The sequence below is a fragment of the Sus scrofa genome, chromosome 13 (assembly GCF_000003025.6).
Source record: "Sus scrofa isolate TJ Tabasco breed Duroc chromosome 13, Sscrofa11.1, whole genome shotgun sequence".
Lineage (NCBI taxonomy): Eukaryota > Metazoa > Chordata > Mammalia > Artiodactyla > Suidae > Sus > Sus scrofa.
This window is the reverse complement of record NC_010455.5, coordinates 140,610,189-140,836,817: the sequence shown is the minus strand read 5'-3', so window position 1 is coordinate 140,836,817 and position 226,629 is coordinate 140,610,189. Positions and strand designations below refer to the sequence as shown.

The following is a 226,629-nucleotide window of genomic DNA, read 5'->3' as shown; positions in this document are numbered from 1 at the left end:
TGAAAAATGAGAAGGAGTTGTGGAGTTCCTGTCATGGTTCAGTGAAAACTAATCCAACTAGTACCCATGAAGACACAAGTTCAATCCCTGGCCTCGCTCAGTGGGTTAAGGGTCCAGTGTTGCAGTGAGCTGTGGTGTAGGTCACAAATGTGGCTTGGATCTGCCATTGCTGTGGTTGTGGTGTAGGCCAGTGCCTATAGCTCCAGTTCAACCCCTAGCCTGGGAACTTGCATATGCCTCTGGTGCGGCCCTAAAAAAAAAAAAAAAAAAAAAAAAGCTACTGCTTCTCAAAACTCCACAGCTTAAGGCATATTACAGGTCTATCTGCAGAGATGTGAATTCAGTTTTTCTACTACTTGAATTAATCAGGGAGGACTAATTTTTTAGTGATTATGTTAATGGTGCTCTGTGGGGGGAGGGGTGGGGGGGGAGCGTAAGTTTGCTATCCTGGCATATATTATCACAGAAGGGGCTGGGTGGGGGGCGCCATGAGGTGCTCAATGAGTGGAAATGACAGGCCCTAGGAAAAACAATCATATGAAATAGGCTCACAACCTGGTGATATTTGCAGTGAAAAATACGTTACCAAAGGGATAAAAATACCAGCATTTTGGCAATAGTCTATTTAGAACTTTACACTACTCAGGCTTGCTCCTGCTCCTTCATTACTGCCCTAAATGTTTTTTTATCCTATATACTCCCAGATCCCAACATTGCTTCTCTCCAGAGTGAGCCCACCACCCCTACCACCCCCTAAACTGGCAACATACAGTTTCCCTCACTCATCTTTCCTGAGGACTCTAGTTCCTCCAGAGTCCTTCCCTCCTTACAACCTCTCCACTGAATATTGCCACCATTTCTTACTTCAATAAAACCTGACACTCACATAAGGACACTTCTTCCCCTGTCCATTTCTCCCACGTGACACAGACGGCAAAAAGCCCAGAAACCAGTTATCCATTTCCTCACTCCTGCTTCTGCACGTTTCTTCCTATCTCATATAAAAATCTCTTACTACTTAAATTTATGACAGCCAGCTATTTTAATTTTTCCATTACTTGTGGCCATGAAGTAGTTCGTTTCCCAGATTTCCCAGTCTTTGCTACCAGGCTCCCTGTTTCTTCCCTACCTCGTGTCCCACCATCATCCTGGATTCTCAGGACTTCAGTGTTCCTGAGGAAACTTTACCCAACACCTTTGCTTCAGTTGCTTACAGCTTTTGCTTCTACTCAACTTCAACCATTTGCTTCCAGGGTTATACACCAGGCAGTCTCACAACCCAGAATAATGTGATCCTAAACTCCCATATCCCTTTCTTGGAACACCTGTATTCCTTCTACTTGCTCAAGATGACTGATGCCTACCACCCCAGCTCTTTCTGATGGACGGTACCCTCACCGGATTTCATTCCTCCATAGCCTTTCCAGACCCCAAGGCGCATCATCTCAGCTATTCTCAGCAGCACTACTGACTCCCTTGACTACTAGTCCTGCCACACCTGATTGGCAAACCTCCAAACCAGGACCAGGACTCCTACTACCCATCTTCTCTACCCTTTAACTGTGTCTAGACTAGAGAAAATCATACAACCAAGATGAAAGCCTTTGGAAATTTATGGTTTGCCACCTCAGTGGTGGCCTCATTCCCAAAACTCCCAAAGGTTACTCCCTTCCCCAGATAGACCACTCCTAAAAAAAATTAGCTTGCTTCACAAGTTTAGGCTGCCAGATGTGTTTCCTCCTCCTCCCATTGTCACCTTCCCTTATTCATGTATGTGTATACCTAAACCTCTTTTGAGCTCAGATGAAATGCTATTCCTCTTCTCAAGGGCTCCCAAGCACCCTTCCTTCCAAGTCACTACTCCAAGCCAGCTGCAACCTGACCTCCACTGTCATTGCTCCATTAAATTTCTCTTGCTAAAGTTACCAATGGTCTAATAACCAAAGTCAACAGTCAATTCTGTTTCTTGACTTCTTACACTGTTAATCATTTCTATCTTGAAACTTTTTTTTTTCTTTTCAGGGCTGCACCCGCAGCATATGGGGGTTCCCAGGCTAGGGGTCCAATAGGAGCTACAGTTGCTGGCCTACACCACAGCCCCAGCCACACAGGATCCGAGCCGCGTCTGTGACCTACACCACAGCTCACAGCAACACCAGATCCGTAACCCACTGAGCAAGGCCAGGAATCGAACCTGAAACTTCAGGTTCCTAGCTGGATTCGCTTCTGTTGCGCCACAGTGGGAACTCCCCTCTCTTGAAACTCTTAATTCACCTCATCATCTCTTTACCATTTCCTTAGTGTTATTCACTTGAAAGTTTCTTCTTCCTCTACCCTTAAATGTTGTTATTCATCAGAATTGTCCTTCCTTCTTTTCATTCCATATACTTTGCCTGCATTATCTTATCCATGTCTGTGGCTTATCACCCAGTGGTGGCACCCCACCCCCACTCCCATTTTCTCTTACATGGACTTTTCATTTTTTTTTTCCAGCCACAGCATACAGCAACTTGATATGGGACCTCAGTTCCCAGGCCAGGGATCAAACACAGACCACAGAGGTGCAAGTGCCAAATCCTAACCTCTAGACCACCAGGGGACTCCCTTACATAGACTTTTAAAATCATTGGCTAACTGGTCTCCCTGCTCTAACTTATACCCCCTTGTTCTCCAAACCTATCCTACACATTGCTGCCAAAGTGACCTACAACAGTGGTTCTCATCAAAATGACCTGGAGAGTATGTTCAAATGGACTTCTACAATCTATCCAGAGTTTCTGAATCAGCATACTGTTGGGTTAGGGCTCGAAATTTTCCATTTCTAACAGGTTCCCAGTTAGGTGATGCTGATGTTGCTGGTCCAGAGATTACACTGCCAGAACCCTTGACCTGAAAACTTTTGGGGTCCTAAGTCCTCAGTTTAAAATCTTTCACTAGATGTTTTCTATCTACAAAAGTTCCCAGCCTTCTGTCCACTTAATTACCTGAAGTGCTTGTGAAACATGCATATTACTGGCTTCATCCTGAAGATTCTAACTTAGTAGATCTGAGGCAGTATCCAAGGATCACTCCTTTGACAATCTGTGACCTACCTGATATTAAAAATCCAAACCACTTAATGTCGAATTCAAGTCTCTCTGTAACCTATTTCTTATTTAGCTCTTTAGCATTACTGAGCTATTAGTTAAAAATCAGTGCAAATCCATGCAAGTTTTTGTAATATTCTGTTCACACCACATGAGCCCACCCTCCCTCCCTCATCTCAGTGGTAAACCAGTCTTCTTTTAAAATGCGTCATGTGTGTTACTGATGCAGTGAAGCCTTCCTTGACACTGCAGTTTCCAAACAACCTTGATCACTCTTTTCTGTATCAACTCTGCCTCCTGAGTATTCCTTGACCGAACACCTTTGTGTTATGACTATTAATTTACTTGCCTGCCTTCTAGTTAATGTACTCTGAACATCAGTATCTATGGCATTCAGTGCATCTGGCACATAGTAATTGCTCAGTAGATGTAAACAACGGAGGTGGTGTGGAGGTAACTGATAGGGAGGGAAGGGAAAGAAGTTTAGAGAATATAACATGAAACTGGAGTAAACAGGATATTGAGGAACACTTCCATTATGCTAATGCTTGTGAGCTACCTTACACTACTCTGACATGCTTATTCACCTTAGGCCACCCAGACTGGCCAAGCATCCTCTTTCCTTCTCCAGTATCCCAAGTTCACCTAACCTATCTTTTGCTATACCATTTTACACACACCATTTCCCAATATTTAACAGTTACAAAAAAGGCCACTATTTAATGAGTATGCACTTCTTCCCATCACTCAACAAAGATAGTGTCCTTTCTTTCACACGATTCCTACTTAATAGCATGAACATTCTCTCCTGTGTTGCATCTGAATGTAGCACCTACCAAGGTCAACGGACCTGGGTAGGAGCATGATAAACTGAAAGGTTTATCTCCCCAATGCTGTCATATCTGGAAGGAGAAAGGGAGCACTTTGCACTTCCGTTAGCCAAAGTTAATTTATGTTTATTATATTCACTCATTTGTGTGGCCAGGCTGTCATTTGGTCTTCCTGTGCTATTTCTTTATAGAATATGGCCAAGACAGGTCAAACAAGAAGGGGGAATCATGTCAGTTTACACGACTAATTGATTATCTCCAGTCAGTTATCTGGGCTACTTTTCAATGACAGAACCAGACTGGGGACCACTGTGATGAGACATCTTGTGCCCAGGCCACCCATTTTGCTCTCAGCAGTCAAGTAATCTCATTAAAATGTTTGTTAGTCTAAACAAGTGCATCTTTAAGATCTTAACGAAAGACTATTGAGATGGCAGCTTTGCCACCCTAACTCACTCCAAGAACCACCATATTTAGGCTGAACCATTTTACAAAAAACCACCAACACACTGGTTATCTTGCTATTTCCCCAATATACTAACATTGTTCCCACCTGAGGGCACTCACTGCCTTTGCTGATGCTATAACATGGAATTCTCCCCAAAGCTATTTTTAAATGGTTCAGTCTTGCTTCATCTGGTCTTTGCTCAAAAAAAAAAAAAAAAAAAATCATCTCCTCAAAGATGCCTTCTAGCAATGCCATTCCTATACTTTCTATTTCCTTGCTCTGATTTAGTTTCTATCCTTACCACACTTATCATTACTACCAGGAGACATTATATTTATACTTATGGCACATTTTGCGGCTCCTAATCCCTACATTGTAAGCGCTATAAGGTAGGGCTTTTGCTTTTCTTAATCACTGCTACATTCCTAATGCCTAATATAGTGCCTGGTGGTCAATACATATTTGTTAAAGGACTGAACAGACTCAGACTGAATGCCAAATAATGTAACTTAAAAAAAAAGTGTATCAAACAATTTCAGGAAACAATGGTTAAACAGAGCAGTCACCTTGAACAGCTGTATACATACCTACTCCTCATAATGCTGCCTTTGCTGAAAACCTGTTGGGAACTCTTCTGCAAGAATTGTTTTCAGGAAGTCGTGGCTCAGCAGTAACGAGCCAAACTAGGATCCATGAGGAAGGTTGGAAGTTTCACTCAGTGGGTTAAGGATCCTGGTTGTTGTGAGCTGTGGTGTAGGTCGTAGACTTGGCTTGGATCCGTGTGGTTATGGCTGTGGAGCAGGCCGGCAGCTGTAGCTCCGATTCAACCCCTAGCCTGGGAACCTCTATATGCCATGGGTGCGACCCTAAAAAGCAAAAATTTAAAAAGAAAATTGTTTTCAGAGCCAGCTTATGAATTACATGATTTTTCTTTTTTACTTCATAAGCCACATTGTGTTTCACCAAAAGCCTCACAGTGTAAAAATGCCAAAGTGAGCATAGAAAACACATAAGAATGTATTTCAGGCTCTCAAGACAGGCTTCAGAAGTTTAAATGACTAGTGACATCAACTGACTAAGCTTATCACCTCTCAAGAACATGGAATGAAAAGGGCTAATGCTCACAGACATGAAGGTTCTGGAGTATGAAATTAAAACACACACACAGCAAACTGAGGACAAAAGGTAACTCCTCATATTTCACTTCTGCTCACAAATCCACACATGGGTTGCTACTAGGCGGCACCATTCTTCCAGGTACTTGGGATCTTCAACCTGCCCATACCCCAACCTGACCATACCCCAGGGGATCTGCTCCCACTGATCCACTCACACACCAGTTCCTTCTGAGTGTGGGCCCTATTTTGTCCTTAGGTATTATTTCAAAGAGCCAACAATAAAAGGAAAATCTTTACAGGCAAAAGTGAAAGAACAGGGAAAGTGACATCAACATCCTGTTTCAGGACAGTAACTTACGCAAAAGTACATTTAAATGTCATTGGGCAGAGAGAAATGCTTCTGCCTAGATGGCAACAAAGAGAACCCCACCAGGACCAAAACCCACTCTTCCTCCATGCATTCCAATACTATCTGCCAGTCAGAGAAAAAGACAGTGAGTGCTGTCAGGCAACTCCACTGATCTCCCTTTCTGGAGCAATAAGGCCAACTGAGGACTAAAGATAACGAGAAGGATTGGAAGGAAAGCAGACATACAAAAAGTACTCTGACAAGTGATATATGAGATATGTTCATAAATGAATGAGTTATTCCAGAGCCATACAAACAAATCAATCTCTTTACTGGAGAGGCACTCCTCTCCTCTGTGTATCATTCAAATATACTAACACATGAAAGATCACATCACCTTGTTTATGGATACATTTAATATCCCTTGCCCTTCCCACCTTTCAAAACATAATAGTATACAAAATATAAAATATCTTAAATATTTATAAAAATCGCAAGAAAAAATAGAACATATGAAAATATTTTTATCTGAGTTCTCCCTCATTGTTGAGAGGCAGCTTAGTTTGCCTTGAGTTCGTAACTGTTGAGTGGATAGGAGTATGCCCTGCCTAATACTATTCTGTCCCGGAGGAGCTTAAATAAAACATAGTAGTTGCAAAAGAGGATGAGAGCCATGGAAAGTGTGTGGTTCCACTTCTCCGACCGCAGCAAGGAATAGAGTTGGTAGAAGACAACACTGCCTTCAATAAGGATAAGCAGATTTAACAGCCTTAATGGACGATGAAACAGGAACTGTAAGGAAGTTAAAAAGCAAAATGTTATTTCATAGAAAAGACTGCAGTTATTCTCACATTTTTTTCCTAAAATCTTTTCATATTTACAGGCTCCTACGTGCACTAACAAGTAGATCTGCTTATTGAATATTGGTCAGGCTATTTCCTGCTATAGAGACCCAAACCCTTTTCTTTTATTTCATTATTTTCAAGGAATAATGAAATACTTTTTTTTTTTTTGGCTGCAAACGTGGCATACAGAAGTTCCCGGGCCAGGAATTGAACCCACACCACAGCGGTGACCCAAGCCGCTGCAGTGACAATGCCAGATCCTTAGTCTGCTGCACCACAGAAGAACTCCAAGAAAAAATGAAATACATTTTTATTTCAATGTGTCTGAGATGTGAAAAGGGATTATATCCAAAAGAACTTTGCCTCTAAAGATTTTTCCTAGATTCTATTTTAGGTATGTACTTTATTTCAGATAACCAAAAGTATATTTATTTATCTAAGATGAAGGACCAAATAGGAAATATTTTAGATTTTAAAAGGCAAAAGGAAAAAAATTGAGGATATTACGTAGGTAACTCATAACCTCTTAAAATGTAACCACTTAAAAAGTAAACATCACTGTTTGCTTGTGGGCTGGTCTAAGACATAAACATCTACACTAGACAAGTCTGGAGGGAGTGGAGGTGTGATGTGATTTGAAATAAAGTAATTTCTTATTTTTATCTAAAACTGTTATCCACCATGCTATTTGTTTTGCTTTGTTTTGTTTTTCTGGATATTGAGAACTAGGGTACACAAAGACAGAACAATGTGGAAGGAAAAATTAGTCATTTGGCTAAAAACAGTTCACTGTTTTCATTCCTACCAAATCCTTCACTCTAAGAGGCTAAATCCTGATTCACTAATAACAATGTATTATGAATAAAAAGACAGAGGTCATAGGTTGCAAACTGTGGCAATGGTAGTATACCAGTTCTAAAACAACTAATTCAGACTTGAGAGCTCAAATCTGAGAATAAAGCCAAATCATTATGACAGCTAATGATTAAAAGTAGCCAGGTTCTCAGAATCCTTCTGCAGGAGGAAGAAATGTTTAACCTGAGTTTTATTACATGATATCCAGAAATATCATGTATAAAACTGGCTCAGAATTAACGTTCTTAAAAGACAAACAAACCAACCAAAAAAAAACAGGCAATTTCAGATTCCATGGCAATTATAAGTTATAATTAAATGTGTAGGTTAAGCTGTAAACTGAATGAGTAGAAATGTGAAGACAGGCTTTAAATTCTAACAGATATAGATAACAGGCACATTTTAAGCGAGTGTTCTCAAAGTTCAGTGTACTTAAGAATCATTTCCAAAAACGCAAACACTGCAAATTCCTAGGTTCTGTCAGAGATTCTAAATGACCCAACCACCACTTGGAGAAGCACTGATTTACCTGTTTGGTCACATAAAATCAGTAATAAGTTAATTTTCCCTAATCTTTCATCTACGGATTCCACCTGATTCTTCAGCTATCCAACAACACCAGCAAGGAAAATACTTGTTTTTCAAGCAGAACATTTTAATAAACTCTCTGGTTACTAGAGGTTTCCAACAGAAGTCATTACAGCCTATAGAATTCAGCTAACTGAATTAAATATATGGTTTAGAAACCAAATGCTTATGTAGTTATAACTTAAGTCCACGCCTCCATCTTCAGGCAATCCCACAGGAGTCTAGGAGATGACTGTAGTTTCCTCATTCAAAGGCCTTTCACCTTGCCCCACCTTCCCCTACCTTGGTATTTATAAGCATCCTGCATGATGCAAGCTCACAGTATTTAATTAAAAGGTCTTTAGCAGCAAACACCTACATAACCAAAAAGTCCAAGTACCCTCATAAAGAACCGGGAGGGGTGGGTAGAGGGCTGGGAGGGACAAAGAGATTCAAGTATTAAATAAATAGATAAACAGATATATATAGGTAAGTATCTTCAATTCTTTTTCAGAATATGACCTCCATTCAAAGGCAATGCACTGTACTATGGGCGTTTTTACTAAAAACAGTCCCCTGCATGTAACTTCTTTTCCCCACTCCCATTAATCAACTGGCTTTTCTCTTATAAGTAAATACTTCTGCCTCCTAGAACAAGAATTTCTGGAAAACTGAATAGAACATAACCCAAGGCATAAATTGAAATGAGAGAGAAGCTGGGTTTGGGGAGTGTCTATTCCTTTTTCCTTTTAAACTTTTAAGCCTTTTCTCCTTTTAATCCAAGAAAAGGTAAAAGGCCAAAGATCATGCCATTTGCCTACTTTTTTTTCCCTTGCTTTTAGGGCCGCATCTGTGGCATACAGAAGTTCCCAGGCTAGGAGGCAACTCGGAGCTACAGCTGCTGGCCTATGCCCCAGCACAGCCACACCAGATCTGAGCCACAACTGTGACCTATATCACAGCTCATGGCAACACTGGATCCTTAACCCACTAAGCAGGGCCAGGGATCGAACCACATCTTCATGGATACTAGTTGGATTTGTTACCACTGAACCACAACGGACACTCCCCATCTGCCTACTCTTGAAGGGGAAATCAAGGTATTTTCAGATGATATATATGGCAAATACCAAAAAATTAAAACTATCAATTACTATACTAAATACTACTTAAGGATACATGGAAACAAGTATATCACCAAACCAAACTATTACAAATAAAAGTTTTAAGATGAAAAGGGAATGTCTTAAATAATTGTGAACTTGTTTTAAGTAATACTAGACTTAATGAATTCCAATATAACTAGAGAAACTCCCAAGCTATTTATGCTGAGATATTGGTGTTTCACCTTCAATCTGCCTTTGAGAAGATATTTACAAAGGACAGAGGCCATTATAGTATTAAAATAATTACTATTAATTTCTTAAGACGTGATACACACTGTACTGTGCTAGATGCTTACACACAGAGTTGCCTCCTAACACCCTCAAGCTTATGTTTGAAAAGAAATAAGCGGTACTTGCATAAAAGCGAGCATGGGATACGTCTGAAGGCACCGCCACGTTGTAAGGCCCCATGGCTCTATATAAGCATCTGCTGTGTCGCACCAGCACCCCTTGAGGCCATATTGTATTTTCTGACCAACTAAAGGAGAAAGAAATTCAATGTTAGCGTGCTGACAATTACAATAAGATAGCGTCTGGCAAAGCCAGTTATATTTCTATGGAAAGGATTAAGTATTCAAGGCTTCATCTGCCTGAATTCTGAAAATACAGTAATTCCAAGGTTAAATGGAAGAAGTTAGAAAGGATTTATTATAACTGCATTGCTCTATAGGAGAAAGAAACTGAAAAGTTAACTGGTGTCAAAGAACTTAAGAGGCTTAGGAGAATGAGCAGAAATAAATGTGTAAGTAAGGCATCTATGAGCCAGAAAATCCAGGTGAACTGTCACCTCAATCCCAAGTGAGCAGAGTCTATTGGTGGAAATGCTAGAGGGAACAAACAAGAAGAAAAAGTGGATGGCAATAATAGCAGAGAAATTATCACATTATCAAACTAGCATGACATTTACTTCAGAATTACATCCCCAAAAGCTACAGAAAATCTGTTTATTACACAATTCAAATGCTTCATATACATGAGAAGCTAAACAGAAGAACACAGAGACACACAAGTACCGACACACAGACTTCTCTTTTTACCGCTTTCTTGGTTTATTTTTACAGAGGTTTCTCTAGGAAAAAGAAGTTACGGAAGAAGCTTCATTCTTTCCAGCACCAATGTAATGGAGTTGGGGTGGGGATGGGGATCTTCAGGTTAAGCTTTTTAAAAAAATCTAAGTTAATTCATCTCATCTTGATTTTCGAAAGGTTAGTTTCCTAGGGTAAGAACTGGGACAGCATTTTAGATATGTTAAAGAAAAAAAACTTCTAGCACCCTGAAGCTTTCCAGTTCAGAAAATGTTCCGTCAGCCTTGCTCACACTTACCAGCATTAAAGTGATGATACACCTCATGGCCATGTGCCATCAGGAGCCTGAAGATGTACAGTACTAGTACTGTGGATTGTATTTTCAATTTTTATTGAAATTTGTCCTTTGCCCACAGTCGGGTTTCTTTTCAGCCTGGCCCAATCTCTCAGTTCCTGGACTTGAAGGCCTGTGCTAATCTGTATCAGACATCAAGGCAGATAATTGAAGGGAGCACTCTGAGGGGGAGAGGGGAAGGGAATGTCACCTCAATCTGTCCCACTTAATTAGGAAAGAATTTCTAGGTGATGAAATTTGTGAAATGTTCAAATTATAATGGGGAGGAAGATGAAGATGGTCCAGGTCTGAGAGAAAGATATGATGAAGGGCTCAGAAGCAAGATAATAAAAGAGTTCTAAAGTCAGTCATTTTGGACCATAGGGACCATGCAGAGAAATGACTGACAGGAGGACACAATGAGACAATGAGAGGAATACTCAGAAAGAACTCAATTAGGGAGTTTTCATTTAAATATAGGAAAAGTGAGGCAACAATTAGTGAGTTTAGGAAGAAAAGAAAAACACAATTAAAAACGCAATGTAAACACTAACAAAAAAAATTTTTTTAACCAAAAAAAAAAAAGAAAGAAAGAAAGAAAAGAAAAGAAAAATGCAGGCTAGAAAAATTTACATTTATTAGAAAGAAAAGATGAGAGAAGCAAATTCCAGCTGCCTAAATACAAGACAATTAGCTACCAACTATTTAGCTGTGGCAATGAAGATGAGGAGATGAATCTTAACAGTCTTCTGAAGAGAATTAAAAATATATCATGACTCTGAATTTGGGCAAAGGGTTAGGACTGAAAGAAAACTCCAAGATTATACTTGGGAAACAAATTACACATTCTAGAGTGACTGGGCAGTTGAAAGGTAGGAGGCATTTAAGGAGGGATTGGGGATGGTGGTGGAAATGAGTTAATGTCCCCTGCGTTCAGTTTAGAGTGATGACAAGCATCCATGTAGAACAAAAACTAAAAATTAAATGTTCAAAGCCAAGAATAAAAATGACATAGAAAGCAAATAAACATGACCAGCAGCATGTAAAAGGGTGTTACGTAGTTTTATCCTCTAACCTACTTACATATGCTGTGGAGCGTTGCTGTAGGACCCATGTTCAAGCTTCTGCCACTTGCCCAGATGAGCAGCTGATTTATGTAGCAAATCACAGTATTTGGATGGCAGCAGTTGTGTGGTGAGCATGACAAAGGCATTGATCCACACCATAATGAGATGCTCACATGACCATCGCATGTCATAGTACTGGGTACTCTGGAAGAGATCAGAGGAGAGAGAAATGATCCAGGTACTGGAGAGCAAGAAGTCAGGGACGGGTGCGTGTACATACGCCCTGCAGACAAATGCCATACTGAGTCACATATGCATTTGTTGTCCTGCTGTCCGTGCAGAAAGATCAAGAGCAGAGTCCTCCAAAATCCATCAACCTGACTTTCTGGCTGTATGAGTTAGGGGTGGGAGGGAGAGGCAATTATACTTTAAGTGCTTCCTTTCTAGAAGAAGTGAATGTTCTCTGTGAATGACAACTCCGGCTGCAGATGTGCTCCTCAATGGGTGAAGAAGGGCACTAAAATGACCCAAAAGATTTTGGGCCCAAGAGAAATCCAGATCATTTTTCTTTTCTACTAAAGTAAATTAAAGTTTAAATAAAGGTTAAACTCAAGGAACCTGCTGATAACCATGTTAAGATCAACCATGGTAGGCTGAACTACTGAAATTTTGGTCCTCTTAAGCTACCACATACTGATTCTATTTTAAGTTACAAGTTTATTCTCCCCAGAAACTGGGGGGGAACTAAAAGAGAAAAAGAAAGAAAAGGAAAAAAAAAAAGAGGAGACCACCACGGGTGTTATCACAGATACAGAAATATCTATCCACCAACCAGGTATTAGTGCACTCCAGATGCAGCCGAACTCCACCATCCAGGCTGCCAAAGGGGAGACAGAGAAAAGGGGGATTAAATAAGAAATACCCAGTTTACGTCATTCACACACAAATCTAGGAAGTACATAAAAAAGCAAATAACCACTTACCTTGACAAAACACAGGGGGAGAAATGCAACATAGTAGGCACTGAAGAGGGAGTTGAAGAGAACTTCCTTGATTCTATGGTTGAAATCTGCTTTCAGACATTCTACTTCATTTCGAATGAGGTCTGGAGACAGGGGGCAGCTGTGGGTGGGGATGGGTGTGGCATTATTAAACTGTTCTTTAAGAGACTCCAGCAGTAAGGAGAGGAAGTCTTTGGATTTGGCCAAGCCACCCACAGTCGAGGCACTTTCCTCTACCGCCTGGTGCTGAACCACATAGTTATAGTCTGTTAGAAGAAGATGAGCTCTACTATCTTGGTGGAAACAGCAGAGAGGAACATAAACACCAAACCTGTAGAAAAAAAGGGAGTATGAAAATGAGAACACAGATGCCACCTAAGATCAGATCTTATAACTATGTTAGTAAAATAGTCATGATTCATCAGAGTGAACATAATACAACTGGACTTTGCTGATGCTAAACTCATTCTCTGGGAAGCTTTTTAATTTCTTCCCACAAAGGCAATATATATTCATTGTAGAATAGGACACTACAGAAAATCACAATGACAATAGAAGTTACCTAGAAACAATCACTTTTTATAATTTTTACAACTGGGTGCACAAACTTTATACTTTTTCTTTTACAAGTTCTTAAAGAGTATAAAGTGCTTTGTACACTGCTGTTTTAACTTTGCGTATGTTATGTATGCATGTATGTACTGACATTTTCTCATGTCATTAAATATTTCTCCGTAATAATTCTAAAGGGTACTGTAGTATTCTCATATAGCTATACCATAATTTACCCATTTCTTTTCAGAAACTTAGGCTGTTTCTCACTTTCCACCACCATAAATGCCAATGGGATAAGTACTTTCCAGCACAGACCTTTGTGTACATCTGGCAATTTCTGAATGGCCTGTGCTTCACTTCAGGTTTTCTCTTCTTAGTGAGGGGGGCTGCCCTATCTCCCCACCACATCACCCACCACACTCCCACAGGCACTCTTAGTTCCTCTTTCCTGGTTATTTTTCTCTACTGATCTTACCACTCTCTATATATTTTACATGATAATTAGGGTTTTTTTGTTGTGTTGTTTTGTTTTTCCCTCAGTCTATCTTCCCCTCACTACAAGGTAAGAACCAGACTTTTTAGTCTGCTTATTAGTTCACTTCTATATCCTTAATGCCCAGAATAGTGGCTGAACTATACTAGGCACTAAATAAATACTGGACGGATTAATGAAAACAATTCTTGAAGTACGATAAATAAATTTCTGCAGGTATAATTACTTATCTAAAGGACTGAAAGTTTGTGACTTTTCATAGCTTTTTATTGTTGCTCCAACTTTTGGTTCCTTAAAAAATTTTTAAATACTTCCCCAAGCCCTTAGTAAGTAACTTCCACATTGTAATAGCTATGTATTGTAAATAAAATTATTATTTCACTGACATAAATTTAGATATTAAGAATAGCAGATAAAACGGTATCTGATTTAGTTATAAATTTTACTTAAAAATCAAGAAACTTGTTCATAGTTTTCTATAGGGAGGAAAAGGATGAGATTATTACTAAGTAAGAGGATCCTTAGCAGCAGCTCTGGAATCCACTGTGAAAGTGCCCTGGAGTAGGAGGATGGGAGGGGGTAAATGCAGAAGTATCAGGCAGAACTTACACATGTGTAAAACTGAGAGCCAGAGAAGGCTGTAAGTCCAACACTGCACACATTGCACTTGTAGGGGGTGGGGGTGAGAGACTGGGGGTGTGTGCTATGATGGCCCCATTTCTTTACCCTTACCAGTAGTCTCACCCACTGTTAGGTACCTGCACAGCCCTCATTCCACAGGTGAGGTGACCCTACTCAATCTACATACTGGGCTCAACAAAGTGCTCCATTTTGGCCAATGGAATATTAGCAGATACACTATGATTGGAAGCTTGAAATGGGCTTGCACACTGAGGCTTGCTTGCTCTCTTGCCACTCTGTCAATTTCATGAGACCATGTCCAGGCTAGCCTGCCAAAACATGAGAGATCTGTGAAGCAGAGCTTAGTGTTGTCCTAGTTGCCTAGACTGACAGCCAATTAATCTCACATAAGTGACTGAACCTAGCTAAGATCAGGAGACCCTCCTGGCTTCCAGCTGACCCCAACACAAGCACAGTAAATACATAGTGTGGTATGCTTCCATGGCTCAACAGATAACTGATTCAGGGTAGCATCAAAGACGTAGAGTATGGAGAGCTTTGTAAGGTAAAGAAAATGATTCATTAAAGAATTATAAAGAGGGTCAGTAACATGATTCAACTTCCATTCTGAAAATCATTCTAGCTACAATGAAAAACAGGATGGAAGAGGATGAGAATGGATTACTAGAAGACCAGATGAGTATTTAGAATATAACAGAGACTATGGAGAGCAGTGGACAGATTCTAGATAGATGTTAGAGCTACAACTGTTAGTCTTTGGACTAATTTACCTTAAACTGAAAAGCTATTTGAGAATCAAATTAAAAAAAACAACGGTTGTGGTGCAACGGAAACAATCCGAATAGGAACCATGAGGTTGCGGTTCAATCCCTGGCCTCGCTCAGTGGGTTAAGGATCTGGCGTTGCCGTGAGCTGTGGTATAGGTCACAGATGTGGCTCAGATCCCAAGCTGCTGTGGCTGTGGTGCAGGCCAGCGGCTTTGGCTCTGATTAGACCCCTAGTCTGGGAACCTCCACATGCCACAGGTGCAGCCCTGAAAAAGACAAAAAGAAAAAAAAAAAAAGGAGGCAGAAAAGAGTCCCCTTTCTAACCTATGAATAAACAAGAAAATAAGCATGTAATTACAGACACTGCCAATTTTTTTTTTTTTCGGTCACCTCTTTGGCATATGGAAGTTCCCAGGCCAGGGATCAAATCCGAGCCAAAGCTTCTATCTACGTCATGACTGCAGCAATGCCAGTTCCTTAACCCACTGCACAAGGCCAGGGATTGAACAGAACCTCCACATAGACAAGCTAGATCATTAACCCACTGCACCACAGCAGTAACTCCCATTGCCTAGTATTTTAAATTTCTCATACTTTGTTTTTAAATTGAAGTTAAATAAAAGTTAGATTATAGAGTTCCTGTTGTGGCTCAGTGGTAATAAAACCCTAGGATCCATGAGGATGCGAGAGTTTGATCCCTGGCCTCACTCAGTGGGTTAAGGATCTGGCATTGGCATGAGCTGTGATGCAGGTCATAGATGCAGCTCGCATCCAGAGTTGCTGTGGCTGTGGTGTAGACTAGCAGCTGCAGCTCTGATTCAACCCCTAGCCTGGGAACTTCCATATGCCTCAGGTGTGGCTCTGAAAAGCAAAAGAAAAAAGTGAGATTATTTTTTAAAGAAGATAAAATATATTTAGACATAAAATTACTTTAAATTGCTTGCTTATTTCATTGTTTTACAGAGGTATGGAGCACCTCCAAGAGTAAGATTCGTCACATATCTAAATAGAAATAAAAAAGTTCTCCAGCCTTTTTGATGATGGTAATCCTCTTCAGTCTGGCCAAAATATTCCTTGATAATTAGCCTTTGAAATTAGATATGGTTAATACCTTCTAATACCTTCTAAATGAGCCAACCAGCTATTGTTGGTAAACAGAATAACTAAACCATTTGTTTCTAACAGTTGAAATAGTAATCTAGAAATACAGAAATAACTGATGTAAAATATCTATCTTATAAGAAGTCTAAATCATGAAAAATGTTTACAACGTAGAAAATTCCCTCTGTTTGAATTGTTGATGAGTGTTGATGAGTGCCTTAAGTAACTATTTAAGCAATATATATTTTTTTTCATTTTTGTCTTTTTAGAGCTGCACCTGTGGTATATGGAAGTTACCAGGCTAGGGGTTGAATCAGAACTGTACAGCTACCAGCCTACGCCACAGCCATGCCAGATCTGAGCCACGTCTGAGACCTATACCACAGGTCATACCAACGCCAGATCCTTAACGTACTGAGCGAGGCCAGGGATGGAACCCGTGTCCTCATGGATACTAGTCAGGATCTTTACTGCGGGAACTCCAGCAATATCATTAGAATCTAACAGAGTACAACCGATACAAAGATTCTTCCTGCCTTTTTTACTGTGACTATCATAAATTCATGCTTACACTTCAGTACCATAAATGGTATAAAACAATGACTCTCAAACTTGAGCATGAGAATCATCTGGAGGGCTTGTCAGAAGACAAATTGTTGGGCCCTACTTTCTAGTTTCTGTTTCAGTTTGACATAGATTCTGAGGATTTCTATTTCTAACAAATTTCAAAGTGACACTGATGCTTCTGTTCAGGGAACCATGTTTTAAGAACTACTGAATTTAGACTGATGGTTAAGACAAGGGCTCTGGAATTAAAAAGACTTGAGTCTTTCTCATTAATTGTCTAACCATGGGAAAGTTTTTTAATCACTTAATCTGTCTTTACCTGTGGCAAAGACTGCTAATTGCCAATAGCTACTATTCCCTGTTCTTCCTTAGCAACAGAATTTTTGGTTGAGATACAACTGCCCTGCTAAAGACTTAAATTTCTAGTCTCCCTTGCACTCTGTCTTTCTAGGGAAGGTGACACAAATAGACAGCAGAAGCCTGGGTCCTGACACCATGGAGCTGCAACAACTATCCAAGATAACTTACACATGGACTGTATAGGAGAGAGGAATACACTTCTAACTTTTTAAAGCCACTGGTACTTTGGATTTATTATAGTAGAGTAAATATACTATCACCTGGGTTATTGTGATATTTATAAGCACCACCTAGCCCAACACTTAACACATAAGAGCTTAATAAATGATAGCTATTAACATCTAATGAAGGTTTTAGCCAAATGTATACAAGTTAAAACTACGCAAAATTATTTAAGCTAATATGTACAATAATATACCACTATACAACCATCAGAAATGCTAAAATTTTTTAAATGGAAAACATCAAATGCTGGCAAAAAAGTCAAACAACCAGACTTACAGAATTGTTGAGAGGATAAAATGATACCATTTCTTTGAAGAAAAGTCTAGAGGCTAGAAAAGTCTAAAGGTAAATTCTTATAAAAAGTAAACAGGAGTTCCCGTCGTGGCTCAGTGGTTATCAAATCTGACTAGGAACCATGAGGTTGCAGGTTCGATCCCTGGTCTCGCTCAGTGGGTTAAGAATCCAGCATTGCCGTGAGCTGTGGTGTAGGCTGCAGATGTGGCTTGGATCTGGCATTGCTGCGGCTGTGGCGTAGGTCAGCAGCTACAGCTCCGATTCGACCTCTAGCCTGGGAACCTCCATATGCCTCAGGTGCCATCCCTAGAAAAAGACAAAAAAAAAAAAAGGAATAACAAAAGTAAACATACTCCTACCTTGTGGCCTAGCAATGCCACTCCTATATATATTTTTCCCAAGAGAATGAAAAGGTACCTTTACCAAAATAGACTTGTATAAGAATGTGCGTAAGCTTCTTTTTTTTTCTTTCTTTTTATGGCCGCACCCGCAGTATCTGGAAGTTCTCAGGCTAGGGGCTGAATCGGTGCTATAGCCGAGGCCTACGCCACAGCCGCAACAACACCCAAACCAAGCCGCATCTGCATATGCTGCAGCTTGTGGCAAGGTCGGATCCTTAACCCAGTGATTGAGGTCAGGGATTAAACCCATATCTTCACAGAAACATCAGGTTCTTAACCCTCTCAGTCACAATGGGAACTACAAGTTTCTTTTTAATAGTAGTCAAAAACTGGAAACAAACTGACAATGAAATATTACCTATGACCACACAAATCTCAAAAACAATGTGCTGAATCAAAGATGGCTTACACGGAAGTGTACATATCGTACAACGCCATTCATACGAAATTTGAAAATCGGCAAACTAATCTATGGTAGGAAAAAATCGAAAACAGTAGTTGCCTCTGGGAGGCAGGGGGTGGAGTTTGACTGGAAAGGGCCATGAAGGAACCTCTGGAGTAATGGTGATGTTCTATACTGGGATGGGTTGAGTTACACAGGTATAAGCATTTACCAAAACTCAGCAAACATACACAAGATTCGTGAATTTTACTGTATATGAATTTTGCCTAAAAAAACTAAACAAATATCAAACTCTAATTATTAATAGGCATATGATGACATATTTTGGAAGAAGTAAACCAAGGTCTGTGATTTAACTTTGAAATGCATCAAAAATAAGATGGGTTGATGGAGGGATAGAGGAATGGATGGATGGACATATGTAATTACAGTAAAATATTTACGGATAGACTCCAGGTGGTGGTTTCATAGGTGTTTACTGAAAAATTCTTTCAATTTTGTGTGCTCAAAAGTTTCCATAATAAAATGTTGGTCAAAAAAAGTATATAAGTCTATAGGTCTTGAATATGTCATACTACTGTAATATGAATCCAAAGATCAAAGAAATTTAACCAAAAGATTAGAACTGGTTAAGCCAGTTCATTCAACTAATGTTAACCACTATTTATGCCAATTTAGGCAGTATCTAGAGGCTTTATAAGTAAACAGAGCTAGTGAAAATATCCTCCACTGGTAAGAAAGCCATACCTCTCAGGGATAATCTTCGTTTATGTCTATTATCTCAACTGTATCCCATTTCAGAAAATGAATTATATGGTCACTTTACCCACTGATTTTTCCAATTTTCTGAACACTCAATTTATATTTGAATAACTTCATTTTCCACCCTTTTATGTCATTTTCATGACTCAATTTCTTTTTTTTTTTCTTTTCTTTTTTGGCTGCACCTGCAGCAGATCGAAGTTCCTGGGCCAGCGACTGAATCCGACTGAGCTGGAACTGCAGCCTACACTAACACCCACAGCAATGCCAGATTCTTAACCCATCGCACAGGGCCAGGGATTGAACCAGCACCTCCACAAAGACACGCCAGATCGTTAACCCACTGCACCATAGCAGGAGCTCCCCAAATAATTTCTTAAGACTCAACTAATAGAATAGTAAAACTGGAGTACTCACGGGTAGCCAAGGAAAAGGAGATTGAGGACTGAATGGCTTCGAAAGAGATTGACGAGGGTCCAACAAAGTACCCATCCACACAAAGTAAGTAGCACCAAGCGAGCTGATATCAGAACCATGTAGTGAATCATTGATGCTGCACCCGCCTTAGTGGCCTGTAAGTTTGGAAGCACCAAAAAGAAGTTTACAAATGACCTTATTCAAACCCAATGTGACTCAAATAAGAGCTCTGTAGATTTAGTGGAAGGTAAACTGTGAAGATGCAGACCTCTCCAGGCAGTTAGTTGTTTCTGCCTTGTATTCCCATAGTGCCTCACACAGACTTCCTGTAAATTATGATATTGTTTATTTACACTGGGCATCTTCAAAGTATGTTCTGTGAACCACACTCATCTGAGGCTACTTAGTAAACATGAAAATTCCTACTGACTCTCATCACCAAATACAGGGAATAAAATCACAAGTCAAGGAACCTATATTTTAACAACCTTCCAGGTAATTTAAATATACATAAAGATAATGAGCCACTAATTGATCTGACTCCAGACTACACTGAAATGGCCTTATCAGCAGCAAGAGCATTTCTACTTTTCTTTGAATCTTCCCCCCATCTGTTTGCTGAATGTTTAATAAATCACTGAAACTTCAAAAATATATTCAGATCTTCTGTGACAAATCCTATATAAATGTTTCTTTTTTGACTTTTGCAAACATGGAAATAATACATGATCCTCACTTCACATCACAGCCTTCAAATATTCTTCTTTAATCCCAGATCTTTAAAACGGATTAAATATAGTAAGAAAACATACTTGTCCAAATATGAAGCTCTGCAATGTCATTTTCTTTCAAAATGAACTAGGAAGAGGAGAATGAGCAAAATGCAGGGGAAAATGACAGATTCCTACAATCTCTAAAATAGCAGTGTCAGAATCTAGAAAAAGAATTCTATGGAGTCAATAACAATAAGGAATTTTTCAGGTCCCTCCTATCCCAGGCTAGGTGTTCAATCAAAGCTACAGCTGCCGGCCACAGCCACAGCAACACAAGATCTGTGCCACGTCTGTGACCTACACCGCAGCTATGGCAATGCTGGATCCTTAACCCACTGAGCGAGGCCAAGGATCAAACCCAAAACCCCATGGTTCCTAGTCAGATTCATTTCCACTGTCCACAACAGGAACTCCCTATATATCCATTTCTTAACTCACCCAACATACTATATAGCATATATAATATATATGCAATATATGCTATTTATGTAATTGTTTATAAATGCAAAAAAAAAAAAGTTTAATTAATACTACCGCTTGAGCCTCAAATTGTGAAGTAGGCTCAAGCTATTCTCAGCCATAGCAGGGCAAATAGTTGCCTAATACCTAACTTGTGTGTCAAAGCCAAGGGAAAGCATTTAAACCACTGGAATAACTCTACTGCTTCCATTCACAAATGTTTAGGGCTAGGAATAAAAAAAGGCTGCTTCTGCCCAATGTCACCAAAGCAGTAGAGCCTGAATCTGTTTATTCATCATTTTTGCCTTACTCCAAAGCCCAGGATCTTAACCAATGTGCTATCTATGTGTGACTATATCTATGTATGACCATTTATGTGTGACAGATATTAGACCACGTCCTAAGGAACACAGCAGTAACCAAGATAAATAATATCTGTCTTTATCAGGCTGCCCAACCAAGAAAGACAAATACAAACTTAAATTTAAACAAATAATTATCTTTACACTTGCAATGAGTGCTATAGGAAAAGAGAAGGCTGCCATGGAGGGTAAATAACAGGAGACTCTAACCTAGGAAAGGTTTCCTGAGGAAGTGCTATTTCAGCTGAGCTCTAAAAGATAAGCAAGAATTAGCCAGGTAAGAAGTAGAAAAATATTCTTAACACTATATTAAGTAAGAAGTACAAGATATAAAACTGTATATAGATAATGTCCCAAACAGCCAGACAATCTACAGATAATATCCTAAAGACACTTATTTTCCCTCTATATGCATATAAAGATTAGAAGGAACCATACCAAAATGTAGTTCCCTCAATGAGAAAAAAAATATTTTAAAAATAAAATTTTTAAAAATTTTTTGGCTTTATATTTTAGTGTTTTCCAATTTTTTTTTTTTTTTTTCCAAAAAAAGTACCACTTTTCTATTGAGAAAAACAGCTTTTTACAGTGTGGCCTATGGTTGGTGAAAGAATGGCTGAATTACTTTTGGTCCTGTGAAGCAAGTAGTGAAGCAGAATTGGCCTGGAAGTGAATAAATATTCTATCTAGTTGGAGAGGTATTCGCCCCAGAAAACTATTTAGCATTCTCAATTATCTCCAGCCTCTCCTTAAAAATTATTGCTCTTTCTCGGGATAGGGATTCTTTCTGTAGTATAAGTAAAAAGAAGGCAAACATATTTTAACAGAAGGAAGGAAAGATGATTTAAGATCCATCTAATTTAAACATTTTAGGAAAAGAATCACTATATAGCTCTTATTTTAAATGTCTGAATAGTAATATAATCACATTGCTTAAAATACAAAATGTATAACAGTGTTTATAGTAAAGTTTCTCTCCTAATGGTCCTGTCTCCCAGCCATCATCTAGGCAGCCTGTTACGAATATGTATGTCCTTCTAGAGATAATTTATTCATATATAAGCAAATATAATTTGTTCCTTATTTTAAACATGGTTCTGTAATTTGCTTTTTTCACTTACTATCTCAAAAGTCCATACATGAAGACATTTTCATCTTTTCAAATGGCTACATACTATTCCACTATGTAGATATACCATAATTTATTTTAACATTCCCTTTCTGGAGTTCCTGTCGTGGCTCAGTGGTTAACAAATCCGACTAGGAACCATGAGGTTGCGGTTTGATCCCTGGCCTTGCTCAGTGGGTTGGGGGTTGGGAATCCAGCATTGCCGAGAGCTGTGGTGTAGGTCACAGACGCGGCTCCCATCCTGAGTTGCTGTGGCTGTGGCTGTGGCCAGCAGCTACAGCTCCAATTCGACCCCTAGCCTGGGAATCTCCATATACTGTGGGAGCAGCCTTAGAAAAGGCAAAAAGACAAAAAGACAAAAAAAAAAAAAAAAAAAAAAAAATTCCCTTTCTCATAGATTAAGGTAAAAATTTAAGCCTTGGACAAAAAATGTTTAAATTTAGTTTAAATATTCTGTTACAGTAAGAATTACAGATTTCTTTAGAAAAGGGCTGATAGACTAACTAAGGTCCTGCAAAAGCTGTTAAACTATTCTTAAGCCATTAATAAAAGAAACAATAGATTCCTTCGAGTTACAGCCCTTGTAGCTCAAAAGTAGAAACCCCAGTTGTGAAAGGTTTACACTAACTGGACATATTGATTTGACATACATAAGGACTATTTCTAAGTACTGAAGAGATGAAATAAAATAATCACTGCCTGTTTTAACTGCTGTAAACAAAAAATCCACTGAGTTCCTCTAAAGAACAGAGTTTCTCAATATATCCAAAAGCAAGCATCTATTTTCATGACCTAAATAAAGACGCTGCGATAAAGGTACAGATAGCCTTTTCCACTGCGGAAAAACTGATGATCCTATTATTTTTTTTTTTTCTGTCTTTTTTTTTCTGTCTTTTGTCCTTTTTAGGGCCGCACCCGCAGCATATGGAGGTTCCCAGGCTAAGGGTCTAATTGGAACTGTAGCCGCCGGCCTACGTGAGAGCCACAGCAATGCCAGATCTGAGCGTGTCTGTGATCTACACCACAGCTCATGGCAACACCAGATCCTCAATCCACTGAGCGAGGCCGGGGATCGAACCTGCTACCTCATGGTTCCTAATCAGATTCGTTTCCACTGCACCACAATGGGAACTCCGATGATCCTATTATTACCAATGCTTTTAAGTTAACTTCAAATAGTTTTCAGATGATGTAATATCTGTAACTTCTCTGTGTTCACAGAAACAGGTTCCTGAAAATTATAATATACAGACACAGCCTTTCCAGGTATGATTTGAAAGAAAAAAGTTGACTCTAGGAGTTCCTGTTGTGGCGCAGTGGTGAACGAATCCGACTAGGAACCATGAGGTTGCGGGTACGATCCCTGGCCTTGCTCAGTGGGTTAACGATCCCGCGTTGCTGTGACTCTGGCCTGGGCTGGCAGCTACAGCTCCGATTAGACCCCTAGCCTGGGAACCTCCATATGCGTGGGAGCGGCCCAAGAAATGGCAAAAAGACAAAAAAAAAAAAAAAGTTGACTCTAAATTATCTGTGGCTATAGCAACTATTTGTTCAAAATTTTACAGTGAATTATAAACTCTAAGATTAAAATTGTTAGCCGCATTAGCTAAGTTAACATTTTTACTTTGTAATCATTTATGGGGTGCAAGATAAAATCTTAAAAGAAAACACATTTACCCTCCTCACCGGAATTTACAAATATAAAAAATGATACTCATAGCCATTTCATAAAAAGATATTAATGTCCCAATTCTTTTCTCTACTGCCCATTAAACTTACGTTCTAACTTTCAAGATTAGCTCTATGCAAATTTGGATGCTGACATTTTAAAATTCTAAGCTTTAATAAACTCAAATGTTTCTTTGCTAGCAACACCATAAATGGTATATAAATAATTTCAAGTGTGTGTTACTGGGAACAATGTTTTCAATGCAACTGTTTATTTACATACAACTCTTCTTACCAATAGTTACCTAAAATCTATCCTATTTTTACTATCAAAATTAGAAAGCTTGCACTGGAGAAGTCAGAAGCTACAAATAAGTTTGAGTTTATCATACTTGAATTTTATTTCATTTATTTATTTATTTATGTCTTTTTGCCTTTTCTAGGGCCACTCCTGCAGCATATGGAGGTTCCCAGGCTAGGGGTCAAATCAGAGCTGTAGCCATCGGCCTACGCCGCAGCCACAGCAATTCGGGATCCAAGCCTCATCTGCAACCTACGCCACAGCTCACGACAACACCGGATTGTTAACCCACTGAGCAAGGCCAGGGATCGAACCTGCAACCTCATGGTTCCTAATCGGATTCGTTAACCACTGAGCCTCGACGGGAACTCCATCACACTTGAATTTTAAATAAATTTTTTTTTTTTTTTTTGTCTTTTGTCTTTTTGTTGTTGTTATTGTTGCTATTTCTTGGGCCGCTCCCGCGGCATATGGAGGTTCCCAGGCTAGGGGTTGAATCGGAACTGTAGCCACCGGCCTACGCCAGAGCCACAGCAACGCAGGATCCGAGCCGCATCTGCAACCTACACCAGAGCTCACGGCAACGCCGGATCGTTAACCCACTGAGCAAGGCCAGAGATCGAACCAGCAACCTCATGGTTCCTAGTCGGATTTGTTAACCACTGCTCCACGACGGGAACTCCATGAATTTTAAATAAATTATAAGAAAATCTTTTAAAAAGAACTAGCACAATTCATGTGAGAGTAAAGAAATTTATAACTGCATTCAAATTATACTTGGACATTTCACATTTTCAACTTGTACCCATTCTAGCAACTAATTATAACAAGTGATAGAATATAGTGAATGAGCTATTACCTCTGAGATGAGGGCCCATACAAGCCTCCTTGCAAGCATCACTGTGATGAATGCTGCCAAGTGGTAATCAATGAGATGAAAATTCTGTAAGAGAAACAAACAACTGTAACAGAAAGAAATAAGTATATCAAAAGATCTTCTTATATCACCTTATATTTACAGACCACAAAAATATGAGCGTCCTTGAAGAGACTACCTACCTTCTACTTCTTTCATGACAAACTGCTTTTACTTTTCAAACACTATTTTAAGCTATCTGGAATGTATTCTTCTCTTTTTTGAAAGTTTACTGTATTGAAAGGAAAAGATTACAGCTTTGGGTTAACAAGTGATAACCTATATAATTATGGCACAGATAATTCATCTAAAATGTTATATTTAGAAGTTCTCATCATGGCTCAGCAGTAATGAACCCAACTTGTATCCACAAGGATGCAGGTTCAATCCCTGGACTCACTCAGTGGGTTAAAGATCTGGCGTTGCTGCAAGCTGTGGTGTTGTAGGTTGCAGACGCAGCTTGGATCCTGAGTTGCTGTGGCTACAGTGCAGACCAGCAGCTGTAGCTCCAATTCGACCCTAGTCTGGGAACTTCATACGCCACAGGTGCAGCCCTGAAAAGACAAAAATAATAAATAAATAAATTACTTTAATTAAATGTCATATTTACAATGAATGTCAAACTTAAACTCCTAGTCTTCAGGAGTTACTATTGGTCTATCTACAAAAGCTTATATTAATCCAACCTAAACTTCCTACCCACTGACATCAACTACATTCAGTCTTTCTTCTTGATTTAGAAATGTGTTATGTTTAACCTCTTCTTCCTATAAAATTATAGCATTACCTAGATGCTATGTATGGTTCCTTCTAGTTCTAAGTTTGTATATATGACTTGTGATAATAATCAAAATGAAAAGTCGGAGTTCCCATCATGGCGCAGTGGAAACGAATCCAACTAGGAACCATGAGGCTGTGGGTTCGAACCCTGGCCTCGATCAGTGGGTTAAGGATCTGGCATTGCCATGAGCTGTGATGTAGGTCGCAGACACAGCTCGGATCCCCCGTTGCTGTGGCTGTGTAGGCCGGCAGCTGTAGCTCCAATTCAACCCCTAGCCTGGGAACCTCCATATGCTGCAGGTCAGTCCTAAAGAGGAAAAAAACAAAAGAAAGAAAGAAAGAAAAGTCATTAGCAACAAACAAAATCAGCATGTACTTTCATTCTGATGGTCAAAAGGCCTGTAAATTTCCACAGTCCTCCTCCCAGAATTTCTCAATTAACTCATTCAATAAATATGAACTTGGCACCCACAATGTGTCACACAGTCTTCCAATACTAAAGATACAATGCTGAAGAATGACAGACAAGGTTCCTACTCTCCTGGATCTCACTTTTCACTGAAGTATGAGAGAAAAGAGATGGCTGAGATTACTAGTTATCTCTTCTGCCATCACAAAATTTAACTGAGCATTGACTCCTAGCTGACTAAAAGGTTCATTTCGCAGGCTCTCTTGCAAAAACTACTTACAGCTAAGGGATATGAGGGAAAGTGATGTATATGACTTCCAAGCCATGCCCTTTCCTCCTTCCTGCCAGTCACACGTGATGATATGAGCTAGAGCAGCTACTCTGGACCATGGTGTTAGAAGGAAGCACACTGGGAGCGGCAGAGCAAGAGATACAAAGAGTTGCCATGCTGGCCTTATATCATCTATCTAATTTTTATTTAATAGGTAAATAAGCTCCTGTTCTGTTTTAAAAAACAAAAAACAAAAAACAAACAAAAAAAAAACCTTGTTATAGCAGCTAAATTCACATCTTTAATATATTGCTCAAGGGGGAAGGGCAATGACAATAAACAAGCTAACATGCAAAAGCATTTCAAATAGTTAGGCTGCTGATAAATAAAATAGTGATAACAACTGCAAAGGGGGGCTCAGAACAAATTTAAAGTGATGATTAGGGAGGCTATCTCTAAGAAAGTGACTTTTGGGCTGGCAGCTGAATGACAAAATGCACCAGCCATGACAAGATCTGGCAACAGAGAGCTCCAGGCAGAAGAAAATGTATCACACAGACTCTAAGGCAGGAAAATAATCTGTCAAGTATGTCTGAAAATCAGCAAGAAGGCTGGAATGAGGTAATGAAGAATTAAAGATTGAGTTTGTGTATTTTTTCCTAAGGGGAAGTCACAGGAGTATTTTAGGCAAAGGGTGCCATGATTCTATTTGTATTTTAAAATTATTGATTACTATGTGTAGAATATATTGTACTGGGACAAGATCACTTAAGCAGCTTTTAATTCCGGTGAGAAAAGATGATGGACTGAACAGGGTCAGTGTAATGGAGATGGAGTGGCCATTTGGGAAATATGTTTTTTTCTTTTTTCTTTTTGGCCGCCCCACAGGGGGGCCAGGGATCAGAGCCAATGTCACAGCTGTGGCAATGCCAGATCCCTAACCCACTGTGCGGGGCTGGGGATTGAACCTGGATCCCAGTGCTCTAGAGACGCCACTGATCCCGTTGTGCACAGCTGGAACTCCTTGGGATACATTTTAAAGGTAGCACCGTCAGAATGTCAAAAGAATGGCTTACCACCCCTCAGACCATTTTCTCTTCCCTCTCTTTAAGTGCTTTGGATTCTAGTAATTATTTATCCCTTCTTAGTTTTGAGACTCCTCCTTGCTCATCCCACTTCTCCAAAATAATGCAAGCAAATTCACTACACACCCTAGCTGATGTCTAGGGGTCTTATTTACGTATCATCAGTCTACCTAAGACATTTCTTACACCAAAAAATTTAAGTGCCTAATGTATCTTATTGTTAAGCAAATTTTGGTATATTCTAAATCACTGAAAACTAGGACTCTATTTGTGATTAACTCTTCATAAGCCAGAATATTTGAAAAAAAAAACAAACAAACAATATTTGATTGATCAGAGCCCTTCACTCCTGAATATTCTGAATAACTTTACTATATTACTTCTAGCTTTTATGTTTTTTAGGGTTAAGACTCACTCAGCTAATTGCTTAATATCTGGACTAACACTTAAACATATTCAGATGCCCACATTTTCTTTTTGATAATTATTAAGATCTCAAAATGTAAAAAGAAAAACCTAATAAACAAATCTGACATATTTCTGAGTCAGGCATGCATAACAGAAGAAAACTTAAAAGAGACAAGCTACTAGTTGAGATATAAATCCCTTCTAGAGCATCCCAGTCAATTTTAGATCCATGGGCTAAAATCTTTTTTTTTTTTTTTCCCTACTTTTTAGGGCCACACCTGAAGCATATGGAAGTTTTCAGGCTAGGGGTCCAGGCTACACCCCAGCCATAAAGCAGGATCTAAGCCATATCTGCAACCTACACCAGATCTTTAACCCACTGATCGAGGCCAGTGATCGACCGGCCTTCTCATGGATATTAGTCAGGTTCATTACCTGTGAGCCACAATGGGAACTCCCAGTTTCATAATCTCTAGGTCTCACGTTTCTCATTTATAAAGTGGGAGTCATACATACAGCAGCACCCTACTGGTTTTTAGAATGAGTAAATGAGATAATACTTGCAAAGAACATAGTAAATATTTTAGGAAGTATTTGCCAATGTTGCTATTAAGTGAGGTATTTACTTATAAAACTACATAGCTGGAAAAAGACTTAAAGATCATCTAATCCAACCTTCTCATTTTTTTAACACCACGGCCAAAGAAAGATGCATGAAGTAAAGCTCCTACACTCTATGAACTCATAATCCAGGTATGAAAAAAATACTATTAAAAAAAAAAACATACAATCTGGTACTAAATCATTACAATTCTTAAATAAAGAAAACTAAAATTGGAGTTCCCGCTGAGGCACAGTGGGTTAATGACCTGGCTTATCTCTGTGGAGGTGCCAGTTCAAACTGTGGCCCAGTGCAGTGGATTAAGGATCTGACGTTGCTGCACTGTGGCATAGGTGGCATCTCCAGTGCAGATTCAATCCTGAGAACTTCCACATGCTGTTGGGGTGACCAAAAAAGAAAAAAAAGAAACTAAAATTTTTTTCACTTGATATTAAGTAGAGAGACAGTCAATATGGAAAGAAAATTCTTTTTTTTTTTTTTTTTTTTAGAGCCACACCAGTGGGACATGGAGGTTCCCAGACTAGGGGTCTGATCGGAGCTACAGCTGCCAGCTTACACCACAGCCACAGCAACACCAGATCCAAGCCGCGTCTGCAGCCCACACCACAGCTCACTGCAACGCTGGATCCTCAACCCACTGAGCAAGGCCAGGGATCGAACCCGCAACCTCATGGTTCCTAGTCAGATTCGTTTCCACTGCACCACGATGGGAACTCCAGAAAATTCTTAATATTTTAGGAAAAACAACCAAGTGATACAAATATTTAAAATAAAAATGTTCATTCCCTGCTCAGACTATCTTGAAGATTTTGGTCCATATTGCCTTTCTATGTTCACCAAATCGGCATGGTTTTCTAAACATTTATAAGTCACAGACATACAATCTACCTAGGGCAAGAGTCTTCTTTCTCTTAGATCATATATCTCCATTACCCAAATCCAAATCCACCATTGCCAACCACTTACCTACCAGGTCACCTGATTAGAAGCCTGAACTATTATTTTACATTTTATATACCTAACTATGAAGAACCCTCTCTGCATCAAGATTACCACAGCTCTCCTAAGTAACTGAAAAGAGGGCAGAAGAAACCTACAACATATTTTGATGTACTTTAACAGAGTTCTTGACTCCACTTTATTTTTGTAACAGAACCCAATTTAGGGTAACAATGAACCTAGCTAAGGGTCTATATTGTCTAACCTCACTTACAGTTAGGAGTGGACACATGTGAAAATGATGTGAGCCTGAGCCATAAGAAATTCTCCTTTATATTTCCCTAGGTTCTTTCCCCTTTGTGGCAAATAGGGACAGACCACAGACATCTTAGAGCTCACATGCTGGAAAATGGCAGTTTCCATGGTTCCCTAATGGAAGTGTGTTCTCTTGCCAACCAGGACAACTGCCTCAAACTGTTACATGTTTAAAGCATTATACAATTTGGGATTTATTTGTTATAGAAGCTATCATTATCCTAATACAGCCATAAAAAGGCTAACGTTGGAGTTCCCATTGTGGCTCAGTGACAATGAACCTGACTAGTATCCCTGAGGATGCAGGTTTGATCCCTAGCCTCAATCATTAGGTTAAGGATCCAGCGTTGCCATGAGAAATGATATAGGTCGCAGATGCAGCTTGGATCCCACCTTGCTGGGCTGTGGTGTAGGCCAACAGCTGCAGTTTCAATTTGACCCCTAGCCTGGGAACTTCCATATGCCATGGGTGCAACCCTAAAAAGACCAAAAGATAAACAAATAAATAAAAAATAAAATTTTTAGAAAGGCTAAAGTTTCTGGAATATAATCATATTTGCACCTTAAACTTCCAACAAATTTAACATAATGTGGAGAAAGCTCAATGTCAAAACTCTTCTGTTCTAATAAATTACTTAAATGTTTTCTGTATTTTCATTTATATTTTCCCTACTCCTGGCTACAAACCAAAGCCAGATAAATTTAACAATCTTATGACATTATATTCTGAAAGTTATCTGTGGTTTAACAGAAAAACATTTTATTCAAAGACAAATTAAGAAAAATATTTTCCACATATAAGTTTTCCACCTAGTTTCTTGGCTAAGTAACATGAAGAACTTAAATGACTATTAAGACTTACCAATGAAGTACAAGAGGCAGGATGATTATAAGGATACCACCACACTGTTTTATAGATGTTGATGTACTGAATGAACAGAGCAACCAGCAGGTAGATGAAAAAGAGAAATTCAAAGAGCAGGCTCCCATCCACAGGCAAATCAGGAATTTGGCAATGACGAACAGGACCTGGTGTGATTAAGGCTGTGATAGGTGGAACCGGAAGGCCAATAGCACTACCATTCCTGAAAAGAGAAAACCTATTGTTAACTCCAGTAGTGATAACTTTCAGTGTCAAAGAGCATAAAGGGGTCCTTCCTTCTTCACCTACCCTTTACCTGCTGGCCTTCCCCAAGACTCTATTCTAGGACCTTCTGCTCTTGTCTTCTCCTTCTACACACGCTCTCTCATCCAAAACATGGTGATAAATGCTGTTTTAGATCCAGTTATCAAGCTATCTAATGGACATCTTTGTAGTCCTCCTCCTATAGCCCTGACCCTAGTTCATGGGCCTTGCTCAGTGGGTTAAGGATCCGCATTGCCACGGAGATTACAGACCTGGCTCAGATCTGGCGTGGCTGTGGCATAGGCCAGCAGCTACAGCTCCAATTCAACCCCTAGCCTGGGAACCTCCATATGCCACAGTGTGGCCCTAAAAAGACAAAATAATAATAATAATAATAATAAAATAAAATTAGGATGACGGTGGATATAAAATTTCCCATTTTTATATGCCTGGGAGTAATTAGAGATCTAAGGGTCTACTATTGTTTACAAAACTACGAAAAGAGGCTTGTTTTGGCTACTTCCAAAGACGATTCTTGAGAAGAAACAATATTAGTGTTACCATTCTACTCTAAAATTTCCAAATATAGAATTCTAGCATTAGTATGTGACATTTACAGGACTTTGAGTGACTCATGGGAATATGAACTCTGCTCATTCTGAACTGTTAAGAATACCATGGCACAAACTCAGAAGAGTTAGAAAGGAAGAACAGGAATGGGGGAGGGTTGGGAAAATTATAAAAGTTTCTTCCCCTCATTCTCAGAGTATACTACAATATAGCAAGCTTACCAAGGGGTAGGTCATGATCTACCTTTGGGTCTCAAAACCTTATTGGCTCAATTATAAACCAATCATTAATACACCACACCTTCTGATATGTTCTGAAAGATGGGCCACAGCACTGCACAACTCCAGGAGGTGTCATTTACATAGACTATAACATAAAAGATGCCATCTAGAGTTTGTTTGAATTGGTGGACTTGAACGGACAGAATTAATGCCAGCAGCCATTCTATTTCCTCCCTCCATTTTATAAGCTATAGAAATAAAAAATCCCAATGAGAAGCCTCTACGTTAGGAAAAAACTAAACATTCTCTAGAACAAATAAAAATTCTTATTCATCTTCAGTCAAAAATACATGCTAAATTATTTGTTATTATTTAAAGACTAAAAAGGTTTGCATAGAATTTTCCTAAGTAAAGCAGATTAATGTGCTTCTACCATTAACAAAGTTAACAATACACTGAGCTTCATTCAAAACAAAGTACAAAAGATCTATATTTGAGATGTCCCATACTCCCTTGGCTATAACACTTCAAGCCAGAAGACAAAGAGACAAACATCAAATGAAGTGATCTAGGGCACCAATGGGAAAGAGAAAAGTATTCATATAAGCTCAAAGCTAGAGAGGGGATATGACCAAAGATCTCAACCCCCCCCAAAAAAAAGAGCTAAAATAAACAGACTTGGTCAATACAGCTCAGAAAATTAATTAATCGCAGAGGTATTATTCAAGAAAAATGTTTGAGTTACTATGTGGGATAGTCCTAGTTCCAGATTTTCCACTAACCAGTTGTGAGCTTTGAGAAAGTAACTTATATCCCTGAGCTTCAGTTTCTTCATCTGTAACACAAGGGTTCGAAAAGATTCTCTTTCTTTGTCTCAGTCTTTTTTTTTTTTTTTTGGTGGCACCTGCAGCATGTGGAAGTTCCCAGGCCAGGGACTGAACCTGTGCTACAGCTACCACCTGCGCCACAGTTGCAGCAACGCCAGATCCTTAACTCACTGCGCCTCAAGAAAATTTCCAGAAAAGACTCTCTTTAAAGAACTCTAATTAATGCTAACACTGAATATTCTCTTTCAAACTATGCTGGAAGTCCCCTAGGCTTGATGATTCTCTAGGACGGGGCATATAGTTGTGTTTACAGCTATGATTTATTACGGCAAAAGGATACAAACCAAAATCAACAGATAGAAAAGGTACTGGGCAAGGAGTTCCTGTGTGGCTCAGCAGTAATGAACCCAACTAGTATCCATGAGGACATGGGTTCGATTCCCTGATGTGGGTGAAGGATCTTGTGTTGCCACAGGCTGCGACGTAGGTCAAAGATGTGGCTCAGATCTGGCATTGCAGTGGCTGTGACTAGGCTGGTAGCTGTGGCTCCAATTAGATCCCTAGCCTGGGAACTTCCGTATGTGGAGGGTCAGCCCTAAACAAACAAACAAACAAAAAATGCACCAGGCAAAATCTGGAGAAAACCAGATGCAAACTTCCCAAAGCCCTTTCTTAGTGGAGTTATATAGCATGCATTTAACTCCCTCAGCAACCAGTTATGACAACATGTGTGAAATGCTATCTACCAGAGAGGTTCATTAGAGACTGAACATGCAAGGTTTTCACTGGAAGCTAGCCATGTAAATACTCTATCACTACCAAAATTCCAGGCTCCCAAAAGGAAAGCAAGTGTTCAGCATAATGACCCTCAGGCCTGCCTACAAGGCTGACATCTTAGCCCTTGACTGGTTAACAGTTCCCTCTGCTGATACAAAAGTTTCCTTAAATAATAAGAGTGACTCACTGTGCCTAAACTATTTGTGCAAACAATATGGATTATGCTGAACCCTGCTTCGTCCTTATACATAAGGTTTTTTGCAGGAAACAGTTAATATGCAGGCCTAAGACTGGCTTTTATGGAGCCATCAAGCAACAGATTTTAGGTAAGTAAATGGATAAAGAAAGAAAAATTTAAAGGAATAAAAAATAACTAAAAGGGACAGAGAAAGCAGTGATCATTTGGACATGCTCAAGTGATATTACATGCATAAGTACATGCAAGAACAACAACAAAAAATAACTCTTAGTCTTCTCAAATAAGATTTTCTTTCAACTAAAGGCTCTCTAGAAAACTCAAAAATTCAGTTTATCTTCCCTCTTTAGCAGGCAATCTAAGCACACAGTCCCTACTCAAGAACAAATCCCTACTCTCCACAGGTGGAAAGCAGGACAGGGAACTATGCATTTCAATCTGATTGTGACGCCAAACTAGTTTTTTGACATTCTCAAGTTTAACTTCAAGCCATAAACAACTAACAAAGAGGGGAAATGCTCTTTCTCAGCTATCTATGTCTTTCAAAGTATATAATCCAAAATTACATCACATTTAAGCAATTATCTATTTCTCTCTTCAATACTCTACAGACACTCCCAAAGTAAGTTCTCCAAGTATGGACACTTTCTTTATACTCTTTCTTCCTAAAGCTATATTCTAGGCTATCTTAGCACTGACTTTATCCTTACTTTTATTGTTTGTTTTGTCTTTTAGGGCTACACCTATAGCTCATGGAAGTTTCCAGGCTAGGGGTCACATGAAAGCTGCAGCTGTTGGGCTACACCACAGTCACACCACTGCCAGATCCAAGCCATGTCTGCAACCTACACCACAGCTCACAGCAATGCCAGATCCTTAACCCACTGAATGAGGCCAGGGATCGAATCCATGCCTTCATGGATCCTAGTCAGGCTCATTACCACTGAACCATAATGGGAACTCCCTATCCATACTTTTTATGCTCTTTTCCTAGGTCTTATAAAACAACCTATTCTAGGTGGCTTCTTTCCTATTAAAACACAAACACAAAACTGTCTGTCTTCTTCTAAAACAATCCCTCTAGGTAAAAATGTCACAAAAGACTCCTTCAATAATAGTTCCGTGACTTTTCAAACCATGAGCAACTGTGATCTTTCATTTTATTCTAATCTGTTGAAAAATCAGTTCTTCTCCCCACCACCCCAATTAATTGCTAAAGAAACATATGTTAAAGGAGGAAGTTGGTAGAGATCAAGGTAACCATGACTAACCTTTGAAAGCCAGGATAGAAAAGCTATAAGGAGACAGATCACATGACCAGAGCTAAACCCACTTAAGAGCAGAGCTATTTTCCAAATGTTCCTAGTTCTTCCCAGCATTCTATCTACAGACTTTAAGTGCACGCATAACCATTGAGAATGTGGTTTTCAACTCTTTTTAAATAGAACACTTCATTTCCTCTCCTGAAAGATATTTTACATAGGATCCCAATATTTAAAACATATAAGGAGAAAAAGTTAGTCTGATTAAGAGAAGGCTAGGAAATCTGAAGCTTAGACTACTAGGCCTGAATGACTTTTTCTCCCTTCTATGTGCTATAATAGCAGCCCGAGACACTGAGAAGGGATTCCATGGGACAGGGTGAAAACATAATTGTCTAGGAAAATCCTTAAGGCCAAAGTAAAAGAAAATGAACAAAGAACTGCTGGAATTAATATCAAGGAAGACTTAAAATGTTTTAGCTAGCTAGAATCCTAGCTGGGCACAGCTATGACTATCTACTGCAGTTGGAAAGTACTGAATCACTAATTTGATAGCACATATTAGTAAAATTAAAGCATGTACTTAAAACAGGAAACATCCTTCACCTTTTTTTTCAAAAGCAGTTTCACATATTCTCATTTTTCTTTTCCTTTTTTGCTTTTTAGAGCCACAACTGCAGCATATGGAAGTTCCCAGGCTAGGGGTTGAATCAGAACTGCAGCTGCTGGTCTATGCCACAGCCACTGCTATGCCATATACAAACCACATCTGCAACCTACACTACAGCTCACAGCAATGCTGGATCCTTAACCCACTGAGAGAGGCCAGGGATGGAACCCAATTCCTCATTGATACCAGTCAGGTTCATTACCACTAAGCCACAATGGGAACTCCCATTTTTATTTTTCTTTATTTTAAAAAATAAAAGGAGTTCCCGTCGTGGCGCAGTGGTTAACGAATCCGACTAGGAACCATGAGGTTGCGGGTTCGGTCCCTGCCCTTGCTCAGTGGGTTAAGGATCCGGCATTGCCGTGAGCTGTGGTGTAGGTTGCAGATGCGGCTCGGATCCCGCGTTGCAGTGGCTCTGGCGTAGGCCGGTGGCTACAGCTCCGATTAGACCCCTAGCCTGGGAACCTCCATATGCCGTGGGAGCGGCCCAAGAAATAGCAACAACAACAACAACAAAAAGACAAAAAAAAATAAAAATAAAAATAAAAAATAAAAAAAATAAAAAATAAAAGAATACATGTGTTATTTGTAGAAATTTTGGAAAATTCAGAGTGAAGTTTTTAAAAGTGACTGCATTTATTACTTCATTTATTTTCAAGCAGCAAGTATTTATGAGTCAGAAAGAATTACCTTTTTTTTTTTGTCTTTTTGCCATTTCTTGGGCTGCTTCCGCAGCATATGGAGGTTCCCAGGCTAGGGGTCGAATCGGAGCTGTATCCACCGGCCTACGCCAGAGCCAGAGCAACGCGGGATCCGAGCCGCATCTGCAACCTACACCACAGCTCACGGCAACGCCGGATCCTTAACCCACTGAGCAAGGCCAGGGATCGAACCCGCAACCTCATGGTTCCTAGTCGGATTCGTTAACCACTGAGCCACAATGGGAACTCCAGAATTACCATTTTTAAAGTGAGGAAATCCAAAGAACAGGAGTGTAAAATATTACTCTAGAATAAATTAAAAGTACTCCATATACATACATAAATACAAAATTTGGATTGAAAATTAGTATAATGAGAATCAGAGACTGGAAAAACCCTTTCAAACTGGAATTTGAGGGAGAGTCCCACTAAAATGACAAGATCAGAACTGATTCTGAAGATTAAGTAGAGTCTGGAGTGGAAGTCAGAAAGAAAAAGAGAAGGGCAGGCCAGGAAGAGAGAAGTGCATAAATAACATCAGGAGGGCCTGAAAAGACAGAACTAGTACTGACTGATGGCTGTGAAAATGAGAATCCAGGCCAGGGAAAACTCCATTCAGGAAGGAAGCAGAAAGAAAATTATCTTGACCAAACAATCCAGTAAAAGCCATCTCTTTCCACTATAAGATCAAACCTCTTGATAAAGTTATCCTGGATAAGATTAGAAGTAATTCATTCTAACTTTTGAAAATTAGGAACAGATATAAATTTCCATTAAGATGATCAAATTCAGGAGTTCCTGTCATGGCACAGCAGAAAGGAATCCAACTAGTATCCATGAGGCTGCAGGTTCAATCCCTGGCCTCACTCAGTGGGCTGGGGATCCCCACGTTGCCATGAGCTGTGGTGTAGGTCTCAGACGTGGCTTGGATCCCATGTTGCTATGGCTGTGATGTAGGCTGGCAGCTATAGCTCTGATTTGACCCCTAGCCTGGGAACATCCCTATGCCATGGATGTGGCCCTGAAAAACAAAAAAAAGATGATCAAATTCTTTATTTTCATACATGACACCAATCTTAAAATGTTTAGGCTACAGCTGATAGTTTATTCATTTCAATTTTTTGAACAAAATAATTTTTAAGACCCTTGATAAAATGACATAATTTTAGAATCTCATGTTAACTGTCAGTTTTAATCTACCCTCCAAAAAAGAATGCTAGTAAGTAAACCATCACATTTCTCTTGTACTTTAATTCATTTCTCCCTTCTTTTAATAGCTAAAAAAAGGTGATGCTAGAATGTGGATTATCAGCCATAAGTAAGAAATGACCTGTTCAACTTCCTACCTCCAAAGTATTCTGAAATACTCAGCTTTCAGTCTTCAAGGTCAAGATTTATACTTGTGTCGAAAAATAATCTTGATAAGCAAATATCTGAACATGATGACTTCCATGTTAGCCTTACTGATCATAGGATACTACAAATTATGCATAGTCTTAATTCCTCTTTACCTGTTTCTTAGGCCTGTTCCATTGCCACAGCCCCCACCAACCAAAGTCTGTAAAGAAGGTAAAGCTGAACGGCTTAGCTGCTGCCGACTAGGGCCCCTCCTTCCACCGGGCATGTCCGGGAACCAGTCTGCTTCCAGTGCCACCTGTAGTTGCAACCCAGGTTAATGGTTGTCAGCCTGTTTCAACACTGAACAAAAAGAGACATTTAAATATCAGTTTACTATTGTTTAAGTAGGCAATGTAACAAAACAACCAGAAAAACTGAGTAAGCAAATCTTGTAAAACCAGATTGTCAAACAAATGCTACTAATGTCTATTACCAACTTATTCTAATGAAAGAACTACTCAGATTCCAATGGCTCAGAGCCTAAGTTCTAACCTAAGCTCTGTTCAGCATTAGGGAAGTCACAATTTGTATCTTCTGTAATTTGACTTGTTTCACACGGAAGATATTACAACCAAGTAGAAGTTTACAAAAAACACCACACATATACATTTCCAATTCATATGCACTATTTTGCAGTAGGCCTTGTGAAATACAGAAGAATCAGCACTGTCCAAAATGTAAGGTTTTGTTACCAAGGGGATCTGGATTCTGAGATCAGCTGTCACATATTATCAGTCTTTGAGGTATTTAACCCCTGAGTTTCCTCATTAGGAAAAAAAAAGGCGTTCCTTGTCCTACAGAGGTTGCTATCAGGACTGACAAAGATGGGTGAAAATACTTCAGAAGGTCTTTTAAGTCTTTAAATGTAAAGCTGTTCAAGTGGTATCTCCATATGTTAGAATGAAAATACTGAAAAAAGTTCAAGAAGATGCCCACTCCAGAAAACTGATGTAAATCATCTAAAAATTACTGAAACTGTAGGATTAAAAGATCAGTAATACATAAAGACCCTAACTGAAAAGAAACTGTGCTTGCAACTATCTATAGCAAATATAGATACCAAAACTGTTTCCTAAACAATACAATTTAAAAACTGAAGAAGGACATCGTGGAAAATCCCTTGTTTTCAAAACGTTACAGTAGAATCCTATGTTTCTTCTTCCAAACAGCTTTCGGCTGCAGACTAACAAACGCCAGGTGCGACAAAGTTTTCAAACCGTTGGATGGAGGGGCTGCTGGTCTTTGCTCAATTAACGTGCAAAGGAAATAAAAGTGAGGGACAAAAAATTGGGACAGAAGAGAGGCAAGAGGATCAGGTGGGGGCGGGGGGCGGCAAGAGACCACAAACTTCAACAGACTGGCCCTTAACAGGGGGCCACAAAGCGGTCCCCGCTGCGCAACCCGGAGGGCCGAAGCAGGCCCAGGACAATCGGACAGCGCGGCAGCTCGGTAATACTCACGCATGGAGAAGGCCCGGCCAGTGGGGCGGGATCCCTGGGAAGAGGCGGCTGCTTTGCAGGCTAGACCCCAAGCAAGAGAACACCCTGCCCACGTTGAGGAACTCCAAACCAGCTGCTTGTTTGCAGACCGTCCGCTCCAGGAGAGTCGAAGAAGGGTGTCCAGGCTTCGGGCTGCCAGACCCAGACTCCGAGTCAATGCCAGAGTCAGAGCCAGAGCTAAAGCTAGAAGTAGAGCCCGGCCCCGTCAGCAACCATCCTCAGCCTCCATTACCGCGGAGCTGAGCAGACGTGGCAGCGCACAGCGATGACGTCAGCTTCGCGACGGACAGCCGCCCCAGCAGCGAGTTGGCCCCCGGAACTGCACCGGAGCCAGGGGAGCGAGCTCTCCACCTCCCCGGGCGTGCACCTGCGCAGTGAGACTCGCCTTTTCTGCTGGGCTCGCGGCCCCGCCTTGCTCGCCTGTGCTGGCCCACGTATTTCCTTCCCAGACCTGTCACCAAGCCCTCGGAAGCTAGGGGTCCTTCCTGTTATCTCAGTCTCCGAGTAACAACCGTGTTCAAGTTTATTGCCCCCGTTTTACTGGGGGATGTTGGGAGACTTAACTGCTAAAGTAAAGGAGCCGAAGACGCCAAGTCGTGCTTCAGCAACCAACCGTGCGCGTATTTTATGTTAAAAAAAGGGCTAGATGCTGGAGTTACAAAAGTGAAGATCACAAAGAGTTCACAGTCTAGTGGAAAAAACAAGACACCAGGAAAACACAGTAGTTAAAATTTATCATAATAAATGCAACTTTAAAAGTACACCCAAGGTTCAGAGATGGCATGCAAGACAGGGTAATAATCTCTGGAATATAGTGCTCCCAATACCAAGAAAATCTTCACAGAGCTTGGGGTTTAAAGCCAAGACTGCAAGAATGAATAGGCAGTTTATGGGAGAATAATTTAGTAAAGGAAGTGGCAGATTAAAAAGGTAAGAAAGTGAGGGACATCATGCGGAATTCAGAAACTGTCAGTAATCTGATGTTAGAAGAAGAGTAAGAGTGTCAAGAGGAGCACTTGAATCTTGCTCTGCAGATTTTAAGCACATAGGGAAAGCCCTTTATGTCCAGTATATGATTAGTTAACCTTCACTGAGAGATTTGTTTGGTGCCAGACACTAGACTGGTAGCTTTACATATTTCATTTAAATCTCTTAACGTTTTGGTATTATTTTATAGAGAAAACTAAAAGTAAGAAAAAATAATTTGCTGATACCCAGTTAATATAACCCAGCTAATCAATGACAGAACCAAATTTTAGAGCCAGAATAACCAATATCAAAACTAAAGCTAGTGATATTTCTAAATATTCTTTTTCCCCCGTGTATTTTTTTTTTTTTTTTTTTTTTTTAAGGCCACATCCCTGACATATGGAGGTTCCCAGGCTAGGGGCCCAATCAGAGCTAGAGCTGCAGGTCTACGCCACAGCCATAGCAACTAGAAATCGGAGCCTTCTCTGCAACCTACACCACAGCTCATGGCAACTCCAGACCTCTTGGTTCCTAGTTGGATTCCTTTCTGCTGTGCCACGACTACAGGAACTATGCCCCAAGCATTCTTATACTTTAATTCATGCAACATAGATCACCATATATTTTCATTGTATTCACCTGTAGGCTTATGGTACATTTCTTTTCATATTTGCTCTGTTAATTCCTTGCTAGCTTGCTACATTGAAACTCTGTTGATTTTCTCTTGGTTCACCAGCATTCATCTTTCATTGAGCAATTATTTATTTAGTGCCTACTGTGTACCAGGCATTGTATTAATGAGTAAGACAGCAGATATGTCCCTGTCCTCCTGGGGTTTATATTCTAATGAAAGAAACATGTATTTAATATCAATGAAATAATTACAGGTTGTAAGTATTATGAAGGAGATAAAGGGATAAGGTGAAAAATAAAGGTGCTATTTTGAAGGGAATCTGTCTGAGGAAATGACATTCCAGAAAAAACCTGAATATGGGGAAGGAACCAGAAATGCCAAGATGGGAGAGAAAAGTAATCTTCATAGAAAACAAAACTTATGCAGAGATTCTAAGGTAGGCTAGAGCTTGGCATGTGTGAGAAACAATGCAAAGCTGTACAGTTAGATCACAGTATGAAATGAATTTGAAGAGACAAACAGAAGCTTGAACATGGAGGGTCTTTTAAACTATACTGTTTGCATTTTAAATTAGTGGCTGGCCTAGGACCTAGAAATCTGTGGGTTTCTTAAGTCCCAGAAGAATTCTAGCACCCATTCACATATAGGAACCACTGGAGTAAAACACCTCACCTCTTAAGGAAATGAAACAAGTATTGTTTAGATTCAGGTGCAGCTTATTCCTTCTGTGTATAGGGCTCACTTACCTCCCAATCTCTCACTGCAAAGATAAACATTGTAAATTTGCAGAAAACACTGATTTATTTTCATTTCAAAGACATTATAACACAAAATGATTTCTGTTTTGTTCTGATCACAGAAAGCAATAATTATGGAAATAAGCTATTTTATTGGGGTTTTTATAATTGTTCTCCAGTATATTCATTTTAAAGTAACTTTGAAAGTAAAGGTTATTGTGTTTAATCTATGTAGTACACAGTCTTATGTGCTTTTGATGAAACATTCATTTGAACTACTGTACACCTTCCTGGAAGTAGAAAAAATTGATTTAAGTTTCATTTGGATTCCTGAAGAAGCCTTTTAAGATGCAGTGTTAATGATTCATTTTCTTCTCTTGCTTACTCATGCAGAATGAGTTACATAGCCCATTCCTAGCTAATCAACATTATTTTACCTTCCAACGTTCCTTAAGATGTATCCTAAATCCTCCACTACCATCAGCCTAGGTTCTACTCCCATGTGCAAATTATGGCTGCTCCCCTTTTTCAGCATCTCCAGCATTCTCCTTTTCTTCAGCCTGGAATGCACCCTTCCTGCCCCCTTTCTTCAGTATTCCAGTTCAAATTGATCTTTCCGTCTGCTGAAACCAGTAGCATTTAGATACTGCCTTAAGTTGTAAATTATCTCTGGGGAAGTCATATTTTTCTTCTGGCTAGTTCTAAACTTCGGGGCACAGATCTCATCTTGTACTTCCACGTTTTTCCACAGAGCCTAGAGTGTCACTATGCACATTTTACACAATGGATACATACTTCTATTTGTATGATCACTGTATATATATATATATCTACGCTTTTCTTTATATACCATATAGAGCTATATACATACACTGTATGGTATGTTGCCCATTGTTTTGTTTTGTTTTTCCAAGTCACCCAAACACTTATAAATAGTTATTACAAAGAGATGTGTGCTATATATTGTCTGCAACCTTTTGGGCTCTAACAGTGCTGTAGACATTCAGGGGTTCAACAAATCTATACTATTTAATAAGAACCAGTTTGAGGTTGTGGAAGGAACTTCTAGCCTAAATTTTGCCACTTAAAGGCGGATCTGTGGGCGGAAAATGGTATCCTCTCTGACCTTCAGTTTTGGGGCTGTGAGACTGTGTTCAAGATGTTATAAAATGTAACGAACAAATATTAGACATTTTACCGGGGAGGAGGGGCGTACCATTTATTCATTCGCTCCTAGGATCCGATTTTATCTGAGGGCGAGCGAGCTGGGGCGGAGGGTCGGGGAGAGGATTTCACTCTATTCGCAAAGATGCAGCTCTGAACATATAAAGCTCGGCTTTCAACAGACGAGTAGAAAAATCGCGTCCCGCCGCACCGCACTAGGCGTTGGTTAACTCCCCGGGGAGGGCCCAGCTTCCCCGCTCCGCCTTCGCAGGGAACCGGTACCCGGAGGCTGAGCAGCGAGCAGCAGCCTCTGCGTTGGGCGGCTCTCCACCCACGTGGTGCGGCTCCACGGCCATCTTTGTGCGGGGCTGCGCTTCCGCCGGCGCAGCGGCGGGGCCTCCGCAGTGGGTCGGCTGGCGATGGAGCGGTGGGCGCTCTCACATCTTCGGTTGTGGCTGCTGTTGCTCCTCCTGCTCCCGGTGCCGGGCCGCCAAAAGGAGTCAGGTGCGCTCTGGGCGGCGCCGAGCCCGCCGCTGGGGCTCAGGGTCTGGCCCGGTGCCAAGCGCTCTCCCGCTCCCCTCGCTCCCGGTGCGGCTGGCGCCCGGCTTCTGCTGTGGTCGCGGTGGCGCAGAGCTGGGCAGGGAGCACCCGGGCGCCTCAGAGCGGAGAGAGATTGCGTCTGGGTGTCTAGCGCGGCTTCTGCCCAGGACCCTGGAGAGTAACCCATCCTCTGGAATTCGGAGTGATAGTTGGGAGGAGAGGGTATGCCCCTGTTCCTCCACAGCGAGTGTGTCCCACGCTGGGCTACCTTGTAGCTCCCTAACACACGTTGGGGGATAACTTGTGTGTGTGTGTTCGAAGGGAGGGTTAATGCCTGCGGCTTTTAATCAACCCCCTTTATGAGGCTCAGTTTGATTAGTAAAAGGTGAGAATCCATGTCACCAGCTTATCCATAACCTAGGTGCCAAGAATTAAGCTTGGAAATTTTCCCATTTCTTGTATACCTGGCAGCCTGAGTAGAGGAGCAGACCTGACCTGAGTGCTGGAGAGCTATAGAATGAATCCTTCCTGGAGGTTCATTTCACCAGTGGGATGGAAAAGGGGTGTCTACAAGTTTGGGCCTTCTTTTGGTTCTGCCTGTGTGCCGCAAGTGAATAAGAATGCTCAGGGATGTTTTGTTAACCTTCATTTACTTCACTTTTTGAAGGTTCGAAATGGAAAGTACTTATTGACCAAATTAACAGAGCTTTGGAAAATTATGAACCATGTTCAAGTCAAAACTGCAGCTGCTACCATGGGTGAGTTCTTTTCTTTGATGTGTTTTAGAGTATTTAGATCTTGTCAGGAGGAAATGCCCTAAGATCCCAGAAAGACCTTAGTTGCTGTCAGAGAGCCAAGCATGCTTTGAGAGCAGACAGATGTTTTGAGGGTCCCTGAGGTGGTTTTCACATTTCTAGGGAATAAAAATGCCCTGGGATGGGAAAGGCCAAAGTGGTCTTAGCATTGCTTGTTAACTTCCTGTAGGAGTTAGCACATGTATTTGTCTGCCTTCCCCACTGAACCAAAAGCTTCTTGAGGTCAAGGCCTCTGTCTTATATTCACTGCTGTATTCCTGGTGCTGGCTCTCAGTAAGTACTTAACTAAATATTGTTGAAGGAATGAATGTATATTTGAATGAATCAAATCGTATGTTTCCTGTTGGCTGTATATTTTTTCATATATATACATGGTATAAAATTTATAAAGTTCAAAAGGGCATTTACAAAAGTGAAAAGTAAGTTTTCTCCAACTCCTGGCTCACGCTATTTACTTGCCCTGGAGGTAACCATTGTTACTAGTTTTTTTAATATTCCCTCCAGAAATCAAAATGTACCTTAAAATTAGGAGTGCCCGTCGTGGCACAGTGGTTAACGAATCCGACTAGGAACCATGAGGTTGAGGGTTCGGTCCCTGCCCTTGCTCAGTGGGTTAACAACGATCCGGCGTTGTCTTGAGCTGTGGTGTAGGTTGCAGACTCGGCTCGGATCCTGCGCGTGCTGTGGCTCTGGTGTAGGCAGGTGGCTACAGCTCCGATTTGACCCCTAGCCTGGGAACCGCCATATGCCGTGGGAGCTGCCCAAAGAAATAGCAAAAAGACAAAAAAAAAAAAAAAAAAAATTAATACTTTTATTGTTACAGTAAGTGTTGTCTTCTTATTTTTTTACATTTTTTATTTCCCCAATACAATTTTTTTTTCTGTACAGCATGATGACCCAACTACACATACATATATACATTCTTTTTTCTCACATTGTCATGCGCCATCATAAGTGACTAGACATAGTTCCCAGTGCTACACAGCAGGATCTCATCGCTAATCCATTCCAAAGGCAATAGTTTGCATCTATTAACCCCAATCCACCCCACTCCCTCCCCACCTATGGCTGTTTTTAAGGTATGTAAATTAGAGCTGGAGTGTGGTGTGGTAAACAGATTCCTTTAAAATCAGCCTTGGGTACTAGTCCCAGATCCCAGCACCAGATCCAAACCACTTAACTCCTCTAGGTGTCAGATTTTTCATCAGCTAAATAACAGGGCCCTTTAAGCCCTCCCTCTGATTCCTCAAAAAATTCACCTGATATGTATACTTGCTGAAAACTTATTATGTACTGAACTTTAAAAGGGATACAAAAGAGTGTACTTTCTGATTACTCCTGTTAGTTGTACATAATGCTGGAGGATGTGGGGGTGGTAGGAGCCAAACAGTCTAGAATATGGGAATCAGAGTGTCAGACTATAAGGCATAGACCATACCTTCTGTGGGGTTCAGAAGAGAGGAGGTCAGTGGGACTGCAGTGACTGGGAGGATATGGGTATGGCATGAGTAGTGAAGGTAGAGTATGCATCAGGCAAGGGAGGGGCATGGAAGGAGGAAGAGATTTTTTTTTTTCTTTCTTTCTTTCTTTCTTTTTTTTTTTTGGTCTTTTTGCCTTTTCTGGGGCCGCTCCTACAGCATATGGAGGTTCCCAGGCTAGGGGTCTAATCGAAGCTGTAGCTGCCAGCTTTCGCCACAGCCACAGCAACACCAGATCCAAGTCACGCCTGTGACCTACAGCACAGCTCACAGCTACGCTGGATCCTTAACCCACTGAGCGAGGCCAGGGATTGTACCCACAACCTCATGGTTCCTAGTCAGATTTGTTAACCGCTGCACCATGATGGGAACTCTGGAAGAGATATTTTCTTGCTTTTTCTTTTTTGTGGCTTTGTTGTTGTTGGTATTTTAGATCACCTGTGACGCTTGTCTGGGGAGAAGTTGCTCGTTCTCGCACTCTCTTCTTTCCCTTAGCTTACTGTGTTCTCTAATACCAATCCTAAACCCATGGGTAGGAAGCAGAGTCTCTGGGCCTGCTTTCGTTGACAATTCCCATTCTTTCCCAGTGTCATAGAAGAAGATCTGACTCCTTTCCGAGGAGGTATCTCCAGGAAGATGATGGCGGAGGTAGTCAGACGGAAACTAGGGACCCACTATCAGATCATTAAGAACAGATTATACCGAGAAAGTGACTGCATGTTCCCTTCAAGGTAAGAATTATAAGGTCTATTTTTTGACCTTATTTCATATGGGCTTAACTTGATACTGTTTCTTATAGGGAATCTGATTAAAGGAATTCACAAGTGAACCCTCCCTCATGTTTCGGAAGGACTACAAAAGAAAGATAAGCTCTTCTCCTTGCCTGGGAATTTTTCTTGCCAACCTCTGTTCTATATCAAAGCCTGTCTCCTCTCTCTTTATAAGGCTTGGGTACATTGCTGGTTGTACTGGCTGTGGCTCTGCCCCTTCTCCACCTTCCCTAGATATAGTAGCTGCAGGACATGGGCTGATGAAACCTAGCATGAATGAACTGGTCTGAAGGAGGAGGAAAAGTATTGATTGATTGTCTGTCAGGGGCCAACTGTTGTGCTAGATACCAGGTATTCAAAGAAAGGTGGTGGAAGGCAGGAGGAATAACTGGGGCTACTGTTTAACACAGGCTGTGTTAGCTAGGACTTTAGGTATGAGAGTTGAGGTTACATATCAGTGAGTTGAGGGCTGACCTGGACCAGGGGGGTCACAGACTGAAAGTTGGCCTTGGGCAGCATTGTGTACAACAAATGATAAACCTTTTTTTTTTTTTTTCCTTCTCTTTTTTGGCCTCACTATGGCACACAGAGTTCCTGGGCCAGAGATCAGATCCGAGCTGCAGTTGTGACCTGTGTTGCAGCTGCAGCAATGCTGGATCCTTTAACCTACTGTGCCTAGCTGGGAATCAAATCTCTGTCCCAGTGCTCCAGAGGCACGGCCAATCCTGTTGTGCCACAATGGGAACTCCTAAACCTTCTTTTTAGGAGTCTTTTTTTAAAAACTCAAATTTTTTTTTTTTTTTTTTTTTTTTTTTTTTTTTGGTCTTTTTAGGGCCGCACCCATGACATTTTGTGTATATTCCCCGGTTAGGGGTAGAATCAGAGCTATGGATGCCAGTCTACACCACAGCCACAGCAATGGCAAATCTGAGCCATGTCTGTGACCCATACCACAGCTCACGGCATCGCCAGATTCTTAACCTGCTGAGTGAGGCCAGGGATCGAACTGTGTCCTCATGGATACTAGTCAGATTCGTTTCTATTAAGCCATGATGGGAACTCCTAGGTCTAGATACTTTTAATTCACCCAGTTTGAGAAATATCTCTGATATTTATAACATTCAGGAGTTCCCGTCGTGGCTCAGTGGATAATGAATCCGACTAGGGACCATGAGGTTGCGGGTTCGATCCTTGGCCTTGCTCAGTGGGTTAAGGATCTGGCAGTGCCGTGAACTGTGGTGTAGGCTGGCGGCTATAGCTCCGATTAGACCCCTAGCCTGGGAACCGCCATATGCTGCAGGAGTGGCCCTAGAAAAGGCAAAAAGACAAAAAAAAAAAAAAAAAAAAAAAAAAAAAATTCAGTCCTGAACAAAATAAAATATAAACTCAGCATTTCAAAGATAAGCTGAGAGATTTTGCTGAGAAACCGTAACACAGTCTCATTAACACTGGAGACACATCAATTCAAAGATGGAGGATAGGAGTTCCCATTGTGGCACAGTGGAAACAAATCCAACTAGTATCCATGAGGATACCAGTTTGATCCCTGCCCTTGTTCAGTGGGTTAAGGATCCAACATTGCCGTGAGCTGTGGTGTATGTTGAAGAGGTGGCTCAGGTCTGGCATTGCTGTAGCTGTGGTGCAGGCCAACAGCTATAGCTCTGATTCTACCCCTAGCCTGGAAACATCCATATGCCTCAGGCGTGGCCTTAAATTAAAAAAAAAAAAAAAAAAAGATAGAGAATATTGGTATTTTTAAAATAATAGCTTTGGGAAATTCCTTGGTGGCTCAGCAGATTAAGGCTTGAGCATTGTCACTGCTGTGGCTCAGGTTTGATCCCTGGCCCAGAAACTTCTGCATACCACGAGCACCACCAAAAAATAAATAAAAATAGCTTTAGTGAAGTATGGTTGACATAAACTGTACATATTTAAAGTGTACAATTTGAGGCACAGCCAAAAAAAGTATGCAATTTGATAAGTTTTAATGTGTGTGTGTATATGTATGTTTATACCAAGATAATGAACTTATCTCTCACTACCGAAAGTTACCTTGTACCTCTTTTCGGTTCTTCTCTCTCCCCCTCCCTGCCATGCCTTCCTCCCACCCCCTCTCCTCAGGCATCCACTGATCTGCTTTCTCTTATTACAAATTATTGCCTACAGTTTTATAAAGCTAGATGTGAAAGTCAATAACAAATGTTTTAGCTGTTACATATAAATGTATTGCAATAATACATTTTTTAACTTGTTAACTGGTTTTTTTTTTAGTATCAAAGGAGTGTTACATGCACATGGTAATATATCTGGATAACTCAAAAGTATGTATAATAAAAAGCAAGTTTCTCTATCACTGTAGACCTCCCAGACTAGCTCCTAAGTCCTCCACTCAAAAGACAACTACAAGGTTTTTGTATATTCTGCCAGAAATAGTTTCTGCGTATACAGTTATCTAGCTTCATCAACAAACAAGAACATGCTCTATCTTCTGTTCTGCAACTTACTTTTCTTTTTCATGTAACAGTAGATTTTGAAATTGTTTCTTAGGAGTACATAGAGAACTTTCATGGCTGCATAAAAATCCATTGTATGAATTTCTTTATTCATTCAGTCCTTTATCAATGGACACTTGAATTATTCCCTACCACTCCTCTTTGACTTTTTTTTTTTTTTTTCCGCTTTTCAGGGCTACACCCAAGGCGTATGGAGGTTCCCAGGCTAGGGGTCCAATCACAGCTACAGCTGCTGGCCTTCGCCACAGCCACAGCAACACAGGACCCAAGCCATGTCTGTGACCTATACCACAGCTCACTGAAATGCCAGATCCTTAACCCACTGAGCAAGGCCAGGGATCAAACCCAAAACCTCATGGTTCTTAGTCAGATTCGTTTCCGCTGTGCCACAACAGGAACTCCCTCCCCTTTGATTTTTAACTACTGTAAACTGCTGCAGTGAACATCCTTGAACTTAGACCTTTGAGCACTCACGTAAATATATCTGCAATCTAAAATTAATAGGCCAGGAGTTCCCATCGTGGCGCAGTGGTTAACGAATCCAACTAGGAACCAGGAGGTTGCGGGTTTGATCCCTGCCCTTGCTCAGTGGGTTAATGATCCGGCGTAGCCGTGAGCTGTGGTGTAGGTTGCAGACGCGGCTCGGATCCTGCGTTGCTATGGCTCTGGCGTAGGCAGGTGGCTACAGCTCCGATTGGACCCGTAGCCTAGGAACCTCCATATGCCGAGGGAGCAGCCCAAAGAAATAGCAAAAAGACAAAAAAAAAAAAAAAAAATTAATAGGCCAATTAATGTATTTCTAAAATCTTTTTGGAGTTCCCATTGTGACTCAGCAGGGCAAGAAACTGACATACTGTCTGTGAGGATGTGGGTTAGACCCTTGACTTCAATCAGTGGGTTAAGGATCCAGTGTTGCCATAAGCTGCAGTGTAGATTGCATATGCAGCTGGGATCTTGAACTGCTGTGGCTTTGATGTAGGCAGCAGTTGCAGCTCTGATTCAACCCCCTGGCCTGAGAACTTCCATATGCCACGAGTGTGGCCATAAAAAGAAAAAATTTTTTTTTTTTTTTTTTTTTTTGCTGTACCCGCAGCATGTGGAAGTTCCTGGGCTAGGGATGGAACGTGCACCACAGTAACGACCCAAGCTGCTGCAGTGACAATGCCAGATCCTTAACCCTGTGCCACAAGGGAACTACAACTAAAATCTTGATAAATAGAAGAAAATTATCCACCGAAGAGGTGGTGCCTATTTACACTTTCACCACCGTTATATCATGTGCTGAGAGTAGGCCTCACACCCTCTCCAACACTGCGTATTATCAGCCTGTTTGGTCTTTGACAGTCTGGTGAAAACTGGCATCTAGCTTAACTAGATTTTTTTCTTTCTTTCTTTCTTTTTTTTTTTTTTGTCTTTTTGCTATTTCTTGGGCCGCTCCCTCGGCATATGGAGGTTCCCAGGCTAGGGGTCCAATCGGAGCTGTAGCCACCGGCCTACGCCAGAGCCACAGCAACGTGGGATCCGAGCCGCGTCTGCAATCTACACCACAGCTCACGGCAACGCCGGATCATTAACCCACTGAGCAAGGGCAGGGACTGAACCCGCAACCTCATGGTTCCTAGTCAGATTTGTTAACCACTGCGCCACGACGGGAACTCCTGACCATCTTTTCTTATTTTATGAACCATTAATATTTGTTGCTGCTATTGCCCTATACACAAATCAGTATTTTATTTAAAAAAAATTTTTTTACTATAGTCAATTTACAATCTTCTGTCAATTTCTGCTATACAGCAGAGTGACCCATTTATACATATATACACATTTCTTTTCTCACATTATCCTGCATCATGTTCCATCACAAGTGTAGATCAGTATTTTAAATTAGTCATTTCCATGCTGCCAGAAAATTTCGATCAGGCCTTGGAATGTTGCTCCCAGTATAGTTTGGTCAGAACCTCAAAGAATGGGGCAGAAAAGCTAGATGTCAGTGTGTCCTCTCTTTCTTTCCAGAAACCCTCTGATGGTTCCCAGCCAGTCTGTTCCAGAAAGCTGTATTACAATCTTCGTGGTTATGTACATAAAACTGTTTGTCTAGCTTGCAAAACTGATTTTGATAGTGTTCTATATTCAGGTTGAAGGTAATGAAAGGTTTCCTATCTTTCCTCATAAACTGAGTTTTTGTTGTGGTAGAAATAAAAATAGTGTCTGTGTGAGAAGCAGAGCTCAAGGGGCACAGTTAGAAAATCAGCTTTTTCAGTTCCTATCAAAATTTGTGCTTTGCTCACTAATTAAGGAGCAAATAAAGAAATACTGGGAATGAAAAAAAGGAGGGGAAGAGGTAGGGGTAGCAGTAACATGCCCTTCAAACTTAGGATGATCTAGATGGAAAATCATATTAAGTATTGGGAACTGGAACAGCTTAGCCAGAAAAGATGACTTGCACAGTGTAAAAGAATAGAGTAGTCCTTTCCGGAGCATTGCTCTCAAGAGACTTTGCAGGAAGCTAATGATCCAAAAAGACAAGTCTTTTCTTACTTTGCCCTATTTTGAATGTGTCACTGGGGACCTGCCTTGTCCTAGAGCAGGCACTCCTCTGGTGAAGTTGTGGTATTTCTGGTTGACAGGTGTAGTGGTGTCGAACACTTTATTTTGGAAGTTATGGGGCGCCTCCCTGACATGGAGATGGTGATCAATGTACGAGATTATCCTCAGGTTCCTAAATGGATGGAGCCTGCCATTCCAGTCTTCTCCTTCAGTAAGGTAAGTACAGGAAGAGCCATACGAGGGGATGGAGGGTGGTCCTGTAGCAGATAAGCAAGAGACGACTATCCTGTGGCAGACCCTGATGCCTCACAGTGAGGATGAGGTCTGAGGTCTAGGAGTGGGTCTGTGTCCCTGTTAGCCTCACAGTCATTGAACAGTAAAACTAGGAGCTGGTTGAGGACCCATAAGTAACATGAGTAAGATTACTCAAGTGTCTATAGGACTAGGGATGGAGGGTAGGGAATGAAAGAGGCTTGAAGAAACTATAGGACATTGGAGGTAGGGTTCAGAAATCCTACAGTGCATGGGAGAGAGTGGCCCAAGCAAGCTCATGGAAAAAAAAAGAAAAAGAAGAAAAAAAAAAGAGTTCCTATTGTGTCTCAGCAGGTTAAGGACCCGACATTATCTCTGTGAGGATGTAAGTTCAATCCCTGGCCTTGCTCAGTGGGTTAAGCATCTGACATTGCAGTAAGCTGCAGCACAACTCAGATCTGGTATTGCTGTGGCTGTGGTGGAGGCCTCAGCTGCAGCTCTGATTTGGTCCCTAGCCAGGGAACTTCCATATGCTGCAGGTGCAACTGTGGAAAAAAAAAAAAAAAAAAAAGAAGGAAAAAAGAAAAGAAATCTCATGGGCTTTGAATTAGGGAACACCCACATTCAAAAATAGGAGTTCTCACTGTGGTGTAACAGGAGTGATGGTGCCTCTGTAGTGCCAGGATGGCAAGTTTGATCCCCAGCCTAGAACAATGGATCCCTTGTTGCAGTTGTGGTGTAGGTTACAACTGAAGCTCAGATTTGATCCATGGCCCAGGAACTCCATATTGGGGTGGTGGGGAGGCAAGAAAGAAAAAAACATTTGTTGAGCTCCTACGATGTGTATATAGCTATTATACTGGGTATCATCTGTCCTGCCACTGTATCCCAGGGTCCTAGCAGGGAGAACAGTGAGACTGAAGGTGCCAGATAACTCCTTACAGTTGGCACCCAAGCAGTGCATTGAGGGATAGGCTTGGGATACCAGAGAGGGGGTCTAGTTATAGAGGGAGAGGAATCCTGGGGACCCTTGTGGGCTTGGAAAACTTGGGTCAATTAGTATGTTAGTGCTCAGGTTCCTGCAAATGATGTATTAGCAAGGCTGGGTCTTCATTCCTTAGACACTAAATATGGAAGCCTTTGAGGACAGGGATGGGGGAGGCTAGAAGGGAGTAGGTGGAAGATTTTATGGGAGAAGAATGGATTTAGGAACACCCTGTGGACTTTGAGAAAACAAACTCCATTTCTGATTCGGTTTCTCCAAAGCAGAGGGATTTTATGCCCACTTTTTGTTCATCACAGTTCACTTTCTCTCTAGACTTGTTTATTTCCTGTGTTGCAAGTGGGCTGAGGCCACATTTGTATTGCATTTCTCATGGTTTAGCCTCATTTCTCAAAAGTGCTTGGTCCTGTTTGTCATGAAACTTTCCCAGAAGAACAGACAGAGGCTCCCATGTAAGTCAGTAAGGACTTCGTGGTTTGTTGTTCATCTGTGTTTTTTCTGTGGATAATAAAGTATGACCCTCAGTATGCTAACTTTCCTTTCATCTTTACTTCTCCCCCCCCCTTTTTTTTTGTAGAACAAGTGACTCCCAGTTTCCAAGGGAGGGATTTATATTAGTTTGTCAACTTTATAATAATTATGCAGCTTCTATTGAGCAGCTGTTATGTCTGAGGTACCTGATATATCTCATACCACTTTTTAATAATAATTAAAATAATAATTGAAAGAAAGCAAACACATATTATATATGTAATGCCAGTGGAAGAAACAGTAGATTTAGAGGTTTATCAGTGATCAGAATTCTTACAGAAGTAACCATAAAAGGGAACAAATGGTTTCAAACTTTTTTCAAGAGATATAGGATAACATCCCTTCCCCAGCTCTGCCCACTGTCACCTTTGACCCTGATCAAAAAAGAAGAATAAAGAGTTCCTGCTGAGGCTCAGTGGTAACAAACCCAACTAGTATCCATGAAGATGCCGGATTGATCCCTAGCCTTGCTCAGTGGGTCAGAGATCCAGCATTGCCATGAGCTGTGGTGTAGGTCACAGACGTGGTTCAGATCCCCCGTTGCTGTGGCTGTGGCTATGGCGTAGGCTGGCAGCTGCAGCTCTGATTTGACTCCTAACCTGGGAACTTCCACATGCTGCAGGTGTGGCCATAAAACGAAAAAAAAAAAAAAAAAGAATAACCAAAATATAACCCAGAATTTATCGACCAACCAATGTGAGCTCAACAGTACCAAAGTATTAAGTAATAACAACACTTTGGTGTTTTCTGTGTGTTAGACACTTTTCTAAGCTTTCTATACTTCCTAACTCATTTAATATTCAAAACAAGTCTATTTGGTAGATAATATTACTATTTCTCCCACTACAAAGGTAAGGAAACTGAGGCATAGAAAGATTAAGTTACTTACCTTGATTTGGAAAGAGGTGGAGTCAGATGATCTTTCTCAAGAACCCACACTCTTAACCATTGCACTGTATTTCCTAATTCTGTTCTCAAAAGACCCATCTAGGAAATAACCAAGAACTGGTAAGACAGTATATACTCCAAGTGTAATAGCAGTTAAAAGATCAGAGAGCTATGTGATCATTCATAATTGAGTATATTTCCTTAAACTAAAAACCCCAACAATGTATGTCTTCCAAAGAAACAGAACTTAAAAGTTGACCTTTAATGTGGTTTTGTATTTTGAGATGCAGTGAGCCCATGAATTTTAACCCATGGTCTTTTTTTTCTTTTTTTTTTTTTTTTTTTTTTTTTTTTTTTAATGCCTTTTAGCATCTAGAGTCTAGACTTTGCAGACTAGGGAAAATGTATTTTTGGCACTGTAACAGTGGGCAAGGCCTTGTCCAGATTCTGTGGCATGAATGAAGTCTACTGTTTATTCCTCTGCTCCAAGACTGATTTAGAATAACCTCTCTGTTTTCTGTTGAAGACATCAGAGTACCATGACATCATGTATCCTGCTTGGACATTTTGGGAAGGAGGACCTGCTGTTTGGCCGATTTATCCTACAGGTCTTGGACGCTGGGACCTCTTCAGAGAAGATCTGCTAAAGTAAGGTTATTTGTCCCTCTTTGTGGGTCATCTAGAAATAAATAGTAGAGTACCAACAATTATTCCCTTTAAAATATCTTTTAAGCTAAAAATAAAAGACAAAAAACTATAGCAGGAACAATTTTGTATGTGTATAAAAATATTTACATGTCCCTAGACAAAGAGCAAATGAACCTAAAGTGTCAGCAGTGCTTCTGTGGGAGGAATTTTGGAAGGCTTTTCTTCTTTACATTTTTCCATACATTTAGGATCTTCTAAATAAGAGTGAATTATTTAATTTCATAATTAGGAAAAATGGATGACCATATTGAGGAGAAGGATAGAAAATTACTTGGAGGAACATAAATTTACTTTGTAATTAAGAGCTAAGAGAACAGTTTGGAGATACCTTAGAAATCTATACATAGAACTTCCATATGACCCCGCAATCCCACTCTTGGGCATCTATCCGGACAAAACTCTACTTAAAAGAGACACATGCACCCGCATGTTCATTGCAGCACTATTCACAATAGCCAGGACATGGAAACAATCCAAATGTCCATCGACAGATGATTGGATTCGGAAGAGGTGGTATATATACACAATGGAATACTACTCAGCCATAAAAAAGGATGACATAATGCCATTTGTAGCAACATGGATGGAACTAGAGAATCTCATCCTGAGTGAAATGAGCCAGAAGGACAAAAACAAATACCATATGCTATCACTTATAACTGGAATCTAATATCCAGCACAAATGAACATCTCCTCAGAAAAGAAAATTATGGACTTGGAGAAGAGACTTGTGGCTGCCTGATGGGAGGGGGAGGGAGTGGGAGGGATCGGGAGCTTGGACTTATCAGACACAGAATAGATTTACAAGGAGATCCTGCTGAATAGCATTGAGAACTTTGTCTAGATACTCATGTTGCAACAGAAGAAAGGGTGGGGGAAAAATGTAATTGTAATATATACATGTAAGGATAACCTGACCCCCTTGCTGTACAGTGGGAAAATAAAAAACTGAAAAAAAAAAAAAAAAAGAGCTAAGGGAGTTCCCACTGTGGTACACCTGACCGAAGTGGTTCAGGTCATTGCAGCGGTGCTGATTAGATCCCTGGCCCAGTGCAGTCAGCTAAAGGATCCAATGTTGTCCCAGCATAGGTCACAGCTGTGGCTTGGATTCAACCTCTGGCCTGGACACTTCCATATGTCATGGATGCAGCCATTAAAAAAAAAAAAAAAATGCTAAGTCCTTTGGGCAGGGATAGGGTAAGCATAAATGCCCCATAGCTATCTCAAGTACAAGCTTATTCCAGAGCCTCTCTGATTCATGATTGCAACCTGCCTTGGCCTGTTAACAACATCCTGCCATCAGCAGAATTTAGATTGTCTGGGTCACCAAACTATAGGTATTTCTTCCCTAAATACATTTTACATTAATGATTCAAACAGTGTTGGTACCTAATTAGCAAACTTCCAGAAACACTCTTAGGAATAGGGGAAGCGATAATTTAATTTTATTTCTACAAGTATCTATCACTTACACCAAGTGTGGCTGGAGGTTTAAATGGGATAAAGAAAACCTCACTTCAGAGTTCCTGTCGTGGCTCAGTGGTTAATGAATTTGAGGAACCATGAGGTTGTGGGTGCGATCCGTGGCCTTGCTCAGTGGGTTAAGGATCCAGCGTTGCCATGAGCTGTGGTGTAGGTTGCAGACGTGGCTCAGATCCCACGTTGCTGTGGCTCTGACATAGGCCAGCAGCTACAGCTCCGATTAGACCTCAGCCTGGGAAACTCCATATGCCTCAGGAGCGGCCCTAGAAAAGGCAAAAAAAGAAAAAAAGAAAAGAAAACCTCACTTTTCTGAAGAAACACATAGGCTGCAGTCCTCAGGGGAAGCTAGAGCCACTGGGCAAAGAAAGTCTGTTGTTTAGAAGGTATAAGTGGGAAATTAATCTTCCTTTTTTTTTTTTGTCTTTTGTCTTTTTAGGGCTACACCCACGGCATATGGAGGTTCCCAGGCTAGGGGTCTAATCGGAGCTACAGCTGCCGGCCTGCACCACAGCTCACAGTAATGCCAGATCCTTAACCCACTGAGCAAGGTCAGGGATTGAACCCGCAACCTCATGGTTCCTAGTTGGATTTGTTTCTGCTGCGCCATGACAGGAACTCTGAAAATTAATGTTTTAAGAGAAATTGGTCTCTTACTTCTTAGAACTGGAACTGGAAATTGTTTTTGTCTACTTTGTTAGGGAATAAAGGCCCAGAGAGGTTAAGGGACTTGGTCAAGATCAGGAACCAATTGAAGCCTGAAGTCCAGGTTTTCAAATTCATTATCCTCTCCATTTGACTAGTTAACATTATCTGTGTTCTCCAGACACTGAGGATGTCATTTCTTATTTAGCTCTTCATTTTTTTTTTTCCTGCTTTTTAGGGCTGCATTCACAGCACATGGAAGTTCCCAAACAAGGGGTTGGAAGTTCCCAGGCTACACCAGTCACAGCAACTCGGGCTTCAAGCTACGTCTGCGACCAGCACCACAGCTCATGGCAAATGCTGGATCCCCTACCCACTGAGGAAGGCCAGGGAGCAAACCTGCATCCTCATGGAAACTAGTCGTATTTGTTTCTGTTGCACCAAAACAGGAACTCCCAGTTCTTCATTTTGAACATATGTTTTTTGTATTGTTTTGTTTTGTTTTTTGTCTTTTTGCCTTTTCTAGGGCTGCACCAGCAGCATATGGAGGTTCCTAGGCTAGGGGTCTAATTGGAGCTGTAGCCGCTGGCCTATGCCAGAGATGCAGCAACACAGGATCCGAGCCTCCCTCACCTGCAACCTACACCACAGCTCACAGCAACACCGGATCCTTAACCCACTGAGAAAAGCCAGGGATTGAACCCGAAACCTCGTGGTTCCTAGTCAGATTCATTAACCACTGAGCCACAACGGGAACTCCAGCTTTTACAATCTTTTAAAACAACTTTTTTCTTTTTTGGGGGGCCGCATGTGTGGCATATGGAAGTTCCCAGGCTAGGGGTTAAATTGAAGCTGTAGCTGCTGGCCTACACCCTAGCCACAGCAATGCAGGATTCAAGCCATGTCTGCAACCTACACCATAGCTCACAGTAATGCCAGATACTTACCCCACTGAGCAAAGCCAGGGATCGAACCCACATCCTCATGGATTCTAGTTGGGTTCATTACTGTTGAGCCACAATGGCAACTCCCCAAAACAACTTTTTTCTGATTATGAAACATACACATGCTCATAGAAATTTATGAATATGTCTAAACTAAGCAACTTTTCCCCCCACCTATCAGTATGTTTTAGAAATCTTTCAATGTCAGTACATATGAAGTGACCTCAGTAGCATGATATTCCATCTGATAATAATTTACTTCATTGTGTCCTTTAATGGACATTAGGCTGCATGTGTAGTATATGCATAATTTCTTGTTTTCTGGACTATTGGAGACTATGTTGCATTCCTTATGACTTTATACCCCTTAAAGCTTTCATGCGTATTTCCTAAGAGCAAGAACAGGAATATTATGGGTTTTTTTTTTTTTTTTTTTGCTTTTTTTCAGGACCACACTCGCAGCATATGGAAGTTCCCAGGCTAGGGGTCTAATCAGAGTGACAGCTGCCGGCCTATACCACAGCCACAGCAACATGAGATCCGAGCCATGTCTTCAACCCACACCACAGCTCATGGCGACTCTGGATCCTTAACCCACTGAGCAAGGCCAGGGATCAAACCTGCAACCTCATGGTTCCTAGTCAGATTCATTATTGCTGCACCATGACAGGAACTCCAAGAATATTATGTTTTATAACCACATTTCAATTATCAAATACAAGAAATAATATTAGTTTAACACTTACTTGTCCCAATACTGTCCCAGAAGGCACATTCCCCTTTTAGTACAGAAGCTAGTCCAGCATCGAGTGTTGTATTTAGTCCTTATGTCTCTTTAATTTCCCTATCTGCAGTAGCTCTTTAGGCTCTTTCTCTTTTGTGATATTGATATGTTGAAGAATACAGGCCACTTTTTTTTTTTTTCCCTGTCTTTTTAGGGCTGCATCTGCAGTATATGGAGATTCTTAGCCTAGGGGTCTAATTGGAGCTACAGCTGCTGGCCTACGCCACAGCCACTCCAGATCCTAGCCACATCTGCGACCTACACCACAGCTCATGGCAGCACCAGATCCTTAACCCACCCAGCAAGGCCAGGGATTGAACCTGTGTCCTCATGGATACTAGTCAGATTCATTTCCCCTGAGCCACAACAGGAACTCCATACAGGCCACTTTTTAAATAGAATGTTCTTTAGCTTGGTTTTATCTATTTCTTCATGATTAGATTCAGTTTATGCATTGCTGGCTCAAATACTTACCTGAGTGATTTTGTGTTCATCTTCCACTCATTAGAGATATTAATTTTGGTCACCTAGTCAAGGTGTTCTACCAGGTTCCTCCACTGTGTAGTTACTGTTTTACACCTTGTAAACTAGGGAGATAGAATATGTTTTAAAAATCTAATCTTAGGTGAATACATTTTCCCTTTGATAACATCCCATTTTATTTTTCAATTGAATTTATTCATGATTGTAGAATTGCAATTTTATTTTTTAGAGTCCTCCATTCAGAATCTCTAGCCCCATGATTTCATTTCTTTTTAAATGTTCTGTCAATTTCTTCTCTACAGCAAAGTGACCCAGTATGATTTCAATTCTTACTTTGAAACTTTAATAATCTGCTAGTTATCTGCATTGATGTCTGCGTGACATTTTTCTGTTTTTATAATCTTCTGGGAGTTTGTCCCCATTTTCACTCTGTAGAAGAATTCATTGTCCCTGTAGATTTGAAGAATTCACTCTACTGTCAGTGGAGAGGTGGAGTTATAAAAGAGGTCTGGGGTGAGACCAAGTTGTGGTGGTCACTGTTGGTGCTTACCTAGAGACAAAAGTCCTAACGTGAGTGTTTTGAAGGGTAGGTAGGTGGGTAGGAAGAATGAGAGAGAGGGAAAACAGACGATACTTGGACCAAGTCTGTGTATGTTAAATACAGCTGTCCCAGGGACTAAAGTAATTTATATTCAAAATTTCAGTATAAACTGATGCATTTTTCTCTTGGGTAGTTTGGCAGTGTATATCTAGATGTAAAATGTGTTTATCCTTGACCTAGCCATTTTACTTCTAGAATTTATCCTGAGAAGTTAGACAAGTGTGCAAAGATGTGTATATAAGGACATTCATTACAGTGCTATTTTTTTTTCTGTTTGAGAAATATGTTTTATTTTTTTTATAGATGATTTACAATGTTGTGCCAGTTTCTGCTATACAGCAAAGTGACTCAGACACACACACACACACACACACACACACACACACACACACACACACATTCTTTTTTATATTCCTTTCCATCATGGTCTATCCCAGGAGATTGGATGTAGTTCTCTGTGCTATACAGTAGGACCTTGTTGCTTATCCATTCTAAATGTAATAGTTTGCATCCTCTAACCCCAGCCTTCCAGTCCATCCCTCCTCTCCCTCCCCTTTGGCAAGCACAAGTCTGTTTCCTATGTTTGTAAGTCTGTTTCTGTTCTGTAGATAGGTACACTTGTGCCATATTTTAGATGCCACAAACAAGTGATATCATATGGTATTTGTCTTTCTGACTTAACTTCACTTAGCATGATAATCTCTAGTTGCATGCATGTTGCTATGAATGGCATTATTTCAGTCTTTTTATGGCTGAGTAGTATTCCATCTTATATATGTACCACATTGTCTTAATCCATTCATTGGTTGATGGACATTTAGGTTGTTTCTATATCTTTGCTGTTGTGAGTAGTGCTGCTATGAACACAGGAATGCATGTATCTTTTTGAATTGCAGTTTTGTCTAGATATATTCCCAGAAATGGGATTGCTGCATCATATGGTAATTCTATTTTTTTTTTTTCTTTTTAGGGCTATATCTGTGGCATATGGCGTCTCCAAGGCTAGGGGTAGAAAAGGAGCTGTAGCTGCCAGCCTACACCATAGCCACAGCAACACCTTCATCACAGCTCACAGCAGTGTCGGATCCTTAACCTATTGGGTGAGGCCAGAGATTGAACCTGTGTCCTCATGGATGCTAGTCAGATTTGTTTTCTCTGTGCCACACAGGAGCTCCATATTTTCAGTTTTCTTGAGAACCTCCATACTGTTTTCCATAGTGGTTGCGCCAACTTACATTCCAACCAGCAGTGTTCCCTTTTCCTCACATCTTCTCCAGCACTTGTTATTTTTAGACTTTTTTAACTTTTTTTTTAGGCTATGCCTGTTGCATGCAAAAGTTCCTGTGTCAGATATGGAACCCATGACACAGTGGTAACCAGAGCCACAGCAGTGGTAACACCAGATACTTAACCTGCTGAGCCACCAGGAAACTCCTGTAGACTTTTTTAATGATGGCCGTTCTGACCAGTGTGAGGTGGTACCTCACATGGTTTTGATTTGCGTTTCTCTAATAATTAGCGATGTTGAGCATTTGTTCATGTGCCTACTGGCCATCACTACAATGTTGTTTCTTAAAGCAAAAAGTTTAGACTACCTAAAATTCCACCATTAAGGGATGAAGTGAATTACAACATGGCTTTAAAAATGGAGGCGTTCCCGTCGTGGTGCAGTGGAAACAAATCCAGCTAGGAACCATGAGGTTTTGGGTTTGATCCCTGGCCTCGCTTAGTGGGTTAAGGATCCGGCATTGCCGGGAGCTGTGGTGTAGGCCGGCAGCTGTCACTCCAATTAGACCTCTAGCCTAGGAACCTCCATATGCTGCAAGTGCGGCCCAAAAAAGCAAAAATTAAATTAAATTAAAATTAAATGGAATATTGTGCATGAATGGAAAGTAAAGGTAGCATAAGTCTTAAGAACAGGGACTCTGGGATTAAACTCAAGCTCTTATTAGCTGTGTGACTCTGGGCAAATTGCTTAGCCTCTCGAGGGCCTCAACTGTAAATTAGGGATAATAAAACCTACTTTGTAAGGTTGTGAGAATGAGTGTGTATGTATGTGTGTGTGTGTTTATAACCTAGAACAGTGCCTGAAACACATAGGTGTTGGCTCTAATTATTATCTATAAATATGTTCTAATAAGAATGTTACCTAACAGCATGCATAGTATGATCTCTGTTATTTAGAGCAAGGTTTCTGTCTTGGTACTATTAAAGTTTCTACCTGGGGCTAGATTATTCTTTGTTGTAGGAGCTGTCCTATGCATTGTAGGACGTTTTGCAGTATCTCTGGCCTTTACTCACTAACTGCCAGTAGCAGTCCCCCAGTAGTGACTATCAAACATGTCTATATACATGGCCAAATATCCCTGGGTGGAGAGTCACAAAATCACTCCTAACTGAGAATCACTGGTATGGGGAGATAATTGGAAAGAAATTCTTCAATGAAACATTAAATTGTTAAAAGTGATTATCTCTGGGTGGAGAGATTTCCAGTTGATTTTTTTGCTATTATTTTATGCATTTCCATTAGAATTCTATATAATGAGCATATATAATTTTTTCAATAAAAATAAAACAAACAAGGGAGTTCCCATCGTGGCTCAGCAGTTAACAAACCTGACTAGCATCCATGAGGACATGGGTTTGATCCCTGGTCTCACTCAGTGGGTTAAGGATCTGGTGTTGCTGTGACTGTGGTGCAGGCCAGCAGCTACAGCTCCAATTGGACCCCTAGCCTGGGAACCTCCATATGCCGTGGGTGTAGTATCACTGGAAAGTATCACTACCTGAGAAGTTTTTGTCCTAAGTTTCTCCATTATAGCAAATAGCTCACCAATCCCGCATTAACTCCAGTTCAGTCCAATCCCCTCCTGTTTTCAGAAAAAGACACTGCTCGAACTTCTGCGCAGGGTCCTATGAAATAAGTTAAGAATGATGTGTCAGAGTTCCCGTCGTGGCGCAGTGGTTAACGAATCCGACTAGGAACCATGAGGTTGCGGGTTCGGTCTCTGCCCTTGCTCAGTGGGTTAATGATCCAGCGTTGCCGTGAACTGTGGTGTAGGTTGCAGACGCAGCTCGGGTCCCGAGTTGCTGTGGCTCTGGCGTAGGCCGGTGGCTACAGCTCTGATTGAACCCCTAGCCTGGGAACCTCCATATGCCGCGGGAGCGGCCCAAAGAAATAGCAAAAAGACAAAAAAAAAAAAAAAAGAGAATGATGTGTCTTTGATCTAGCAGCGACAGCAAGGAAAGCTGGCCATGATAATGGGCACTGAGACCTGAGTTTCAGGGACTTTGTCTTTATGAAGCACTTAGTACAGTCTCAAGAATAACAGGGTGCTTCGCAAAGTCAGACTAAATCTGATATTACCTTCTATGCATCTAAAACATGAAGTCAGGAAGTGATTTATTTCCTTGTCCTTAATTCAGTTACTGATGTTTTCTGCAGTTGTCTTTGCCTATTAATTTTATCAGTAGACTCTACTTAAAGTGGGGAAGAAATCCTCATTGTACTGAATTAAATAGCCTAAACATGTCTTTTATTTTTTTAATTTTATTTTTATTTTTATTAGTCAATAAATGTATTACATTTATAGTTGTACAATGATCATCACAATCCAATTTTATAGGATTTCCATCCCACTAAAGATGTCTTTTAGTTTGGGGAACTTTTCCGTCAATGTTGTTAACGTACTAACTGATCAGTGGATTGGCAGATCTTGCTAGCTAGCATCTCCAGAGGAATGAGGTAATAACAGAAGGGAACATAATGTGATTTAGAGTTTTCCTTTTGAGTAGTCTAGATGGGACTTATTTAAAAATGTAAAGCTCTTGACCAATCTTCAGAAATGGTTCAAACACCTCCTTATATAGTTAAGGAAAAGACATAGAAACTAATAAAATCTATTTTTAGGTCAGCAGCCCAATGGCCATGGGAAAAGAAAAACTCCACAGCGTATTTCCGAGGATCAAGGTGACTATACTTTCTGACATTTTCCAAATATAATCTTCCAGCTAATATATAAAATATAAGTAATTTTGCGGGTGTGAGGAACTCTACTTCAAAGAGAAAACTAAGATAACCAAGAAATCTGTAGAATCACAGAATTTAAGTAGACTCACAGAATTTTAGACTAGGAGTTCCCGTCGTGGCGCAGTGGTTAACGAATCTGACTGGGAACCGTGAGGTTGCAGGTTTGATCCCTGGCCTTGCTCAGTGGATTAAGGATCTGGCGTTGCTGTGAGCTGTGGTGCAGACTGCAGACTCGGCTCGGGTCCCGCATTGCCGTGGCTCTGGCATAGGCTGGTGGCTACAGCTCTCTCTGATTAGACCCCTAGCCTGGGAACCTCCATATGCCGGGGAGCAGCTATAGAAAAAGCAAAAAGACAAAAAAAAAAAAAAAAAAAAAAAAAAGAAAAAAAGAATTTTAGACTAGAGAAGAATTCAAATTATTTGCCAAAATCACTCTTAGTTGAAAGGAAACTCAAAGAAGTAAATTTCGTCCGTCTAGTCATTCAGCATATATTTACAAAGTGCCATAGTGTGATGGGCTCTGAGTATATAATGTTGAACAGAGCAATGAGTTGTCCTCTTGCCTGAGAGATTACAGTTTCCTGGAAAGAGCTTATGCCCTTGCCCACAGTCACTCTGCAAGTTAGTGGCAGAGCAGGAACCATCACCAGCTCTTCTGACAGTGGTGGAAGCACAGACTGAAACTGGTGAAAATGGAGAGGGAAGCAGGGAAGAAAGAGAGGAAGAGAGGAAGAGGGGAAGGGAAAGGACCTTGTCTGCGTTGTTCAGCTCCGCATCCCCAGGGCCAAGAACAGTACTTGCCATGTTAGATGCATAAGCAATACCTGTTGGACAGATGAATACAAAAGACCCTGAGAAAGGTGAAGAGTTTGCAGTTTTCAGAGTTCCCGTTGTGGCTCAGTGGTTAATGAACCCGACTAGTATCCTTGAGGATGCAGGTTCAATCCCTGGCCTCGCTCAGTGGGTTAAGGATCTGGTGTTACTGTGAGCTGTGGTGTAGGTCGCAGGCATGGCTTGGATCCTGTGTTGCTAGGGCTGTGGCATAGGTCAGCAGCGTAGCTACGATTTGCCCCTAGCCTGGGAACTTCCATATGCCTTGGGTGCAGCCCTAAAAAGACAAAAGACAAAAAAAAAAAAAAGTTCTGCAATTTTCTCTTTGCGTCCTTGTTGGTGGTCACCCCTCTCTTCCCTTGGGCAATGGATATCAGGGTGCAGATGGGCCCAATAACCACTGCTTACAGTTACTTATCAACCTGATTCTCAGATTTTCAGATCACAGATTCTTTTTTTTTTTTTTTGATAGGTTTCTTTTTTTTTTTTTTTGTCTTTTTGTCTTTTTGTCTTTTGTTGTTGTTGTTGTTGCTATTTCTTGGGCCGCTCCCGAGGCATATGGAGGTTCCCAGGCTAGGGGTTGAATCGGAGCTGTAGCCGCCGGCCTACGCCAGAGCCACAGCAACTCGGGATCCGAGCCGCGTCTGCGACCTACACCACAGCTCACGGCAACGCCGGATCGTTAACCCACTGAGCAAGGGCAGGGACCGAACCCGCAACCTCATGGTTCCTAGTCGGATTCGTTAACCACTGCGCCACGACGGGAACTCCCAGATCACAGATTCTTAACTTGGGTTCCATGGACTTCACAAGTTTTAGGACTTCCTTGAAATTATATGGGTATATGTGCAGTTTTCTAGAAAGGGGGTCCACAGTTCTCGTTAAATTCTCAGGAGGCCCATGACCCCTCAAATGACAAGATCATGTGCTACTAGGATCATAACTAGGACTTTTTCTACATATAGTTTTCAGGTGTTTGAGCCCTTTAGTTTTCTTTTTAATTTCAATATTATACTGGACTTTATGGAGCACACACAACAAAGGTCATGGAGCCATTTTGGTGAGTGCTGATTACCTGGTCACACAGCTATGAGTACCAGTAATTAGAGGCTACATGAACCTTCTAAAAGGGAAATCACTCTCTGGGATGTGGCTGTAGTAACCATAACAGCATAATCCTAAAGACTAGATGCAAGCAAAGAAGGGCCAACTACTCCCCATCCCTGATGGGTAAAGTGGGGAACAGGCAAGGACCACCTGGATGCTGTAGGATCCAGTATCTGCCCCGCTCTGCACCAGTGAGTTTTCCATGTGTGTAGTCATTGCATTGGGTCTGATTATTACTTACCTTTCAGAGTAAGGGAACGGTATTATGGTGCAGGGCACATGGTTTATGTCCTGTGTTTCTTTTGTAGGACAAGTCCAGAACGAGATCCTCTCATTCTTCTATCTCGGAAAAATCCGAAGCTTGTTGATGCAGAGTACACCAAAAATCAGGCCTGGAAATCTATGCAAGTAATCACCAGTCATCTGAATAGAACTACAGCAGTGAACGTTCTCCCTCAAAGAACATTGCCTCCTGGGTAGAATTTCAGATTAGGTTTCCTCTTGGTGGTGGGATGAATGTAGAGAAAGTTCCATGGACTAAAATTAGTATATATGTAAATTATTCTTTTTCAAACTCAGATTGCTTTTCTGGACCATATTATGACTCATATTTTATACAGTTTTAAAGGTTTAAACCAGGGGTCACAAACTTGTTATATAAAGGGCCAGATGGCAAATATTTAAGGCTTTGTGGATCCTGCAGTCTGGGTTGTAGTTACTCAGCTCTGCCAATGCCACATGAAAGCTGCATAGACAGTATCACAATGAATGAACGTGGCTTTGTTCCAATAAAACCTTATTTATGGGAGTTCCCATTGTGGCTCAGTGGTAATGAACATAAAGAGTAACCATGAGGATAAGAGTTCAATCCCTGGCCTTACTCAGTGGGTTAAGGATCTGGCGTTGCCTTAAGCTGTGGTGTAGGTTGCAGATGTGGCTTGGATTCTGAGTTGCTACGGCTGTGGCACAGGCCGGCAGCTGCAATTCCGATTTGACCCCTTGCCTGGGAACCTCCATATGTCATGGGTAGGGCCCTAAAAAAGATTAAAAATAATAAGTAAATAAAATAAAATAAAAATCTGAAAAAAGTAAGCACTCAGCACAGTAAATATTATGGGAGGCTGCAAAAGCAAACAAGACCTGTTCCCTTCATCAGTTTACCTTCTGCTAAGGTGGCTGGAATGTGAATGGTGGTCTCAAACTGAGGCCCCCGGGGATTGCAGTGGTGAGCAGGAGAGAGTGCTGAAGGGGACTAGGAGCTTGGTTTGCCAAATCTTTTTTTTTCCCAAGAAAAGTTAGAAATGTGGGGTTTTATAAGAAATATTCTACCACCTATAAGTGTTGGCAATGGCTTGAATTTTTGTTGTTGTTGTGTTCTTTTTTGGGGGAGGGGGGTGCCTACACCCTCACCATATGGAAGTTCCCAGGCTAGGGGTTGAATTGGAGCTACAGCTGCTAGCCTACACCACAGCCACAGCAATGCCAGATCCGAGCCATGTCTGTGACTTACACTGCAGCTCACAGGAACACTGGATCCTTAACCCACTGAGGGATGGAACCCATGTCCTCACAGATACTAGTTGGGTTTGTTACCACTGAGCCATAACAGGAACTCCCTCGAATATTATTTTTAAATACTTTGTGAGCTTAACAAAATGTTTGTGTGGTTTACACCTCTAATCCCACCAAGCACCCTTTGTAACCTCTTGCGTAGTATGACTGACACAGAGGGACATGTCTGCAGGCCATGACCTTTGAGTTCAGAGGAGCAATCCACATGGCCTGAGGGGAGCTTAAACTCTAAAATCAGACAGATCCAGGTTAAAACCTGAGCTCTTCTACTTGGGGCCATACAACCCATCACAAGTCTCCAGATTTCTCAAAGCCTTGGCTCCTTCATCTGTAAGATGGGATAATCATACCTCCCAATGTTTATTGAGACTTAAATGAGGTCATGTTGATGAAACGTTTAGCGATGCTTGTTGCACAGTGGTCTTCAATAAATGTTCCTACTGCCAGTACTAACACTCCTTTTTTACTGAAAGGATACCTTGGGAAAGCCAGCTGCCAAGGATGTCCATCTTGTGGATCACTGCAAATACAAGTAAGACTTCCAGGACTCCTGCCTCTCCTGGTTTCCCTATTGCTTTTGGAATAACTTCACTTTGGGTGAGACCTTTAACACTAGGGCCCAGCTAGGGCTTGTGAAAGTCACATTAATCTATTTAGCTGTTATTTACTGAGAGTCTGCTGGGCACAAGTTTCTGGCCTGGGTTCTGTGGGAACTGCAGAGACAAGAAACGTGGTCCCTGCTTCCACAGAGCTTGTGTACTGTAATCAGAAGAATGGGATTTCCTCCTTTTACACCCCACCCACCAAGAGCTGAAGTTAGAACAAGTATTTATTTGGTCAGTAAAAACAGTTTATTGTTTAGTTTAATGTTCAGTTTAACATTCAGCGTTCAACATGAATAAGTCATTTCTGGAGTTCCCGTCATGGTGCAGTGGTTAACGAAAAAGCGCAAAAAAAAAACCAAAAACAAACAAACAAACAAAAACCCCACCAAAAACATGAATAAATCATTCGTAACTAAAATACTGTATTTATTTATTTATTTATTTATTTAGTCTTTTTGCCTTTTCTAGGGCTGCACCCGTGGCATATGGAGGTTCCCAGGCTAGGGGTCTAATCGGAGCTGTAGCCGCCAGCCTACACCAGAGCCACTGCAACGTGGGATCTGAGTGCATCTTCGACTTACACCACAGCTTGTGGCAATACTGGATCCTTAACCCAGTGAGCAAGGCCAGGGATCGAGTCCACAACCTCATGGTTCCTACTCGGATTCGTTAACCACTGCACAATGACAGGAACTCCTAAAATATTATATTTAAATGCCAAGACTAAGACAGGTAAAACCAGGTCAGGAGGAGGGTAGTGGGGAAATTCAGAGAGATGAATGCTGATTACACTGCACAGTAGGAACTGTAGGGTAGACACAACTCTGGTTGGAGACAGGGCTCCATGCATAAGTAATGCTGAAAAGAAAATGTTCTTTTCTAAAATAGCTTTTTTCCAAGGGGCATTTCTTTGAAGATTGATTAGGTTGTCTTCTTTAGACTTCAGAAGAAGGAACAGAGCATGCCTTTGACCAGATGGGGTACCCTATGGGAAAAATAGGGCTTTGGAGGGCCATGATGTGCTAGAGACTTGAGGCTGAGAAAAACCTGTAGCAAGGGGTGAGATATTGTTTCTATTCTTGTATCCACTGTACCAGCACCCAGGTGGCCTTATCTGTCTCTGCCTGGAGAAAGTATCCCTTTTTTCTCCTTCTCCTTGGCATCCCTAGGAACACCCTTTACCCTCAAAAGCAAGGAGTTTATAGAAACATCACAGGGACATGCTGATGTGTCTTTGAAAACCAGAGACGAAAGGGGAAGGAGAGGGGGATCATAAAAGGAGAGAAGGAGAAGAGGAAATAAGAAAAATATTTGTGGCAGCAGGCATACAGTATCAAGTATATTTTGCTCTTTCTTTTCCAGGTATCTGTTTAATTTTCGGGGTGTAGCTGCAAGTTTCCGGTTCAAACACCTCTTTCTGTGTGGTTCACTTGTTTTCCATGTGGGTAATGAGTGGCTGGAATTCTTCTATCCACAGCTGAAGCCATGGGTTCACTATATCCCAGTCAAAACAGATCTCTCCAATGTCCAGTAAGCAACTGTTTGCCAAGCAGTTTCTGATGACTCCCATGGTCTGCCTCAAAGTCCCCACCCAACAAACACATTCACTCCTGATGACTTTTTCTACCGAAAACTTTTTTTTTTTTTTTTTTTTTTTTTTTTTTTTTTGCTTATTTGGTTCTCAAAGACAGTATTGCGTTATTATCCAACAAGGCTGAGTGGGGACTTAATTTTTAAAAGTGCTCTAATGCTGATTCAAATGTAGTATTCAGATAGTATGCAGTGAAAAAGCTCAAATCTTCTAAAGACTAAAGATGGGAATATTTAGTTGTATTATGTTGTCAAAGGGACATTCAGATAGAGCATGAGGATTGACCTCAGTGAAGCCAAGGCAAATTTCCTTTCCTGATGGGAGGAGCTAGGAAGAGGTGTGGAAAGGGGCCAGAAATGAAGGCCCAGAGCCATCTTCTGGGGGCCAGAGCATTTTTCTTCACTAATAGATATTTGATGTGTTTCACTGAACATTTCTCTGTTTTCTCAAATATGTTCCAAAACTACAACAGGTTGCCTTTGGCCTATGTGTGGGCTGTTTGCTGTTATTGTTATTTTGTTCCTGAGAGGAGCCAATATCTTTGCTTTAAAAAAGAAATAATCCACCATCTACATACTAAGAGATTAACTATAGATCTCAATCCATGATTTCTGACTTAGCACTAATGAGCTTGGTCTGTATTTCAAAGCCTGATAATTCTTTCCATTTTAGGGAGCTGTTGCAGTTTGTAAAAGCAAATGATGATATAGCGCAAGAAATTGCTGAAAGGTAAGCCCTGTTCATTTTTTTTTTCCACTTTGCTTTATCATCCCCATTTTGTCCGAGCTGAATGTTGTTACCATAGTGACACCTGCATTTCATCCTCATTATACAGAGATAATCAGAATCAAGGGTGTCCTGGGGGAAGACACACATTCACATACGTCCCAAGCCCATCCTTTATAGAGTTAGATTGAAATATTTGAAGTAATCAAAATACTCTTTCTGAGGATTGACTGTTTAAATATTTATTTTTAAGGAAAAATTGTGTGTTGCCACATGCATGTGTATGGATACAATGGCTATTGAGTTGGTTTGGAGGATCAAAGAGTTAATTGATATAAGGTATTCTGAACAGTGCTTGACACAAAGTAAGCACCCAAATGTAAGCTACTAGTATTATTAAATACCATGCTTTAACTGTTCTTGTTAATCTTGTCTCTAGGGGAAGCCAGTTTATTCTGAACCACTTGCAGATGGATGATATCACCTGTTACTGGGAGAACCTGTTGACTGAATACTCTAAATTCCTATCTTATAATGTAACAAGAAGGAAAGGCTATGATCAGATTATTCCCAAAATTTTGAAAACTGAACTCTAGTCGTCATCATCCAGCCATGATCCTCTCTATGGTAGCAGATCTCAGATATCCTGTGGTGAGAAGCTTACTCTAAGTTTGGCACTTATACCTTGGATACTGTTACCAAGCCAAATATCTGGTTTTTTCTTATCATGCTGCACACAGAGCAACTTTTGGGAAGGATGCAAAATGTGTATAATACAGATATGAAGCAGCTCAACTCTGGCTGAATTAGGACCAGAAATCATGAGGGGTGGGTTTTGAACCCAATTCTGCCTTTCATTTTTCTAGGACCAATCACAGCTTGTGCCTCAGGTCATCCACATGTGTCTGTCCATCACTGCGAAACTGACTGTGTCCATGGGATGATGCCCTTTGTCCCATCGTTTGGAGGAGAAAGTCAATCATTGGGAACTAGTACAACTCGTCACTGCAATTCTGCCGTTATTCCACGCTTGATCTCTATCGCTTTATTTTAATGTCGAAAGCCCTTTAGGGCTTATGAAAAATACTTGGGGATTATTTCCTGAAAGGTCTAAGGAAGCAGTAGTTGAACCATGCAATGATGTAGAGTTTCTTTTTTGTAAAATCATCAATTCTTTGGTACTCAGGAGGTTTCTATAAAGCAACGTAGATAGGGACCAATTGCATGAGTAATTATTGCAATTGGATTTCAATTTCCTTTTTGTGCCTTGACACCCTTCTTTATATGCTCTTTCAAAAAAAAAAAAAAAAAAAAAAAGGCGGGAGTTCCCATTGTGGCGCAGCATAAATGAATCTGACTAGGAAACCATGAGGTTGTTGGTTCGATCCCTGGCCTTGATCAGTGGGTTAAGGATCCATCGTTGCCATGAGCTGTGGTGTAGGTTGCAGAAGCAGCGTGGATCCTGCATTGCTGTGGCTGTGGTGTAGGCTGGCAGCTATAGCTCCAAACCACCCCTCGCCTGGAAAACTCCATATGTCACAGGTGTGGCCCTAAAAAGCAAAAAAAATTAAAAAAAATTAAAAAATCTCTTAATTTAGGAATTAATCCTTACTCTTTAAAGGAACTGTGCATAAAACAGCAACTCTTTCTCATTCTTCACATACCCTTAATATTTTTCCTCCTTGAACTGGCAGCAGCCCACACTTGCAGGGATCTCAAGGAGTCTTCATGTGTGAAACGCTATTAAGTCGTGAGTTAAGAGCATTCAACTTTAGCACTTGTTTATATAGGAAATATTTGTTTTAGTGCACATCCATGTGGAGTGATTCATTTTCCCTTTTTGAAAAAGACATTTTGTTAGTAGTTTAATCTCTTTAGGATGCTCTCTCTAACATATTTGAAAATGAAGAAAAAATTTAGATTAATACCCATATAATCTGATGACTCAAACTTTCCTTAGGCCAACACTTTCCACAGAGAAATCAACTCTTTTATTTTGCCTCTTAAGAATTGTTTGGTATTAACAGTTTTCAAAATTAGTAAATGTGGAGTTCCCATCGTAGCACAGTGGTTAACGAATCTGACTAGGAACCATGAGGTTGCGGGTTCGGTCCCTGCCCTTGCTCAGTGGGTTGACGATCTGGCGTTGCCGTGAGCTGTGGTGTAGGTTGCAGACGCGGCTTGCTGTGGCTCCCGCGTTGCTGTGGCTCTGGTGTAGGCTGGCAGCTACAGCTCCGATTCGACCCCTAGCCTGGGAACCTCCACATGCCGCGGGAGCGGCCCAAGAAATAGCAAAAAAGACAAAAAAAAAAAAAAAAAAAAAATTAGTAAATGTGTGATTCATTCATCTAAGATCAGAGACTTTATTCCATTTGTGAAAAATGTCTTTGGCCTTTTAATCTCCCCTTTCACAAAATTTTAGATCTGTGTACTTTCTTAGAGGACCTCTGGTAATCTCATTGCGTAGAGTAAGGCAGATATTTAAAGTTGGGTTTTTTGTTTCTGAGTATTAAAAACTCATGGGGACTGTGTCCTTAGGTGCTATAAGTGGCGATAAGCACTCCCGATTTCTGAATTGTACTGTGGTTTTGCCTTATCAGCAGGAGACCCTAGTAGATATTATCATTCCATTTTAACTTTCTTCTCACTAAACTAGGAGCAAAATTTTCTGTTCTTTGGATTAGGAACTCAAGCTACATTTTCCTGGGACTGTTTCCCACTTTCCTTCAAGTTCCAGCTTAAGCATCATCTTCTCTCAGAATCCCTGTTTTCATTCCTCTAGGCAGTTAGAGGCTATCATAATACTTTGCTCATGCCTGTATCATATGATATCATATTGCACTGTAGCTAATTGATTTTTTATCATACTCTTCTTTGAGCTTTCTTATGGGTGGGAATCATGTTTTACTTATCCTGATTTTTTCCATTATCCATCACAGTGCCTCACACAGAAGAATGTTGGAAGGATGAATGCATGGATAGATGGATGAATGGATAAGCGGATGGGTGGATGGATGGAGACAGTAGACTTAGGTAGATCTTATTTACAGATTGCCTAGCCATTGGCTTCAAGGGGGCCAGCACAAGACTGTAAGAATTGGATCAATGCAAATTCTCACCTACCCTTTTAAGAGTCCATAAGGGCATCTTTGTATTTAGATACAGTGAATGTTATTCAGATCTTACACTTCTCTGTTTACCTCAGTGTAGATGGTATGAGGATGGTGTGTAACAATATGTAAAATGTATGGTTTTGAAAATAATTTTTATCTCCATAACTTTTGGAAGTTGTTGTTGTTGTTATTAATCTTAGCCTGGTCCCAAACTTGCCCTTTCCTCCTCAAAGAGCTAAAAACCACACTTTTCTTTAAGGAAAGAGAATAACTGAGTTTATTTGAATGAAGTGGGATACTTGGTTAACACAAGTAATGCTTTTCCTTTATTTGAGGAGTATCATCTGTGTGATGTTGTCAGTGTGCCATCTTATTCTACTGTTATGTCAGGTTCTCCTAGTTGGAAAGAATAGAAACCACTTCTAGCTGATTTAAGCAGAAGAACTTTTAATAAGGACATAAGGGCATCTCAGAGCAGGTAGATGGGTAGAAAGCAAAGCAACCCTAGGAATCTCACAAGAGTTTGGATTGTCTCTAGAGTGCTGCTGTATGCAGTTCCAGAGACTGCCGGGCTCTCTCAGCCCAAGATTTCCAAGAGAAAAGAATTTAATGGGCTCCTTTGGGTTGCTTCTGAAGAGGATAGTTCCCTACTCTTCACCCCTGCGCTGATTATGAACAAGAGCACAGACAGCTAAGTAAAAACCCATTTTCTTTTTTTCTTTTTTCTTTTTAGGGCTGCACCAGCTGCATTATGGAGGTTCCCAGGCTAGGGGTCAGATTGGAGCTCTAGCTGCCGGCCTATGCCACAGCCACAGCAATGCAGGATCCGAGCCGCATCTGCACAACCTACACCACAGCTGGATCCTTAACCCACTGAGCAAGGCCAGGGATCGACCTACATCCTCATGGATGCTAGTCAGATACCACTGAGCCACGATGGGAACTCCCAAAAACCCATTTTCTTGTGCAACAAAAGATGCCTTCACTTAAGAATCCTACTGAATCCTACTATATTCAGAGGTAAAATATTGTGGGTGAAGAAGAGGGACACAATTATAAATTACTCATTTAATATATATCAAATACTTCTTGAGCATCTACTGTGCACAGACAGTGGGAGATAAGAAACGTTTCTAACAGGCTCCCTAGCATGAAGGATCTCTCTAGTTAAGATAAAGTAGAAGTTCCCATTGTGGCTCAGTGGGTTAAGAACCCAAAATAGTGTCCATGAGGATGTGTTTTCGATCCTTGGCTTTGTTCAGTGGGTTAAGGATCCGGTATTGCCACAGCTACAGTGTAGGTTGCAGCTGTGGCTCAGATTCAGCACTGCTGTGACTGTGGCATAGGCAGGCAGCTGTAGCCCAATTCAACCCCAAGCCCAGGAACTTCATATGTCACAGATATGGCTGTAAAAAGAAAAAGAGAAAGATGATAAACTACAAAATGAGAGGCTTCATAGGCAGAAGGTTGATTAAGGTGATATGAGGCCTTAATCATAAGGCCAATTTTTCATAAAGATAATATAGATTTAAAGTTTAGAGGAAGAAGAAATTTCTACCTGGTGTAGATGGAAACTTCATAGAGTTAAAAACTGAGTTACACTCAGGGATGGGTAAATGAGGTGGTCCTTAGAGTTCTCAAAATTCATTCCCTCCACCTGTGGTAACAGTTTATGTCATATATAATAATAAAATGTAATTTATATAGCAAGGGCAGTATCTGGTGAACCTAGCAAGGAAAGGGAACCTTCTGACACCTGGCAGAAAATTCATGATGAAGGAAGAAGCTGTTGGGTTCTATGAGCAGAACTCAGTAAAAGGTCTGAAACTAGAATGATGGTGGTTCCAGATACAGTGTGGTGACTGCCTTGAAATTTTTCCCTGATGCCTTTACTCTGGTGGCAAATGCACATCTTGGGGAGGAGCAAGGTGTGTGTGAAACAGGGTGATCCAAGTGAACTGTATAACATCTTTTGGCTTAGTGTTGTTCTGAGACCTTTCAAAAAAGCAGACCACAGAGGAAGGAGAGTATTTCCAGAGTGGTAAAGGAAGGTAAGCCGCAGGTGCTTGGCAGAAGACAGTGGAAGGGTGACAGAAAAGTGGTTTGAAGAGCCGAGATGGAAAAGCAGTTAACTGTGTGAGTAGGGCCTAGGTTCTGGGGACTTCTTGAACTACCAGATGGCAAAGAGAACCTTAAAAGTGAGGCTTCGGAGTTCCCGTCGTGGCGCAGTGGTTAACGAATCCGACTAGGAACCATGAGGTTGCGGGTTCGGTCCCTGCCCTTGCTCAGTGGGTTGACGATCCGGCGTTGCCGTGAGCTGTGGTGTAGGTTGCAGACGCGGCTCGGGTCACGCGTTGCTGTGGCTCTGGCGTAGGCCGGTGGCTACAGCTCCGATTCGACCCCTAGCCTGGGAACCTCCATATGCCGCAGAAGCGGCCCAAAGAAATAGCAAAAAGACAAAAAAAAAAAAAAAAAAAAAAAAAGTGAGGCTTCAGGGAGTTCCTACTGTGGCACAGTGGGTTAAGAATCCAACTGCAGCATCTCAGTTTACTTTGGAAGCACAGGTTCAGTCCTCGGCCTGGTGCAGTGGGTTAAGGATCCAGTGTTGCAGCAGCTGCAGCACAGGCCACAGTTGTGGCTTGGATTTAGTCCCTAGCCTGGGAACTTACATATGCTGTGGGTGTGACATAAAATAAAATAAAAAAAAAAGGAGGCTTCAGTTACCCAAAAAAGAAGGGAGCTATGGAGTTAATAAAATTTGTCTGTTATTATATCCTCATTTGTATCTACAAGGTAGAGAATTTGGGACATTTGACTTGTATATGAATGATTTCATATCTGCCCAACACTCCCATCCTCCAATTCAAAGTCCTTCTCATCCCAGAATGATTCTGATGTCATCTCAAGCATTTAGATTTTCCACATGAAGACTAGAGAGCCTGCACAGCCATTTCCTTGGGCTTTCAGACCTAAAGATTTTAGTCTGGTGCCTACCTCTGCCTATATGGGATAAACGGCAACCTGGAGTCAGAGCCAGGAGTCAGGGGATCTGAATTTTTCATTCGACAACCTATGTGCCAGTCATGGTAGGTACTGGAGACACAGATGAATAAACATAGTCTCTTGACCTCAAAGTTAGTCTATTGAGACACATAGCAAAGAGGAAATCATGATGCAATGTAGTAAGTGCTCTGATGGGAACTGAATCTAATCCTCTCTCCCAGACACTAGAGAGCTCTTCCTGGCACTGTGATTAGACTAACTCAGCTAGTCACTCTATCAGTCACTTCTCTGGACCATATCTAGAGACTTCCAGCTATCAAATTCTGGAATTCTCTTTACTGTATCCTACTAAAGATTGTAATTATTTTGAATTATTCCTAGAAAGGAATAAATGATGGGTAGGAATTGGCGAAGACAATGTGTATGATTCCTAGCAAAGATCAGATGAAATTACACAAATCAGGAGTTCCCTTCATGTCTCAGGGGTTAACGGACCCAATTAGGATCCATGAGGATGTGGTTCTACCCCTGGCCTGGCTCAGTGTTGGTGATCCTGCATTGCCCTGCCTTGTAGTGTAGGTCGAAGACCTGGCTCGGATCCTTCGTTGCAGTGGCTGTGGCTTAAGCCAGCAGCTGTAGCTTGGATTTGACCCCTAGTCTGGGAACTAACATATGCTGCAGATGCAGCCCTAAAAAAAGGCAAAAAAAAAAAAAAAAAAAGAAACACAAATCAGTTTAAAAATACTTAACATGCGAGCTGTCTTGTTTTTGTTGTTGTTTTTGGCCGAGGTGGCATATGGGGTTCCAGGGCTGGGGATCAGATCCGAGTACCTAAACCATAGCTAAGGAACCAGGCAGGGATAGAACCAGGCTCCCAAGTGCTGCCAAGACACCGCGGATCCTGTTGTGCCACAGTGGGAATTCCTTCATAAGCGTGCATTTTAATAAAATTATACTTTGAAGCATATGATAGCAGAGGCTGTAGTGACAGGAAATTATTGCTGGACTACCAAGCAAACATCTGAGAGAAAGTGTCCTGCCTTTTAAGAAAGAGTAGTTATATGAACCAAGGTGAATAAAACCCATCTTGTGAAGCCCTGAACCGATTCTTCTACATAAAAATGTTCTGGAAATCTGGGTGTAACTGGCAACAAGACCCCTCTTAAAAGCCTCCTAACTTTCTGAAATCGAGAATAGACCTCGCCCAACCTCAGAGGTTTCCCGAGCTATGACAGGGTGGGTTGGGCTTGTAGTTCTGCAAACTGCCTTCCCCTTTCTGTACCCCATTTGTGTTGAACACTGCACTTTCTTCATCTACATTCCTGCTTTTTAAAATAAGCTAACTTCAAACTATTGCATTTGGAGTAGATAAGCAATGAGATCCTGCTATATAGCACAGGGAACTGTATCGAGTCACTTGTGATGGAACATCATAGAGGATAATGTGAGAAAAAGCCTATGTATGACTGGGTAATTATGCTTTACACTAGAAATTGTCAGAACACTGTAAATCAACTATAATGGAAAAATAAAAATTACATAAAAAATAAAATACGCTAACCTACTTCAGCTAATGACCCGGTCTGGTTGCCTGGAAACTGCCCCACACAGTTTCACTGGCGCAGGAGGCGGGGGCCAGACGGTGCAGAGAGCTGTTACACGCCGCCAGCTCACTTCCGGCGAGTCAGCTTGCCACCTCTAAGATCCGTCCCACCTCAAACCGGAAGTGCTTCCGGCTCCGGCTCCGCCCTCGCCCAGCCCAGTAGCCTTTGCCCTGGTTGGGGCGGGACTTCCTGTCTCGTGTGTCCAAGGGCTTCCAAAGTGAGGTTAGTCTGGGAGTGCAGGTCTGTCACGGTGTGTGGCTACCGCTACGGCCGCGAATTTGCTAGAGCGTAGTGTACCAGTATTCGTCACTTATTCTTGCAGTTATCTTCGCTCTTCTCCCACGGCGCCTCCCGGAGACCTTGGGGCCCTGAGCGCCCAAGCTGTCCGGCAGGTTCTGAGGAGACCATGGAGGTGCGGCCGCCGGCTCCACGGAGCTTGCTCTGCAGGGCGCTGAATCCTTTCCCTCGGGTCTTTGCTGCTGGAGCTGTGGCCACCGATTCCAAGGGTCTTGCGGAGGACCTTAAGCTGCCTTCCTGCGTCCCGGAAGCCCGATACCCGGAATCCGGATGGGACCGACTCCGGGAGCTGTTTGTCAAAGAGTAAAAGTGCCTACGGTCTGTGGGGAGGGGCTACGAAGGAGGTGACCTGAAACCTGGGTCATCCGGGATGAAGGACCCCAGGGTGGTGTGATTTATTTTTAAACGGAATTTTGGGTTCTAGTGCTTGTACTCCAAGCTTGTATCCTAACATAGCGGCTAGGTGGTTCTTATGATTGACAGGCCGGTTTTCAGGTGGTAAAGGTGAGCCTCATTGAATGTCAGAGCTTTTAGGGATATTTAGGGAGTAGAGTCTTAGTGTAATTACCTCGATTTTACAGATTAGAAGAATTGGGCCAAGGTACTTGGTGACGCGAGAACCCACATCTGCAGGACTGCAATATTCCTTTTCTTATATAACTTGATCCCAAATTTTGATAGTTTATGACCAATAGCCCTCCTCCCCGGCGCAAAAATGGAAGTTCAGAGATAGCAGAAAGAGTTGTAAAATTTTTATTCTGCTAAATAAGGAATATATAAAAAATAGTAGCAACTATTGTCTCATCATTTTATAAAGAAATTAGCTGGATTCACAAATAAGGATGTTTCAGAATAAAAGAAATAACCCTTTAAATTGAATTAACTTTAATGGAAAACTCACGATAATTAATTTCATCATTGTTTCGTTCATCAATTACTGGTAAAAAGTTTGCCCTTTTATGAAGTACTTTACTATATACTATACTGTGTTATCAACATTGGTTAAATTAACGTCGAAGCTTTATTATGTTGCTGAGATAGTTCAGGCAGGGGAGCTGGTGGAATTGTATTAATTACTTTATTTAGGTTTCATCATCTTTGTTTTAAAGATAAGCCGCCCTTCTTATTGGTCCTTCCAAAATTTATTTGAGATATTTGTGAAGGAGCCTATATAGTATATAACAGAAAAGGGTTATTTTGATCAGCTTTATAAAACCACAGAATGTTGGAGCTGAAAGAAATGTGAAAGATAATTTAGTTTAACTTTCATTCTCCCCACTAAGTCATGCATAAGGAAACCAATGTTCAGAGTGATTGTGATCTGGCCACAAGTCTCTTAGCAGTGGATGACACGAACCAGAACCACAATCCCATTGGTCCTTTTCATCACTGTGCCCCGTTTCTTCACCATTCATTTAGCTGTTAGGATTAATCATGTAATTTCTTACAGCCTCAATTGATAAAATGGAAAAAAGTATCACCTATGTCATAGAATTTTTCAAAGGATGGAAAAGAGAAAAGCATATGCATTTCCCAACTTGTTAAATCTAAAGCTCTTTTATATTTTCTCCTTTCTGGGTTCTACCAGTTTTTAATGTAAATGATGTTTTTTATCTTATTCGTTATAAAAGTTAAAATATAAAGTTCAGGAGTTTGTCTTGTGTCTCAGTGGTTAACAAATTTGACTAGCATCCATGAGGACATAGGTTCAATCCCTGACCTTGCTCAGTGGGTTAAGCATCTAGTGTTGCTGTGAGCTGTGGTGTAGGTCACAGACGTGGCTCAGATGTGGCGTGGCTGTGGCTGTGGCTGTGGCTGGCAGCTGTAGCTCTGACTTGACCCCTAGCCCGGGAACCTCCATATGTGGCAGGTGTGGCCCTAAAAAGCAAATAAATAAATAAATATAAAAGTAAAAAAAATATATATATAAAGTTCATATTATAGCAGTTTTTCTTATTGATGTAAGAATTAGTTTCCTAACATTTTATTTAGTGATCCCTTTTATGTATGCAAGAACTATAAAAACTCACTGATTACATGATTTCAGAAATGTTGTTAACTGGCTGTTAGAATTAGATAAACACTTGTACAGCCTCTGAAGAAAGCAAGTTAGTAATGTAAAAAATTACCATTTAGTGGTTTACTTACATGTGAAGGCCATTATTTATAGGAAATTAACACTTAAAAAATTAGCTATTTGTTAGCGCAATTTCCAGAGGGTATAGTGGAAGCTCCAGTATGGGTTCTAGTTCCTTAATGGATTGAATGAAGTGGTAGCTTTTCCATGTTATTTTATGTTGGTTTGCGCTGCCCACTGCATAGTGAGATTTCTCATTCGATGCTTTTTAATAGTACAAGCCCATCTGAGTATTACATAAAAATTATTCAGAAAGATAAAGTTTTGACTCTTTTTTTTTACATCTAGGAATTCATTCTTACATACATTGTCCTAAAACCTCGTTAGTTTGTGTAATTGCCAAAGGTATCTAAAAATTCAAAAAAGGAAATGTGTTTTCCTTCATTCAGTTCACAGATTCTTTCTGTTTCCAGGGATATAGTAGAGTTCTAACAGTCGTCAAAATCACCTTAAAGAAAAAATTGTATTGCAGTATAATGTGAACCTATAAAAATGCACAAGTATATTTACATAAGTATACCCACCTATGACTTTTCACAAACTAAACATAGCTGTGTATCCAGCTGCAAGAGACTTAATTACATCCAGGAGCTCCCCCTTGTGTCCCTTTCTTGTCACTGCCTTCTCAAGAATATCCGCTAACTTAATTTCTAAAAGCATGTATTAGTTTGGATTGAGATTTGAGCCACTGTAATATAATTATTTAATTCATCAAAGGATTTAACTGGTTCTGCCCATCATGAAAAATGTGGTCCTGTTAGCACTTGGGATAATTCTGATCATACTGTTTTTTGGAGAGCAGTATCCATAAACATTATCTTTTTGATGTTTTAGTGAACAGCAGAGAACTTCAAAAGAACTTCAGGATATATACAAGGCAGCAATTTCAGCAGGCATCATTGGCTGGGCATATGGGGGGATACCAGCTTTTATTCATGCTAAACAGCACTACATTGAGCAGAGCCAAGCAGAAGTGTACCATAACCAGTTTGATGCTGTGGTATGTACCAGTGTTCTAATAGTATTTGAGGGCACACCAATTTAGCTTTTCACTTAAACTTAATCATCTAGTGTGGTGGTAAGGTTGGGAGAGTTTAAGAAACAAAGTCCATACTTAACAATGGAAGTACTAATGCTGAAATCTATACACAAACTTTGTCAAACCACCTTTTGTTTGTTTGTTTGTTTTTGTTTTTAAGGCTGCACCTGAGGCATATGGAGTTTCCCAGTCTAGGGGTCCAGTTGGAGCTATAGCTGCTGGCCTGCACCACAGCCACAGCAACATCAGATCCAAGCTGTGTCTGCGACCTACACCACAGCTTACAGCAATGCTGGATCCTTAACCTAATGAGCGAGGCCAGGGACCAAACCTGCAACTTCATGGTTCCTAGTCAGATTCGTTTCCACTGTGCCATGATGGAAACTCCTCAAACCACTTTTTTTACCTTCAGAATGGATAACTACCATATCTCTGCTTTCTGAAATGTATTTCTAATCCCCTGCTAAATCATCAAGGCTTACCTATAGCATATTAATTACCCTATTCACAAAGCTTCCATGCACTATACTGGCTCACACTAAAACAGTAATTAATGTTTAGAGTGTTACAGTTTTTAGAGTACTAACTTATGTGTTATATCCTAGATCTATACATCAGTTCTGTTTTATTAGTGAGGAAGTTACAGCTCAGAATTTTTTTTTTTTTTTTTTTTTTAGGGCCACACCTGTAGCATATGAAGTTCCCAGGCTAGAGGTCAAATCGGAGCTACAGCTATTTCCCTATGCCACAGCTACAGACAGCAATGCAGGATCCGAGCCACATCTGTTACCTATACCACAGCTCATGGCAATGCCGGGTCCTTAACTCACCGAGTGAGGCCAGGGATTGAACCTGCATTCTCATGGACACTAGTTAGATTCGTTTCCACAGAACCACAGTGGGAACTCCCAGATATTTTCATGTTTTGAGGGTTTTTTTTTTTTTAATTATAAATTTGCAGAAGTCGTACCAGTGTCCCTCATTCAAGGAGGATCGGTTCCAGGACTGGCGCAGATACCAAAATCCACAAATGCTCAAGTCCCTTTTATAAAAAAGCACAGTACCATATGCTCCCCAGTCCATGGGTCCACATCCTCAGGATCCAAATCTGAGAATGTGGAGGACCAACTATGCAAAGTATTCCTGTGTACCTTTCAGTCAAATTCCCCAAATGTTGATATTTTACCACATTTGCTTTCTCATTCTCTCTCTGCATAAGATATACTTTTTTTGTGTGTGAACTGCTTGGAAGTAACTAGTAAATATGATGAGTGCTTCAGCATGTATTTCCTAAAAACAAGGACATTTTCTTCTATAACCATAATATAATTATGATGAGCTGAACATTAGTATTGATAGAGTACTATTATCTATGAACTTTACATAAATGTTGCTAGTTGCCCCACTAATATATATATATTTTTTTGTTTTTTTGTTTTTAGGGCTGCACTTAAGGCATATGGAGGTTCCCAGGCTAGGGGTCGAATCAGAGTTACAGCTGCTGGCCACAGCCATGGCAATTCAGGATCTGAGCCGCATCTGCGACCTACACCTCAGCTTATGGCAGCTCGGGATCCTTAACCCACTGACCAAGACCAGGGATTGAACCTGCAACCTCATGGTTCCTAGTCGGATTTGTTTCCACTGTGCCACAACAGGAACTCCTAATATAATTTATTTTAAAAGTAAATAAGTCATTAGAGTTCCCTTGTGGCACAGCAGGTTAAGGATCCAGTGTTATCACTGCTGTGGGATGGATTCGATCCCTGGCCCAGGAACTTCCGCATGTCTTGGGCGCAGCCCCCTGCCCACCTCCCCAGAAGAAAAGCAAATATATCATTAAAAGTAAATATATCATTAGATCCAAGATCTAATACTGGATCAGGTGTTGAACTTGCCTGTCATGCTTCTCTAATCAGTCTCCTTTAATCCGGAAAATTTTTTCTGTTGTTTTTTGGTTTTCATGACCTTGATATTTTTTAAGACTATAGGCCGTTTATTTTGTAGACTGTCCCTCAGTTTGTATGTTTGATGTTTTCTTGTGTTTAGATTTTACCTATGTGTTTTTGCAGAATACCCTAGAATTGATGTTGTATCCTTCTCAATAAAAACCACAAGATGTAGATATCTATTTGTCCTTCTACTGGTGATGCTTGCTTACTTTATTTATTTATTTTTGTCTTTTTGCCTACTTTCTTGAGCCGTTCCCGCAGCATATGGAGGTTCCCAGGCTAGGGGTCCATTCGGAGCTGGGGCCGCTGGCCTACACCAGAGCCACAGCAACTCGGGATCCGAGCCAAGTCTGCGACTTACACCATAGCTCGAGACAACGCCGGATCCTTAACCCACTGAGCGAGGCCAGAGATCGAACCCACAACCTCATGGTTCCTAGGCAGATTTCGTTAACCACTGAGCCACGACAGGAACTCCAGTGCTTACTTTATTTTAAAAAAAAATTTTTTTTAGGACCACACTTGTGGCATATGGAAGTTCCCAGGCTAGGGGTCGAATCTGAGCTGTGCCCCCCCCCCACCTATGCCACAGCCACAGCAACACTGGATCTGAGCCGCATCTGCAACCTACACCACAACTCACGGCAACGCTGGATCCTTAACCCACTGAGTGGGACAAGTGATGGAACCTGAGTCCTCATGGATGCTATATGGGTTCTTTACTGCTGATCCGCCATAGGAACTCCCTGGCGATGCTTAGACACTTAGTTAAAATGGTCCCTGCCAGGTTTATCCACTGTAAAATTACTATTTTTTCCTTTTGCAATTAATAAATATCTTATGAATACTTATTAGGTACTTTGATAGTATGCAAAACCTGTTTTTCATCAAATGTCTATCTACTTTTAGCATTCAGTGCTGATTCTTTCCTGAAGTAGTTATTACTGTGGTGGTTGTCAAATGGCCATTTTCTAATTCCATCATTCCATCTATATTTATGGTTAGTATTCTGTTATAAGAAAGAGCTTTGACTTCCCCTCTATTTATGTTTATCTGTTCACTTATTTATAATTTATGTATTTAATGTGGACTCATGGATTCTTTATTCTGTAGTTTTACTTATTTATTTATTTATTTTTGTCTTTTCTAGGATCGCACCTGCCGCACATGAAGGTTCCCAGGCTGGGGTGTAATCGGAGCTGTAGCCGCTGGCCTATGCCAGAGCCACAGCAACACGGGATCCGAGCCGAGTCTGCAACCTACACCACAGCTCACAGTAACGCCGGATCCTTAACCCACTGAGCGAGGCCAGGGGTTGAACCCGCAACTTCATGGTTCCTAGTCAGATTTATTAACCACTAAGCCACGACAGGAACTCCTCCTATCCTGTAGTTTTAAAATCTGTTATATCATCATTTATTTTCATACTCAAATTGGCCTAGATTTGGATTCTTGGAGCCCCTTCAAGCTAGCTCCTTTGTCCTTTTGATGTGTCCTCATTAGTCTTTGAGCATTCCTTTTCTTTTTGGCACAGCAGCATGTTTTGGCTCATAGTTTACTTTTTAAGTAGCAGCCCTGGACTAAGCCCATTTCACCAAGAAACCATAGTTTCTTTTAACACAATATTTAAAAGCCAAGCTGTGGTGCTAGCTATGCTCATTGTAACTGGGATACCATGGCTTCTAGGCCCTAGGCAGATAGAGTTAGGAAATGTGTGTGTGATTTATATACACATTCACGTACATGTCTGTTATCTGCTTATTTATTAAAAGCCATGATTTCTCACCAGTACCTTTCAGAGAGGTTCTGACTTGCCTAGTATAATATAGTTGTTAAGACTCACTTAGGGCTTCTGTCAGATTCTTTAAAAATCTAGGCTTTACCCTCACGATATTATTCCAGACTTACTTCATGGTGGTCTAGTGAAAATGGGCTGTAGAAGCAGACAACCTATCTTCTAGTTCTCACTATTCTTTATTGACTAAGTGTTCTTGGTTAGAAACTTCATCTCTCTGCTTCAGTTAAAACAAAAACACCTGCTTGAAAAAAATATTGTAAAATTAAATGAGGTAGTATGTTAACAACTTTTATATAGAAGGTAGTCATTAAACATTAACATTGATCAAGTATTTTTATCTATGGACTTTATGTGAAATTTATGTAAATTCTGCTAGTTGTCCCACTAATTTTTTTCTTCCTCTCTTCCTTTCCTGCACATCTGATTACTTTAATTCTTACCCTTCACTATTTTCTCAGTTCTTCTATTTTGTGTTTTTTTCCCCCACAATTTCCTGAAAAACATGTCTAATACTGATTTTATGTCTGTCATGTTGTTGTCATATAGTTTCTTAGTTGATACTTAATTTTTGGATTACTTGCTTGACACTGGCAATTCTTAGTTCCCTTGCCATCTTCTGATAGCATAGGATGCATGTGACATTTTTAGTTGTTTTAATACTTAACAAATGCTATATCTAGAGATTTTCTATTGTTTCTAAATCTTTAGTGGTCCCTACCTAATCCATGGCTGACATTCCTTCGCCACAGTTTTTTGTTGTTGTTGTTGTTGTTGTTGTTGTTGTTGTTTTGGTCTTTTTGTCTTTTTACGCCTGCACTCAAACAGCATATGGAGGTTCCCAGGCTAGAGGTCCAGTCAGAGCTGTAGCTGCCAGCCTACGCCACAGCAACTCAGGATCTGAGCCTCATCTGCGACCTCCACCATGGCTCACAGCAACACCAGATCCTTAACCAACTGAGTGAGGCCAGGGATAGAACTTCACGGTTACTAGTCAGGTTCACTAACCACTGAGCCACGATGGGAACTCCAACTCCATAAGGAAAATGTCAAGGTGTCTCAGAACCTCACAGCCTTTTTATTAACTTTAGCACTCTGCACATCGTGCTGCCACGAGAGGCTTCATCCGATATGGCTGGCGCTGGAGTTGGAGAACAACCCTGTTTGTGACTATATTCAAGTAAGTTCTCTGAATTGTGATGAAGGGTCTTGGGTATTCTTTGAGGAACATGTGTTTTGAGCAAGTGGAATTATAAAAACTGAATGCCCGTATAAAAGTGATTCATAATAACTTTTTCTCAAGAACTATTATCTATTTATGTAAAAGATTGGTCCAGTTAAAGTTTTGCATCTATGCCGGAAGGTCTACTAAATAGTTATCAAAATAGATACAGGGTTGCTAAGAGGAATTTTCCAGAACTCTTCTTTATGCTCTATTGCTAATTGGCATTTTATAGCAATCTAAAACACACTGAAGGATCCTAGATTAGCACCAGGGATAGTAGGCTCTTCTATGTATTACTTTAGTGAAAGTTACAGTTAAAAAGGTAAATTAGAGGTGCTTTAAATTATATGTTTGCCTCCTTCTCCCTTCTTCTTAGCACAGTGAATACTGGTCTAAATGTGTACCGAAATAAAAATGCCCTGAGCCATTTTGTCATTGCAGGAGGTAAGACATTTTTATTCTTATTTATTTATTTATTTATTTATTGTCTTTGCTATCTCTTGGGCTGCTCCCGAGGCATATGGAGGTTCCCAGGCTAGGGGTTGAATCGGAGCTGTAGCCACTGGCCTACGCCAGAGCCACAGCAACTCGGGATCCGAGCCGCGTCTGCAACCTACACTGCAGCTCACGGCAACACCGGATCGTTAACCCACTGAGCAAGGGCAGGGATCGAATCCGCAACCTCATGGTTCCTAGTCGGATTCGTTAACCACTGCGCCACGACGGGAACTCCCTGTTCTCATTTAAGTTCTTTGGTCTCAAATACGGTCTAGGAGATTTGTAAGGACTTATAAATCATGGCTGTTGAATTCTTTGGTTGGCTCCTTATCACATCTCATTCAAAATTCATGCAAAATGTATCGAAAACATTGTAGTTTATCCTTGGTATACTTCGTGAACAAAACAGGAAATTGTCTTTGTCTTCACTGAGTTTTACCTAATTTGGATGGGAAATAACCAGGTTGCTATGATAGAAAGTAACAAATAGATGGAGCAATGAGATCTAATGTGGACAGGGTGATCAGAAAAGCCTTTCTAAGGAAGTGACATTTAAGCTGATACCCGAAGAATGGGAAGGAGCAAGCAGTGCAGAGAAGAGTAGCCTAAGCAGGGGGAACATTAAGTGTGAAGGCTCTTAAAGGCAGGATAATAGGACTGGAACATGGTGAACGAAGAGAAGAGTGGCTTGAGTTTGGTGAGATGAGGTAGAAAGGAGCCTGATATTTTTCATGGTAAGAGATTGAATTTTATTTATTTATTTATATTTTTGACTGCACCCATGGCATATAGAAGTTCCTGGGCCAGGGATCAAACTCATGCCACAGCAACAACCCAGGGCCCTCTGGGTAGTGGCAATGTCAGATACTTAATCTGCTATGCCACCAGAATTCCAAGAGATTAGGTTTTATTTTAAAACTCTCTGGGTAGATATGCCCTCTTTAGAAAAAACATTGAAAAAAAAAAGTATTGAACAGTTCAAGTACAAATCCAGTACATTTCCAGAAATACAAATGAAGTTAACTGCCAAATACACATACATTCTCACCTACAAAAGCATGCTTAGGAGTTCCTCTTGTGGCATAGTGGGTTAAGGATCCACCATTGCTGCAGCTGTATGTAGACTGCGGATGTGGCTCAGATTTGATCCCTGGCCTGGGGAACTTCTCTATGCCATGGGTGCAGCCAAAAAAGGGCGGGGAGAGCATATATTTCCTGCACATTTTTTAAATTTAATTTAATTTTTAATTTAATTTAATTTCAAGCTTATAGAAAGTTGCAAAAATAAAAGTAATACAGGAAACACCCTTTGGTACAGAGATTTAGCTATTGTCAACATTTTAGCGCATTTGCTTATCATTTGGGCTCTATTTGGGTTGCGTATTTGCTCCTGTTATATGTTCTCTGTTTTATACCCTGTTAAATTCCCAAACTGGAAACATGTAATGGTGTGGTTCTGCCCTTTATTTCTCCTTTTCAAACTTCTGGTCCTATCAGTTTTATTCCTTAAATATGTGTGGACTCTCTCACCTCCTTTTTGTTCCCACTGCTGCTATAAGGTCTCCCCTGTTTCTAATCTTGGTTTGCTTCACCTCTACTGTTGTCTTGCTTTTCTGAAATATGAATATGATTATAATACTTTTCAGGTTCTTCCATTGTTTACCATCATTCTAATGTCAATTCTTGACCTGACCCCCATGCACTGCTCTTGCCCGAGCCTGATGAATCTACTTGAATTTCTCAAATCCAACATATTCTTTTTTTTTTTTTCCTTCCTTTCTATGGCCGCACCTGTGCCATGTGGAAATTTCCTGGCGAGGGGTCAAATCAGAGCAACAGGCCTATACCCCAGCCATAGCAACACCAGATCCAAGTCACATTTGCAACCTGTGCCACAGCTTGTGGCAATGCCAGATCCTTAACCCACTGAGTGAGGCCAGGGATCGAACCCACATCCTTAACCCACTGAACCCATTGGGAATTCCAACCCAGCGTCTTGATTTACATGTATTGGAACCCATTTTCCCACTCCCATGACTAATTTCATTCAGCTCTTTATTCTGTCAAGGCTCAGCTTATCTGTCAGCTTTAGCTTCTCTAGAGTTCACCTAGCCCCCATTTTCCTATCTTAGGTGCCTTTCTCCTGTGTTCTCATAATCTACTATAATCAGTTTTATCAAAGCACTTATAACTCTGAGGTGTGGCTGTTTACTTGTTTTGCTTCCCCACAAGATGACTTATTTGAATTCAGAGAGAGATTTGCCTTTTATTTCACAACAATTTAACATATAACAGGATAGAATAAAAGTTTCTCAATTGAAAATAAATATTAGTACAATAAAAATAGAGAAAGAACAGAAATAGACTCACAGACATGGAGAATGGACCTGTGGTTGCCAAAGGGGAAAGGGAGGGAGTGGGATGGAGTGGGAGTTTGGGATTAGTAGATGCAAACTATTATATTTAGAACGGATAAGCAGTGAGGCCCTGCTGTATAGCACAGGGAGCTATATTCAATCACTTGTGATAAAACATGATGGGAAATAATATGAGAAAAAGAGTGTGTGTATATATATATATATATATACATATATATATATATATATATAACTCAGTCACTTTGCTGTACAGCAGAAATTGATGGAACATTGTAAATCAACTATACCTTAATAAAAAAAATTAAAAAGGATAGAAAAATATATCTGATATATACATATTTATTTATTTTTTGCCACCCTGCAGCATTTGGAGTTCCTGGTTCCTGGGCCAGGGATCAGACCCAAGCTGCATTTGGTGACCAGTGCTGCAGCTGCAGCAGTGTGGATCCTTAACCTACTGTGCTGGGCCAGGGATTGAACCTGTGTCCCAGTCCTCTAGAGACACTGCTGATCCTGTTTGCCCGCAATGAAAACTCCACAATATATATTTTTATCTCAAATCAGCAACCAACAAAATTAATGGTAGGAGTTCTCCTGTTGCTCAGCAGGTTAAAGATCCAGTGTTGTCTGTGCAGTGGCTTGGATCACTGCTGAATAAACAAAATTAATGGTATAACATCAAAGTAATTTATCCTGAAGTCAGAATCAGGTACGAATGTCTTCCTTCACCATTATTATTTGACATTGATCTAGCCACTCATAAAAGTATATTCAATATCTAGAATACCTTAGTAAGGAGCTTGCAAATCCTCTCCCCAAAAAGTAACAATAAAACTGGACAGGGGTTCCATGGTTGCTTAATGGTTAAGTATTCAGTGTTGTTAGTGCTGGCTCTTGGGTTCAATCCCAGGCCCAGGAACTTCCACATGCCATGGGCATGGCCAAAAAAAAATCTGGACAAAATTATCAAAAACAATCATTTAGAGATTCTGGAAATTGACCAAGGTACATAATAAACTGATAAGCATGTATTGAAGAATTCCTACTGAATTTCAGTAAGAACAATGGGAGTTTTTCATGTTTCAGCCTGTGGCTGCTCCCACCTTCTAACCCACATCTCCATGATGTAGAAGTTCCACAAGGGCAGGGAGCCTGGGAGAACCAACTGTTCTGCTGTTTGAGGTGGCTGACTTGATTTGGAGTATAGCATAGAAAATTCCATCCCTAGGGATGTTGCTAAAAACAATGGAAACAATTAGGGAAGGACAGCTAACCAGAGGTTTTTTTTTTTTTTTTTTTTTTTTGTCTTTTTGCTATTTCTTTGGGCTGCTCCCATGGCATATGGAGGTTCCCAGGCTAGGGGTCGAATCGGAGCTGTAGCCACTGGCCTACGCCAGAGCCACAGCAACGCAGGATCCGAGCCGCGTCTGCAACCTACACCACAGCTCACGGCAACGCCGGATCCTTAACCCACTGAGCAAGGGCAGGGAGCGAACCCGCAACCTCATGGTTCCTAGTCGGATTCGTTAACCACTGCGCCACAACGGGAACTCCCAAACCAGAGGTTTTGATATTATTTGAGGCAAGCAATAGACTGGTGGTTGAGGCAGAATATTAATAGGAATATCCAAGGAATAAGAAAGCCAAAGAGGGCTTTAGTAAGATGCTGCTAATCCCCAGAACTCTGGGAAGTTAACCCATGTATTTGAACACTCTCAGGAGAGATTGGTAAGGCCTCTAGCAAACTACTTATCTTTTTTGTTGTTGTTGTTACATAAATTAACCCATTTATCATAGGCTAGCAAAGTTTCCATTGGTGGTGCTTCTATAGTTCCTTCAATTCCTTGAGTCTTCTGATGGCTGACTTTACTGTGATGGCAGAAGTGGTGTAGGTCCAGGTACCACCAGCTACCATTTTCATGCAGGAGCCACAGTGCCAGATGCCTCTTCATCTTGGTTTTGCCACAGAAGAAGCAAGTATACTTGGCTTGCTGGCTGATTTTAATTTTTTTCACCATTTCCTGAGGGAAGCACCATAACGGATCCCATATTTACTCATGATTCCGACCTTCTTATGCCTTTGACCACTTTGCCACAAACCTGGACCAAGCCTAGAGAGCCAAACTACTTATCTTTGGTTAATTGTGAGGCCTCATAAACACAAAGTGAAAGCCAGAAAGGATTTATAAACTGCCTTAACCTCAAGTGCATTCTTCAAGCCACAGACCAATCCATTGACAGAGGGTGGCAGCCTTACTGGCTTAAGATATTTAAGCCCAAGCTCTGACAAATCATTGGCTAACTACTAAGCTGGTGTAAAAAATAAAACTTTAAGCAGAGACATCAATGGCTGCACTCTGCACTCACGTGCATGTGCACGCGCGCGCACACACACACACACACACACACACACACACACACACACACACACAATGACTCCAGGAAAATTGGAGAATTGGTCCAGGCAAATCACTATATAAACAAGAACCACAGCCATGCCCCTGAGTGAGGGGGATGTTCCAACTCCAGGGCTGCTGTAATTTATTACCTAAAATGCCCAGTTTTCAAAAACAAAAAAAAGTCACATGATATGCAAAAACAGGTGACTAAAAAAAAAAAAAGCAGTCATTTGGCTATGTGTCTGACAGAGACCATTTATTGTACACAGCAGGCAAAAGATTTCAAGCCATTTTAAAAGAATTAAGTAAATGTGATGACAGTTACTCATCCAATGGAAAATATCAATAAAGATAGAAATTATTTTAAAGAATTAAAAAACTGGAGTTGATAAATACAATAATGGAAGTTAAAAATTCACTGAATAGAAGGTACTCACTACCTTGAGATAGCATAAGAGAATCATTGAGCTTGAAGATAGATCAATATAGATTATCTTTTATGAAGGACATAATTTTTAAAAATGAAAACAAATGAACAGAACCTCAGAGGTCTATGGGACACAATTAAGTATGCTAACACATGTAATGCAGATAAAAGAAAGAAAATGGAAGAAAAAGTATTTTAAGAAATTATGGCCACAAACTTCCCAAAATTGATGAAAAATAAGCTACACATCTAAGAATCTCAACAAACTCCAAGAAGAATAAATGAAGGGAGTCACACCTGGACATGTAATAGTTATATTGTTGAAAGAGAGATAAATCACGAAAGCAGCAAAAAAAACAAAACAAACAAAAAAAAAAACCAGCTCTTACAGGAAGACCCCATAAAATTCACAGCTGATGTCTCATTAGAATGATGGAAAGCCTGAAGGCAGTGAAATGGCAAAGTGCTGAAAAGAATTGTCAGCCAGTATAATTCTATATCTAGCAAACCTTCCTACAAAAATAAAGACATTGGCAGATGAACAAAGAAAGAGAATTTGTTGCTAGCAGACCTGCCTTACAAAAATGCTAAAAGAAGTTCTTTAGGCTGAAAGGAAATGATAATCAGATGGTAAATTGACTCTACATAAAGGGCATAAATAAAGATAATTATACAAGTATTATTGAAGGCAGTATAAATGCATATTTTCTTCTCTTAACTGATCTAAAAGACAGTTAAATAGCAATAAAACCAAACTGTTGGACATAAAACTTTAAAGCTATGTATTACTTTAATAGCACAAAAGAGAGGGATGGAATGGACTTACATTGGAGCAATGAAATGACACCAAATAGTAACTTGGCTCCACAGGAAAAATAAAAAGTACTAGAGATGGTAAATAAGTGGGTTAATATAAAAGACTTTGTAGTGAGTTCCCGTCACAGCTCAGCAGGTTACAAACCTGACTAGTATCCATGAGGATACGGGTTTGATTCCTGGCCTCATTCAGTGGGTTAAGGATCTGGCATTGCCATGAGCTGTCGTGTAGGTCACAGATGGTGGCTCAGATCTGGCATTGCTGTCCTGTGGTGTAAGCCATGAGAACATCCATATGCCATGGGTGTGGCCCTAAAAAGCAAAAAAAAAAAAAAAAAAAAAAAAAAAAATTTGTAAATCTATTTTCTCTTTCTTAACTGTTTTTTTCCCTTAACATCATTAAAATATATATAGTTGTGTAAAATAACATACTGTTTTTAAAATATATACATAATGTAAATGACAATAATAGCAGAAAGATGGGAATAGTGTTCCTACATTTTACTGGAATTAAATTAGTACTAATCTGAAGTAGACTATGTTGTTGTTTTTTTTTTTTTTTTTGTCTGCGCCCTCATGAAAAAATTCCCAGGCCAAGGATCAAAGCTGCCCAACAGCTGTAACTAGAGCCACAGCAGTGACAATGCCAGGTTCTTAAACTGCTGAGCTACAAGGGAACTCCAAGAAAGTGACTTTTAAAAGTAGTAACAAGTAACCATGTCAAAAAGGAATTAGGTAAGATATGTAGAAAATGAATAGCATAATAGCATATCTAAAGCTATCAATAATAACATTAAAATATGAATAGATTTAGCATTCTAATCAGTAGTGACTGTCCAACTGTATTTTAAAGAAAGAGCCAACTGGATGCTGTCTACAAAAGACATTTTTTAGGTTTAAAGGAATAAGTTGAGGAGTTCCTTGGTGGTGTAGTGGGTTAAGGATCTGGCACTGTCACTGTTGTGGCTTAGGTCACTGCTGTGGTGCAGATTTTGCCTGCCATGGGTGCAGCCAAAAACAAACAAACAAAAAAAACATAAACCAAAAGCAAGTAAGTTGAAAATAAAAAAGATGGAAAAAGAAATACTATGCAAACTGTAGGAAAAGGAGCTTGAGTGACTATACTAGTACCAGACAAAATAGACTCTAAATACAGAAGTACTAGAGATAAAGAAGGGTATTTTATAATGTTAAAAGAGAATAGACAACTCAATTATAATAATTGGAGACTTTAATGCTCTACTTTGAATAATGGATAGAACAACTAGAGGGAAAATCAACAAGGATATGGAAGATGTGAAAAACATTATCAACCTATGTGATGTAATAACATCTCTAGAACATTCCACCCAGCAAAAGTGGAATTCTCGTTCTTTTCGAGTGCACAGGGGACATTCCCTAAGGGAGACCATATGCAAGGCTGTAAAATGAGCCTTCATAAATTTAAGAGGATTGATGTCACGCAAAGTATATTCTTAATGGAATTAAACTAGAAAAAAACTGAGGGTAAATTCACAAATACTTGGAAATTAAGCAACATATTCATAAGTAACCCATAGACCAAAGAGGAATCACAAGGTAGATTTAAAATATTTTGAGCTGAATGAAAATGAAAGCACATCATATTAAGATTTATGAGGTACAGTCAAATTAAAAGAAGAAAAGATCTCGGAGTTCCCATGGTGGCTCAGTGGAGACAAATCTGACTAGTAACCATGAGGACACAGGTCCCTGGCCTTGCTCAGTGGGTTAAGGATCCAGATCTGGCGTTGCCACGAGCTGTGGTGTAGGGTGCAGATGTGGCTCAGATCCTGCATTGCTGTGGCTGTGGTGTAGGCCAGAGGCTACAGCTCTGATTCCACCCCTAGCCTGGGAACCTCCATATGTGTGGGTGCAGCCCTAAAAATACCAAAAAAGGAAGAAAGAAAGATTAACCTCAAATATTAATTTTTAAAAATGTTACCACCTGAAGTAGTATTAGTTGTGTTGTGCATAGTTAAAGAGGAAATGAATGGACCTCTTGGATGTGCAATCTTAGTGGGAAGGAAAGCAGACCCATGCTCTGGCCAACAGATGGCGTTGTAGCCCAACTGCCCACCTGCAGGTCTGCTTGTGTTTAGCAGCACAGATAGGGTGAGGCTGAGGGAAGGGATAAACTGCAGGGGCTAGTGAAGGTTTTTTGTTATTTGGGAAGAGCTTTCCTTAAAGTAGGAAGAAATGAAAGAGATAGAAGTCAAGAAATAGCATATTTTTAAGACAAGGTTGGCAAAAATGAAGCATAATGAGAAGAGGTTGAGTCCATAGAACAGATAGAACAATTCTGTTTTTCTTTTTTTAAATTTTATTTATTTATTTTTTTGCCATTTCTTGGGCCACTGCTGCGGCATATGGAGGTTCCCAGGCTAGCCAGCCTACGCCACAGCTACAGCAATGTGGGATCCGAGCCGCATCTCCAACCTACACCACAGCTAATGGCAATGCCGGAACCTTAACCACTGAGCAAGAACAGGGATTGAACCCGCAACCTCATGGTTCCTAGTCGGATTCGTTAACCACTGAGCCAGGACGGGAACTCCAGAACAATTCTGTTTTTAAAAGGAAAGTTTTTTCCTCTGATTTCAGAGTGGATGAGAAGCTAGTTATATTGGCATTTTAGATTCAGGAAATCTAGGTTGTAGTGGTATATTAATGTTGGGTTTAGAAAGCTTACTTAGAGATTTATGTCCTTTGTATAGGAGGAACATTTGTAAATGGAACTCTGGTATTTAAAGATTTAACTTGCCTTTTGTTTGTTTCTTTTAAAATAGCTGTCACAGGAAGTCTTTTTAGAATAAACTTAGGCCTACATGGCCTGGTAGCTGGTGGCCTAATTGGAGCCTTGCTAGGGTAAGTGTTAATGTGGTTTGATTCTAAATTAACAAAACTTTCATTAATGCCTTGACTGTTAAAAATCAACCTTTTTTTTTTTTTTTTTTTGTCTTTTTGTCTTTTGTTGTTGTTGTTGCTATTTCTTGGGCCGCTCCCGAGGCATATGGAGCTTCCCAGGCTAGGGGTTGAATCGGAGCTATAGCCACCGGCCTATGCCAGAGCCACAGCAACGCGGGATCCGAGCCGCATCTGCAACCTACACCATAGCTCACGGCAACACCGGATCGTTAACCCACTGAGCAAGGGCAGGGACCGAACCCGTAACCTCATGGTTCCTAGTTGGATTCGTTAACCACTGCGCCACGATGGGAACTCCAAAATCAACCATTTCTAAGTAACAGATTTAATCCTTAGAGCCTATTAAAGGTCTCTAGTCTTGTATTGGCAGTAGCTTTGACTGCCCAATTCTGATTCTACCGCAATTGTTGATTTTACTTCTAGTTTTCATCAGGTAAAAACTGTTTAAATAACAATAAATATCACAAACACCTGAAACTATTTGAGGTTTGAACAAAGGAACTTATAAGGAGCAAGAAAAAGGAATAAGAAACAATTAATGAGCACATTCTATAAAAAATTGAAGGTTAGGTTTTGTTTAGTTGATAAATTTTAAGAATTTTTCAACTTTGAAAAATTTCAAACCTATAGAAAAGTTGAATGAATTAATACATTAACACATTGAACACCTATATACCCTTCACTTAGATTCACCAATTGTTTACATTTTTCTATATTTGTTTTCTGTCTCTCTATATATGTGTGGGATGTGGCATATTTCTTTTTCTTTCTCTTTTTTTTCTTTTTGGATAAACCATTTGAACCATTTAAGACCTTGTAACTCTTCAGCCTTAAGCACATCAGCTTGTATCTCCCAGGATGAATACATTCTCCACTGATATCACAGTATAGTTATCACAATAAATAACATAGCATTGCTTCAGTACTATCTAAGATAGGGTCCATAAGGTTCATATTCAAAACCCCTCAGTTATTATAATAATACCATGTATAATTATTTTAATATATGGGTCACTTTGCTGTACAGCAGAAATTGACAGAACATTGTAAATCAACTGTAATAAATTTAAAAGATAAAATCTGGGATCTATTATTGCATTTCATTGTCATGTCTCTTTTAGATTCCTTTAAGCTAGAACAGTTCTACTGCCTTTCCCCCACCCCAGAATGTTTCTCAGTTTTGTTTGATTATTTCCTCATGATTAGTTTTAGTTTTAATGTTTTCATCAGGAATACAGTAAGGTGAGTTTGTGTCCTTTTTACTATATTGCATCAAGAGACATTTTGCTGCTCATTGTAAGTGATGTTAACTTGGTGTATTAGTTTTCTTTTGTGTAGCAAATTACCACACACTCAGAAGCTTGAAACACTACCCATTTATCACTTTTCTTTGGGTCAGAACTCTGGGCAGGCTTAAATGGGTTCTCTGCTTATTATTTTACAAGGCCAAAATCAAGGTTTTGACTAGGCAGGTTCTTACCTAGAGACTCTGTGGGAAGAATTTGTTTCCATAAAATTCAGGTTGTTGACAGAACCCTTGTGGCTGTAAGTCTGAAGTCCCCTTCTCCTGGCTGCCTATTAGCCAGGCACCACTCTGTTTCCAGAGGCATCCACATCCCCTCTCACAGTGCCCGCTCCAGCAACCAGCATCCTGAACCCTTCTCATACTTTGAATCTCTCTGATGTCCATTCTGCCACCAATTGGAGAAAATTCTGCTTTTAAATGGTTCACCCAGATCATCTTTTTGATTGGCTCACATTCAAGGGATCACTATCCTTAACGGGCATAATATCTCATCTTATTCATAGTTGAGAAATTAGGGCAAGAAATTTGGGGGAGCCATTTTAGAATTCTGCCTACCACATTTGGTATCTGCTAAATTTCTCCATTGCAAAGGTATCTTTTTTCCTTTGTGGTAATAAGTCTTCTGCGGGGTGAGACTCTTTGAATAGCCCACTCTCAAGCTATCTTTCTTCTTGTGGTTTTTAATGGCCCATTGATGATCCCTGCTGTAATCAGTTATTATAAAGGTGGTTGCAAAACATTGATTTGCTAGTTCTGTCATTTCTTCTGTTTTTATTATTAGTTGGCATTCACCTGATAGAAGAGTTCTCCTTTACCCTCCCCTTTTCTACCTCCTTTTCAGGAGGAAACACTGTAATTTTATGTATCCCTTTTTAAATTAAAAAATTGTTTTAAAATTCAGCATGTTATAATATATTGATAAGGTTATTTTTGTTGTATTGTTAATATTACCAGCTTGGTTTGAACGGAAAAAATGTTGAAATTAGCCACAAAAATATTTTTTATTGTGGTTAAAAAAATAAACATGTAACATAAAAATTACCATCTTAACCACTTTTCCGTGTATTGTTCAGTAGTGTTAACTATAGTCACGTTGTGTGACAGATCTCTAGAACTTTTTCATCTTGCAAGACTGAAACTCTGTACCTACTAGATACTAATTCTCCCTTCTCCCACCCTTCAGCCTTTGGCAACCACATTTCTATTTTCTGTTTCTGTGATTTTGACTAGTGAGGTACTTCATACGAGTGGAATCATTATAATATTGGTCCTTTTGTAACTGACCTATTTTGCTTAGCATAATGCCCTTGAGGTTTATCCCTGTTGTAGTGTGACAGGATCTCCCTTTTTAGGGCTGCACATTTTCATTATCCATTCATCATCGATGAACATTTCCACCTAGCAAAAATAATTTTTAAAATGTGCTTACAATTTAAATTGTGATCAGAGGGAATTTACATTATGTAAGAGTCAAAAATTCATTTTCTTTGAAGATGTTAATCAAACCATCTTCATTATTGTAATAATTGTTATCTGAATCAGTTTCTCAAGGGGTAACTATTGGTATTTTAGGTGAGATGTTTGTGCCAGACACTTGAATTTTAGGACGTTTGGCAGCTCCACCCCCAAAAGCCAGTAGCATCCTTCCCCCAACCCATAAATGCCCTCCACCTTTCTTGCCCCTTAAGGGGGTCTGGTACTTTTCCTGGTATTAATTTCATTTCTGAGAAACCTTCATTACAAAACTACTTTCTAGAACTTATCATAAATATATTTTTTCCCAGTTTATCATTCATAGTAAAAACCAGCCAATTTATAGACCTGTTGTTTTTATACCAGATAATTTTAGGAACTTGCAATGATTGCTTTTCATATTTTTTTTATTTGACAAGGACACTTTAATTGTCCAGTGTTCCTGTACGTGTCAGTGAACAAGTGGTTCCATTGGTGTCGCTCGTTCCTTAGCAGGGACATTCACATGTTTCATGGTCTAAAGGCTCTTTTTCCTTGCACCTCCTCCACCTCCCCCTCAGCACTCCTATAGGAAGCCTGTTGATGGCAATTCAGAAGTACTGTGGTGAGACGGTTCAGGAAAGAAAAGCGAAGGATCGAAAAGCACTCCAGGAGCTGAAATTGGAAGAGCGGTAAGGAGCACATTGAGACCCGGGGTCTGGCTTTCCTATCCTTGGGCAGTGGTGTTCTCAGAAACTAAGTACTCTAAAATTGCTGCAAAATTCAGAGAAGAGTTTCTTTTTACTGAGTCTTTCACCTTGTACCCTACTTGATCCTTTCATCTTTTTAATTAGGGGAGTGGAAAAATGAGAGATACTAATTGAGAATCTTTCCTTAGATACATTATTTTTTCTTTTAAGGGCCGCACCTGGGGCATATCGAAGTTCCCAGTCTAGGGGTAGAATCAGAGCTTTAGCTGCCGGCCTACACCATAGCCACGGCAACTCGAGATCTGAGCCACAACTGCAACCTACACCACAGCTCATGGCAATGCCAGATCCTTAACCCACTGAGTGAGGCCAGGGATTGAACTTACATCCTCATGGATACTAGTTGGATTCATTTCTGCTATTCTACGTTAGATACGTTTGTTTTTTTTAAGATAGATGTTGTAAATTTCATTAGGTCACTTTTTTTTTTCTTTTCCTGTGTTTTTGACTGCATAGGAAATTACCTAAAGGAAATGCACAGCAATGAGTGAGCTTTATTTGACTTTTTTTTTTTTTGTTTGTCTTTTTAGGGCCGCACCCATGGCCTATGGAGGTTCCCAGGCTAGGGATCTAATCAGAGCTGTAGCTGCCAGCCTACACCACAGCCTCAGCAACATCAGATCTGAGCCACATCTGCAACCTACACTCCAGCTTACGGCAACACGGAATCCTTAACCCACTGAGCGAGGCCAGGGATCGAAGCCACAACCTCATGTTTCCTAGTCAGATTCGTTTCTACTTTGCCGTGATGGGAACTCCCTATTTGACTTTTTTAAAAAGATGATATCATCATTTACGCATATGTCTATGAACATATGCATGTTAGACCTCCACATTCAAAGATTCTACTTCTTGCTGTGGATACATAGGCATTAGGTAGGTATAGTGGCTTTTCATGGACTGGATGCCACTGAGAGGGATGCAAACTGTCACCTGTTCCTCTAGTTACTCCCTGGGGTCCAGTAAGAGCAGACCTCATGCACATTCTTTATAATCATAATAGGCTGCCATCTAGCACTTTGGCACAAATGATTCTCAGTGGTTCTGCTTCTTGGCCACTAAGATGACATCTGCTGCTGCTGCTGCTGCTTTGGCAGTTGAGTAGGTAAATAGTCTTCTTTTTCTCATGTCTTTACTTGAAACTTCCATTTGCGCTAAACACATACACACATGCACATACATGGAAATTGTTTTTGTTTGTTTTGATTTGTTTTGCTTTTTAGGGCCACACTTGCAGCATATGGAAGTTCCCAGGCCAGTGGTTGAATCGGAGCTAGAGCTGCAGGCCTGTGCCACAGCAACAGCAACACAGCATCCAAGCCGCATCTGCGACCTACACCACAGCTCATGGCAACACCGGATTCTTAACCCACTAAGCCAGGCCGCAGATCAGACCCGCATCCTCATGGATCCTAGTCGGGTTTGTTACCACTAAGTCATGATGGGAACTCCTTGGAAATTCTTAATATCTGTAGATCTGCTGTCCAAGGACTTAGATGCTATAGGAGAAAAAGCATTGGTTTTGGAGCCAATGAAACCTTGAAAACAAAGCTTAAATCCCAGCTAGACTACTAATGAAATCTATGACCATAGATGTTCTCCTTAACTTCAAGCCCTCAGTATTCTCAGCTGTTCTAAGGGCAGAATCACACCACAGTGTTTGATATATGTTTGTTTCCTTCCTTCCTCTTCTCAGTAGTAAGAGAATGAATGAGATATGCCGCTCCCTAGGTTCCAGGATAAAACACTTAAAATTCTGAATGCCAACATAAAACTTGGTATTATGGAGAATTAAAAGCATAAAAGCATTAGCTTATTTCTAGTTCTTTAGGTGTCATAAGAGACTTCTTTTTTTCAAAAGGAGGCTTTGAGAAAGGAGATGGAAAGGTAAGGGAAGTAAACTCATTATTTGACTCTAATATTAAGAAGTTATAGAAGAATTAACATTTGGAAATATATGAACAAATAATAATTGTATTCCACACATAAAGGAAACCAGGAGAAAAAATAGAGAAACTGGTCAGTTATTTAGTGATGGAAAACCTCAAGAATGGGTAAAAACAATAACAGGAAATATAGAAAAGAAAATATTTTGGCAGAATGAAATAGTGTCAAAAGTATATAGGTTATTTTTATATATGTATATATATATAATGAAATAGTGTCAAAAGTATATAGGAGATATATATATATATAGTTTGTTTGTTTGGTTTTGCTTTTTAGGGCCACACTCGTGGCATGTGGCGTTTCCAAGGCTAGGGGTCGAATTGGAGCTGTAGCTGACAGCCTACACCACAGCCACAGCAACACCAGATCCTTAACCCACTGAACGAGGCCAAGGATCAAAGCTGCAACCTCATGGTTCCTAGTCGGATTCGTTTCCGCTGAGCCATGATGGGAACTCCTATATTGTATTTCTTTTTCTTTTTTTTTTTTTTTTTTTTTTTTTGAGTGGCTTCATTTTCCTCAGGTCAAACCCAAAGTTCATTTTCCCTACAAACAGGGTGTGCTTAATTTGATAAAAATCAATCAAAATCAGCTTATGGGAAAGTTAAAAAATGTAGTTTACTGTAAGATATGGATCCTTACAAAGAGCAGCAGCAAACAACCCAACGTAGAAGTTTAAATAAAAGTAGACGACTTTAAAACCAATAACATCTGTAAAGCTAAAGTCACTGCTTTGGGTAATTTATACACTGCGTCTAAAATTCTATGTAGGGCATTGATTCTTAAGGTAGAAACATTGAATTTGACGTGTGATGACTTGGCTCTTACATCCAAAGTTCAAACTGGGAGTAGAGTTGAGCAGACAGGTTTCCTACTATCTGTGAGGACTCATCTGTGGTGACAGTTTCATTCTTAGAGTTGGTTATGTAAGAGACAGACATTTGAGAGAACAGAAAAAGATGAACTGTAAGACATGTATGTGTGATTTTTCCAACAAGAGGTCAATGAGACGAGGCTTTCTATTAATTAGGAGGTGAAACTACTGTAAGAAACTAACCAGTTCCAACATACTCTTTCTGATATGGTGCATAAAATGTTTACAGTATCAAAGTATTGACTTTCTGGAGCATGTTCCTTAAAGACTCTAGTTTTCAAGGTGCAGTAGAAAAGGTAACCTGGGTAGTTAAAAGCAGTTGAATGTCAACACATCCTGCTTACTCAGAAGGCTACCACTTAGGATCATCCTATGCCATGAAGAAAATCCTGTGTGGAGAGATCAATAGGTATTAAGACGAAAATGAAGCCCCCCCCAACCCATGTGCAGAAACATTATCTGTTACTAGCGAGAATACCTTTAACAAAATACATCTACTTACAGAATTAGAGGCATTAAAGCCAGATTGACACCAGTGTGCCACCTCGCGTGGGTGAATGGATATTTGGGGTGAAATCAACAGCTGGGTGGGAACCTCGGGAGATGTGCTGTCCAGAGTGGAGTTGGGCGGAAGAGGAACTCAGCCTGGGGTGGGGCCCCTCTCACTGGGATCACAGTCCCAAGCCCTCAGGGCTCAGGGTTGTGTGTGCTCCTTCACTTCTGTGCATCCTGGTGCCAAAATATTAACAAACACAAACCTAAAGACAACCATTAAGCAGGTGATGGTGACTATAACTGTGTGAGTATCTCTTTGTGTGCCTATCATTTATGCCATATCTCAGGCAGTTGTAAGAAGTATATACAAAAATGACCTACCTCTTTTTTTTTTTTTCTTTTTTTTTTTTTTTTTGGTCTTTTTGCCATTTCTTGGGCCGCTTCAGCGGCATATGGAGGTTCCCAGGCTAGGGGTCGAATCGGAGCTACAGCTGCCAGCCTATGCCAGAGCCACAGCAACGCAGGATGCGAGCCGTCTGCGACCTACACCACAACTCATGCAACGCCAGATCCTTAACCCACTGAGCAAGGCCAAGAATCAAACCCGCAACCTCTTGGTTCCTAGTCAGATTCGTTAACCACTGCGCAACAACGGGAACTCTACCTACCTCATTTTTGAAGACATGAAGATTTTCTTCTTTCATGGTGGCAGGAAGTCCATGCAAGATTTGTAAACAGTGATACAAAATACTGTAAACGTAAATTAGCAGAGCTTACATAAAACAGAAGGAAATCCAGGTTTACAAGTAGATAAAAAAAGCAGAGGGCAGCTTCATACAGAATTCTGCACCAAGTGATTTTTTTTTTTCAAGTATAATCCTGAGCTGAAAAACTGGGATTTGGGGGAAAGCCATCTTTGCATATAAAATATCCAAAGGGCATTTATTCACTGACTTTTTCTCTAATGATATTCAACTGCCAGGGACAGTTCTGAACATGTGACTTTGGAGACATTTAGAGTTTGATGTGGTGCCCGGGCCTGGAGCCTGCTGCAGTGCTACCCATGGAGGTGGAGGCTGCTGTATCCTCTACCTCCTCCAGTTCTCCCTGGAGCTCCTTGCTGACTCTAGACTGCAGGACTGCGGGAGTGAGCCACTCCTTTGGGAGGCATCTCTGGAGAAAGGGTATGCAGGAGCTGAAGTAGGCGAGTGGATTGATCCAGCGAGGAATCTCTTTCCCACAAAGAATCACTGATAAAGCCGAAGAAAAATGATTGCATTTTTATGCATCAAATGATAGTCATTGCCTTTGTATTCTTTTCCCAATTCTTCTACAATTTTTTCTATATCATCTTCTAGGAAGTTATTGCTCCCCCAAACAACAGCTTATTTAAATTTAAATGCTTCTCCTAGTTCAGAAGCATGTCCTGGGGGGAATTTCAAATATTCCAGAAAAGGGGAATAAGCAAATTCTCTGCCACATATTTCAATTTCTGAATGAAAAACTCCAATTCCGATGGATGAGGTGTGTTCATTCATCCAGTACGAGTCTACACGTTGAGCACGACTAATTGGTTAGCCCCCATCCTCCCAGCGGCCGCAGCCTCCTCGCCCTCCAGCTCTTCTGTCTCCAACCCCCAAGGGTGCTTCAGGGGGTGGGAGCCAGGTACCAAGCACACAGCCCATCCCACAGCAGCTGGCAGGGGAGCATCCAGAAGCTGGTTGCTCCTGGCACTGTGGACAGAACCCCATATATATTGTATTTCTGAGGAGAGTTAATAACCTTTTATATGTCTGCTTCTTTGCTTGAAAATAACTACGGTATAGAAAAATCAAAGTGAGAATCTAAAAAATTGCCTTAGGAGAAAATAGCACACTGGCTATAGAAGTGTGCAAGAAGAATTGGTAAAATCTGGTTATAAAGAGGTGTGAGAAAGTCAGAGGTGACCCTGACAATCACTTAAAGGAGGACACATACTTGATTTGGAAAAGAACTCATCTGTTACTTGGAAATTATATTTTAACTCCTAGAAAATATACATCTCAGTGTTGTCTTATCTGACTTTTCTGTACTGAGGTTACCAGTGTTATATAACCTTCGTCCCTGTCCTACAAGGTCTGTCAACAGAGTTTAACAGAGTGATGGGGGTTTTACATCCTTCCTGGGTCCAGAGGGCAAGAGGACAGTCTAGTTTCAAAGCTCACATCTTAGCCCAGGGTTTTCAGCAACTGCGTGCCACCCCTGCAAAAATTCTGGCGTATCTTAAGAATCAGAGCTTCTGCTCCAGCAATGTCCGTTTTGGTAATGAGAGAATTCTACTCGGCTTATAAGTGGAACAGGTTAGGAGAGAGAAGAAAGTCATTGTATTTGAAATGCAAGGGTCAGTGTTTGCTCAGGAGTTGTAAGGGAGAGTAAGACACAATACTATCTTTTAAAAAAAGTCTAAGAGGAGTTCCCGTCGTGGCACAGTGGTTAACGAATCTGACTAGGAACCATGAGGTTGCGGGTTCGCTCCCTGCCCTTGCTCAGTGGGTTAACGATCCGGCGTTGCCGTGAGCTGTGGTGTAGGTTGCAGACTCGGCTTGGATACCGCGTTGCTGTGGCTCTGGCTAGGCCAGTGGCTACAGCTTTGATTCGACCCCTAGCCTGGGAACCTCCATATACCGCAGGAGCGGCCCAAAGAAATAGCAAAAAGACCAAAAAAAATAATAATAATAATAAAAAATAAAAAAAGTCTAAGAACCAAAAAAAAGGAACAATATTTGATATATTCTTATTCTTTGATTACAGGAAAGCCAGACTACAATTTACTGAGCTCCTCCCTGAAGAAATTGAAAGCAGTTTACAGAAAAATCAATCCAAGGATGATGCTATGAAAATTGAAACACTGCTGAATCTTCCTAGAAACCCTTCATCAACAAATAAACAAGACTAGGATTGAAAATGCTCTGGACTCACTGGAGAGTTGAAGGGAGCTATGTGTTACCATGTCCATTGAATGGTGGTTGGTTGGGCTGCTGACAAATGTAAGCACTGGCATCTGTAGTGGCAGTGACTTATCTTTTAAAAAAAACAAGCAAGAATTGGGCTATTCTTAGTTTACTCATCCATAAATTTAAACACATACGTGTATCTATATTGATTGATCAATTTAAATTTCTTTTCCCTCAATACTACAACAGTAAATTTAGAATTTCCCTAGAGATTAAAATTGAATTCTACAGATTAAAAATTGACATTTGTAGGTTACTGTAGGGATCACTAGGAAGAGGGGAGAAAAGAACTAGGTAAGGAGTTCCTGTCGTGGCGCAGAGGTTAACGAATCCGACTAGGAACCATGAGGTTGCGGGTTCGGTCCCTGCCCTTGCTCAGTGGGTTAGGGATCCGGCGTTGCCGTGAGCTGTGGTGTAGGTTGCAGACGCGGCTCGGATCCTGCGTTGCTGTGGCTCTGGCGTAGGCTGGCGGCTACAGCTCCGATTCGACCCCTAGCCGGGGAACCTCCATATGCCTCGGGAGCAGCCCAAAGAAATAGCAAAAAGCCAAAAAGCCAAAAAAAAAAAAAAAAAAAGAAAAGAACTAGGTAAGGCAAATGGTCTCTGAAGCCCTGGGTTCCTGGAAACAGTAAGTGCCAGACGTGTAGTAGTGCTTGGTTTTTTTGTTTTGTTTTCTTTTAGGGCCTCACCTGCAGCATATGGAAGTTCCCAGGCTAGGTGTCAAATCGGAACTACAGTTGCTGCCACAGCGTCAGCCACAGCAATGCCAGGTCTGAGCCATATCTTCGACCTACACTGCAGCTTGGGGCCAGGGATTGAACCTGTATCCTCGCTGACGCTATGTTGGGCTCTTAACCTGTTGAGTCACAATGGCAACTCCTGGTTTTGTTTCAGTAAAAATCAAAGATGGTTCCCATGCCATTTGAAATAAAACTTAAAAAAGGAAGTGGCTAGGCCAGACCTTATTTCCTCTCTCAGTATTGCTGACAAAGTATCTCTGCTGTATATGCAAGAGTTACTCAGATTAATAGATACTTAGTCTCTGCACTCCAGGAGCTTGCTGCCTGAGAAGGAAAAGGAAGTTGCCCTGCAGATTGTAACTTTTACTAAATGAGGGGGTGGGGGGGGATGACTGAGTCAAGTGTACTGAGGGGTAAAAACTGCTTGTGCTTTGTTTGGGGGTTAAACTTAGTGAAAATGCTGTTGCCCACATGAGCAGCGTTTGAGGTTCCCATATGGTGCAGCAGGTTTGGGATCCGTTATTGCCGCAGCTATAGTACAGGCCACAACATCCGCACAGGTTTGATCCCTGGCCTGGGAACTTCCACATGTTGAAGGTGCAGCCAAAAGAAAAAAAAGTCTTTCACATGATCAGTATTTGTGAAGCAGCCTAGAGTGTTGGCTAGAACTGGGGGCTCTGGAGGCAGGGCACTGGCTTGCAGTCTTAGCCCTGTGTCTTTGCATCCATGTGACCTACAGCACAGCCATTTTACTTTAAGTCTGGAGTTTTCTGTCAAATGAAACAGTATCTACCCCAGAATGGGTAGTAAATGTGTAGAGCATAACACAATGCTGTGGCACACAGGACATTATCTAATTGCAGATATTAGCAGTTAAAATTGTATGAGAACCTGGAGTTCCCTTTGTGGCTTGGTGGTTACAAATCCAACTAGTATCCATGAGGATGCGGGTTTGATCCCTGGCCTTGCTCAGTGGATTAAGGATCTGCTGTGTAGGTTGCAGATATAGCTCGGATCTGGTGTCGCTGTGGCTGTGGCATAGGCCAGCAGCTGCAGCTCCAGTTCAACACCTAGCCTGGGAACTTGCATATGCTACAGATGCAGTCCTAAAAAGAAAAAAAAGGGGGGAGAGATATGAGAACATCTGCACCAATGTATTTTCACCACGATTTACATATTCTTGCCACACTCCAAAAAGCATGTTTTTCTTAATCATCCCATTCATAAATTGTAACAAATTGGCAGTTAGTCGGTTTATTTTATTCATACCCCCATACAGGTTAAATCTTTAAACTAGAAATTATAAATTATCAGATGGTTGGTTTTAAAATAATTTTATTCATATCACAAAAATATCAAAATAATAGAAGTAAAATAATTTTGAAAGTAGTACTAATACATTTATTAAATGTAATAAGTAATAATTTACTATAATTTATTGTTTAAAGTACAAATAAGCTGTCTCTTGGGTTTGTCTCTTGTTTTGTGGTTAATTACTTCTTAAGGTCTCCTTTTGATCATGTCCGAGGATTATGAATCTTAACTAAAGGCAGCAATTCCTGTTTGTTGTTGTTGTTGTTGTTATGGTTGTTTCCTTACCTTACACTTTTGTCAGTCTACTACCCATATTTTCTTCAGTAACTTTGTTCTGTGAGGAACTATTTAAACATATACCTCTGTTCTTTAGACTATATAGCATAATCTGGTCCCTTTTTAGCTGTCAAAATTAAACATTTTAAATCCAGCCACATTTGAGAAACTTGGTCAACTCTTGCTGTCCAACTCTAGATTTTCAAATGAGAATGTCTAGTTGCCCCAGCTTAAGTAAGATTCACTTAGAGAAAGAGGAGTCATGAGTTAAGTAACATAAGAACAGTAGTTGGCCACTTCTTTCTTTTCAATTCTCTGCTGATGTCAGAATGATCCAAAAATACCAAGGAGGAAAAGCCACTTTAGGGATCTAAAGAAGCCTTGTGGAAGCTCTTTTTCATTACCTTAAGCAGTTTCTTCTAAAGACAGCTTAATCTTTAGTACATACACACAGTAAAACCTATCTCATTTTAACTGAGAACATCCTCATAAATATTTTATAAATGCAATTAAAGTAAAGCTATTTAAGGAAATTATCAGTCCAATGTGAACCAATAGAATGTTAACCCACTGAGCAAGGCCAGGGATTGAACCCTCATCCTTGTGAATACTATTTGGGTTCTTAACCCACTGAGCCACAACAGGAACTCCAGAATGTGCATCTTTAACCCACACTAACCACCCTCTCCAACCCAGCTATTGCTTTGGAGTGTATAAGTCATTGGCATTACATATCAGAGGAAATTAGTTTTGGATAGCTCTACTTCCTCCTGAACCTGGTAGAGAAGATTGATACTGGCTAAACTGTTTCCAGAAGCACTTTAACTCTGTGTGTGTGTGTGTACACATACCAGTTAATAGCACAGAGCTAGATTGATGAAGGAAAAGAGTACCAGAGCCAGGAAAATCTGGGTTCTAGCCTTGGCCTTTACAATTCAGGTCACCTCCCAGAACTTCAGTACCCTGTCATTGGTAAGACTAGTATTCGTGGAGTTCCCATTGTGGCTCAAGGGGTTAAGAACCCCACATAGTGTCAATGAGAAGGCGGATTTGATCCCTGGCCTTGCTCAGTGTGTTAAGGATCCAGTGTTGTTACAAGCTCTGCCGTAGGTTGCAGATACCGGCCCTGATCTAGTGTTGCTTTGGCTGTGGCTGTGGTGGCAACTGCAGCTCCAATTCTACCCCTAGCCTGAGAGCTTACATACACTACAGGTGTGGCCGTAAAAAAGGAAAAAAAAAAGGACTAGTATTCACTAATGTTTCCTCCAGGCCTACAGAATTCTGTGTTTCCATAGTTCCTATTGTGGCTCACTGGGTTAAGGAAAAAAAAAAAAAAAAAAAAAAGCCTGTGTTTACAAATCCTTGGTCAGCATCACTAGAGCTAACTTCTGTCCCCACCATACTCCTCCAGTCACTTTCTGCAAAGCCGCTGGAATGAGAGGCTCCTTGCAAACAGATACATGAAGGGCAAGGTGAGATAACCCTGGCCATCTCAGGAAGCTCCAAGAAGAGGTCAGTCTCAGGCGGGACCTGCAGAAAACATTTAAAAATTTTATATTTTTTTTACTGCGAAGTTATTCCCAGGTTGAGGTAACATTGTAGATGTTAATCTTGATGACTAAACAACATAAAGGCAGGTCTAAATTGTGAGAGAATTTAGGACAAATCTGACAGTTTTTACCACATGAAATAGCAGGTAAATGTTAACTACCAGCTGTCACCAACCAACCAAACATTATCGATCAAGGCACTCATTCATCTATATGTGGGGTAAACAAAGGCTTGTTGAGCTTGCTTGGTCTTCTCAATAAGCCAACGATTTGGTGAAGAACATAAGACATGGCACATGAAAATAAACCCAGGGTGGACAGTGATGTGCTGGAAATAGCACTGTTCCAGCATTCAGAGGCAGAACTGCTTGAATTGGACAAGATGGCCACAGAAGGCTTGTGTAGGAGACTGAGTTCGTGGCTTCATTAGGAAGTATCAGCTAACTAAGCAGAAGTCTTTGAAGATAATCAGGGAAATGCTAGGTAATTGCAGAACTGAGGGGAGCATCCTGGAAAGGGTATTGTAAGAAATAAGCAAGAAGCTGAAATGAAAAGAAAACAGGATAGGAAGCTGAGAGGCTGTTGTGGGGAAGTACATATAAGCTGCTGTGGTATTCTAAAAGGAACCTGAGCTTGATGTCCAGTTTGGGTCCTGGTTTTGCTCCTTCCCTGTCTGACCTTAGGCAGATCACTCAACCTCTGGGAGCACTGGGTTTCTCTCCCATAAAACGGAGATCTTGCTCATAGAGATTTTTACAAAATGAAAATGAAATAATGCTTTTGTGGAGTTCCCGTTGTGGCGCAGTGGTTAACGAATCCGACTAGGAACCATGAGGTTGCGGGTTCGGTCCCTGCCCTTGCTCAGTGGGTTAACGATCCGGCGTTGCCGTGAGCTGTGGTGTAGGTCGAAGACGCGGCTCGGATCCTGCGTTGCTGTGGCTCTGGCGTAGGCCAGTGGCTACAGCTCCGATTAGACCCCTAGCCTGGGAACCTCCATATGCCGAGGGAGCGGCCCAAAGAAATAGCAAAAAAAAAAAAAAAAAAAAAAAAAAAGACGAAATAATGCTTTTGTAAAAAACATAACCTGTTGGGAGTTCCTGTCATGACTCAGTGGTTAACGAATCTGACTAGGAACCATGAGGTTGCGGGTTCGATCCCTGGCCTTGCTCAGTGGGTTAAGGATCCGGCGTTGCCGTGAGCTGTGGTGTAGGTCACAGACGCAGCTCAGATCCCACGTTGCTGTGGCTCTGGCTGTAGGCTGGTGGCTACAGCTCTGATTCAACCCCTAGCCTGGGAACCTCCATATGCCGCGGGAGCATCCCAAGAGATAGTAAAAAGACAAAAAACAAAAACAAAAAAATAACCTGTTATACTTGTCTCATTTTATTTTAAAGAAATTCTGCAGACTCTTGTTTTTTAATGTAGATGTTACTTTAACCTTCACAAGTCAAAACTGAACTGTTTACAGAGACTGTACACCACCCTGGACCTTCTATCAGTCTCTTGGATTCTAATGTCCCAATGTTTTCTTTTACCTGAAAAGACCTGGGACATTTAGGATAATGTAAAATTGATGTAAGTTAATAGTGTGACTCACAAAAGCTGATGCTGTGTTAGGATTCCTTAACAGAAAGAACATATCAGATCCTGGATAGTAACTACCCTATTGTATGTAGAATCAGATTAAATCTAGTCTTGGGCACATTTAGACGTCTAATGTGTTCACATGGAACAGTTTCTGGAAAACTGCCATGTGAAGAACAATTGAAACAACTGAATATATTTAGACTGAAGAGGTCACCTGGAATGTGGAAAGTTAGAAGTTTTGAAGCTTTTCCTCTAGACACTGAAGTCTCTTTATTCAATGAATTTTATTATATTTATAGTTGAACAAGCATCATCACAACTTAATTTTTTATCATTTCCATCTCAACCCCAGTCCACTTCCCCCACCACCTGTCCCCTTTGATAACCATAAGTTTTTCAAAGTCTGTTACTGTTTCTGTTCTGCAAATAAGTTCATTTGTATCCTTTTTTTTAGAGTCCACATATAAGTGATACCATATGATGTGTGTCTCTCACTGTCTGACTAACTTCACTTAGTATGATAATTTTTATGTCCACCAATGTTTCTGAGAATGCCATTATTTCATTCTTTAATATGGCTGAGTAATATTCCATTGTGTATATATATATACACCACATCTTTATGCATTCCTCTGTTGATGGACATTTAAGTTGCTTCCATGTCTCGGCTGTTGTTTATAGTGCTGTAATGAACGTGGGAGTACATGTATCTTTTCAAGTCATGATTTTTCTCTGGATAGATGCTCAGGAGTGGGATTGCTGGATTGTATGATTTTATTTTTAGTTTTTTGAGGAACCTCCATACTGTTTTCCATTGTGGTTGCGCCAGTGTACATTCCCACCAACAGTGTAATGGGGTTCACTTTTCTCTGCATCCTCTCCAGCATTTACTGTTTGTAGACTTTTGGATGATGGCCGTTCTGGCTGGTGTAAGGTGGCACCTCATAGTAATTTTCATTTGCATTTCTCTAATAATTAGTGATGTTGAGCATCTTTTCATGTGTTTTTTGGCCATCTCTATGTCTTTTTTGGAGAAATGTCTGTTTAGATCTTTGGGCCGTTTTTTGATAGGGTTGTTTGTTTTTTGATATTGAGCTGTGGGAGGTGTTTATATATTTTGGAGATTAATCCCTTGTCAGTTGCTTCATTTGCAAATATTTTCTCCCATCCTGTGTGGGTTGTCATTTCATTTTCCTTATGGTTTCCTTTGCTGTGCAAAAACTTTTAAGTTTAATTAGGTCTCATTTGTTTTTATTTTCATTACTCTAGGATGTGGATCTGAGAAGATGTTGCTGCGGTTTATGTCAGAGAGTGTTGAGCCTATGTTTTCCTCTAATAGATTTATAGTATCTGGTCTTACATTTAGATCTTTAATACATTTTGAGTTTGTTTTTGTGTATGCTGTTAAGAGAGTGTTCTGGAGTTCCCGTCGTGGCGCAGTGGTTAACGAATCCGACTAGGAACCATGAGGTTGCGGGTTCGGTCCCTGCCCTTGCTCAGTGGGTTAACGATCCGGTGTTGCCGTGAGCTGTGGTGTAGGTTGCAGACGCAGCTCGGATCCCGCGTTGCTGTGGCTCTGGCGTAGGCCGGTGGCTACAGCTCCGATTAGACCCCTAGCCTGGGAATCTCCATATGCCACGGAAGCGGCCCAAGAAATAGCAAAAAGACAAAAAAAAAAAAAAAAAAGAGAGTGTTCCAATTTTATTCTTTTACATGTAGCTGTCCAGTTTTCCCAGGACCCCTTTTTGAAGAGACTGTCTTTCCTCCATGGTATATTCTTGCCTCCTTTGTCATAGATTAATTGACCATAGATGCTTGGGTTTATTTCTGGGCTTTCTATCCTGTCCCATTGAGCTATGTTTCTATGCCACTACATACTCTTTTGATGACTGTAGCTTACCAGGATAGTCTGAAGTCAGGGAGCCTGATTCCTCCAGCTCCATTTTTCTTTTTCAGGAATGCATTGGCTATTTCAGGTCTTTTGTGTCCCATACCAATCTTAAAATATTTTGTTCTATTTCTGTGGGGGGAAAAAAGCCATTGGTAATTTGATGGGGATTGCATTGAATGTATAGATCACCTTGGGTAGTATAGTCATTTTGACAATATTTATTCTTCTAACCCAAGAGCATGGTATATCTTTCCATCTATTTGTGTCATCTTTGATATCTTTCACCAGTGGAGGGTTTTTATTAGGCTAGTTTTCAGAGTACAGGTCTTTTGTCTCTTTAGATAGGTTTATTCTTGGGTGTTTTATTATTTTGATGTGATGGTAAGTGAGAAAATTTCCTTAATTCTCTTTCTGATCTTTCATTGTTAGTATATAGATTTCTGTGTATTAATTTTGTATCCTTCAACTTTACCAAATTCATTGATGAGGTGTTTTTTTTTTTTTTTTTTTTTTTTTTTTTTTGCCATTTCTTGGGCTGCTCCTGTGGCTTATGGAGGTTCCTAGGCTAGGGGTCGAATCAGAGCTGTAGCCACCAGCAATGCAGCAATGCAGGATCCGAGCCGCGTCTACAACCTACACCACCATAGCTCATGGCAATGCCGGATCCTTAAACCACTGAGCAAAGCCAGGGATCAAACCCGCAACCTCATGGTTCCTAGTCAGATTCATTAACCACTGAGCCACGATGGAAACTCTCTCATTGATGAGTTCTAACAGTTTTCTGTCTTTAAGGAACATCTTTAGGATTTCCTAGGTATGGTGTCATGTCATCTGCAAACAGTGATAGTTTTACTTCTTTCTTTCCAATTTGGATTCCTTTTATTTCCTTTTCTTCTGTGATTGCCATGGCTAGGGCTTCCAAAACAATGTTGAATAGAAGTGGTGAGAGCAGACATCCTTGTCTTATTCCTTTTTTTTTTTTCTTTTTTTTTTTCTTTTCAGAGCCACATCTGTGGCCTACGGAAGTTCCCAGGCTAGGGATCAAATTGTAGCTGCAACTGCCAGTCTATACCACAGCCACAGCAACACAGTATATGAGCCGCTTCTGCAACCTCCGCCCCAGCTCACAGCAATGCTGGATCCTTAACCACTGAGCAAGGCCAGGGATTGAACCTGCATCCTCGTGGATATTAGGTTCGTTTTCACAGAGCCACAATAGGAACTCCCATTCTTGTCTTATTCCTGATCTTAGTGGGAATTCGTTCAGCTTGTCACTGTTAAGAATGATGTTAGCTGTGGATTTGTCATATATGGCCTTTATTATGTTGAGGTAGGTTCCCCCTATGCCCACTTTCTGGAGGGTTTTTATTAGAAATGGGTGTTGGATTTTGTCAAAAGCTTTTTCTGCATCTATTGAGAGGATCATATGATTTTTATTCTTCAGTTTGTTAATATGGTGTATCACACCAATTGATTTGTGGATATGATATCCTTACATCCCTGGGATAAATTCCACTTGATCATGGTGTATGATCCTTTTAATATATTGCTGGATTTGGTTTGCTAGTATTTTGTTGAGGATTTTTGCATCTGTGTTCATCAATGATATTGGCCTATAATTGTCATTTTTTGTGGTATCTTTGTCTGGTTTTGGTATCAGGGTGATGGTGGTCTCATAGAATGAGTTTTGGAGTGTTTCTTCCTCTGCAGTTTTTTGGAATCGTTTCAGAAGGATAGGTGTTAGCTCTTATCTAACTTTGATGGAATTTGCCTCTGAAGCCATCTGGTCCTGGACTTTTGTTTGTTGGAAGTTTTTAAATCACAGTTTCCATTTCAGTACTTGTGATTGGCCCATTCATCTTTTCTGTTTCTTCCTGGTTTAATCTTGGAAGATTGTACCTTTCTAAGAAATTGTCCGTTTCTTATAGGTTGTCCATTTTATTGGTATATGTTTGCTTGCAGTAGTCTCTTATGATCCTTAGTATTTCTGTGATGTCCTGATTGTAAATCCTCCTTTTTCATTTCTAATTTTATTGATTTGAGCTCTTTTTTTCTTGTTGAGTCTGGCTAAGGAGTTATCCATTTTGTTGATCTTTTCAAAGAAGCAGCTTTTAGTTTCATTGATCTTTTCCATGGCTTTCTTTGTTTCTATTTCATTGATTTCTGCTGTGATCTTTATGATTTCTTTTCTCCTGCTAACTTTGGGTTTTGTTTGTTCTTTCTCTAGTTGCCTTAGGTGTAAAGTTAGGTTGTTTGAGATTTTTCTGGTTTCCCGAGGTTGGCTTGTATTAGTCTAAACTTCCCTCCTATTTATTTATTTTTTTGTCTTTTTAGGGCCGCACCTGCGGCATATGGAGGTTCCCAGGCTAGGGGCCGAATTGGAGGTGTAGCCACTGGCCTGTGCCACAGCCCACAGAAACATCAGATCCAAGCCACATCTTGGAACTACATCACAGCTCACAGCAATGCCAGATCCTTAACCCACTGAGCGAGGCCAAGGATTGAACCTTCATCCTCATGGATGCTAGTCAGATTCATTTCTGCTGAGCCATGATGGGAACTCCTAAACTTCCCTCTTAGGACTGCTTTTGCTGCATCCCATAGGTTTTGGATTGTTGTGTCTTTGTTGTCATTTGCTTCTAGTTATTTTTACTTTCCTCTTTATTCAGTGATCCATTGGTTTAGTAGCATGTTGTTTAATCTCCACATTTTTGTGTGTTTTGGCAGTTTTTCTCCTTGTTATTGATTTCTAGTCTTATAGCATTGTGGTCAGAAAAAATGCTTGATATGATTTAAGGTTTTTTTTTTAATTTATCAAGGCTTTATTTGTGGTCCAGTATCTGACCTATCCTAGAGAATGTTTCATATGCTGCTTTTGTATAGAATATCCTATAAAATAACTACTAAGTCCATCTGGCCTAATGCATCATTTAAGGCCTGTGTTTCTTTGCTGATTTCCTGTCTGGATGATCTGTCCATTGCTGTAAGTGGGATGTTTAAATTCCCCACTATTATTGTGTCACTGTTGATTTCTCCTTTTAAGGCAATTAGCAGTTGCCTTATACATTGAGGTGCTCTATGTTGGGTGCATATATATTTACAGCTGTTACATCTTGTTCTTGGATTGATCTTTTGATCATTATGTAATATCCTTCTTTGTCTCTTGTAGCATTCTTTAAGTTCTATTTTGTCTGATATGAGTATTGCTACTGCAGCCTTCTTTTGTTTTCCATTTGCATGGAATATTTTCTTCCGTCTGCTGAAGAAATTTCAGTTTGTATGTGTCCTTAGAACCAAAGTAGGTCTTTTGAAGACAGCATATATATGTGTCTTGTTTTTGTATCCATTCAGCCAGTCTGTGTCTTTTGGTTGGAGCACTTAGTCCATTTACATTTAAGGTAATTATTGAGATGTATGTTCTTATTGCCATATTGTTAATTGTTTTGGATTTCTTTTTGTTGGTCTTTTTTCCTACCCATCTTGTTCTCTTCTCTTGTGGTTTGATGACTGTCTTTAGTGTTGTGTTTAGATTGCTTTTTCTTATTTGTCTGTGTGTTTATTGTAGATTTTTGGTTATGAGGTTTTTTTTTTGTTTTGTTTTGTTTTGTTTTTTTTTGTCTTTTTGCTATTTCTTTGGGCCACTTCTGTGGCATATGGAGGTTCCCAGGCTAGGGGTCTAATCGGAGCTGTAGCCACCGGCCTACGTCAGAGCCACAGCAACGCAGGATCCGAGCCGTGTCTGCAACCTACACCACAGCTCACGGCAATGCCAGATCATTAGCCCACTGAGCAAGGGCAGGGACCGAACCCGCAACCTCATGGTTCCTAGTCGGATTCGTTAACCACTGCACCACGACGGGAACTCCTGGTTATGAGGTTTTGATATAGGAGTCTGTATATATACAAGATTATTTTAAGTTGCTGGTCTCTTAATTGCAAATGCATCTCCAGGATCCTGCATTTGTACTCTTGTCTTCTCACGATTTCTGGTTTTGGTAGTATATTTGTGCGTGGATGATTTCCTACCTTTATATGTTTACCTTTAGTGGTAGGCCTTATCATTTGTAATTTTCTTATTTCTAGTTGTGGCCCTTTATTTTCCACCTAGAGAAGTTGTTTTAGTATTTGTTGTAAAGCTGGTTTAGTGATGCTGAATTGTCTTTGCTTTTGCTTGTCCATAAAGCTTTTGATTGCTCCTTCAAATCTGAATCAGAGCCTTACTGGGTAGAGCATTCTTGGTTGGAGGTTTTTTCCTTTCACATACTTTAAGTATATCATGCCGCTCCCTTCTGGCCTGCAGAGTTTCTGCTGAAAAATCAGCTAGTGACCTTATCAGAGTTCCCTTGTATGTTATTTGTTGCTTTTCTCTGGCTACTTTCAATATTGTCTCTCTGTCTTTAATTTTGGTCAGTTTGATTAATGTGTCTTGGGGTGTTCCTCCTTGGGTTATTTTATATGGTAATCATTGAGCTTCCTGGATTTGAGTGAGTGAGTCCTTTCCCATATTAGGGAGGTTTTTGGCTGTTAATCTCTTCAAATATTTTCTCTGGCCCTTTCTCTCTCTCTTCTTCTTCTCTCACCCCTAAAATGCGGATGTTGTTCTATTTAAAGTTGTCCCTGAGTTCTCTTAGACTGTTTTCATTTCTTTTTTCTTCTGTTCCACATGAGTGATTCTAAACAGTATGTCTTCCACCTGGCTTATTCATTCTTCTGCCTCCTGGATTCTGCTATTGGTTCCTTCTAGTGAATTTTTTATTTCATTTATTGTATTTTGCATCTCTGTTTGCTTAATCTTTAAGTCTTCTATTTCTTTGTTCAGAGTTTCTTAAAATTTATCGACCTTTGCCTCCTGCATTTTTCCAAGATCTTGAATTATAGTTACTATCATTTCTCTAAAGTCTCTTCCATGGATGTTGTTAATCTCCAGATCACTTAGCTGTTTTTCTGGGGGGTTTTCTTATTCTTTCATCTAGGACATAGTTATCTGCCTTTTCATTTATATATATCTTTGTGTGGTCACCTTTTTTGCAAGCTATAGGGTTATAGACTCTCTTGCTTCTGATGTCTGCCCCCTTGTTGTAGAAGTTGATTTGGGGGTTTCTTACAAGATTCCTGATGGGAGGCCCTGGTGCCTGCCCACTGGTAGGTGTAACTGATCCTTTTCGCTCTGGTGGGTGGGGTTTTGTTTCTAGGTGTGATTATAGGTGGCTAAATGCCTGGGAGGACTTTAGACAGCCTGTTTGCTGATGGGAGGGACTGTGTTCCCAACCTGTTTGTTTTTTGGCCTGGGGCTTCTCAGCACTGATGGGTGGGGCCAGATTTTTCCAAAATCATCTCATCCAGGGGAGATCACGATGTTGATTGTTCCAGAGACCTCTGCCTCCAATGTCCTTCCCCCATGGTATCTTCCCAGGTGATCCTCCAAGAACCACAGGCAGGTCTTACCCAGATTCCTATGGAGTCTCTGCTTTGCCCTGGGACCCAGTGCACTCAAACACCTGTGTGTGTCCTCCAAGGATGTAGTCTCTGTTCCCCCCAGTCCTGTGGAGCTCCTGCGCACAAGCCCTGCTGGCCTTCAACACCAACTGCCCTGGGGGCTCCTCCTCCAAATGCCAGACCTTCAGGTGTGGGAACCTGAGTGGGGCTCAGAATTCTCACTACTGTGATAGTCATTTTCCAATCTCTGGGTTGCCAACCCAGTGGGTATGGGATTGCTTATATCATGAAAGCACCCGTCCTACCATCTTGATGTGGCTTCTTATTTGTCTCTGGGTGTGGGATATCTTTTTTGGTAGTTTGCAGTCTATTTTGTTGTTCAGCAGTTGGTTGTAATTTTGGTGTTTTTGTGTGAGAAGGTGAGCTTAAGTCCTTCTATTCCACCATCTGAATCTTGTCTCTTCTTCTGAGTTTTTAAGTGGGAAAATGACATGAAGAAGTAATTCTTTAGGAAGTTGGTCTGTGTGATTGGGTCAATAGAATGACTCTTAGTAAGAGGCAGACAGGACAATGAGATGTTAACTGAATTAGTATGGAGTGACCCCAATCTGTGTCCATCGATGCTGAGGGATACAGGGGAAAAGGAATAATCAGAATAAGGAGTTAGTTCATGTAGTACAGTACATTTGTAAGATACTGAAAGACACTGAGTTGATCAATAAGAGGGGGACATTTCAGGATGGCAGGATGGCACAGCAAAGGAAGAGGTTACAAAAGCAAGTTTTATGTGGGGAGAAAGGGGAGAAGTGCCAGCCATCTCCTTTGAGTACTTGGAATGAGGATTTTGAGGAGCTAGTAGTAGGTAAAAAATTTGGTACTGAAAGGAGGAAAACCCTGTACTCATGAGCCACAATATCTCACACATCCCACACTGGTAGAGAAGAGCAAAAGGAGATTACCTCTAGGTGCCTGGTCCTTCCACAGATCCTGGGTAGATTGGGGAGATCCTTTCCATTTCCATGCTCTCCATATTCCTCCTCCTTCTCTGTCTTGGAGCAGCAGATCCTTGAAGATAAGCATAAGCATTAAAAATCTAGATAGGGGAGTTCCCGTCGTGGCTCAATGGTTAATGAATCCGACTAGGAACCATGAGGTTGTGGGTTCAATCCCTGGCCTTGCTCAGTGGGTTAAGGATCCGGCATTGCCATGAGCTGTGGTATAGGTTGCAGATGCAGCTCGGATCTCACTTTGCTGTGGCTGTGGCATAGGCTGGTGGCTACAGCTCTGATTAGACCCCTAGCCTGGGAACCTCCATACGCCATGGGAGCAGCTCTAGAAAAGACAAAAAAAAAAATCTAGATAGGTAATTTTTGCCCATGTATTTCAGCAAAACTTCAGCTGACTTAGAACTAGAGCAGTAGTTCTCAACCAGGGGTGATTTCTACCATCACCATCACCACCCCCATGGGCAATACTTTAAGCCATCTTTGGTTGTCACAACTAGAACAAGAGGTATTATTGGCATATAGTGAGTAGAGGTCAGGGATGCTGCTAAACATCCTACAATGCACAGAACAGCACCCTAAAACAATTATCCAGCCCCCAAAGTCAGTAGTACTAAGGATGAAAAATTCTGAACTATAGAGGTCAGGATGGGCAGTTTATTAGAAATATCCTTGAGCCCACCAGATCTCTTTATCCTAGCTGTGTGTGGGTTGTTCATAATACAAAGTTTCTTTTTTTCTTTTTTAGGGCCTCACCTGCAACATATGAAAGTTCCTAGGCTAGGGGTCAAAATAGAGCTGCAGATGCCAGCCTATGCTACAGCAACAAAGGATCTGAGCCACATCTCTGACCTACACTGAAGCTCACAGCAACGCAAGATCCTTAACCCACTGAGCGAGGCCAGGGATCAAACCTGCATCCTCATGGATACTAGTCGGGTTTGTTACTGTTGAGACAATGGGAACTCTACAAAAAATTTCTAATGACTTCCTCAAGCTCTGATATTGGGAAAGAAGGGCAAATCAGCAGATATTGGTCTTCCAATTTTCTTTGCTTAGTATATATGGTTTCTACTCCAAGAAAAGTTGGTGTTCCTTCATTTTGATTATAGCCTTAGCACTGGCCTAGCAGTTCCTCTTTATTTAATGACTACGACTGAGGGTAGTATATGTGTAAGGCCAAAAAATTTAATTCATTGGGAAAAAATACTCTAGATATCCCTTCTTTCCTCATCCACTCCTTATCTTTTATCCAAAAATAAATTCTGGGAGTTCCCATTGTAGCTCAGTGGTAATGAACCTGACTAGTATCCATGAGGATGCCTGATTGATCCCTGGCCTTGCTCAGTGGGTTAAGGATATGGTGTTGCAGTGACCTGTGGTATAGATTACAGATGTAGCCTGGATCAGGAGTTTCTGTGACTCTGGCAAAGGCTAGCAGCTGCAGCTCTTATTCAACCCCCTAGCCTGGGAACCTCTATATAATACAGGTGTGGCCCTAAAAAGCAAAAAAAAAAAAAAAAAAAAATCTGAAGAATTGAGAATTGGTAAAATCACCTGTGACCATGTAGTTGCTCAACTACATCTCTTATCAGTGGATCTTACTCTTCTCCAAGAAAATGATTCTTGCCCCCCAAATCTTGTCATTCTGCATTTCCTCCAACTCCACATCAAAGATTAGAACATCACTTTATATAAAATATGTTTTCAGTTTAGTTAGCAAGCCTCCAGTGTCTCCAAGAAAATACTATACAGCTAGGGGAAAAATGAAAAGACTAAACTAGAATGTGTCTTGAGGGCAGATGATTTCTCATCTATGTAACCCAGTGCCTAGTGAAGTGCCAGGCACATAGTAGGTGTCCAAGAAATATCTGTTCAGTGAATGAACAGAACATGCTGAGACAAGTGAAAGAAACACTAAAGTTTCCATCGATTTACTTCAAAAATGAGAATAAAATAGGCTAAAACCTTGGAGAGATGCTGACTGCTACTTTTAGAGATCGGGAAATTGAGACTGTTACAATGGTACAATATTACTTACTGCAGAGCCGGTATATTAGTATTATTGCAATCCCACATGCTGAGGCTGATATAATAACGGTGAAGAGCAGGAACTGATTAGCAGAAGAGGTTTCTCGTTTAGCTGCTAAGGGAAAAGAATAGTGTCAGCTTTTGTGTGTTTCCAACTGCCTGATATCCATTCTATGCCCTTTATATTGACACAACTTAAAGCATTTTTCACTTCTTTCCCTGGTCAGCCCTCCAAAATGCAGCTTCTAGTTTTCTTGCCTAATTCTTCAGACACATACTTGTGAGCAACTAATACCAGGTGTCAGATATTGAATGTAAAAAGAGAATTTGAATTTTTACATTTACTACATTAAGTTCACATAAAAGAAAATATTCTCGGGAGATACTTTAAAAGTTGTCTTTGTATCTCGTTTCTATAGCTGATATTAATATGTACCACTACTAATAGTTGATGTTGTGTTCTAGATAAACCTTATTTTTCCTTCCAGCCTGTCTTTCCTTCTCCCTTTTAAGATGTCTTCTTAAAACACACACACATGCACACACACACACACACACACACACACACACACACACACACACACCCTCATACACCCTCATAGTAGCTGCCTAAAGCTACAGCAGCCACTCTGCATTCATTTTCAGATACACATTTGCCATCCAGCCTACAGCTTTTGGAAGAATCCTACTCAGGAGTAGCAGCAACACCATTTATTCTTCAATCCCTTTGAGGAACAGTTAGCAACAACATTGGGAGAAAGGCAGTGACACAAAAGGAATATTAGCAGCTCATCCTCTTTTTGTGCGGGGGCGGGGGTCAACTTTTTTAAAATAATTTTTTCTTGAAGTATAACTGATTTACAATGTTGTGTTAATTTCTGCTGTACAGCAAAGTGACTCAGTTATACACATATATACAGTCTTTCTTTCTTTTCTTTTTTTTTTTTAAACAAGTGGCCACACCTATGGCATATGGAAGTTCCCAGGCTAGGGGTCGAGCCACAGCCACTGTAGAAGCAACGCAGAGTAGTTATGTTGTGAGCCACACAGGAAGTCCTATACATTCTTTCTTATATTCTTTTCCATTATGGTTTATCCCAAGATACTCAATATAGTTCTTTGTGCTATGCAGTAGGGACTTATTGTTTATCCATTCTGTATGTAACAGTTTGCATCTACTAACCCCAAACTCTCAATATATCCCTCTCTCCTCCCCCCTTGGCAAGTAAAGTCTGTTGTCTATGTGAGTCTATTTCTGTTTCATAGATATATGCATTTGTGCCACATTTTAGATTCCACATATAGGTGATATCATATGGTATTTGTCTTACTCTTTCTGACTTAATTTCACTTAGTATGAGAATATCTAGTTGCATCCATGTTGCCGCAAATGGCATTATTTCATTCTTTTTTATGGTTGAGTAGTTTTTTAAGGTTGTTATTTTCTGGCTGAGTATGATATATATATATATAATATCAATCCATTCATATATATATCCATCCATATATCATATCTTAATCCATTCATATATATATCATATCTTAATCCATTCATCTGCCTATGGACGTTTAGTTTGTTTCCATGTCTTGACTATTGTGAATAGTACTGCTATGAACATAAGGGTGCCTGTACTTTTTGAATTATAGTTTCATATGGATATATGCCCAGGAGTGGGATTGCTGGGTCATATGGTAGTTCTATATTTAGTTTCTGAGGAATGTCCATACTGTTTTCCATAGTGGTTGTACCAGTTGCATTCCCCCCAACAGTGTAGGAGGGTTTCCTTGTCTCCACACGCCCTTCAACATTTGTTATTTGTAGACTTATTAATAATAGCCATTCTGACAGGTGTGAGGTGGTATCTCATTGTAATTTTGCTTTGCATTTCTCTAATAATTAGCAAGTTGGCAGCTCATCCTCTTCCAATTTCTTGAGAATCACTTACAAGTAAATATTGAACATTTACTAAAGTACTGTTGCTCATTTTTCTCATTACAAGTCTTGTGGATAAATTTTGGTCTTTAGCTTATTGGACTTCTCATCAACATTTGGCTCAGTGGACACTTTTCCTCCTGGGACTTCTATGACACCAAATTCTTCTGTTTGTTTTGACTCAGTTTTTTTTTGTAGGCCTTTGTTTCTCTTCTTGTTCTTTAAATATCGTCTCCCATGATTCTGTCCATGGTCTCATTATCCTCTCACTGGCCCTGGTAATCATGGTGATCTCATTTACACCCAAGGTTGGAAACACCAGCTAATTTCTAAATCTGTTTATCATATTTCTGATCTCATTTCTGAGCTCCAAATTAGTATTTCTAGCTGCCAACTAGACGGTTGGATCCCAGCATCTCCACTTGATTAAAATTGAACTCAGTATGTGTATTCTTTCCAAAGCATATCTCCTATTTGTATTCTCCCATTTCAGTGAATGGCAGCACCATCAGTGACCCAAGTTAAAGTGAAGGCTTCCCTTTGTTCTTGCTGCCCAGTATCTCCCACTGACTCTCTGTTCTATATTGAGAATATCTCTGCAACCAATTCCTTTTCTCCAGATCTCTTGTGGCAACTGCCTTAGTTAAGATTTTTCTTAACTCCCACCTGGTAGCCTCCATACTAGGCTCTTTGCCTCTGGTTTTCTAGGCTCTGATAATTCTTCCACATTCTGCCACGGTAATTATTATAAAAACGCACATTTGACCATAGAACACCTACTGCTTAGTGACTAGGGAAAGTTGTTTTTTAATATTCTCTAAAATACCAGATTGCATGGGGACATCAAGTGATTACCAGGGTTGGCCTTTGCAGACCAGAATGACACCCAAAATAACAAAGAAGCTCTTGCTATTATCCTGGGAGTCTAGACGTTTCACAGGTTCCAACTCCTGACTTCCTCTCAGAGGCCAGTCCTCATCCATCCTCAAGCCTCAATCAGCCTAGAAAGAAGGTATGTGTTTAGGGGAAAGAAGGAGGAACCACGCAGCAAACACACTCTGTTATAATGCCAATTAGGAACCTAGTAATGTACCACAGCCATATGTGCACATCTAGCTCTTTAGCCTGAGTAGGACTCCCTGATTCATCCCTTCTCCACACACACACACACACCTTCCAGTACATCAAGGGTTAACAAATTGGGTAGGTCTAGGCTAAAAGAACCATAGACCCGATATTTAATTAATAAATTTGGGGTTAAGAGTAGGTATTTATATATAGTAAAGCTTTACTCACATTGACTTACAACGTTTCTATGAACTATACACCTAATTTACATTTGCTTATGCAGTCAGCCCTTGGCCTCCCACAAATGCATTATTTGCTTTTGACTCTAAATGACACCTATAGTACTGTTAATGAGACTTGAAGTATTTAAAGCTCTCTAACCATATAGCACCTACCAAGATGCTTGGTATGTGATAACTACTTAATGAAAGACTGAATGAAAGAAGGAATGATTAAACACATACTATTGATGATCTCCATTAGTCATTGTGAATATAGACCAAATAGGGCAAAGAGCTAATATTTGAATTATACTGAAAAGGGATACTGTTTATTCTTATCATGAAGTAAAAATTGAGAGAAGGCATAATAGGTAAAAGACAATAAAGCTGGGCAGTCTAAATCATCCCTAAATACTAGCTTCATTCTTTTATTTAAAAGACCACATTCTGTTTCCTATAAGTTAACAAACCATAGTGCACAGGCCAAACCTGGTCTACTACCCATTTTTTAAATAACGTTTTGTTGGAACACATGTAACTTGATTTGTGTCTTGTCTATGGCTTCTTTCATGCTGTAACAGCAGAACTGAGTTGTTTCCAGAGATCATATGACCTGTAAAGACCAAGGTCTTTATTATCTGGCCCTTCCTGAAAATTTTTGTCAACCCTTTCCTAGAATATCATATGTATTCATATTCCAAATATAAATAATGTCTAAAATAAAATATAATTAAAGCTGTTCTTACTATTGTGTATACTACTCTCTACCTTATGGTAAGTAGAAAATTGGTTAAATAATATATGAATAAGGAGTTCCCGTCGTGGCGCAGTGGTTAACGAATCCGACTAGGAACCATGAGGTTGCGGGTTCGGTCCCTGCCCTTGCTCAGTGGGTTAAGGATCCGGCGTTGCCGTGAGCTGTGGTGTAGGTTGCAGACGCGGCTCGGATCCCGCGCTGCTGTGGCTCTGGCGTAGGCCGGTGGCTACAGCTCCGATTCAACCCCTAGCCTGGGAACCTCCATATGCCGCGGGAGCAGCCCAAGAAATAGCAACAACAGCAACAACAACAACAACAGACAAAAAAGACAAAAAAAAAAAAAAAAAAGAATAAAATGACAATGTTGAATCAATAAAACTATCTTTACTGTATGATTCAAACTTCAATTTTTTTAAGGTCATTCCTATGGCATATGGAAGTTTCCAGACTAGGGGTTGAATTGGAGCTGCAGCTGCCAGCCTCCACCATAGCCATAACAACACAGGATCTAAGCCACATCTGCGACCTACATAGCAGCTCACGGCAACACCGGATCCTTAACCCACCGAGTGAGGCCAGGGATCGAACCTGCATCCTCATGGATACTAGTCAGGTTCATAACCCACTGAGCCATAACAGGAACTCCCTCAAACTTCATTTTTATAAGATTTTTAGAATACATTAAAAGATGAGTTTGGACTGTTAATAAAATCATGTCAAAATTTGGCTTATATTTGAACTTATTTTCCCCTCAAATTTTATCTACCTACTGAGAAAAATAAAGAATCCACTCAAGATGAAAAAATCTAGAGTAAATCATTCACTAGGATGAACTACTAGGCCTCTACTACAAGCCAAGAGGAAAATGTAAAATATGCAATACATAACATATTACACTCGATTTTATTTTTTTTACTATGCAGCCACAAAGCATATATTTATAAGTGGGGCTGGGGGGTAGGGAGAGGCCTGGTGGTCCTCCATATATAATCAGCCGAACAAGTTAGAAAAAAATGTATTTCAAGTATCTGAGTTCTTCTCTAATAACCCATTACAAGTTTAATATGCATAAATTTATTTATTTATTTATTACTTTTAGGGCTGTACCCGTGGTATATGAAGGTTCCTTATGCTAGGGGTTGAAACAGAGCTACAGCTGCCAACCTACCCCACAGCTCACGGCAACGCCAGATCTTTAACCATGGAGCAAGGCCAGGGATCAAACCTGCAACCTCATGGTTACTAGTCAGATTTGTTTCTGCTGTGCCACAATGGGAACTCCTTAATATGCATAAATTCATATAAGCCCAACTTTTTTTCATTTTCAGATGATTTTACCTCTTGGGCAAAGAAAATTCTATAAGTTTACTATATGTGGGGTAAAATATTTAGTCATGGTATTTGGTCAAAAATTACCACTTTTTTTAGGCATTGTCTTCAAGTAGTTTGTTGTTTACCTTCTTTACTTGTCTTGTTTCTGAATGGGCCAGTAGTTCTTAAAAGGCACATTCACCCACAAAAGACAATGTTTTGACATCATGGGACAGCGGGGAGAGGGCCCCCAAAATGAAAGTGCCAAGGACCAGAGAGCAAGTCTAAAGGACAAATTTTAGTGCTTTCAATAACAATATTGTTACAACTTCCTAAGATGATTTGATGGCTAATATTTATTTGGATGTGCCCACAGCATGTGTAAATTCCTGAGGCAGGAATCGAACCCACGCCAAAGCAGCAACCCAAGCTGTATAGCAGTGACACCAGATCCTTAACCCACTGCACCTGGGTTAAGGATTTGGAACTCCCTGAATGTCTAAATTTTAGAATATTCATCAAAGGAAATTCGTCTAGTAACATTATGTTGAACCTTGTACCGTGACCTTAATAAGTCACAGTAACACTGTATTATCATTTTATTTGCATGTCTAAAAATACTGCAGAAAGTACTGAGTTGATATACACAGTTCTGAAATGTATCTGGCTGAGTAATTTTCTTTTTAGTTTCTCCACACCAGAAACTCCTTGGGATAACGTCACTTACATTTTTGCCAGTTGAAGGTCTGTGACACTGTTAAGCCTCCATACTTGACAAGACACATGAAGCTGTGGTTGCCTGTCACATTGAAATCCAGTTCACTGCTAATCATGTAGAGCTCAGTTTCAGGATCTTGGGAAAGCATCGTGTTGGTAGCATTTAATTCTTCTCCATTTTCCAACCAGGAGAGGTGAGGCTCTGGAAAACCTCCAGAGGTTGAGCACCTTATCCTTTTGATGTTAGGAGATGGATTTCCAAGGGCAGTAATACTAGGCACAGGAAAGTCAGCTGAAGAAAGAACAAGGATGTAAGTACATATCATTACATATTTGTCAGTGTGTGTTTATATTTTTAATACCAAACTTTAATAATCATAAAATATAATTTGCAACTTCCCATAATTCATTAATAGTTACGTATAATCCAAAAATATAGTTTCCTATAAGTTGGACTGTGTTGTTTATCCATTCTATATATAATAGCTTGTATCTGCTAACCCCAAACTCCCAATCCCCTCCCCCTTGGCAGCCACAAGTCTGTTCTCTACATGTTTTAGATTCTACATATAAGTGCTGTCATGTATTTGTTTTTCTCTTTCATTTCACTTAGTAATTCTCCATCACTTTTGATGGAGGTAGGAGGGCACTTATTAAAGGAAGAAGTGGGTTCATGTGCATAAATATTGACATAGTATTTGCATTTGTAAGAGGTGAAGAAAAAAATAATAGACATTTATTGAGCTCTTAAAGCTTGTTAGGACATTATCTCATTTCATCTTTACAACAACCTAGAGGCCGTAGATCAAAAGAGGTCAAATTCAGTAATTTCATATGATTTAACCTCATACGATGTCCATTTTATAAAAAATCAAATTGAGGTCTAGAGAAATCATAACCAATAAGTGACAGAACTTGAATTCAAGTTTTTCTGATACCAGAGCCTTCCCTTCCCTGCCTTTTCCTTTCTGTTTCCTTCCTTTCTTTTACTTTTTTCTTTCCATTCTTCCTAATACCTGAGGAATATCTGCTCTATTTTATGTATTCGTTTATTAATTCATACTATGCTAAACACTTGGGAACCCACCCTCCAACTTGAGAACCAGAACATTGACAGTAACTTAGGTAAATCTACTTGTGCGGTCTTAATTTTGCCATCTCCCTACTTCCTGTACCTGAGGTAACACTAAAGTTTATTTAGCATTACTGTGCTTTTCCCAAAGTAGTCTTTAATCATATAAACCATATGCACTTCTGTCCAAATTGTATATTATTGAGCCTGTAATCTCAACCACTGTACTTTACTGATTCCCTTGCTATTCTGATATGCCTTACGAGGACAGGGAGGCCTTCCTGATCTTCCTCCAGGGTATTTGAGACACTCTTTCACTTGTGTATTTGACCCCCAATAAGATACCCAAGCAAAGCATGATGAAATGACTGCAGAGAACACAGGAAACCACTCCCCTCACCGCTTCCTTACTTATTGTTAGGCTTAAAGAATTTTTACTTCTTAGCATGAATGTGGAGAACCAGTTCCTCCCATACTTCCTCTCATATAGTTAGTTTCCAGAATTCAGAGTCTCACAGAGAGAAGTAGTATGGCATAGTGGTCATCAAGGGCAGGTTTTAAAACCAGTTTTACCTTTTAATCCTGGACCAATTTCTTAACGACTTTTAGTTTTAGTTTGCTCATCTGTAAGATGAGGAAAATAATACCTGCCTCCCAACATTCTAAGAATTAAATGACATCATTAATATAAATCACATAGAACAGAGCCTGACACACAGGACGTTAGTTAATAGACTCATGTGGGTCTTAAATTTGTCCTCCCTTAGATGAGTTCCCTTATTTGAATCAAGTTTTTAGGTGAAAGCTTCCGGGACTGCCTGGTGGCAGCATGAGTAATTGTGATAGGAGAAGTTAGGGCAAGTGATAACTGCCAAGAAAAGGAAAAACCTGGATTTGGTTGGGGATAGAGTCACCTTTCTTTTTTGAATCAACCTTGTTCCTAAATTAAGTTTGACATTTTCCTTGACATTTTTAGTTGACATTATTATTTCCTACTCCTTTAATTTATCCTATAAGATCAAATCATTATACTTGTAGCTGACATCAAAAATATTCACTTTGTTGGAGTTCCTGTTGTGGCTCAGTGGGTTAAGAACCTGACTAGTATCCATGAGGATGTGGGTTTGATCTCTGGCCTCACTCAGTGTGTTAAGGATCCAGTGTTGCTGCAAGCTGCTGTGTGGCTCGGATCTGGCATTGCTGTGGATGTGGCTTAGGCCAGCAGCTGCAGCTTCGATTCAACCCCTAGCCTGGGAATTTCCATATGCAGTGGGTACGGCCCTAAAAAGAAAAAAAAAAAAAAAGAATATTCTCTTTGTTTCTTACAACATCAGTAAGTCATAACTTGGAATAACAAACCCAAGGAACTCATATCCTAATTATGATTCATGTTCATTTCTGTGCTCCACTTTTCCAAGAAACATTTAACCACATGAATGCCACTAATGGAGTCCCCACTGTGGCGCAATGGGTTAAGAATCCGACTTCCGAGACTCCTGTCACTGTGGAGGCACAGGGTTCAATCCCCAACCCAGCACAGTGGGTTAAAGGATCCTATGTTGCCGCAGCTGTGACAAAGGTCACAACTGCGGCTCAGATTCGATCCCTGCTCCGGGAACTTCCATATGCCACGAGTACAGCCATAAAACATTAATTTAAAAAATAAAAATAAATTTGGGAGTTCCTACTGTGGCACAGCAGGATTGAGGATTTCTCTGCAGTGATTCAAGCCCCTGCAAGGGCATGGGTTTTATCACTGGTATTTCCATAAATACGCGGCCAAAAAGAGAGCAAAAATCAAACAAAAAAAGAATCCCACTAATACTATTGTACTAAAAATATTTTCAAGGTCTGGCTGGGCTTAGAACCACTTAAGCTCTGTCTCATATCCCTTCTATAAGGTGATCTGCTTACAGTATCAGCTCCTAAGCCCTTGCAAGTCTGTGAACCATCAAAGAATCACTCCTTTGTATTTCATTTTAATCAATGAACTCGAATTTTCACCACTCTTAATGGGTAGGTTAAGAATATCTTATTAGGAAATGAAAGGGTACACATGTTTCACAAAGGTAAAAATCTTCTAACCTAGTTAATCTGTTAACTAGTGTAGCTAGTTTCTCAAATGTGCTGCTTCATGGAGGTTTTCTTCCATCGATGTTATGCTGCTATAATATCACTTAGCAGTCTTAGGCAGATGTAGAGAAACCCATCTAGCCCATTTAGCCTGAGACTTTCCCATATTAGCACTGAAAACCTCATGTTTGTGGAAACCCCTCCATCCTTAGCAGAATCGGACAATTGATCACTTTGGCCAAATGAGAGACTGTTTCTCAAACTAAGATCCTCAGCAGTAGCAGGCATCACCAGGGAGCTTGTTAGAATTTGAATTTGGGAGTTCCCGTCGTGGCGCAGTGGTTAACGAATCCGACTAGGAACCACGAGGTTGCGGGTTCGGTCCCTGCCCTTGCTCAGTGGGTTAACGATCCGGCGTTGCCGTGAGCTGTGGTGTAGATTGCAGACTCGGCTCGGATCCCGTGTTGCTGTGGCTCTGGCGTAGGTCGGTGGCTACAGCTCTGATTAGACCCCTAGCCTGGGAACCTCCATATGCCGTGGGAGCGGCCCAAGAAATAGCAACAACAACAACAACAACAACAACAAAAAAAAGACAAAAGAATTTGAATTTGCACTTTAACAACATCCACAAGTCATGGGCACCCTATCATTTTGGAAGTGCTATTCTAATTGGAAAAAACAGAATTGGTTCTGGATCTAGTTAAGCAAGCAAAGTTGCCCTTTTTGTCTTCCCTTACCCGATTTTGGTGCCCCACCCCACTTTTTGAGGGCCTCAGTACTCCCACGTAGCCCCTTTAGCTGTCCTTGGTCTCCCTCTATAATCTGCTACTAGGGCCTCCCCTCCCTGAAACTCTGCCTCTTCTCCCTCTTCAATTCTCTTTTTTATATTTCTATCAAAATGTCCATGTCCTGAGTCTACTTCTCCCTGGATATGCTGTTGGGGGACTACCTATCTAACGTATTTAACTAATACAGGCTAATATGTCTGTGGTGCCATCTCCCCTAGGAAACACATTTTCATCTTTCACAAGAAATCCTGTAGGGGAGAAATGCTGAAACTAGGAGAGGATTCTTGGAATGGATGCTGTTCAGAATTTTGGAGAAGGCAGGCTTCTCAGAGCCCCTCACATCCCACCACCACATAATCATCTGCTCTCTCCATGGGTAGGGAACACACAGAGTGAAGTTTAAGATAATTCCATGTAGCTTTGGCTTACCACCTAAATTTTGGGTATGATCTGGATGTTACAGCTAAAGACTCAACATAGCTGAAGACCAAAGCAGGGAAAAACAATGAAGAACTCACTAAGGATCCATTTAAGTTAACTGTTATTAAGGTTTATTATTTTTTGTTAAAAGGATTGGTTTCCACTAAAGGCTTTAAGTGCCCAAGAAGAAAAAGAAATGTGTTTAAATTCCAGATATGAGGGAATGACCCAGGGCAGCCATTTCTCAACAAGGGCTTAGGCTATATCAGTGTTCTGTAGAAGTATCACCTGTGATTAAGTCAAGCCTTCTTCCTACCCTGTCCATCACAGTTCTCCAACATCTAACTTTGTGGGAATGACCATTAGATGAGAGCTTCAAATATGTAATAAATATAATAGTACAAAGGCCATAGTAATAACCATGCAAATACTATTTGAAAAATATTTATGCCTGCATTGCTCTATGCCTTCCAACATACTTAACAAGAAAATATTACTGGATCAAGTACAGTTAATAGTACAGCCACATCAAACCAAATGTGTCCCTTTATGATTCAGAAGGCACTTCAGATCATTTTAGTGCCTCAAAATGACTGAATTTTCATCAACTTGAATTTTCAAACTGCAAGAAATGCAACTAATGGATATTTCCAGGACATCCTGAGAAAACAGTGTTTATAATAAAACTAGAGACTCAACCCTAAGAAATGAAATGAGATACAATCCTCTTTGGTAAAATTTCTGCTTAAATCAATATGAGTATATCCTTAAGGGCATCAAGATTCTGCCAGCTTATTATAAATCAGAAAGTCCCACTGACCTTTGACCATTAACTTCACCGAAGTCAGGTGCTCCAGCTTATAAGACCCTCTCTCCCGCTTCTGAACAACACAGGTGTAGGTGCCATTGTCTGACAGGCGCAGAGCCAGGATCACAATGCAGAGGTTATTGGTGACATCAGTGAAGGTGCGGTTCTCATACTTGGGCCACACCTTCACTTTTCCAGACATGACAGCCAGCACCATTTCATTATCCTTTTGCCAGTATATTCGGACTCTAGTCAGTTCTTCAGTGGATATGTTGTAATCACAGGATAGCACTGCTATTTCTTTCACTGTTTTGGTCACCTGAACGATGCCTATGGAGAGGCAAACAGAACAAAATTTTAAACCTATTAAATATAGATGCCCGCACAAGCAGGAATTCAGATTTGGTAGTAACATAATTCGGAGTATTATATCTAGTAACTAAGTAGGATCAGCGTGTTCAGGTTTTTTAATCCCCAGTGCTCTTTCCTTCCATTTAAAAAACTGTAGTTAGAAAACATAAATTTTACCATCTTAACCCTTTTTAAACATACAGCTCAGTAGGTCAAGTATATTTACATTTGTTGTGCAACAGAGCTCCAGAACTTTTCCATCTTGTGAATCTGCAACTCTGTATGCATTAGACAATTCCCCTTTCCCCCCGCTCCAGCCTCTAGTAACTACCACTCGACTTCCTCTTTCTACAAATTTTACTGTTTTGAATACCAAATATAAGTGGAATCATGCAACATTTGTCTTTTTGTGACTGGCTTATTCCACTCAGCCTAATGCCCTCAAGGTTCCTCCTTGTTTTGCATGTGTCAGAATTTCTTTCCTTCTTAAGGAGTGATAATGACGATAATGACTGATATTCCGTTTATCTGTCCATGGACAATAAGGGAGTAGACACACTAGTCCCCAAAGAAGGACTTTAGTCCTAGGATATGAATACCAATTATGGGTTTGATGATGCTCTCAGTTCCACTGGGATAGGGAAGTCAGAGTTAAGGAATGTGAAATTTTGCAGGAATTTCCTTGACCATTCATTTCGGTGGCCTTATTTTATAGATGAGGAAATTACACCCAGGAAAAGAAACTGTCCCAGTTTTACAGAGAATTTTTGGGGCCACTCTCCTTGTTTACTAGTTTCCCCAGTTCTAGGCCCCAAACTAGGATAAGTAAGTTCTAGGATAAGTAAGCCAGCACTGCCTGCCCCTATCTGGGTCCCATCACTGAATTCTTTTGCTTTGAGAAACAATCCTTTTCCTTCCAAGCCTGGCTTGATCCCATGACACCAGGCCGAAATAACTCTCCTCAATTCTCAGCTGACAGGGCCCAAGTTATCCCTCTGGACCATTCCTTCTCTCACTAGCTGTCCTAAATGGATGGCTATCCTGTCTTCAGCTCTCTTGGCTATCTGCAATCCATGCAACAGGTTACCCTACAACCTAGTTTTGCTAGATGCTCCTTATTTAAAACATTTGTCCACTTCCTATCAGCATATAGCAGAAATATTAACATTTCAGCCTCCAAACTCCATCTCTTTATTAGCTCCTAAGCACTCCTCAGCAGCACCAAAATCTGTCAGACTTTTTTTTTTTTTTTTTTTTTTCTGATTTTTGGGTTTAGAAGGCATGGTAATTTTTCCTATGCTTTGCTTGACCTAAAAGCAGAGTCTCTCTAAAGCCCAAGCATTTTCACTGCTGGCCACGCTCCACACTCCCCAGTGCTGCCATGCTGCATCTTCCCTTCCGGATCCTCCATAGCCCCCCTACTGAACCCCTGGAGAGGCCCATATCTCACTAGGATAGGGATCTCATTTCCAGGCCCTCTCCTTGGACAGCAGAATCACAGACACTAGCATCTCTCCATCTCACCAGCCCCTCTTCCAGCCTCCTTCAAACTGGATGTGGCCCCACCACACCATTTAGGAAAAGAGTTTTGTGATGGTGGGTATTTTCACAGCAGTGTGAAGTACTCAGAGTGATCTAAGGTGCTTCTTTCTGCAGTTGTGCTGAATGTTGCCAGCCTAGATTTAGGGACTATAACTGAAAACTGAAAAGGGGGAAATAAATGAAAAGATATACTTGAGGGGAGCATACAATAGCTAACAAATTCCCTTTAAAAAGAGAAATGACGGAGTTCCCATCATGGCTCAGTGGGTAACGAATCCAGCTAGGAACCATGAGGTTGCAGGTTCGATCCCTGGCCTTGCTCAGTGGGTTAAGGATCCGGCGTTGCCGTGAGCTGTGGTGTAGGTTGGAGACGTGGCTCAGATACCGAGTTGCTGTGGCTCTGGCATAGGCCAGCGGCTACAGCTCCGATTACACCCCAGCCTGGGAACCTTCATGTGCCACGGAAGCAGCCCTAGAAATGGCAAAAAGGCAAAAAAAAAATAAGAGATAAAAAGAGAAATGAGGAGTTCCTATCCTGGCTCAACAGAAATGAACCTAACTAGTATCCATGAGGACTCAGGTTCAATCCCTGGCCCCGCTCAGTGGGTTAAGGACCTGGTATTGCCCTGAGCTGGGGTGTAGGTCACAGACATGGCTCAGATCTGGCATTGCTGTGAAAATTGTGGCGTAGGCTGGCAGCTGTAGCTCCAGTTTGACCCATGGCCTAGGAATTTCCATGTGCCACACCTGCAGCTCTTAAAAAAAAAAGAGTGAGACAATGAAAGCAGAATGATATATATGCAGAAGGTGAATGGACTATGGATTCCTATTGACTTGGGTTCTCATCCCAGCTCAGCCACTTACCAATTAACCTGTTTCCTCATCTGTAAAAGCAGTACAAGGCGTGCCTCTCAGGATCATTATAAAATTACATTCAAATTAAATGATATCAATGGAAAGTCCTTACTACATGGCAGATCTTCCATAAGAGTTTCCTTTCCTCTCTCTTCCTCCTTTGACTCATACCCTCTGGTCACTTTCATGTCACTCAAGGGTTATGTCAGACATGTAGAATGCTGCTCTTGCTATAGGCCATGACAGAAAGCAGCTTACTCATCTGCAGTCCTAAATAACAGGGTCTTCCCTATGCTGTCTTTGTTCCCACTCAAAAAGAATCCAGAATTTCTAACTGATTTTGACATGTGATAATATTAGCAAAAAGAAATCTTAATTGAAAGTGAGTTAATTTCAATGATGGTTCTCAAGGAGTTTTTGTCCAGCCAGCTGAGGAGAAGTGTGGGTGTTTCTCTAAAGGTCAACAGCAAACCATCAATGGACTCTTCAACGTTCCTATGTGAGATCCCCTCACCAAAAGCTGGTGCTGAGGAAGAACCAGACTGAAAAGAGGAACCAAAAATCTTCTGGGCAATTCCCGCTAGGACCTGGCTTCCATGCTCAGGGACTCTGCTACATGCAGTTACAAGAAAACAATTTTGTTTACTTCAGTGGTTCTGGACGGGAACATCAGGTCTCAGCATTAATGCCTCAATAGTTTGCTTTGCCCTTTTACAGTCGGGCCTAGCACCTAGCTAACAAAGTGGGCTGAGGTTTCTACGAGGGAATACAGGTAAAACCTTACATGGTACCAGGCCCACAACAGGGACCATTCTCTACCCCAGACATCCACCCAGCCACATCTCTTGCTTCTTCAGAGAAGGTGTCCCTTTGTGGTAAAGCCTTCTCTGACTCTCCCTAACCAGTACCATCCTCCCTGACCCCATCCATCCTGCCATTTGTTAGTCCCTTGCCCTGATTTATTTCTGTTCAAGCTTGTCTCCAGCTGCCATATATCTGTTGTAGTCACTTTGGGGGCCATGAGAAAAGAGCCTTATCTGTTTTGTTTGTTGCCACACCTGCAGAACCTACAATAGGGCCTGGCCCGTAGTAGGTGCTCCGTAAATATTTGTTGATTTCCTGACTAGGCCTTAGGAGATGAGATCTGATTCCACCTGCTGTGTATTAGAATCAAAACCTTTAACAAGTTGATTAACCTCCTTGAGCCTCAGGTATAATTTCTGCAAAATGGGCATAAAACTGTCTCTCTGATTTACCCCGCATAATTACTATGGGATTATATGACACCCAGATGTAAAGTGTTTTGTTTATGGTAAAATGCTATGCAGATTTTTTTCACGGGCAGAAATGAAGGCGACCCTGCTCATCTCTCATGCATATATGCAAGCTGCCCCACCCGCACAACACTCTGGGCACACCTCACAGTTTAAGTCCCCAGCCCCTGACTTTCCTGACCCCTTTGCCAGCTTCCTGCCCTGACCACTTCAACTCCCCCCCCCCCCGATAACCACCCCCCAGGAGAGGGAGCTTTTGCCAACAACTGTAGAGTCTTCCCTAGCCCCTGCAAACTGGAGGAGGCAGTGTGAACACAGTGGCCTGGCCACAGCAACCCTCCCCTGCCCCCACAGAGCTGAACCTCAGCAGAGGTCAGCAGTGCAGCACCACCACTTCTCATAAAAAAGAATCAGGGATACACAGCAGCTTATATGACTGTGTGCTGTGATGTAAGTTATCTCACTGAGGACTTAGGCGTGCTTTTTAAATAAAGGTTTTTCCTGATTCTAAAAGAAACGCATACTAAATTTAGAATGAAGAATACAGAAAAACCTAAAAGTCATCTATAATCCCATAGCCTGAATATTTACTGCTAAGGGTCTGTGTGACCTTTAACACAATGGAAGTGACCTTTTTGGACCCTTCTATGTGCTTTTGATTAAGTGAACAGCATCCACAGGGTTTGTGTGGGCCCTGGACTCAAGGAGGTAGAGGTTTGTGCTCTCCAGCAGCTGACTTATTTAAGACTTGTCACCTGATTTTTACATTGCTCCCAACTTTCTCTTCCCCATGGACCCAGCCTATATACTCTATAAATCTAATCCTTACTTTTGTGTGTCTCTCTAAACAATTTATGTTTAAAATGCTCGAGAACTTGAACAGCTGATATCACAGTAGTCGGAGCCCAGGCCAGCAGCATTCAGACAGAACATGACAGTGGGGAAGAGGCTGTGTTTACAGCGGCTCTCTGAGGACACTCTTTTCCTCTAGCTCCATGTTCTTCATGCCACAGACTCACAGGCCAACATCTTTCCTGTATCCTTTACCTACTCCTATCAAAGGCCACTCCCCTCCCTTTAGAACCATGTCTCCCTGAAAGGACCCCAGCTCTGAGGAAAAGTTACCTATGTCAGACCCTCAGCCTGACAGCCATCAGTTTCTGGAGCACATGGGTCCAGTGTTTCTGTTTCTAAGACAAAATTAGAAGTGGAGAGAAGACCAACCAGTCTTCCCTGTGCCGGAAAGAGAAGTCTTCTATCCTGGGCAGCAGTGGCTGGGGATAGGTGGAAGTGCAGCTTCCCTATGCAAGGGAGGAGAGGAGGGGTAGTGTGTAAATCCCCTGCTCTCCAACAAAATTCTCCATGACCTTACTCCACAATGTAAGTCCCCAGCCCCTGACCTTATCTCGCACAGACCATGCACAGTTCACATCTGCAGTCTGATCTGGCAAATCCTCTCCAGGCCCACATCATACACACTCTCCTACCCATCCATCTCCCCCCAACTCCATTCTTTCCATCAAAGCTATCATCAAGTACTGCATGCTACTGAAATAGCCTCCTGATAGTTTTAGCACAATCACTCTGGCTGCCCTGCAAGCTACTCTTCATGTTTCAGCATTTTTAAAAAATGTTATTTAGAGCCTTACCACTATGGACATTAGCATCACTTGGGGCCTTCAGGCCCCTCCCCAGACCCTCCCCAGACCCACCTGCATATATATATGAGACTTATTTTTTTAGAGCAGTTTTAGCTTCACAGCAAAACAAATGTGAAGTACAGAATACCTGCAAGTCTCCTCCCTTCCATGTGCACAGCCTCCTCCCCAGCAATATCCCGCACCAGAGTGGTATGTTTCTGACAATTGATAAACCTACACTGACACTTCATCACCTAAAGTCCACAGTTTACATTAGAGGCTGCTCTTGGCACTGTACGTTCTATGGGTTTTAATGTATAAATGACAAATGTATAATGACATGTATCCCCATTACAGTATCATACAGAATATTTTTTCTGCTCTAAAAAGCCTCTGGGCTAGAAACTGGTTTCTAACAAGGCTTCCAGGTGATTGGCACATATAATTCAAGTGTGAACAGCACTGGTAAAAACCATGTCACTCCCCCGCTTAAAATCTTTCTGTGGCTTTCCAGTGCCTCCAAATAACATTCAAGTCCCTGGCCTTCAAGCCCAATGGAGTCTGATCCCTGCCTCCACGTTGCCCAACACTGCCCACCTTCACTTCCTTGTTCCTCCGTGTCCCTCACAAGTAGCACCTTCCACTTTCACCCAGCTCATTCTCATCACTCTCCCCCCTGGCAAGGAAACACAATATTTCTTGGTCACAAGAAATACAACTTTCATTTGAATGATTAATTAATCTTCACCTTTTTTCTAATGACCAGAAATTCCATGAAGGCAAAAGCCAAGTCAGTTTTGCTCACAACATGTCCCCAGGGCCAAGAAAAGTATCTTATACATTGGAGATACTCAGTGTTTGTTGAATTCATAAATGATTAAACAAAAGAGTGAGACTTGGAGTTCCAGTCGTGGTGCAGTGGTTAACGAATCCAACTAGGAACCATGAGGTTGCGGGTTTGATCCCTGCCCTTGCTCAGTGGGTTAACGATCCAGCGTTGCCGTGAGCTGTGGTGTAGGTTGCAGACGCGGCTCGGATCCTGCATTGCTGTGGCTCTGACATAGGCTGGTGGCTACAGCTCCGATTAGACCCCTAGCCTGGGAACCTCCCATATGCTGCAGTAGTGGCCCAAGAAATGGCAAAAAGACAAAAAAAAAAAAAAAAAAAAAAAAGAAAAAAAAGAGTGAGCCTTTTCCCCCGACTCATCTTTGTTTTTGTGCGTTTGTCCATGCTACTGCTCTGCCCAGAATTCTGTTCCCATCCCCATTCTCCACCATAAAGCCTGCCCAGCTGCCCCAGCCCACATTCATCCCTCCTTTCCCAAGTCTAGAGTGTTTACAGTCAGGGCCAAGCACTTCACTGCTCCGCGCTTGCTTGAGGGGGTTAGTTTTGCCTTCTCCAACTAATGCTCAAATCTCTCTGAGGGCATGAATTCCAGGCTCAGCTCTTAAGGCCCAGCTGGTACACAGTAGGTGTTCAGACAAAAGAAACTCATTGATTCCTTTGTAGCCTCAGGATAGCAAGAATAAAATCTGGAAGTAGCTATAGAACAGGATGGTTTCCTAAATATTTTTCTTTAGCTCAAAGTTCATTTTCTTCTGAGCTTATTTGTCATTTGCCTCTAATTTTTCTGATATAATTGCTAAAGCCTTGGTTTTAGTTTTCTTTTTAATTTTCTCTCTTTTTTATTTTTCTCCCTCTGTGACACAAACACACACCACACAGTCCACACATTTCTAGGAAGCCTGTACATTTCCCTCTAAATCTTTTTTTTTTTTTTTTTTTTGCTATTTCTTTGGGCTGCTCCCGTGGCATATGGAGGTTCCCAGGCTAGGGGTCTAATCGGAGCTGTAGTCGCCGGCCTACACCAGAGCCACAGCAACGCGGGATCCGAGCCGCATCTGCAACCTACACCACAGCTCACGGCAACACCAGATCGTTAACCCACTGAGCAAAGGCAGGGACTGAACCCGCAACCTCATGGTTCCTAGTCGGATTCGTTAACCACTGCGCCATGATGGGAACTCCCTCTAAATCATTTTAAATTCATCTAGACTCCCCGGAAAACCCTACATTGGGAGTGCTGCTCCCTCCCCAACTTTCCAGAAGAAAATTCTAACTGTTGAAATACAACTATGAAATATATACAAAATCTGATGTGTAAATTATGAAATGTGAGTCACGATTCGGTTGGTTCAGCAACAGTGTTAAATAGCAAGTTTTACAGCTCAGAACAGAAAATATACAACTACCAGCATCACAGTCTTCTCTTCCCCGCTCTGCCTTCCCTCAGACATTGATCAGTCACCAATGATGGCTGCCGAGCAGATGCTTTTTAAATAGGCAGCGCTTAGGACAAGGCCCTTTGATATTCAGCTCTTTGCAGACCAGGAGACTGTGCCGAAGGCAGAGCCTTCTCTTTATTTTGAGGAAAGCAAGTGGTAGGCTGCTCAGCAGAAAGCAGAACTTTTGTTCCGATTATTTAAAAAAAATCAGAGCTATCTGGTCAGCAGGATCAGCACTGACCTTCCCAACAACCCTTCAAGTTCCTCACCTGAACTGGAATGAAAGCCTCCAGAATTGAAACATCCTTTGTAGGACACACCTGAAATACCTATGTAGTAATTTTAAAATAACTCAAAATATGATTTGTGCTGAATTTGATACCGCGACACATCAGACGCTGGTGTTAACAAGGGGCATTAGCCCCTAAATCATAAAAATAAATATTAAATTTTTAATACTAAGAAGATTATGTGTCACAGCTACTTTGTTTTCCCCCTCAAATTGGGAAAGAAGGTCATCATTGTCCAATTTTAGGAGCAGAAGACTTTAGCTATGTCATTCCATCGAAACAATTTGAGAACCAGAGCCCAACGCCAGTGCCCTTAGCAGGTCACAAAATGTAAATGAGCATCGAGTGTTCGAAGAAGAGATCACAGCTCTCAGCTGTCCTTCTGAATCAGCTTTACAGTTTTGTTAAGATAACATTGCCCCATCTTTTCTTTTTCTTTATTTTTTATTATTATTATTTTTTAAAAATCTTTTTAGGGCCGCACCCATGGCATGTGGAGGTTCCCAGGCTAGGGGTCTAATCAGAGCTACAGCTGCTGGCCTATGCCACAGCCACAGCAACGCCAGATCCAAGCCCTGTCTGCGACCTACACCACAGTTCACGGCACTACCAGATCGAACCCACAGCCTCATGGTTCCTAGTCAGATTCATTTCCGCTGTGCCACGACAGGAACTCTGCCCCATCTTTTCTTTAAGGTCTGGGTCTTTGAGCTAACTTGGCCACTGACCTGCTGTTGATAAGGGCAGGTCCTTGAACCTCTCTAAACTTGTTTTCTCATCCCTAAAGTGAACTGAAATACCCTGAAGGTCCCTTCTCTCTCACAAGGTGACAGACAGGGACATCGTAGAGACTCCACCTCCTTTCTCTAAACCCTGAAGCAGTGGATTCACTCAAGTTCCTGGAAGTCACTTACCTGAACAGAAGTCAAAAAGACCAACCAGCACCAAGAGCTGAAAGAGCTTGGGTAATGGTGTTCCCCACTTCAGTGTGTGGCACATGGCTTCTGCTTGATGAGGATGAAAACAGAAGTAACCAATTTCAAGCCAAATGAGACAGGGCACCTCACAGCTTATACCAGGCAGGGGCAGAAGATGATTCAATTGCCACACACCGAGGGTTCTTCCGTGATGGTTGCAAAAACACACCAGGGAGAGGGAGGATGGTGTATCTGGGTGTCTGAACTCTTGATTATAAAAGATTGTAGATTTATTTTCACAACCTAAAAAGGAAAAAAAAAAAAAAAATAGAAGTCACCTAGAAGGAAGGTTGGCCTACCATGTGTTGTAAAACTTCTTAGTTGCCTGCCTGCAATGAGTCAGGGATCTGAATCTGTGCAACCTCTAAATCAGAGCACAATCTTGGGGCAGGGGGTGCGTGGGAAGCAAAAGTTGGTGGGAATTCTGGGGAAGTGACGCTGCCTTGTTCGTGTTCCAAGAACCACAGCTCTCCCACCGCTGGATGGGATGATGAAGACTGTCAGAAACACGGAGAACTGTAAGGGCCCTAGATATCAGCAAGTCAACCCATGAAAGCTCGGACCCTCTTCAGAACTGAGAAACACAGAGCACCAACGAGGGTGTATTTTTGTCTAAGGCAGTGCTTAAGTCATGAAACTACTTCTTTCTTAATATATTGACATAGAAATACAAGTATCTCTGTTTTCAAATGCTTCTACACAAAGAATATGTCTTAAAGGGGCAGAGGATCTCAATCAACAGAGAAGCTTCGGTAAAAAGGGAAGAGAAAAATACTGAAAACTGCTTATTTATATTACGTACTATAAGGTAAGAAAGCTGTTTGTTTTGTTTTATTTTCGGTAAACAGATGAAACTTCAGAAATAAAAATAAAAGCTGTGCTCCAATGTGATCCTCTCAGATTGCCACCACAGATGGAATGCAATGCTACCCAGAAGATGTTTGCTACTGCTCTTTGGGAACCACCCCAGAGCAAGTTTTCCAGCCACACTGGCTTGTTCTATCAGCCACATGGCATTCTAATCAGGATTAGCTTGAATTCACTGATTCACCAGAATTTTACTGGTTTGGAAAACTCAAAATTCAGCCTACAAAATTAATATTTGCTACCATCTAGAAAATTTTAAATAATGAGTCATAACTCCAATGATGATTGTCTATGAATTTTGGAATAACAAACCCCCGGAAGACCCTTTGGGGGGAAGGTAAGAGTGATAGTATGTTTGTTTAAAAAGCAGTCAAATTGTTGCTAACTTGTTCTACCAAGCTATCCCATATTCAGATAATAGTAAATGTACTTACTTGCTGAAGAATAATTCCTCCTTTTCTCTCGTCTTAAAACTAGAAAGATGAGGCCCCACTTCTGAGATGTTCTTTCCTTGCTGTCTCCAAAATAATGGCAAGTTACTCAGCTTTTCTTTGGGTGATATTTCACAGAGGTGGCATTTCCCCTTCCAACTTCCTTTTACTTGATGAAGAACACTAACGCTCAGAAATAACTTAAACCAGGGGATGAGCAGAGTGCTGTGTGCAATTTGAGGAGTCTCCCTCTGCTGGCCTCTTTTGTCAGTTACCTCAAATCACACAGCAGCCCTCCCTCAGCCCTCCCTCTTAAGGGAAGAGGGTCTGGGGGGCCTAGGAGAGGCGGTAAAAATGTACCCCAGTGGGAGGGCCCGGCCCGTCAACTTTGGTGGCATGGGCTGGCTGTTTCTGTGCTGGTCTGAAGTTTTGTTTTAGCACCCAGAATAACCCCTCCCTAGTTACAGTCATGCCACTGCAGGAGGGGCCCTCCATCTCATGTGTAGTGGGCACTTTGGGGACAGTGCTCAGCTCACAAGGCCACCCTTACCTACACTCTCCCACCACCACCTTCACAGAGTGGACTCCTGGCAGCCCTGTTGGACAGCATACCCCAGTCACCCCACCCCAGTGGAGCAAACCCTCTGGTGGGCACAGTGACAGAACCAAGGGGTGGTATGAGGAATATTTCAGTCTTCCTCCACAATTTCCAGCCAGCCTTCTGCTCCTATGAATTCTGGAGTACTTCATGGGTCAGTGGGCAACACTTGCTGCTCCAGTGGATCTCTCTTGCAATGGTGGAAACCTTGTCTGGGCCTGCATCTTTCAGTTTGCTGCTGGCCCTGGGGCTTCTCTGCTGCCTTAGCATGAGATCCCCTTGGAAATCCTACACTCAAGCAGGTATAACTTGGAAATATGGGGGACTTAAAGCCCATGGAGATACTCTTGACCATGATGGATAACTGTTTTCCCCTTTTGTCACCCAGGTGGAGAGTTGTGAGAGACATTCCATGAGGCTTTGCAGAAGGTCGAGTGGGAATGAATACCACTTGTCTGCAGCAGAGGCCAACGTGGTATGTCACTCTTGTATTGGCTTTCCTTCCTCCACCATTTCAATCCCCCGTCCTACACCCCTAGACTCACGTTCCCAATAATCTAGGCCTTTGCTTCTAGCTTTGCTTTCTGGATAATCTAGGCAAAGATAGGAGGGATACCTCAGAAGGTAGAGACATAATAGTTTCTCATCTAAAATAAATGCAGAAATAGAAAGGTGAGTCAATTTAGAAGAAAAATAGACATGATCTATCAATGGGGTAAACATTGCAAATATGGTATAGAAATGTCTGAAATATTGACCTAAGGCTTTTAGGAAACAAACTTTGCTGGCAAAAAATCACAGTTTAGGCTGCCATCCATCCTAAATTTTTCAGTGCATGGAGATCCCATTATATAAAAAGCTGATAGAGAAGGATGCAAGTTGAGGCCTCACGGTGGGGAAGTATGAAAAGCTTTCTGAAGGAAGAGAAAGAAAGAATAAGAGAGAAATCAGAGCTTAGGCTTTGGCCAGGCTGTGGTATGGCAAACACAGACCTTCACTAGGTAATAATGTCCCAAGGCTCAGCTAATGGTCCAGCCTCAGAAAATCACTGGCAGCATTTGAAACAGATCTTATGCACAGAGTTAGTGGCAGCTTATATGATGTGATCTGATGGGTCCAGCTCTAAAGTATGATTCTGAGGAGGGCCCCACAATGACTGCACCTTCCTTGCCAGAAGACACATTGATTTGGGCTAGGGCAAGGTCTTCACACTGAGACACTTATACCTCCAAGGGCACCTGCAGATTTTCAAAGGATATGTGAGCACTGATAGTTTTAAGAGGATGCATTTCCAGATTTTCATTTTCTTTATGGACTCTTCCCTAAAACTTACCTACAATGGGAACCATCTTTTCCTTCTCTCTATTTGAAAAGAAAGGCTTACCTCTCACCCAGCTTGAAGGTTACTGTGGTGTGTTCTAGAAAGTAAAAAAACTTCAGGCTGCCAAATAAAGAGACAGTTTGAAATACTGATGCTTTAGTGAATGTTTTCTTCTCAAATCAAGACAATATCAGCCCAAGGGAGGGTCCTGCGTGCCTCCCACCTTGTCCCTATTTTTGTAAAAATAGAAACGTTGCAGTAGAAGTAAATGTATTGCAAAGCGGGATGGCAGGAGTGATGACAGCTTGTATTTAATGAACTTTGCTTCTTCTACTTCACGTCTATCATCAAAGACACTATTTTCCCCAACGCAGCCACAAAGAGAGTTTGGTTAAGAGATACAAAGGCAGTGGTATCTTACTTTATCCAGTGACAAGTTTATGGCAGGGCTCAGGGGATATCTGCTCTGTCCATCGTAGATTTGGAATACTCAAGCTCTGTAAAGCATTCCAGGCAAGGCTTTCTATGACAGGAGCCCACTGCATTTTCATGTTCTCTATTAGAGAGAATTTTCATTCATCTGTGTCTGTGTCCCAGCTGCATATTTTGAATAATTATGAGGAAGGATGTGACAACTTCCACTTACCCCTAATAGATGAACATAATGTTTGCAAGTAAAAGGAATTTATATATATATATCACATATATCAGAGGTAAGTCCCTGTTTTATAGTCTCTTGAACATTTACTCAGATCTTGGAAGAAATTTCTTTCACTTATTTTCCCAATCTAGTCTACTCAGTTTGTTTAAGAGTGATGTAATAGTTTTATTTTATTTTTAAAATGACTATATTACAATGTGTTGGAAGTTATTTCCTTTGCAGATACAGTCATCCTTGGTATCCTCAGGGGGATGTGTTCCAGGACCTCTGCAGATGCCAAAATCCCTTATATGAAATGGCCTGGTAGAGTTGGGCCTCTGCATCTGCAGATACAGGGGACAACTGTGGTTAAAAATTATAGATAGTGGGGAGTTTCATCATGGCTCCATGATTAGCAAACCCGACTAACATCCATGAAGACTGGGGTTCGATCCTTGGCCTCACTCAGTGGGTTAAGGATCTGGCATTGCTGTAGGCTGTGGTGTAGGTCGCAGACATGGCTCTAATCCTGCATTGCTGTGGCTCTAGTGTAGGCCAGCAGCTGCAGTTCCGATTGGACCCCTAGCCTGGGAACCTCCATATGCTGCAGGTATTGCCCTAAAAAGATTTAAAAAAAAAGAGACCAAAAGAATTATAGATACCAACTTCAAAATGAGCAAACATTTTGAAGACCACTAGTTTACCCTCAAATTTTGAGTCTCACTTAAAAACCTAATCTGCTTTGGAGAAGCACACGCAAACAGCCTTTGCCATTAGCACCTCGATGTGAATTCATCAGAGATGGGAAGGAAAGGGATGTGATCTGATACTTTTTTTCCCCTTGCTTTTTAGGGTTGCACCTATGGCATATGGAAGTTCCCCGGCTAGGGGTCGAATTGGAGCTGTAGCTGCCAGCCTATGCCACAGCCACAGCCACATGGGATCTGAGCCGCATCTGTAACCTATACCACAGCTCAAGGCAATGCCAGATCCTTAATCTACTGAATGGGACCAGGGATCAAACCCACATCTTCATGGATACTGGTCAGGCTTTTACTGCTGAGTCGCAACGGGAACTTCCTGAGTCCAATATTTTACAGACCTTTCCCCCATCCCATTCCTCCTGACTGAAATACTGAAGGCTTCCCTTCTAAGACTGTGGGGTCACAGGATGTGTTTATCCTTCTTCCTCCTGAGACCTTACTGAAAGAATAAGGGAAAAATTGTTTTAAAGATATACCCACAACTACAATGAGAATAGGAATATGGTTAGTGGACCAAAGGTTTTTGGAATAAATTTTTAGAAACTAGAGAGGGGATGAATGAGGCAGGGCAAAAGAAGCCCAAGTACCTGGTACTATCAGAAGGAAAAAACAGTGAAAAGAGTTAAAGAGGAGCTTGTTCCAAGGAGCAGGCCCAAGGTTGGTGAGAAGCAGAGCAGGGAACCATCGCCTCTCAGTCGAAGTCCTGCACAACTTGATGCTTTCATCTGCCTATAGTTTTGCTTTAATAAAAAGAAAAGGAATTCTTTGTTAATTTTTATGGGAAAAAATAAAATCATAAATTTCTTAGAGTATTTTTTTATAGTCCTAGAATGAGAGAGCAAAACACAAAACCTGGAAGCTGTTTAAAAGATACCCAGGTGTGACTCTGTAAAAATGAAAGCTAGCCAGTGAATGAAGTTAAAGGACAGTTGCACGCTGGGAGTATGGAGAGAACATGGATTGGCCCATGGAGTGTAGAACCTGATGAGATGCTTGAGAGGAGGCTTCCTACTTGGCTTTGCCCCTGCACAGGGTGATTCAATCTGTCCTCTCTCAAACTTAGAGTTGTTTCACTCTCCTCATTCTGATAAAAGCCAGGCTGAACTGAAACTGTCCCACAGGGCAGGGTTGAGCTGGACCCCATGGCTATCACAGACTATTTGCATATTGAGTACTCAGGGTCCAAGGTTCTGGAATAACTTCGGTGGACTTTCCCATAGTGGACCCTCTGTTGCCAAGGAGACAAACCCATTATTGCATTAACAGAAAATATCAGGAAGTTGTGTTTGGGGTTTTTCTGACAAGACTGGCTGCCATCTCAGCAGCCAAGAATCACAAGAAGCTTTCTGGCCTCTGTTTCAGGTCAGTTCCCCAGGGCACTGACCTAGCAACCGGTACCTGATTTCTGCCGTGGAGTGTGGTTGCCATGGAGTGTGATCCCAGTGGGGCCTCTCTGACTCCTTTCTCAGCTTCCTTCAAACCCATCTATATAGCCTGCACCCAGCATGGGGTGGCCACACCTGGCATTTAAAACCACGGTCCTCTCCAGTGGTGCCACAGTCTGCTAAAGCTGGTGGAAATGCCATCAGAACGAGAGTGGTCGCCTTTTCCTTAAACACTCTCACACTCTTTCTGGCTCTCTGAGATGGAAATCAGCAGAATTCCTTTTTTTTTTTTTTTTTGTCTTTTTAGGACTGCACCCAAGGCATATGCAAGTTCCCAGGCTGGAAGTCAAATTGGAGTTGTAGCCGCCAGCCTATACCACAGCTCACAGCAACGCAGGATCTTTAACTCACGGAGCAGGGCCAGGGATTGAACCCTTGTCCTCATGGATACTAGTCAGATTCGTTACCACTGAGCCACAATGGGAACTTCGAGAATTCTTAAAATGAAAAGAGAAGTGGATGTTCAGAGCTAATCGTGGTCTAAACCAAGGGCTTTTTCCCTGTTGCCCTCTGCCCTTCTCCCTCCTGCTTTGACTCTATCCTAACTTCCCACATTGCCTTCCCCATTCTCCCTGCCCATCCATCTTCCTTCCAAAAAGGAGTGTTCCAAATGTCACTTTCTCAAAAAGCTCTCTTTGACTCTTCTAATCCCCCTCTGCTCTTCCCTTCTCTGAGCTCCTAATGTGTGCACCACTCCTTTGCCACGTCAAGCCGCTTCCCCCAAATTCTGGAGTGCCTACTGCGTGCCTAGAACTGTGTCACGCACAGAACAAGGCAGATGGACCCTAAGAAAAGGAAACAAGCAATCACAGAAAAAGACCAGGGCAACCAGTCAAATCTGAATCTGCAGGTTGGTGAAAATGCCAACAAAATATTGGAAGGTATGAGTGGAAATATGACATACTATGGATAGGAATTGTCTTTGTTATCTTGCAGCATGAGCCCAGATCCTTATTGAAATATTACATTCAGTTTCAAACTAAATGTAGAAGTGGATCTAGAAAAAAGTAACAAGCAATAACAAAAAGGAGGTTAAACTGGGTAATTCAGAGAAATGAGCAATCAAAGGAAGGCCAAGTAGTTTGAGATTCTTGATCATGACCCTTCACAGACTTGAGGTGTTTGTGTTTGTTTGTCCTGACCTTTTAATGGATGTAAATGCCCTTCACTGCTATGGATTACCAAACTAGAGAAAAATAATCTTAAATTGAAGCCAGGGATATTTTGGTCATATTTTAGGAAGAAATTTTTTTGTGATGAAACTGGGAAGGGCAACTTTCTTTTTTTTTTTTTTTTTTTTTTGTCTTTTTTGTCTTTTTGTCTTTTGTTGTTGTTGCTGTTGCTATTTCCTGGGCCGCTCCGGCGGCATATGGAGGTTCCCAGGCTAGGGGTTGAATCGAAGCTGTAGCCACCGGCCTACGCCAGAGCCACTGCAACGCAGGATCCGAGCCGCGTCTGCAACCTACACCACAGCTCACGGCAACGCCGGATCGTTAACCCACTGAGCAAGGGCAGGGACCGAACCCGCAACCTCATGGTTCCTAGTCGGATTCGTTAACCACTGCGCCACGACGGGAACTCCCTGGGAAGGGCAACTTTCAAAGGAGGTTCCAGTGTTTTATTATTTGATCCTTTAAGAGAAGAGACAAGCCCTGTTTCCCTGAGAGGTGAAGCTTCCCTGCCTGAGGGTAGGGACCTGCCCTGGAATCCTGACCAGGTGGTGATTCTAGGATTTTCTAGGGGTTAAGAGTCCTCAGAGGAGTTCCCATTGTGGCTCATCAGGTTGCAAACCTGACTCGTATCCATGAGGATGCAATTGGATCCCTGACCTCACTCAGTGGGTTAAAGATTCAGTGTTGCTGTGAGCTGTGGTGTAGGTGGCAGACGAGGTTTGGATCTGGTGTTGCTGTGACTGTGGCATAGACCAGCAGCTGTAGCTCCAATTCCACCCCTAGCCTGGGAACTTCCATACGCCGCAGGGGTGGCTCTAAAAGAAAAGAAAAAGAGTCACCACAGACATTGGCTTCTATCCCCCTACCCACATTGTGCATCAGAGCTGCTGGCAGAGTTACAAATATCACCCTTTCTTCAGTATTCTATTTCATTTCCCTGAGAAATATAGTAGAAGGTCAGCCATCAGGCAGTAGAGGAGGAGCGAGGGATGATTTTGGTGCATTCATAATGGGACTCTGCAGCTTTCATGAAATCAAGCTTAAATAAATGAAAGCTGAACAGTCAAGTGAACAAAGAGTTCCCATCATGGCTCAGTGGTTAAAGAACCTGACTGGGGGAGTTCCTGTCGTGGCGCAGTGGTTAGCGAATCCGACTAGGAACCATGAGGTTGCGGGTTCAATCCCTGGCCTTGCTCAGTGGGTTAACGATCCGACGTTGCCATGAGCTGTGGTGTAGGTCGCAGACGCGGCTCGGATCCCGAGTTGCTGTGGCCCTGGCATAGGCTGGTGGTTACAGCTCCGATTTGACCCCTAGCCTGGGAACCTCCCATATGCCGCAGGAGCAGCCCAAGAAATGGCAAAAAGACAAAAAAAAAAAAAAAAAAAAAAAAAAAAAGAACCTGACTGGGATCCGTGAGGACGAAGGTTTGATCCCTGGCCTCCTTCGTGGGGTTAAGGATCTGGTATTTCTATGAGCTGTGGGGTAGACTGCAGATGTGGCTTGGATCTGGCATGGCTGTGGCTGTGGTGTAGGTCGGCAGCTACAGCTCCAATTTGACCTCTAGCCTGGGAACTCCCATATGTGGCGATTACAGCCCTAAAAAGACAAAAAACAAACAAACAAAAAAAGTCAAGTGAACAGCCCTTAAACACTGAACAGTAGGCTGTTCACTGATTAAAGACACTAAACTATTTAGCCGCCCCAAGACAAAATAACCAGTTTCCTTCACCCTCCTCCATCTTTCTTCTTCCTCTTCCTCCTCCCCTTTCCCTCCCTCTTCTCTTTCTTCCTTCTTGCATATTTTCCTGAAAAGTATAGTAGATAGCCACTCTTTGTTTCTTATTGACAAAGTAATATAGGGGGAAAGCAATCTTTAACAAAAGGTCATGGTCTCCCGACTAAAAAAAAAAAGGAGGGATTTGGGAAGGGGAGTAGTCTAAGTTAATGCACAAAAAAGAGAAATTTTTAGGAGAAATTGCATGGGCTGAGTGGTAAAGGGGAACTTATCTCTCATCAACTCTTCCCAGAAAGGCCAATATTTCAAGCACACCTTGCACAGAAAGCGGCTATTTGAATATGAGAAGAAATCTGGCCATTTGTAGCTCAAGCTTGGACAGCCCCATGAAGAGCAGAGTCTAATGAAATGAAGAGCCTTAACAACACCCTTCCACTGAGTCCCTGCCAATCCTAGACCTGATTTCTCTGGTGTCCACAGGGGAAGGCTGAGGGACTTCCCAGAGGCTGTCACCACTAAAAACCTGTCTAAACCGGCTTCCTTTGTGAGTCTTGATTTCACTTTTACTCTTTCAGATTCCCCACCCCCAAACTTCAGTTCTCTCCAAAGAGCAATTTTAGGAATGAACACCAGAGACCAAGGGCAAGGGGAATGACACCTCCTCAGAGGAGAGGGCTAAAAAATTCAGAGCCCAAGTTTTTCTTTACCAGCAGCCTCAAGGATTCTTCTGGAAACCAAAAGGAGAGCAGATTCGGGAAAGTAAGCCTAGGCCAACCCTGATGGAGTTGTGGAACAGAGGCTAGGGTGGCAGGTAGGGACTTAAGCAAAGCCACCCAGGTTTTTCGTGTAAAGAACAGTTACTTTCCATTTCCTGGAAGCTGTGTTTTCACCCATTGAGAGACAGCCTTAGTGGGCAGTGAAGTCCTTTAGGATGTGCCAGTGGCGAGGAGCAGCAAAGGTCAATAATCGCCAACCTGGGAAGAGGAGCGTGGGGGCTGGGCTGGCCAGCTGAGCGTCCCTCCCTGTGGGAAATCCCAGCAGGACTAGGAGCAGCAGAGCAGTGGAGGCCATTTAGTAGAAAATGTACCAAAGAAGGTTTCAAAATCTACATGGATCTCCAGACCAAAGGTTGGGAAATCACAACTTATAGAAGCAAAAAGCTGCAGCCCTCGGAGGCAAGGGGGAAGACAGCAGACAGGAACATGGACTTCCCCCACATCTCTTTCTGTTCTGCTTAGAAGGATAACAGCCACTACTGGCTTTTTAAACACCAATTTATGTCCGCCTATCTCTTTTGCATCTCTCCATTCAGGGTCCCCATCCCCACCTTCTGCCATTTTCGATTACTGCCTGCGTGTTAGAATTACAGCACCTATCTTAGATTTTTCTCTACATACAGTTTTTACACTGTCATCAAGTGGAGGCCTCTTTTGGAAGGAGCATGAGATAGTTTAAAAATCAGGTTCAGGAGGTTCAGAGCATTAATGAAATCAGTGTTTAGTCTACCATATCATTTCAAAGTTTGTGTAAATGGAAACACAGAGAATGGAAGAGTCCTGGACAGAGAGTCCAGAGATGATGAGTTCCAGGCTGTTTCTCTCTGCTGTGTGACCCTGAGGAACTCTTCACTTCACTGGGCCTCAGTTTCCTCACTATAAAGTGACAGGTTGTACGAACACCCCTTCTGATGCTGACATTTTATTTATTTTTTAAATTTCTTTATATATATTTTTTTCTACTGTACAGCATGGTGACCCAGTTACACATACATGATGCTGACACTTTATGATTTAAACCTCATTCTTATGTATACATGAATTCTGTTTTTAAAAAGTACTTTGGGACTAGTGGCCAGAGAGCCTATTTTCTTTGACAAGCTGGTCTTCAAGTCCTTAGCTTTCTTTAAAATCCTTTAGGAGGATACTTGATTTTCATCATGCAAATCTGGTACTCCGTCTCACAGATGATGAATTTGAAAATAATTGGGTAAGACGGAAAGGAGAAAGCTTAAGACCGTGGCCACTTTCCTAATCCAGTGAGCAGACTCGACTGGAAAATAGCTCATGCCTCATGACTAAGACGCGGCTGCGGCTAAGCAATCGTGTAGCATTGGGGAGGAAGTCTCAATCTGAACTTGCATCTTTACTTTTACCTTTTTTTTTTCCCTTTCAATCTTTGCTTCTCCTGTGTGCTAGCTGTTTGGGTTATTTCTGGGCTTCTGGATTTAGTTTGCCTTCTTATTTATTCTTTAAAAATTAGTCCAGGTATAATTTTCCCTGAATGCCTTCTCTGAACATTCTAAGCTGATTGTATCTTTCTCATATTTGCCAACATTGTACCTTGAACATTCTCTTTGTCATGGTGCTCATGGCCTAATGTCAGCATACTCTAGGAAGTCGCCTCTATTTGTGTGATTCTTGCCTTACTTATGTAACTGCAGGGAGCACCTAGCAAAGTACCTATTACATTTTATATGCCATATTAGTCAGGGTTCTCCAGAGAAACAAAACCAACACATATATGGGGAGACAGAGATTTATTTTGAGGAATTGGCTCATGTGATTGTGAAGGTTGGCAAGTCCAAAATCTGCAGGGTAGGCCAGCCCAGGTTAAGAGCTGGTGTTGCAGCTCCGTGTGAAGACAGTCTGCTAGCAGAATTCCTTCTTCCTTAGGTGAGAGCCTTTTTTTTTTCTATTAAGGCCTTCAACTGAATTGGTAAGGCCTGCCTACCTTGTGGAAGATAAACAGCTGGCTCCATGTCCACTGATTTCATTGTTAAACTCATCTTAAAAATACCTTCACAGAAACATCTAGAAAAACGTTTGATCAACTCCCTGGGTACTATTTCCTAGCCAAGTTGATACATAAAATTAAGTCTGCTGAATTGAGTTGATGATACAGGCTATGTGAACAGCTGCTTTTGGCTTCCTATTTCCCTGGACTAGCTTTCTCCTGTTTTTTTCTAAAGAGCCTCTACTTCGTTTTTTACCCACTTTAATTCATTTTAACAAATGTGTATTGAGGTCCTATCCTGTAGTATGTTTCCCTTTGAAACTTTTTGTTATTTTATGTCTGCTGCAGAGTTCAAGGGGCCCTATCTATTAACCGTTTCCTGTTAGCACTCTTTTTTTTTTTTTTTTTTTTTTTAATTTTAGCTCTCATGATTTAACTAGGCGTGGTATTGCACCTTTGCCACATGGAGTGGCAAAGATTTGTTTAGTCCCCTGTTTTTTTGATTATCTCTGCTTCTGTTTCCTTCTTTTGAACCAGCCTTGGCCATGGTGTAGTTGGAGGTGAACTGAATATCAGGTCTCATATTTCTTTGTATCAGTGTGAAAGGGAATTAATCCTAGAGGCATTACCTTATCTGAACATTTGGATTCAATTATAGTAATAATACTATTACAAATGACGGAGTGAAATGCTTACAATGTGAAAGCTCAGTGGTTAAAAAGGATCTAAAATTGTATATACGAAATGATCTGATTTTTTTAAAATGTGCATAATATAAAGACTAAGTATTTACAGTGGGAGTGGTGTAATGTGGGTGGTTTCTATTTCTTCTAAAATTTCTTTCTACACATAACATAAAAATTCTTACTGTGAAAGATTATGTTTCCCCTTATTTCTCTCCCTATTCCCTGCAAACTCTCCCTGAAAGGTAATCATAACTGTTATTAACAATTGGCTGTGTATCCTTTGTCAATTTACACACACGCACAGAGTTTTTTTCACATAAATATATTCTTCATTCTAAAACTTGATTTTTTTTTTTTACTTAATGAAATGTTTTCAAACTTTTCCCTTGTAAGCCTGATTATTTATCCAAAGCCTATTGATTTAAATGTCTACCTTTTTTGAAAAGTTCCGTAATTATGCCATAACTTAGGAGAAGAAATCTCATTCTCCCCTGTAAACATTCTGAGGTTATTCTAATTTTCTGCTTTGGAAAACAACTCTTCAAAGAAATCCAGGAACATTTATTTTGTGAACCCATGAGGGTATTTTTTATGAGATATTCTTATAAGTTTTCACAGCTTTTCTGCTGGAAGTGTGCATTATTTTTATCATAAAAATTTTTTTATTTAAGAACAAAAACCGTAAGTCAACAGCCTAAAATGAGATCATTTGGCTGGGTCTACTCCATGAAGGCAGGGTTCTGTCAGGGCCTAGCATCCATCTGGTACACAGCAGGTATTTAATGTCTGCAGCGAAAAAGATACAGCATAGCAAACTAAAATTATGGGGAAGGCCATAGAATTTCTACATATGGTGATTCTTTTAAGGTGACATTAATTTATTCAGACAAAATACTTTTTTCTTTGCTTTTATTTACTATCAGAATGAAAAAGTCCTATTCTGCTACCAAATAAACGACAGAGTTAAAATTACTTAATTCAACCCTAACCACCACCCTAAGAGACAGGTACTATTATTGTCCCAATTTAAGGGTGCGAGACCCAGAAGCGTGACAAAGGCGCCGCGAGGTAACGTCTTCCCAGCGGCGCGATGCCAGCAGAGGCTGAGGCCTCCACCCGAGGTCACACGAGAGTGCCCAACAGTCTCACGAGAGCGGGGGCCGGAGCCCCGCCATTTCGCGGTGCCTCGGAAGCCGAAGGGGGTGGGAGGCGCAGGTCTCGCCGCCCTGACCCGGCGCTAGGGGCCCCCGCGACTCGCTCAAGCCGAGCCCGGCGCAGCTGCAAGCGCCGGAAACTGGCCCAGGTCAGCCGAACCCGAGCGCGGTCCCCGAACTCGGCGGCGCGCTCCACCCGGATTCCCCACGCTCGGCTCGGCTCGGCTCGGCTCGGCTCGGGGCGGGGCCCTCCCCGCGCCGTGACCTCCGGGCGCCCGGGCCCGAGCTCCCTGCTCTTACCAAGGCCGCCAGGTACCCTCCCCGCCGGCAGCCCCAGCGCCTGCGCGCTCTTCTTCTCGCTGCGACCCGGTCCTCCCCGCTCCCCACCCTTCTCGCCAGGTCCCCGCGCCCCCGGCGACCCGTTACACCCGTCCGCCTCCCTCATGTGCGCTCGTCCCCCGCGGTAGCCGGGGAGCCACCTCCACCTCCTGTAGGGGCCGGGCGTGTCTCCCACTCCCAGGCACCCCACCCCTCAAAAAAGCTGCGGACTGTCCGGAAGCTGCTGCCCAGACCGCAGTTTTGAACTTGTAGTTCGGGGATGAGACTGTAAACTAAAAGTTAGAGGAGTTTAAAGAATAACAGCATCCTGAGAGCGGGAGGCCAGAGCAGTACGTAAAAGCTAGAGGAAAATTTCCTTCAGAAAGAAATACATGGTCATCGTCCCCAGCCCTGCTGGCAACTCACGAAAAGGAAGTTGAGGGCTTTGGTAGAGAGGGTACAGGGGGTTAAAAGCTGGTCTTCCTAAACCAGCTAAGCTTGGTCTCTGAAGCTCGCAACGCTGGACAGGAGCCCAGGCTGCATCTATAGCGCTCCTCCTCCCCCACAATCCAGTTTACCGGTGAGAAAATCTAATCCAGGATGGGTGGCTGCTATACAATCACACACCTGATTCTGGGCAGAGCCGAGACTGTTAGCCCAGAACTCCAGATTCTAGCCATCATTTATAAACAATAAAATATGTAATGTTTTACAAATAACTTCTGTGAGCCAAGAAGTTAAGCATGATCAGTAACTCGGTAATGGTCCGCTCAGTCTGTCTTCATCTTTCACTCTTCTCAGTTGCTTGCCAGCCTTCATGCCCTGGCCCACGGCAGTGCACCTGGAGAAGGACTCCTGGAAGCCTAAGAACTTGAACTTAACCCTGAGTAAATAGGCTTTAGGTAAGAGGAGGGGAAAAGAGCTTGAGCTGAGGGGAGGATGAACTAGTCCACCAGTCTTTAAAAAAGTGTTTGCTTGGCCTGTGCAAATGGTGTGGATGGTAGAGTGGGGGCAGATGGTGAAGGGCTTCCAGACTGGGTGCTACAGGAAATAGAGCACAATGGGGAACTGGAAATGCATGGAAAATGGCACTTTATTGGGACTTAGATTCATGGAGGGAGTGTTAGCTGAGACCCAAGACTCTAGAAGTCAATCATTTAGAAGGAAAACAAAATTCAAATATTGTCGTTCAAAGGAAGGTTGTTGGGAGAAAATATTCTAGTTCGAGTAGCAGAAAAATAATTTCCTCTAGGAGTTCTCTGTGGCTCAGTGGGTTAAGGAACCAGCATGTTCACTGCCGTGGCTTGGGTCACTGCTGTGGCGAGGGTTCAGTCCCTGGCCCCAAAACTTCCACATGCAATGGGAATGGACAAAATATTTTGAAAATAAAAATCATTTCCTCTGGTTGTGTATGAAAAATAAAAATACTGCATTCCATGTACTAAGCACTGTTCTAAGTGCTTTATAAAAATCAATTCATTTTCTCTTCACAACAAACCCACAAGGTTGTCACTATTTTTGCCATCACTTCAAAGATGTGGAGGGTGAGGCACAGAGAGTTTGCTAAAGATAAGTAGGTCTGTGCTGAGGTGGAGTGGCCCAGAATCAGAAGACTTGGGTCCCAGTGCCTCCATGCCCTGCTTGTGTGGATTTACCCTTTCTGAGCTTCAATTCTTATCTGTGAAACCCATACCGTAATTCTGGCCTTACTGATAAGACAGAGAACATGCAGGTGCTTTTCCAACAGTGCATCGTGACACCAATGGAAAGTGTTATCATATAAGTAAAGGAGGAATGCACTTCCAAGACCAAATTCAAAGCAAAAGAGAAAATGGCAAGTTTGGTTTGACCTGCAGAATTTAATGCGCTTGCCACTCATGGAGAGGCAAAGATGGAGTCATGGTTAAAACTGTGGACTTTTTTTTTTTTTTTTTTTTTTTTTTTTTTTTGTCTTTTGCCATTTCTAGGGCCCTCCCACAGCATATGGAGGTTCCCAGGCTAGGGGTCTAATTGGAGCTGTAGCCACCGGCCTACGCCAGAGCCACAGCAACATGGGGATCCAAACCTCATCTGCAACCTACACTACTGCTCATGGCAACGCCAAAATCCTTAACCCACTAAGCAAAGCCAGGGATCGAACCCACAACCTCATGGTTCCTAGTTGGATTCATTAACTACTGAGCCACAATAGGAACTCCCAAAACTGTGGACTGTAGAGTCAAATGGACCTAAGCTGAAATCCCAGCCCTGCCACTCATTGGCTCTATGATTTAAGATTTCTGATACTGGGTTACCTCAGTTTACTCCTCTGTAAAATGGGCCTCATAGAGGATTTGTGAGGGTTGAATGAGATGACCTCGGTACTGTGCCTACAGAGAGTGAGTGCATAATAAAATGCAGATAGGGCTGTGATTTTTTTTTTCCTCCTCATTCTGTGTGTCTTAATTTTCCCCCAGAGATAGCCTCACCATGTGTGGCAGACTGATCGAGAGGTATGTGGCTGCCATGGTGCTGAGTGCAGCTGGAGATGCCTTGGGGTACTTCAACGGGAAGTGGGAGTTCCTTCGGGATGGGGAAAAGATTCACAAGCAGCTGGCCCAGCTTGGCGGCTTGGATGCCATAGACGTGGAGAGGTGGAGAGTCAGCGATGACACGGTGATGCACCTGGCCACGGCAGAAGCCCTCCTGGAAGCTGGCCCAGGCTTGGACTGGGCTCGCCTGTATTCCCTCCTTGCTAGGCACTACCAAGATTGCATGGGAGACATGGACGGCCGGGCACCAGGTGAGAGCAGCCAGTAGAGGCCCTGGGCAAGTGGAGAATAAAACAGGCCCAAGAAAGTCATTAAAAATGTTGATTGAGATTTAAAAATCAAGGAGACATTAGTTTTTATCATTGTAGTAAAAACAAACAACCTAATTTTCTGTAATTTATTTATTTATGATGACACATCCGCAGCCACTTAAAATTATGCAGATAAATATTTACTGATATGGAAAGATACAAATTAAAAAAAAAGTAGGTCACAATGTATCTTGTGAACCTATATTAAAAGTATAGATGTGTATCTCTGTTGGGCGAGGTCTGGAAGGTCATACACAAAGATGTTAGTAAGTATCTGGGTAATGGGAGTTTTTATAGTTTATTTTCCTTTTACTTATTTGTAGTTTCTAAGTTTTCTGTAGTAAACAAGTATAAAGAAAAAAAATTTCTTTTTAAAGAAGAATAGAAAAGATCTTGTAGAGACTCCTTTTCTGGTTCAAATTCTGCTCACAAGTGGTTCCTGTTCACTTTGGGAACTTGTTACAGCCACTGGGGCCACCAGCTGGTGTGAATCACCTTTTCTCTAGCTCCTCCTGTCAGTTAGCTTGAACTGCCATAAAAATACCACAGACTGGGTGGCTTAAACAACAGACATTTTTTTTCTCACTGTTTTGGAAGCTAGAAGTCTGAGATCAAGGTGTCAGTTTGATTTCTTCTGAAGGAGGCCTTTCTCTTTGGCTTGCAAACTGTGTCCCCTCACAGCACGCATTCCTGGTGTCTCTTTGTGTGACCAAATTTCCTCCTTTTATTAGGACACTGATCAGACTGAATTAGGGCCCACCCTAACATTATCCTTTTTAACTTCATCCCCTTTGTGAAAGCCTTGTCTCCACACACAGTTGCATTCTGAAGTACTGGAGGTTAGGGCTTCAACATACGGATTTTGGGGAACACAGGTCAGCTCATAACACCTCCTGATGAAAAGCTCCCCACCACACCCCCAGGGTCTCTAGTATAAGTACTCTGCTGTAAGTCAGGCACAGCGTTGGCCTGGGGTTTCGAGTTTGGGGATATTCATTATCATACTTTTTGGCTTTCCCCTTCCATCAAGGAAAGTTGGAGCTGACTTGGTTTTCTCCTCCTGCTGCGGGGCCTTTGCTTTGGTTACATTGACCTCAGATCAGATCTGCCTCTCCCCAGGGGGTGCATCCGTGCAGAACGCCATGCTGCTGGAGCCAGACAAACCCAATGGCTGGAGGATTCCCTTTAACAGCCATGAGGGCGGCTGTGGGGCTGCCATGCGGGCTATGTGCATCGGCCTCCGGTTCCCTCACCACAGCCAGCTGGACACCCTGATCCAGGTGAGCATCGAGAGCGGCCGGATGACCCACCACCACCCCACAGGCTACCTGGGAGCCCTTGTGTCTGCTCTTTTTACAGCCTATGCTGTGAATGGCAAGCCACCCCGGCAGTGGGGAAAAGGACTGATGGAGGTGCTGCCAGAAGCTAAAAAGTACATTGTCCAATCAGGCTACTTTGTGGAGCAGAATCTTCAACACTGGTAAGTTGGTAGATGCCTGCTGGAAAAGGATGAATCTGTGTGCATACAGACATGCACGTGTTTCCTAAAACACATAGAACATAGTAAGCATCGTGGTTGCTCTCACCATCCACTGCACCCTGCCCCCTCCCCACCCGCCTGCTAGGGATTTCAAGTACAGTCCCAGCAGAGGTGGCCACCAAGTAGCCAAGTAAAGACCTCAGCAGGGCAGCTTCACTGCTTCCCTCATGTATAGGGATCCTGTTCTGTATTCCAACTCTTTATGGTTTTTGTGGCTGTTCATTGCTGAGATGAACTTTCTTGCTTATTTCCTAGAACATGTTTTTTCCAGTGTTGTCTTGACACACAAATAGTATTGAAGGTTAAAATGCCCGCAAGATAGGTTTTTCCACCAGCTAATTAATAAGTGGTAAGGCCACATCTTCCCCTTTTTATGAGCTCACTTCACGTTGCCTTTCTTAGAATAAAAAGGTCCAGAGACTTTCTGCTGAAATCACACACGGTCATGATGTTCCAAAGTTCCCTCTTAAAAAAAAAAAAAAAAAAAGTAACTATATAAGGAGATGATGTGTTAATTAGGTTGATAGTAGTGATTATTTTACCATGTACATCAAGTCGTCATGTTGTACACCTTAAATATGTACAATTTCTGTTAAGAAAATAATACAAAATAAATAGTAAAATAAAATATATAATGACAGATTAAACAAATAAAGTTGACATCATCTTGGGATTTTCCCCATTCACCTATCTATGGCTTTTGACTTTATTTTTTCAATTGAGTGAAGGTTTCTTTTCTTTCTACAGGTCTTACTTCCAAGACCAATGGGAAAAGTACCTAAAACTCAGAGGGATTTGGGATGGCAAATCAGCCCCTACCTTCCCGAAGCCCTTTGATGTCAAGGAGAGGGATCAGTTCTACACCTCCGTGAGCTACTCTGGCTGGGGTGGCAGTAGTGGACATGATGCCCCCATGATTGCCTATGATGCCATCCTGGCTGCAGGAGACTCCTGGAAGGAGCTTGCCCACCGAGCCTTTTTTCACGGTGGAGACAGTGATTCGACAGCTGCCATTGCTGGCTGCTGGTGGGGAGTGATGTACGGTTTTAAAGGAGTGAGTCCTGCCAACTATGAGAAGCTAGAATACAGAAATCGGCTGGAAGAGACAGCTAGGGCTTTGTTTTCTCTTAGATCAAAGGAAGAACTGTAATTACCCTTTAGGGAGAAGTGTTTCTGGTGGTTTCTACTCTTGTGTAGTCCCTTTTATGCTCAGTTTCACTTTTTTCAAAGAAGTCAAGAGTGTTAACCTTGTACTCAGGGAATTTTGAGATAACAGTCCCTTGGGTACCTGAAGCTCAGTCTTTCCAAACTTATCCTGTCCTTCCCCATTGCCCGGAATCTTTCCCTCTTCCTATCCTGAAGAGTCTTTATTTCAGTTGATGGGGTCAGTGTATCCCAAATTAGAACTCTTGTAGCCTCATATTTGAGGCTTCATTTTCACCATCTAATCTTTCCCTAGGTTTTTTCTTTTTGTTTCATATTGGATTTCCAAAAGTGGACTCTGAGACAAGGATTTGAGTGCAGGTAGTTTATTTGGGAGGTGATTCCAGGAACCGCTATTAGGAGAATGGGGAATTGAGTCAGGGAAGGGAGTGGAGTCAGGGCAAGGTGCATTAATGAGCGGGTTACCACTGTGGGCAGTTGGGACTCAGTCCTTCTGGGTTCTCTGCATAAGGCACTCAGAGTTGTCCCCCCTGAGCGGCAAGCAAACCTGGGATGTTTATCCACCAGCTGCCATCTGATGTTGATGGAGGACCACTCCTGGGATGCTAACTCCTTGGTGCTTCCTGGCCTGCCTGTTGTGCACCACATTTGGGTGTCTTCAGGTAAATATGCAGAGGGAATTCCTTTTGGCTCAGTGAGTGAAGCATCCAGTCTTGTTGCTGCAGCAGCTTGGGCTGCTGCTGTGGCAAGGGTTTGATCCTCGGCCCAGGAATTTCCACCTGCCGGCATGGCAGAAAAAAAAAAAAAAAAAAAAAAAAAAAAATGCAAAGGTGCTTGCAGTGCCAAGCTGTGTGGTGCATGGGAACAGTGAAGGGTATATGTGAGGTCCCAACAGCATCTGCTAGATGGTTCTATCTCTTAAATATCCTTCAAATCTACTGCCTCTTTTGCTTCATTGCAGTAAGTATCTTTCAGCTGGATTTCTACAATCCAAGTTGCTCTCAAGTCTGGGGAGCTGTTGTTCCTAGCTGCACACTGTAGTTTCCTGGGCATGGCACTTGACATGATGTCAGTTTTGTTGTTACCTATTTGTTTGTCTTTACTCTCCTCTAGACAGAACCTACATAAAAGCATGTTGTTTATTTATTAGCCTCCTATCTGGTGCCTCTAATTCCAGTCTTGCCTTCCTCATCACCTTCCTGAGTGCTCTTTACAAATAACAAATTGAGCATGCTACACTTCTCATCACGTTCCAGTGCATACTCATCCCCTTTATTTCTTAGTGCTCTTCCCTCTCTTTTTACATCTGGTAAATTCTTACTCATCCTTCAAGTTCCAACTCAGGGAGCACCTCCTAGGTGAAACCTACTCTGACTGTTCATGCACGTGGCCCTTTCTCCTCACTTTATCCACAGCCTTCTGTCTTAGTCCTGTCACCACACTGATCCTGTTGTGCCTTCTGGAACAATCTCCGGCTACTTGTGAGGGGTTGTGTCTTATCTCTTTAGCATCCCTGTCTAGCCTATTAGAGACATTCAGTATTTACTTTGGAAGTTTATCAAGTTGTGTTGATGTGAATGCTTTCATCATGCAGTGCCACATCTGTTTCAGACACCCTCTAGGAAGGACCTCTGCCAGGCTGTGAGAGATGGAGGGTTTGATGCTTTAATAAGGTCTTTGCTGACTAAAAGGAGACAAAACTCTCAACTCTGTATTTGAAGCAAGACTAGCAAAGGCATGGGATTTATCATTCTTTTACACATAAAAATGAGACAAAGCTCTCTGTATTTGAAGCAAGACTCTAGCAAAGGCATGGGATTTATCATTCTTTTATACATAAAGGGAGAAGAAAATTCCAAAGCTCTTTTTCTGGCCCCAGAAAACTCTCATGTATTTGTATAGTTGAGAAAACAAACATGTTTTAAATATTACAGCTAGGACAACAGATTCTTCAGCAGGACAATCAGAATTGCAGACTTGGGATAGGGGTTTACAATTCACAGCATAGTGATAACGTCTTAAATTTAGATGCTTTAAACTTAGGTGTACAGGAAAACTCTTCTGTAGATACATTTTGAGGACAGTTTTAGAATAATAGTAAACAGTATGTACATTTTTACATAAGCTTCTTGAAAAGTTTAAGATGGAGACTTGTGACTTTTCAATTTCTCACTTAATAAAAAATGATATAATAATGCAGAATAGTGTGCAGTTCCAGTGTGGCACGGTGGGTTAAGAATTCAGCATTGCTGCTGCTGTGGTGCAGTTGGGTGTGGGTTTGGTCCCTGAGCCCAGAACTTCCACATGCAGCAGGCACAGCTGAAAAAAAAAAAAAAAAAAAAAAAGTGTATGCTTTCCTGCAGCTGTAGAAGAGGAAACATATTCTCCTTGTCTTTCTGGGGTTTCTTTTACCAGTAGTTAGGAGAGCTTGCAGTTTTAAGGTGGAGCATTAGAATTCTGTTAGCACTGGCCAAACAGCAGAACTGAGATGCTTAAACCTTACAGTATAGAAAAGGAAGAAAAATATTTTAACAAGTGGGATGTGAAGCACGACTTGTTTTATCTTTGAAACTTGTTTGGTAAACAGTCTCAATTTAGTGAAAAACAAACACGTAATGACTTTCTTTTTCTCTAGCTACTGCCTTCATACGTACTCTGTTGAAACTGCTTTTCCTGCCCCTTAGCATCCTCTTGGGCAGATCATATAATTTTTGGTCTTTGGAGAGGGTGGGTATTAAAAACCCCATCCAGTCCATCCCAGTCCAATTTTCAAAGTTTCAGCTCTGTTGAGGTATAAATGATATACAAAATTGCAAGAGATTTAAATTGCAAGAGATTTAAAGTGTACGTTGTGGTGATTTAACATTCATATACAATGTGAAAGGTTTCTCTTCATCTAGTTAACATATCCATCATCTCACTTGCTTTTTCTTTTTTTTGGGAAGAACATTCAAGTTCTACTCTTTTAGCAAATTTCAGCTATGCTGTATAGTGTTATCAGCTATAGTCACCATGTTTTACATCAAATGCTCAGACTTTATTCATCTCACAGCCAAAAGGTTGTACCCTTTTACCAACACCTCCCTATTTCTCCCAGCTTCTACTTTTCAACTCTCTTGTTTCTGTGAATTTGACATTTTTCTTTTTTTCTTTTTTGTCTTTTTGCCTTTTTCTAGAGCCGCTCCTGTGGCATATGGAGGTTCCCAGGCTAAGGGTCTAATCGGAGCTGTAGCCACTGGCCTATGCCAGAGCCACAGCAACTCGGGATCTGAGCCGTGTCTGCAACCTACACCACAGCTCATGGCAACGCCAGATCCTTAACCCACCGAGCAAGGCCAGGGATCGAACCTGCAACCTCATGGTTCCTAGTTGGATTCGTTAACCACTGCACCACGACGGGAACTCCGAATTTGACATTTTTTTAAAAATACACATACAAGTGATAGCATGTAATAGCTCTCTCTGTCTGTCTTATTTCGCTGAGCACAATGCCCTAAGGTCCATCAATGTTGCTTTGTGTGGCAGGATTTCTTCTTTTTCATGGCTGAATAATATTCCTTTGTATGTATGTACTACATCTACTTTATCCATTCATCTGTTGACAGACATTTAGGTTGTTTCCATATCTTGGCTATTGTGAATAGTGGTACAGTGAATGTGGGGGCATAGGTTACTCCTTGATACCCTGTTTTCATTTCTTTTGATATACACCCAGAGATGGCAATCTCAGTCCAGTTGATCAGTTCTAAAACTTTTCATGCTCTCCTCCCCACCACAGTCAGTCCTGGGCTCAAGGACATACTGGACACCTTCTTCATTCCTCACTTCCCTCTTTGGGGGTTCCCTGTCCCTCTCTAGTGTCACCCTGAGACCACCTTCATCAATGGAGCCCTCATGGGAAAGGCTTAAGCCAGTTGTCTTCTGAGGGCTCCACTCATCCCAAGGGAAACTTATCTTTCCTGGTCACATTCAAAAGTAGGAGTGCAGACTTCCCCACCTGCTGCTGTTTTTGCATTTCCACCATCCCTCTCAAATAGGACACAGGCTGCCCGGGACACAGCCAACTCAGAAGCAGATGCCACTGGCACCTTCATGTGGTCACCCTTAATCTCAGCTGGTAGTCCCTACTCATCCAGCTTGTTGTGAGGGTGAGGTGAGCACTGCCTTTTCTCCCCTTTCAGGAAGGGAAGGAAAAACCCCCACAAAACCATGATTCTTGTGATTTTTTCCTTCAAACTGCTGATTTTCAGCTGGGGGAGGTGGGGAAGGGCAGAATCCTAGAGCAGTTCTGCTACCTTTTAATAAGTCCTACTGGAGTCTGTCTTTCGAGTTCCTTCCAGCCTCTTTAGAACATGGTGGTGGAGGCGTGTGTGTGAGGGGAGGGGATCATGGCAGGGTGGGAGGCTGGGGACTTAGTATTTGTTGTTTTCAGTGTAGAACTTCAACTGGAGTTGGAGACAGAGCATCTCTCTTTAGAAATCCTGTTCCATTTGCTTTGCAAATTCTCACTCTTCATCGCAGAAAGAGATCAGACTGTCAGACTCTTTTTCTCAAACCTCAAACCTTCTTTCCAAATTTTACTCTCAGTTGGCAATTTTGCTTCCTATTTCTCTGAGAAAATAGAGGCAATCGCAAGAGAACAGCTCCCACACCCATCCCCGCCTCTTGCCTACCCACCCACACCTGTGCTCCTGGGCTCTGCCTTCTCACTCTGAGGGCAGGGGTGTGTGTGTGTGTGTGTGTGTTTGTGTGTGTGTTTAAGAGAGACACGAGGGAGGATGAGGATGAACAGAGGGAAAAAATAACAAACTTAATTTTATGCATAATGTTAGAGTAAATTTAAAAGTAACCTGAGGGACATTATGAACTTATGCTAACCAAGTTAATATACGTGTACAGAAAAACAGAATAGGTTGTGAGTAACATTACAGGGATTAGTGATAATTTTTTTGACATACTAAAGGATGGTACTTCATTTGCTTTCTATGTTACCTAAGATTGCTAGATGTTATCTGGAAGTCTTAGCAATACATATGTTTTTAAAATGTGCAAAATTAGCACTGGCCTCCTCCATCCTTCTCCAAGCTTCTTCAGCCACTGCATTCTCCATTTCCTCTTGCTATCTTCATCTCCCCAGGGCAAGGTTCACAACTTTTTTAAATATCCAGAGCCACTGGAGGTGTGGGGAAAGGCATGGAGACTGATGATTTCACAGTCGACCATCCCCGTGGATCAGCTCCTCGAGGAATGAGATCAGATTAAGGACCCAGACAGGGCAGAGGGATCAGCCTTGCCATCACTTTCTCATCCCCGGGTTTAGGGTTTGTAAAAAGTGACACCTAGGGAGTCAGTGAGACTCTTTCCTTTGGGGAAGGAGAGAGAAGAGGAGGAAGAAGGACTTGCTGTGCATTAGGCAGTTCACCAGTACCTGTTAACAGGTGAAGAAATTGGTCTCTGAGACACTGCCACCTGTCTAAAGTCATACGGCTGGGATGAGATGGAGCTGGGGTTTAAACCCAGGTCTGCTTGTCTCCAGTCCTACCACACTCTAATTGTTAGCTATAATTAGCAAGTGTTTCTTTAGACAAAGCCAAAATGAAACTCAGGAGTGAGATGGTGCTGGTAGCAGCCCGTGCCCTCTCTTCACCTTCCCACAACTGAAGTGACATCAAGAGGAAAGTTAGTTGTCAGGGCAAAGTGGGAGTGGGCAGAGCCGAGCCCAGCTGAAACTGTGAAATGGGCAGACAAGTCACCTGCAGCCAGTTTCTTCCATCACTCGAAAGACACAACCCACAGCGACCCCAAGGTTTCCTCTCTCTTCAGCTTTGTGGAACTGCCCTGCAGTACTCCATACCCAGCAACAAGCTCTCAAGGTTCACAACTCTTTTTACTCTGAAGTTATCAGATCTCAGGGAACAAAAACTAAACCATAGAATTTAGTATCAAACTTTCATTTTAAAGCTGCAATTTTTAGTTTCTCTCAACATTTGGAGGCTTTGAGGCACCTACAGTACATTTGTCCTGACAAACAAGGCATTAACTTCTCTTCCTGGGGAAATGGAGACAGAATATAGATGGCTTTAAAATAAAAGATTATGTGACCTGGGGCACAAAGTGCATGAAGTACTCTATAAGAATTTAGATGGTCTTATGCTCACATGATATGGTTTGTTCTGAGAAGGTATGTATATGTGCACACATGCAGCACATACAGAACATCAGGAGTGGAGGCTCCAAAATTGGGGTCTTCACCTCAAGTTGGAAAAGAAACTGGCTAAAGATCAGACTTCGTGAAAATTGAGTTGAATAGGGACTTAAGCCATTTTGGGCTGTGCATGAAAATTTGATGAGACATTCTAATGGGCTTCTATGCAGCCTTAAAAAATGAACAAGCCAGGTGCAGAGTATTTTGTTTACTGTGAAAAGCAAGGTACAAAGGGTTTGTGTAGTGGATCAGCAAGTGTGTGAGAAGTTTGGAATGGATAGGATAGAATACCTCTAGAAGGACATGCAAGGAAATATTAGCAATGACTGCCTTCTGTGGGATCTGGGGCATTGGGAGGGGGGTGTAGAGTTTTATCTTTCACCACATGCTTTTGTACTTCTTGATTTTAAAAACAATATACATATTAAAAACCACACTTTAAAAATTAATGTGACTTTGGACTCCCTTGTAGCTCAGTGGGTTAAGGATCCAGTATTGTCACTGTAGCAGCTCAGGTCGCTGCCCTGGTATGGGTTTGATCCCTGGCCCAGAAACTTCCACATGGCAGGGGCACAACAACAACAACAAAAATTAATGTGATCTCATTTTGTAGTTATAAACTGGTGCGGTCCAGAATTATAATATCCTAAAATTTGTTTTATTAGTGTGTTAGTTTATATCCTTCCAACCCCACACAGGCTTATTCATTTATGGAACTGTCAGCTAGGGATCCTGAAGGAAAGGGAGGGAGCTGGTTATCTGAGCTGGGAATAGGCAGGCAGGGAAGGCTGAAAGGGATTCTGTGGATTCCAGGGATTGTGGCCTACTGCCTCCTCTCCCCTCCCTTCCCCTCTCTCCCTTCTTTTTCTCTCCTCTCTTCATTCAAAACAGGTGTTTAATGAGCACCTGTTATACACCAGGCCCTGTTCTAGGCAGCAAGCACACAGCAGGGACCCTTGAGCAATAAGCACTGGATCTTGAACCCAACATCCTTGGTTTCTTGCTACCTCCTTGTGTTCTTGGATCCTAGAAAAGTAAAGCCCTCCTCTGACTCCACTTTACAATGGGGACTTAAACACCATCTCGGGCTCAGGCCCCACCCCAGTATCCTCACTAAATATGCCCACCATACCAGATGCACTGTACCTTCTCTTAGCAAATATGGAGCACTGGCTGTGTGGCAAGCACTGTGTTGGGTGCTGGGGACACCTCACTGCACAAAAGAAATCAGGATTTTGCCTTCTTAAGGCTGACATTCTCCCTGGAGGAGATGGACCATATACGCTGATTATAAGCTGGTGTTCCTTCAGTGTCTTCTGATAGAAAGGTCTCTATCCTCACCTTCTAAAACATGTCACCCCACTTTCTTGTTCCCCTGAAGCAATGCTCCCCAGGCTGCTGGCCTCTGTGAGCTTTGGTTTCCTCACTGGTGAAACGGAGATGGCTATGGTAAGAGTGAACAGAAAACTGGTGGCTCTGGCAGTGTCTAGTCATTTGTGGAGCCTGCTGGAACTGCATAGTCCTGAGGCCAGCTGCAAAGGTTCTCATTAGGTATGTCTGGGTTGGGCCCAGCAGTCTGCCCCAAGCCCCTAGATGATTCTGAAGCAGGTGGGCCTGCCTAGAACCACTCCAACCCCACATGGAGAGCACTGTACCAGATGATGAATATGACAAGGAGGGCATGCTCTAAATGTCAAGTGTGTTGATGCTGCACGGGGAGCTCTGCCTGAGTATAACTGGAATGACTGGCCTGGTGAGCCAGCTCTGGCAGGGTGGGATGACCAGGAGGATGCAGTCATTGGTCACCTCCTGTTGGAAACCTAATTGATAGTCCCAGTTGCTGCCCTCTGGATCTACTCTTGTCTTTGTGCTGAGGCTGCCCTCAGCTAATGACTGAGCAGAGTGGGGGTGCTAATGCAGCTCATTTGCATGGGACCTAGCTGCTTTAAGGGGAAATTTCAGCTTGAGGCTTCCCCAGTGCCCTGGCTGAGGAATTCTGACACTTCCTGTGCAATCTTCTTTCCTTCTCCCATGCTTTTCAGGGTCTAAAGTCTCTCTCTGCCATCTTCTGCTCCCCCTTTTATTCTTCACAGATATTATCCCTAATAAATCTTTTGCATGTCTAGTCCCTTCCTGGCATCTTTTCTCTCAAGACCTGGAACTCTGTACCTGACTTGGTGTGTGACAGCAGAACAGCCTCCAATAGTGCCCTGTGTGTTGCCACTCTCCTTCCTGGTGGCAGCAGTGCCTAGCAGTGGGATCATGTGCACGAGGGGAGGCAAGGGCTGGCCCCTCCAAAATCATTTTATCCCCATCTTGGACAGGCCTGGCACAGCCTGGTACAGTGGTTCAGAGCTTGTCATGCTTCGAATCCCAATTCTGCATGAATCTTCGCAAGGTACTTAACCCCTCTATGCCCTGAAGCTGTATGTCTATAGTACTCCTCTCATGAGCTATTGACCCAAAAGTTCCATACTGCCCTGCTGGTAGGGTCTCTGCCTCACAGCAATGTGCTAAAATTTAAAGAGTGCTGGGCAAGTACAGTGCCTCCCCTTCTCCCTCACCTGCGTAGAACTAGTGTTCTGTGGCTTCTGCCATCATTTTGGATGAACAGGCCATGAGGTACATGGGAAACACCCTGGTTCTTCAGCCCTGCCACTTCTCCATAGGTCATGTTCGTTCTTTATTTCTTGGTTTCTTCATCTGTGAACTCAAGAAGTTAAACATCTCCTTAGAGGTTGGACTGTACTTTTAGCCCCAAGATTCTATGAGAAGATAATACTCTCAGAAGCTGACTGATCTTCCATTTTTTCCCCGAGTATACATGAAACGTGTTGTTGGCTCAGCTCTGTGCTGGGCTCTGGGAATTAAAAAATGAAAACAGAAAGTCTCTGCCCTCAGCCACTCCTACAGAGGCAAACACTCCACAGATGATTCCTGTACAACAAGGGTTTTGTGATCCCCTAGAGATGAAAGACTTCTGCCTTGGTTTTTACTAACATTTTATAATGGGAAGTAGGAGAGGTGCAGGAAGTAGTTTCCTGATAGTGTTTGGCTCAGAGAGGAAGGACAATGTGTTTCAATGTCCCCTGCTTTAAAAAAAAAAAAAAAAAAAAGAGAGAGAAAGAAAAGTATGTTTATTTTCATTAAGAAAAAGAAACAAAATTTGTGGAAGTTAAACTGGTAGGGAGAGTTTACTTTTCTTTTACAGGTCATGAGGCCAGTTAATGATTAGTGAGACCCAAGTGGATGTTTGGTATTCGAAACTGTGAGAGGCTGGGTTATGGGATCTCTTTGGCATTAGTGGTCGGCTTCACCCCAGCTCTGAGTCTTCCAGCTCAGCAATGCCCTCAGGCCTCTGCGAAAGATGCTTCTGGTCATGGGGACTCCTTCTGTGGTTCAGTGTTGGAACTACAGGTAAGCTGGGGGTTGGAACCTCGGGTAAAACTTCTTTAATAATTCTATTTTTTAAACTATCTATTTATGCAGCACTAACCTTTGGAACGTCCCCTAAAAGCCCTCTCCTGAGATGAATTTAAAAGACGGAGAAAAAAACCTACAATCATAACAGGAATGATGGCAGTTTCTCAAGTCACAAAGAAAATGAACTTCCTCTAGTAGTTTTACTCATTTTTCTAAAATCTGAATTACTCCTTTTCACCTTGTACAAGCCAGGAAGAGGAGAAGGAAATAACATTTTATTAATTCCAAAATGTAATTCATTTCCTCCCTATAAATATCCACTGTTCTAAAAATAGAGTTAATTTCAAAATTAGAAATTTCCAGTTTTGTCATTGAGATTATCAGAGGTCCTTTCTAATCTTGCCAACCCAACTCGAGTTCAGGTGTGTCTCCCACCTGGCAGGACTATGATAACTAGTCTTGTTAACCACAGATAAGCAATGACCTTTAGCACAATTTCCCTCACATGCCATTTGCGTATAGCAAATCTACACCCTCCTTGTGGCTAGAGAATGTCAGAGGAGTAAAGATCTCCTCCACCCAGCAATGGCATCACCCTTGGAAAACTCCCTTCCATCTCCCCCCAACAGCAGACTGCTTTTCTGTTACCTTCACAAGACTCAGTTCTCAATCACCAGCTTTAGAATGTGTCATTCCTTCTGCGCAGAGTTGCTCACACTACCTTTTGGTTCATTTCTGCTCTTCACATCTTCCTAGACGTCTTATGATTCATGCCTCCCTTGCAAAACTTCAGGCGTCTGTTCCAAAGTTCAGCTTGCATAAGTGTATTCACCTGCATCAACAGGTGGCGTTGAAAGGTGCTCCTTAGCTTCATGTGTGCTTTCTCCTAGCTTGTGTATTTGCATGTGTGTGTAAAATGACCCTATATCTTGTTTTATGTGATGGCTGTTTGTACACTATATACTGGATCTAAAAGGATTTATTTCTTACACATTTTTGATAGATGTGAGAAAAATTGCCCTGTAAAGAAGTTTGCCTTTCTCTCCACCAAAACTTTGTATTATCAAATCTTTTCATGTTATCAATCTTATAGGAAAAGTGGCAGTACATTTTGTCTTAATTCTTATTTCTTATTACAATTTGTGCTTTTGGTGTCTTGTTTAAACAATCTTCCTATGAAGATAATCTTTTATATTTTCCTGTAAATTCCATGAGTTTAGATGAATATCACCAGGGCCAAATCTTTCGGTCATGGGGTATTTTAACAAATATGATGTTGGACTTCCTGTTGCGGTGCAGTGAATCCAGCCAGTATCCATGAGGATTTGGGTTCGATCCCTGGCCTCGCTCAGTGGATCAGGGATCTGGCATTGTGTGAGCTGTGTAGGTCGCAGACATAGCTCAGATCCCAAGTTGTTGTGGCTGTGGTATAGGACAGCAGCTGTAGCTCCTAATTCAACCCCTAGCCTGGGAAACTCCATATGCCTTGGGTGTAGTCCTAAAAAGTAAAAAAAAAAAAAAAAAAAGAAAGAAAAAAAAGTGAATTTTATTTGCCAATATTTGTTTTTATATGTATTTTTATATTTATTGTTTTCCCTAAAGGAAATTTATCTATCATTTTCTTTTCTTGTATCGCCCTTGTCTACTGTTGATATTAAGATTATAATGGAGTTCCCGTTGTGGCTCAGTAGTTAACGAATCTGACTAGGAACCATGAGGTTGTGGGTTCGATCCCTGGCCTTGCTCAGTGGGTTAAGGATTTGGCATTGCCATGAGCTGTGGTGTAGGTTGCAGATGTGGCTCGGATCCTCGAGTTGCTGTGGCTGTGGCATAGGCCAGTGGCTACCGCTCCGATTCGACCCCTAGCCTGGGAACCTCCATATGCCATGGGTGCGGCCCAAGAAATGGCAAAAAGACAAAAAATAAATAAATAAATAAACAATAAATTTAAAAAAGATTATCATAACCTCATAAAATATGTTTCTGTTCTGCGGAACAATTTTAGATAGACAGTTTTAGATAACATAAAGGTTATCTACAATTTAGAGGTTTGGTGGCATTCTCAAACAAAACCATCTAGTGTACTTTAGGGCTAGAGAAGATTACCAATTCAAATTTTTTTTTGATGCCCCTAGGTTTATTTGGAGTATTATTTCTTCTTGAGTCAGTTTCAGGAAATTATATTTTTCTAGAAAATTATTCATTGCTTTTAAGTTTTTCAATGCATTGGTCTAGGAATTTTTAAGAATATCTTTTACAGGAGTTCCTGTTGTGGCGCAGCAGAAATGAATCCAACTAATAACCATGAGGTTGCAGACTCGTTCCCTGGCCTAGCTCAGTGGGTTAAGGATCCAGCGTTGCTGTGAGCTGTGGTATAGGCCAGCAGCTACAGCTCCAATTAGACCCCTAGCCTGGGAACCTCCATATGCTGCGGGTGCAGCCTTAAAAAGACAAAAATACCAACAACAACAAAAAAAGAATATCTTTTATACCTAATGATCTGCAGTTATATGATCATCTGCCTAGTGTAGATTAATTTATTTTTTATCTTGCTCATTACACTGAGTATAACTTTTCATTGGAGAACTCATATCTTTTTTAGTTATGGAAACTTCTTAACAATTACCTTTTCAAAATATTGCTGCTTCTCCCATTCTCCTCCTTTAGAGAACAATTACTAGATAAATGTTGGAGCCTCTCTATTGTCTGTACTCTTTAACTGCACCCTCATATTAAAAAGCTTCTTTTTTTTTTTTTTTTTTTTTTTTCCGTATTTTTAGGGCCGCACCCGAGGCTTGTGGCAGTTCCCAGGCTAGGGGTTGAATCAGAGCTGTAGCCACTGGCCTACACCACAGCCACAGCAACGTCAGAACCAAGCCAAGTCTGCGACCTACACCACAACTCACCACAATGCCGGATTCTTAACCCGCTGAGAGAGGCCAGGGATCAAACCTGAGTCCTCATGATCCTAGTCGGGTTCGTTAACCACTTGAGCCACAACGGGAACTCCCAAAGATTTTTGAAACTCTGTTTCACCTGGAATGAATTCATGACCCACTTATTAGCTTTATTGACTATCTTTGTACACTTCTTATTTCTTTTATATATTTAAACATTTTGCTTGCATGCTTTTAAAAAAGTAAACTTCTTATTGAAGTACAGCATATTTTCCAAAAAGTACACAGGATATTAATATGCAGATTAATGACTTTCCAGAATGAGTTCCCTGTGTAACCATCATCCAACTCAAGATATAAAATGTTACTAGATTTTTGAAACCCATTCCCTATATCCCATCTTAATCACTACCTCCCCAAAGATAACCATTATCTTGACTTCTAACGGTAGACTAGTTTCATTTTAATTTTCAATGAAAAGTCTGTTTTTGGTCTCTCTCCTGTCTGTCTCCCCACTTGAGCCCTCATCTTTGCTCTCTCCCCTCCAGAGTGGTGCATTGTCTTAGTTCCTGTGAATGAGGCCTTGCTTTCCGTCCTGTCTCTCTGAATAGAGTGATAGCCACAGTTAAAAGTCAGTAGCTATTTTTGTTTGTATTGTTTTCATTTTTATCTTACTTTCCTGAGTTGGGGAGCCCCTCTCCACGATACTGGCTACACAGGTGGGTCTTCCACACCTGACATTGACCACTTTGGGGCCCCACTTACTTCCCAAAGCTGAAGTGTTACAACCACTGCCTTCTCCTAGACTTGGAACCCAGCACCATTTTGCAGTTCGCTTCTTGTTCTTTTTCATGGAGATGTTGATTTTGTATTTGTGATTGTCTATATTTCTCTCTCTCTCTCTTTTGGATATTCATCTGTCATTACTCTTTGGTTGAAGTGGTTTTAGGGGAAGGGGTATCTGAACATGTTCACTGTGCCAGGTTCCATAGTCTTGATTGATGGACAGTTTTATTCTCTTTTTTTTTTAAAGTCACAATTTTAATTTATTTAAATAATTTATTTTTTTGTCTTTTGTCTCTTTAGGGCCACACCTGAGGCACGTGGAGGTTCCCAGGCTAGGGGTCGAATCGGAGCTGTAGCTGCTGGCCTATACCACAGCCACAGCAACTCGGGATCCGAGCCACGTCTGTGACCTACACCACAGCTCACAGCAATGCCAGATCTTTAACCTACTGAGAGAGGCCAGGGATCAAACCCGCAACCTCATGGTTCCTAGTTGGATTTGTTTCGGCTGTACCACATTGGGAACTCCCTTGGACAGTTTTATTCTATCATCCACAAATACTGGCAATTCCTTTCCCCCTCTTCAAACATTCTAACTTTTATCCTATTTTATTGTCTTATTTTACTATTTCAGACTAGAACTTCTAGAGTAATATTTAATAGAAGCACTGATAACAGACATTCTTGTTTGTTCCCAGTTCTGAATGAAATGCTTCAGATGTTTCACCAAGTATAATCATTGCTATAGGCTTTTGGTAGATTCCTTTCCTTTCTTATGTTGGGTGTTGAATTTTATCGTTTTTTTCCTACATCTATTGAGATGAGCATTTGACTTTTTTCTTTAATCTGTTCTTATGCGAGTTGCATTAATACATTTTCTAATGTTAAACCATCTTGTCATTTCTTGGATTAAACCCATGATTCTTGGCCATGATGTATTTTTGGTTCTTGTTATCCTTGAAGGATTTGATTTTTATCTAGGGTTTTTATGTCTCTGTACAATAGTGGCCATTAATTTTCCTTTCTCCTTCTTTCTTTCTCCAGTTTTGACATTTTGGTAATTTTCAAAGAATGAGTTTGAGTCTTTCTCCCCCTTTCTATTTTCTGGAAGAGTGTGTGTAAGAGAATAGAAGGGTCATTAGAGCCTCTCTGTAGAATTGGTCTGGTAGAGTTTTTTGATGAACAGATTTAAAACTATTGTATCAATTCCTTTATGATACAGTTTTACACTTGATTTTTTTTTTCTTTCTTGACTAAGTTTCAGTAAGCTGTATATTTCTAGGAAATTAAGCATTTTCTAGGAAATTATCTGTATTTTTAATTGTTGAGTGGGTATAAGCAAGGCCTTTTGTGGTTCTAAAAAAAAATCTGTTGTGTATGGAACATGATGGAGGATAATGTGGGGAAAAAAAGAATATATAAATGTATAACTGGGTCACTTTGCTGTATGGCAGAAATTGACAACATTGTAAATCAGCTATAATAAAATTTTTTTAATTAAAAAATGCTGTGTTTACATCCCCTTTTAATTTACTATATAGTTTATTTGTGACTTCCCTCTTTTTTTTCTTTAATCTGTATTATCAAAAGTAGATCTGATTTGGAAGTTCCCATGTGGTGCAGTGAGTTCTGGCATTGCCAAAGGTGTGGTGCTGGTTGCAACTGCGGCTCGGGTTCAGTCCCTGGCCCGGGAACTTCTACATGCCATGAGTACAGCCAAAAAAAAAAAAAATACATCTGTTTTTTGTCTTTTTGGGTTTTTTGGTCTTTTTTGCCAATTCTTGGGTCACTCCCACGGCATATGGAGGTTCCCAGGCTCGGGGTCGAATCGGAGCTATAGCCATCCGACCTACGCCAGAGCCACAGCAACACGGGATCCAAGCCATGTCTGCAATCTACACCACAGCTCACAGCAACGCCAAATCCTTAACCCACTGAGGAAGGCCAGGGATCGAATCCGTGACCTCATAGTTCCTAGTCAGATTCGTTAACCACTGAGCCACGACGGGAACTCCTGTTTGTTTGTTTGTTTGTTTGTTTTTTAAAGTACATCTTGTTCATTATTTTTTTCAAAGAACTACCTTTTGGTTTTTATTGTGCATAGTAAGTACTATTCTAGGCAGTACTCTGAACAACATGGATAAAAATCCCTTTTTTCTTTAAGTATCTTCTAATGTGGGGAAATCAATAAACAATATGTTTAGTGGAGTTCCCCTCATAGCACAGCAGAAACAAATCCCACTAGGAACCGTGAGGTTGAAGGTTCGATCCCTGGCCTCGCTAGTGGGTTAAGGATCCAATTTTGCTGTGAGCTGTGGCGTAGGTTGCAGATGTGGCTCGGATCTGGCGTTGCTGTGGCTGTGGTGTAGGCTGGCAGCTATAGCTCCGATTTTGACCCCTAGTCTAGGAATCTCCATATGCCTCAGGTGCAGCCCTAAAAAGCAAACAAAAACAAAAACAACGATATGTTTAATAATAAACTGGTTAAAAAAAAAGAATTTATTAGATGATAATTTCTATAAAATAAATAGATCATGATAAGGAAGATTGAAAGAACAGAGGTGAGGAGCATAGGTAGGTTGCAATTTAAACAAGGGCTTAGAGGTTTGGCAAGCAAAGACTTGAAAGAGGTGAATTAGCCACGTGGATGTCTAGCGAAAGACACTCCAGGCAGAAGGAGCGGCCAGTGTGCAGACCCTCAGACGGAAGCCTGTCTAGAGTGAGGAAGAGCTAGGAGAACAGTGGCTGGAATGGAGGAAGCCATAGTTAGTCAAAGGGCTCCCAGAGGGGATGGTCTAGGATATTAGAGCTTTCTTTTACTGTTAGCATTCTGGATTTTATTTTGAGTGAAATGCCTTGGAGCCTTTTGCACAGAGGTTGACATGATTTGATTTACTTTTCTAGCTACTGTGTTGCAAATAGACTGAAGGAAGCCAAGAATAAGGGCAGGAAAAGCATTGCAGGCTATGCAATCATTTTGAGAGATGATGGTGGCTAAGACCAAGGTGATAACAGCATAGGTAGTCAGAATGGTTTAATTCTGAATATTTCGTTCTGAGGATTTACTCACCATTTGTATGGGGATGTGGAATAAAGTCAAGTGTCAAAAATTCTCTCCAGCCTAAGCAATTGCACTGACTGAGTTGTTAATGATGCCGTTCATATTCATTGTTTTCTTTAATTTCAGCCACTTCCTTTATGTTTCTTTCCCAATATTTTATTTGCAGTTGCTTTATTTTTTTTCAATTTTCTGAGTCACAAGATTACCTAATCTATATTTTCCCCCTTTTACCCCAAACATTTGCTTTTAAGGTTATAAATACCAGCCTAGTGCAGTTTAAGCTACTTTATTCAAGTTTTGATATTGTATTGGTTTTACTGTCATTTTGTTTTTAATATTCTCTAGTCTCCATTGTGATTATTCTTTAACTCATTCATCACTCAAAATGGAATTTTAAAATCTCCAAATGTATCTTTAAGTAATTTTGTTATTGATTTTGTCGCATTTTATTTAGATAACATTGTCTGGAATATACTGATTCTGTGACGTTCGTTGGGCTTGCTTTGTGACATACTATGCTCATTTTAAAGGACTCTTAATACTGTGTCTGATGGATGCAGGTTTCCCTACATGACCAGTAGAGTAAATGTATTCATGTATGGGTTCGAGTCTCATGCTCAAGTAGTCTTTTCATCTTTTCTTCAAAAAGCCAAAGGTTGGGGAAGACAGATGAGGAGGTCTCTCATGTCCCACAGGAGCTCAAGTTGCTGCAGGCCAAGGAGAATGGGGGTGCTGCACTGTCTGACCGGGCTTCATTGCAGTGGTGTCCAAGACCTGGCTTCTCAGAAGGGAGTCACAAGGAGGCTTAGGGACCAGGTCTGGGCCTCAGGAGCAGAGGTGAGGAAACCACTGTCAGCACTCTCTAAGGGTGGGGTTCCCACAGTCTGCTCACAGTACCATACCTAGTGCACCACAGATCCACGTGTTCTTTGTACACGTGCTCCCTAGTTACCTCTGAGAGCAGATAACCATTCCATAGACTTGAATAAAGAGGCCTGCACAGATCAGTCTGCAATCTGGACCTCTCTTCTGATTCTGCAGATGGCTTTGTCCCATGGCAGGAATGCAAGGTAGCTTCTGACTGCACCAGAACTGGGGCCCTGTGCAGTGCTCAGCCTGTGCCCTGCTGCTTCTGCGGGTCTCTCTCTGTAAGATGAGCTGGGTATCAGATGCCCCACCTCTTTATCACAGACATGAAGGTGGGCTGTTGGGTACTGAAGATAGGCCAGATTTTCAGCTCCCTGGGAAGCAGGAGTTTCAAGCTGTTTTTTTCGGTCCAGTGTTGTAAAAGGCCCTTCGGTGACTGAACTTGACCACAAAATATCCTATTTAAAGGTATCTGTTGGAAGATTCTGCAGAGTACATATAGCCCATTAAGGGTCTTCTCCACTATCTGGCTGGGCAGCCATGTGCTGGGCACTGGAAGGCTGTGGATTGCTCAAAACAACAAGACATGATGGGAATGGGGAGTTGTTTTTGTTTTTGGATGCACTTTTGGAAGTTCCCAGGTCAGGGATCAAACCTGTGCCACAGCAGTGACAATGCTAGATCTTTAACCGGCCAAGCCACTGGGGAACTCCTGGAGTGGGGAGTTTGAAACCTTCTGGGATAGGGTTTTCAGACCAAAATGAGCCTAGTCCCCAGGGCAACTGCTCATTTCATAGCCCAGGGTTCTTTTCAGGAAACTGCATTATTTAGCTAGGGCTAGTGCTGCTGTAGCAAAGTGCCAGACACTGGGTGGCTTAAACAACGGAAGTTTATCATCTCACAGTTCTGGAGGCTGGAAGTCTGAGCTTAAGGTGGCAATAAGGTTTGTTCCTTCTGAGGGCTGTGAGGGAAGGATCCATTCTAAACCTCTCTGTTTGTCTTGTGGATGTTCATCTACTATGTTTGTCTTCACCTCTTCTTTCCTCTGTGACCAAATTTCCTCTTCTTATAAAGACACCAGTACTATTGGATAAGGGTTCACCTTAATGGCTTCAATTTAATGTAATTACCTCTGTAGGGACCCTATCTCCAAATAACAGTGACATTCTGAAGCAGCAGCGGGGATTAGGACTTCAACACATGAGTTTGTGGGGAGGACTCAGCTTAGCCCATAACAATATCCATTTCACCATGGCCTTTAATCTTCTCTAGTTGACCAATATGCATATTCTTCTCTGGCATTTTATCTTTAGACATGAAAAATATTCACAGGTTTTGGTTACAGAAGTGATGCCTTTTATAAATGAGCCTGATTATTGCACTAGCTGATTTATAATGAATGCCTTTAAGCCCTTGTTCCTTTCTTTCTTCCTTTCAAGAACACCTTTCTTTAAAGAGCAGATGACCTCACTTTGGATATTTCTTTTTTTTGTCTGCTTGTTTTTTCCTCTAGGAGATGCACCTCCTACCCCACAGAAAAAGTGCACTGACTTCCAGAATGCTAATCTCCTCCGAGGCACCAGTCTCAAAGTCCAATTTCTCCTCTTCACCCCTTTGGATCCTGGCTGTGGGCAGCTAGTGGAAGAAAGTAGTGACATCCAGAATTCTGGGTTCAATGCCACTCTAGGAACCAAGCTAGTTATCCATGGATTCAGGTGGGAGCCAACCAACCAATAGGATCACCTCAGCTAAGAACTAGAAAGCGACCATAACACCTTAGGAAGTTAGAGGACGGCAAGAGGAGAAATGGATTTACTGCCTGTCACGGGTCCCATTGCTCACCTCCTGCTGACTTTGAAGGTGTCTCTTATCAACATGAACACAGTGGTGTTGTTTTTCTTGGTGGTCATATATGTTATTCCTCTCCTTAGTCTCATCTACACACTCTCAAACAGCAAATATGTGTGACCCTGGACAAGTCACTCCAGCGCACAGAACCTCAGTTTCTGTATTTGAATAAAAGGGAGCTTGATCTCAGTGAGCTCTTCCTCCCTGAAGCGTGGGTTGCATGATACATTTCAGCCGATGAGGTCATAGGCTTTGTACAGTCATTAAGGGGTAACATCGTGGTGTTTTTAGCCAGGGTTTTATTTCCTCTTCTTCACTTCTTCCCGGGTTTTGTGACCTAATCAACTTCTACTTATGGGTGCTACTTCACCATTCCCAGAGGTTAGTGTTTCTCAGGTGTAACACACTTCTTCAATTTCTTTGATGCCCTACAGTCCAAATTTTGTTATAATATATGGTTACTAGGTCCCAATTCAATCACTATCCTTCCTGCCAATATCTTTTCTCCAAAGCCCATTGTCAACACCGGAGACAGAGAAAGGTTGCTGGGAGGAGAGAGGGAGAGAATATGGTGAAACAGTAGCACTGCCGAGCAGCTGGAGTTGGGGGCGCCCAATGAAGAGGTGGCCAGTGAGGCACTGCCCAGAGAACCATTGTTTCCTTATCTCTGGGTTCTCTCTGCCTCGCAAATCCTGACTCCAGAGACCCAGCCATATCCTTCTGTAGGCTTCCCTTCTCACTCTTGTGCCAAAGTCTCTTCTCCAGCAAACCTTGCCTTTGGCTACTATCTAAGGCTGGGTATGTACCCCCAACCCAGAGATGGCTAATGGAGCTGGAGAGCTCAGCAGCCCTGCCATACTGTCTGCTTCCAGATGCCCCAAAGACATACTCCATGGCATATGCCCATGCTCTGGGCTTCTCTGTCCATGTTAGCAGGCTCTGGGCATTCAGAAAACTTCTTTCCCATTACCGGTCTCGTGGAAAAATCTTCCTGAAATGTTTTCCATTATTTTCCTTTTCCTAGAAAAGTCCTAAGTAAATTCCAGAAAGATGGGGTTATCTTATTTTTCTCTATTTCTTATAGAGCACCTAGCATATTGGCTGGCCCATTTGTTAATTTATGTTAATGAATGAAAGGGTGAGTGAATAAATGAGTAAATGAAAACATCCTCCAGGAAAGTACCTATATTATAGAATGACAATTGAGGTTCCAGATCTTAACTCTGATACACAAACCTATCTTTTCTTTTCCATGACTAACACAAACAGGGTCAGTGCATATGGTCTGTGCGGTGTAGGCATTGCACAAAGGCACCTGACTTAGAGCCAAACTCTGATCTGGGCTCTAAGCCCTGGCCTGAGGCTGCATCTATCTGGAATAAAGGAACCCTTTTATAATTTACACATAGGTTCCACATGTGCAGACAGCAGCCCTGCTGACTTTGGGATTACATCCTCCTTACAAAGTGCTGTAGGGTTTACTGCCCATAACCCCCTCCTACTTGTTGTGACTTTTTTCGTTTCTGGGTTTATTCTGTTTCTAGAACAGAATTACAGTTGTCATTGTAACTTCCATGACAAGGGATATTGGCTGGACAGATAATCTTCCTAACCTTTCTGGCCCCACGTCTAGGGCTTTAGGAACAAAGCCTTCCTGGATTGATGAATTCATTGGTGCCCTTCTGCGGGCAGCAGATGCTAATGTGATCGCCGTGGACTGGGTTTATGGCTCTACAGGTGTCTACTTTTCAGCCGTGGAAAATGTGGTTAAGCTGGGTCTCGAGATATCCCGTTTCCTCAGTAAACTCCTGGTAAGTGTAGAAGAGCTTTGGATGAGTTCTAGCTGCTTATGGGCGAGAAAACAGTCAGAAAGAAAAATGGAGGAGGAGCTTTAGGGTGGAAGCAGAGTCACCCAATAGCTTGTGGGTCTTTGGCTCAAACCTTAACTTTGTCACTTACAGTGCTGACCTTGGGCGGGTTACTGAACCTCTCTGAGCCTCCTGCTGCCCCTCTGTAAAATGTGCCACTGCATGTTAGATGGGGGGTGCCATGGCCGATTCTACTAGGCCCTCAAGAGGGAATGGCTGTGGTCATCACTCTCAAGCTTTAGGATCCAGAGAGAAAGTAAGTGGAGGTTGAGAGCCCAGGGAGAGAGCAAGTCATTAACAGGATCAGATTTCTGCACTTCTTTCCCAATGCATATGTGGCAGAGGTGTCATATCCAGGACCCCCTGCTTCTGACGCCTCGAGGGAAAGTGTTAACCCTTGTAAGGCCAGGAGCTGCTGTGGCCCAAATTCAGCTCACTCTCAATGCCCGTTCTAGGTGCTGGGTGTGTCAGAGTCCTCAATCCACATCATTGGTGTCAGCCTGGGGGCCCATGTTGGGGGCATGGTAGGACACTTCTACAAAGGCCAGCTGGGACGGATCACAGGTAACATTCTTCCCTGCCCACCTTCTCAGGTTTGGAGATAGAAAATGCCCTGGAAGAGCCTTTCCTGAGGCTGGCAGAGGGAAGTATTGAACCTTTGTTCTTATGACCAAGTCATCAATCACCACTAAAATGTATAATTATACTAATACTAATATTAGTATAAGAGGACATGTATTTCTTTCTGAGCCTCAGTTTCTACAACTGTAAAGTGGGTTGTAAAAATTCATATCTCCTTGGCCCACTATGGAAATCACCTTTAGATGATTTTGCTAAGTACTTGCAAAGTACTAAAAACTTCATGCTTCAGAAACTATCTCAATCAATAAGGGACTGGAGCTGTGAGGTAAATACCCTGGCTTCCTGGCACTTCAGTGGGACAATTCTGAGTCATGATCTACAAAATCCTCCAGAGGGACCCCAGCGCAATGAGACCCAAAGTGGTAATCTACTCGTTTGAATTTTTCCTCCATTCTCTGACTTGTTTTTCTACACCCTCCACTGTTTTCTGTGATCTTCTCCCAAATAAGCTATTTGCACTTTAAATCCTTGTCTCAGGGTCTGCTTTTTTGGGGGAGGAAGAGGGAAAGGGATACAATCAAAGGCCTAGAGAGAGTAATATTAACTTTACTCTGTTGTCACAAAGACTAGATGTGTGAAACTGCTCAGCACAAGGGCTGGCACATAGTAACTATTCAAAAACTTATAGCTGCTGTTATTACTACATGGGGACTAATATTATTCACATTAGCCCTTATGAAGTGGTTAGTGCTACCAAGTTCATTTTAGAGTCAGAGAAACTATCATTGAGACAGAGACAACAGAGTAGAGTTGCCCAGGAAACGTGGTCCTGAGCTAGATCTTTTGCCCTTTTGCCTCAACAAGGACCCTGATCTGAACTGAAAGAGCAGCTGGGTAAGTGGGTGGTGAGTCCACGGTGGTTCTTGCAGCTGACATGAAAGGGCCCTGACATATGTGTCCTTCCAGGCTTGGACCCTGCTGGACCGGAGTATACCAGAGCCAGCCTGGAGGAGCGCCTGGACTCTGGAGATGCCCTCTTCGTGGAAGCCATCCACACAGACACGGACAGTGAGCTGGGGTGGGGGAATGAGCACAGGGCAGGAGCTAGGAAGCTAGCATTTATCTGGGCGGCCCCCAGGAGAGGCCCTTCTTTGCTGAGCTTATGTTGCAGTGAGGCATTCACCAGCGTGATCTTGAAAGTGTCTTCTAGCGCTGTCATTTTCTGAAGACCGAGATGAATGATATTATTTCTAGCTAGCAGGAGGCAGGAGGATTCTCTCACCAGAACTGGTCATGAGTCTCACTCTGATTCAACACTAAAACTCATGCTGAGGTAATGTTCAAAGTATACTTTTGCCTGGCAGACAGGGGAAAGTCAGGCTGCTTTTTTAGGGTGAATGTGCCTGGCCTCAGGAAATTTGGGCTCCATTTTTGGGGCAGATGCTTAGGCAAATCAGGACTTCCCTCCTGCCCAGAGGATGAGCCCAGCCCTCAGTCCAGTGAAGAATGAGAATTTCCCCCTTCGGTAGTGATAGGCACAGGCAAGACCCCCCCCAACTCTGAATCCATCATGACCAAATTAAGCTTTTCTGAACAGCTGGGTGAGAAGATGGGAATTCCTCCTCATTTCTCTTCTATCAAATGTCCATAGAGTCTGGTGCTAGGCCTTGTATTCAGCATCTTGGGTAAAAGAAGAAATTAGATCTGACTCTGACCAGAAGAGTTTGCAGTTCAAGTGAGAGATGGCCATGTCTCATTCCATTTGGTTAGAAGCCTTCTTTTAACATCCAAAACCCACAGATTCATGATTCTGGAAGAAACTCATAAGTCGTATTATTTAACCTTCTTTCCCACATTCATTTCATAAGAAGCCAAAGTCCATAGCCCTTGCTTAGCTATTAATTAACCATTTTAATTAAAAAGGTTAAATCCTTCTGTTCCTAAATTTGCTAAATAGATAACTCATTGGTCCCCTTTTATCCAAGCTAGACCTCTCCGTCCCCTTCAAAGTTGGAACCTCTTCTAATGTGATTTTTTTCTAAATCATTCCATCTATTCAGTTGGTCTTTATTGAGCTATGTAGCAAGCACTGAGAATACTGCAATGCACAAAGCATCAAATAAGATCTCTGCCCACGTTGAACTTACAAGCTAATTGGGCAAGCATTCATTCACTTATTCATTCAATAAATAAGTATTTGGCACTTGCATGAGCCAGGTGCTGTGCTGATGTTGGGGACAGAACAGGAAAAAGCCAGATAAAGGCCCTGCTATGGTAGAGCTTACATACATGTAAACAGACAAGATAATTCCACCTTGAGATCATGATAATGAGGGCTATGGGAGGAGCATGACTTGGCAGGAGGGATGGAGTCTATTTCAGATAGGATTATTAAGGAAAGTCTGTCCAGGGAGGTGATATTTGAGGTGAGACTTTGTGAATGAGAATGAGTCAGCATTGGGAAGAGCCAGGAGAACATTCTGGGTGGAGAGGATGTGGGTGGGGTCAGGAAGGAGAACCATGTGGTTAGAATACTGAATGATGTACTGAGCAAGGCTGGGGAAAAAGAAGCAGGGCCAGGACTGGCAAGGAGTTTAAATTTTATTCTACGAATCAGTGAGATCAGGGTGATGATTTGTATGTCCTGAAGAGATTACTCTGGCTGCTGTGCAGAGAATGGGCTGCAGTGGCACCAAGAGGAAGCCTGCAGACTTATTAGAGGGTGTTTACAGTGGTAGCCTGGCTGAGACATGGTAATGGCTTGGGCAGAGGTGGTGGCAGAAGAGACGGAGAAAAGTAGAAAGATTCAAAATGTATTTTGGAGGGAAAGCCAATGGGACAGATGATGTGCCAAGGATGACTTCTAGGCCATTGCTTAACCCTGGACAGGTGACATTAAACAAATAATACACACTCAATTGCTTACAATAGTGATAGATAACATGAAGGAGAAAATCAGGGTCTTTGGCAGTTGGACTGACCTAGTCTGAGGGCTGAGGAGATAAGGGCTATAATAGCCTCTCCAATGTATCTCTTTGTAGCCAGCTTATATTTCTGCTGAGTCAGGAAAGCACAGATATATGTGGGAGCCTGGAAATGTGGTCCCAAACACACATATCTGAACTGTTGCTCAAAGTGAAATAGAGATTATTCAACAAGGAAATTTACCAAGTTTATAATAGTTACTAAACTATTCTTAAACACTTATCTTAAGGGATATTTTTACTGATTTTATTAAGCAAATGTGAGTATATTCTCATGAATTTATTATTCTATTCCCTTCAGCATGGCAAAACTCCTTTAGAAAACCATCTGGAGGGAGTTCCCATTGTGGCGCAGTGGAAATGAATCCAACTGGTATCCATGAGGATACGGGTTTGATCCCTGGCCTCACTTAGTAGGTTAAGGATCTGGCATTGCCGTGAACTGTGGTGTAGGTTGCAGCTGTTGCTCCAATTTGACCCCTAGCCTGGGAGGCTCCATATGCCACAGGTGCACTAGAAAAAAAAGAAAGAGAGAAAGAGAAAGGAAGGAAGGAAGGAAGGAAGGAACGACGGAAGGAAGAAAGAAAGAAAACCATCTGGGGGCTAGTTCTGCAGTCTCCTGGCGCTTAGTGGTAAAATGGACACCCATTCAGCTCAGAGAGGGGGGTGGTCCCCAAGGTCAGCCCTCAGGCTCTGCTGCCAGCAGACCCTGCTGTGGGACCTGGAAAATGCGCCCCTGCAGTAGAAGGTAACAGGGTTCTTCCTCCCTTCAGATTTGGGAATTCGGATTCCTGTTGGACATGTGGACTACTTCGTCAATGGAGGCCAAGACCAACCTGGCTGTCCCACCTTCATTCATGCAGGTCAGAAAGCCAGAGAGAATTGGTGTTTGGCTATCTCAGAGACTTGAATTGAGTCTTCACGTTGAGTCAGCCAGTGTGGGCCACAGGGGTCTTCCTTACAGTGTCCTTAGCTATGGTCCATCCAGCTTACTCAGCACTTACTGAATGAATGACTTTGGAGCCTCAGGAGGAGTGCTTGCAGTTAAGAGTCTGCTCCATATATGCTGTCCTCCCTACTTCTTAAGCCCTGCTGTGATCTAACATCATTCAAGCCAGTCACCTCCCTTCTTCCTGGGACCCACTTGCTGCATCCTCTGCAGAGCCTCAGTGTGGCAGAAGCAGACAGATGAGCCCAAAGCTAGCTAGCTGAAGGGCCAAGTCACTGCATGGTGTTTCCCCACACTTACTAAATTTACGTTCTCCAAGATTGTTTTTAAAATAATCTTCTTGAATACATTCAGTAAATGTACATTTCTTCTCTCTTAAATATATTCTTCTGGAATGTTCTTTTTGGGTATAGTCACTGAATATATGCTAGCATAACTTTAAATAATTTTAAACTTATCAAAAGCTAAGCATTAAGAGTTGTCTAGTCTTCTTATATTCTTCTTATGAATATTGCCAACCTATCAACTTTTCATACAGTAATTTTATTTTGATTTTTGACTACTAGGTTTTCAACCTTTTCCTGCTTTACCAAAATTTTAAAAATTTGAGAATTCTTTTGACAATTTTGAGTAACCACAAATCCAACTTACTAAATTTATCAATTTTTTAAGAACATGTTTCTTTTAATAATTTGTAATTTTTCAGTAGTTCTGATCAAATGGGATGGTTTGATTTAAAGGGGCTTTTTAAATTTCTGTGGCATTTTAGTTGGCTACTTTTTTTTTCTTCTTAATGCAATTTTAGAAGGGTTTAATTTGTGTCTCCCAGCTCCCTGTGCAGCTAGAAGGAGGTTGGCCATAGACAGTGTCCCAACTGTGGGGGAAAGGAAAGTCAACACACAGCTCAAACTTGGTTCCTGGTCCCAGAGGGGGGTTCCCAAGGTGAAGGAAGAGTCTGAAGACCCTGTAACGCTGGAGTTATGGCTTACTATAGACCTCTCAGCCCCAGCAAATTCGTTCAATGTGAATTATCAAAAATTTTTAAATAGTCCACAACAGCAATAACAAGAAACCCAAGTGTTTGTTGTATTGAGACATTTGGCAAATTCAATATATCAGTCATTAGGTGAGGCGAACCTCAGCACATTGGCTTTCAGAGATGAACCAGGTACTGCTACTGCCTCCCTTGATTGTTTCGTTGCTGGGTTGTGTATAATTAAGTTATAAGACTTGATTGTGTGGGTGATGCTGAAGAGGGTAAAAATGTGCAGACAGATATCCATTTTGATAAGTGGGGTCAGGATCACCAATTCTCTGCATGCCCCCATTTTCTGAAATAGACTTTGTATGATCGTGGAAGAGTGATCTCAAATTAAGCAATTTTGTTAGTAAATTTGGCTTAGTTATCTCAGGAAAATTAAAAGTTAGAGTGTAGTAACCACGCTGATTAATATTCTTAAAATGTGGCTTTGGGGACATCCTGTGTATTTGTAGTTTGTTGGAATATAAAATTCAATAGAGTTACAGTAAATAGCATGGAGGGAATTTCCATTTGTCTTGAACTGAAACCTTGGTTGTGTTTTTTTGGCCCTGCTCAGGCTACAGTTATCTGATCTGTGATCACATGAGGGCTGTACACCTCTACGTCAGTGCCCTGGAGAATTCCTGTCCTTTGATGGCCTTTCCTTGTACCAGCTACAAGGCCTTCCTTGCTGGACACTGTCTGGATTGTTTCAATCCTTTTCTGCTTTCCTGTCCAAGGATTGGTAAGTGCTACCCCTTTGGCTTCCTTTGACAGCTTGGGGAAAGTTCAAGTCTTGTTACCTCTTTAAGTCCTGATCTCCTGTGGTTAAGAAGTCTACACAAGTGTGGTAAAGAAAATTTAAGTAATGAGTCAATCAACCTGTTCCCACCTAGAAGGTGGCATTTAGCTTTCCGTGCCCTTCCCCTCACCCTCTACACTATTGCCTGATGCCATACTTGCTCTGCACACAGCCCTCACACACACACACACACACAGACACACAGACACACACACACACACACAGCCCCTGGCCTACAAGTTCAGCCTCAAGATGCTTTCTAGAAGCATTGGTATAGCCAGTGCATGGACCCATTCTCAGACTTGATGTTTCTCATAGGTCTTCCTTGCTAAGCCAGCCATTCTCCAGTTCCCAATAGACTCTAAAGCGAAGTGTTGTGGGGGAATCCCCATAACTGGGGTGAATCCACATGCCACTTGGAGGGGTTCCTAATTGCTTATTGACCTGGGCTTATTCCTGGATGATCCAGCCCAGTCTGGGGAGAAGGGCACAGGAAGTCTGAGGGAACTGCCTCAACTCCCCCTGTGCAGGTCATTGCTGTGAATATTCTGGGGTTATCCAGCACGAAGATGCCAGGAAAAGCTCCTAGCCAGTATATATGGTTCGTTCCGCTCCCTCGCTTTCCCCACTTCCACTTCTGGCTGCCACTGGGAACTGCAGCAGCCTGCCATTGCTTATATGAATGAAATGAATATCAGCTTGATAGTATGTTAAAGTAAGGGTGGTTTCCCATAATAAAGCAGAGCAAGATGACTTCCTACTGTGAGGCATATGTCGCTATTTCCCATAGGTATAATGGATCAGATGGTGTAACAGCCACTTCACATGGTCTGCCCAGCCTCCTTTGTCACTACACTTTCTTTTTTTTCCAAACAGCCCAGGGATGTAGCTACTCACATTGCCCAGAGTATTTCATGTTTCCTCACCTTGTATGCCTTTGCCCAGACTGTACTTTCTGCCTGGAATGTCCTTCTCTGACTTGTCAACTACTATTTTTTCAGTTCAAATGCTTCCTTTGCTCACTGCACAGGATACAAATGCCATTAAAACAACTGTCATATAGATTGTTTTGCAAGTTGGAGACATTTGAAATTTCTTATAAATACCTCCTGGGAATGGGCCAGATAATCTGAAGAATATATCTGCTGTTCACCTGTGTGTTCTTCCCTGACTGGACAAAGTTGCATGTATCCCAGGACTCACCACTGGACGTGGCACATCGTGAGCTTACAGTGGAGTTGTCTATAGAACAGATGGGTGTGTGAATCAATCAGTACATGGCTGGCTTCCAAGGAACCCTGAAATGGGCTCCTCAGGGCTCTGCTGTCTTTACTTCTTTATTTCCAGGGCTGGTGGAACAAGGTGGTGTCCAGATAGAGCCACTTCCCAAGGAAGTGCCTGTCTACCTCATGACCACTTCCAAGGCTCCATACTGTGGTGAGTAGGGCCAGTGTGCTGCCCAGCTGAGTCCAGGACTCCATCTGGGGCTGTGTCCAGCCCAGCGTGGAAGCAGAGATGGGAGGCGAAGAATTGGGGCAAAAAGTCATGGAATGGAGAGGTGGGGGCAGCAGCTACTGGTCTTAGAGAGCTAGCCCAACACATTGCTCTACAGATGAGAACTTGGGGGTGTCAGTGTCTGACTTTCCTATCTGCACACTGATCCTCATTCCCCCATACCCCACCGTGGAAATCTGCCCTCCAGTGTGGGTTCTTTCTGGAGTGGTATTTGGGAGCACCTTCTGGATTCTTCCATCCCGCATACATTTCCTCCATCCTTGGTGCCCATCCCATGTATCTCTCACTCTGACAGGGTGCATAGGTCAGGGTCCATGAGGAATGCTGAACCTTCTGCCCTCCTTCCCCTTCACGTACACATTCTATCCATTCACTGTGGCTGCTAACCACTGCAATTCATTGAGGCTAAGATGGCAGCATTTGGAAAGATGCTGCATGTGAGAGAAAAGGGTGTCTTAGAATCTATGCATGTATTACAGGCTGACTCATTCTCCTTCCCAGTGCTATTTTTGTCTTCACTAGGTTGACTCTACTTCCTGATTAGTTATTCTAGGGTCCTGTCTGGTTTATTGTGTGTTCAGAACAGAAGTATGCTGGGTTGGGTGGGTACTTATATGGTCACCCTAATTCTGACTGATTTTCTGATCAGCTGGTATCTGGTTAGTTGGTGGAGGGATCTTTGTGGCCATACCTCCCTGGTACTAGAAGACTTGGTGAAGTGTGAGACAGAGCCCGAAGCTCAGGCTCTGTGGTCCCCCAAATCTGGATTTGAATCTCAGCTTCTCCACTTAGCAGCTGTGTGATTAGGAGCAAGTTCCTTACCTTTTCTGAACCTCTATATACTTGTGCAGAAAATGGGAAAAATAATAGTACCTACTTCGAAGAATCAATTGTGAGGATAAAGTCAAATACATAGTACACAGGCAATCACCAGCACAGTGACTGAACTCAGTAAGTGATCACTCCCGTTCCTCTGTCAGTGGGAGAGTTTGGGAGCCAAGATGGGGATATTTCTAACTTCATGCCAGGAAGAATTCATGGCTGCTTCTTAGAAATAAAGTGGGTTACAAGAGTCAGGGTTGGGCTTTTCACATGTATCAGCTCATTTGACAACCTAACCCTGAGTGGAGATGTGCCCAAGCCTACACCGATAGGTGAAGTCAGGATTCAACTCCAGGTCTTCTGACTCCTAAATCTCTACTCTTTCCATGCCACCACCTGCCTCCACACTTGCATCTTTGCCCCTCTCCAGAGAACCTGTATTCTCTTTTTAGCTGTATTTGTCAGCTACTCAGGGGTCCTTGGTGCCCCTCAAGAGGTCAGCCTGGGGGAGGTTGCTTTGTCCAGGCCAGAAGCCATGCTGCTGGGACCAGACATCTCGCTTCTACTTCCAGCTCCAGGACAGCTCCAAGTGGGCCGGAGCTGGCTCCTCCCTGTCTGCACAGCCAGGGAGCCTGAGGAACACCGGAGGTTAAAGGCATTTCTGGGTCTCTGCTGAGGGAGATTCATTGAGCCATCATTTTTCTGAATGTTTCATATTTGTTGTGAGACACCATTCACCAAGCCCCCAGAAGCATGGGTGTGTCTATTTAAAACCTCAGAAGGGTACAGAAAGGAAGAACACTCATTTGCATACATGCTCTGAGCCTTCCATTCTGAGCATCAAATTTGGGCCCCTCCTCTCCTGGGAGGTACGGGCTATCCACCTGGTAGTCCACGCAGCTCCCTGTTTGTGCCCGCTCCCAGGACATCATGCTTTGGGCTCCCATTACCTAGCATTCTTGGCCTGCCTTGGCCTCAGCAGTGCTCACTAGGACAGTGGTCACCCTTGACCCCTGCCAGGCAGGCACCAACATGGACAGAGAATCTTCTCAAAATAATCATTTCTCTAATAGTATCACTTTTCTCGTGTAGAGCAATGTTTCACACAAAGTGTTTTCTATTACCTCATTTAATCATCATCATGTTCTCTGAGTTGATGTTGGGGGTTATTGATAGTAGATGAAGGAACTAAGGCACAAAGAGGTTTAGTGTCTTAGACAAGGCCACAAAACAGGTAAACAGCAGGGACTGGCTTTAGCTCCAGTTCCACTGGCACACCATCTATGGCTCACATCCTATTTCCCATGTCATGCCCCTGTGCAGGCTGGATTTCCCACCTAACCAGCATTAGCAGATTTGACCTTCCTAGGGCTTCCAGGGTAATCAGAGAAGAGAGAAGCAGAACCTCAGGAAACATTCTTTTTTTTTTTTTTTTCAGCCATACCCATGGCATATGGAGGCTTACCTCTCTTGCTAGAGGGACAGCAAATCTTGGGGTATCACCATGAACAAGAATGCTTACCCAGTCTATGTTGACAATACCAGATTTTTTTTTGTTTTTTTTTGCCATGCCTGTGGCATGTGAAAGTTCCCAGGAAGGGACTAAATCCATGCCACAGCAGCGACCCAAGCCCCAAGCCATTGCAGTGACAACACCAGATTCTTAACCTGCTTTGCCACAAGGGAACTCAGACAATACCAGCTTGGAGAGCCCCAGTGTCTGTACTGCCTGGGAGGGTAGAGAGGCCACATGAGCACCCAGCCACCATAAGGAGGGCAATAGTCATCTCCTACATACCCAGTGGGTTCTCTGACACTGTGTGTGTGTGGGGGGTGCTATATTTTGTGAGTTAATTATTTAGTATAAAATAGATCCTTTTTGGTGCTTTCAAAGTCACACCATGGGATAATGTCACCAGAAAGGAATGGGACATTCTAGTATTATAAGGGATAATAAAAATAAACATGTACTAGGGCCCCCTGTGGCTCAGAGGGTTGAGGATCTGGCGTTGTCACTGCTGTTGCTCGAGGTCACTGTTGTGGCAAGGGGTCAATCCCTGGCCTGGGAATTTATGCATGCTATGGGTGCAGCCAACCCCCCGACCCCCCCCCAAAAAAAATCATGTACTGAATGATTCCTAGGTACAGGCACTGTCTAAGGACAGTGTAATGTATATATTTACATTTAATTCTCATTCAGATCTGTAAGGTATCTTCTTTTATTATCCCAGTTTATACTTGAAGAAGCTGAGGACCTGCAACAACCAGTAATCCACTCCAGGTCACACAGCTGTTAAGAGATTGAGCAAGCTTCCTAACTGCCCTGCTGCTCTCTGGGGCTTTTGGTGCATTACACCTACTGACCTCTGGCCTGGTTATCTGCTCTGCTTTGGTTTCCTAGTGCATCACAGCCTCGTGGAGTTTTACTTGCAGGAGCCAAGAAACAAGGACACCTGCATCACGGTCACCTTCCTTAGCAGCAATGTCACCTCCTCAGTCAAGATCACCATGTGCGTAAGCATCCTTCATGGCTGGCTTCTCGCCTTCCATTTACACACATGCACATATATCCTAGGACCAGCACTGTGTCATCAATGATGGCTGAGGGGAGCCAGTTAGGCTGGGGATGAGGTTGAGCGTGGCACCTACCACAGACACATGCTGGGCAATCAGGATTAGTACTGGGTCCAAGCATAGAGTATTCAGACAATAGCAGACAAGCAGGCAGGCAGCAGTAATGGCATGTCTCCCAGGTGGTGAGAACAAGGGAACTGGGTCCCTGATAGGAAGTAGGGTCCAGAATCCAGGCAGGGGGGCATCAGTGATGTCAGCAGGTAGGACCTCAGTCACTGGCACAGGGAAGGCTGGCCAGAGCCCGGGAAGCACCCACTCCTGGACAGGGGCTGGAGTTGGGGGGAACAAGAAGTGGCAGTGGTACCAGGTGGGTTACCAGAACATACTCCCAAGTAGAGAGTCAGTTAGTAAATGAGTGCAAGGGAAGGGCCAGCAGGGTTGATGCTGAGTGGTGCCAGTCCCTGGAACTTGGGCCTGGCAGCTGGTGGGACCAGGCTTGAGGTGAGCAGGCAGAGAGCCTCAACTATAGGGATCTGCAAGCCCAGCAGAGGACAGGAACAGCAGCAGTGGTACACGTTTCTTTAAAAAGCAATTGGTTAGTTACTCACAAGGCAGCAGGAGACAGATTAATCAGATAAGTCACTGTCTCAATTAAGGTCCAGTCTGGAAACCAGAGCCCAAGAGAGGCAGTCCAACAGAAGGAATTTCACATGAGGAACTAATTACAAATGTGAGGAGAGCTGAAAACCCCAAAGGAAGATGGGGAGACAGTGCAGAGATCAGCTACTGGAGTCACTCCCACCCCAGGGCAGAGCCAGGCGGGGTTGGTGGAACACAGAGTCAAATGGGGAGGGGGGCTAACTGGCAGGAGCTGGAAGCAGGGAGGAAATGCAGCCCCTCTGAATCCCTGCCCAAAGCAGTCTCCTGCCTGTGCTGAGGAGCCTGAGAAGTGTGGTTTTCAGGGGGATAGATGGAGCACAAACAGGGATGTGACCAGTGGCCATACATAGAAAAGCACTATTGTCAGCCGTGGCAGATGCTGTGAGAACAAATAAGATGGAGCCTGACCAAGTGAGGAGAAATGATGTTTGAGGAAAGATCTGAAGGACTTGCAGGATCCTTCCCCGCAGGCAGGGATGGTGAGATACAACCCTGGGAGCAGACATCGGTGGAACCTGGTGTGGGCAGATGGGGCTGGAGGGGCAAGGCAGGGCGAGACGGCGCCACTCCTGGAAGGACAGGCTAGGGATTTTGGGTTTCATCCTGAGAGCAGTTTGGGGAGCTACTACTCTTTTAAACAGGAGAGTGACAGGATCAGATTTGGGTTGGAAATATTTCTTAGGCTGCAGTGATGGACATTAGCTGTGCTGTCATGGAAGCTGTGCTGTAAGTTTCCCCTGGGCTTCCCCTGGAGCCCACACATCTGGGCTCCCAAATACCCTGCCACTAGCCAGGGTTCCAGCTCACACAGGTCTTGGGGTATCCATGTGAACCTTGCAAATTATAGCTGAGTAGTTTTCATTAGATCAGCTCAAGGTCATGTTACTTCTCCAAGGGTGTTTTTATCACCTCTCCAGTTACTGGTAGATGCAACAACACTGGCAGGAATCATGACAATGACACAGGACTCTGGCTGCTCCTTAGAATCACCTGGAGCGCTTTAAAGAATACTGACAGCAAGCCCCAACCCAGACTAATCACAGTAGAATCTCCAGGCCGCCACCACTACACTTTTAGAAGCTCCCCAAGTGATTGGAATGGACATCCATAGGTTCCTTCTTTCTTCTCCTAAAAGAGATTTGCATTACTGTTTTGAATAAGGCTGTCAGGACATGATTATCTTCAATTCCTCAATTTCTGTTTCCTCTTGCAGAACAGAAATTGGAAAAAGAAAGGGGGGGGGAGGGTTTACGTGTGGTCTTTCTCCCACTTTCTATAAATTTGTGAAATCCCAAGATTTCCTTCCAATTAGAAAATTTACCAGGACAAGTCCCCAGGCCATTCACTTTATAGCCCTTCTATTTTGCAGGCTCTCCATCCAAGCAGCCTTGTAAAGTGAACAATGCTTCTTATTTTTTCCTCGAAATACGTCAAAACACTTCTAAATTGAGAGAAAGAAAGAAAGAAAGAGAAAGGAAAACTGCTTTTAAACTAACTTTTATGGGATCTTCCTCAAAAGGAGAAAACTAACTATATGACTAACCCTAGAAAGTACACAAAGACATTTCATCAGTCTACAGAGGCCAGAAAGGAAAGGGAAACCATGCTTGGCTCACACTGCACCCAAGACCACGCAGGGAGGGGAAAGCAGCGCCCTCCAGGCTCTCCCTCTTTCTCATGGTCCCTCTTTCTCAGCCCAGAGGGGACTAGAATGGGCCATAGCCCAGAGCAGGGCACGGGGAGGGAGGGCTGAGACTGTGTGACTCCAAAGCCACAGCTGGGAAGAGACCACACTGGACTTCAAGGCCTATTTGTTTGTTTGTTTGTTTACCTGTTTCCATCAACACATTCATACTCAGTCTAAAATAGAGTAATCCTCACATAAAATTCTTGGAACTGAGCGTCCTAGAAGAGGCCTCTACTTCCAGGTAGGTGGACCTGAGAAGTGAAGATGTTCACTAACTATGACACTTTTTCCAGATGTGAAAATCCAAGAGCTACTCTTTTGCTTGCAGGGTCCACATAATCACTTTCAAAAGTCAACACCTGTTTTCTGTGTCAAGCTCAAAGCTGTGGGGGGTGGGCCAAGAGGCTGGTGAGGGTGATGCAGAGGACCGTGTGCCCACCTTCCAGGAGCTAACTGACCAAGCTGCCTGCAGAGCCCCTAGCAGCCAAGGGGACACAGAGGCCAAGTGTGCAACAGTAAGTTACTTTCCCTTTCCCTTGCAGACCTAGGCAGCAACACCAGGGGAAAGGAATCATAGCTCACCCCAGTCCTCAGTGCCAGATAAACCAAGTCAAACTCAAGCTTCAGGCTTCCCACCGGGTTTGGAAAAAAGACCGGACTACTATTATCGGAAAGTTCTGCACTGCTCCTTTGCCTGTCAATGACAAGTAAGCCCAGTACCCACCCCACCCCAGACACCCCACAAGGACTAATCCTGACCTTAGATGTGACCTTTGTTGATAGGTAATCTCATCAGAGTGATGAGATTCCTTGATTCAAAGATGACAAAGATCCAGGATTTTCCTAAGCCTCCTGCAGGGCCATCTTGGGTTGGGATGCTATGGAGCCAAAGAAGGTGGACTTTAATTCCCCATTCCCACTTTAACATAAGAAGCTACGGGAGTTCCCATTGTGGCTCAGTGGTAACGAACCCGATTAGAATCCGTGAGGATGTGGGTTTGATTCCTGGCCACTCTCAGTGGGTTAAGGATCCGATCCTGCGTTGCTGTGAGCTGTCATGTAGGTCACAGACAAGTCTCAGATCTGGCATTGCTGTGGCTGTGACATAGGCAGGCAGCTACAGCTCTGATTCAACCCCTAGCCTGGGAACTTCCATATGCCATGGGTGGGGCCCTTAAAAAAAAAAAGAAAAAGAAAAAGAAACTCCATTTTATCTGATACATATGTATATATCCTGCTTTCTGTATCTGTTCTGTTTAATCTCTCTATAAGATTTTATTGGAACAAAGATGGCTCATTGCATATTTCCTTTTCTTTTTTTTTTTTTTTGTCTTTTGTCTTTTTGTCTGTTGTTGTTGTTGTTGTTGTTGTTGTTGTTGTTGTTGTTGTTGCTATTTCTTGGGCCGCTCCCGTGGCATATGGAGGTTCCCAGGCTAGGGGTTGAATCGAAGCTGTAGCCACCGGCCTACGCCAGAGCCACAGCAACGCGGGATCCGAGCCGCGTCTGCAACATACACCACAGCTCATGGCAACGCCAGATCGTTAACCCACTGAGCAAGGGCAGGGACCGAACCCGCAACCTCATGGTTCCTAGTCGGATTCGTTAACCACTGCGCCGTGACGGGAACTCCATATTTCCTTTTCTTTAGCCTCCACTGGTCACATTCATGGGTGTGGATCCACAATCCCTATCCCCTTGACTCTGCCTCTAGTGGGCACTGAGTGTTAGTCTTCTGCACCTGGGCCCTCAGAGGACAGGAACAGGCATCTATAGTAATCCAGGAGTAACCGTCCTATAGACAACAGTGTACCTCTCTCACCTGACATCACGGAAATGCAAGCACACGACTCCTAGCCTTCTCTCTCAACCAACCAGGAACATGTCCTAAGCACACACTCTCTTGTTGCTCTTCTCTTGCAGTAAAAAGACGGTCTGCTTACCTGAGCCAGTGAACTTACAAGCAAGTGAGACTGTTTCTCATGACCTGAAAATAACCTGTATATAGTATAAAAGCAGGATACAATTCTCTGGATTGGGGTGGGGCTGGTGGGGGTGGGGCTGGTGAGGGTTCAACTTATTCTAAGCCATTACTACTAAGAAAGAATGCAAAAATCTTGGTTATTTCCCGCATAACTAGCCACCTTAGAGAGTACAGATAGCTCATTTTATAGGGCTTTATCTCCATTGTCAAAGAGCCTTACAAAGATGCCATTTCAGCTTTCCTATTCATACTTAACTGCAGTTGTCCCATATCCTTGGGCCTCTATACCTAGGAGTCGATAGAAATGTATATGGGGAAAAGGCTTTTTTTTTTTTTTTCCAAATAAAACTCCATGGAGTATCTGAATCATTTGTTTTATTGGAATGGAATTCTTTTATGTGCAAAAAATGTGATTTATAGTCTGTGGTATTGGAGAAAACAGTAGCTGCTGAATTCTCTGTATTATAATAGCAGTTAAAAAGAAGTGTTTGGTGTAAGAGAGAGGATGGAGGGCGGAGAGGAAGATGGTGCCACTCCCTTGACTTCGCCCTCTCGGGATATCTGGAAGGTTCGGGGATCAGAGAGATCTTTTGGAATATAGGTGAATTTTCTTTCTTTCTTTTTTTTTTTCTTTTTTTTCTTTTAAGGGCTGCACACTTGGCACATGGAGGTTCCCAGGCTATGGGAACAATTGGAGCTACAGCTGCCAGCCTACACCACAGGCACAGCAATGTGGGATTGAAGCCACGTCTGTGACCCACACCACAGCTCACGGCAACGCTGGATCCTTAACCCACTGAGTAGGGCCAGGGATCGAACTCGCAACCTCATGGTTCCTAGTCGGATTTGTTTCCACTGTGCCCCGACGGGAACTCCTAGGTGGATTTTCTCTGGATCAGTGTTTCCCAAACTTTGATCTTTATAAATATCCTTGTATCAAGCCACAGTCTAGCAAGAAACAGAAGTTACATTCAAATTGTGCAAATGGAGGAGAATTTAATAAAAGGACCATTTACAAAGGTGTTGGTAGGAAGTGAGGAAACCACAAGGGCAGTGGGTCTCTTACTGCCCTGGGTCTGAAAAGGCTAGAGGAAGGAGGACCAGACTCTGAAGACAGGTCTGCAGGACCTTCGGTCAAGGGACACAGTCTCGGGGCAGCAATCCTGCAGTGAGGGAACCAGGGAAAGAGACTCTCCACTCTCACTCTTCTTTCCTCCCTCATTCTGCTGCTGGTGCTCCCATTGAGTGACTCCAACCAGAAGCCAGAAGCCAGGAGGCACGTTGTTGTGGTGAGAGTGGCTGGGTAGGGTGAGTGCAGGAACAGAGAGGCATGGCACAGACCTTCACCACTTTCTGCAGAGCCAGGGACTCCTCGATTCCTCTATACGTAATGATTTTGTTGAACTCTCAAAAATCATTTTAGCCATTTTTAAGTGTAGGATTCAGTAGTATTAGTGCAGTCACAGTATTGTGCAACCATTACCACTCTCCATCTCCAGAACGAGTGTGCCCATTAAATAACTCTCTGTTGCCTCTTCTCCCCCTCACCCCACCTGCCCTCCCCACTAACCATCATTGTAATTTCTGTCTCCGTGAATTCTACTCTTCTAGAATCATACAATATTTGTCTTTTTCTGTATGGCTCTTTTCACCTAGCATAATGTTTTCAAGGTTCATCCATGTTGCAGCATGTGTCAGAATTTCCTTCCTTTTCGAGGGTGAATCATATTCCTCTGTATTATAAATCACATTTTTTAAAATTGATTTATCCGTCAATGGATACCCAGGTTGTTTTCACCTTTGGGGTATTGGGAATAACGCTGCTGTGCACATGGGTGTATAAATAACATGTATGTACTTTTAAAAAGACCTAAATGGTTTGAAAGGAAACTGCTGACTTGCCGATTCACTCTCCACAGTAAAGTCTGGCCGGATGAAGTAAGCAACACGCTGCAATCTGCTCTATCTGGGCCGCATCACAGGAGAGAATCTTCAGCCTTTGCCCAAAGGACAGGTGATGCACTGTGAATGCTCACACACACCCTTTGTCCACCCCAGTCAGCAGGAGAACATGGCTGAAGAAACTTCCTCCATATGCAGGCCTAGAGTTCTTTTTTCTTTTTTTTTTTTTTCAAAACCCCTGTTTTGTTTACTCCCTCCCTTTACTCCACCCAGGTTCCAGGAACCACTTACCCTGAGCTGAATGCGCCTGCATTTCCTCCCTCCACTTCATGGTATTGCTAACATGCTTGCTATCTTGGGAGCCATTGCTTAGCGCAGAGCCCTCCTCAGTTTTCTCTGCTGCTGTTTACTTTTCAAAGTGTGTGTAAATCACGCTGATGTGGTCACAATTATGTTTTATGTAATACTAATGCTGACTGACGTTACACTGACCTGCCCTGTTTTCCCCTGTCCTCATACTTTCTGTTTTGCTCCTGGGCACAGCCCTGTGTTTCTTTATTAATATATATTCTTACTTTAAATAACTCTCTGTTATTTAAAGAGACTCTCTGTTATTTAACTCTCTGTTATTTAAAGAGACCGTATGACTCTCTCACATATTATTTTGCTCCCCATCAGAAATTTTAGATCATAACCTTAAATAGAAAGCCAGTTTCTCTTATCATAAAGTAATCCTGAAAATAAATACAATGAGAACATAAGAATGTTTAAAATACCAACTAGATATTGTTGTTTGCAGAAGACCCTACTACACTTCAGGCCTGTTTTTTCCTTATTAAAAAGAAAAGTTTAACAAGTATGAGGAAGATTTTAAGAACTCAACACCAAATAGAGACTTTCTTCTATATATGTAATTAATAGACTGAAAGAAATTTAGAGCATGACTAGCAATTTTACCACGAGATTTGATGTTGTTCAGTACTGAGTCTATATGCTACCTTCACCTGTCTTGCCCAGGAGTGCAACGGCCCATACTCTTGAAAACCTGGCTTTAAATAGATAGGATGTGTGTGGGGTTAGGAAACAGGGAGTGGTAACAAGGAACTTACTTGATGGGAAAACAAAGGCTGAGTGTGTGTCTCCCCTCCATGCTCATGGGGCTCACACTCTCTGCTGGGAACTTTTTGCCAACAGAGACTACTACAGAAGTAGCCCAATTCGAGTCAGCCCTGCCCTTAAGACATGATTTGCAGAGGCTTCCCCTCTCTGGTCATTCTACTCTGAGTATGCTCGGTTTGTACCGCAGTCCCAGGACTGGCTCCATGTGCCAGGCCTTCTCCCTGAGGGTACACCAGAGGCACATGTTCATTTGTTCTTCATTGTAATCCCCCATGGCTTCACCCGAGTCACTTTAGGGTTACCTACAGTTCTTCAGCATTTAAAAATCTGTATTCTTATTGATCTATCTTGCTTGTTTTCTTGTGGAGTTGATTTTTTTGAAACTTGAATGAACTTTCCATGTAACCCAATCCCATTGCATGTTATTATTGTAGTCTTTCCAACTTCTTGGGAACTTTCCGTATTCTGATTTTATCCTTAAGAATACTTAGCTCTCCCTCCAAGGTTTATATCATTTTTATCTATATCTATATATAGATATTTATGACATTTTTTTGTAGACTCATTTTTTATATATATAGCTGAGAACTTGAAAGGAGAAGGTCAAAGGTAGAGACCTACTTCTAGAAGCATATTTAAGATCAAGCAATACTCTGAGCCTTCACATATATTTCTTGTTCATGTTTATCTTGGCTACTTACATTTTGTGTAAAAAGTTTCGGTATTTTATATTTACAACAATCCCTTGATTTGAGAGAGAGAGAAAAAAAAATTAATTCCCAGAAATGCAGGCTCCTAATAATTGAAGCTACTTCAGTGCAGTAGCAGGCTGCTAAAATGCAGGCTACTTCATTTGCTATATATATGTGAGCAAACTTTTTAGTAATTTGTTCCTGGACTTTCCTGGGAGTCAACATCAAACTTCCCCATCTCTAATTTCAGGAACCTTTGTTTTCTGGTCTCTGGAACAAATGTATCCACCCACTGTCTTCCAACTCTTCTTTGTGATTATCTAGTGATTATTACAAAGACTCCATTACCCCATGAGGTCTTCCTGAAGCAAAATTATAATTCAGGTTTTGTGTACCAGGATTCATTTAAAGCAGTTGAGTGATCTCTTTTCAAGCTTGGTCTTCATATTAATCCCCCCAATCCACTCCACTTTACTATATGTATTTTTTAAATTACAAAAGCAATGCATGTTCATTTTAACAAGTCACACTCCAGATACATAGTTACCATGTCACCAAGGTAATCAACGCTAATAGCTTGGTGTATTTCCTTCTACACATTTATCTACATTAATACAAATATATATACACACAAAGTTTTTTTGGTCTTTTTACAGCTGCACCCTTGGCATATGGAGGTTCCCAGGCTAGGGGGGGCCACAGCCACAGCAATGCCCGATCTGAGCCTCATCTATGACCTACACCACAGATCACAGCAACACCAGATCCTTAACCCACTGAGTGACCCAGAGATCGAACCTGCATCCCTGTGGATACTAATCAGATTCGTTTCTGCTGAGCCATGATGGGAACGCCTGTTTGTTTGTTTGTTTTCAACAAAAATTAAATCATAGCACACACACATCATTCTGCAATTTTCCTTTGTTGTTTCACAATATATCACGAATATTCCTCCTATGTATAGGTGCTATACATAATTTATTCCCTGCATGTATACATTCCACAGGATGCGCATGCCATAATTTAGCCAACCATTTTCTTTGTGACGATATTAAGGTTGTTTGCAGTTTTTTTCAACTACAAATGATGTTGCAATAAGTATATTTGTATATCTGTTCTCACACTGATGCCTGCATTTCTATATGATAGATTTCTTTGGTGAGAATTGCTAGGTCAACAGATATATCAAGCAGTTAGTAACGCTGGATTACTTACCAAAAATTCATGTCAATTTGCATACATTCTGACCGTGGTTGAAAGAAATAGTTTCCTTGCAATTACTTATTTGAGTAATTGCCTCCCTATGATAAGTAACCCAAATCACCAAATTTCTCCTTTGTAATTACCATGTGGTGTCCAACAGTTTCCAAGTTGTCCAACCAGTTACCCATCTGTGAAACTGGAATGACATTCTTTCCTTCAGAAGTATAGGGGTCTGAGGTTTTATACCTTTTTATGAAGGACATTCATTGAGACACAGTAGTCTTCAAGGCAGTGAAACTTCCTAGGGGTGAGCAGTGATGAACTTTTAAAATAAAGGCTATCGGTATTTATATTATAAAATTCAACTAATTTTCAGTCAGTGCAGAAAGTTATGAAAGCTCAAGTGAAAAGCTAAAACTTCCTGAGCATTTAGTATGTGCTAGGTAGCATTCTAATCCCTTTTTGTAAGTTATCTTATGCAATTCTCCCAACAATTCCTGAGGGACAGGGAAATTATGCAACTTCCCTGTGGTTTGACAACTAGCAGTAGGTAAGATCAGGATTGACACCAAGCCATCTGACTCTGTCACCTGGACTCTAATTACCATATTATAAGTTATACATGTAAACTTGTTCAAGTTGGTTTCTAGTACTTAGATGTCTTACCCAAAATATCTTATCTAAATAGAGACCTCCTTAATCTGGCCCCATTCTATCTAACTAAAATATCTGCCATTTTCTCCAGTATCCCCCCAAAAGATACTGTGGATAATGTCATCTCCAAGCCTTTGTGCCTGCTGTCCCCACCACCCCTGTTCAGATTCTACCAGTCACTCTGGGTCCACTTCCAGTTCTGTCTCCTTCCAGGAAGCCTGGCCACCCACACGCCATTGCAATTGATACCTGTACAGCCTCATAATGATGGTTAATAGCTTATTCCATGTTGGTCAGGCTTCTGTGATGGGATTGCAAGGTCCTTAAAGGCAAGGATTATGTTTTCTCATTCTCTGAGTCTCCCACATTGTAAGTATGCAATAAAATCGCCTTGAATTTAAAGACAGTGTTGTAATGACGTAGACAAAGGCAAGGAGAGATCAGGCACAGAGAGGCTTAACTCTAAAGGAGGAGTTGGTGTTTTTTCATAAGTTTCAGGAATGGACTTCATTTATTCAACTTATTTTAAAATGTCACCTGCTATTTTTACAATTTAACCTTTAAAAATCTCTAAAGGAGGAAGCACTGGTTGTATATAAAGGAAGTTATATTGAAACATAAATCTTCCCAAATTGCTGCATTCTCACCCAGTCCTTGGTCACCTTGTTGAGTGGTCATGACATTCTGAAAGTGACATACTGCTTCTCTCAGCTTTAAACACACCTCTGACGTCACTCTTGGCCACACCCAGGCCAGGAGGTAACCCTCACAGCTCTTTCTCCACCCCAGAGGAATTTGGCTTCTTCCCCTTGGAAAGATCTTGGAGGCAATGGGGCTACCCCCATGCCTGGGGTCCTTCCATGCCCTACGAAGGCCCTGAAGTCCTCCCTGATCCTCAGTATTCACCCCTCATTTGTGACACCATACTGTTTGTGTGCCCATTCAGTGTTCTGACAGCAGCTCAATCCAGGGAAAAATCCATACAAAATCAAATCAACATCTCCCCCAAAGTTGTTTTTCCTCTCCTTAGAAACAACTTCATCCAGGATTGAAGCCTGAGTCACCTTTGACTCAGAACATTATAGTGCTTTTTTAAAAAAAAGGCCATTTCCCTCCTTCCTCCCTAATACCTGGTTTACACTCAGACACCAATTGTCAATTTCTTCAAAATTTGTCTGACATCTGTCCCTTCCTGTCTATTCCCTCAGACATGTGGTAAGACCCTGCATTTGGCACCAGTCTCTGAACCAGTCTCTTCCTCCAGCTTATTCCTCCTCTAGTCTATTCTACAGATAATCCCTTCTACAAACGCTTTAAACTTATCGCTTTTCTGCTCCACAATTTTCCTAATTGCCAGACAGATAGCATCCTGTGGGGTGCAGGGACCACAGTCATAAATAAGAGTCCGCCCAGCCCTCCAGTGCCTCCAGAGGGAGTCTAGGGGGAGAGGAGGGATGAGTACACTGACCCTAAAGGGTCTGAGGGTCCTGCTGGGACAGGTGATGCTCACAGAGCTAGATGGAAATGGCACAAGTGTGGAAAAGGAGGGAACACTTGCACTAGCCTTGAGGGAGGAAAAGGGCTGACAGGGAGGGGCAGAGGGCAATTCCAGGCCATTGAACACCCGTCCATTGGCAGTTGGCAGTTGCAGTCATGTGCTGTGCAGAGGAGGACTCCCAGGAAAGCTCACATCAGACAAGTGAACCAAAAGTGAAATAAGGTCTCATGATCTCTAGGGAAATTTCTGAGTAGGGGACATGTGGCAGCCTATAAATTCAATGATGATTAGAAGTGAAACCTCTGAGGGCACTGCTCACACTTTCTTTAGTCTACAGGAAACCAGGATGTCCAAAATATACAAGGAAGAAGGTAGAGAACCTTTAAGGTGGACTCGACTCCCCTGCCAGGCAGATCCCCACAGGGTCTGCCTCTCTGTTCGCCCACTATCACATGCTCTGGCCCCTGGTACCTCACAACCTACTCGCCATTTCAACAGCCTTGACTCTTCACCTGGCTTTGTTCCCTTTACTCAAGTCCCTCAAAACATGGGTATTTGGGAAACAGCTAGGCTCTGGCAGGCCCTGTGGAGTGCACTGAATGCAGTGTCCCTTTGTACTGCTTTGAGAGCACCACTCCACTGCTCTCATCCCACTGCCTCGTGACTAGAGCTCAGATTGCACAGCCTGGGGCAGAGAGCCATTGCTTCTCTGGTGCAAGCAGGCCTTCCTTATACCTCCAGGCTGCAGACCTGACTCATATGCATATTTTACCTGGATTGCTTCTGCCTTTCCCAGTCTCTTAAAGCACAACTCAAAGTCACCTTCTCCATGAACCCTTCCTGATCCCAGAAATGGGAAGTGACACCTGATAAACTTCTGTGGCTCTTGTAGTAGTTTCAACCAGTTGTACAAGTTTTCCCACAATGGACAGGAGCAGTGCTTACTGTACATTTATCAGGGATCCAGCTTCACCTTAAACTAGCTATGAGCCTATTTACACAAGGGACTGAAGCATCTTCTGAGAGATTAATCCTCAAGAACTCAGGCCCAGTGAGCCTGACTTAATAAGTCATTGGTGGAGATGGAGGAGAGTGCATACGACTCATGTATCTTCTTTTGTAGATCTGGAACTCCTTCAGGGCAGAGATCATGAGTGATTTACCCAGCAAAGCATGTGGTGTCCAGAATAGTTTGACGGCAGTGGATATTTAGTAGGTACTCATGAGATAAAAGAATATTTACTGTCCTCCCCTTGAGCAAAAAATACTGTATGTCAGGCTTTATTTCTGAAAATGTGAAGTTATAACCCAAAGATTTTTTTTCACAGGCATGGGTCTCTAGGGTGGGATTATTATAAGAGGTTCACAAATACATATCATGTCAAGAATTTTATGTAGACTGAATAAATACAATGCTTTATACATATATGTAATGGTCTGTTTCAAATACATAAAGAGATACTATTATGCTTAATTTTTTTAAATCTACAAATTTATTTCTAACCCTTATTGGAACCCAAAAATCTTTTGCCATTACATATAACATTAGCTACTAAGCAAAACTTCTAACATATATAAGGTTTGTTTGAAAACAAACAGGAGTTCCTATCGTGGCTCCACGGAAACAAATCTGACTAGTATCCATGAGGAGGCAGGTTTGATCCCTGGCCTCGTTCAGTGGGTTAAGGATCCGATGTTGCCGTGAGCTGTGGTGTAGTTTGCATATGTGGCTTGGATATGGCGTTGCTGTGGCTGTGGTGTAGGCCAGCAGCTACAGCTCCAATTCAACCCCCAGTCTGGGAACCTCCATATGCTGAGGGTGTAGCACTAAAAAGACAAAAAACAAACAAACACACATTAACAATGTTCCCGGATTTCCCCATTGTGGCGCAGCAGAAAGAAATCCAATTAGTATCCATGAGGATGCAGGTTTGATCCCTGGACTTACTCAGTGGGTTGGGGATCCATCATTGCTGTGAGCTATGGTGTAGGTCGAAGACGTGGCTTGGATCCCGTGTTGTTGTGGCTGTGGTGTAAGCCAACAGCTGTGGCTCTAATTTGACCCCTAGTCTGGGAACTTCCATATGCCGAGGGCAAGGCCCTAAAAAACAAAAAAATAAATAAAAGATAAAAGAGGTTCCCATCCTGAGGAACCTCTGCTATGCACCACATAACTGTAACAACAGCCTGGGCCAACCTCCAGCTTAGGGAGTGGCCCCACTCCTCAGGTAACATTGAGTCTCAATTTGCAATGAATAATGAGCCTTTTTTTGTTGTTTGCTTATTGCTTCATTCACTCTCTATAAAAGCCCTCAGGAATTGACAAGAGAGCTGCTGGATTTCTCCAGATGGATAAAGGGCTTCTATTGTGAAATGTACGAGGAAGAGGCAGAAATCAAATAAGAAAGAAAATTAAAAAGTGTGATTTTAGAAGAAAATGAGAAAAGAACAGAAGAGCTATATGGGACACACTAAAAAGTTCTACAAAGCTCATAATAGGAATCCTAAAAGGAGAGGGAAGAGAAGATAGAGCTCTGAAGAAATTCCAATCAGGACAAGAGGACAGAAGGTGATGGTGAGAGGAGGTAGGTCTCTTAGCTGGGATGGTGAAACATCAAGCTGAGAACTGAATGACAAGAAGAACTCAGGAGAAGGAGTGATTGAAAAGCATTGCATAGAGAAAGAAAAACTGCAGGACCTTAATTTGGAAAGGAGCTGTGTGTATAAGGAGTCCCCAAAAGTCTAGTGTGGCTGAAACATGATAAGTGAGAATAAGAGCAGAATAGAGTATGGTTGTAGAGACAGGCAGGGTGGGCTTGTGGGTCATAAGTGACTAAAAGAGTAACATTCATCAGACATTTCTTTTACCTCCCACATTTCCCAGTCCCTTAAATCAACATAGCACAGAGTTGATTATTAAGGAGGTCCATGTGACTAGCTCTAGTCAATGAACTGTGAGCAGAAGGGATATGTGTCATTTCTGGGCTGAAGTATGAAAGAGTCACACAGCAAGATCAAACTGTTTCTCTCTTAAGGTAGAAACCACAGCCAGAAGGTCAAAGTAGGCTTACTCACTGAGTTCCAACATGAAGACATTTGCTCTGATGTGTCTTGCAGATTCTTGGTAGACTTTAAGTAAAAGCAATAAATCTTTGTGCTTTTAAGTTATAATAAGCTGATCTTGGCTAACATCACATGGTAAGAAGTGCAGACTTTATTCTAAGTGTAATGAGAATTTTTTTTTTAATTTGAGTAAGAGAGTGAAGAGATTATATTCATGTGGAAATAACCGTTTCATGTAGAATAGATTATGGGGAGGAAGAACAGGAGAAATAAAGAGCCAGTTCTATTAAAGTTAATCTAAGTATAAAGTAGTGGTGGCTTGCAATTAGTGGTGGCAATGTAGTAAGTTGAATTTGGGATATATTTTGAAAACATAACTAACAACATTGATGGAAAGACTCCAAAGTTTTGGGCTTTCATGATTTAGTGAAGAAGGGAGAGAGGGCAGATGTCAACTGGGTGGGGTGGGAATGAAGAGTTATAAAACTGTTTTGTTGAAAGATACCTTCCAGGAGTTCCCTTCATGGCTAGCAGTAACAAGCCCAGGTAGTATCCATGAGGACGCAGGTTTGATCCCTGGGCTCACTCGGGGGGGTTAAGGATCTAGCGTTTCAGTGAACTGTGGTGTAAGTCGTGCACACGGCTGGGATCCCAATTGCTGTGGCTATGGTGTAGGTCAGCAGCAACAGCTCCCATTGGACCCCTAGCCTGGGAACTTCCACATGCCTCGGGTGTGGCCCTAAAAAGCCAAAAAAAAAAAAAAACCAAAACAAACAAACAAAAAAACCTCTTCCCAAGGGTGGGGGAAAAAGAGATAGAGTAAGTACTTCCCAACTCCTTTTGCAAAGTCAGCAGAACCTTGATATTAAAACCTGATAATAAGGGAGTTCCCATCGTGGCTCAGCAGAAACAAATCTGACTAGTATCCATGAGGACACAGGTTCAATCCCTGGCTTGCTCAGTGGGTTAAAGGATCCAGTGTTGCCATGAGCTGTGGTGTGGGTCGCAGACATGGCTTGGATCTGGTGTTGCTATGACTGTGGCAGGCCAGTGGCTACAGCTCCAATTCAACCCCTAGCCTGGGAATCTCCACATGCTGTGGGTGTAGCTCTAAAAAGACACAAAAACAGAAAAACAAAACAAAACAAAAATTGACAATGATATGACAAGATACATGTAAAAACCCTAAACAAAGTATTTACAAACCAAGTTCATAAATATATAAAGAGGAAAATACATCACAATACAACTGGATTTGTTCCAAGGATGCAAGTTTGTTTTAACATTTGCGTATCTATTAATGTAGTTCATTAACAGAATAAAGGAGAAAAAAAAGCCGTGGTGTAGGTCAAAGATGCAGCTGGGATCTGGCATTGCCTTGGCTGTGGTATAGCTGCAGCTCCGATTTGACCCCTAGCCTGGGAACTACCATATGCCACAGGTATGACCCTAAAAAGAAGAAAAAAAATGAACTCTTAACAAATTAGGATTAAAACATCCTCAATCTGATAGGAATATTATAAAAAACCTAATAGCACAGGTTATGCTTAATGGTGAAATACTGACAGGTATGAGAGAAGGATGTCCTCATCACCCCTGCTATTCTCCCTGTATTTGAGGTCTCACTCACTGCAACATGGCACCAAAAGAAGAAGGAAAGTGGGAGAGGAGTGGAAAGAGGGTGGAAGGGGGAGGTATAGGTCAGGGAGGAAGAAACAAAGCTGTCATTATTTATAGATGACATGAATGTATCTATGGAAAATCCTGAAGACTCCATGGATTAGTAATTAGAATTGATAAGTGGATTTATCAAGACCTCCAGATGCCCACTTACAGCAATGGACAGATCATCCAAACAGAAAACCAATAAAGAAACACAGGCCCTGAATGAAGCATTAGACCAGATGGACTTTATAGGTATTTATAGGACATTCCATCCAAAAACAACAGAAGACACATTCTTCTCAAGTGCACATGGAACATTCTCTAAGATTGATCACATCCTGGGATACAAATCAAACCTTGGTAACTTTAAGAAAATTGAAGTCATATCAAGCATCTTTTCTGACCACAATGCCATATGACTGGAAATCAACAACAAGAAAAAAACTGCAAAAAATACAAACACATGGACACTAAACAATATGGTACTAAACAACCAATGGATCACTGAAGAAATCAAAGAGGAAATTAAAAAATACCTAGAAGTAAATGACAACAAAGATACGACACTCCAAAACCTATGGGATGTAGCAAAAGCCGTTCTAAGAGGGAAGTTTATAGCAATATAAGCCAACCTCAGGAAACAAGGAAAAGCTAATATAAAAAACATAACTTTACCTAAGCAGCAAGAGAGAGAACAGACAAGACCTAAAGTTAGTAGAAGGAAAGAAATCATAATGATCAAAACAGAAACCAGTGAAATAGAAATGAAGAAAACCACAGATAAGATCAATGAAACAAAAAGCTGGTTCTTTGAAAAGGTCAACAAAATTGATAAACCCTTAGCCAGACTTATCAAGAAAAAAAGAGAGAGGACTCAATAAAATTAGAAATGCAAAAGGAGAAGTAACAACAGACATCACAGAAATACAAAGGGTCATAAGAGACTACTATATGCAACTATATGCCAATAAAACGGAAAACCTAGAAGAAATGGACAAATTCTTAGAAAAGTACAATCTTCCAAGACTAAACCAAGATGAAATAGAAAAGATGAATGGACCCATCACAAGTACTGAAATTGAAGCTATGATTTAAAAACTTCCAGCAAACAAAAGTCCAAGGCCAGATGGCTTCACAGGCAAATTCTATCAAACATTTAGAGAAGAACTAACACCTATCCTTCTGAAACTATTCAAAAAAATTGCAGGGGAAGGAACACTCCCAAACTCCTTCTCTGAGGTCACCATCACCCTGATACCAAAACCAGACAAAGATACCACAAAAAAGGAAAACTACAGACCAATTTCACTGATGAACATCAATGCAAAAATCCTCAACAAAATACTAGCAAACCAAAGCCAACAATACATTAAAAGGACTGTACATCATGATCAAGTAGGATTTATCCCAAAGATGCAAAGACTCTTCAATATCTTCAAATCAATCAGTGTGATACACCATATTAACAAACTGAAGAATAACAACATCCTGTCCTCTCAATAGATGAAGAAAAAGCCTTTTACAAAATCCAGCACCCATTTCTGATAAAAATCCTTCAGAAAGTGGGCACAGGAGTTCCCGTCGTGGCGCAGTGGTTAACGAATCCGACTAGGAACCTTGAGGTTGCGGGTTCGATCCCTGCCCTTGCTCAGTGGGTTAATGATCCGGCGTTGCCGTGAGCTGTGGTGTAGGTTGCAGACGTGGCTCGGATCCTGCGTTGCTGTGGCTCTGGCGTAGGCCGGTGGCTACAGCTCCGATTCAACCCCTAGCCTGGGAACCTCCATATGCCGCGGGAGCGGCCCAAGGAATAGCAACAACAACAACAACAACAACAACAAAGACAAAAGCCAAAAAAAAAAAAAAAAAAAGAAAGTGGGCACAGAGGGAACCTACCTCAACATAATAAAGGCCATATATGACAAACCCAGAATAAGACAAGGATGTCTGCTCTCACCACTACTATTCAACATAGTTTTGGAAGTCCTAACCATGGTAATCAGAGAAGTAAAAGAAATAAAAGGAATCCAATGTGGAAAGGAAGAAGTAAAACCATCACTATTTGCAGATGACATGATACTATACCTAGAGAATCCTAAAGATGCTACCAGAACTGTTAGAGCTCATCAATGAATTTGGCAAAGTCGCAGAATACAAAATTAATACACAGAAATCAACTGCATTTCTATATACTAATAACAAAAGATCGGAAAGAGAAACAGGGAAACGATCCCACTTACCATCACATCAAAAAGAATAAAATACTTAGGAATAAACCTACCTAAAGAGAAAAAAGACCTGTACTCTGAAAACTATAAGACACTCATAAAAGAAATCAAAGATGACACAAACAGATGGAAAGATATACCATGCTCTTGGATTAGAAGAATCAAAATTATCAAAATGACTATACTACCCAAGGCAATCTACAGATTCAATGCAATCCCTATCAAATTATCAAGGACAGTTCTCACAGAACTAGAACAAAATAGCTTAAAGTTTGTTGGGAAGCCCAAAAGACCCAAAATAGCCAAAGCCATTCTGAAAAAGAAAAATGGAGCTGGAGGAATAAGGCTCCCTGCCTTCAGACTATACTACAAAGTCACAGTCATCAAAATGATATGATACTGGCACAAAGACAGAAACATTGGTCAGTGGAACAGGATAGAAAGCACCTACAGTTAACTCATCTATGACAAATTCTATACATTGCAAGAATATACAATGTTGGAGTTCCCGTCGTGGCGCAGTGGTTAACAATCCGTCTAGGAACCATGAGGTTGCAGGTTCGATCCCTGCCCTTGCTCAGTGGGTTAACGATCCGGCGTTGCTGTGAGCTGTGGTGTAGGTTGCAGACGCGGCTCGGATCCCGCATTGCTGTGGCTCTGGCGTAAGCTGGTGTCAACAGCTCCGATTAGACCCCTAGCCTGGGAACCTCCATATGCCGCAGGAGCGGCCCAACAAATGGCAAAAGACAAAAAAAAAAAAAAAAAAAAAAAAAAAAAAAAAAAAAGAATATACAATGTAGAAAAGACAGCCCCTTCAATAAGCGGTGCTGGGAAAATTGGACAGCCACATGTAAAAGAATGAAATTAGAACACTTCTTAACACCATACACACACAAAAAAAACCTCAAAATGGATGAAAGACCTAAGTATAAGACTAGATACTATAAGACTCTTAGGGGAAAACAGGCCAAATACTCTCTGACATAAACCACAGCAACATCTTCTTAGATCCACCTCTTAGAGTAATAACAATAAAACCAAAAATAAACAAATGGGACTTTAAATTAAACTTAAAAGTTTATGTACAGCAAAGGAAACCCTAAACAAAACGAAAAGACCACCCACAGAATGGGAGAAAATCTTTGCAAATGAAGCGACTGACAAGGGATTCATCTCCAAAATTTATAAACACCTCCTGCAGCTCCATACCAAAAAAACAAACAACCCCATCAAAAAATGGGAAGAAGATCTAAACAGACAGTTCTCCAAAGAAGACATACAGATGGCCAAAAAACACATGAACAGATGTTCAACATCTATTCTAATTATTAGAGAAATGCAAATCAAAACCACTATGAGGTACCACCTTACACCGGCCAGAGTGGCCATCATCAAAAAGTCTACAAACAATAAATGCTGGAGAGGGTGTGGAGAAAAAGGAACCCTACTACACTGTTGGTGGTAATGTAAATTGGTGCAACCACTGTGGAAAACAATATGGAGATTTCTCAGCAAACTAAACATAGAATTATCATTTGATCCAGCAATCTCACTCCTGGGCATCTATCCAGAGAAAACCATGACTCGAAAAGACTCATGTACTCCAATGTTCATTGAAGCACTATATACAATAGCCAAGACATGGAAACAACCTAAATGCCCATTGACAGAGGAGTGGGTAAAGAAGAAGTGGTACATATACACAATGGAATATTACTCAGCCATTAATAGGAAAGAAATAATGGCATTTGCAGCAAGATGGATGGACTTAGAAATTATCATGCTAAGTGAAGTCAGTCAGACAATGAGATACCAACATGAAATGCTGTCACTTGCATGTGAAATCTAAAAAAAAGGACAGACTGAACTTCTTTGCAGAACATATACTGACTCACAGACTTTGAAAAACTTACGGTTTCCAAATGAGACAGGTTGGGGGGTAGGGGGATGTACTGAGGGTTTGGGAGGGAAATGTTATAAAATTTGGTTGTGATGATTGTGGTACAACTAAAAACAAAAAGACCTCTGGATGGAAGGTGAAGATACAAAAATCCATTCTATTTCTGTATACCAGTAATAAAATATGAAAAAGTAAAAAAATTAAACAGTAGCATTTATGGTAGCATCAAATTCATCAAATACCTAGAAATAAATCTAACAAATTTGTGCAAGGACAACTACATGGAAAACCACAAAACACTGTTGAGAGAAAAATTTTAAAACCAAAATCAATAAAGTGCTATACTATGTCCATAGATTGAAAAATCAATATTATAAACATATTAACTCTTTACCAACATAATCCACAGTGTGAATGTATTTCTAATAAAACCCCAGAATAGTTTATATTTTTGTGGAAATTAACAAGGTGATTCTAAAATATATATGGAAATACAAAATGAAGAGCTAAGAAGTACCAAAAATTGACAAAAAACAAAGTTTGAAGACCACAAGATATCAAAACTTATAAAGCTACAATAATTACAACCACGTAGTATTGTCAACAGGTAGAAGAATAGAGTAATGGAACAGAATGGAAGATCCAGATACAAATCTACAGATATATGGATACTTGATTTATGACAAAGGGAACACTGAAAACTAGTGGGGATAGGATAATTCATTCAGCAAGTAGTGCTGTCTATTGGAGATCAACCAGAAAATAATAAATTTGATCCTCACTTTATACCATACACAAAAATCGAATCCAGGTTGTGCGTAGATCTAACTGTGAAATGTAAAACAATAAAGCATGTAGAAGGTGACAGAGAATATCTCCAAGGGCAGAAAAGACTTCTTAAACATAACCCACAAAGCACTAATGATGAAGGAAAAGACTGATAAATTACTACATGAAATTAAGAACTTATGTTCATCAAAAGACACCATTTAGAGAAAGAAAGTCACCAACTGGGAAAATATATTTGAATACATGTAAGCAACAAAGGACTTTTAATATGAATATTTAAAGAATTCCTTAAACTCAATGAGAAAAGCATACAGAGAAATGGACAAGAACTAGAAAAGACACTTCACAATAGAGACTATCCAAATGGCTAACAAAAACACAAAAAAGGTAGCCAACCTTATTATTTATCAGGGAAATGAAAATGAAAACCACAATGATATGCTGCTACATACAGCAGAATGGCTAAAATAAAAATTTTAAAAAGACAATGCCGTCTCTTGGGGAGGATGAGAAGCATCCAGAACACTCAGACACTGCTAGTGTGAATATTAATTGGAACGATCCCTTAGGAAAAGTTCCGCACTGTTTACTATAGTGGAGCACATGCATACCCAATGCCTCAGTAATTTCAGCATCCCCAAAATGTGTACATATGTGTACCAAAAGATAAGCTGGAGAATGTTCATAGTAGCCCTGTTCGTAATCGCCCCAAGCCAGAAACTAATTACCCAAACGCCCATCAATGGTAGAGGGATAAATAAATGTGGTAGACCACGCAACACAGTGCTATAACAATGGCAAAATGAACAAACTACTGAGAAAGCAAGGGATGCCCCTTCTTCAGCTGTTCCAGCCCTCAGCTGTTTGAGTCTTCCAGGCCTGGGCCCCAGACACAGGAAAGAAGAAGACTTTGAGGTGATTCTTGCCGTAGCGTGAGAAACCTTGAGTGAGAACAGCCCAGCTGAGCCCAGCCAAGCAGAGCAAAACAAATTATTGTGACTATTTTAAGTTGCTGCTTTAGGGATGAATGTTACACAACCATAGGTAACCAGAATATATGTGGAGGTAAGTAGGGGAAAAATAAAGTGGAATATGTTAAATTTGTAAGTCTCCTTTAAAATATTTAAGGAATTTTAATTAAATAAATTTGTAAAAATCCCTCTAAAAACTAGTGTTTAACATTAGGGTCATAAATAGAGTGAGAGATTTGTAAATTGAACTTAAAAGCTTAAGGGCAAACTAGGTTCCAAACTTGCTACACCCATAAGTTGAATCTTAATTGAAAAAAATCTTAAACAAAACAAAACAAGACAAAACAGTGGAAACTTCTTGGATAGCTGACTTCACTGATCCTTTCAGAAAGTTGAAAGAAACAACATAAGGAAAGGAAATGAGTGATTTATTGAGTGCTTACTAGGTGTCATGCTGTGACCTAGGTGCTTTCCTTACGTCAACTCATGGAATCCTCCCATCCTTGGGAGGTGGGTTTTAAAATCCCCACTTTACAGTGATGCTCAGAGAGGCTATGTTACTTGCCAGAGATTCTGCAGTTAGTAAAGGATAGAATCTGTGCTTTTGTACTTTGGGCTGCCTTCTCTGGGAAGCGAGGCTGGTGAATGTGAATTTCTAAAAGTCACTTGGGGCCCTTGGTGTGGCTGCAGTGCTGGCATCTTCTGTGTCTGCTTCGACCTGGCCTGTGAGCCTTCCAGTGGGTGAGAAGACGGGTGTGCACACACGTGACCTTCCCATGAGGATGAACGTGCCCAGAGAACAGGATGGTCCATTGCTCCTTAGAGTTCAGGAGTCTGGGTTGGAGCCAAGGGGGCCTGTCCCCTGGACATAGCTTGAGGGTAGCTCTGGAGAGGAGTTCTGGAAACTGTGGAGAGAGAGGAAGGATTTCAGCTCTGTGGCTCTGGACAGCTTGCCTCACATCATAGGGTTCTTTTCAGGTTTTCATTTTTCCCCTACCAGTTCCCAATGTTTTAACTATACCCAGTGCCTAACGCAATAGGGATAGTTGCATCTTTAAATCGTTTCCTTCTAAAATATTAGGATGGGTCAGAGTTGAAGTTATGAGTCCAATCCTCTCATTTTATAGGAGGAGAGATTAAGAGCTCAACTTATATTGCTTCCTATGAAGAATCCATGGAACTTAACTTCCTATCTAACATTATGGAATGAATTTTTTAAAAATCTGCATAGAAAACTGGTGAATTTTATAAAACCTCTGTCTTTTATTTTTACAATGAGATGGGCAGGTAAACGAAGCCTGTAAAATAGAAGTAGAAGAATAGCCCAGAGGCGGGCCCCTGGCTGCAGGGTGCTGTGATTTCCCAGGGCCCGGAGGGAACTGCTGCTCTAACTTACCTGCCGCAACACTGAACCTTGGCAGGTAGAGGAGAGTTACCACCTAGAGACCTTGACCCTGAGACCCCAGGCAGCCGTTCCATACCACCGTCAAGGGCAAGTCGGCCCCAGGAGGCTTTCTGGTGGTTCTGGGAGAAAGGAGTGTTTGCTGACAGCTACCAAAGCACCTCCTGAGGGAGGGAGCCTGAATCTAATGTGATGGTGATCTGTCTACCCTGGGCAAATAAAGGAAACCAGTGAAGGTCTGGCCATTGCTTCACCTTTTGTTGTCAGAGAACCTATCCTTGGAAAGCCAGATCAGGGGTAATAAGAGTGGAAATCATGTATCTCAGAGGAGAGAGAGAGAAAGAGATGACTAAATAATTCTACACAGAACAGAATTTGGAAATACCCTATACATTAAATTAGCACTTTACCACTTACAAATTGCCTTTATATACTTTATCTCAATTGTTCCTCACAGCGAACTGGTAAAGTAGATGGAGGCTCCCTGGCTACTTACCAGTAGGTATTATCAATCAGCCTATTAGCCCTGCTCTGCAGATGGGAAACTGCTTTTGTTGTTGTTGTCTTTTTAGGTCCACACCCACAGCATATGGAAATTCCTAGGCTAGGGGTCGAATCAGAGCTGTAGCTGCCGGCCTGCCACATCTTCGACCTATACCATAGCTCATGGCAATGCTGGATCCTTAACCCACTGAGCCAGGCCAGGGGCTGAACCTGAGTCCTCATGGATCCTAGACAGTTTCTTTACTGCTGAGCCACAACAGGAACTCCGAAGAACTGCTCTTAATGGTGGTGAAGTGGCAGGACTAGAGTTAGATTTTACAATCACAGCATCATGGCATCACGGAGTTGGAAGGCACCTCAATAGCGGTAACCCAAGGCATCCTTCTCTCAGAGCCTGAATCACCTTTAAAATTCTCTGAGATTTCTTCTAGTCCCTGCTTGAACTTCTCCAGTAACGAGTAACCCACTACTCCCTGAGGAAATCAATTATTATTATTATTATTATTATTATTATTATTGTTATTTGTCTTTTTAGGGCCTCCCGCAGCACATGGAGATTCCCAGGCTAGGGGTCAAATCAGAGCTGCCACAGCCACAGCAACACAGGATCCTTAACCCAGTGAATGAGGCCAGGAATCGAACCTGCATCCTCATGGATTCTAGTCAGATTTGTTAATCACTGAGCCATGACAGGAACTCCAAGAAATAAATCCATTATTAATACTGAGCTGAAATCCTTCTCTTTATAGCTTTCAGCCCTTAGTTCATTTCTGTCCTCAAATCTATACCAAATTAAGGGAAATTGTAATTCCCCGTCTTTTCCAAATTTGAAGATATTACTCTTGTCCATCTCTTGCAGATTAAGCATCTTCCATCCTTTCAAGTGTTACTGGTGATTACTTGTAATGTGATGACCTGGCACAGTGCCTGAAATATACAGTAGATACTTCATAAATGTTTATTGAATTCATTCTCTGGCCTTTGGGACTATGTCTTGGTCCTGGTCTCTTTTCTTGACCACAATCAGTCTCCATGTTGTAATTTGTTTCTCATTTGTTTATTTGAATAATAGAGAAAAATGAAACAATATATAGTCTTTTAAACCACAGAGTCTTCAGAACAACTTGAAAACATAAGAAAAATTGGCCAAATCTCAGAGAGCTTTCAATTAATTTGTGATAATGGACTCATTATCTGACTCAACAGACCACTTCAGATGCATTCACTGAGCATCTCCTGTAAGACATCAAATGAACACTGCAGAGCGTGCCCATAGAATTAGCTGAAAAGATTCTAGTAAAGGCAGGATGAATGTGAAGTCTAACTGTAAGACCCTGCATGAATACATTATCCTGCAGTACTACTTTGCCTGTTAAAAGAAGTGCAGCAATTTGTGGCTCAACTCTGGGTACCATCAGACTGAAAAATGTGCTGTCTTCAAAAAAGAGCTCCAGGAGAAGCTCTATTTTTAGTTGGTCTTAAATTGGATTGGTGTGAGGGACAACTTTGGTGTCAGTGTGATGAAGCAGTGTCATTCTCAACAATGCAGAATTCAGCCAGCTTCATTTCTCTTATGTAAGTGCTGTGCTGGCATGAATAGCAATGAGTTTATAATTTTGGTTGCTGAAGAGTCAGGGACTACATAATGAATTGTGCCCTGCTTTATAAAGGAAACGAGAGCACACTGCTACCAATCAGGAGGGACTATGCTTATTCATTACAGTAGGAACCCTAAAAGGAGTTGGATGGCAGATAAGACAAAATAAACATCCCCAAACACAATTCCAGAAAAGGGGCTCTGGGTTAAGTTATCCCATTATCAGAGATGAAATTGAAATCCTTCTGAAATTTGGCCAATTTGATCTTGCTCTCAAGTTGGTCTGAAAACTGTGAAATTAAACAATGTGCTTTTTCCTTTCTCTCTGTTACTCGAACACACATTTAAAAATCTACCTTCAGAGTTCCCACCATGGCACAGTGGGTTAGAAATCCCATTACAGTGGCTCGGGTTGCTTTGGAGGTATAGGTTCAATACCCAGCCTAGGGCAGCAGGTTAAAAGATTTGGCATTGCCACAGCTGTGGCTCAAGCAGCAGCTGCAGCTCCGATTCAACCCCTGGCCTGGAAACTTCCATATGTTTCAGGTGCAGCCATAGGAAAAACAAAACAAAACAAAAAAAACCTACTCTCTTGATACTGCAAAAGCCAGTACTTTAGGAAGTGAGATATAGTAGCAGTTTTCTCCTCTTGAGTTCCAGGAAAGACTGAGTTTGGAAAGAGGCATTTCATGCACTAGAGCTAAGATTGGAGTTCCTGGGAGATGGAGTTGTAACCATCTGCACTGTCAGCACCTGGTGGATGAGGCCGCTTTACAGGTACAAATGGACAGAACTCCTGGTCAATCGGGACCCACCTCCCAGCAGGGGGGAGGACAGTCCTAAGTCACAAGGGAGATCATAGTGAAATACAGCAGAGAGTTCACGCCCATGCCCTGGGGCTTGTGTCCATGATACTGCCAGCTGAATGGTTCTCTTTCCTCCTCTGAACAGCTCATCCTTTGTCATCTCACACAAACCCAAGAGGGCCTTTAGGGGCCAACTGGGCCAACACACTTGCATGGAGAAAGTGAGGTTCCATGAGGTTGTGTGTTTGCAAAGGGTAGCAGGGTCAGACACAGCAGCCAGGATTTGGGGCTCCCATTTCAGGTCTCTTTCTTGTTTACCATTCTGCCTGCCTCTTGACTCATGGATGAACTGTGTAGCCACCTAGAGGTGGGAATTTTCACACCTTCACTTGAAGTGGTTTTATTTTTTCAAAACAGAGGGAGAGATACTGATCTTGGAAGAGTCAGGGTTAAAAACCTGGGGGTACAGGGTGGTTTGAGAGGAAGAACTAGAGCAAGACAGGATGTGGGCGGGGGGGGGCGCAACAGAAAAATACACTAACAGTAAAATGGGGGAAGACATGGGGGGAAAAGAAATAGAAATAGAAGAAATAGAAAGGGGCATTTTTCTTCTTAAGAGCAGCAAACTGAGGCAACCAAGGACTAAGCAGAAGTCAGAATGATGGAAGACAGAAGAGAAGAAATAGAGCCAGGAAAAGAGAAGGAAACCAGGAAGAACATCTAACACAGAGAGCTGCTGTGAGTTGAGAGTGTTCAAGTGGGTGAGTGTGTGGGACAAAGAGACGGAGCCACCAGACAGAATCCATGTGCACAGGCAGGGGTGGGCGGGTGGGGGAGTGGGGAGTCAGCACAAGAGATGGGGCAACAGGAGAGGGCAATGCAAATAGAGGCAGTCAAGAAAGTCACCTCAGGAGCTCCCCTTGTGGCTCAGCAGGTTAAGAACCCAACCACTATCCATGAGGGTGCAGGTTTGATCCCTGGCCTCACTCAGTAGGTTAAGGATCCGAGCTGTTGCATAGGTCACAGACACGGCTCAGGTCTGGTGTTGCTGTGTCTGTGGCATAGGCTGGCAGCTGCAGCTCCGTTTCTACCCCTAGCCTGAGAACCTCCATGTGCCACAGGTGTGGGCCCTAAAAAGACAAAAAAAAACAAAAAACGGAAAGGCAGAAAGTCACATCATGAGCCAGAATGGTTCTAGGGAATCTAGGGACTCTAGTCCCACAGATGATCAGTTCCATATCTATGAAGCCAAATAGCTAACTTCTAATCACACTTCCCTTGCCTCTTTCATCATTTATGTGACTTGCTTTTCAAAATGTACAAACATTCACTCACTTACCTCAAGTGCCCAGGAAACCTTCTTCACTGAACTAGTTTCTTGGCGAAATAGTCGGTGTCTCCCAAAGCTTGATAAATCTCTTAGCCTCCCCTCCCCCACCTTGGAAATGCCTTCCAAATTGGGAACAGTGGGATTTTCCTCAGGAAAAGCCAGGCCTGCACCATGGTTAGGTGGAGTCCTAGAGGAACACACCACAACGCTGTGAGAGCAGCCAGGGGGAACATGAAAGCAGTTCCCCAGAAGGGCTCCACAGGTCTTTCTTGTACACTTTCCTGAGCTGTGAGGGAAATCCTACACCTCAGTCCCATCCAGGTTCACTAACTCCCACAGGTGTGATTTTCCGAGAAAGCTTTCCAGTCATAGTAACATTTAGTCAGAGCAGCATCCAGTCCTCTGCCTGAGCAAATAACACACTCTCCACTGGACCAGAGGACAGCAAACGGGCACATTTTTCTCCCAGGGGCCTTAGCCTGCAATCACAAGCCTCTTTGAAATACGTGATTTTTAACAAAGACACCTGCCCAATCCAGGTTAAATAATGACTGCTTTCCAGAGCTGACTATATGCTAAGAAGAATCATTAGGGATTAGAACCATGCCAGCTTTTCAAATGCCCACCACAAATAAAATCCTCTTTAGCTTTAGCTATGGCCTTACTTATTAGCACAACTTTGAAAAAAAAAAAATAGCAACCCAGCTGCTTGCTCAAGTCGACCAGCTCACTTTCCAAAATGCAATCACACGTAAGGGATGAGTTAAAAACAAAACCAAAACAAAACAAATCCCTCATGCCTTGCATGCCCCTGGGGTGAGTTGCTATTTGCAGGGCTGGGTTAATGTCACTTTCTAGGAGTCCTCTGAGAGGACAGGCTGCATGAAACAATTTTTTGCCCTTACAAAGCAAGGGAAGGCCAGTGGTTGACAGGAAGGCGTGGAAGCTGCTTTCTGAGTACTTACACAGGATCCTGAGCCGGTGGCTGTGCCCATGTTAGTTCTCCCCTCACCTCATGTACTCCCCATCACTCTTATAATCCATGAACGATTCTGATCCCGACACCTCCTCAAAATCCTCCAGCACCAGACTGGTGGAGTCCTCACCCAGGATGCCGCTGTCAGGCCTGGACATCCTAACCCAGGGAGAAGGTGCAGGAGGGTTGGTGGCTGCTGGATGGGGGGACACAGGGGGTGTTTGCTGGACAGATGTGGACAGCGCCTGAGGAGAGGACATGGCTGGCTCGCAGACGTCCTCTTCATCCTTCTCTGACTCTGGTCTTGTATCTGAGGCAGCAGGACCCAGAACATGGTAGAGGCTGGGCAGGCGGATGTCGAAGCGCAGCCCAAACTTGGCAAAGAGCTTGTCATTGAGAGCGTAGAGCTTCTCCGAGATGTCATAGCCCAGCAGGATGGAGAAGAGACGAGAGATGTATCGTTCTTTGGCCAGAAGAAGGTGGAGACTTTTCCGGGGCCAGGAAATGTAGCTACATTCGGTCTCTGCTGTCAAAGTGACCTGAGAGGGGTCAGGGAGTGAAGGTTGAAACTAGAAAATGTGCCCATGCTTAGCACAGAGAAATATCCAGTTACTTGGCAAATAGCTGCAATTTTATTGAAATGTTGTAGAAATGCCTCTCCATGGCCTTGCCTGGAAGAGGTCCAGTGAATGACTTTTGTGGTATGCACTAATTGTTGGGGTGGTGCGGTGGGAGGTCTTGTCAGGAGCCCTGAGATCAGCCATTCACTTACTCGGCTCTCACCCCCTGGAGCCTCCTCAGCTCCCAAACTCTACGTCTCAAGAATGATCCCACTCATGGCTGCTGAAAGTTCTGGGCCCGTTGTGATTTTAAGAGAGAGAAGGGGCCTCCTAGTGCTTAGAAAAGTCAGAATGCCAATGACAGTTTGTTTTAAGGGTAAAAAGAGATAATATCTTGGAGTAGGAACACAAAACAGAGCTGGAAAGAATCTCCATGAGAGAGAAGCCTCTGATCTGGCATGCCCAGCTGTATCAAGTAGACAGAATACTGGCCTGGGATTCAGGCCAATGAACTGCTCTTGGGCACTACAAGTAACCAAACAGATCCCACAACTAAAGTCAGAAAAAGGGCGCAGAGAAAGAGGAACTCTTAAGAACACAAAGCCAAAGGGCACCCCAATCTCCATTTATTTAGACTTCTAGGAATTTCTGGACATTCACTATGTACCCATGATGCAAAGCTAAATTGCACTTGCAGGGTCAATAGTGTGTGCCCAGCACACAGTAGGTGCTTGATGAACCCTTGATAAAACAATGGTGAGTGGTAAAGCTAGAGTTCAAATGAAAACAAGCTTAGGATAGTAAAGGAAAAGGGTATAGAATCACACAATCTGTAATACTCTGATTAGCTGTAATACTTTAAAAATGAGCAGGTGGGCAGAACATGATGATTTTTCACAGCGGAAAGAGGAGGAGGAGGAAGACAGCAGCTAACATTTACTGGAGGTGACTGTGTGCCAGGCATTGCGTGAAGTCCTTTTTGTAGATTACCTCATTAAAGGTAGGGTTGGCTTTCCAAACATTTTTTATGAGAGTTGGTATATAATCCTTTTATTTCATTGCCTCCTGATCTCCCCCTTGATCCTGTCCTCTCCCTCTGCAGTACCCTCTTCCATTCCTTTCATGTCCTCTTCTCTGCTCCTCTCCATGCCTCTTAATCATCAGCACTGAAGTCGGGGCCCCAAATTACCTCATCAAGACCAGAAGTTCCAGCTTTACTTCTCTACTAGCTGTGTGACATCAGACAAATTGCTTAATCCCTCCAAGTTTGTTGCCTCATGAGAAAGAATTCTGAAAATGGTATTCAAAATCCATCCAGTGTGCACGGTTCAGCAAATAGCTGTCACATTGGCCAGAACCCGTACTTTGGATGTACTTACTACCAATTCCCACAAAAGAGTAAGAGTTAACCTGACACAAACAACATTCTCAAAACACAAAGACCCTGGTCATTCATGTGAACATGCTGTTACTTCCTCCATCTTAAAATAAATCAAAAAAATTTAAATGAAAATCCTCTTTCTTCACTTCACTTCCTTGGCTAGCTATCACTCCATTGACTTGTTCTTTTTAGCAAAACTCCATGAAAAAAAACTGTCTATACTTGCTGGTACCAATTCCTCTCTTTGAACTCTCTCTTCAATGGGCAAGTCTTTGCCTCAGTGGTCCACAAACTCTTCCTGGCACAGTCACCAAGGACCTCTGTGTTGCTGAGTATGGCAGTTAGTTTTCATGGCGTTTGATCCCTCTTTTTTGATACACTTTACTGGGTTCCCAGGATACCATACTCCTGATTGGTCTCTTTCAGGTTCCTTTGCTGCTTCCTCTTTTCCCCTCAAACTTCTAAACATTCGAGTATCCCACGGTTGGTAGGCTATTGAACACACTCTGTCCATACTCACTTACTTGGTAGTTCTTGTCCAAGCCAGTGGCTTTAAGTATCACCTGTATACCAACAACTTCCAAATTTATGTCTCAAGCTCAGACCTTGTTCCATAATTCCAGACTCATATATGCAATGGCCTACACAACATCTCCATTTAAATATCCATAGATGACACACACCTAATACATCCCAAACAAGACCTCCTCTCTTCTCCCCAAGCCAACACTACTGCAGCCTTCCTTATCTCAGTGGGCCACTTGCTGGCCAGTTGGATTTTCCTTGATCCTCTTTCTCTCATGTACAACATCCAATGCACTAAGAAATCCTTTTGGCTGTATCTAGAAAATATATGATCTGGCTCTACATGATATGCCTCCTCATCACCTCTCTGACTTCCTCACGTGCTATTCTCTCCCCTCCTTCTCTCTGTTCCAGTCACATTGGCCTCCATCCTGTACCTCAATCATGCTAGTCCCTCCTACCACTCAGTTTTTGCACTGGCTCTGTCCTCATCCAATATGGCCTTCCCCATTCTCAGAGCTCACACTGTCAACTCCCTCAAGCCTTTGCTGGAATGTCAGTTGTTCAACAGATTTCCATGACCATCCCATTTAAAACTGCAACTACAGTTGACCTTTGAGCAACACAGGTTTGTACTGTGTGGGTCTAACTTAAGTGGGGAGATTTTTTTTTTTTCAATAGTAAATACTAGGAGTTACCATCATGGCGCAGTGGAAATGAACCCGACTAGGAACCATGAGACTTCGGGTTTGATCCCTGGCCTTGCTCAGTGGGTTAGGGATCCAGCACCTCTGTGAGCTGTGGCATGGGTCTAGCGTTGCTGTGGTTGTGGCGTAGGCCAGCAGCTGTAGCACTGATTCAATCCCTAGCCTGGGAACCTCCATGTGCCATGGGTGCAGCCCTAAAAAGCAAAAAAAAAAAAAAAAAAGAAGTAAATACTAAAGTACTATGCAATCGACTGGTTGGTTGAATCTGAGGATGCAGACCCCAGGTACAGGGGAACCATATATATGGAGGTTGAACTATAAATTATACACAGATTTCCTACTGTGGGAAGGGTGGCACTCCCATCTCCTGTGTTTTATCTCTCCCTTACACTCCTCTATTTTTTTTTTTTACTAGAAGTTATTATCTTTTAACATATTACATACTTTATTTATTCATTATGCCTATGGCTTATTTTTTGTCTCCTCTGCTAGCAGGTAAATTGCATGAAGGCAGGGACCTTCATCTGTTCTGTTCACTGATATATTCCAAGCACTTTTAACAGTGCCCAGGGTACACTAAATGCTCAATATCACTAAAGTGAATGAATGAATCAGGGGACGACTACCAATCTTTTATGTTGCAAAACAATCTGATATCATTTTCTCATGTCCCATATTAAATCTTTCTCGTGTCCCAAATTAAAGGTCTCCAGGAAAACTATGGATTGACTGTTTCCCACATACACTTGCACATGTCTGTAATAAAGTTCTGACAAGGTTTTTCTTTAATTCTCACCTTCAAAATTGGTTGAATGGATTAAATGAGATGACATGTGTAAAGAGGCCTTGGGTCCAGTGAAATGACATGGATTGGAGGAATAACCACGATTTCTGTGTGGTCCCTCCCAGGCTATGTTCTTGGTGATTGATGAGAGGGCCACAGTGCTTATTCTTATTTTAAAAATTTTTTTTTTCGTCTTTTTATGGCTGCACCTGTGACATATGGAAGTTCACAGGCTAGGGGTCAAATCAGAGCTGAAGCTGCCGGCCTACAACAACAGCCACAGCTATGCCAGACCAAGCTGCATCTGCGACCTACATCACAGCTCACAGTAATGCCCACTGAGCAAAGCTGGGGATCCAACACACATCCTCAGGCATACTACTTGGTTTGTTGCTACTGAGCCGCAAAGTGAATTCCACATATTCTTACTTATTGAGAGGTGTGAT

General features: G+C 41.8%; 7 protein-coding genes and 2 pseudogenes across 21 annotated transcripts in view; 4 read left to right on the top strand and 5 right to left on the bottom strand.

Annotated features, from left to right (window-relative positions):
- On the bottom strand, nt 6,086-39,720 carry TMEM39A (transmembrane protein 39A). The gene is made up of 9 exons (XM_003132656.6): nt 39,324-39,720; nt 37,977-38,163; nt 30,978-31,200; nt 25,230-25,313; nt 19,679-19,833; nt 12,674-13,022; nt 11,707-11,894; nt 9,622-9,742; nt 6,086-6,623 (listed from the first exon to the last, which is right to left on the bottom strand). Exons 2-9 carry the CDS (start codon nt 38,087-38,089, stop codon nt 6,390-6,392), a joined length of 1,467 nt encoding a protein of 488 aa, XP_003132704.3. The 5' UTR covers nt 38,090-38,163; nt 39,324-39,720; the 3' UTR covers nt 6,086-6,389.
- POGLUT1 (protein O-glucosyltransferase 1) lies at nt 43,173-73,587 on the top strand. Of its 6 annotated transcripts, none has more exons than XR_002337888.1 (12): nt 43,221-43,370; nt 44,074-44,164; nt 46,287-46,430; nt 51,610-51,745; nt 54,730-54,851; nt 63,758-63,817; nt 66,124-66,223; nt 67,861-67,919; nt 69,355-69,522; nt 70,256-70,312; nt 70,749-70,960; nt 71,176-73,587. XR_002337888.1 is itself a non-coding variant. In XM_021070325.1 (11 exons), the coding sequence occupies exons 1-11, from the start codon at nt 43,286-43,288 to the stop codon at nt 70,903-70,905; spliced, it is 1,179 nt and encodes a 392-aa protein (XP_020925984.1). In that variant the 5' UTR covers nt 43,173-43,285; the 3' UTR covers nt 70,906-73,587. The 6 variants fall into 6 exon arrangements, 4 of the variants coding, with proteins under 4 accessions (XP_020925984.1, XP_020925987.1, XP_020925986.1 ...); XR_002337889.1 differs by having other exon boundaries at nt 43,222-43,370; nt 66,124-66,291; nt 69,470-69,522; XM_021070325.1 differs by having other exon boundaries at nt 43,173-43,370; nt 70,749-73,587.
- TIMMDC1 (translocase of inner mitochondrial membrane domain containing 1) lies at nt 78,120-108,259 on the top strand. The gene is made up of 8 exons (XM_021070323.1): nt 78,120-78,251; nt 78,352-78,629; nt 81,298-81,463; nt 86,341-86,429; nt 86,851-86,918; nt 95,800-95,878; nt 99,278-99,388; nt 105,573-108,259. Exons 2-8 carry the CDS (start codon nt 78,436-78,438, stop codon nt 105,715-105,717), a joined length of 852 nt encoding a protein of 283 aa, XP_020925982.1. The 5' UTR covers nt 78,120-78,251; nt 78,352-78,435; the 3' UTR covers nt 105,718-108,259.
- On the bottom strand, nt 90,163-92,481 carry LOC102166037 (annotated as a pseudogene).
- Nucleotides 103,341-104,367, bottom strand: LOC100525430 (annotated as a pseudogene).
- Nucleotides 106,277-143,506, bottom strand: CD80 (CD80 molecule). Of its 4 annotated transcripts, none has more exons than XM_021068534.1 (7): nt 143,288-143,505; nt 141,924-142,229; nt 132,785-133,102; nt 127,622-127,903; nt 121,615-121,716; nt 119,529-119,634; nt 106,277-109,635 (listed from the first exon to the last, which is right to left on the bottom strand). In XM_021068534.1, exons 2-6 carry the CDS (start codon nt 142,006-142,008, stop codon nt 119,531-119,533), a joined length of 891 nt encoding a protein of 296 aa, XP_020924193.1. In that variant the 5' UTR covers nt 142,009-142,229; nt 143,288-143,505; the 3' UTR covers nt 106,277-109,635; nt 119,529-119,530.
- ADPRH (ADP-ribosylarginine hydrolase) lies at nt 155,187-198,292 on the top strand. Of its 5 annotated transcripts, XM_021068217.1 has the most exons (14): nt 155,187-155,845; nt 156,653-156,753; nt 158,308-158,633; nt 159,813-160,173; nt 160,981-171,019; nt 180,150-180,496; nt 182,118-182,295; nt 182,808-184,002; nt 186,692-186,781; nt 188,466-188,633; nt 190,038-190,127; nt 193,429-193,537; nt 196,277-196,463; nt 197,870-198,292. In XM_021068217.1, the coding sequence occupies exons 3-5, from the start codon at nt 158,321-158,323 to the stop codon at nt 161,381-161,383; spliced, it is 1,077 nt and encodes a 358-aa protein (XP_020923876.1). In that variant the 5' UTR covers nt 155,187-155,845; nt 156,653-156,753; nt 158,308-158,320; the 3' UTR covers nt 161,384-171,019; nt 180,150-180,496; nt 182,118-182,295; nt 182,808-184,002; nt 186,692-186,781; nt 188,466-188,633; nt 190,038-190,127; nt 193,429-193,537; nt 196,277-196,463; nt 197,870-198,292.
- PLA1A (phospholipase A1 member A) lies at nt 170,754-198,296 on the top strand. 2 transcript variants are annotated; one of them, XM_003483312.4, is made up of 11 exons: nt 170,754-171,019; nt 180,150-180,351; nt 182,118-182,295; nt 182,808-182,916; nt 183,901-184,002; nt 186,692-186,781; nt 188,466-188,633; nt 190,038-190,127; nt 193,429-193,537; nt 196,491-196,655; nt 197,870-198,296. In XM_003483312.4, exons 1-11 carry the CDS (start codon nt 170,947-170,949, stop codon nt 197,952-197,954), a joined length of 1,371 nt encoding a protein of 456 aa, XP_003483360.1. In that variant the 5' UTR covers nt 170,754-170,946; the 3' UTR covers nt 197,955-198,296. The 2 variants fall into 2 exon arrangements, with proteins under 2 accessions (XP_003483360.1, XP_013837865.1); XM_013982411.2 differs by lacking the exon at nt 180,150-180,351 and having other exon boundaries at nt 170,882-171,019.
- POPDC2 (popeye domain containing 2) overlaps nt 214,890-226,629 on the bottom strand; it is a 20,407-nt gene continuing 8,667 nt past the window's right edge. Inside the window, exons 3-4 of one of the 2 annotated variants that reach the window (XM_021068245.1) lie at nt 222,357-222,765; nt 214,890-216,516 (exon numbers count right to left, since the gene is read on the bottom strand). In XM_021068245.1, the coding sequence (XP_020923904.1) occupies nt 216,431-216,516; nt 222,357-222,765 (495 nt within the window). In that variant the 3' untranslated portion in view covers nt 214,890-216,430. 2 annotated transcript variants of the gene reach the window in all.

Bases quoted from the DNA above. Each gene is read 5' to 3' on its own strand.
- TMEM39A (XM_003132656.6), bottom strand. From the start codon at position 38,089: ATGCCCGGTGGAAGGAGGGGCCCTAGTCGGCAGCAGCTAAGCCGTTCA. The intron at 25,314-30,977 runs GTAAGTCTTAAT...TTTCTCTTACAG, and splicing joins CTGCCTCTTGTACTTCATTG to AATTTTCATCTCATTGATTA. The intron at 9,743-11,706 runs GTAAGTAGGTTA...TTTCTCCTTTAG, and splicing joins AGCAACGCTCCACAGCATAT to TTGGTCAGAAAATACAATAT.
- POGLUT1 (XM_021070325.1), top strand. From the start codon at position 43,286: ATGGAGCGGTGGGCGCTCTCACATCTTCGGTTGTGGCTGCTGTTGCTC. The intron at 66,224-67,860 runs GTAATCACCAGT...TTTTACTGAAAG, and splicing joins AGGCCTGGAAATCTATGCAA to GATACCTTGGGAAAGCCAGC. The intron at 69,523-70,255 runs GTAAGCAACTGT...TTTCCATTTTAG, and splicing joins ACAGATCTCTCCAATGTCCA to GGAGCTGTTGCAGTTTGTAA.
- TIMMDC1 (XM_021070323.1), top strand. From the start codon at position 78,436: ATGGAGGTGCGGCCGCCGGCTCCACGGAGCTTGCTCTGCAGGGCGCTG. The intron at 78,630-81,297 runs GTAAAAGTGCCT...TTGATGTTTTAG, and splicing joins CGGGAGCTGTTTGTCAAAGA to TGAACAGCAGAGAACTTCAA. The intron at 99,389-105,572 runs GTAAGGAGCACA...CTTTGATTACAG, and splicing joins GAGCTGAAATTGGAAGAGCG to GAAAGCCAGACTACAATTTA.
- CD80 (XM_021068533.1), bottom strand. From the start codon at position 142,008: ATGTGCCACACACTGAAGTGGGGAACACCATTACCCAAGCTCTTTCAG. The intron at 121,720-127,621 runs GTAAGTGACGTT...CTTTTCCCTTAG, and splicing joins GACCTTCAACTGGCAAAAAT to CAGCTAAACGAGAAACCTCT. The intron at 119,635-121,614 runs GTAAGTAATATT...CTTATCTTCAAG, and splicing joins ACTAATATACCGGCTCTGCA to GATCTGCTGCTCCAAGACAG.
- ADPRH (XM_021068217.1), top strand. From the start codon at position 158,321: ATGTGTGGCAGACTGATCGAGAGGTATGTGGCTGCCATGGTGCTGAGT. The intron at 158,634-159,812 runs GTGAGAGCAGCC...GCCTCTCCCCAG, and splicing joins CATGGACGGCCGGGCACCAG to GGGGTGCATCCGTGCAGAAC. The intron at 160,174-160,980 runs GTAAGTTGGTAG...TTCTTTCTACAG, and splicing joins GAGCAGAATCTTCAACACTG to GTCTTACTTCCAAGACCAAT.
- PLA1A (XM_003483312.4), top strand. From the start codon at position 170,947: ATGCCCTCAGGCCTCTGCGAAAGATGCTTCTGGTCATGGGGACTCCTT. The intron at 190,128-193,428 runs GTGAGTAGGGCC...TTGGTTTCCTAG, and splicing joins TTCCAAGGCTCCATACTGTG to TGCATCACAGCCTCGTGGAG. The intron at 193,538-196,490 runs GTGCGTAAGCAT...TTTCCCTTGCAG, and splicing joins TCCTCAGTCAAGATCACCAT to ACCTAGGCAGCAACACCAGG.